Source organism: Equus asinus, chromosome 12 (genome assembly GCF_041296235.1).
Source record: "Equus asinus isolate D_3611 breed Donkey chromosome 12, EquAss-T2T_v2, whole genome shotgun sequence".
Lineage (NCBI taxonomy): Eukaryota > Metazoa > Chordata > Mammalia > Perissodactyla > Equidae > Equus > Equus asinus.
In genome coordinates, this window is record NC_091801.1 from 3158858 (window position 1) to 3376130 (window position 217273).

Consider the following 217273-nt stretch of genomic DNA (forward strand, 5'->3'; position numbering starts at 1 on the left):
GGTTGACACTCTAGTCTAGCACTCCCTGGCCCCACTGATGGGTGGCAGGATATTTCACCTCTCTATCATCTCACCAGATTACTTGAACTCTCATTTATAAGCTAAGGACTCACAAATTTCCACCCCCGATTCTCAGAAGCCTCCACCAGAGTGTCACACAAGCTCCCTAAACTTGACATTTCTAAAACTGACCTCTTCATCTTAACCCTCAAGTCTGATTCTGCTCAATATATTCCCTTTCTTAATGAGTGAATTTCTAGTCACCCAAACTAGCCATGTTTCTGCTTCAATAGTTTCTATACCTTTGCAATACTCGCCTACTGTTCTCTCTAAACTCAACCCTCCTCCATTCATCCCATAATGTGCTGCTGAAATTGTTATGCTAACAAATAAATCTGATCGTCTCTTCTCCATTTAGAAATATTTGCTAGCTCTCTGCTACCTAGAGAATAAAGTAGAAAGTGCTTAGAGGTCAGACAAATCCCCTATCGTCTGGTTCTTCTCTGACTCTCCAGCTTCATCTCTTGCCCTGCTTGCTCTTGTATTCCAGAAATAATAAATTACTTCTACTCATGTGCCCTAGAGGACATTTGTCATTTTGGATGCTATAATATTCAGGATCCAAAAAACAACACAGCAACAAGAAAGAAAAACACAAACAAGAACCACACCAGTTTTGTTAATAGAAGGAATTTAACGTGAGGAAGCATTGAACAGGTCCCGGGGGACCGAAAAGGCAAAGGAGAGAGCTGAGGCCACACAGAGGCTGTAACTGCAGGAGCCACCTGCTAGCCCTGTGCTTGGGGAACAAAGGGCAGAGGTTGGGGCTAGTAAGACCTGAAGCCTAGTGAAGGGGCCCTGCCGACGGGGGACCCAGACATCTCAGGAGGAGTGCAGCCCTCTTTGTGCTTATTAGCTCTGAAGTGAGTCCCCACTGAGCTAAGTCCCAGACTGCTCAGAGGGACAGCAGCTCTATGGAGCTGGTATCTCAGGGCTGGAGGTGATCAACAATTACATTGGCTCTTGGAAGGTGGGAAAAATCTCAAGACTGGAATTGACTGTCCCTATCAGGTTGAGTAACCGTTTCTGGGGTGACTCTAACAGGAGCAGGGAGCAAAAGAGGAAGGAACAAGCGCCTTCTCCCCGCCCTAGCCTTCCAGTCTCCCTCTAGTGTCCCCTGTTAGCAGAATCCATCAGGGGTCCAGCTGGCAAAGGAGGAATGTGGTTTGCAGAGTCCCAGCCACAGCACCGCTAAGCAGAGAACCGAAGGACAATAGCTTAATGACCAGCATCCAACAACCTTTCCACTTGAGGAAATGCCAAGACTGAGGGGAGGTGGAGCCCAGCTTCTCACTCTCAAAGACGCAGGGGGAAGAGTACAATTCCCTCTCTGAGCTCCTGCAGCTAGAGCACCTATGGTCATCCAAAGGAATGTCCCTCCCAGGACTTTATCCCTGGAATGAGAGATGCAAAGAAGATGAGCCAGTACAGAATTCATTTCACTTTGGCTCTGGCAGCAGCAGAGTCCAATGTCAAGAGGCAGTGGTGTCAGAGGAGGAAGTAACAGTGACCAGTGATGGGGCCAGTAATGGCAGGACTGCCAATGGAGGCATCTGAGGTCCACCAGTGCCAGCTGTAGCCAGCCAGCCTCCATTGGTTTTTCCTCCATTCTGAGCTTGGTTCTTTAGAATTCCTGAGAATACAAATATCCTTTCACTACCTCACTTTTCTGCATAAGTTAACCAGCATCAGTTTCTATTGCTGGCAAAAAAGTATCCTGCCTACCTAGTATCCCCAACATACTCTCTCATATCTTATGCCTTTACCATTGTTTTCCCCACTTGTGAGAGTCCTTGTTCTCATTTGTCCACTTACTTATCCTTCAGGTGCTGCATCCTCTGCTCCCGTTGCAGAGAGCGGATGTCTTGCTAAGAGCAGAGCTCATTGTGCACTCTTAGCATCTATTAGCGTGCTTTCTCCTCTAGCAGCAAACTTCTTGAGGTCTATGTATCCAGCACAGTGCCTGGAATACTATAGCAGTTCAAAAATAGTTGTTGAACAAATGAATGCATGGCTTTAAATTCTTTGACATTGCTCATGTTTAGTTATAAATGTCTAGATATTTTCTGTCCTACATTAACCACAACCATCAGTAGTCAAAACTCATCATCCTCCAGGGCCACGTTACCCAATAATTTCAATATATATAACATTAGAAAGTTTGCAAGTGTTTCTGTCAAATCTTATTTCTGTTTGTATCCTCTTCCAGTATACACTTTAGGTTAACGTATTGACATATTCCCATAGTAGCTATGTTTATTAATCAAAATATCAAGTTCAGAAAAACTATGTCACAATGCAGAAATGACTTCCTTTCACAGTGTCCTGTGCATTACAATTAATCCATAATCATGATACTTATACATTGCATCCATTCTCACGCCTCCTTTAACAACTAATAATAGAGGGATCTGAGGAGATTTTTTTTTTTTCCATGAGCTTCTATGATCCCAGAGTAGAGGAAAGAGCCTGTTCTGTGGGCCATTTACGGACAGGCTCTGTGTAGTTAGATGATCTTTCTCTGTCCCTCCTTACCCTCACAATGCCCTATAGAGCCACTGGCAGCAACTGCGGGTGGTTCTGAAAGCTCTCCAGGGCTGGCAGCTTCCTTTTCTCTTTTACAAATCTGATTTCTCGAACCTCTGTGACACCCCGTGCGGGCAGCTTCCTAGAGTACAAAGCTGGTCCCTGTGCCAATACATGTGAGCATGTTCTGCAAGCTACTTTAGAACAGAGCTTAAACCTCCAAGCACTGGCACGCCTAAGCTAGAAAGTTAAGAGGACTGATGGCCTTTTAAAAAAATCACAACCCAGGAGAGAGTTCCAGAGGGCCCATCCCTTAAGAGCATTCATGGGACCAAGAGTTTATTAAACATTTACTGTGGGGCCAGCACTTTGCCCTGCTTCCTGGTTTGCCCCTGAGTATGCCTGAAAAGCAAATAGAACTATGTTGTCTGGACAGAGTGAGCTGGGCTTCATTCTCAGCCTCTTCCAGTCATGGAATCTGTATTTAAACTGACCTTTGAAAGACTGACTGGGAACTTGTCATTCACAGAGCGACTCAAGAGGACTGAAAACTAGAGAAATAAAAAAGCTTTGTTAGTTTTGGCAGGACTTCAAGTAGAAATTTTGTAGTTTTATGAACAATATTCCAAAATTCTTCCAATATTATATTTTGTTGAATTGATATAGCGCCAAATATAGAAAACTACAGTCACAATGTAAGTCATTTGCGTCTATCATTTTAAAATGGAATTCACCATTTGAAAAAACACACACCTTCAGTTCCTGGGACTTACCTAGTCATTTCTCAATTCAACTTCTAGTCAATTGATCACAGAATCCAGGTTTTATTATTCCCATATCAAGAATAGGATATATGTTACCTTATTGCAGCTCCGCTTTTGTAGTTATAGTGAATTAAAGGGGGAAATGTAGCTCTTTCTCTTTTTTTTTTCTAAGTAAAGATTGTATGAGAAGGCAGTATTAGAAAAAGGGAAAGAATGATGGATTTTCATAAAGAAGAGGGAAAAGAGCTGATGTCTAAGAAGGAAAGAGCAGGACGGGCTGGTCCCTTCAGCTTCCCATTGGAGAGATGTCCTACTGGTGCCTGACGCAGCTTTGAGAGAGGATGAAGGTCCGATACAAATCCTACGGTCCTGTGAAATCAGCTGACGTACGAAAGCCGCAAACGTGTGTCAGTGATCAACTCAAGATGGGCCAAACAGGGGCAAAAACTACTGAGGGGGTCGTATGTACAGCAGGTAAAGTAAGAATTCTCCTCCCCCCTAATTTGCTATGTTTTCGTTGATACTCATATGTCCATTGTCCCAACTCTGAGCCTAAATGTGGCTTTCCTTCATATTCCCAAATGTTTTTTTAAAAAACACCTGTGACCACATATAGTCACATCCAAAAAGTTTGTTTCCTTTATGTGATGAGCACCTTCAAGGCCCACTCTCCCAGCAACTCTCAGACAAGTGATGTAGGATTATTGACCATAGTCACCATGCCACACATTACATCCCATGACTTATTTACTTATTTATTTATTTTTATGTGCTTTTTTTTGGTGAGGAAGATTGGCCCTGAGCTAACATCTGTTGCCAATCTTCCTCTTTTTCTTTTCTTCCCAAAGCCTTAGTACATAGCTGTGTATCCTAGCTGGTTGTTAGCCCTTCCAGTTCTTCTGTGCGGGACACCGCCACAGCATGGCTGGATGAGCGACGGGTAGGTCCACGCCCAGGATCCAAACCAGCGAACCCAGGGCTGCCAAAGCAGAAGGTGTGGACTTAACCACTACGCCACCTGGCTGGCCCCAAGACTTATTTATTTTATAACTGGAAGTTTGTACTTTTTGACCCCCTCCACTCAAATGCTTTTGATTACAGGGCAAATTTGGAAGTCTCTTGCGTGTAGTGCTTAATCTACAGCTTTGTGCTTACCAGGCCCGTCTATAATTTCTGCATTGATGTACCCATCCTCAGTCATGATTCTTTATAGATCTATTGAGGCTTGCAGTTTTATCTTTTCACCTCATAGGCTGGTGATGCCTCTGTTTAAAAGAGCTTACCCTGTTCAGGCCTCTTTAATGAACCCAACTAGCCCATGCAAACATATATAGATAGGTACATTATGCAGGGTGGGGCTCATCTGCCAACTTTATTAGAGATGAGTTATCATGGCCTGAGAAGGTAGGGTCACTAGCCCAAGGTCTCAGAGCTACTGACTGGTGGAGGCAATATTTCCAATCCAAGGCTCTTTTCTACTGTAAGTTTTTCTTTAATTTACAGGAAAAGTTAATCAAGTTGTATTATGGCTTCATGTCTTCCATCTGGAGGGCCCAGCCCTTAGGAGTTGCTGAAAACAATCCAAGGAGTAAGGAAAGGACACAAAGAGTTTTCAGAGAATCAGTTTCCAGATGCTTGCCTTCCAGACACGCCTTTTCCTGGTATTAATTTGCCTGAGAATGCACCTGTGGCTGAAGCCCCCATTAACCTTTCACATTTCCACTTTCATAATTGACCCTCTCTCGCTTTATAAAAGAAGAGCATATTTCCCATACATCCCGATTTTACTACACAGCACCCAGGTATAAAAGGGCAATTCAAAATATTGATATAATCCAAACACTGTTATATCAAGGCACAAGATAGCACAGTGGGGCTTCAAATCTTTCCTTTTCTTACTTGTATTTCTTTTAAGACCAACATCTGGTGTAAGCAAAAGAGTACATTTATCCGTTCTTGCAATATTCTGAATTTGAATATGTTATAAAGTGGGGGTAAGTGATAAGTTTTGCTAATGACCTCTTCAGTTCTATCCTCATTATTAATTTTTAATTATTGCAAAAGCTGCTCTCCTATGGGAGAGTCCTGCGAAGGCAAAGCAAAGAGAGCATCTGTAAGAAAAATTAAAAGTGATGTCTTATTTCATTTAGGTGACAAACTCATTGCAAAATTCTGTGCTTTATCTGTCTCAGAATTTGAATTTAAAAATAAGATTATTATTACAAAGATCTGTATTGACATATTTCTTTAACTGAAAAAATGAAGCAATGTCTGTTGCTAATCCTCAAACTGTTCAGAGAGACAGCAAATAAGGCAACATGTTAACAATCGGTGAATGTGAGTACAGGATATACATGGATGTTTATTGTACTATTCTAGAGATATTCTTCTGTAAATTTGAAATTTAAAAATAAAAAGTTGGAAAAAAATATTCTGAAAAGGGGTAAGAAAGTTAAGCTCATTTGTTTCTGTTTGTATTGCATTTTAAGTTTTACTCCAGTCTTTCCTGTTTTATTTCTTTCTTTGGGGGTACATGAAAAGCTAGCATGGTTTCAAAAGTCAGCACTATACAGAAGGCATACGGGAGGCACATCCCTCCCTGAGCCCATTCTTCCTCGAGCCCAGCGTCACTCACCACCTGCAGGTAACCAACCGCACTGCTTTGTGGCTCATCCCTCCTGTGTTTCTTTGTAAAAAGTGAGAGGATAACATTTATTTTCTCATTTCCCATTCTTTGCCACACAAAAGGTGACATATCATAGATAGAATTTTAAGTTTGTGCTATTTTTCCCCCATTTAATGTTTCTGGAAATCATGCCGTCTCAGCATAACGTAATTGTCCTCTGTCTTCTTTTTTTTTTTTTTTTCACAGCTGCAGAGGGCTAAATTGTCTGACACAGCATAGTTTACACACCCAGTCTCCATGTATGGGAATTTTAGTTTTGTCCTATATTTTGCAATGACAAATAATGCTATATTTGAATAATCTTGTTCATAATATTTGTATTGTGGGAAGAATCTTCATGGGAAAGTCCCAGAAATGAGACTGATGGGTCAAAAGACAAACACACATGTAGTTCTGTTACACAGTGTCACATGCCCTTCTATAAGAGTCACACTATTTTGCATCTTCACTAGCAATGTATGAGAACATTCGTATGAGAGTGTGTTGTCAAGCTTCTAAATTTTGGTCAATTATATGGGTGAAAAATGGTCTCAGTGTAGCTTTCGTTTGCATTCCTGTTACTGAGTGAGGTTAAACAACTTTTCATACATTTAAGGATAATTTATATTTTTTATGAGATACAAAAACATATTTTGTGTCTTCTATTCGTGTCTTTTGCCTATTTTTTACTACTAGGTTTTGACCTTTTTCCTCTGAGTTTTTAAGAGTTACTTAAAGATTAGGAATATCGACCCTTTATCTGTGACATATGTTCTAAACAATTACTTCGATTTTACCGTTCATTTTTTTTTTCCAGTTCACTTATGGAGTTTTTGCCTTGAGAACATCTTTTTATGTAGTCAAATTTATTAATCGTTTTTCTCATTGCATATGGATTTTAAATCATGGTTATAAAGTCTTTCCCTACACACAAAGATTTGGAAGAATTCACTCATTTTTTTGGTACTTGTAAATTTTCTTTCCTCCTTTATTTAGTTTTCTTTCTTTCTGTCTCTCTTTCTTTCTGTCTGTCTCTTAAATCTCTGATCTATCTGATGCATTTTTCTGTGTGAAGAGTGAGGTATTGATCTGACTATATATTTTTTTAAATGGCTTTCCTCCTTCCCCAGCATTTTATTTAAAAGTCCATCTTTTCTCTGGTGATTGGAGACATCACTTTAATTATACACTAAATTTACATATGTATTTAGGTCTATTTCTGGACTTTCTATTCGACTTCACCTAACTATCTACCTATTCATATGCTAGTAACACACTGTACTAATTATAAAGGTTTCTAGTATATTTTAGTAGCTGGGGAAGAAGGTTAGTCCCCTCTCACAGCTTTTCTTTTTCAGTATTCTGCTGGCTATTCTGGCTGTTGTTGGTTTTCTTCATGGGCACGTTAGGAAACATTTATCTAGCTCCATAAATTTTTTTTTTTTTTTTTGGTATTTTACTGAGGTTGTACTAAATTTACCAATTAACATAGAGAGAATTGACATTTTATGATTGAGTTTTCTTACTCAAAAATAGTGGCTATCTTTTCATGTGTTCAAGACTACTTCTGTGTTCTCCTCACAGAGATTTTGCTGGTTTCCTAAGTTTATTTCTAAGTGTTTTATCTTCTTTTGCTACATAAATGGAGTTTTCCATATCATTGCATCATTTAGCTGGATATTTTTTGTGTATATAAAAGTTATTTATTTCTGTATATTAATTTTGTATTCTGACACATTACTGAATTCTTTTACTGTTTGAGCCCATGGACATTCTTTTGAAAATTTCTTACTACACATTTTCTTACAGAAGACAGCCTTTCTTAACAGAAGATCCCTTACTTTGGTCAAGAGTATATGATGCCATTATTTTAGAGTCGAAGGAAAGTAATCTATAAAAATATTGAACTTTCAAGATCTATTTGTTTCAAGAAGAAGTCAGTACACTTCATGATTTTAATTCTTACTACAAACAGTGGTAATGAAGGCAGTGTGGCACTAGCGCAAGGACAGACATATACAGCAAAGGAATAGAGTTGACAGTCCAGAAATAAACCCATACGTCTATGGTCAACTTATTTTCAACAAGGGTGTGGAGACCATTAAATAGAGAAAGAATAGTCTTCACTAATGTGTTGGGACAACTGGATAGCCTTATGCAAAAGAATGAAGTTATACCATCACCTCACACCATAACAAAAATTAACTCAAGATAGGTCAAAGACCTAAATGCAAGAGCAAAGCTGATACAACTCTTAGAAGAAAACATAGGGTTAAGTCTTCATGGCATAGGGTTTGACAAAAGATTCTCAAACATAACACCAAAGGATGAGCAACAAAAAAAAGTTTAATACATTGGACTTCATCAGAATTAAAAACTTTTGTCCTTCAAAGAGTGCCATCTAGAAAGTAAAAAGACAACCCACAGAATGGGGGAAAATATTTGCACATCATATATGTGACAAGGGACTTATATCTAGATTATATCAAGAACTCTTACAATTCAATAATAAAGACAAATAAGCCAATTTTTTAAATGGACAAAGGATAAGAATAGACAGTTCTCCAAAGAATATATCCATATGTCCAACAAGTACATGAAAAGATCAACATCATTAATCATCAGGGACATAAAAATGAAAACCATAGTGAGATACCACTTCCCACCCACTAAGATGTCTAGAATCAAAAAGTTAGATAATTACAAGTATTGGCAAGGATGTGGAAAGATCAGAACCCTCATCCACTACTGGTGGGAATGTAAAATGGTACAGCCACTTTGGAAAACAGTCTGGCAGTTTCTCACACAATTAAATATGGAGTTACCATATGACCCAGCAATTCCACTCCTAGGTATACATCCAGGAGAAATCAAAATATATGTCCAGCAGAAACTTGCACATAAATGTTTGGAGCAGAATTATTCATAATTGCCAAAAGAAGGAAGCAACCCGAATGTCCATCAATGGACAAATGAAAAAATGAAATATGGTATATCCATACAATGGAATATTATTGGCAATAAAAAGGAATCAAATACTGATACATGTGACAACACAGATGAACCTTGAAAGCATTAAGCTAAGTGAAAGAAGTCAGTCACAAAAAACCACACACTAAATGATTATATTCATACAAAACTCCAGAATAGGGAAACTATAGAGCTGGAAGGTAGATTAGCAGTCTCTTAGGGTTAGAGGGTTGGGATGAGTGATTGCTAAGGGTATGGGATTTCTTTTTGAGGTGATGAAAATGTCCTAAAATTGATTGTGATGAGGGTTGCACATATCTATGGATATACCAAAGCCATTGACTAGTCCAATTTAAGTAGTTAAACTGTATGGTATGTAAATTATATTCAATGAAGCTGTTTTTATAAGAAGAAGGAAAAGATAGAAGAGGAGGTTAGCAGAGCTTCTCTGAAATGTCCTTAAACCTTGAAAATTTACCGGAAGTGCCGGAAGCCCATATCATTGAATTGACAGTAACTATAAAACTCTTTGATAACGTACTACCTATTTTCAAAAAATTTGGAAGTTGTTTACATTAAACTATATAGAAATAAATTTAAGAAAATAAAGATAGGGAGTCAGGATTAAGAAATAGTGGAATGAGCATATAGAAGCCAGAGCCAGAAAGGAAATTATGACCGTTGCATAATTCTGACTTTCAGAAAGAAGAAAGTTTATCAGTTGCTTGATTGGGGCGGGGCCGGGGGAACAAAATCTTTTTTTCTGTCACTAACATCTTAAAAGTTTAAAAGAAATCTTATAGAAAGAGCTATTAAAGAATTTAACATAAACATTGCCTAATGTACACATTTTAGGATTATAGTTAAAATTACAATTCCTAAAATTTACTTAAATTGGAAATATACAGTATCTTGTTTACATGTAGTATATTAGATTTCAGAAGATTTGATGACACTATGGAAAAAATTGGTGAGAATCACTAAATTTACAAATGAACAAAATCAAAATATAGGAGGTCTTTACTCTTTAAATAGACTGTGGCCTCAAAGCTGTGCTTATTTATGGAAAAAAAGCCATTCTTAATCAAATATTTTAGATAGAAAAATTAGTTGAGCACAAAAATTGTGCACACAAATATACAAAGTCTTTGTATTCTTTTGAATAATAGTAACTACGGTTATTGATAACTTGCTAGCTTCTAGGCACTGTGTTAGTACTTTAAAACATTATCTTATTTAAGCTTTACCAGCAACCTATGCAGTTGGTATTTGCAACCACTAGTTTACAAAAAAGGAAACTAAATCTAAGAGACATTGCGAACCTTGTCAATGGCCCACCATCAAGACCAATTTATGGTGGAGCTCGTCCCTCTGGGAGGTGAGTCACAGCAGGAATGCTAATAATTAATACCTACCAACAGGGTCTCTGTGCATGATGTGAATGAGGTAACTAACAATATAAAATTATATATACAAAAGAGGGACACTTTTACCGCCATATTTATCTTAAATTGTTTTAATTTGTCATTTATCTTCTAATCGATTTGGCTGATGTTTTTTCACCTCTCTCTTTTGTCAGAAGCAAACTCAGTGTTATATAAAAATATAACCACATTTCCCAAAAGGCAAGGTGGTCAGAGAAAGCCAGTGATGATGATATGATACTGGACATTAAATATAGCCTTAAGCCAGACTTAAGTTTCAGGTGGAGTCACTTGTCTGCTGAGAGAAATGTCATCATTGCCGATAAGGATTTTAAGTCTCTAGTCTCAGAGTCCAGGAACTTGAGTGATAGTTCCAAATGGCCAATTAACATTTGAGATCAGAAAGAGCTCCGTCTGAATTCTACAGTCACGGCACTGAGTCTCAGAGTGAGATGGATTGATTGGTTGTACATTTGTACACTTGGCAGCTTTTGCAATGATGATTTAGGATAATCAACTTTCACTTCTTCCTTTCCTCTGAGATTTATGGAGAATATTTTTATTTTTGGAGAGTTTTCTTACTTCTAGAGAAATCATGCTTAGCTTTAGCGGCACTCTAACTTCAGGGCTGACTCAGAAAAGCATACCAAAGAGCTCCATATTTTTCCGTAATAATGAATATTTGAAGTATTACAATAACAAAAATGTAGAATAAATTTCCTCTAAAGTATTCATAACCAGTTCTAAACTAAAGTAAAAGCTGAATATAGAATTTACAAATTATCTAGATTCTGTATCTCTTCTCCTGTTGTTTTTACATGCCTGTTGGCCAGTTATTAAAAGCTGCATAGAGAATGAGGAAATAGGGAAAGAACTTTGCATATGATTTTTAAAAAGAAAAGAACATGAAATTAACGTGATTGCCTTCCAGTTATTTATGGATTAAATTTTTCATGTTTGTTCCCTGTACCCTGTTAACCTCTGATTAAGAAGTTTTGAGAGATTTCTTCTTTGAGTATATATCTGAATTTGTGTTCTAAAATTTAAATAAAATCATGCAAAGATGGATTCAGTGGGCACACGCTTTCCCTTTAAGAAATAAAAATGTAAATGACTGCAGAAAAAATACAGATAAAATCATTGGAATGATGCAGAGTTCTCTTTTTTATTTTTGGTGATAAATTGATCAGTAATCTAGTTTGTCACAAAGGAGATTTCAAATGGTGGATCAGTTAAAGTAAATTTGGAATTTTCACCCCACTGCTGACTCCTAGTGTCTGGGCCTTGGACCTTTTCCCTTCCTTTGAGTGTCTGCCTCAATTTCAGACTAATGCATTGCCACAACCCCTAAGTAGTGCAGTTGTCTATGGCTTTCAAATTTTGCCCAGGTCAGATTCTCTCAGCTCAGCTATGTGTCCTCTCCAGTGACCTTCATCCAGCCTAGCCCTGGCATTTACATAAGAACAGGATATTAAAACATTCCCTGTGCATATTTGAAGCTAATACTCATTGCTCAGTTATTTCAGAAACTTTTTAGAGCAACGGCTCCATCTTTAAAGTGTCTGCGGACAGGTGTCGTGGGTGGACCATCTAAGAGTGGCAGAAGCCATCAAAGCATTAGTTGCAAAGTCAAAGCACTTTAATGATGTCATTCACGGAAATCAGTCCTAAAGTTTGTATGTCATCTGGTCCAACTCTCTCTCTAATTCAAGAATTCCTTCTCTACCATTCATGGAAATAGGGAAGAGAGGGAAAGAGCATGGTATTTGTGGAATCAGCAAGCCTGGGCCTGAGTCCTGCCTTTAGCCCATTCAACTTTTATGTTACCTTTGATCTTAGGTAAAATACAAACCATCTCAACCTCAGTTGCACATGTAAGTGCTGGGGTACATAGTAAATGTTTAATAAAATAATCTTGAATGAATGAATGTGATAGTAGCATCAATCTCTCAGAGTTATACTTCCAGTTTTCCAAATAATTCTCCTCGTCTCCACTGTGCTTTTGGACACTCTGTACTCCCTGTTTGGGATTAGCTTTGCTTTCTTTCTCATTATTTCACCTGGTTCACTTGTACCTGTCCTGAGAAATCTCTCCTGATAAGAGCCATCTATCCGAGCCGCCTGCAGTTTAAGGTACCACTTTTAAGCAGCCCATGCTTATGTCCATCGCTGAACTCATCATGTGGTAGAATCGTGTCTCCATCTATGTCCGCCCACTAGACTGTGAGTTCCACAGGACAGGGACTATGCTTATTCTTCTAGTTATATACTTTCCTCAAGTACAGAAGGTCAAATGAATTAAATTCCTCAGGTCAGGGAAACGAAATGGAGACTAAAATGACAGTAGAAAAGATCGATGAAACTAAGATCTGGTTTTTTGAAAAGATAAAACAGACAAACTTTTAGTGGGACAAACCAAGAAAAAAAGAGAGAGGATTTAAATAAATAGAATCAGAAATGAATGCGAAGACATTATAAATGATACCACAGAAATCCAAAGGATCATATGAACAATTATATGCCAAAAAATTGGACAACCTAGAAGAAATGGATAAATCCCTAGAAACACACACCTACTAAGAATGAATCATGAAGAAACAGAAAATCTGAACAGATCAATTACTAGTAAGAAGATTTAATCAGTAATCAAAAATCTCCCATCAAAGAAAAATCCAGAACCAGATGGTTTCGCTGGTAAATTCTACCAAACTTTTGAGAAAGAATTAACACAATCATTCTCAAAACCTTCCAACAAATTGAAGAGGAAGGAAGACTCTCAAACTCATTTCACAAGGCCAGCATTACCCTGATGCCAAAGCATGATAAAGATACCACAAGAAGTTACAGACTAATAACCTTGATGAATATAAATACAGAAATTCTCAACAAAATACTAGCAAAACTAATTCAATAGCACACTAAAAATATTATACACCATGATCAAGTGGGATTTATCTTTTGGATGCAAAGGTGATTCAACATATGCAAACCAATGTGTGATACACCACATTAATAGAAGAAAAGGTAAAAATCTTATGATACTCTCAATAGATGCAGAAAAATCATTTGATGAGATTCAACATCCTTTCATCATAAAAACTCTCAAAAAAAATGAGTACAGAAGGAACATACCTAAATATAAGAAAGGCCATATATGACAAACCCACAGCTAACAACACACTAGTGGTGAAAGGTTAAAAGCTTTCCTACTAAGATCAGGAAAAATAGAAGCTTGTTCCTTCCCACCACTCCTATTCAACATAGTACTGGAAGTCCTCGCCAGAGCAATTAGGCAAGAAAAAGAAATAAAAGGCATACAAATCAGAAAGGAAGAAGTAAAACTGTCTCTCTTTGCAGATGATATAATCTCATACATATAGAAAATTCCCAACTCCACCAAAAATCTATTAGAACTAGTAAACAAATTCAGTAAAGTTTCAGGATATAAAGCAACACATACAAAAATCAGTTGCCCTTTTATACGTTAACAACTAAACCGTCTGAAAAAGAAAGAAAGAAAACAATCCCCTTTACGACAGCATCAAAAATAATAAAATAGGAATTAAACAAAGAGATGAAATATCTGTACACTGAAAATTACAAGACGTTAATGAAAGAAATTGAAGAACACACAAATAAATGGAAAGATATACTGTGTCCCTTGGTTGGAAGAATTAATATTGTTAAAACATCCATTATACCCAAAACCATCTACAGATTTGATGGAATCCCTATCAAAATTCCAATGGCAATTTTATAGTAATAGGAGAAAAAACCCTAAAATTCATACCGAATCACAAAGTACACTGAATAGCCTAAGCAATCCTGAGAAAGAAGAACAAGCTGTAAGCATCACACTTTCTGATTGCAAACCTTATTAGAAAACTACAGTAATCAAAGCAACATGGTACTGGCATCAAAAACAGACACATGGATCAATGGAACAGAATCAAGAGCCCAGAAATAACCTACACAAATACAGTCAACTAGTATTTGGTGAGGTAGCTGGGAATACTCAATGAGGAAAGGACAGTCTCGTCAACAAATAGTGCAGGGAAAACAAGATACTCACATACAAAAGAGTTAATATGGACCCCTATCATACACTCACAAAAATTAACTTGTAATGGTACTTAAATGAAAGATCTGAAACCATGAAACTCCTAGAAGAACACACAGGGAAAAACTCCTTGCCATTGGTCTTGGAAATGAGTTTTTGGATATAACACCAAAGTGCAAGCAATGAAAGAAAAAATAAACAAGTAGGACAACATCAAGCTAAAAACTTCTGCACAGCAAAAGAAACAATAAACAAAATGAAAAGGCAGCCTTCAAATGGGAGAAGATATTTGCAAACCATATGTCTTATTATGAGTTAATATCCAAAATAAATAAGGAATTCATACATCTCAATGCAAAAAAAACCCTAAATAATCTGATTATAAAATGGACAGACCATTTAGACGTTTTTCCAAAGAAGACATACAAATGGCCAACAGGTGCATGAAAAGATGCTCAACTTCACTAACATTAGGGAAATGCAAATCAAAACTACAATAAGATATCACTGCACACCCATTAGGATATCTACTATCAAAAAGACAAGTGATAACAAATCCTGGAGAGGATGTGGAGAAAAGGGAACCCTTGTGCACTGTTGGTGGGAATGTAAATTGGTGCAGCCACTATAGAAAACAGTATAGTAGTTCTTAAAAAATAAAAATAAAATATCATATGATCCAGCAATCCCACTTCTGGGTATACATCCAAAAGAAATTAAATCACTATCTCAAAGAGATATTTTCACCCCCTTGTTCATTGCAGCAATATTTACAATAGCCAAAACATGAAACAACCTAAGTCGTGAATGGATAAAGAAGATGCAGTACATATATACAATGGAATGTTATTCAGCCATAAAAAAGAAGGAAATCCTGCCATTTGCAACAACATGGATAGACCTTGAGGGCATTAAGCTAAGAAAAATAAGTTAGAGAAAACCAAATACCATATGATTTCACTCTTATGTGGAAGATAAAAACAATAACAACAACAATTAACAAACATATAGACGCAGAGGACGGATTGGTGGTTACAGAGGGGAGAGTGGTAAAATGGCACATGTGTACAGTGATGGGTGGCAATTAGACTCTGAACGTTGAACATGATGTAGTCTACACAGAAACTGACATATAACAATGTACACCTGAAATTTATATAATGATATGAACCAACACTACCGCAATAAAAAATTAAAGAAAAGAAATTAACCGTGAATAACCATTAAAAAAAGATATTTGCAAATCAAGCTTCCAGGACCCAACCCTACTTCAAGTTCTACAAGGTGCTCAGCCTCATTGCAAGGCTACAGAGCCATAAAGATATGACCCACATCAACCTGAGCGGGTGTCCCTCTGGGAAGGAGACCCCACTATCACATCATCCCAGTCCAAGCTCTTGCCACTGGAGACAACTTCACCTCTGCCTCCCAACCAACTGCCAGGAGTCCCAACCACACCAGAGCTGGGAAAGCCTTGCCACCCACAGAAGACCCAGACTCTTGTGACTAATTATACTGTTGAGTCCTGTTTTAAAAGGTGGGACCCATCAGACTGGAGTGACTTTCCAGATATTGCAGTTTGCTTGCCACATGCCCCAACTCTGCTTTGTGATACCCGTAAAACTCTAAGTTCTTCCCCCGTGATAGTAATTCAATCTGATACCACGTAAAGCCCCTACGGGACCAAATCTAAGGTCTCCACAATGCTTCCAAGACTCGGGCTGCAGCTAAAACTATCCACCTCTCCTGCCTAAAGGGTAACTTTACCGAAGTAGCCACACTGTGCGCTCTCTGAGCTATAACAGGAGAATTCTGCTGGCCTTCCAATACTCACACCATCCATCCCCTTTCCTCCTCCTCCCCTCCTCATTTTTCAGCATCCACATGTCCCCCTCGGTCTCTCCTGTCCTAAGAGTGCCTACCCTTCAGGCACTCCAAAAGACTACAAGGCAAGTAAAACGCAAATCCATTGCGCCAACCCCTTGAGTATCTGCACGGACATCCAACATGCACGTGCTGACTGAAGCGGCCTCTCATGCACTGACTATCCACAGGTGTTTGTGCTGTTATCAGCGCTTCCTGTTGTAAGTGGGTTAACACCACCAACCAAGTGGCCACTCTAACCGAAAGTCTGCACCATCAAATCGTCATCATCAAAAACATGACTTGCGCCTTTAGCAGACTCTATAATTCAACCAAAATATAACTGGAGGCTCTGTCATGACTGATTTATTCTCTTGGTTAACACCAAACAAATGGGGAACCTGGCTCCAAGCCAGCCTTCAGGACTCTTTATGCTTTTTCATGCTTTTGCTTAGTTTCTTCCTTTTTATGGTCATAACAAAATATTTTCCATGCTGTTTAAGGCAACTTATGGCCTACTTTCTAGAGGTCTCCTCTGCTATTCAAGCCACTCAAATATCCCAAAAGTGATGTTGAGACATTAAGGGGTCCACTGATATGCATATACAGATACAGATATGTATACATGTCAGTGGACCCCTTAATGTCTTGACTATAAAACTATATATATATATATATATACTTTATTTATATTTATTTATTTATTTATTTATTTTTAAGATTGGCACCTGAGCTAACAACTGTGGCCAATCTTTTTTTTTTCTGCTTTATCTCCCCAAATGCCCCCTGGTACATAGTTGTATATCTTAGTTGCAGGTCCTTCTAGTTGTAGTATGTGGGACTCCGCCTCAATGTGGCCTGATGGGCGGTGCCATGTCCGCGCCAAGATCCGAACCAGTGAAACCCTGGGCTGCCGCAGCGGAGCACGCAAACTTAACCACTCGGCCACGGGGCCAGCCCCTATTTATATTTTTATAAATATATATATATAATGTCTTGACTAAAAAAACTATATATATATATAATTTAAATTTGTTTAAATTTACCATGCTGTCTTGACTTAGTTTTGAGGCCCTGGCTAGAGGCTGGCCAGTTCCCCTTCTTGAGGAGCTGATTAAGTTCACACCTCAACCACTTTCTTAATCAGGCTCACACACTCTGGGGCCGCTATTTACCCATCCTAATCTCCACCAGGCCAGGCACCAGACAAGTAGGGGCAACCCCATGCCCCAGGGCCCGCCAAAATTATTAAAATTAGCCAATCCACGGGGAGCTGGGGAAACCTAGCCAGGCCCAGCCTGCCTGCCGTCCCTCGGTTGCCCCCACAGCTCCGGCTCCTTGTTACCTGTGCTCAGGTGTAACCCCTGCAGGCCCCGCCTGGCAGCCTTCTCGCATTTGGAGCGGTAAGTAGCAAAAAGTTCTGCCTTTCCACCACGAAAGGGATCTTTGAATCTTATAAAACCTAGTTCTACCTAGGTCTTAATTACTATTCAATGTATTAAAGCTGCAAAGCTTAAAAACTAGTTTTCCCAAAGTTTTTTATATTTAACAAACAAATCTTTGTAAATCTGAAAAATTAGGTAAAAAATAGAAATTATTATTTACACTTATTACTTTACGAATATTCAATTCAATGTTAATTCCCCTAAACAATTAGTGGAATCGATAGACTTGATTAGTTAAGTTCCTTTAAATATTTTAAACTATATCAGTTATAAATTTAGTCTATCTGAATCTCTCAGACGTTTCAAATGCCTGACCTGTTAATCTTTTACACACTTGTCAAGTTAAAAAGAAGGGGGCTGTTGGGGCTGGCCCCGTAGCCGAGTGGTTAAGTTCACGCGCTCCGCTTCTGCAGCCCAGGTTCCCCCCGTTTGGATCCTGGGCGCAGACATAGCCTGCTCATCAGGCCATGCTGAGGCATTGTCCCACACGGCACAACCAGAAGGACCTACAACTAGAATATGCAACTATGTACTGGGGGTCTTTGGGGAGAAGGAAAAAAAAAAGATTGGCAACAGATGTTAGCTCAGGTGCCAATCTTTAAAAAAAAAAGTTCCTTTAAAAAAAGACCACGGGAGCTTTTCTAATAATTAAAGCAACTCCGGTAAAAGTAATCAATCAAATGTATGCATTAATAAAATACATTCTCTTAAACATTCAGAAGCTGAGTGCAAACTTAAGAAAATTCTCTCATACCTTTAAAATTAAATGGTTCATATATCTAATTTTATAAAATGTCAGGTTCTATTGTGTTTCAAGCATCTTAAAAATAATATTTTATAGATTATTCTAATGATTAAGTAATTAACTCCTAAATTCAATACAAATGTGTTAATACTGTGGGTTTGATTAACTTCAACAGTCCTATAGTTACTTCTCTCTTCTCCTAGTATTGCAAAGTCACTTGCTAAAATAAAGAGAAGAGACTTAAGATCTCCCTGGGCTGAGGATACTGTATCAGAGGATCAGGATCAAAGCTGAAGAGTCAATTCAAGAATTTGAGAGAGGAACAGGGACCTAGTTCGGTCCTACACATGGAGGGGGTGACTCCACGTGAGCCAAAGGTCAACATGTGGGGTGTCTCCTTGAGGCAACAGAACTTTTTCAGCTCACGCCATTTCATGCAACCTGGTACATTATGTGTATCTTCGCCCAATTTCAAAGTGGATCTCTTTTACAACTTTTAATTGTCTGATTTGGTAGTTGATATTCCCACTACAGGCTAACATTCTTCATCGCTTGACTAAATTTAGCTCGTCTCTTCATTGCATAATTGCGGTCAGCATGCTCTTTATAGTTGACATATCTGGTTCATTATTGACAATCCTATGGTCACTTTATTGACGATTCCCTACATGGTTAATAACCCCAACTATTTGATACTTATTTTAGAACATACCCAGATTTGCATCAAGCTCATGATCTATAGCTGACCTACATCCACCGTTCTATTTTTGAAATTTGGGCTAGCATGTGCCAGGATACAATCATTCTGCATGTCTCCACTGGACCACAGCATTCCTGGCTGCAGTTCATCCATCTTATCTGAACACTCCCTCAATATCGCGGGTCTTAGTCCTCTTGAAGAGACATAAATTCATTTAGAGCATGTAGTTCTTCTTCTGGAAAGTTTTTACCTGTTTTATTCTTTGGTTCTGTTGTGCCAACATTTGTTTTAATCTTTCCATTTGTTGTAAACGTGTTCTACTCGTTATTCTTTTTCAAAAAAAAAAAAGAGAAGACATCTTCTTTTTCGGCATCATTGGGCAGGATGTGGAATTAGATATGCTCAGTGGGGAAGAGCTGGCACTGTTAATTTTCTGAAAGTGGAAGTAAAAGGCTTGAAACAAGACGATGCTTTCCTAGTACAGGCCAGCATGAGCCGGGGGAATTCTTCACTCTGAAGCCTTCCTTCGCCCAGGCTATTTCAGTTGTCCTTCGTTGGAGTGTCTTTAAAATCTAGTTGGGTTTCTCTCCTTGTCTTTACCTCAGTGCTTTATAATTGTCTGAGTTGCAACAATATAGTGTTGAGAAGCAAAAATGTCAGTCAGACAGACTTAGGCAGAGGTGGCGTTAATGTGAAAATGATGATGCTCAAGCTTCAGGACCCTCTACTTGTCCCACCCACTTCCAAGGTCCCAGAGGGCCTTAGAAATGCGTCCATGTAGTCATATGTTTATATAAAGTCTGCAAAAAGTATTTAACCACAATTCATCAAGCCCATTGTCATTTTACTCAGACTTCCCGCCATCACGGTTCCTGCGTCAGATGGTGTTAGAGAGGCTGCAGGCGTTCTGAGACCCAGATAAGAGGAAGCTGAATTTTAGTTTGGGTTTAATGGGATATATTTATGTGGTTCACACTTATTTCTGTATATTGATAATTTATTGCCAGACATTCTGGGTAGCCCTCGCTACGCCAAAGCAAATATCCTGGGAGCAAAATCTTACCAAAATGCGAAAGAGTCCTAATGACGCTGAGCTTCAGGAATTTGTAGGCTGTTGGAGAGAAACGGTCAAATGTGCAGAGACAGGGAAAATTTGTTGAAAAAATTTTAATCATCAAATATATAAAATTATAGGCAGAGAATTTGGTTCTCATCCTAGTCAAGATGCAAATTCTCTCCTCTCAGGAATATATTTAATAATGCCTTATATGCAACGAAAACCATATCGTAATTTTAATGTTTCTGATGGAAATATTACAAAATTAAATTTATGAGAATCCTGTGCTTTTAAGGCAAAAACCTGAAGCAGTACTTTAAATGTGTGTGAGGTTTTATGCATCCCAATATAACAAAAACACAAATTTTAATCAACCACACCATAAGACTGAATTATCTTTGTCTTCTCTCCATAGAATATGATATAAACTTTGCGTCAGAGAAAAAGGAAATCAAAGATTATGAAACTAAAATTTAGGGAAAGTTATAGAATTGTATCAGGCAGTTCATTAAAATAAAATATTGTATCTTTTTCCAGATTTTGTGATGTTTTTGATAATTGTCAACCTTTTTAAAGGTTTAATTTGTTATGATTTCTTTGTTTGTCCTAAATAGATATTTACCTTCACGACTAATTTTTATCATTAATTTTGTATTCTTTTTCATGGTAAAATTAAATTTACCATTTTAACCATTTTGGGTGAACAGTTCTGAGGCGTTAAGTACATTCACATTGTTGTGTAACCACCACCACTGTGTCCATCCCCAGACATTTCTCACCTTCCCAAACTGAAACTCCGTACCCATTAAACACTAACTCCCCAACGCCCCCTCCCTCAGGCCCTGGTAACCGCTATTGTGCTTTCTATCTGTATGAATTTGACTATTCTGGGCGCCTCATATAAATGGAATCATATTTGTTTTATCCTTGTGTCCTTTCATGTCTGGCTTATTTCACTTAGCATAGTCTTCAAGGGTCATCCATGTTAGAGCAGGTCTCATTTCTTTTTAAGATGAATAGTCTTCTGTTGTGTGTATATACCACATTTTGTTTATCCATTCATCTGTCAATGGACACTTGGGTCGTTTCTTCCCTTTGGCTACTGTGAAGAATGCTTCTACAAACACGGGTATGCAAACATCTATTCACGTCCTTGCTTTCAATTCTTTTAGGTATATTCTCAGATGTGGAATTGCTGGACCATATGGTAGTTCTACATTTAATTTTTTGAGGAACCACCATACCATGTTCCACATAGGCCACACCATCTTACATTCCCACAAGCAACGAGCAAGGGTTCCAATTTCTCCACATCCTTCCCAACACTTGTTATATTCTGTTTTTGTTTTGCTTTATTTTTTCTAATAGTCATTTAATGGGTTTGAAGTATATTTTTTTTAAAGAGGGCCCCCAAAACTTGAGTCTCCCCCAGGCTTTCAGCTCCACCATGGTACAAGGCCAATTTACTCAATTTCTCTGTGCTTTCTGTTTCCTCATTTGTGAAGTGAGGATAATAAGCCTGCATCTAGCATGGTTTTGAAGATTTGGTGAAATCACATGTGAAACCCTTGACCTGGTGTCTACGTGTAGAAAGTAGCGGTACCTTTTATTACTATTTAGTTGCACATCTTTCTCCTGTACTATATTTTGAGCTCCTCACTCATAGTTTTATCTACAAAACCTGTCGTGGGGTTTGATACACAGGTGGTGTTTAATAAACGTTTGCCAGTTGAGCTTAAAATAATCTGAAGAACACAGGCCACATTTCTTTGAGCCACTGTAAACACAGGAGTTTAAACGTTGCTTAGTGCGGAAGAACCAAAAGTCCCTGTCAGAACCTTGCAGCTCTGGAATTCACAGTGTGCAATCAACTTCTTATCAATATAATAAAAATCTTTATTGTTCTTTTTCTCGAAGGCTCACTCCTGCTCAGCAAATGATTTTACTCTTATAAAGTTCTAAATCAAGGAAACTCTCTGGGTATCGCTTTAGACAAATATTTTTACTGGGTGGACTCTGCCTGGCTCTTGCTGACAAGATTCCAGTGCCCCATACGGCAAGGCGGGATCCATGGCACGTGTTTTGGGGCGCTGCCTCAGCTGGCTGATTTCTGCTTAGGCATACTGCATGTGATGTTAAAGCGTGAAACATGCCAGGATCCCATTCCTAGGTGGACCTCGGGGTTCGTAAAAACCCTGCAACTGTATCTGAAATTGTTTTGTGTGTGTGGCTCTGAGAATATACGCACTTTCAAGGAAAACAGATATCTTTTGTGAGAACCTCAAAGGAGTGCGTGATCAAAAGAAAATTAAGAGCGACCTAGAAGGCCTGGGGCACCAGACTAATTATCAAGCCAGAGGGTTAAGTTTAGGGGGAAAAAATAGTGATCCTTACGTAAATTGTGATATAGGTTCAGGTCTTAGGTAAGATAGAACCCCAATTATCAGGACTAAGCCACAGAATCAGCTCTAAATGTCATTGGAACTGGCAGGATTATTTAATCTCCCTTATTTAAAGTCCCTCTCCCTGCACACAGGGGTGATCCAGAGCCCGTGGACCAATCCTAAAGATGGTGGTAAAGGCATCATAGCTGGAGGCTATTCAGAGAGTCATTAGGGGGTCACACTCGGTTGAGATCTTACATGTTATAGGCAGACAACCAAAGATGACAGAATTATGTGAACAATTTAAAAATTCCCAAAGTATTCACAATAGTGTGAAAACATAAATTTAACACCTCTAAGATCCATTTAAGCACAACAAAGTCTTTTATTTGTATATGTCATTTATCCCTTAACCTATTTTTCTGTCTTGATCTAACAAAATGAAATTTGATATTGTGCATCTTTATACAGGAGGGATAAAATAATTCCTGAAAAAAGACAATAAATAAATATTGACCAAGAAAAGGAAGAAAACTCGAGACATAAATAAAAAATTGTGTATCTGTACATATGTATATTGTAGAGACAGTGCTTATCATTTTTAGAAATTTGAAGTTACTTTCCATTTAGTGTGTATAAATAAAAAGCATCTTACTTTCATAAGCAAGCCAAGTCAGGTGGACAAATGTTTACTGAGTTCCATGCTTACAGAAATGAGGTAGGATGTTTCACTCCCCAACTACATCAAAATCATCCAAGGTGACCATAAGGATCTCATTTCCCTTATTTAAAAAATTAAAATAAAATAGAAAAAAAATTTTTTAAGCACTTCTAAGGTTTTGGTTCTAAAAAGAAAATTTCTAAGTCCAAAGTCCTTTGAGTGGGTTTCCTCTGATTCCCACTCTTCTGTTCTACCCACCATCACTGTGATTCTCATCCTGAGAAATCTGAACGGAGTTTGAACAAAGCCCACTTCCGTTGAGTCCCCTTGCAGAGCTGAGCTAGGCGGGGCCTTTCAAACAGAAGGAAAAACAATATAAATAAACAGGAAACACAAGAAGCATAAAGCCTGATGGGCTTGTAAATTGCAGAGTTTACATACAACCACCCCTGGTTCTCTAGAATAGTCTTTACCCCTTTTCTATACCATATAGCCCTTAAGGAGGTGATTCAGCTCCACAGGCACTGGGCTCAGCTCCCTTCCCTTTCACTTCCCAGACTCATCCCAAAGAGTCAGTGACATTTTATTTCCAAGGAAATGGACACCTGGACCTCCATGCAACCAAAACGCAGAGACCTTAACTTGGTTGTTCACACAAAGTAGGCTACTTCTTGAACTGTAACCTCGCTCTCTATGGACAGGTTTAAGACTATATCAATTTCTTGACAGTAAGGAAAGATAACTTCCAGTCAACAAAAAATATACTCACAAGAGCAACAGGGGTGGGAGATGAACGGAGGACATTGGGATCAGTCTGTCACAGGGCCGGGGTGCCCTTCTGCTAGAGACAGAGCATCCTTTTTAAAAAGAACATTGTTCACTTGTTTTCAATTAACTAGAACTCTTGCAGCATCTCAAGTTGGAGTACCTACTATTTGAGGACCCTGGGAAGCTACTCTGGGCAAAAGTCTCTCCTTTGCTGGCCTGTTGTAGCCCATGACATTCCATTGTTGGAATGTATTCCTTTACCTATGCCTTTTGAGTTTAAAACCACCATATGAAAAACAGACACGCCTGGAAGAGGTTAACGTATTAAACCGTTTCTGCCGTTAACACACTGATGTAAATTTGTTTCAAGATGGTTCACCAGCCGAGGTTAGGAATATCTGGATTCGGGACTGGAAGCTGGAGAGATGTATCCTAAGAGCAACCCCAGGTGGTCTCTGAGGTGGGGTAGCCAAGAGGAAACAGCAGGGGCCCGTGAACTCGGAAAAGAGAGAATACCAGGATGAAATGGCCATAAACAAGGAGGCAGGAGGGCAAAGTCATTCCACAGATCTGTCGACCAACTGCAGCCTTGACCTCTGGTTTCCCCAAAGTGAGCGAGAGCTTTCACAAAGCTAACATGTTTTTTCAAAGCACTGTCTGAGATGGCCATGCAACTATGATGTACAATTTAATTGGAATGAGAGAGAACCTTGGAGGGAGGAGCCCAGAGATCAGAATACAAGGCTCTGAGAGGAGAAGAGCAGTGGCTCCTTGCTGGAACATGTTCTTCGGTGTCCTCGTCTGCCACTGAGCTGCAGCCTTCAAACTCAAACTGCAAGGGAAGCATTTTCAGAGCCTCCCTGGAGAAAATCCATGACCCAAAAACCCTCCCCTTGAAGCTCTATCCAGAGGCTTGGTACTGGTCCAAGGAGAAAGTCTGAGTTAGTTTCCGGGAGGGAGGACCTCGTTGGGAATGTGGTAAGATTGACACGATGGACACAAGCCTGGAGCCTCTTGCCTTCAATGCCTCATTCTTGGACCACCTTAGGAATGGGGTTCTGCTCCTCAAAATATTAGAAAGTTGTATTTATCTGGAGTTTATTTTTAACATGTTTCTCTTTTTCCAAAACAGTTCAATTTTAAGAAAGATGAAAGGTCAGTCTTGAAAAAATTATAGGGAAACCCAAAAGAGCAAACTGTTCATTTCAACTGCCTCAATTACAATGAAACACAGTCATCAAAAAGGTCTTTGTGTTTGTTCTATACAAAGAAAATGGGAAAAAAAATACTTCTATATACTTAAAGCAATTATGTACTGCAACTGAAGACAGATGGGATTTTTTTTTTTAATTACAAACAAAGTTCACAAATATTCTGCCCTCTCTTTTCTTCTAACACTCTCTGTTTTTTTTTTTAATGTGAGTAACTAGGTGGAAAACAGTACGGTTAATATTCTCTTATAAGCAATGAAGAGAAAACAAATGTCTCGATAACATATAAATAATTTCTATTATGCTTACATCCTTTTGATTTGTTCAATATGTTTGTTTTATGTAACATACAAAATAGTATCACAGCATATGTAGTGTAACAGACAGCTTACTGGTAGTCTTGCTTTTCCTTAAACTACGTAATACCTATTCCCCACCCCATTATCATATACTGTTTGCGTATATCTTGCCTTTATTTCTATTCTTGCTTCTGGAAATCTCAGCCATTTCTGACAAAGAATATATAAGGAATGTTTTTAAAGCACTTGGGGACTTCTCAGAAATGCAAATCCTCGGCTTTCAGCCTAGACCTACTGAAGCAGAAACTCTGAAGTTGAGGTAATTCATGTTTTAGTCAACTCTCTGAGTGATTCTGCTGCACGCTACGATTTGAGAGCCACTGGCTTAAAGGAACCATGAAGCAAAGATCTTGTTCTTCAGAGCTTATGGCCTCTTGTTTTTCCAATCACTTGATATGAATATTTTCACCTCTTATGCCATGGGGTTGAGAAGGATTTTTTTTTCCTTAGGGTTTTTTCAAACAAGAATATTTTTTCCCACATAGGAGTATAATCGTCAAGCAGATTGATGAAGTAAAATAACTTCATGTGTTCATCTGGTTAGGAGATTTCCCGTTTTATAAGGTGATAAATAGTATTCCAAAGAAAACACACAGCTGTACTGATGTGATGTGTCTATGGACACACAGCATCTGCAGAAATCGGTCTTGTTCTTCTTATGAGTTTTTAAATATGAGATTTTTAAGAAAACATCCTTAAATAATTTTATCACAAAAATAATGTATGTTCATTGTAACCTTCAAACAACACAGATGTAAATCAAGTAAAAGTTAAGTCTCTCATCTCTCCACCCTTCTAATCACAGTCCCTTCAAGGCGACAAACGCTGCCCAGTTAGTGTTTCTCTTTCCACTCACTCTTTGCTGAATGCATAAGCGTGAATAAACAGAAAAAGATTTTATGTACAAAATCAGGATCGTATTCTTCTGTTGCTCTGAAATTCACTTTTTACACTTAAAATACCACAAACACAGTTACCTAGTATCATTATTTCGCCCACCCCCTTTAAGTTATTTTGAAATGCAGGCTCGTACAAACTCTTAATCAATTAGCGTCCTTACACATATATTTCAAATTGCTCTTGCTAATTGTTCAGTAGTGTGGAGGTTTAAAAATGATACTTTGCGGTCCAACTCTATGTCTATTCGTCATTCAAATAAGTACTATAAACCTAATCATTGTAGGACTTTAGGTTCCCATAAGGAGTATTATCAATACTGAATTTTGGCCCCATCGCTATGGTTTCTTATTGTTTTCATTCTCATTTTCCTACACAATGGTCATATAGAGCATCTTTTCACACACTATTGGCCATTGGTGAGCAAAGAGTCTGAAAAGGTGACCTCTTTATGTTCCAGATGAGAAAGGGCACGATGGGCCGCTCCCCTCCTCAACTGTGTGGGTTAACAAGTTCTGCTCAAAACTGCAGCTCTTCCCCACAGCTGCTAGAGCTGACGGGCAAGAAGCAGGCTGCACACTGGAAACTAGCACAGGCGAATTTTCTCCAAAGACCAAGGGGGATCTTCTGGGCTTATGTGGTTGTACCCACTCATGGAACCAAGGGTTCTGAGTTCCTCACCCCAGGCTAGAACATCAAGCCACTGCCTGGGAGCCACTGCCTTCTGCCTGGTTCTGTAAACACTGATGCCCACACCCGTGTGTTCTTAAGACTTCGTATTTTGGAGGTCCCCAGGCCTTGGTTTTTCCACTGGTTGAATCTTGCCAGCAGGGCATTGGCCGGCAGAGGGGTCACGGGTGTGCAAGTAGATTGTCATCTTTCCCAATTTCTTGTGTTCTCTTCACCTGTGTACTCAGACATTACGGCCACAGTTGTTCTCCATGACCTTAAAAGAAAATTAACAAGTCCAGTCTATACTGAAGGCAAAAAGGAGAATATTTTTTAAATATTAAAAGTGGATCAACTCTTTATAAGTTTATTTAGAGTAAAACACAAGCAAAGTCTACTAAGCGATTTATCAAGTCTTCTGCTTGCTGACCTTACAGTAAAGGCCCTGTGCTCAGATGGGTGCAGAACACCACGGCACGAAGACCATATTTGGTTTCCCCGGCCTGTAACGTGAGAAATTCCTTCTACCTTAATAATATTAGGGAGGCTGCGGGCAGCCAAGCAGCGTTCACTTTCTTAAGTCATAGGGGTTTATCCGGTCAGGCAAAGTTTCAGAATCATTTCATCTCCCCTTTCATCATCCATTATGGAGGAGCTGAAGCTGTCTCCTTCTAGATTTATGTGCCTGTGATTTTTTCATGTTGCTCTGAAATGAGGCGCCTGTAAGTTTACTCCCCAGATAATCCTGTGTTTCTGGAACATAGAAGCTATTCTTTCTCATAACTCATGTAACATAGTCTCCCCAGCAGTCATTCTGACTCAGTTTGGGCATCCTCACCCTTTGTAGGCTGGTGGCGATCTAGCTAACCCTCCTGCTTCACACAGCTCAGCTGCCCTCCGAGGCCAGAGTCCTCTTCTTAAGCCCCTACCCCGTCGGTCCATGCCCCTCCCCACCTCATCTTGGATGGCTTAGCTGTGGGAGCTTTTCTCCTCCGTCTCCTGGCCTCAGCAGGAGGCCAGAGGGCTGCCTTCAGAGCCAAGAGGCAGCTGTTGCTACAAGTACTATGGCCAGAAGTTGAGCACCACCCCCACCTCAGCCTTCTCCAGCCGCTCTGGCTCCGCATGCCCCTCGGCTGGCACTGCAGAGTGGCTAATGCTAGAGCTAATTCGATACTCTCAGCTCGGTCACAGTTTATGATCTATTAAAACTTGAAACTTATTTATCCTCCAGTTAGGAGGTTTCAGGTTTCTAGTACTAAGATTAGCCCAAGTCTTAGGTAAAAAGACAGCATCTCTTTCCTGAAAATGGTGTCCTAATACTCTGGCACGCTTTCCAGAGATGCGATGTTTCATGGCTTAGCATGTATTACAACAGTCTTACTTGACTGAAAATTCTGTTATCCTAGTTCCAGGTGGATCTTATTCTGGTGGGCTCACATTCCTTGTTCATAGCGTCACAAATGCCCACAGAAATAAATTAACAAACTCAATTCACTTGTTTATCCATCCCAACGTTTAATAGATAGTTATTGAGTATCTGCTAAGGATAGAGAAAGATTCCCAGGATCTTATCAATTAGTGGAGAGACAAGTATACACATAAATATAACCAAGGTTTGAATATGAGGAGTGTTCTAAGAAACATACAAAACAAATTTCACGGCAATGTAGAGATCTCTCCAACTTGGGAGAGGATGAATTTCAAGAATGACCTCATTAAGGAAATACTTATCATCTGAGATGCACTTTGAATAATAAGTTTGCTTTTCACAAATGGATATGAGCATGTGGGATGGGAAGCAGGGCGTTTCACAGGAAAGAGCAACACACACGGCAAAGCCTGAAGTGGGAGAGAGAGAGAGACACAGAGTAAATTTGGGGATCACGTATAGACCTGTTTCACTGAAACATAAAACAATATAAAGGGAACAAGAAACATACTCAGGACTGGAAAAGCAGATTTGAGGCTGTGAATCCCAGGCAGGGGTATTTGTATTTTCCGCAAAGCAGCGGGAAGCTGTAGAAAGTTAATGGACCAGGAGGGAGCTGATTGAGAGTGGGCTTCAGGGCTGTCATTCCCGCAGTAGGACTTGATGGATTGGAGGGGACAGAGCCTCAGGCAGCGACGCCAGGGAGGATGTGATCTTATACCAACAGGTGAGAGGCAATGGCAAGGAAAAGGAAAGAATACAGAGACGTTGTGGAGGTAGAATTGATGGCTTTGTGTGAGGGAGCCTAAGGAAAGGGAGGGAGAAAGGAGTGACTCTGAGTCCGTGGGCTTAGACCCTGCCCTCGATGATGGTGGCAATATTAACCGACATATTGGAGGCAGGAGGAGAACAATCCTGGGTTCATTTGGAGGCAGGAGGAGCTCAGAGTGTGGGCAAGTCACTCCGTTAGCGCTGGCCCTTTAGAAGAAAGATTGAGATGGGTTTTTAGTTAAAGGAGTTACATCTTCACAGACATGCCTTGAAAATATGTAAATCGACACTTCTTAAATGATTAGCAGACAGAACACTCAACTGCACTCATCACTGGCGTGAACAGAAATATCTGTTGTGCTGGGCTCCCGTGCGTGGCACTCCACCAGGGCCATGGAACCATGCGGGCAAAGGGTAGTTTTAAAAGTAACTATCAAGAAACTAGAGTTTCTGTCGTTAGTAGTAACAGCAACAAAGGGCTACCAGAAGCAAAGTGTTGAGAAGGAAAAATGTTCCCTTCACTTTTTCCTTCAATTGTGAGTGGATTGACAAGCCACAAAACACCAATCACGATGACTAAGCAAATCTGTGTAGACCTAACAGCCCTTCAAAAATAAAACTGACATCCACATCCCTCTGACTCACCTTCATGCTATTGTGGAAAATTAAAGGTGGACAGTGCACATAAATGACTTTTTTGGTAATCATTTTGCCCAAACACACAATTTTAGTTATTTTTAAACACTTCATCTCATGTATGCATTATTGACATCAGCACTGATATTTTCTTCAAAATAATATATAATATATTGTCTGCTTAGAAAAGCTGATAGAATCAATGGATGACCAGTTAGAACTTAGAAAATTCAGTAAGATCACCAGATGAGATAACAGTGTAGAAAAATCCACTCCTTTCTGCTATATCAACCACAGTCAGTTGAAAAATATCCAAAGAGCAATACTCTTTAGGTTAGTAATGGAACTATTAGCTCATCATATCATTTCAACCACCCCCATTCCCTTGCTCCCCGACACCACACACACAGCCCACACACACAATGATGACTGCATTTTAGAAAGCAAGATCCCTGGATCTTTCTCAGCCCAAGATGAAAGTAATTTCCCCAAACCTCCTCCCCTCAATGTGCCAATCCAATCATGCCCAGGGCTGAAATTCATCTTTTTCCCATTTGGCCTTCTCCTTCTCAATACCCCATCTGCCACCACCATCTATCTCCACCACCATTTCATGAGTCCTTGGGAAGCTGATCTGTGCTCTCACCGGTGGGCTGAAAAATGGCCCTCGAAGTTGCCCACATCCTCATCCTTAGAACCTGTGAATTTGTCTTCTTACGGGGCAGAAGGGACTTTTCAGAAGTGATTAAATTAAGGATCCTGAGACTGGAAGATTATTCTAGATTAGCCAGGTGGGCTTGATATAATCACAAGGGTCCTTATAAGAGGGAGGCAGAAGAGCAGAGAGAGAAAAGATGCTAAGATGCTGGCTCTGAAGATGGAGAAGAGGCCATGAGCCAAGAAATGTAGGCAACATCCAGAAGCTAGAAAAGGCAAGGAGCCATGCGCTCCCCAGAGCCTCCAGAAGGAGCACACCCCTGCCAGCACCTTGACTTTACCTTCTAAGACTCGTTTCAGACTTCTGACCACCAGAAGTGTCGAGAGAATAAACTTGCAGGGCTTTAAGCCACTAAGTTTTGTAATTTGATACAGCAGTGGTAAGAAACTATTACCTCTATGTGTCATTTACCATAAACCCTGGACCATGAAGCTGTGGACTACCTTCCTAGAGAGAGGTAAATTGCCATGATCAATGCATATCTCAGGATGGCATTTTAATGGAGAATTGATGCTAAGGGCACTGGTCCAGAGAAAAAAGGAGGAACTTGGATCCAAATGGAGCTTCCACTGCATTTCAGACATTGTGTTCAATGCTTTACATACAATATCTCTTTCATTTTTTCTTTTATTATCTTTTTAAATATCTGAGATATGCGGTGCTCTTTTCTTGAGTATCCAGAGATCTTTGATTGTGAGCTCATTTTCTGTGGGAGTCCTCAGTTCTAAACTGGGTAGTCTTTCTTTCAGAGAGGTGAGTGGCTGTTGCCAACGATGAACCAGTTCAGTTCCCTTGAGCATCTTGGCTCAGCAGGAAAGTCAGAGGTTCAGGTTCCAGTGCCCCAAGCCTCAGGATTGTCATTGGCACCTACTCTCAGGGTGATACCACAAATGCCCTTAAGGCCCAGCTCTCAGCTTTGGGGGTTTGTTTTGGTTTAGGAGGATGAGGGTGCATTTCCTGGAGAGATCAATAACCTCCTGCATAACCAACATCTTCTCCAGGAGTGTAATCTCTCCAGGGCCTGCCAGCTCTGGGAAAGAGAAATGGTGGTGGAAGAGAGTGGTGCTATGAAGTTGGGGGAAAGTAGATGGATTTAAAATATATTTAGGCGAAAAAAACTATTAAAGTTGTTGGTGATTGATATGTAGTTTTCGTGAAAGGAAAACTCAAAAAGGACGCCTAGAATTCTTCCTCAAGAAATAGGGAAGGTGGTCGTGCCATTTATGGAGGGAAAACTGGCAAGAGCAGCTGTGGGGGATAGGAGACAAGAGTTACGTTTTGGACTTGTTAACTTTGCTAGCTTCTGCTTTTATTTAAAAAAAAAAAAGCTGTAATGTTGAGTGCCCAGGCCAATTTTGATATTTAATTTTTACCTGTAGATTGCCAAGAAAATGTCAGTAGTGTCTTTGGAACACACAGGTGCCTATTTTCAGGGAACACTGCTGATTTGTCCTATAAATAAAATCTGGTTGGCTTGACTTTTCTATTTAAGATATGAAGAGTTAGTGAATATTTCAAGAAAATAGGGGGTAAAGGAGATAAGAGACTGAAAAATCTCATTTTTTATCTTTCTGGAAGGATTTATGCACAAAGGGCTATAGAATTTGTCCCCAAAGACTGGTTGACAAGGATTTAATGGAGCTTAAAAAGTTCTTTCTGTCTGTTTATCTCTTGTGTTTTGATTTCTTCTTTTTAACCAAGTGCTACAACCAGGAGACATAATCTGTATAGAATACTAGCACATACTCTCCATGTTCCTCCAAGGAACTCGTCTTCTCGTTGGGATCCCATGTATGATACCAGTAAATGGGCTTTGAGCTAGCTGTGTTCACCTCAGGACTCGGTTTTCAGAGGATCTGGATGTTCCAGGGTGTCTAGAGGAGGCCAGTGCTCAGAGATAATATATGTGCCCACATCGTCGTGGGCACTGGTGGAATGAGCTTTGTTATAACTCCTACTGAGTTGTCAACAAGATGTGAAGTGCCACTGCAAGCAGCTTCCACTGGGCTCTTGCACAAATGAAGAGAAACAGGAGATAATGCCTGACAAAACTGGCCTTCTGTTTCTCCAGCTTCCCATTCTGCCCCTGTGGAGTAGGGGTGGAAATGCTGGGGGGTTGTTCTCCTGCTTTTGCCTGGGCTCCCTCATGCAGCTGTATTTAGCTAGAGGGTCAGCAGGTTCCACCCCTCTAATGCCATGGTTGGTTCTTCTGGCAACCAGCTCCCAGCCTTAGATGCAGTCCAGAAGTCACCTTATTAACAGAACTGAAGACTCCTTGTCATCACTTCCTCATCACTTAGGAAATTCCAAGAGTTTTAGGAGCTCTGTGCCAGAAAAGGGGATGAAGACCAAATATGTATTTCTAATTATAAATCACAATATCACACAACCTTAAAAGAGAATCTCCTCTCTATTGTCTCAGTGACTTCCACTCTGGCTCCAATCTGTGCTTGATAACTTAAAAGTACTCCTCATGCTATAAGCTGTTTCTTTCTTTTACTTTGCACGTGTGAGGAAGCAGATATTCTAAAAACAGAAAATTGTCTCAGCCAGATTTTCGTCTGAGCATCCTTTTCATTACAGAAAGCTGCCACCTTCACCTTTCTTCCATGTGGTTTTCCTCATGTAAAAAAATTGAATACATCACCTTTACCTCCATGTAAGTTTTGTTATTAGACTCTTAGCAAAACATAAGTGAGAGGACATTGAAAAGAGCAAAAGTCTATATATTTATAAGGTATTTATATTATCAGTCTCCTTTTCCTTTATCCACTAGTGCTTCTCTCAGTATCCAATGAAATATGCCATTAATTCCAACACTGTTTGTAATGATGAGAAGTAATCTAAATGTCCATCAATTGGGGAATGGCTAGATAAACAATGGCAATCCATGCAACAGGATATTGTAAAGCACCCAGAAAGCATTCTTTGTATAGTGATATGGCCAAATTCTAACATGTTAAGGGGAAAAAGTAAGAGCTAAAAGTGTATCTAGTGTAATACTATTTGTATTTTTTTTAAAAAGAGAAAATACACACATTTATTCCCATGGACGTACATCAAATATCTCCTGGAGACTATAAAAGTCATGGATTCTCTCTGGGATAGAGGATGGGAAGAGATTTTCTTATTTTGTACCCTTTCATAGCTTTGAATTTAGAACCACACGGGGCCGGCCCGGTGGCACAGCGGTTAAGTGTGCAAGTTCCGCTTCGGCAGCCTGGGGTTCATCAGTTCAGATCCCGGGGGCAGACATGGCACTGCTTGGCACGCCATGCTGTGGTAGGCGTCCCACGTATAAAGTAGAGGAAGATGGGCACGGATGTTAGCTCAGGGCCAGTCTTCCTCAGCAAAAAGAGGAGGATTGGCAGCAGTTAGCTCAGGGCTAATCTTCCTCAAAAAAAAAACAAAAACTTAAGAAGAAAAAAAAGAACCACACAAACAAATACCCATTCAAAAAATTAAAGTCATAAATAAAAATATTCATAAGTGACTTTTCACAGTGTGAAGAAACTCAAAATGCAAATGCTCCCCAAGTCAGCTGAGTTACAAGCGCATGGCCTCATGTTAGTCGTCAGTGTGGCACATAATTAATAGCTCTTGTTTTCCTTGCTTTCACCTTTTTCCCATTAGGCCAGATGTTTTCCCTCAAATTTTTGACTAGTGGAGAGCGCACACTGGCCCCTGTTCCCGGCTTGTGTCAGCCTGCACTTGCCCTCTGTTGCATGGGTCCCTGGGCGTCTTATTCCCCAGCCCAAACTCTAAGCCAGTGCTCCTAGCAGTCCTCTGAGCCTGAACTCAATTAATGGTCAATATCAGGTCACCAAACAGTGTAAGAGAGGGGGATCTTGGATTAGAAGCTGAGCTGTGCTGGCAGGCAGGGGATGGGCTGAGCAGGACCACGAGCCCCGAGGCAGCCCGCAGTCAGTGTCTGCGATGGAAGGCCAACCCAAGTCAAACGCAAGGTCAGAGTCCAGTGGGAGGACCAGCGCTGATGCCCAGAGAGTAAAGCTGCTCCGGATGGCACCGGACAGGACTGAAAGCAGGTACATGGGTATAAGTTTGCCATTCATGCTGGGCACCAGAAAAGACAGGACCACCCAGGTCCACTCCAGAATGGAATCATGACATTCCCCCCTGGCCTGGTTGTAAGCACTCCTTCTGCTGAGAACAAATAAGAGAAAGAGGCAGGATTCTTCAGGGGCTCCTAGTAACATGTAGCGGAGCCAAATGTGATTCTCTCCCCTCCCGGCTTCAGGGCTGATCAGCCCAAATTTTATCCCCTAAGAAGCCATGGGTCACTGAGATCCCAATAAACTTTCCCCGTCCATCCCTGGAGTTGGGGTGAATGATTTGGGGGCCAGCCCAGCCCTGATGTTTAATGAGGCAGGCTAGTGACATCAATGGCAGTGTGTGAGTAACTCTGAGTTACAAAATCAATCCATAGCTAATTCCAACAACCAGAAGTTGTGGCGCCTGAGGCAGCGCCCGACTGCCACGGTACCATTTGTTTTGTCCCTTGTTCGTATTATGATGAAGGGCTTAAGTTGTGCTCAATTTAGCCTCATCGAGATACCGCAGTACAAGCCCTCGGCTGTAGCTGCGTTTCCATACTGAGTTTAACAGCAGTACTAAACATCTCTAAGGTGCGTCCCGCCATCTTCAATCTTTGCATTGGTTCAACAGCAGCCTTACAAGTAACAAATCATCCATGAGGCCCTCACTGCTAGGTTCTCCGCAGAGGTAGTGAAAAGGGCTGAATTCTCAGGCTCATTTTGGAAGAGGCGAGTAGGAAAGAGACCGAAAGCAGATCATAAATCAGTTGCTTGGGGCAGGACACCTGCCCTGTCAGTCTCAGCTGCATTCAGATGGAAAAATGGGTGATCTAGGATTACCTCCTCGCGATGCCAATGGCCGAGGCACTGAAAGGTCACATCTATTATCATTGGCATTTCTCTCCCCACTGGGCTGCTTTTTGAGTGGATGTCATACCCATCTCATACAGAAGGCATCTTCATTATGCCAGAACATTGCTGCGAATATATGCTCTAATAAAAGACGCTCTTTCTTTTCTTCAAATTGTATTATGTCTAGCTGCTGCTGAAACATGATTCCTTCACTCCTCACCATTCCAACTTGGTGTTGTAAGAACTCGAACCCTTAAGCAAAGTTTTATTTCAAACTTATTTTAAAGTTACAATGATTCTTTCAAAAACATTATATTAACCAAAATAAATGGCACAGTCAGCCCCATGCCTAGAAGGAACTTGATGTTGAAGTCAATGCTCCTATAGAAAAAGCCACTGGCCTTTCCTAATAATATCGTGTTCGCCAGCAAAGAACTTGGCACTATGTGTGTAGTATCAGAAGCAGAGGGAAACACAATCTTAACCAAAAAACAAAATAAAGATAGGAAAGTATAGCAACAGCTGGTGCCAGCTGCAAGCAAGCACAGCAGAACCCTGTCCAAGCCTGCAGGGGGGTCTACGAGAACTCTTAGAGCCTGGGACAGGAGTGACAAAAGACCACAGTGTAAGAATGTCACATGTAAACCTGGCTAGTAGCCCCCGCAGGAATTACCAACAGGAGGAACTGATCACATTGCCAGGAACTCATCTTCCCCAGAACAAAGGACTGCATAAAGTCAGCCCTATTTGTTCCAGAAAGTCCATCCTCCAAGCTTCATTCTAACTGGAGCTTGGTTCTTAGTCGTGAAGGCCCTTCAGGACTCCTTTGGACGGTGTGGGTTTCCATTCCAGCAGCATTATTCACGTGAATCTGAGGAGGTGTTTTTCCTGGAGTTCTTGCTCACCAGACTGGTCCCGGCTGCCTCCCGGGTGATGATGGAAAACGAAGCCACTCGCCAACATGTCATTCCCTCATTTTGTAATCCTCAGGCAGTTGCACAGAGATTATGTGGAACTTCACCAACTAGTTAAAGGCAGAGGCTGGGGCAGTCTTAAAGGATTTAGGACCGTTGTTGCACTGTCCAAGGCTTGCATCCTAAGGAACTCCACCACAGGGCCAGATCAGCTAGGTGGGAGGGAACGCAGTCAACGCCTTTTTACCCTCAACCCTGGAGTCCTGAAACCCGCGGCCTTTCACATCACAATTGAGAACTGCTGCCCAAGCAAAGTTTTCCGACTCCAGAAGCTAAAGGAGCCCTAAGAAACCACAGGAGAAGACCCCGTGCCCTTGTTCTATGGGAGTCATTGCTGAAGGAGGAGCTGCACTCCCTCAGAGATCTTTGAGTCTCTACAATTCTTCACTTACTTATAGCTAAACCCACTTTAGAGATCAGCTTGGAGTAAGTTATGTATTCAGGCACCTCCCACTTGCCTGAAGCAACTCGAAAAAAATTTAAAAAGAAACTCAAAATAAAACATATGGCCTCTACCAGCTAAATTAATTGCACAAGTAATCTTTTGCATAAGGGAGACAGGAATCTTTTCTGAAATCTTGTTGGGGTGGGGGGGGTCTCATATAAATTTATCTTTTTTCTTCCAGCCCCAGAAATATAAAGGAGGAGGATCTGTTTCGTTCTGTCCTGTGCTCTGGTCCTTCACCTCTGGGACTGGAAGAAATAAAGTAGATTTTTATGGAAATGTGGAAATATGCATTTACCAGCTACGCTGGGATCAGGGAGTGTAAATCTTGTGTGGTTTAGTTTCTCCGAAGAACTGTTGGAAGGGTGGGGACTGAAAGAGCCTCAGGAAGGATGCATGTGACAGCTCCCTGAGCCTGGACAGGCTGGCTGTGGGGATGCAAAAGCCCACAGCATCCACTCATTCGGGAGATGATGGCTCCTGTCACACCCCGGACCCCCGTGGACGAAACCAAGCCCTGTCTGTGTCGACATTATGGGGTCTTCTTTATGGAAACTTCAATGACTGCTTTGGGAGATAGCTCACTATCTCACTGAACTCTTGTAAAAACGAAGTAAAAGTGATGAAAGGCAAGCTATTGTTAGATTGATTTTATAATTTGTCGCAGTGGAAAGAACTCTTGACACAGTTTGAGGACTTGACATTCTAATTCAAACACTTCCATCTGACTTTGGATGAGTGGCTTAACTCCTTCATCCGTGAAAGCCTCTTTTTTTTAATTTTGAAATGGGGATCCTGGTGTTTGTTCTACCAGCTCACAGACTTCTTCAAAGTCATAAATAAGATCATGTGAGTAAAAGTAAAGTGAGCAGGAGCCCCCATTCGGTGAGGCTACTCTAAAAGAAAGAATTTCTTTTTTGAAAAGCATCGGTAATCATTCTATTTATTCCTTACCCATTTCTTAGGAAAAAACCCTAGGGAGGATTACGCCCCATGGTTTCAAGGCTGATTAGCTAATATCCTTCATCAATCAACGTCTTGGAAGCTCTGACACAGCCCTGTGTCCTCCTCAACTCCCGGCTGCACTGAACTCTCTCACCCTTTTAACCACAGCCCATGCAGTTTTCTGTGATTATTAGTATATGCAGTAAAAAATAATAGTCATCTTTTACTGTGTATCTGCTATGTGCCTTTATCTCTAGTCCTCATAAAAAAAACCTTCAAGGTGAGTATTACTGTTAACCCAGTTCACAATAAAGAAATAGCAGTACTCAGAGAAATGGGGGTAGACAAATAAAGAATTTTATAGTTAATGCTGACGCCTGACAATAGCTGTGAAGCAAAAGAAACTCTTTAGAGACTGAAGGAGCATTGTGAATATTGCTCCATACCCATTAGGGGTCTGTGTTCACTTTTTTATGATCAGTAAAGAAGATCTGTGTAGTGTACTTCTTCTGCCCTTGAACAAGAAGTCATTCTGCAAACTACTGGTTCAATTAGTGCTCTTGACACTTTTCTTTGATAGACCTAGTAGGACAAAGATCGGTTAAGGGTGAATTAAAATGACAACCTTCTGTGTGTAGCAATGGATATTGCCACTACTAAAGGCATTTGGTTATTGTAGCTGTCTTTAATTAATCATGGATGTGGCTTAAGCATTTAATTCAAAACCCACTGCAGAGCAAGTCGCCCCTCTGTCTGTAGCAAGTTGACCCAATGGAGAAAAGGGCATTGCAAAAAGTGAATGAAAAACAATTTTTTCTCTGGAACCAGGTACTAGTAAACTCATTAAAGGATTTAAGAAATTTTAAAGGAAAAAGACTAATTCAGTAAAACAGTACGTATTGCTTGCAGTGGGAGCTAAAATTCAGAATTCTTCCTAAGGAGAAGGCACGTCAGGAAGATGACTCTCAGGGTCTTAAAGAAGTGATTGTAAAAGTGTCCAAATGTATTTTTATAATATCACCTGAAAATGTTTGCTAAAAATACAGATTCCCAAACCTCCCAATAGGTGTTATTTTATACACTTCTTCAGTATAAACAATGTGTTTGTTCACATAATCTACTGCATAATAGGGATGCTCAATAGCATCCTAATCAGGACCGAACATCTTCAGAGGTGGCTGCTTAGCATATTTGCAGCTAATCAGCACCGAAAAGTTTGTAATTCACTATAAAGGATGTTAGAAATAATTTTATACTCATGAAATTAGTGGTATCAAGAGTAGTAACCGAGCCAGCCCCAGTGGCCTAGTGGTTAAGTTTAGCATGCTCTGCTTCGGCAGTCGGGGTTTGGTTCCTGGGTACGGAGCCACACCAGTCGTCTGTCAGTAGCCATGCTGTGGTGGTGGCTCACAGAGATGAACCAGAAGAACATACAACTATACACAATTGTGTACTGGGGCTTTGGTAGGGGGAAGAAGGGTATGAGAGAAAAGAGAAACATTAGCAACAGATGTTAGCTTAGGGTGATTCTTCCCCTGCAAAAAAAACCAAAAACAAAAACAAAAGACTAATAGCTGACTAGGAAAAATTTGCTGGACTCATAGGTCATGCAAGAACAAGATCTACGAGTGGACAAGTCCAGCACTTCAATGCCTTTGCTGTAGAATGTTATGTCTAGGCCCCACTGGACCCAGCTGCCTGCCCTAACAACAGAGATCACCAGTCCTGATGGCATGGAAGCCTGTTTGGAGTGTGTCCTTCCTGTAAGGTGCTGGTGGGCAAGCCTCACTGGCAGCTGGCCTTCCTGACACCACAGAGACGTCACGTGACTATTTGGTGCCTGTTTGCTAGTAATGAACGTACAGTTGCGGAGTTTGGTCAAAGACTTGCTTTCATTGAAACACGTCTTTTGGTTTCGAATCTTGGTTTGCAGATTGTGGAGGTAGATTCGTATGGCCCCCAGGTACAGCTAAAAAGGTTACCAATGCTCCTAGAAAGGGCCAGGTGTTTGTCAGCCACCCAGATGACTTGGTTCATTTCACAAAAGTAGGGGACTGGATGAAGCTTGCACACGTGCATTTCAGTTCACACACGTGTGAATGTGAGGCAGGGGAGCTACAGACCATTCATGAAGAAACACCAGGTTAAGAAAGGATGTATTTAACTGCAAATGTGTTTTAGAAATCTAGTCTTTGATAAAAGAGTTTGAGATCTAACAAAATTGTTAAGAGAGTCAGTAGAAACTTTTTTTCTAATTTTAAGATAACTTTTAGGTAGACAGACCCCAAAAAAGGTTGCATGAAAGATGTTCTGACAAAGCGATTGATCTGTCTGACCTTCACCTCCCTTCGTATCTACACCTGAGAGCTGATCTTGCTTCACAGCGACGCTTTCTGTCGCGAGCAGGGGTCTGTTACGCAATTGTTTGAATTTCAGGCCACATGCAATCACTCCAACTATTTTATTTTATCTAATCATGTATTTACCTAAGAGTTAAAATCAAACTTTTTTTTCAAAGCTGAAGTTGATCATTTACATTTGTGCAGTATTTTATGGTTTACAAAGCGTTATGCATGTTCTTTTCTTTTCAGATGAAAAATACTGCTTCACAAAGTCACCTGTTGTAGAGGGCTCATCAGTTCCACCATCCAGTTATAGGAGATAAGAGACAAATAGTATTTTTGTTACTTTAAAAATAAATATATGGATGGTACAATTAACGGCTCGGATTACCCATCCATCTGGTAGAAGAGATTCCTAACCGTTAGCTTAAAAGCTCACAAACCTATCTTCTGTGTTTTCAGTACATCTTTCCAACCAGTAATTTCAATAAGCATGAAAATCAACTGGATATGTTTAAAATTTAACGTTTTCAAAAGCGTGAAATTGTAAGAAACTGTGAATGCCTCTGTGCTGTGGATTAAAATACTCACCTAGGCGGAGATGACTGGGTTGTTAATAAAAAATATTCATTAGTAGATTTTAAAATTGCCTTCAAAAATAAAAATAAAATGTTCAAAGGCAGGAAGTAAAAGGTAGAAAGTCTTTCATTATAGTAATAAAAGCCATAAGAGTTATGGATTTTTTTAAATTTGTGTGTCAAAAGTTCAAATCACATTTCAAGAGTGAAGTTTTGACACTTATGAAGTGTCAAAACATTTGACACTTACAAAGACCAGTGTTCTCACTCTCCCAGCAATGACTGACAGACACAGACGGGTCACTTCATTCCTCCCAATAATAGATCGGAGAGGGGAAAGGCTCTTTTTCCTTCGTTCCAAATACAAACATGAGTTCATCTCCAGCAAAGCTCATTCACACGACCGAACATCAATGTGTCACACACCCCTGGGCTCAGATCAGCGCATTTGGGTAGGCGCAGTCCATACTGAGCTTTCTGTCCTGCGTCTTCATAAAAATGCAATAGTTAAGGCTAAAAATAACCATTTAATTGTTCTCTCTAAGGCATTTATTGAGCACTACTGTTTTCCAGGCATGTGGAACATAGTGGTTTAAAAAAATAAAATGGTCCTAAAATTATGGAAGTGTCGTTATAGAGATGGTTATAGACCTTAAGCAAGAAAGCAAATTAGTTTCAGAATGCCAACAAAATAATTTCAGGTTGCAACAAATACTAGGAAAGAAACAAGACAGAATGATAAAATAGAATGACCAGGAAGAGGGGATGTATATTAGATTTAGAAATCAGGAAAGTCATCTGTGAGGAGGTGATATTTGAGCCTGTGCAAAGATCTGGGTACAGAGCAATCCAGACAGAGGGCACAGCAAGTGCAAAGGTCCCAAAATGGGAACAAGCTTGGTATGGACGGAGACAAAGACAGCCACTGGAAAGAATGAAGCTGGGAAGCCGTCTTGCTACAGGTGACGAGAAAAATCAATTTGCAGGAAATGATAGGTGTGAAATCCAGATAAACCATCCTGCCATTTAAATTGATTCATTAGAATTTCCAGTTGTCTGACTGCAGGAATGTCCAGGCTAATGTCACCGTTTTCCATGACTCATTTCTCTGCTAGAAATAAGGTTGATCTTGCCACCATAAAGAATATCACTTCTGCAGAGGAGGGGAAGTTAGGGAGCAAGGCGAATCATGCCAATTTTAATAGTTAAAAATGATACTTGATTTTCACCATGTGTATTTCCTTACCTTAGGGAAAATACAGATCCCAGGAAAACCAGTTGTCTTTGCAGAAGTGTAAGCATTGCAAAACAGCTTTTGCAGTTTGGAATTTCTTTCCAGTGGCATTTAGCATATCTCTACAATAACTGGGCACAGCACTCTTTCACACTTTTAGTTCCTTCTATACCAAAGAACTATTTTTTAATTACAAATTTAAATTTGAACCTCACCATAATTTATTTGCCTCCATAAAAGTTCATGTTTTTAATTTTAAAATGTTAAGGTAAGAATCAGAGGAAAATGTCCATTTAAGAAACTAGAAGGACAAAGTACAAATAAGAAATGCTAAGCCTTTTAAATATAATTTAAAATTGGGTAGACACGCCTTTCAAATTTTGTAAAACATTGAGGAAATGTCGCTGCTTTCTGGAAAAACCATTTTAGGGCATTAAAAACATCTTCAACAAAGTTAATTGATGTTACTGAATAAATAAGTATAACACGCTGTTAACTAACTTGAAAGCAAGCGTTTTATAGACAACCTGTCAGAGATGGCGGTGGGATGCAGCAGAGAAGAGAATGCACTCACGGGCTTGGAGGTATCCAGAAATGGATTCAAACCCTGGTTCTTCTTGAAATCTCTGAGCCTTAGTTATTCTTCTTTAAAAGTAGAGTGAGAATAACCTAACCCCTAGGACTCGTGTGAAAATTGAATTAGGTCATTATCTTAAAGGACCCAACAGATGGAACTCAATAAACAGTCTTTTTGAGCCTACCCCAACGCTCTTAGCATGAGTGTACTTTGAGGTAGTTCTCCTTAATAATAATAGTAAATCTTCTAGGACTCTTCATACTTCTTTTTGTTGTTGTTTGTTCCAAGAAAATTTATTGATTGTGAAGGAAGATCAAGAGATAAAATTGTGGCATATGGTTTAAGGGTAGATCCCCTTAGGATAATATCAACATTTTATCTTTAAAATTTTTTCAGGGATATTTGGCTTCTGAAATTCCATTTCATAAGGTAAATGAAATCTTTCTTTTTTCCCCTCAGCCCATTTTCATTAAATTTGCAAATTAAGCCACTGTAGTTAGTAAAATTAAATCTGCATATCATTTTTTTCAACACTTAAAAATCTCTATTTAAAGTGCTAAAATTTTTTTTATTTCCCCCAGTTTTATTGAGATGTAATTGACATATAACTTGATATTTCCAAATGTTACCAATTAACAATTCTCTATCAAAATTTATGTATTTTTGCACTACTTTTTAAAAAATATAGATTTTTTTCCATCGATCTGGTTGCTCCTGATTGAGTTTCAAGTACATATGGATTTATATGGAATATTCCAGGAAAAACAAAAAGGCTTCTTCAGCATGTGCTTACATATTTGATGGCCTTAGGGAATAAACTGTTAATTTAGAAGAGCAGAGGCTGTGTAGGTTGAACTCCTTGGTAAGTGAAAGCAGTCCAAAGGTGACAGCCCTGGAGAAGTGTCCTGCGAGGAGACTATGGGTAAAAGAGAAGTGAGTGCAAAATGAGACATCTTGGATTTTATGTGGATCAGAAGCTGAAAGAGGCAATGTTTGTAAGCAGACAAAGAGGGATAAACGTAAATGGGAGGGGAGTTAGGACCCCAACTCTAGATGCTCATTAAATTTGACGTCTTTTCTCTATATAGCTTTCTGCTTGTGGGAGTACTCAGACACATCCTAGGTACTTATCGGAATGGCGGGTCAGAATGCTTAGAGTTCAAGGTAATTATATGCCTGAAACTTGAAATGAATTACCAGCTATATGGATGTTACCACAGTCCTGTGATGAAGCATGCCGTAATCACGTGATGAAAAGGGGAGTTGTCTTTTTTTTTTAATATGTTGATTAACATAGAAGTTCAATTTAAAGTTACTTTTAACAAAGTATCAAATATTAGGAGGCAAATTATCTGGCAAAGAGTAGCCTGCTCCTCTCCCTTCAGGAGCTTCTGGCCAACCTGAGCCCGTAGGTCTGGAATGCAGGGAACCCAAGCATCCAGTCTGGCTGTCGGTCATCTTGAGCCAGACCAGACTGGATCAATTAATCCCATCCTCCAGAAAGCAGAATCTGAGTGGAGGGCAGTGGGCATTTGTGGACAGCGGAGGTTACGAAAGAGTACAAGCCTTGGAGTTAGACAGGTCTAGGTTTAAACCCTGGGCTGTGGGAGGCGAGCAGCCGCGTACAAGCTTCAGAACCCTGAGGAGGAGCCTTCACCTCTGCAAAGCCTCAATTTCTTCTCAAGTAGAATATAGATTTTAATGCCTAATTTGGTTATTGTGAGAATTAAATGAATTAATGCTTGTAAAGTCTTTAGCATAGCGTTTGAGATGTACTGGGCCCTCAATAATAGTACCTTAAAAAAAAAACTTCCCTTTTGAGTAATAGTCCCCTCTGCCTTGTAGAGCGTGGAATGGAAGCTTGGGCCTCCTCCCACTCTGCTCAGGGGCCGTAGTTCCCTCTGCCTCTGAGGCAGTTGGCCATTTTTAACCAAAAAGGGACAAACGATGTGTCTCCAGTCAGCAATGCTAAGAATTGTGCCTGATCCCCGCTTCCTTCTGGGAGCCCAGGCAGCTCAGATGGTTCTAGAGTGTGAAAGGAGGTATGACTATGTGAAAAAGCATTACCAAGGAAGCTTATTTTTCTGGTTGTACTTCTTTTGAGCGCATTTAGAGCCTTGAAAAGGTGGACCTAGCCAGGGTCTGACATATCCTGATCAGTTTTCTTTGCCTCCTTGAAAAGTCCTGAGGATCTTCTCATCACTCACCCGGTGGCTATTCGTACGTTGATCCAGGCTTAAATTGGGCTTAAGAGAATTGTGGGCATCAAAGGAGAATTAAGATATCACTCACTTCACAGCGTGGCATTCGGCGGAGGTACAGGGAAGGCCGCGACTGGACTTGGAGCCTGAGGTCTCAGCTTCTCGGCTTCTTGCTAGTTTCGGTGAAGTCTCAACGTCTCTCGACCACAAAACGATAATTCTTACTTTATAGGATTTTATGTGTGGTGGTGGTGAAATAAAACAACGTGAAAGTATTTTACAAATTGTATAGAACTGTACAAAAGAAAGTCCTCTATTCCAATGGACCTGTATTTGATGTGTAAAATAAATATTGAACCATATTTAACTTTAATATTAATAAAACCTCTATTTATAAATTCCAATATTGCTCTAAAATGAAGGAATTTATTCCCATCTTTGGTGTCTATGAAATGTACCATTATGAATAACCTAAATTACGAATGATTAGTACTTTTATCAAATTTTAAATTAGTATCATGAAACTAGTTCCAATCAGCCTGAAAACATGCAAATTATTCTCCTTACTAAATTACCATTTCTACTGTTGCTTAAGTCTCCAGCACGGGTCAGACTGGAAATCTCAAGTGCACAGTCATTTTTAATTCAGGAAATCCAAAGAACCATATCTGGTAATATTCTGCCCTATCCGCTATCAACATGAGAGAAAGAGGGCTTGGTTTTATAAAACCTAAGATTATGATATTTCTCTTTTACAATATAAGAAAATAAAACAATTGGAATCGACCTGACCTTTGTGTGCTTTTTTTTCCACACCTTTTTTTATACATATGTATATATACTTCCTGATAGAGATGATGAAACATTGGCCTTTTAAGGCAGGGAAGTTTCCATAAAAATCCCCAAGTCGTGCTTTCTGCTCTCTACTGCGTGCTCACTTGCAGGCAGTTATTCCAGGCTTTATCTTTGTTTTCAGAAAAAGGAAACCAAGTAGAAGATCATGGCAAGTCACGAGTGGGGATACGACAGCCCAAATGGTAAGAGTTCTTCTGTTCAAGGAGATCAAAATGATAGCCTCTTTCCTTTTCCAATGAAAGAAGCATTGAGCATGGCAAGTAACTGTCAGTCATAGTTAACGGTTTGAGTTGCCTGCCTGGAATAATTATAATAGCTTTGCATGAATTCTTGCACTTGCTCTTGGGGGCATGGTTGTCTATAAAATGTTTCCTCTCTCTCTCCCTCTCGATCTCTTTCTTTATCTAATATACATATATTAGAAACCTAGTGCTAATCATAAAATGTTTATAGTGTGATCCCATAGACTATGAGTATTTGACTCATGGAAAAGGGACATTCTCAAACATTGAATTTTCATTAAGGTAAACAGAATATCGCTCAAGATACCTGAATAAACCCTAATCTAATAGGCAAACAGTTAGTTATACTCCTAAAACTTGGAATCAAGCATTTGATAAAGTTTTGATTGTGTGCATATGTTTGTCCTGGTAGGTCCTGAAGAATGGGTCAAGCTGTACCCCATCGCGAATGGAAATAACCAGTCTCCTATTGATATTAAAACCAGTGAAACCAAACATGACACTTCCCTAAAACCTTTCAGTGTCTCCTACGATCCAGCCACAGCTAAAGAAATTGTCAACGTGGGACACTCCTTCCAGGTAAAATTCGAGGACAGCGATAACCGATCAGGTAAGCCAAAAGACCCTTCTGAGTTTTTTCTGACTCCACTGGGGAAATTAAAACAATGGGGCTTTAAGAAACACAAAAACTTGGGGTTTCCTGGTGGCATAGGGGTTGGGTTCGCCTGCTCCACTTCTGTGGCCCAGGTTCACTGGTTCGGATCCTGGGCACGGACCAACACACCACTCAAGACATGCTATGGTGGCATCCCACACAGAAGAAGCAGAAGGACTTATAACTATGTACTGGGGCTTTGAGGAGGAAAAAAAAGAGGAAGATGGGCAGCAGATGTTAGCTCAGGGCCAGTCTTCCTCACACACACATACACACACAAAAGAAACACAAACACTTATCCTCAGTCCTTTGTGCACATGTGTCACATTGCTGTAATCTGTAATCTTGGACTTTTAGAAAACTCCCAAGTGGTATGGGGCTGGCCCCGTGGCCGAGTGGTTAAGTTCGCGCGCTCCGCTGCAGGCGGCCCAGTGTTTCGTTAGTTCGAATCCTGGGCGCGGACATGGCACTGCTCATCAGACCACCCTGAGGCAGCGTCCCACATGCCACAACTAGAAGAACCCACAACGAAGAATGCACAACTATGTACCGGGGGGCTTTGGGGAGAAAAAGGAAAAAATAAAATCTTAAAAAAAAAAAAAAAAAAGAAAACTCCCAGGTGGTAAAGATGATTTTTGGAACTCCCAGCTTTGTCTTTTTTCTGTCCTTTTTCTCAGTGACACCATCCCATGTCTCATGGTTTCCAGTATCTTTATGCTCACTTCACACTCTGAATAAACAGTATTTTTCCAAAAAGGTCTACTGAACCATTGTAATGAATATAAAAACTGAAAAGGCAAAACTTTTCTAATTGGAATGAGGGGTAGGAGCGCAACAGGGAAGAGAAATGGGCGAAAGAATATGTTTATTTTTTGTGACCAGAAAAATGGGTTTATAATTTTGAAGTGCTTGGGTACCAGTAAGGAAATGAGTCTTGCATGGAAAAATTCTGTGCATAAATATACGTGTCTATCTTCCCCTCCGCTACTAGACCATAGTGACTGGCTTGTCTTGGTACCCTGGAGTCTAGCACACGTCGTGCTACATAGTAAGATTTTCATAAATGTTTATCAAATAATTTACTAAATGACAATTCCTTAAGACAGCTCTACTGATTTAACAGGCCAAACTTGTTTTAGCACTCTCCTACAAGGTTCTGAGCCGAAATTTTAGGCACCTTGGGGCTCCATCCATGGATAATATTAGATTAGGTCTGATATTATGTATGTTTAATTAATCATATGATTGGGTAGACTCTCTGAAACGACATGGTCATTCATGTTAAAATGTTAAAATTTAAAAAGTGATTCCACTGTCCCACTGGTACTTTCTCTTGGTCCCTGGCCATGGATTCCCAACCAAGTCGTCAAGATACACTGCTGTGTCTTAATCAGTTACAAAGTATGTGATGAGCAATTTGTTACTCAGAATAAATTACTAAAGATCTTGATCCCTACTGCCTATAGTCTTTGTTGAAAGAATGAATGAACGAACTTGCAAACTAAAGCAGATTCAAGGAAAACCCTGTAATCATATAATTCACTCAACTTCCAATGTGCTTTGTTGGCAGCAGAAAAAGGTAAAATTACAGATCATATGCTGAGAATGGTATATAACTCAATGCCACAGTCGAAGGTGCACCATACACATGAATGCCATCAATATCATCATCGTGGATGTGGAAAAAAATCCAACAAGATGAAAACATTGGCAATAGTGTTTGTTTTCATTTCTACCCAACCCAATTTGCTCTAGTGGTTAAGATTCTGTGCTCTCACCACTGAGGTCCTATTTTGTTTCCCAGTCAGGGGTCTAACCATACTACCTGTCTGTCGATTGTTATACTGTGGTGGCTGTGTGTTGCTGTGATTCTGAAAGCTATGCCACCCTTATTTCAAACACCAACAGGGTCACCCACGTTGGATAGGTTTCAGCAGAGATTCCAAACTAAGACAGGCTAGGAAGAAGGATCTGGCCACACACTTCCGAAAAAAATTGGCCATGCAAACCCTAAGAATAGCAGCAGGGCATTGTCTGATAGAGCCCTGGAGGGTGAGAGGATGGCGCAAAAGGACCAGGCAGAGTTCTGCTCTGCCAGACATGCACCACTAGGTTTCAGAATCGACTCGATGGCACTAACAACAATAACTCAATGTAGTGTTGGTTTATACTAAATGCAAAGATACTAACAGCAGCTCCCTTTTTCTTCTAGTGCTGAAAGGCGGTCCTCTCTCTGGAAGCTACAGGCTCTCCCAGTTCCATTTTCACTGGGGCAGCACAGATGACTATGGTTCTGAGCACACCGTGGATGGAGTCAAATATTCTGCAGAGGTAACGTAAGCTAGTAAGTGGGAGAGAATTACCCTGAGAGCGCTCCCAGAAGCAGCTCCCTTACCACAGAAGACACCATTACAATGGCTCCAAGGAATGAACATTCTGGTTCCCATAAGGAGCTCCCAGGCTCCATTAAAATCAGACACAGACACAGAGGCACCATGTTTGGCAACAGAGGGAGATTTTTCAAGTGACAGGGGCAGCTGAACTTGGAGCTGAGCTCCTGAGCCCAAGAATCATCTTCCCCTTCAGAACGCCTCAAAACTGTTACCTTGACGTCAGGCTGGCCTCAAGGAGAGGTGCTGCTCTCCTTTAAACCTCTGACCCCACATGGAACACACCAGCCCTCTCTTCTTATTTAAATGTCCAAGTTTGGACACACCAGTAGTGTAGGTGTGGCCAGGCTGGAACATTTCAATAAGACTCTACTAAGAGTGCAAGTTTCACCGCAGGAACGGTCACCGAGAGTAGTGTAAACCTAGATGAGGTCTGAGGTTCCCTGGCTGCAGGCACCAACCTCCGGCCTCTTGACTTGCCCTCATATGGAGGTTTGTGATCCACTTCGAGACATTTTGTCTGTAAATCCATAGAAAAGTTGGGAATATTTTCATCAAACTGTCAACAAACGGACAGGGAAATTCAAAGGGAGAGATTTTTGCTCTTTATATGTTTGAATATATAATACATATGTACCCATATATACAAGTTGATTTATTTATCTTACCTTTATAAAATGAATTTGTAATACATTTAGTTTTGCCACTTGCTTTTTTTTCCCACTTATCAATTTATCATGGTCATTTTTCCAAGTCAGTAGATTTAATTCCACTTCATTCTTTTAATGGCTGTATAGCATTTCAATCATATGAATATATCAGAATTTATTTAACTGGCCCCCACTGATGGACAATGACAATGCCTTCTGCTTTTTGTTCCATTTGGTGTTTTTTTTTTTATTTTACCAAAAAGTGATGCAACAAATATGTCTGTGCATACATCTTATGCACTAGTGAAAACAATTATGTAGGGCAGATTTTTGCAAGAGGGATTGCTGGGTTGCAGGGCACATAAATTTTTAATTTTGATAGAGGATTGGGAAATATATACAAATATAACTTGCATTACCTTACATTATAAAGCTTGGCTAATAACTTTCAATGCTGCAGAAACTATTAAGTGTTTTTTCCATTTCTCCCTCATAAAATTGAAGTTGACTAAAATCAATGAGTTGGGAAACTAAATTCATATTCTCTTTTGGGAGGGATATTTGGTGGAATCTAAAAAATCTAAATGAGTGATCTTCTTATCTAATTTAAGAAAAATAAAAATAATCCATGCTAGAGATGAGAAATGCTTAGCCATAAAGTTGAACATGTGATGAGGGGTAGGAGGGTGGAAGGGAGAGGTGGGACGGACACACACACACACAGATCAGGTAAGAGGAATAGAGAGAAGTGCTAGGAGTGACAAGATGATCACCCGACATTGAGTGGTCAGAAAGGGATTCTTGGAAGAGCAGCATTTCAGTTCAGCTCTAATTCAAGACAAAAGTTTGCCTCTGAAAGGAAGGATATTCCAGAGAAAATCCGCAGATAATGAAAAGATTCAAAGTTGTGAACCAAGCAAAGAGGTATAATCTAGGTGACGTGCTGAAAGACGATGTTGATAAGTGGGGAGAAGTAAGAATTAATGATAACTGTCGTACTTTTTGATTGAGCAATTAGGTGGATGGTGGTACCTTTTTCTAAGAAGGGAAAATGAAACCGGTTTGGCAAGGAGGAAATCAAGAGTTCTATTTTGGCCATGTTAAGTTTGAGATACCCCTTAGACATCCACGTAGTGCCATCCAAAGGAATCAAGAAAACATGAGTACGTGCCTTGATATATCTGAGTTCCACAGAGAGTTAGGCTGGAGATGTTGATCTGAGAGGTGCCTGGATGTGCTCAAGAGAATCAACCCTTAGCTAAGACTCCCAGATACTCCAGGATCCCCTTCTCATAAAGTTACTAAGACGCACCTGATGTGAGAGAAATTTTTTTTTAATTTTTGTCCTAAAACTAGTTAGTCAGAATTCTTGATCTTTTCACACCAAAGAGAGATTTTTTAAAAGAGGAATAACATTGTATTCAATTTTATTGTAATGCAATTACAATAGTATTGTAATGTGACAATATTGTGGGAAAAGAAACTTTACTTACTGGTTCCAGGATCTGCAATCCTTCTTATGAGTGAGAACACAGCCCTTCCTATCCACTGGATAAGTTGCATCTAGCTAAGCCAAGCTACAACTTCCTATATCAACAAGATAACTCATAACTTACTTTTTGTCCCCACACTGGTATACAGAACTAACTAGCCACATTATCGCTTTTAGCTTCACCTAGTTCACTGGAATTCTTCAAAGTACTCCAGCTTTGATGAAGCCAGCTCACAGGCTGATGGCTTGGCCATTCTCGGTGTTTTGATGAAGGTGAGTTGCAGAGCTCGGCTAACACTCTCTCTTCCCAATCAGACCTCAAAATAGGATGAAAGGAGGCAAAGAGATATTTGAGTCTTTCTTTTTGGAAAGTTCCCTTTCTCCTAATGCCTACAGGTAGACAAACAGCTTGCCCATAATTTGTGGCTTTGTTTTATTTCCGCTTTTCCTTCTTGAAGAGAGAATTCAGTTTCAGGGAGGAATTGAATGGGAAGGCATTGGAGGTGGGGAGGGATTTCTATTTTCCAAGGGCTTCCAAGTCCCCTTTCTCCTAAACTTCCTACCTAATAGGTTCAGGAATTTATCAATTTAATGTTTCATCAGGAAAGAAATATTAGAAGGAGTTTTGTCCCATAAAGAAAGTTCAGAGGATCTTTAACATGGCAGATGTTGCTCCAATCTTCTATTGGAAAGTCCCTGAAAAGTTCCATAGGGAAATTATTATTAAATTGGGTATACTTGTGTGACTAACATTCAGAATTATAGTAGTTGTGGTGCATCCTTATTGAGCACTCATAATCTGCCATACGCTGTACTGATTGTAACTAATAGAGCAGACCAAAAGGAAGAGTTTGTTTTTGTTTCACAGTTTTACTCAGTTCCTGGATTTTGAATTGTACGTCTTTGAACATTTGGCCACTTTATCTGTGGCTACGCATCAAAAACCATTTGTAGAGTACAGAGCCCCACGAAGACATACACCTAGCCAAATTTGCTCTCCTAAAGCAGAGATAAAATACCTTACCTGTCTTCAGTTGCTGTTTTTAATTGAAAGGAATTTTTTAGCTAGAGTTTGGTTTGATAACAATTTTTATCTCACACTTTATTTCTTTTCAATTTCCAGGTTGGTGAGGCCAACCCAAAACTGCAGAAAGTACTTGATGCCCTGAACGAAGTTAAAACTAAGGTAAGTAGACTAAATAAGTGAGTCAAAACCAGAGAACACGAATCCACAGAACTATGGAAATCATTTAATTATTATCATTAATATTTGAAGCGGGGAGTAGGAGGGCTGGAGCAAAAGCTACCAATCGGAAAATTGAGGTGCTACTTAGTGCTTGCTTCTGGGAAGGTCTCTGACTCAGGGGTTTGCTTTGTTTTGTTTTGTTTTTCATCGTTATTGTTTATTTCACCAGGACGAAGCCTATAGAAAAACAGGTTACACAGCCATTCAAACTTTCTTTAAAAACTATATCCAACTAAAATGTAAATTTTTTTTCTTTTCATGAAGAAACATATCTTTACTTCTTTAGAATTCCAAAATGCTGGAGTTAAGCATATTCTTTTGAGATACCATTAACACACAATGCTTGATAACCAGAATTCCCACCTGTCAGCTAAAAAAAGATGGATTTTCTGATATATCTAAACTTAGCATTACTGTTTTAATAGTAAATAGTTAAATCATACATCATATTTTTATGAGTAATGCTTCTCATAATGCTTCTTTTTAAAGAATAATGCTTCTGAATTAGTAGAGTTTACCCCAGGAATGCAAGGATGGTTTGATATTAGACTACCTCCTAATATAATTCATTTCATTAACAAATTAAAGATTAAAAACCATGTCATCAACTTGTTAGATGTTTAAAAAGCATTTGATAAAATTAAACACAAATTCCTGAGGATAAAAAAAAAAAAGAAAGAGAGCCAGCCATGATGGCCTAGTGGTTAAAGTTCAGTGTGCTCCACTTTGGCAACCTAGGTTTGGTTCCTGAGCATGGAACCTCACCACTCGTCTGTCAGTTGCCATGCTGTGATGGTGGCTCACACAGGAGAACTAGAAGGACCTACAACTTTGCACTGGGGCTTTGGGGAGGAAAAAAAAATGATAGGAAGATTGGTAACCGATGTTAGCTCCAGCAAATCTTTCCCAGCAAAAAAAAAAAAAAAAAAATCTTGATAGAACTATTAATAAAAAAAAAGAAAGAAAGAAAATTATCTGAAAACTTATTGAACTTTATAAAGAATATCACCTTGAAACTTGGATCAAACCTCAAACTTAGTAGTGAAATATTTGAAGCATTTCCATTTTGATCAAGAACAAGACAGCATACAACTGTGACCACTATAATTGAACATTGCAATGAATGTCCTATTCAATGCAATAAAATAAAGAAAGAAATAAGAGCACATATCAGGATAAATATTAGAAAAACAAAGACAAAAATCTGTCATCAAATGCAGATGATGTAATCATTGACATCCACCTGGAAAGTAAAAAAATCAGCTGAAAAAACAGAATCAGTATTCAAGTCTAGTAAATTTGACTATATAAAATATTAACACATAAACACCAGTTTATTTCTTATACACCAGTAATGACAAATCAGAAAAGAAAATAGAAATAAATAGAATACGGTTAAAACATAACCAATACACTTGTCAATAAATATCTTTGCCACTGGAACAGTATCTGGCATCATTTCTAGAGAAATAATAAATGCTTTATACTGGAAATTAAACATCTTTTAAAGAATATAGATTGTAAAAAAATTTTTGAAACTTTGTTTATCTTCAAGCAAAGAAGAAGGAAGATTCCTTGGTCAAAATTTCAGTGTAGCACATTTTCAGTGTTGTATTACTTGTATCGTTTATATCCACATACACACCAGTCATGAAATGCTATATAGTAGGAAAATTGATTAAATTCTCAGCTAAAATCTTAAGATAATATATACCAAAAAAATTATATAAATTCACACACACCAAGATTATGTAACATATATGTCATACATGTATATGATATAAGTATTTGATATCATGGTATAATAATATATTACTTTGCATTTTCTTTCAGGGCAAAAAAGCCCCATTCAAAAATTTTGACCCTTCTAGTCTCCTTCCTTCATCCCCGGATTACTGGACCTACTCCGGCTCTTTGACTCATCCTCCTCTTTATGAGAGTGTAACCTGGATCGTCTGTAAGGAAAACATCAGTATCAGCTCAGAACAGGTAGAGTATCAAAGATGAATGAGTGGGAATTGGGAGTGCAAAGCAGGAATGCCGTTTCAATTCCTAATATTAATGAGGGGATTATTATTTCAATTAGAATTTGAGGAGTTCATTTTCCCTTCCAACTAAAAGAGATTCATTTCTGGCATAGGTCTATTGAAAAATCAAAAAGAAAAGTGTATTATAATACCATTTTTTGACTTTATGTAGAAAAAAATATCTGAGATTCAGAACTCTCTCTATTCTTTTCACCTAAATAAGGAAGAATTCAGCCTTGTTCAACGTCTTCCTAAAAGTTTCAGAAACAAAGAAAAATCCTTCATTGAAAGGTCTACTAAGACGTTGAGAAATTGTGATTCTCAACTGGCGTACTTTCAGAGTCAACAAAGGTTTTTTGCTCTTTTTTTGAAGCTTAAGCTCTTAAATAGCCAACAAAATATATCATTTATTATTGTTTATATTAATGATAATAACAAATACCATTGAGCAACTACTTTTATTAGGAGGCTAGCAAATGATTTGTCAGCCAGTTCTCATAACGAAGCTATAGGACATGCCACGCAGCCTACTGATTAACTGACACCTCTTAGTGCATGCTATATGCCAAGCACTATTCTAAAAACTTTGCAGGAATTAACCTATCTAGTCTTCACAACAACATAATGAAGTAGGTGCTATATGGAAACAGGCACATAGCAGATAAGTCACTCACACAAGCTCTCCCAGTTGGCAAGTGAGAAAGTTGGTATTCTAGTCCAGTCGATCATTGATAATTTAAGCCAAATGCCTAGTTGAAATAAATGTGAAGGAATTTTGGCTTTCTCTCTTCCCATTGGTGAAAGCATTGCAACCCTCGACTTAGTTTTCCAAAGACCAGTGCATTAATTATACTGGGAATAAAGTGCTTTGTGTAACTTTGATAACTTTTGATTCTTTCAATATTTCATCCTTCCTCCCAGCTGGCGCAGTTCCGCAGTCTTCTGTCGAATGTTGAGGGGGGTAAAGCTGTCCCCATCCAGCACAATAACCGACCGCCCCAGCCTCTGAAGGGCAGAACTGTGAGAGCTTTCTTCTGAGGGGCCCGGGAGGGAGCTCATCCTCCCTCGAAGAACACAGCCTTGCTTCCCACACAATCCATAAACAAATCTATTTCAATACTAGCAAGACAGCATTCCTGCAAATTTAATCTGTAGAACTAAAATACTTTAATTTTTTTCTTAATGCTTAACTCAAATAGCAATCTATAAGCTTGCAAAACTTGTGCTTACTTCAAGTTTATTTTGTGGAGTTCTTTATAATTGCAATTAAGGTGTGCTGAATAATTTCTTAGAGATTTGTGTCTCTTGCCATTTTATTCATTTTAGTTGAGCCAATAAAATAATTTTATCCCTTTCTTGTTGTTTATTCTGTACTCTATTTCTAAAAACATTAAGTTTCTACCCTTTTACATTCCAAAATCTTAAATGCCTTATTTACAATATTATTTTGCCTCAAATGTAGCTTATTACTAAGAGCAGCTTGAGATGAAATATTATGAAATTCATTTGCTGACTCGAAGACAAATACAGAGCAAAGAGAACAATTGGATTTCATATTATTATACTGGCCCAACATTCCCGCCATTTGTGTTCTCTGTGATAAAAATGACATCCTTTATATCAGAAGATGATGCTTCTGGTGATTGCTTCCGTTTTTTCCCCCCCATTAGCAAAGCCAATGGGTTTTCCCCCCATTATTATAACTAGTTAGCTTGCACAGAGAATCTGTTTTTCAAAATTGGAAGAAAAGTCACCAGTGAATGGTTTATAAAAATGATGAAAGAGTCATTTGGATTTAGATCACGTAGAAACAAGAAACAATCTTTTAGTCAGATACGCATTTACTCAGAAACCAGTTCTTTCTGAAGCCGTATCTACGTTGAGAATTCTACAAATCTCGTGTCTGGTATTTAGCCTGATGATGTACTTACTTTCTCCTCTCTGAGAAATCATATTAGAGAGCAAAGCCCATGCCCACTGCAATGTTCTAGTCTTGTCTAATTATCACACAATTAGTCAAAACCTCTAAATAACTATAATCATAGTTAAAAAGACAGACAAAGAAAACTCTTCATTGCTCTAAGAGAACCTTTGTGCAAAGGTTGCGTTCATATTGTACATAAAAACCACCCTAGAGACTTCATTCAAAATTTTTGATTTGGGGCCCAGAATTTAAGTGAATCCTCTTTATTAAAATGTAATAGACCCAAATAACACTTTAGCTCTGCCCCCATAAGCATTCTATAAATATAAGTACTTTCTTTGCCAAAGGAATCTGACTGTGTATATTACTATATATTTGCCAGATATTGAGAAAGCCTGAAAGAGTTACACCTGTCCTGTGATCCTCTTATTTCACATGAGTCGCATTGATAGGATTTTAATTCTAAAGTTATCAGAGGTCATGAAGAGAGCCAAAGAGAGAGGGGTATGAGTTTAATCCGAGAAATGTATCTGCAAAAGATGCTCAGGACCTACAATGTTTGAAAATATTTTCTGAAAAGAAATTGAGCAATTGAAACAAATTTCACAGCAGGGACCTGAAAAAATTTGACTTCATGACCCATACATTTTTAAGAAAGTTAAAATGGATTCCAGGATTTAAATATAAGTCTGCAATCTTATTATGGAAAGGGCAAAGAAGTGACAGAAGATATATGATGGTCATCAAACTTTATCCCTGTGCTGAGTGCCAGCTGGGAAGCAAGTTTCCCCTCACCGCTTCTGCCAGAATTTCACATATTTGGCAGAACTCACGAGGTGCATTATGGGAGCTTTCCACATTTCTCTGAAGTAGCCGATAAAAGCAGCTGTTGAGAGAAGATATGTGGACGAGGCATGGGATCATCGAGAATGCACTATCATTACAACTAATGATTATCCATAAATATCAAATGCTTATTTACCCAATGTTCCTAGAGACATTCTGCTAGGATTTCCGTATTATTTTTATTAGATTTGGCTATTTCCAATCTCACCAGATAGACAAAGAGACAGACAGACAGGCAGACAGACAGGCACGGATATAAATGAGTAAATAATTGCATTTATTCCAGGACTACTCTACTTTGACAAAATGGAACCATGGATATGGATATTTAAGCTATTGCAAGAAGATAGTTAATTTTATGTTCCTAGGCTTATATGGACACATTTATAAAGCTAAGGGAAAATGCATAAAATAAAAAAGATTTTAATAGAAATATGACATGCTTGAAACAAATTAAGAGAAATGGCCTCAAGTATTCTTGCTTATAAGTCTTGCTTTCAATAGAGAAATAACTCATAGGAGTAACTTAGAGTCTTAAAGATATGTGCATGTTCTCATCTTGTATCTTTACAAGTAGCTTTGTACTAAAAGTGAACTGATGGGCACAGGGTCTTGTCTGAGGCGTTAGAATGCTCAGAGCACAAGTGCATGTACCAGAGGTTTTCACGATGGCATCCGGGAGGCTGATCCCTCACTGTGAGAAGGTAGAAATAGAAATGATGTCAGAGAGGAATAGAGTTTAAGTGGCCTTATATTTTCCCCTCAAAGACCAGAGAATATGCCTTTTCTAAATCATCAGTAAATATCTTAATACCCTTTAGAGGCAAATAATTTAAGCCATTTGGATATGTCACTTCCTATCACATTATTAGATGACCTAAATTGCCAGCAAAAGCAAACATGTATAACAGCACCACACAATGTTGGAATGTTTAGCTACTTAGAAAAAAATTAGACCCTATCTCACCCATACACCAAAATAAATCCAAGATGGGTTAAGTTTTTCAGTGAAATCATTGGTAAAATAGGTAATGAAAAATGGGTAAATATTTAGATAATATCTGGTTGGAGAAGAACTTTCTCTCAAAATACCAATAGCACAAACCAAGAAATAACAGAATAATTAATTGAACTATGAAAAACTTAAACATGTAGGTTAAGAAACCATAAAGAATCTTTTTAATGAAAAGGAAAATGACAATTGGTGAAACTTTTTCAGTATAAATGAAATACATAGGAACAATGTCCTTGCTATAGAAAAAGCTTTCACAAATTATTAACATAAAAATTGAATCCCGAGAGAAAATAGCAAGAAGAAATGAATTGGCAATTAGGTAAAGAGGATATTGATCATATATGATCAATAAATATATGAAAAATGCTCCATCTCAACAACCAAAACAGTAGAGATCAAAACAATGTTCTCTGATTCTTTAAATATAAAATTAGTAAGGATGTAAAAAATAATGCACAGTGCTGTCAGTGATACAAAGAAATAAGAACTGTCATACATTGCTGAGAAGAGCATCAGGTAGTACAGTCGGTTTCTTAGTAATCAAAAGTTGTGTTCCATAAAGAAATGGACTTCCGTGCTCACGGATTGAAGAATTAACATAGCTAAATGTCCAGACTTCCTAAGCATCCTACAGATTCAGTGCAATTCCTACCAAAGTTCCAGTGACATTTTTCACAGAAATAGAACAAAGAATCCTAAGATTTATATGGAACAACAAAAGACCCCGAAAAGCCAAAGGAATTCTGAGAAAAAAGAAGAAAGCTAGAGTGATCACATTCCCTGATTTCAAAATATACTACAAATCAATAGTAATCAAAACAGTGTGGTACTGGCACAAAAACAGACACACAGTTCAAGGGAACAGAATCGAGAGCCCAGAAATAAAACAACACATCTACAGTCAGCTAATTTTTGACAAAGAAGCCAAGAACATACAATGGAGAAAGGAAAGTCTTTTCAATAAATGTTGGGGAAACTGGACAGCCACATGCAAAAGAATGAAAGTACACCATTATCTAACATCATACACAAAAATTAACTCAAAATAGATCAAGGACTTGAATGTAAGACCTGAAACCATAAAACTTGTAGAAGAAATTGTAGATAGTACACTCTTTGACATGAATCTTAGCAGCATCTTTTTGAATATCATATCCCACCAGGCACGGGAAAGAAAAGAAAAAATAAGCAAATGGGACTCCAAAAGATATGTAAACTGTATTGATTCATGTTATGACCTCCAAATTTATATTTTCATCCAAAATCCATCTTCAAATGCTCTCATCTAGTTGCCTGTTTGATATCTCCACTTACATGTCACAAAAACATCTCAATTGCTTTAAAAACACAAATGTTGATGCCCCCCCAAACCTGAGTCGCACCAGCCCGAGCGTGCACAGAGATCATGAGGCAGGAGGGGCCACTTGTAGCCCAGAGGCCACCGGGCAGGGTGGAAACTGATCAAACACAGCCCTGACTAACTGATGCCACCACTGAGCTTGAAGCGATGCTTTGCTTCTAGCTTTTCAAACGTGACCTTTCCCTTATCACTGTCACCCTCTTTGTTATTAAAAGCAAAGTCCTCTCAGACTAACCTTCCTGTGCAATAACCTACTTCCTACATTTTCCTTTTGCAGAAATGGTGATACCCACCACATAAAGAAACAGGCCCTTTCCTAGTCTCAATTCCAGATTCCTAGGAAAAGGACTCCTGTTAACCCAGCTTGGATGGGGCCCAGCCCTGGTGCTATCATTGAAGCCTGGCACTGGGTGGGCAATGCGTTGAATTCACTGGCTTCCAGAAACACAGGCTACAGGTTCTGGAAGCAGTGGCAGTTCAGGCATCATTATGAGCTAAATGGAAACCACAAAATGGGTTGCCCCTTCCTTGAAGGCGAAAGGAGCGAAGGAAAGTTTGGATGAGGAGTAAAGTCAGGGGAATCGAGGTAAAGTTTAGAACTGGCCTCGTTTGAGAAAGACATCTCCAATTCTGAAACCTGAATTTTCCCTAAAATTTGTAATGGCAGAACCCCAGCATGTCAATTGGGTATCAAAAGTAGGCATTTCCTTTCACCTACCATATGAATTGAATAGCACATCAGGAAATGATTTTTATTCTGTAAATACTAGAGCTAAGCATTAAGCAAGGTCCAGGAAAAATAAGTTGCTATGCTCTGTTCTTCAGAAAACAAAGGGAAATCTACGCTCTCAGGTGGAACATAGATTAAACAGGGGCATTTATTAGTTCCATAGAAATTAGGAGCCCAGAAAGTTCTTTATAATAAGCTTTCATAATAAGTAAAGGAAAAGGAATCGAACTTTCTGGTGACATTTATTGCTTTCTTAGATGGCTGAGACTCAATGAAATCTGAAGGAAGAATAGACATCTGGAGAGATGTTTCAGAACCTAGAGATCTCTCAGGCAATTTCTTCGTTGCTAAAATTGGAAACAATAACTGTCCTAGTCCATTTAGTCTGGTATAACAGAATACCGTACACTGGGTGGGCATGAACAACAGAAATTTATTTCTCACAGTCTGGTGGCTGGTAAGTCCAAGATCATGGCGCAGGCAGAGATGGTGTCTGGTGAGGACCTGCTCCTGGTTCATAGAAAATCATCTTCTCATCCTGTCCTCGTGTCGTGGAAGGTGGCAAGGGATCTCTCTGGGGTCTCTTTTCTAAGGACATTAATCCCATTCCTGAGGGCTCCATCTTCATGACCTAGTCACCTCCCAAAGGCTCCCCCTCCAAAGACCATCACAGTGGGAGTTAGAATTTCAACAGGTGAGTTTTGGGGGAACACAAACATTCAGTCTATAGCAGTAATATATTGTTTTTTTTTTTTAATTTCTGTAGTCTTCAATATACAAGAACAGTCTACAAACTTTAAATTCCTTATTCCAGCAGGAGCATAGTTTTCTGTCGTACTAAAGGAGAGATTAACAAGGACTCAATTCCAGAGACCACAGTCCTCAGCCAACCCTTAAGTACTTGGACTATGGCAACAATTCTCATTAAAAACCTGGCAAAGCCATGGTTCTACCAATAGGATGGCTCGCTTTTCTTCTTGCTCATGCACTTTTTTTGCTTTCCCTCTTGACGCTTTTCTTGTCTTTTTCCCCTTGATTTCACCGGGCCAACCAAACAGAAACAGAAGCACATTCATCTCCTCCCTCACTCTAGTCCCTATTCCAGGTCTTTATTATTTTACCCTAAATTACTAAAGTGACTTTCAAACCTTCCCTCCCCACTCTGAATCCTGAAGTCTTGGCTAAAATTTCACCTGCTCAAGGTTGTCTTTGCTAGCCAGGGTTGTCAGCCCTCCCATTATATACTCTCATGGCACCCTGTCCTTCCTGACAGTACTTAGCAGAGTTATAATTTGTATAATTATTCATTTAGTGTTGGTTAACCTTCCAGGCTGTAAACTGTGAGATCTGTGACAACATCTGTTGGATTTCTTTCTATATTTCCAGTAATTCGCACAATGTCTGATAAACACTAAGCACTCAACAGATTTTGATAAATGACTGAATAGAATTTCCTGGCAAGTAATCCAGAATCCACAGGTGAGTCCCAAACCTGGAGAATATTAATCATCTGGAGAGTTCGTTTTGTTTTTAAGTGTGGTTTTCCAAGTCACTCGGGTGTTCTCATTCTACAGATCTGGGGTGATTCAATATCTTTCTCAAGGATCTCCCAAGAGATTATGATGACCTGCCATGGTTGGGAATAGATATATCTCCCCACTGTCTTCCAAAGTAAGTTCAAGTTCCCTAAAGTTCATAATATGTACCCGGTCCACCTTTAATTGGCAAGGCCTACCTCCTACTTGTTTCCTGTTTGCACATAATGCTCCAGCCTGATAAGCCCGTTTGACATTCTCTAATACATCTTGCTTCCCTGCCTCTGCTTATACTCTTCCCTTTTCTGGTGATTTATTACTTCTTCTACTATTAAAATCCTACCCATACTTCCAGGTTGATTTCAGACGTCACCCTTCTGGAAAGCCTCCTGAGTTCCCACAACTGGATACACATCTTCCCTAGCATAGAATTTCCCACAGAAAATTATGTGAGCATCTCCCAGAGCTCGTCTCTTTTTATCTCATTTCATAAATCTTGTATCCTTCATTTATCTCTTCTTGTAGACTATAAACAATGCAAAAAGGGCAGGTGAGAGAGAAAAAGCAAGGAGTCAGTGATTCATCTCATCACTCATCTTTGTATCTACTGGAGAACTCAAGAAGCACGCATTGAGTACTGCATGTATTTGACTTGAACAGAGATGAGGTTATTCTGACTGTAAAAAACAACAAGAGAATAATACATTATCTACGAAAAATTAAGCACGAACACTAATCTGACAGCAGTTTCTGATTTCTATGCGGGAAAAATCTCAAACAGTAAATTATTAACTCAGACATTTGAAAGTTAATACTCTAATTTTATTCTTCTTTATTCTGTCAAACATTTAAGAAGTACTTTTACTATGTGGAAAGCATTACACTAATATTATAGGAAATAAAAAAATGAATGAGACACTGATCCTATTAATAAGTGTCTTACAAACTCTAATTTTACATTTCTTTATTTTTTCAACCATTTACTGTGTGTTTCCAACTTGGAGAGCACGTCACTAATGCTGCAGGGTATACAGATATAAATAAAAATAGACCCTGTCACACGGGTCTATTTGCAGTCTATTGGGGGAGACATCCATGTAAATAAGTCAGTCAAATTAGAATTAAACATACAGTATAATATGCATACAACTAAGTGCTATGGGAAAGCAGAGGAAGAATGATTGACATTTAACTTCCTATTGCTATTTATCCAGCAAGGTCTTTCTACCATATATGACTACAAATTTGCCATCTTTCAGGACACAACTGGCCTGCTTCAACAAGTTGGAACACAATAGAAGGGTATGGAACTGTCAGCCTTGTCTCCTGGGATGAGGAATATATTAGGAGAATGGACCCAACTCAGTGAATTGAAGAAAGGCCTTCTTGGCATGTAAAGTAAATACATAAAAGGTAAGGCAATGGACAAAACGTAGCAGACCTGCACTGAGAGATCAAACATAGGCTGGTGGTGCACCCTGGGGAAATTCAGGATGAACCGGATAATCTGGAATATGGGTACAAAATCAATAGCCCCAGTCCCAAAGCTGAGGTTGAGGAGCTAGGCTCCAGTTCCTGGGTAAAATGAATAAGGGATAAAGGCAAGTTATTGTCCATATCTTGGGGAGGTTGGGTTATCATTGTCTGGGCTCAGACAGAGACTGGGCAGAAGCAGCAGTCGCTGGAACGGGAGCACATGGTCAAGAGAGGTAGCAGGGCTGGCAGGTGTGGAGTCCCACGTTAAGGCTGCGCTTCTCATATCCCTCTATTTAAGGTCATGATAACTTTTAGAGACCAGCAGAACTGAATTTGCATCAAGTGGTCTGGTTGACCCAGCTGATGAGAAAATAGCTATAACAAGCGTGAATAAGAAGGAAGTTTTAGAGAGGGATATAAAGACGGCATCATCCCCATTATGCCCGAGACTGTCAAATTTCTAAGCCAAGTTCAAGCTACATTTGTTATCAATCTGGCCCCAATCAGTTTTGAAAGGTTACATGAAGTCAAAGCATAACACCAAACAGAAAAGTCATTTTAGGTGAAACTTGCTTTGGAAATAAATGATTCAGCACTTCAAAGAACAAAGAAAGCATTCTGTAAAGCTACAGTCTATTCAGAAAACTCAAGAAGGATTCCAAATGTTTCCCACTGAGCAGAGCTGACAGCGCCTCTTACCAAAGGTAACTGGAGGGCAGTGTCTTAAGTGCGGAAAACTTGTTGATGAGCAGTATACGTTGTAAGCCAATTACCTGTGACCTGGTGGACCTGTGACATGAACTACTGTGACTCAAGGAGACAGCAGTCAAGAAACTGCTCATATTGAGCTGTGTAACAGTATCAGACCAGTTTCGCTGACAACTTCTTGACTGAGTCTCCTCAGACTCAATCTTTCCTTGCTAGGAATGCATCCACTTTGCAATTCAAAACATTAAAACAACTTATTTAAATTAATTCACAGTTAAACAAAGGCATTGGACAGTGCAGCTAAAGTGCCGGAGGCACTAGAAACAGGAGCTCAGTTCCCCTCAACAAACACTGATCAAACAACTACAATCTGCCAGGCCCACCTGTGCATCCAGCCTCTCACCACATCCCAGATCCCTCTCACCTTCTCTCATCATTTCCATGTCCACTACCACACTTTTGTTAAGGTCATCCTTATTTCTCCCTAGGATAAGTGCCACCGTAATTGGTGCCTCTGCCTTTGTTCTTGCCCTTCTCCAACTATGCCCCACATCAGGGTTCAATCGAAACAAATTCCTCCCTGTAAAAAACCCTTAAGTTTCCTCTTTGTTTCAGGATAAACTCCAAATGGTTGTTAAGACCTCTGTGATGTGTCCCAACTTACTTCTCCTGCTTCACTTCCCTCCACACCCCCAAGCCTCCTGTGCTCTAGCCATTCAGACATGTCTGCAGTTCCCTGAACAGGCTACGCTACTAAATACCTCAGGGCCTTTGCATATGCTGTCAGCAACATACCCGTGGTGCTCTAGCTCCTTCAAGCCTCAAGCAAATATCTGCCACATCTACAAACTTCCTTGGTGCCACAGATAGTAGTTATATAGTATCACTCTTAGACCAAAGCAAGAAGGACCCTGGGCTGGGCCCTGCAATTTGAATGGCCTCATTCATCATAAACAAACAAAAACACATTTATGAAAGAGCATTTGGGCACCTCTGTCTCTCAGGATCTGGTGCTCAGCCCTGGTTCAGCAAGACCCATGACCCTAAACATCTGCTCTCATAACTAACATGATTCAGACCCCAAGGAAATGCCTCTCCTTATCTCCAGCCCCCTGTTCTTGGAACAAAAGGCAACTGTGACTGTCACAAAGGTTGTGGCTTTGTGCCTCCTGCTGATGCTGGAGGCAGACGCTGCTGCAGAGCAGGGGGAATTTAGACAGTAATAGTGCTGAGGCAAAAGAAAGGCCCTGGGGATCGTTCTTTTCGGACAGCATATGTGCAATCGATTCTTGCAAGACAAAGTCTTATTCCAGGTACAGCCAAGGACCGATTTCTTGTTTGTCTGTGTGCTCACAGTTGTGGTTCCAGAGCTGCTCTTGAAACTGTTGTTACCAGTATTCATAACAGTTGCACACGGCAGCCGAGGGACATTTTGCAACTTTAAACAATTCACATTACTCTTAAATTTGTTTATAAATAGATGTGACATGCATAACTCATCAATCCCGTTAGCAACTACAGGGACATTAGTTGCTAAAATTGGGAATTATTTTATTTTTATAAAAATACTTAATACAGTTTAATTAAATTTTCAAAAAATTGAATTAGAAATTGCAGCTGTAGCTATTTAAAAATTTTTTAATTAAAGCCTTATTTTGTATTTTATTTTTAACAGATAACTGGCTACTTTATATGAAAAATAAATTTTTGAAATATATTTTAAAAATTTAAATTTTAAATCTTTTACACTTTTTTTAATTTACAATTTGATGAAAAGGTATTCAAATTCTATATACTTTGAACACAAGTATATATTTAGACACAGGTTATTACTGCTAATAGCATACAAATTGTGCAAAAACTCTTGATTATAAAAGCATAATTATTTATTTGGATAAAATTAAGGTCAGAAAAATATATTAGTGGGATAAATGAACTTTCTATGTTTATTTTTCTTTTATTAGTCACCCAAACATTGCCAGCCCTTCAACAGAATACACAGACACACTAATATTTAAATTCAGTTGTTTTTAGTATTTTGCCAGCTTTGACAGACGAGCAGTGTAGGTCTGTGCCCGGGAATTGAACCCAGGCCTCTGGAGCACGCCAAACTTGACCACTAGGCCACTGGGGCTGGCCCTGTGGCAACTTTTAGTAATAAAAGATTCGTAGATTTACACATACTTTTGATTTCGTCATTATAAAACCAGCTTTGAGAAACGTGACTTATAACGTTTAAATCCTCAGACGTATGGAATGTGGGTCTCCATTTCTACCTCTTCCTCAGCCCCTCAGATGTCAAGAGTGGGCCTCTGGCTGAGCTTTCTGTCCACTATGTTTCCAAGGCCACTGCACATATGTCTTCTCCAGATGTACCACACTGTATTATAATTATTTGCTCATAAATCTTTCTTCACCACTAAGCTCTGAACTTCTCAAGGGCAGAGACTTCATCTTTGTAACCCAAGTGCGTAGGACAATCCCTAACACATAGTAGGACTTAAGTAAATTGGTTGAATTAATACATAAATAAAACAAGGCAGCTTCATTTAAGATTCCCAAGTGCAGTTGTCCAGGTGGCAATCCTGCCTCTGATAGTGTCTCTTAACCAGAGTAGTTATCTTAACCTCTCAGCCCCTCGGTTTCCTCGTCTGTACAATAGAGAGAATAAGAATGCCTACCTCGTAAGATTGTTGTTAGGACTGAAGTAGTAAATAAATAAATGAGTTAATATTTGAAAGACTTAGAAGTGCGGCTGCACATTAGGCAGTATTTGCTAAATAAATCCCTAATGCAATCAGGTACCACGTGGTCAGTGTCTCTAGGAATCATATCTCCTTTGGTCATCACAGCAACCCTATGAATTATGTACAATTTTACCCTCATTTTATGGATGAGAAAACTGAGGCCCAAAGGGCTTTAGGAGCTTGTCAGAAACCACATAGCTGGAGAGCAGCAAAGCCAGGCTTGGGATCCAGGTTTGTGGAGACAGAGCCTGAACCCTTAACTACCAAATGAGCTTTCTTTCCAGATACAATTACCTTAAAAAACATATCCATATACATATATAGACGAAGCATATAAATACAGTACTCTTTCTCCATGCTACATTGTATTTAATTTCTCTTACATTGTCATAGTATTCTAAACAGATTTCAAGGGAAAAAGTGTTTTGAATCTAAACAACAAAATAATAGAAGTTGAGTATGCAATATATCAAAAAAGAGAATATATTTTATTGCTAAATGTGAATAAAAGAAATGAGCCTAGGGGTTGGCCCTGTGGGCAAGTGGTTAGTCCGCGCGCTCCACTTCAGCGGCCCAGGTTTTTGCTGGTTCGGATCCTGGGCACGGACATGGCACCGCTCATCAGGCCGTGCTGAGGTGGGATCCCACATGCCACAAATAGAAGGACCCACAACTGAAAACATACAACTATGTACTGGGGGGGCTTTGGGGAGAAGAAGGAAAAATGAAATCTTTAAAATAAAAGAAATGAGCCTAAAAACATGTAAGTGATTAGCCTTTAGAAGTACAACATGCTCGTAAATGACCTCAGATATTGAAGTATTCTATGAGCATTGTTATATTCTTTCTATGGTATAGGAAGTGCATGAGAATTATGGATACTTTCCTGGTGAAAAAAATGAAATAAAATTACTTCTGTCAGGTCGTTCTGGGAGCTGAGACAATGCCTTAAATGCTTCTTCTCAGAACAAATTAGAATTATCCTAGCACCACAAATATGTTACTAAGTGACCTCATAGGATTTGAGGGTGTTGCCCTTGAGTTTTCTGCTATCAAGTTGATAAACTTTTTATGAGACATTCTCCACCTTCAAGGATATTATAACCTAGTAGGAAGATAAAATTGGCAGGCACAGTTTTCACAAAATGTACCTGCTAACATAGTCAGAAATGGAAGAGACTTAAGTTTATGAACCTGGGGATGTTGCGTAATTCTGTGTTCACTGGGCAGGCTGAACTAGATAGTGGAGTCAGAAAAACATACAGGGGAATAGAGCCAACGGCCAAGGAGGAATCATGCATAAAGGCAGACCACCGGCCACTAGCCGTGCTGAAGCAAGAAAAGCGCACATAAATAGATTTGGTCAAGATGGTGATGTCACACTAGAAATGCCGTCAATTTGTACTAAATCCATAGAGTGATAATTTGCCAACAGAAAAATAGAGAGGGCTGCCAGGACTGAAAGACGGATACATCAAAGGGAAAGAGAGCTCCCCAAGAGCACAGTTCTTGAAATGCAGCATATTCTTCCTGCCTCGGGCTCTTGCTGCTGTGTTCTCTGAGCACACTTTGTACTGTCTACATAGTCACTATATATTCTTTAGGAATTCATTTGCGACACACAGCCAGCGTAGATCCTGAACCACAGAAGCATAAGTAACAACATTAATCTTGAAGAGGAGTTATTAAAAGAAGAGAAAGAGAGAAAGTAATCGATGCTCTCATATTCCCCTTTGTCCCAGTACCCATTCCATTTCTAATTACTGATTAAATGTCTGGGATTCCCATGAAGTCAGGGACGTTCCTCCTCATTTCACTGCCGTATTCCAACAGCCAGACAAACAGTGGGTACTCAATAAATATTTGTTCATTGACACAGACAATTCATTTATCAATAAGGTAGATTCCTTTTGTTTTTATTCTGAGTGAAATTTTGTTTTTCTTGGAGGAGGAAAATACAGCAGATTTGTGGAAACATACTGAAAATGCCTGCCAGTGTTCTGGTACGAGAGGAGCACGGCTTACACAGACAACACACTGGTTGTTTTCATTAACTTCCAAAATCTTCCATTTCCTAAACTTCATATATGGAACGATCCACCTCAAATACCATGACCAGCAAGAAAGAGGATGATTAGAGTTAGTCAAGACAGGAGCAGGGAAAACTGGTCTTCTGACCGACTAAAGCAGGCCTCTGCACCTCTTTCTTTCCTGTGCAAACTGGTGACAATTTTTTGAGACTGTACAGAGACAACAATGATTTTCGAAGAATATTTTAAGGTATCAGATTTTAAGGTACCAGATGCAGAGTTTACATTCAATAAAAGTTTGTTGAATGTATTGAGTAGAAATATTGTCTTTCAGAAGAAATATTTCTAGGAGAAAAAGAGAAAATCGTCTCAAGTTTGGATGATAACTAAGGTATTGAAAACTTTAAGAGCCCATTTAAAAGATCTCACTAAGGAACTCCCCAAATCACTCTATCTGAATAAGTTCTTCAATGATTTTCCAGTTTACCGGGATAACGATAATCTCCTCTTCATGAACACTCTTAACCTGATTCAGTAAAGGACCTAACTCTAGTCTGTGCATAATTTCCATTTTTAACCATCTTTCTCTATCTGTGGTGGTTTTAGATCTGTTATAATTCCGTTCAGGACCTTGTTAGTGGGATCCTCTGGAAAATCAGACTTAGAGCTCACACACCTGCTCAACCCAACCTCTCTCAAGGGACATTTCAGAAGTAATTTCAAAAATTAAGATCAAAAATTTCCACATTTCACTCCGTGGTGTACCACTTTGAAAATTCAGTTTTAATATTTTATTGAGCTCTGAGAAATGAATACAGAGATGAACTGAGGAAGACTGAGCTCAGTCCTTCCCACTGCTCGTTACGGACAGCATAAATGGTAATTAGATCACCTGGCCCCGCGAGTCCCCACAACGCCCGTAGACCATGAAAGCCAAGTATGGAAAGTGTCAGTGTGGAAAACGACGATTTGGACATTTTATTAACAAAGCAACTGAAAGCTTACACTCTGCTGAAATTAACTCAGAGCAAATCCCTCTGTAGTGCGTTAAAGTCACCACAGCATTGTTTGTTTACTTCCTGAACAAATCAGTCATTCATAAGAACAGATTCTGTTGGCAAGAGCGAAATTCTCATCCAGCAAAGTTTTTAAAAGCTGGTAGTAATCACACTGAACTCTGAATTTGGGTGGGCATGCCACATTGAATGCCCTGGCATGGAAACCTTGCCCTGATAATCCCTGAGCTAAAAAAAAGATGCAGAACACAAAGGCATCCCGACGGGGGAACTGGCAACACTCTCTTTTTCTGTGACCAAACCAGGAAGATTCGTCATTGCCGAACCATCTTTACTTCTACTCTCCACATCAGCACTTGCTGCCTCGTGAGATTAAGTATCTTGCTGGTCCTCCCTAGGAAGAATTTAGAACTCTTTTTTGTTTTTGTCAAAGACTACCCTTTCAAAGAGAATATGTGGAGACCTGGAGGTATGATGCTATAGATGTGCAGGAGAAGCAGCCCCCTTCATGAGCAGAATTGTGAAGTTGCCCCCATGTGGCATTTTCCAGGATGTGTAGGTGGAGGATGTGAGGTTGGAATACAGGGCCATTGCACAAAAATTATAAAATACAAATAACCTAATGAATAAATAAAACTTACCTATAATCCTACTATCCAAAGACCACTATTAAGATTTTGGTACGTAATCATCCAGATATATAAACCTGGGCATAGAGATTGAGAGAGAGAGAGATAAAGATAGATATAGATAATAGATAGATAGACAGATGATAGATAGATAGATAGATAGATACAACAAATTGAGACTTGATTCTTTTATGATTTGCTTGTTTCATTTGTCAGTAATTTACGAATATTCTTGCATGTCAATTAATACATTTCTACAAGGTATAACCTTTAACGACAAAACAGTATTCTAGTAAGTGGGTAAGCCATAATTTATTTAACAAATCCCTTAAGTCAGACATTTGAGTTGTCAATATTTTTGTTGATGGGCAACTTTGTGGTGATCATCTTATACAAGATGTACACAAATACGTGCACACCACCTCGATTTTTTCTGGGTATAAATATACAAAAGATGAAAGGGCATATATATTTTCAAGCCTTTGGTGTGTAGTTTTCTCTGAAAGGCAGACCTGGATCATAACGACAGCGAGGGGTGCTCTTCCATAAGGGCTCACATGGGCCATTGCTCAGGGACACTCAACCAAATATGAGCTCTCATATTTTGATAAAGAGAATCTTCCTAAGAAAAAAATAACACAAGGTTTTTGCATTCGTTTGAGGGAAGCTTTAGCTCCCCGAGATCTCATAGACTAGCCTTAGTGCCTACAGCACATCCATTGGGCCAATGCACTGTGTACTATGTCTGATCATCTGTGGTGGTTGAAGGTGGCTTGAGGAAACGGGTTCCCCATCTTTAACAGGATTTCAGAAGCTACCTCCATGTCCTAGGAAGAAAAAGGGAGGCACAATCATCCTTCCTTAAATGTTCTTAAAGAATCCAAATCCATCCTTTCTCTACAGTAAAGCCTCAGGTCATAGACATGACAACTTGGAACCATGGCTCGTCCATGGCTTACACCACAGTACAACTGCTTGGCTCTTATCATTTCCTTCATCAACTTCCCATGAGCACACCCATGTTTTCTTTCTCCTCCCTAATTTTATATACTTTATAGGCTTTATATACCTTATAGGCTTTATAAAGTATATACCTCCTTATGTACATTCCTTTCTCACCCTGTTTTATAGACCATACTCATTTCCCTAGTGCACAGAATTCCTCCATCTGTAGTTTATTCTCTGTTCCTCAGTCTCCTCCTAGATGACCTGGCTCTTTCTAAGAAAGGGCAAGACTAGAACACACGTGATCTGAGGGTACCTTGGGGAGCAGTAGTAAATACTTAAAAATGATTTAATGTGTACAAAACTGAGGGAAGTTGAAGGATAGAAAGGATCTAACCTTAACGTTATGGAAGAACAACTTAAATGGTTTACATTCATTGTAGTCAAAATTTTCAGCAATTGTTTTAAGTTTAAAACTTTATTTACACAAAACCACAACCAGATACTACCTCACACCTACCTGGACAGTGTTGGTGAAGATGTGGAGAATCAAAACTCTTGTACGTTATCAGTGGGAAAGTAAATGGCACAAGCACTCTGGAAAACAGTCTAACGGTCCCTCAAAATTCTAAACATAAAACTACTATATCATCCAGCAATTCCACTCCTAGGTATATACCCAAAGAATTGAAAGCAGGGACTCAAACAGATACTTTCACACCAATGTTTACTGCAGGATTATTCACAATAGCCAAAAGGTGGAAACAACCCAAGTGTCCATCAACAGATGACTGAATAAACAAAATGGAATACTATTCATCCATGAAAAGGGATGAAGTTCTGATACACACTGCAACATACATAAACCTTGAAAACATTATGCTAAGTAAGTAGATCAGACACAAAAATACACATATTATATGACTCTACATATATGAAATATGTAAAATAGCCAAATTCATAAAAACAGAAAACAGTTAGAGATTACCAGGGGCAGGGGGAGGGAGGAACAGGGAGTTATTGCTGTGTAACTTATATTGTTTGAATCAGATAAAACAATAGCTGACACTAATGGTTCCCATCAGAGCTGGGCTTCCTGCTGTGGAAACCACTGACAATGAAGCTAAATAAAAGAAGCTAACCTGAGGCTGAGATAACTCCAGTTTTTTAATTTTTTTAATAGGTTCAAAAACAGTTTTGGGAAAATAACATATATCCATTTTTGCTCTGGAGGTAGAAAGCAAAGCCCAGCTTTTAGAGGAAATCTTTATCGTGTTTCAACACTCAAGGAAATGTAACAAGATTGGGAAAGAGAACAGTAGAAACATCTACAGTGAGGATGAGTGAGAATCTGCGTGACATTGTGGTGGGCTTTGGGTCCTTCTTCCCCCACTTACCGGATGAACCACCCAACATCTGACCTGTAGCTTCTCTTAACTTCTTACCTGCAGTTTTTCTATGTAAAATAGGGACAGTAACAAATCAGGATAGTTTGAAGATCAAATGAAATATTTTGTAAGGTGATCACTAACTGTTCATCCTCAGCAATGAACTAGAAATATCAAGTTAAGAATCAGCTCGTGAGAACTTGTATGATCTTTTCCAGGTTTCCCAGGCAGGGACCAAAGATTTTATTTTCTCTTTATTCCAACAGAACTATTAATTCCCTCCCATTGAGCCACACTACTGCATGGGAACTGCCTGCCAACAGACAGCCCCCATGAAGAGCCACAGTGAGCTGTTCATGGCATCCTTCTTCTATGAGTCAGACTCAACTCTCCTCAGATATTAATAATTTTATCAGAACCCAATCCTGTATAAGTTTTCTATTGCTTCCATAACAAATTATCACACACCTAGTGACTTAAAACAAAACAAATTTATTACCTTACAGCTCTCCAGGTCAGAAATTTTACATGGGTGTTAGTGAGCTAAAATCTAATTATTAGCAAGGCTGAGTTCCTTTTTTGGCAGCTCTTGGAATGAATCTGTTTGCTTAATGTTTTCGGCTTCTACAGGCCACCTGCATTCCTTGGCCCATGCCCCTCTCCATCTTTAAAGCACACAGACATACAGATGGCCAACAGGTACATGAAAAGGTGCTCAATATCACTAACACCAAGGAAATGTAAATCAAAACCACAATGAGATATCTCCTCACACCTCTTAGGATGGCTTTCATCAAAAAGACAAGAGATAAGTGTTGGTGAGGATATCGAGAAAAGAGAATTCTTGTGCACTCTTGGTAGGAATGTAAATTGGTATGGCCATTATGGAAAACAGTATAGAGTTATTTCAAAAAGTTAAAAATAGAACTACCATTCTGATGGGCATGAGGTGACATCTCATTGTAGTTTTGATTTGCAATTCCCTTAAAGTTAGTGATATTGAACATCTTTTCATATGCCTACTGGCCATCTGTATATCTTCTTTGGAAAAATGTCTGTTCAGATCCTTTGTCCATTTATTAATTGGGTTGTTTCTTTGCTGTTGAGCTATATGAGTTCTTTATATATTTTGGATAAAAACCCCTTATCAGATATACGGTTTGGAAATATCTTCTCCCAATTGTTAGGTTGGCTTTTCGTTTTGTTGATGGTTTTCTTTGCCGTGCAGAAGCTTTTTAGTTTGATGTAGTCCCATTTGTTTATTTTTTCTTTTGTTTCCCTTGCCTGGTCAGACATGGTATTCAAAAAGATGCTGCTAACACTGATGTCAAAGAGCTTACTGCCTATGTTTTCTTCCAGAAGTTTCATGGTTTCAGGTCTTACATCCAAGTCTTTAATCCATTTTGAGTTAATTTTTTGTGTATGATATAAGATAATGGTCTACTTTCATTCTTTTGCATGTGGCTACCCAGTTCCAACACCATTTATTGAAGAGACTTTCCTTTCTCCATTGTTTGTCTTTGGATCCCTAGTTGAAAATCAGCTGTCCGTGGATGTGTGGTTTTATTTCTGGGCTCTCGATTCTGTTCCATTGATCTGTGTTTCTGTTTTTGTGCCAGTACCATGCTGTTTTGATCACTATGGCTTTGTAGTATATTTTGAAATCACGAAGCATGATACCTCCAGCTTTCTTCTTTTTTCTCAGGATTCTTTTGGCTATTCAGGGTATTTTTGTTGTTCCATATAAATTTTAGGATTCTTTGTTCTATTTCTGTGAAAAATGTTGTTGGAACTTTGATAGGAATTGCATTGAATCTGTAGATTGCTTTAGGAAGTCTGGACATTTAGCTATGTTAATTCTTCCAATCCAAGAGCATGGAATATCTTTCCATTTCTTTGTGTCTTCTTTGATTTCCATAATTAAAAAGACAAGAAATAAGTGTTGGAGAATATATGGAGAAAAAGGAGCTCTTGTACACCGCTGGTGGGAATGTAAATTGGTGCAGCGACTATGGAAATCAGTTATCAAGATTACTCAAAAAGTTAAGAATAGAACTACCATATGATCTACCTATTCCACTACTGGGTATTTATCCAAAGAACACGAAAACACAAATGCATAAACATATATGCACCCTCATGTTCATATGCATAATAGCCAAGACTTGGAAGCAAGAAGATGTGGTATATATGCACAATGGAATACTACTCGGCTATAAAAGAAGCTGAAATCTTGCCAATTGCAACAACATGGATGGACTTCGAGGGTATTACACTACGCAAAAGAAGCCAGATGGAGAAAATCAAATACCATACGATCTTACTCATAAGTAGAAGATAAAAACAACAACAGCAAACAAACACATAGATTGGAGATTAGACTGGTGGTTCCCAGAGGAGAGGGGGGAGTAAGAGGAGGACAAAAAGGGTGACAGGGCACATGTGTGTGGTGACGGATGGTAATTAATCTTTGGATGGTGAACACGAAGTGATCTACACAGAAATTGAAATATAATAATGTACACCTGAAATTTATATAATGTTATATACCAGTGTTACCTCAATTAAAAAAAAATAAAACTACCATGTGATCCAGTAACCACACTTACGGGTATATATCCAAAGGAAATGAAATCAGATCTCAGAGAGAGATCCGCACTCCCGTGTTCATTGCAGAATTATTCATAGTAGTGAAGATATAGAAACAATCTACGAGTCCGTCAATGAATGAATGGATAAAGAAAATGTGTAAATATTGTGTGTATACACATGTGTGTGTGCATGTGTGTATGTATATTGTATATATAATAATGGAATATTATTCAACCATAAAAAGAAGAAAATCCTGCCATTTGTGACAACGTTGATGAACCTGAAGGACATCATGCTAAGTGAAATAGGCCAAACACAGAGAGATAAATACTGCATGAGCTCACTTATATGTGGAATCTAAGAAAGTCAAACTCGTAGAAGCAGAGAGCGGAATGGTGGTTGCCAGGGGCTGAGGGGTGGGGGAACTGGGGAGATGCTGGCCAAAGAGAACAAACTTCCAGCTACAAGATAAGTAAGTTCTGGGCATCTCATATGTGGCATGCTTAATAATAGATAATACAGTTAATAATACCGTATTACACACTTGAAATTTGCTGAGAGGAAATCTGAAGGGGTCTCATCACAGAAAAAAATGGTAACTATTGAGGTGACGGATGTGACCACTTGATTGCAGTAATCATTTCACAGCGTAAACCTATATTAAACCATTGCATTGTACATCTTTAAAACTCATGTTGTAAAACCTAAATATGCATAATTCTTATTTGTCATCCATACTTCAATAAAGCTGGGGGAAAATAGTAAAAAAGATTTTTAATTTAAAAAGATCAAGCACATGCTGTAGTATCCCTCTGCCCTGCTTCTGCTCACTCTTCTCTTTCTCTAACCACGGCCAGGGAGCGTCTCTGCTCTTAAGGGTTTATGTGATTAGATTGGACCCACCTGGACAACCCGGGATAAATTCCCACTTCAAAGTCTACCTTTATTCACATTTGTGAATCCGCGTTCGTTGCCATGTGCGGTAGCACAGTCACAGCTTCTGGGGATCCCCGTGTGGGCATCTCTCAGGGCCATTATTCTGTCTACCACAGTTTTGAACAGCTCAAGGATCTTTAATAAAAATGAGCATATACGCCTCATGCAATGCCCATTCTGAGCATGCGTGTCCCTACATCCATCCCGTAAAGCTCTCTGATGTTAGACCCAATACTTTGCCCACATACGCCTTAGTGTAAGTCATAGTCTTTATTTACGAAGCTAAAACTTACCTCTACCGTCATTACCCAGGGCAATTTTACAGACTCCTCCATCTCAGACTGACAGGCAAAACTTCCAGCGTGCCTGTTATTCTCTTCTGGAAAATGGTAGCAAAAGTATCAAATTTTTTTCAAGAAGCTGCATTAAACTTTGGGAAAGATGCCAAAGGAAAGAAGAAAAACAATATCTTAAAGTAGTTGAAAATAATACCACGGAAGGACTGATAACTGATAAACATTATTACTCACACTATGAAGAGCCTATGATTGCTTTGCTAAAAATCTTCCTAATAAACTCTTCTGATTCTCTGGTGCATTTCCACAGCTGGAGCCAGTACTCGCCGCCATGCCCCAACGGAGATGAGCAGCTCACCTCCTCCTATAGTAGAGCTGATACTTGTTTCCACAGCGTCTTCAAGAACACACCCCTCGCAGGGTTGGATTGCATCACATCATGATACAATCGACCCAACATTGTATTATCTTTCATAATCTTAAAAAAGCTCCCTCCCCAGAGATGAGCAAAGAAAACCAATAACACAAGTAAGTAAGCCATAAAGTGTCTTAAGGTCTCCCTGCTATTCTAGCACATCAGCTCATGTAGCCTGCAGGTGTTAACTGAGCCATTTGCAGGGATAACATTTGGCTTCTGAAATAAGACCCAGTTTATTGGGTTTATTCTATTTTCTCTTGGGCTTTTAGATGACTGAATGTCCTCCTGCTCAGAGGCAAGGGCTGACCTACTTTCCCTCTTGACGTCCCTTCTAGTCTTATGATCCTGAGCATCTGGATTTTCCTCCTTGTGCAGTGGAAGAATGATTGTTGCCTCTGCACAAGTCCTTTAATAGGAAGCCCTGACCTTTACAAAACGCCAGTTAACTGTCTCAGTTTGTCCCTTTATATGTCAGGATTCGTTAATAACTGGGACTGCTTGTCTCACTTGGCCAAGCTAGAGGAAGGCTCTAGCAAACCCTCGCTCCAAGCCCGTGAGGTAGGCTTGTACAAAAGCAAAGACTGAAGCGAGACTCTCTTCTGGTTATCTTGCTCTACTCTGCTCTGTCTTCTCACCTTACCAGCAGAAGACTGGGCTGAGGATGTTCGTGGAGATGCCCTTGGTTTGCTGCTAGTCCTGTGGATTCCTGGAACAGAAGAGAGTTGCGACAGGGTTCTGGCAGTGAAGGAGGCAGCCTCTCTCTCTCTCTTTCTGTATTTCCAGCCCCACTGCTCTTCTGCCTGGCAGTATGGTCCACTGTGGGGTGGCTGCCTGTGGTAGAACACAGGGAGTCTAAAACCCAGCATATCCAGAGGAAACACCCAGGACAGTGCCCTTGCTGGTAAAGGAAAGAGGAATTACTCTTAAAGGTATATTTTCTTAGTGACACACACCAGAATTTAGATACTATTTACATATTTTTGCTCTTACACTCTTAAAATGGCCCTATGCGCTCCAATTTCATAGAGGAAAAAAATTCCAAATTTAATGACATTTTTCTATTTCACAAAATAAATGAATGAATATAATTCATGCTCATATACCTATCTCCCTCACAAGACTGTGGGCCTCTCCAGGTCAGGAACAGTACCCACTCACCTTTGAATGCCAGTGCTCATCAAAATGCCTGGCACTCAGCCTGGACTCAGTAAAGGGTGGTTGAATAATTAAATAACAAATATTGGTAAACAACCATTACTTACTTTTTATTAATTTACCACCGACTGTAAACTATTTATACGTACGTGAGGTTGTTCAAAAACATTAAACAAGCACCTACTATTGTCTGACACTGTGTTAGTTCTGGGGGTGGAAACACGAAATGGACACAGCCCCTGCCCCGAAGAGCTGCAGTGTGTCAGCATGTGCGAGGCAAACACAGAGAACCTTGTTCTGAGGGCAGGGCCCTGAACAAAATCCATCGGAGCAGAGTTGACAAAGCTCTCAGCGGAGAGAGATGGTCAGAGAAAATCCAGAGAGAAGGCTGCACTTGTGCTGGTCCTTAAAGGACAGAGAAATAGAGACAGGAACTTTAACGGCAAAGAAGAAAGTGTGAGCCAGAGCAAAGCCAAAAGAATAGGGCTTGCTCAGAGAACGGCAAGGTTGTCTGGGGAGACCAGCACCCTGCAGGGCTGGCCAGGGAGAGGCAGGAAATGAGGCTGGAAAAGGGGAAGGAGCCGGAGGGAACGAGCACTTGAGGGCAGGAACTTTTAAATGTTTGGACTCTGCTCTGCTGGCAGTGTAACCCTCATCGAAGGTGTGCAGCCAGGGAAGAACACCACCAGCTCTGAGTCTTAGTGAGGTGACCAGTATAGTGGTGAGGCAGCTGGACTGAAGGAGGGAAAGTTGGGGGTTAAGGCCTGAACTAGGGCAATGCAGGAAGACTTCCGGCTTTCCAAGAGACCTTATTGCACCCACGACCTCCAGGTGTACTCATGAGATCTGAATGTGAACGTGTGAGGTTCACACTCAGGATTTTATGGACTCTTTAGTCAGATCGCTACTGCATGCCAGAAAGCTGAACTTAAAATAACTTCTATACAAAAAGCAAGCATATGACTTTTGACAGTTAAAACCTTGGCATCTCCTTGAACACATGTTTAATAAAGAAAGATGTAATCTTTGTTTGTTTGCTCCATCCTTAATATTGGCATCCGAGGAACACCATAGACCCAACGTCTCTGCTTTATGAGACAAGAGATTAGCACTGCAGGCCGCGTGTGACATTCTTCTACCAGTTGCCACCACCCTGCCATGGGTGATGTCATGTGGACGTGAGGAAATGGCACAAATGCTCCTTGCCCTCTCTGCCGAGCTTGCAGGCAGAAACGCCGGTTGGAAGGTTTTTACGTTTGACGGAGGAAAATAAACTCGTGCTTTTACGGACAGAAAGCAGCCGCTGCCCTTCACAAAATAAACTACATTGCAAATTACTGCAAATCCGGGATTGACAAGCACAGAGTTATACCCAGTTTATCTGGTTTATCCAATTTATAAAAAGCGAAACAAACTATCAAAATTTCATGAGAGCAACATGCATTAGAGATTCATTTTTTGAATCCCTAAAAGGCAAAATGGTCAGAGTTGGTACCGGCATGGGAGTGAGAATCTGAGTGATTTTTTCTCTTTTCTTTTTTTTCTTGTCTTTGATAAGTGATGTTTTAAAACTACTATCCGCATGCGTTAAAATACATTCACATTTCCCAATAGAGCCTCGTGAATGAGCAGCACCAATTAAATTCCACAAGGTCTGACTTTCAGAGACAAGAGATCTTCTGGGCAAGTCCAGTTGGCCAAGTTGGGGTCCCTCTGGGATGGCCCCTCACAATTCCAGGAGGCCCGGGGTCTCTTACTTTTCCTGTGGTCCCTGAACAACCCTTGGTAGATGGCTCCTGCCCGTCTTCAGTTTCAACAGACTTATCCTATTCAGAGTGACTGTTTTCTCACCAGCACTCCAGTCGCCCACCACAGCATCACAGTGGCGGGAACTCCTATGCATCCAGTCTGGCTTGGCCACAGTCAAACTCCAGCTCGAGGCATAGTATACAGCCTATCCTTAAATTAGGGTGATTGGAAGACATTAATTGATGTTGCTAGTTTTTGCGTCATTTTGAATGTTGTTTGGTTTTGGTGGTTGTTTTGTTTTTTTTAAAGCTGTTACTTCTGGACTGTGGGCAAACGGCCAGTATGCTCATATTGCCGTTGGCATTATCAATTGCCTGAATCAGGGTAGCTTGCAAACCTGCTTAAAATGCTAACAAATATCCATGCCTTTCGGGCCTAAATCTCCTCCGGGGAATTTAAAGTAAGGAAATAAGTAAAAGGAAAAAAACATAGTGTATGCACAAAGATGTTCATATGCATGTTATAGCAATAAAAAATGGAACCAACCTAAATGTTCAACAATACGGGAATTACAAATTATGATATAATTAGTACTACGTCAACTTTGTTTCAGCTTTGGGATCCTTTCTTTGGTGAAACATTGTGCATAAGCTAAATATGTAAATTGACTTAAAATATTTTATTTTAAAGAGCAACTAACCACCCTAGGTAAAGTAGGGAGCAGGGGTCAGACCTGCTGTTCGTGCTCCTGCTGGCTCTCGGCTCCACACGGTGGCCCCAACCACCTCCGAGAAACCCCCAGGCACAGGGAGCTCAGTGTGCAACTATCGCATCTTTTCTGTTATCACTAAAAATGAGGGCATAGCCCCACATGCAAAATGTTCACGTGACAATGTTTATAAAGTGAAGTCAAAGGAGAAGAGTGGAACACATACACACTTACATACATATATTTATATACATACAACTGCGTAAAATGTGTATAATTGAGAAGATTAGCAAGATGGCAGATAGATGCACGTCATCAGTCTCACCTTACAAGGTGCTTTAGAAACATACCTGTACTTCGTGGAACTGTGTTCTACCGAGGTCGTGACTAATGCTGATGCTTTACACAATTAACCTGGCCTTCCTCATTATTCTCATCTGTCAAATGGGGATAATTATAGCACCTGTGCCACAGGTGAGCCTCAGTGAGTTGATTTGCACACAGTCCTTAGAACAGTGCCTCAACGGATCTCAGCTGTCATCAGTAACGTTATCATGCCGTTACACCCAGTTGTCAACTTTTTGAGGTAAAATGTGATAGCAAAAGAGAAAAATTCCAATTTAGCCCGCTGTGCACTTCACTCTTTTGCTCAGCACAGTAAATGCTTACCCTCATGGCTACAGGGGGCTGCTCTGGACCCAAGACCCTCCAAAGCTGTAGAGGAGGCCCAGAAAACAGCGGTTAGGAGGGCTTCTAGACCCCGTGTCCCCTTTTTTAAATACTTGACAAAAATAGTACTTCCCTTCTCAAACCTCAAATGCAACGGACAAAGTCAGTACAGCAACGTGAAGCTCCACGCTTCTCACATATATACCGAATTCGAGAATGTTTACTTTAGGCTGTATATTTTCATTTAATCTGATGTTCTATACACACACAGATTGGAGCAGGTACTTAAAATAAGGCCTCAGTATTTAAGTACATTGACTAAATATTTAACGGGAAGAAAAAGATCCATATTTATACGGTGTTACTGGTCATATAAATACAGGGTCAATAGGATGCTTTCTCTCTTACTGCTTTCTTCTTCTTTCTGTTATTCATCTGTTTGCTAACGTCTACTCTCCATCTCCTCATCTAAACCTCTAATTTCTGAGGCTGTGTCCATGGTTCAGCCGTACATCAGAAGTAGCAGCTTCTTAAATATAGTATCAGAATTTATTTTTGTATCAACTTCAATCGGTTAATCAGCAAACCATGCAGGCTTACTTGCTGTCTAAACATATTGAGAAAAGCCTCACAATTTTTCTAAGGCTTACTCACTTTTCATACAGTACTTAAAATAATGCTTCCAGGCTTATGTTCATGAGAAAGCAATCTTCACTCCACCCCTTTTCTCCTTTGGAATTTTTTTTTAAGCGTCATTTGGAAAGTACCAAACATCAGCAGTGACATCTAGTGTCTGAAACTAAGAGAATGTGGAACGACTAGATTGTTCTCCCTCATTGTGGAGAGATTGTGCTCATTCAAACAATGACACTCACTGAGCACTCAGGCACTGTATAACTCCTGTAAGTGCCTCATTTCATCTAAGATGCACAACAAACTTATTATATTGATACTATTATTATTTGTGTGTGTGTATCAGAAAAGTGAGGCCTGGAGAAGTCAGGAAACTTGCCCATGCTCACAAGCCCTGCCACTCCAACCATCCTCCTTCCTTCTGATTGGAATGAGTACTTCTTCATGGCCACCGCCCTTAACGTCACACCCAAACATTTACAGAAAGAAGCACTCAGATTTCGCCTCCAGGGATTCAGTTGTGGGAGGGTAGGGCCAGATAGGCCAGAAACCCCAAAAGCTTTTCCAAAAGCCTTTATATTTTTAAGAGAAGATGAAGAAAAAAATGTTTTCTCTTATATGAGAAAGCAGTAACATAATTTCTCCAGAATTCTAAGGCTGGAAAAATCGTACTTGTGCTCCCATAACCTTTTTGCGAACAAAATATGTTTCTTCCCTCCCCTAACTGTAGGAATGGCCTCTTAGGAGTGGAGGTGCGTGTGTGGTGGATGGATGGAGAGCGGATCTGAGGGAAGAAAGCGACTGGGCAAGGGGGTAGATTGCCTTTAATGAAATCTCCAAGCCTTGAAGGCAAGGATGTGGTTTTGACCCAACAGAAAACCTGGAGTTGAGTGACGGTTGAAGGAGTATCAGCTGGCCTCTAACCCCCTGTGAATCTCAACAAGAATGAGGCACGCCCAAGACAAGGACAGTGTGGTAAAAAAGACACGGAGACTGTGTGAGGAAGCCTCCGACGAGAAAGCTTATGATAAACGTCTTTGATATGTGCTGAGAGATGCTAGGCACCACTCCAAGACTCCCGATCTAGTCCACCGTTTGGCTAGAGGAAGGACAACAGTCACAGACGAGATCTACACCGTTTGTAGAAAACACAGGAAAGGATGACACAGAAATACAAACAAAGGGCAACCCAGCGTGAAAGCAGCCTCCACTCCAGGAAACTTACATCCGAAGCGGCTTCCAGCTGAGGCCGCTGCCCCTGATCTTGTGCTTGGCGGAGGCAGACCACAGAGCGTAGGACACCAAATGTCGGCTTTTAATGAATACATGCTTGGCCTTCTCTCCCCTCGCAGCAGCAGAGACACGGCCCAGGAGAACCCATGTAGTGTCCAGAGGTTTAGCGATGCTCAGAGGGAAAGGCGGCCTGGAGATGCACCTGGGGGGAGAAGGGAGAAAAGGAGGTGAGGACAAAGGAGAAGAAATTACAGGGCACCAAGTGTGAGCTGACTCGCTTTACTCAAGAGCACAGATGAGACACTCCCTGGGAGCACCTGGAAGTAAAGGAGGAGAGGAAGCCTTTGGAAGAGACTGGACTCCAGCAGTGGCTGATGGAGAAAAGCTGGTGATGTTTTAAAGGCCCACGGTCGGCTTTTCTTTTCCAACAGCGCCACCTGGGAGTTAACAAAGGAACAGATCACTGCTGTCCAACGCCTCTTTTCACCCTTCAGGGAGACGATGCTTACATAAAATTTACCACTTACAGTTTCTTTAGTTCCTGCTAAAATATTCTTTTTCTTCACTGCACATTCTCCCTTTCAAACACTGACCATTTACAGCTAGAACATCATTCTCCTCCTTCTCCCCATCCTCTCCTGCGTTTTCTTTTCTTTTGTTTCTTCTCCATCCCTTTTGTTGAAATAATAAAGCAGGTAGCTCTCCTCTTTTTTTCACTGAACATACTGGATACATAGCATTGTGTAAATTTAGGGTGCAAAACATGTTAATTTGATACATTTACATATTTCAATATGATTGCCATTGTAGCAATATTTAGTGCCTGTCATGTTACATAATGACTCTTTCTTTTTAGTGGTTGGAATTAAGTTCTAGTCTCTTAGCAAGTTTGATGATTATAGTACAATATTGTCCTTTCTGTTAGTGTTTCTATCACCTTAGCAAGGTTGTTCTGAAAGATATGGTGTCCAGGGCTAAGTGACCAACTGGACATGGAAACATGGCATCCATTAAATTGTGACTGAGGGTCTGCAAGTGAATCAGCTCCTTGGCAGTAAGATTTACACTTTTGAACATTGCATGAAAACTTTTAGGAGCCTTTCAAGGTACTAAAGCACTATCGAAAATAGTTTGTGAACATATACATATGTGGATGGTTGCACTAACTCACATCTTAAAGACTGCAGTATCTTTTTAAAGTTTTTTTAAGGAACACTGTGCGCTCTATATAATACCAAAGCTGACATATAATTATAAGTGTACACCCAGTCTTCTACAGAAGCACAAAACAAATCCAGAAAATTAACGGTTGTATTGTAAATCTCTGTTACTTTGTTTTTTTATTGAGATGTCACTGACATATAATGTTGTGCAAGTTTAAGGTGTGCAATGCATTGATTTGATACATTTATATATTGCAATATGATTGCCACCTTCGAGTTAGCTTACACTTCTATCACTTCACATAAGTATCATTTCTTTTTCATGATGAGAACATTTAAGGTCTAGTCTCTTAGCAACTTTGAAGTTGCAGTATTGAATTGAATATACAGTATTGTTGACTATAGTCACTAGGCTGTACATTAGATCTCCAGAACTTATCTTCTAGTTGCAAGTTCGTACGCTTTGACCAACTGTGTTATTTTAGATGTGCGTGAAGTATGCATTTGTTCATTAAATACATATTTATTGGTGTCTATCTTGTGCAAGCACTATTTAGATGCTAGAAACTGGTTAACAAAATAAAACTCCTGTTCTTAAGAAGATTATATTCTAGTAGAAGAGACAGACAGATTGACATTAAAAACAAATAGTATTAGGTTTAGTGCTATGAGAAAAACAGTCAAGCGAGGTAAGGAGAAAGGGAGTGACAGGATGCTACTCCAGAGAGCGTGGTCAGGTAAAGCCTCTTTGAGGAGGTGACATCTGAATGAATGAGGGGGTGACCCAGGTAAACATGCAGGGAAGGGCCATGCAGGCAGAGAGAATGGCAGATGTAAAGGCTTGAAAAGGCCTGTTGGAGGAACAACAAGGAGTGTGCTAGAGGGCAGAGGGTGGGACAGCAGTAGAGAATGGGGAGAGAGGAGGCCGGACACGGATCACAGAGAGCCCTGTCGGCCATCGTAAGGACTTTGGCTTTCATTCTCAGTGAATGGAAGTCGCTGAAGTGTGGAGCTCCATGGAATGAAGCACTCTGACCTTCGCTTTTAAAGATTCACTCTGGCTGCTGTGCGGAGAAGACTGCAGGAGACGAGAGTGGAGTGGGGAGACCAGTTGGGAGCCATCGTTTAAGAGCAGAGTCCACAGAACTTGCTGACAGATTGATGTAGTTTGAGAGAGAGGACTGAGAGATGGCTGAGGTTTGAGTCGCTGGTGTGCCATTTACTGAGATGAGACTCCGGGGAGAGGGGGAGATTGCAGGGAAGAACATGGGCATGGTGCGTGGAATCAAGATTTCTGTTTGCAGCCGTTCATTGTGAGATGTCTGCCAGACATCCCATGGAGCTGTCTTACAGGCAGTTGGATACACGAGTTAAAAGTTCAGGGGAAGAGTTGGGGCTGGAGATATAAATACAAGTATCATCAGTATATTTAAATGTTATTTAAAGTCATGGGGCTAGAAAAAAATCACCCAGAGGGAATGGAGTAGAGAAGAACAGACTGAAAGGAAGCAGCTGGAGAGGAGGGAAGAAACCAGGAGATGTGGCTCAGAAGAAAAGTGAAGAGGTAGAAAAACACATAGACACGTGTGTGTGTGTGTGTAGGTATGTATGTATGTATATATATGTCCATGTCTGGTAAATAACTAAATTCATAATTAGACACACCCTATTTCTCTGATTGTGTGCCAAGACTAAAGGGGAATAAAAGAAAGCGGGACGAAAGAGCATAGACAATCTTTGTCTTCGATTTAACTTAGCTGCAGAATGTTCATACGTAGGCTTACCTATATAAAATTATTACAGAACAATAGCATGCGATGGTCATACTAAGTGATTTGAAAGATAGTATCTGACCCACTGATAAATTGACACATTTACAATAAACATTAATCAGGACTAATTCAAGCATTAATCTACTATTGAGTATTAGAAATTAATAGATATATGTGAGATATTTCTTTTATTAAAAAAATTAAAAAGGAATATGTCCTCACAACCTTTTCAATCTTACTAGTTTTTAATAAGCACACATTTTCATTATATACAACAAGGAGTTTGTGCTTGTATGGGAATGAAGTGTATCCTCGTAATAAAGAAAATAACTAGAGATCTCATCAAGATGGTGGTGTAGGCAGACTCTGAACTCATCTCCCACAAACACAACCAGGTTACAACTATTTTTGGAAAAATTACCCTGCATAGAAAACTGAAAACTGGATAAAAAGAAGCCCCATAACAAGGGACAGTCCTGACGAAGGCAGAAGAGGCAGTAATTCCTGCTGGAGAGGAAAAAAGCCACCTTTGGGAGCAGTGGAGCTTCTCAGCTGGCCAGGCGGGAGCCACCCTAAGGTATGCAGCCCTCCCTGGAGAAGTGAGGTCCGGAGCGGGGGCGATACTGCCATAACCATTCTTCAGACTCAGCTCAACTGAGACAGGGGTCTTACTGTCTGGCTTCGCTGGCTATTAACTGCAGTGAGGACACCCCCAGAAAAGCTATCAGCCAAAAGCCAAAAAGACCCAGGTCTTAAAGGGCCCACGCACAAGCTCACTCATTGCAGCAACCTAAAATCACCAGAGGGAAGGCTGACAGTCCTTTGGTGAAATGAGACTCACCTGGTGGGCTCTGGGGGCATCTTGGTGAGAGGAGGATCCTCTCCGGAGACTGAGACATTGGTGGGGGCCATTGTTCTGAGCTGGTCCAGGCATGCTGATACGGACACCAGTGGGGGCCATTGAGGTGCATCCCTTGGGCTGTTAGCCCAGGGGTCTGCCACGCCCACTAGAGCACAGATTTAATCCAGTTCATCCAGGGCAGGCAACCCGCCCTAGGGACTGGCCCCACCTAACAGCAAGCCCTCAGGCTACTTTTCAGCCTGCATTGACTGTGAGCCTTGATCCTCTACAGGCAAGTGAGTGTGTCTACCTCGTGGGGCAGGGCCTGTGTGAGGACCAGGTGAACTGTCGGGGGGGGGAGGGGCATTGGTGGAGAGGTGGGGGCCTCTGCAGTGGGGCGTCGGGGTATGCTCCAGGAGGTTGGGAAGTGTGCACGGACCAGGACTGTGTTGACGGTGTATGTGTTCTGGTGGGGGGTGAGGCTTATCAGTGGCAGAAGACCTGTGCTTCACAAATAGCCATAAAAAGGATCAGCCCAACCTTCCAAAGCCTGAAACAATTGAGCACTCCTGTGCCTAGGGCCAGCTCCATTCAACTGCACTCCTAAGAGAACTGACAACAGCCTTGCAGCCCTGAGGCCTATCACAAGTGTAAGCCCCTGAGCCTACCAACCAGCTACACTGGGCACCAACCCAATTAAGAGGAAAGCTGCAATGGGAGTGTGCTGATAGACTTTGTAGCCAATGGTGTTGAGGCCCCTCCAAACCAGATTTACAAACAGCTGGCCAGGGAAGGAAAGACTAGACTCCCTGGGTACCTGCAGGGGGAGCAACCCTGACACAGCAGAAGGACACAAGTAGCCCACAAAGGGGTCACTCCTGGTTCTTATGGTCTGGTGACGAGAGGGATCACACTGCTGGGCCTCATAAGGCATCTCATACATAAGGCCACTGCTCCAAGATCAGGAGACATAGCCCACTCACCTAATATGTAGAAATAAGCACAGAGAAAGAGGCATAATGAGGAGACAAAAGAATACTTTCCAAGCAAGGGAACAGTACAAAACCCCAGAAAAAGGACTAAATGAAACAGAAACTATCAACCTACACGACAAAGAGTTCAAACAAAATATCATAAGGATGCTCACAGATATGGGGAGAAGACTGGATGTACACAGTGAGCTCATCAGCAAAGAACTGGAAAATATAAAAAAGAACCAATCAGAAATGAGGAATACAATGCTGGAAATGAAAAATTCACTAGAGGGACTCAACAGCAGAGTAGAGGATGCAGAAGAATGGATCAGTGAGGTAGACCAAAGACTAGAGAAAATCACCCAAGCTGAACAGAAAAGAGAAAAAAGAATTAGACAGAATGAGAACAGTCTAAGGGAACTCTGGGACAATATCAAGCACGCTAACATTTGGATTATAGGTGTCCCAGAAGGAAAAGAGAGAGACAAAGGGGAAGAAAATTTATTTGAAGAAATAATAGATGAAAATTTTCCTAACCTAAGGATGGAAACAGACATCCAAGTACAGGATGCACAGAGAGGTCCAAACAAGATAAGCCCAAAGAGGCCCACGCCAAGATATACTATGATTAAAATATCCAAAATTAAAGAAAATAACTAGAGCTCTCTGCTTCTTCTCTTCCTTAATAGTGGTTGGGAAGCCAGATTTGGGTTTTCTTTTTCTTAGTAGACAGCTTTAAGTAAAAGAATAATTGGGGCTCAAATTTCAAACTCTTGTGATAAGTGAGCAAACTCAGCTGAAAGCGTCCTTCGGGGTGGCTGCAAAGCACAACAGAACCTTCCATTGTTTAAGGAAGGAGGGCTTCAGGCTTGTGTTTGTCCAGGTTCTGATTTCTAAAGGGAAAAACACGGAAAGGAAACTGACTATACAGCAAATAAAAGGAGCAAACAGAAGTGAGTTTAGGAACTGTCATTTCACTGCTTGATCTCAGCACATCCAAGTGACAGATGGGGAAACCCAACACAGAACGGTCCCTAGTCCAAGAAAAAAGGGCACTTTGAGGTAAAGGATATTTAGGAGACCCCTTGGGATCAGGGCTGCAGGAGTTTTATGGATCCCAAAGATTTTCATTCTAAAACCACCATGAAAATTGTCTTCAGAAGTCTTTATATCTGCAAAACCTCTACTTAGGTATGGAATTGTGATTAGTCTGACACATATTTATCACAGTTGATGCCTCCCATCTGTACCCATGATTTTATTCTGTTGCTTCTCATCCCACCTGGCTGGGAAAACACTGCATTTACCTGTATCAAAAGCTAAGTTTCCCTAGAAGAAAATTCCCATGAAACTAAAATAGGGTGAAATGAAGAAACCGGCTATACCGAATTCTTTTAAGAATGCTGTTTCATTTTCTTTGTGTGTTTTTTTCCATCCATTCAATAAATAGATTTAAACAACATTATTGTTAGTCCTTGGGAGCTATACTGGGACTTTCCCCAAAAAACACATGAGAATAAGAAAAATAAGCTTAAAATTCTATATATCAGCTAAATAGCTCTAAGAGTTGGCCTTCATAATCTATACATTATGGATAAGAGCAGACATTTGAAAACTCTCCTTAAAGAGAAGAGAGGGTTTCATATTTCATATTTCATATTCTTGAGTGAGTATGTTGTTGACATGTCCAAAGGAAGAATGTCCAACTAGAGAGAAGTTTGATTTGTCACAAAAGAATGGAAAACCAAAAGCCGCAGAAGTACGTATTAACAGAGTTTATCTAAACATGATCTGTTGTTGAGAAAACATTATTCAACACACCAAGTATTTTAGTCCTCCTGGCAAAATTATCTGTATTTTGGAGATAATGCTGGGAGGTACAGCCAACAAAATTCTAATATTATGGTCTCACTTTGAAATCACCCTTCTAGTGGGTTGGATGTTTCAGACTACTCCAGGTTTAATGATACAAACAATTTACTTCTTCTATTTACCTTCTTTATTATGAGTTCCATACTCACAAGAAAACTTCTGATTTGGTTTCCTGTGTGTGGTGGGCTTCCTAGTGGAATTCAATAAATACTCCTTGTATATGGTCATATTGGTTTGAGTGTTCCAGCTAATGTGAGACTCATCTTACTCTTTATAAGTTAAGAACTTGACTTTTGTCTATATATGAGAATTGTGAGCTCATTGGGGTGAGTCTACACCTGAAAGGGGAATCCATCACAGTGACAAATCAGGTTTTTGCCCTCGCTGAGCGGAGAGCTTGCCTCTAGACTTGAAGAACTTTATCAAGAGACAGCAGCTTGTGAGATGCCCTAGGAAAGGAGCCATCTGGCCTACTCCTGGCCACACATACCCTTTTGCATTGCTATGGTCTAGCAAGAAAGCTGAACTATAACTAATCTTCCAAGATAGATTATTGCTCTGTTCCAGGAGAAGAAGCAAGAACTGGAATGTAGGGCCCTGGAAAAGAAGAGAAAGAAGAGAAGAGATGAAGGCAAGAGTAAGGTCAGGAAACGTAAAAGATGAGATTGGGATAGTGTATGGCAAAGAAATGTGGAGTTCATGATCAGAACCATTCTGAAATACAGAATAAGAAAAAGAGAAAGTGCTGGGAAGAAATTGCTCAAAACCAAGTGCTTAGAACAGGAGGAGTGGCAGTTTTCTAAGAGCAAATAGTAGGTGGGAAATTTATATTGGCAGAACACAGGGAATTGCTATGCCAGGACCTCAAGGGACTACAGTAAGTAATTCGGACTTGAATTCAAGGAGTTAAGCCATACTTAGAGAAAATTATATTGTTCCTTCAGCATCTAAACAGGAATTCATACCAATAAGTTAGCCTTAGATTTGATGTTAATAAGTAAAGTGACAAGAAAGATATAATAGCAAAGATGAGGAAGGGCCATAAAGGAAGAGTGAATCCAGAAGTACCTGAAATAGAGCGATTAATCCTATGACAAATAACGTGAGGCTATGTGGCCACAATTTACCTTTTCATGTCCAGGTCATATGAATGCATGTATGTAAATGGTTTTATTACAGCATAAGCCAGTTTGTTCAATAGAACTGATCAGGGGCTGGCCCCACAGCCGAGTGGTTAAGTTAGTGTGTTCCACTTAGGCAGCCCAGGGTTTTGCTGATTCAGAACCTTTGCAGACATGGCACCGCTTGTCGGGTCATGCTGAGGCAGCGTCCCACATAGCACAACTAGAAGGACCTACAGCTAGAATATACAACTATGTAGTGGAAGAAGAAGAAGAAAAAAGAAGATTGGCAACAGATGTTAGCTCAGGTGCCAATCTTTAATAAAAAAAAAAAAAAGAACTGATCAGAACTCTTTGAGAAGAGAGAAGAGCTCAGATGAATGAGGGCTGGGACACTAAATCATAGCATGGTCTATGGGAGTGGTTCTTAATCCTTTTGATCTCAGGACACTTGACACTCCTAAAAGTTACTGAAGACCCCAATGAGTTTTGTTTATATAGGTTATATCTATTGATATTTACTGTATCAAAAGGCCTACCTCAAGAAATAAGGAAAATTTCAAATAAACAATCTAACAGCACACCTAAAGAAACTAGAAAAAGAACAAATGAAGCTCAAAATCAATGGAAGAAAGGAAATAAAAATCAGGGCAGAAGTAAATGAAATAGTGACTAAAAAGACAACAGAAAAGATCAATGAAACTAAGAGCCAGATCTTTGAAAAGAGAAACACAACTGATGAACCTTTTTCTAGACTTTAGGAAAAAAGAGAGAAGGCTCAAATAAATAAAATCAGAAATGAAAGAGGAGAAATTACAATAGATACTACAGAAATACAAAAGATTATAAGAGAATACCATTCTCTTATGATATTGGGTAGCCGAGAAGAAATGGATGAATTCTTAGACTCATAAAACCTTCCAAAGCTGAATCAAGAAGAAATAGAGAATCTGAATAAATCAATCACTAGTAAGGAGAGTAAAACAGTAATCAAAATCCTCCCAAGAAACAAAAGTCCAGGCCCAGATAGCTTCTCTGGTGAATTCTACCAAACATTCAAATAAGACTTAATACCTACCCTTCTCAAACTCTTCCAAAAAATTGAAGAGGAGGCGATGCTTCCTAACTAATTTTAGGAGGCCAACATTATGCTGACACCAAAACCAAACAAGCACAACACAACAAAAGAAAATTACAGGCCAATATCACTGATGAACATCGATGTACAAATCCTCAACAAAATACCAGCAAATCGAATACAATAGTAGATTAAAAGGATCATACACCACAATCAAATGGGATTTATTCCATGAATGAAAGGATGGTTCAACATCCAGAAATCAATCAATACACTATACTACATTAACGAAGAATAAAAATCACTTGATCATCTCAATAAATGAAGAGAAAGCATTTGACAAGATGCAGGATCCATTTTTGATAAAAACTCCGAATAAAATGGGTATAGAAGGAAAGTACCTCAACATAATAACAGCCATTAATGAGAAACCCACAGCCAATATTGTACTCAACAGTGAAAAACTGAAAGCTATCCCTCTAAGAACACGAACAAGACAGGATGCTCACTGTCACCACTCTCATTCAACATAGTATTGGAAGCCCAAGCCAGAGAAATTAGGCAAGAAAAAGAAATAAAAGGGATCCAAACTTGAAAGGAAGAAGTGAAACTGTTACTATTTGCAGATGATGTGATTTTATATATAGAAAACCCTGAAGAATACACCAAAAACTATTAGAAATAATAAACAAGTAGAGTTAAGTTTCAGGATACAAAATCAAAATAAAAAAATCAGTTGCATTTCTATACGCTAACAACAAACTGGCAGAAAGAAAATCCAGAATACAATCCCATTTCCAATCACAACAAAAAGAATAAAATGTGTGAATAAATTTAATCAAGAAGGTGAAAAACCTATGCACTGAAAACTATAAGACATTGTTGAAAGAAATCAAAGAAGACACAAAGAAATGGAAAGATATTCCACACTCACGGATTGGAAGAATTAGCATAGCTAAAATGTCCATATTACCTGAAGCAATCTACAGATTCAACGCAATCCCTATCAGTAACCCAATGACATTTTTCATGGAAATACAACAAAAAATCCTAAAATTTATGCAGAACAACAAAAGACCCCAAATAGTCAAAGAAATCCTGAGAAAAAACCTGGAGGTATTGCACTCCCTGATTTCAAAATATACTACAAAGCTGTAGTAATCAAAACAGCATGGTACTGGCACAAAAACAGACACACAGATTAATGGAACAGAATTGAAATCCCAGGAATAAAACCACACAGCTGTGGACAGCTAATTTTTGACAAAGGAGCCAAGAACATGCAATGGATAAAGGAAAGTTTCTTCAATAAATTGAGTTGGGAAAACTGGACAGCCACATGCAAAAGAATCAAAGTAGACCATTATCTTACACCATACTCGAAAATTAACTCAAAGTGGATTAAAGATTCAAATGTGAGATTTGAAACCATAAAACTCCTAGAAGAAAACATAGGCAGTACACTCCGTGGTATCACTCTTAATACCTTTCTAAATATGTCTCCTCAGGCAGGGGAAACAAAAGAGGAAAAAAAAAAAGACTACATCAAACTAAAAAGCTTCAGCATGGCAAAGGAAACCATCAACAAAATGAAAAGACAACCTATCAATTGGGAGAATATATTTGCGAATCATATATCCAATAAGGGCTTAATATCCAAAATACATAAAGAATTCATACAATCCAACAACAAAAAAAAGAACAACCCGATTAAAAAAATGGGAAGAGGATCTGAACAGATATTTCCCCAAAGAAGATATACAGATGGCCAACAGGCACACAAAAAGATGCTCAACATCAGTAATTATTAGGGAAATGTAAATCAAAACTATAATGAGATATCACCTCATACCCATCGGAATGGCAATTATTAAGACAAGAAGTAACAAGTTTTGGAGAGGATGTGGAGAAACGGGAACCCTCGTACACTGCCAGTGGGAAGGTAAATTGGTGGAGCCACTATGGAAAACAGTATAGAGATTCCTCAAAAAATTAGAAGTAGAACTACCATATGATCCAGCTATTCCACTTCTGGGTATCTATCCAAAGAACACAAAAACACTAATTCAAAAAGATATGTGCCCCCTCATGTTCATTGCAGCATTAGTCACAATAGCCAAGACTTGGAAATAACCTAAGCGCGCATCGACAGATGAATACATAAAGAAGATGTGATAGATACAGAGGACAGATTGGTGGTTACCAGAGGGGAAGGGAGTTGGGGGAGGCTGAAATGACTAAGGGGGCACATTTGTACAGTGATGGATGGAAACTGGACTTTTGGTGGTGAATACAATGCAGTCTATACAAAAGTTGAAATATAATGATGTATACCTGGAATTTATATAACGTTATAAACCAATGTTACCAATAAAAAAAAGTTACTGAAGACTCCCAAGACTTGTTCATATAGGTTATATCTATTGATATTTACTGTATTAGAAATTAAAACTGAGAAATTTTTAAAGTATTTATTAATTTATTTAAAGATAGATTCACATAATAAATAATTTATATAAGAAATAAATTAACATAAAGTCTTATGAAAATAACAATATTTTATAAAACGAAAAAATGTAACAACAAAAAATGGCCTTTACATTTTTGTAAATTTCTCAAATGTCTGGTTAAACGTAAGGCAGCTGGGCTTTTCTATCTGTTTCTGCATTCTCTATGTTGTGAAAGGCTCTTTTGCTTGAACTCCTTGAAGGAAATCCATTCTCAGACAGATATGTAGCTAGAAAATGGAGGAGTAAATTAATGACCTTTTCAGGTAATTGCGGATATTCTTCTTCAGTATTACCCCAAAACCTAAAAAGTAGTAGTTTCCTAAAAGTTGCATATTAATGAACCACATGAATAAACTTTTCATACTCTGTTCCATTAAAATCTATTAGTTTATCTTGCATTTTGAATAGATATTTTATCTGTACATGATTTTGTAACATCATGCACTGTTCGTTTAGAAAATATTGGCTGAGTTACGCATACCTTCAAAATGTTGACACAATTCATTACATATCAAAAACTCACATTTGTTAAAATTTCCCCTGGTCTCATCAGAAGTGTCTTTAAGCAGTGAGAAGCTGGCATGCTCACGGGGCAGATACAAGTTTTCCAAACTCCCCATTTTCTTTTGAAGGTTCCCAATTTATCATCCCCCAAAAATAATTCCAGTTGTTTCTCTTGAAGTCTTAAGCTCACTTTGTCCATTTCCAAGAAAACGCTTGCCAGTTATCCAAGCCTGAAGATCCATAATTTGTCAGTTGTTCTTTCAAGTCAAAGCCAGGTTTACTCCTGGATTCTTCAGCTATGTGAATTAATAAATTCCCAAAAAAAGTGGTTAATTCGGTTTCAACTCAAACCGTCACATAGTGCTCTCCCTAAGGAAAACTCTCAAACTTCGATATGCAGCCGCGGCTCCTCACGCAGACTTTCCATACTGTTACACCAAATATTAAAAGAACGCACACTCAGGAGTTGAGATTAATCTCAAATTAATTCTTAATAATATGACTAAAATTAATAACTTGTACTTAATAACAAGAAGATTCTCAAGAGATACTGGCATTTTTAAACTGTGATTGTATGGTAGTGAAGAACAAATGAATATTAGTACCATTTATTGCCACATCCTTGATTTGTGCTAAGAAAGCAACAATTTTGTCCATCATCGCTTTTGCACCATCAGCGCCAATGTCAAAACAGTGAAAAAGACAAATAACATCCTGCTACTATTATAAAATAGTTTTAACTTCACTGACCCCCTAAAAACGTCTCAGGGGCCCTTCAGGGGTCTGCAGACCACACTTTCAGAACCGCTGGTCTATGGCACGGGCTGCAGAAGAAAATTTCCTGGTTGTCCAGGTGATGGCAGTAAAATGTTTTACTCAAGGAGAGACACGAGGACCTTGGCCTTAACAAGGACGGGCAACTCTTGTAGGCAGATCATCCTGGAGAGGCAGTGGATGCATTTAGTCACAATGCAACAAGGCAACCTACACCCACTTCCCTCATTTATCTTGGATTAATTTCACAAATGATAAACTAACATTTTCTTAGGGAACAAATTGCTTGAGTATTTAGGTGAATAACCTGTGGACAGTTGTTATTTCATTGAAGAACGGATTTCAAGATGTGCTAATTTTATACGTAATCAGAGCCCTTGTATTCATATGCATGTGCATTTATTAATGCTTTCAACAAATACTTCTTAAGCCACCTGTAGAGACAAGGCACTGTGAATAGTAGGCATGATCAATCCACATTGGTTACTAGACAAGTTCAAAGGAGGCTAAGAGAGAGGAGGACAAGATCTAACATCTCTGTCTCCTTGGAATTTGAGAGAAGCCAGCAAGCGAGAGACCACAGTGATCAGAATCCAGTGTCTACATGGGAGCCCTACAAGGAACACCAACTGAATTGGGTCAACAAATAGCTCTGCCCTGCTGAGATGTGCAGTTCCAGGCTAGGTGCCTCTCTGTGGCAATCCCTAACCTTCCTCATCATTGTGAAAAGGTATCAATTTATCACTTTACCCAAGCATTAGTAGGAAAAATTTTTTTTAATCTTACATCCTTATTGAAATGCTAACCTTGCATTTGGCTTGAGAAACTTCATTCTCTTCAGGTGGATGATGGTTATTTCCTGGAAGGTCTGAATTATCTCAAGAGTGATTCTTTTCAGGCCCATCTTCAACCTCTCTTTCAGTCCAGAGTAGACATTTGTTGTTTTTGCCACCCAGAATCTTTTCTCCCTTCTTCAGGTACCAGCCCCCACTTTTCCTTTACTGATGCCACTCCTCCCCTACTCTTTGTGCAGTTTTGGAAGGAGCTGACTCTACTTTCTTCCCTCATGCAGTGTTCTGTCCACTGGCCATGGTGACTTGGTTAAGGATGGGCACGTGACTCAGTCTAGGCAAGTGAGAGGTCAAGAGAGAATTTATTTTTTTTGAGTTTTTGGAGAAAGCGGCTCTCCTTTTTTCACGGGTGCAACTGACAGGAGGTGGTTTAGGATAGAGCTGCAGGCTTCCATCCTTCAGTGCGAAGGGAGATCTGACTGCTCATGGAGCCCACAGAGGTGGAGGCAGCCAGGAATGAGGGACACTGAGTCCTGACCTGAGCCCCTGGCTTCACAATGATGAGAGCCAGGTGTATCCCTGGATTCTTCAATTATGTGAATCAGTAAATTCCATTGTCTGCTTTAGCCATCTTGTGTTGGGCCTTCTATTTTCCATCTACAAAGGAGTCCACGCTGATACGTCTCCATACCCCAAGGACCAGGTACAAAACTCCATAGGGAACCAGAAAACCCAATTTCCAGAAATATCACACTTGCAAATCTTTATGCCTCTGTTAATTTCTCCAGACTGAATCTCTCCATCTTTCCCACGTTCCCTTAGCACTCTATAGACAGCTCAAATTAAAATACTTAATAATTTTGTACTATGAATTTGTTTTGATACTTTTCTTACATCTTGAGCTACTTAAGAGAAGGAACAATGTCTTAATCTTCTTTATATCTCTAGAATCTAGCACAACACTTAGCAAATATATAAGATGCCTGATAAATCGTGGTCAAATTAAATTTCCAGAGTGGGAGAGAAGTTCAACACGGTCTTCCATCTCTGGAGACTTCCAGCCTGGCATCATACTCATTTGCTTGACCTGCACAATGAAGGTCCCCAACCCTCGGTGCCTTGACTGGTTTTAAACCCATTTTTCCTCAGATCCATCCTGGACTTTTCCACTGATTTGCTCTGTATAACAGAGGGGATGACCTCTCATGGTTCCATGTTATCTGGTTTCTGGCCAGGTTCCACTAATGGGTACCAATAGGGGTTTGAAGGATGGAAGAAAGGGAGAACCGAGGGCATTTCTCCCCCTCTTTCTACCTCAAGCCACATCTCAGGGAATGGCTGTGTTTCTCTAAAAAATAACCAGATCCTGCTAGTCAGGCCTACTTTACTTGCAACTTCATCTGCATGGCCACAGATACTGGGCTCCAAGGAATATTGCCTCCTCCTAAGGAAGATGAGAGCTTCCAGCTCTTGCCAATCTCTTGCTTGCCTCACTGTCCTGTTTGGTTTTTCAACATTTTCCATCACTTGTCTAATCAATCCCAAGCATTTAATGCCCTCTGTTTAAAATACTGAGTGGTTTCTGTTTTCCCGCTGGAACCTGACTTATACTGTGCTATATTTTTTAGATGCCAATAGCATTTAATTATGTGTTTGTACCTGGGGCCCTAAGAGAGTCTCCCTATACCTCCAGCTCCCTCTGGCCCCAGCCAACCATAGATGTAGTCCCGCCTCCATCACGGTAGTTATTTCCAGAAGTCCCAGTTAACATACAAATCTTTTGCAAAACATTTTTTTCTCTACATCATAGCTTCCATAAGGAACTTGGGGCTACGTTATGATTCATCTGAGCTCAATGAGACACAAACCCAGAGTTTCCAAACTCTTACTCCATGAGCACAGCTAAGATAAACTGACCATGCTCTCCACCCAGAGGAGCTTGTACTGAAGACAAACTCATTTGAAACAAAGAAGTTTAAAGCACCCACTTGCTCCCACCAAGTGACTTGTACTGGTGGGAGTGGTGAAGCAAGGACATGCTGACGATCTTCAGGCAGGAAGACTCCTCAGCCCATGACAGGGGGTTGGGGATCTCTGCTTGTTATAATTCCTCTCTAGGAAGGTAAAGGTGAGTTTCTAGCCACATTAGAGAAATCTCCAAGTAATTCAATTCAATAAACTTTTTTAAAGACAAGGTTTAATTCACAAGGTTTAATTCACATAAAGTTTATCAAGTCAAGTTAATGAAAATATCAAAATTTTTGAGTTAGTGTATGGCAGCAAAAATTTAATTTCTGTTGCAAATAATACAGTATTTGGTGCTTCCATTATTGACAAGCTATGCATCAGAAAGAGTGATCGCAATGAATCCTAATTCATCAGGGTCACATTCCATAAGTTTCTTGCAAACCTCTGTGGCATCCTCTAATAAAGTTAATTGGAAATAGTTTCCATCCATCTAATTCATAGAGATGTCCATCTAAGGGAGCTAATGCAATAACACAAGAACTAATGTGTTCTATTCACTAACATTGAGTATTTGCCACACATCAGTCATGGTGCAAGGTGTTAGGGTGCAGGTAAGAATGAAGAGTGCAGGCAAAATTGTGAAGTAGCTCCAGTTCATCTCAACTATCCTAACACTCAGAACTTTGACTCATTTCTACCATGTTAACATTCCTTCTGCCACAGTCTTTATTCCCGTCAAAAGCTGTTGTACAAAGATCAAAGTGTAAATGACTGGTGGTGACTTCAAAAATTATCCTTTGAGAGGAGTTTGCATTTCAATAAGTCTTGAAACCTTAAGATAAAAAATTTAATCTTCTTCAGTAGAATTTGAAACAAGAGCAAGTTGAAGTACTTATCCAAGGGTCAGGGTGCCTTTCCAGCCCCTGAAATGAGACCACTATCCCTTGGCCTACATTTTCTGCAGCCCCACTCAGAAGGTATTAAAAGGCTTTTACAAAATATTCCATTCCACAGCCTCTTGTGATAAAATGTGTATAGGTACAGGTATTATATTTTCAATAACCTTGTGTTGGAAATAAAGAACTTCCCTGTGAACAGCCCAGTGAGTCTTTCACAATGTAACCTTGCTATTGTCCTTCCCTTCTCTTCCTTTTCCTTCCCTTCCCTTCCCTTGGGGGGACAAGGCAGCCCAGTGCAGGACACCGCAGCCCAAGCTGAGTGAGAAGGGCATCCATGCAAGGTGGGGGTGAGAGGTCAGAGGTGGAGATGGGATACTGGATACATACAGAAGAACTGGCCAAATAAGGACATATGTGGAGGATAATGGAAGCCCGGTTTCTCACTGCTGGGGAAGGAAATTACAAATATGAAAGTGGAGAACTAGAATGAACCCTGTAGTGTTGGACTGAAATCAGAGATGTGAGTGTGTCATCATGATTTTTAATATAGATAAACATAGAAATATAGATGTTGAACATGAACAAATTATGTTTGTGTGTGTATGTGTGCATGTGTGTATGCGTGTGTACACATTCCCAACCTCTGTCCATGGAAAGGATCTAGGAGTAGCAAGACTCCAATAGCAATGAGATCATTTAGTACCCAGATCTTGGTTTTCTTAATACTATTCTCCACTAAAAGAAAGCAAGGCTCCTTAGAGAAATGGTAGATTCCTGGGCTGGGGAAGGGAAAGAATGAGATGAGCCAGGAAAATCATATTGCTGTCAGAAAGTAAGGAAGTAGGGACAAGTCAAAAAAGACACGGAAGTCAGCTTGAAGGTGTCCTATTGGCCAAATCAAGAAAAATGGGCACATGAGAATAGATAAATGAGATGATAATGATAACAGATTACAGCCCACCAAATAAAATAAGAATCACTAAGTCTATATCAGGAATAAATGAATAAATTAGAGATTTAATGAGGAATAGGACATTTACATCGTCTCAAGCACATCCCCAAACAAGTATTTGTTAATTTCAAAGGATAAAAGAGTGACTTTGCGATGGAGAAGCATAGCAGACACCATCTTAATCAAGGGATGGAAATGAACGTTCTCCATAAGAGGACATATCCAAATTGGTTGTCTGGTAGGATTCTATCCTGACAGGATGCGATGAGAAGAGCACAGTTGGGGCCAGCCTGGGGGCAGAGTGGTTAAGTCTACATGCTCCACTTCAGTGGCACAGGGTTCACAGGTTTGGATCCTGGGCACGGACCTACACACCGCTCAATGAGCCATGCTGCGGCAGCATCCCACATACAAAATAGAGGAAGATTGGCACAGATGTTAGCTCAGGGCCAATCTTCCTCACCAAAAGAAGAAGAAGAAGAAGAAGAACACAGCATTGAGCATTGCTTTTGTGATATTCCTGCCAATGATGCATAATCTGAATTTAATCATAAGGAAACATCAAACAAACCCAAATTGAGGGACATTCTATAAAATAACTCACCTCTAATCTTTAAAAGTGTGAAGATCATGAAAACCAAAGACAGACTGAGGAATGGTTCCCAACAGAAGGAAACACGACAACTGAATGAACCAGTTATTCTCGAATGGATTCGGTGGTACCAATGAAGTGATGTCAATCTCACAGTTGTGTTAGCTGTATTGCGGTGTGCAAGACAATGTCCTAGCTGGTAGGAAATAGACACTAAAGCTTGTGGGATGATACAGCAGCAGACTGGCAACCTACTCTCAAATAATTCAGGAAAAAAATGGTTTTTGTACTGTGTTTGCAATTTTCCTGTGAGTTTGAGATTATCTTCTCAATAAAAGATGTAAAACTGTGATCTCATTCTGTGTCTTGTACATACAAGTCCCTGATAAAGTTCAAAGTGTGTCTCATTTTCTTTATTGTGGTTGAATCCACTTTAAGTTAAAATTCAAAATGTTTAACAAACATAAACCCAATACATGTTATGGAAAAACAAAAGAGATCTATACTAGTATTTATAACTATTTGATCTTTTCGAAAGATAACTTTGACACACTTAGACCTTTTGCCTCTAAGAGATAAATTAATTAGCAGACAATCTTTAAGGAAATCAGTGCTGGTACACTTTTTTTAGTCTACGAAAGTCCAATGTGCAGCATAGAACTGACGCAATATTGTAGCATAAATTGTAAGTCACGAAGTGGTAATTCTCATACACACAGTAATGGGAATCCCCATCCTACACCCCCTCCACATATAGCAACTTACTGTCTCTGAGAAAACAGACTTCTTTCTCAGACTATGATATTTCATAACGTATCTTTCCAAACAAAAGAAATACCTTCCCATTCAACATTGGTATTAAAACCATTAGAGCTCCCGGTTACACAGGTAGATTTAATAAGTATCCCTTTAAGAAGAAACAATTTTCAAGAGATAACTTATATCTTACTTGTTACATTGACTTATAGTGCATTTGATCGCAAATAGCAAGATAATTACCAAAGATAAATAAAACTTTAAAAAGTATTCAACTCATTAAATATAACTATATGTCAATCTCCTGCCAGCCCTCAAGCTGGACACTGTGAGGAGAAAACAAAAATCAGCAAGGTATCAGCTCAGCCTTCAGGCGCTCATCTTACGCAGCCATATAAGTCATTATTACGCAGGTCACTGACACTGAGCTATCCTAGCAAGAAGTCTATCACAGAATAATCTCAATTAGTAAAATCTACATCCAGAGGAAGAGATGTATCTGAAGGAAATAATCAAAATCAAGGAAACTCAGTTAAACTTCTCTCAGAACCCAAGTGTAGCATGTGTTCAAGCCTTAAATGCGGCCATCAAGTTACTGCTTAGCGTCACTCTGTACCAGAAAAAGGAACTTCCCCACCCTCCTTCACCAAAACAAACAATATACAAGAGAAAACAGGTTAAAACTAATCTAAAGAGCCACCTTACAAAATTACTTAAGAGACTGAGGACACGTCTAAAGGGGGAGATGGGCTTTGGATGGAAATGGGTGGAAGGGTTTGTGGACTGATGCCCATTTATATGAGACTCAAGTAATTTTTCCCATCAGGTGACAGAGCAATGGGCAGCACAGGATTGCTCCCTGCTCTGTCGGCAAAACACAGGGCAAAAGCCAGCCACCGCTCACCATCCCCTGGGCAGCTCTGTGGCTTGGGTACCTTGTAATCTGTTAGTTTCAAACCATGGTGATGCCATAAATTGGCAAGCATTGCATCTGATCAGTCATTAGCCAGTTTATCATGAATATTACCGAGTGAATGTGATATATGGCACAGTTCATTCAAGTTTAAATAGCTGTTTATATCCTGAGGAATTCCTCACCAAAGTCATATGGGTTATTTTTGAGTTGTGGAGTAGACGCTTTAAGTACCTATGTCCCAACCCCCCATAACTCTCACATTGTTCATTTTATCAAAGGTATCACGCAATGAGAATCAGCAACGAAATCAAAACAAAAATTCACTTTAAAAGGAAATATACTATCTATAGATAATTAAGTATTAACTATAAAAATATTTTAAGAATTGGAATGATATCAAGCCATTAGGCAAAATCACTTGTATAGAAAAAAGTATTACAATCCTATCATTCTGGAAATGAATTTAAGTTTTTCACCCAACTTCACAGAGGGATGTGACTGATTCAGTCTCAATGGCAAGGGAAAATTTTTAATAGATTCTGAGGTTTGCAGTGCTGGCCATGTTTTCACGCTGGTTCAAGCAGACACATTTCATGGGTTTTAATACATACCAAACAGTGTTTACTGCTTGAATACCCATGACAGCAAATCTGAGATAGGTCAGTCAAGTTAGTTTGATGAAAGAGATCTGATTTTCTTCTTGTGCTGAAGCTGAGAGCAAAATGGCACCCGTGAATTAGAATCCTAGGAAAGAGGTGTTAGCAAGGATTTGTGGGTTTTGTCGTGACTTGTTTTCTCTCTGCAGATGTGTCTGGAGTGGGCTACCAGCGACAACTTTTAATGAAAAGATGCTCTCACTTTTCTGCCCTTCAGAGGCTGTGGTGGACGGTGATTGCTCAACAAAAAAGCTGCTGTTTCGCCCTCCGCTGTACACAGGAGGGTGCGGAATTTGGCCAGCTGTTGAAGCAAAGAGGAGAGTTAGTTTCAGCACAGAACATCACACCACTGTTAAGGAACTGCCCTGAATAGAAAGTTGAGAAATGCGTAACCTCCCCTCTACCAGGAACTAACAGTGTGGCAATGAAAACTATCTAAGTTATGGGTCATACATAATAAAGCGCCTCTTTTGCTAAATTCTCGCCACTAGACAAATAAGTCTGGGTTCAAAAATCAAGTATATGATCATTCTTTATTTGAAGCTCAAAGTAATAAGAGGAAACATTTAGAATGTGGTTTAAAGAGTACATATCTAGAAATCGGAGAATGTCACGTACAACGGCAGAAAGGCACAGTGGCAAGGGCACTGTGGGGCCTTCAGAGCTGGGTCCCAGGCCTGGTTCTGCCACTAACCAGCTTTGTGACCTTGGCCAAATCGCTTATTGTCTCTAGTCTTCAGTTTCCTCAGCGATAAAGTGAAGCACTGGACTGGTGGACCTCAACAGGTGTCTTCCAGCTCTTGGAACACTGACCGCTTACAAGCACTGCAGGATAATATGGCCCCAACATTCCCAATCATGGGAACCGTGCGGTGTTCACCCTGTAGAACTTTGATCTTACAAGTATCGTTTTCCTTTAACTAGATAATTTTGCTTGTGTTCACCAAACTTATGCCTTTTAAAGAACTAACTATGGCAAAAAGCCTAGGGCCCTTCAACCTCTGATAATGTTTAAATACAATTTGAGAAGTATAGGCATATTTCTCACTAAAAGAGCTTAATTTTCTTATACTTAAAAAAACACATCTTACATACTTCATATAATACACAAAGCATCAAGAAGAAAATAAAACTTACTAGTAATCACATCACAAGATCTATCCTCCTGTTAACATAATGGAGTATATCATTCCAGGTGTTTTTCTATGGAGACACACACACTCATGCGTGCACTGGTGCACACGCATGCACGCGCACACACACAGACATGTTTTATTAAAAAATGAGCTTGTGCTTTTTTTTCACTGAAGCTCACACTTTTTTGAAACCTTATTTTTTCACTTAATGTATATCGCAGATATCTTTGCATGTCGACAGGTATAAACATATGTCACTAATTTTAACTGCTGAAAAGCTTTCTATTATACGCATGTTTTATAAATTATTTAACAATTCCTTGGTGATTTAATAATATTTATTAAGATTTAGCACAATTCTACAGTAGTAAAATGAAGATTAGGTAAATTATTTGAATAATTCTACTGTCTCAAAAATGTAATACACTGGCAATTAACACAAGTAAGTTTTTGGTGTTTGTTTTGCTGTTTTCTTTGAGTATAGACAATTATTGTTTCCGTCATCATCAGTTAGCTGTCCAGGATGGGAAGCAGAGGTGATGGGGGTCCTTCACAATAGACAGGCAATGGTTTATTTATAACCATGCTCTATGGAAATAAGTTTGGGTGTCATATACAAGCAGCCATGTATTTCCACAAGTGATATTCTGAGGTATCTTTTAAAAGGGTATAGATATGGGAAAGATGAAACAACTGTTTACAACTTGCTATTACTCATGTTTCAGTAGACCAGATCACTACAGCTAAAGCCAGATGAGACTTAACTAATTCCCAAGCAGTAGAGGCTGATAAAATCCAACCTCTGGAGCCACAAGGAAGGCGCCCAGCCTTCTGCAGATCATGGTAATCCAGGTCTTTCTGGAGTGGCCACTCCAGGTGGCTACACAAGAACCCCGATTCCCCTGAAGATCTTGGCTTTACTTATCTCCCCAGCCCGCTTTTGGCTCCTCCGCAAGCTGATCATGGCTCCCTACCTCTCAACACCTTAGCCTCATTGGTCTGGAACTGGAACCTACTCTCCATCTTTCTCTGAGCAGCCAGCTCATTTTGGTAAGAGCCCCTGAACCCATCCTGCTATTTCATCAAACCCCTTCCCGTTTTGGCTCTGGGTCTCCGTCCCAGTCACTTAGCCGAGCTAGGGAAATCCTGCACCCGCCGTCCTGGCTCAGATTTGCCTCTCTTGGCTCTGGTGTCCTCTACCACGGCGTTGGCCTCAAAATGCACACCCCTAGCTTCCTACTGGTTTCATCCCCTCACTGAGCCCCAGGCTTCATTCAGGCAGACAATGTGCCCCTCTGTCACCAAGGCTGACTCAGCATCCACCTGGCTCCTGGCAGGAGTCTCCTCAGATCAGCCTGGAGGAAGCGGTGGGTAAAACCTGTTTTGCTATTTTCTTTGGCTCTAACACTGAAATTTTTATTTCATTGTAGTAACCTCAGTAAGCAGAAATACTCTTTTCTAACATTTTGGAAACAGCTTTGGTTATGTCACTCTAGGGCTCAAATGTCTTTACCAGCACTCCATTGCCTGCAAAGTTGAGTAATAATAAAAATAAGCTCTCTCTTATGGATTATGGTGGACCAGGTATGTGCTAAGTGTTGACATTCCATTATCTCATTTAATCCTCCAAACAACCCTGTCAAAGACACACTATTATCTCCATTTTAAAGATGAGGAACTTGAGGGATAACTAGGAAGGTTAATCAAATAAGCCATCTGGCAAATAAGCCATGTACTAACCACGACATTACATTGCATCTCTAACTTTTTTCTTTTCTTTCTTTTTTTTTTTTTTTTGCCATTTTCCCCTAATCTCCTTTTATTATGGAAACTTTGACACACACACAAAGGTAGAAAGAGCAGAATAATAAATCACCGTCACCCAACTTCAACGACCATTGACATACGGTCAATTTTGTTTCATCCATACTCTCACCCATTCTTTCTCTCCAACACCCATCCCACCCAAACTGGATTATTTTGAAGCTAATTCAAAATATCACTTCATTTCGGGTGTAAACATTTCAGGGTATATCTCTAAAATACACCACATTTCTAACCCTATCTAGACCCCAAACAAACTTGCCAGCAGGACTCCCCAGCCTCTGGACCACTCAGCGCCAGCTCCTCTTTCTAGCCGCTCTTCCGTTGCTTCCACACACAGGGCCCACTCTCAGCCAGCTCTGTGAAGGTGGTCCCAGAGCATCTGAATGAAAAGGCTATGAGGTGGATCTTAAAAATTCAGGTCCTGGACCCTACCCCAGACCTTCTGAACGAGAATTTCTGATAAGGCCCAAGGACTCACATTTTGATAAGCTTCCCCAGGTGATTCTTGAATACACTGAAGTTTGAGGACAACAGGTACAAAGTGGCCCACATATTTTCTGCATGTCTCTTTCTTGCCTTTAGTTATTCCATTCCTTCCTGAAATTCCTCCCTTTCCTCTACTATTCCCAACCAGCTGCCACTTTTTAACTAACCCCACTGTCAGCTCTTTCATGAAATCTTTTCCTGATTTCTCCACTGAAAAATAGTCTCTCATCTTCTGAATTTCCCGTACATCTTATATTCTGTTACAGTACCAAGCACTGTAATACAGTTTTTTATGCATTTATTTTATCCTCACTATTAGATTATAAACTACTTGAGGACAAGGGCCATTTTTAACACTTCTTTGTATCTCTTGCATCCTGCCTTGCAAGAGCTGGCAATTATTAAACAATTCCAGAATTGACTTGTACTGTCTCCTACAGTTTAGAACTTTAATTTCAAAGCTAATTATACAGAGTTTTATATATTAAATCAAAATTAATGTTTAAGTGAATGAATTCTTTCCTCATTTCACATATAGTCTAAAGATGCAAAAGCTAAAGAAAATATTCCTAGATCATTAATTACAAAATAAGAAATTTTACTATTAAAAAAGAACATTGGCGTTTGCTTCCAGATATGTTGGACTAAGACCTTGCAGACAATCTCCCTGCAGAAACCAACTCTAAAACCAGACATAATACAAGAAACAACTAGCTGCAGGTCCTGGAGAGTGAACAGAAGCAGAGGTATTCAGGTGGGGGGTTCATGGCAACTTGCAGGAGAGATGAAAGTTCTACACATGAGCTCCTGTCCAGCTAGTTTTTCACCTGGAGCTGAGCGGAGTCTGCACACGGTTGAAATAGGGTGCACCTGTCTTGCAAGGAAAGAGTCAGAGAGAGGATCCCCAAGCACCATGCATGGCTCTGCTGAGACCAGAGCTGCTGCACAGGAAAGAAAACTTGCAGTTCAAGGCCAGCAAAGAAAATTACTTACTAACACAAAAAACAATACTCATCAGAGAAAAATAACGGAATCCAGAATCTCCACAACTTATTGTTCATAATATCTAGAATACAATAAAAAGTTCCTTAACGTACAAAGAATCAAGAAAATGCAACAACATTCTCAAAGGAAGAGAAATCAACAGAGTTGGACCCAAGATGACAAATTTGGAGCTCACAAGGATTTTCAAGCGGCTACTTTAACGACCTGAGGATGATATGAAGTTAAACAAAGCATCTTTTTTAATGCATGAGAAATCTTGGCAGAGTAATAGGAAGTCTCAGCAAAGAAACAGAAAGAACAAAAGAGAACCAAATAGAAATTTTAGAACTAAAAAACATAATTTCTAAAACAAAAAATTCACTGGATAGACTCAATAGTCAAATCAACATGACAGATGAAAGCGCATATGAACTCTAATATGGATCAATAGAAATCACCCACAGCAAAGAACAGAGATTTAAAAAAAGATTTAAAAGTAATAGAGCCACGGGGACCTGTTAGATGATATTAAAAAATCAAATGTACTTATAATTGAAAAATTAGAAAGAAAGGAAAGCAGAATAGGGCACAATATACACAAAAGTTAACTCATAAGTAATCCAAGACTTAAATGTAAGAGCTAAAACTATCACTTAAAGTAGGAAAAAATATTTTGTGGCATATAGTTAGGCAAAGATTGCTTAAACAGTACATTAAAAGCACAAACTATAAAAGATAAATTGATAAAATGGACTGCATCAAGATTAAGACTTTTGCTCTTCAAAAGACAAACAAACAAAGGCAAACCATAGACTGGGAGAAAACTTTTGCAAAATCTTTATTGAAAAAAGCGCTTTCGGGTCCCACCTGGTGGCGCAGTGGTTAAGTGCCCACGTTCCGCTTTGGCGGCCCCAGGGTTCGCCGGTTCGGATCCCGGGTACAGACATGGAACTGCTTGGCACGCCATGCTGTGGTAGGCGTCCCACATATGAAATAGAGGAAGATGGGCATGGATGTTAGCTCAGGGCCAGTATTCCTCAGCAAAAAGAGGAGGATTGGCAGCAGTTAGCTCAGGGCTAATCTTCCTCAAAAAAAAAAAAAAAAAAGAAAGTGAAAAGGGCTTTCATCTAGATTATATAAAGAACTCTTACAACTCAATAATGAGAAGAGAGATTAACCAACTTAAAAATGTGCAAATTATTTGAACAGATACTTCACAAAAGAAGATATAGGCATAGCCAATAAGCATATGAAAAAATGCTCAGCATCACTAGCCATCAGATGGATGCAAATTAAAAATCACATATAGCCACTAGAACAGCTAAAGTTAAAAAGACTGATAATACCAAGTGCTGACAAGGATGTGAAGCAACTAGAAATATCAAACGTTGCTGTTTGAGCACGGAAGATGGTACATCTACATTAGACAACCAAACAGTAGTACCTTACAAAGTTAAACATGAATGTGCCACATGATCTAGTTACCACAAGCCATGAAAATATGTGTTTACAACAAAGTGTGTATGCCCATTATCCCTAACATTCCAAATACGGGTAGCTGTTGTTCACAATAGCCAAAACCTGGAAGCAACCTAAATGTCCACCAATTGGTAAATATTAAAAAGTAATGTGGTATATCCATACCATACCATACAATATTACTCAGTAATAAAAATAAACAAAATAAGTGAATCTTAAAAACATTATGCTAAGCAAAAGAAGCGAAACACAAAAGCCTATGTACTGTAAGATTCTATTTAAATGAAATTCTAGAAAAGACAAAATTCTTGTGACAGCACCTCAGTGGTTGCCTGGGGCCATCGGTGAGGAAATGGATGGGGTGCAAAGGGGCCCCAGGAAGCTTTTTCAGAAGGAATCCATTCTATTTCTTGATTGTAGTGGCTTTTTGTATGATAATATATGACAACTCAAATCATCAGCTGCACAGTAAAATTCATGAATTTTATTGTATGCAAATACAACAAATGAAAAAGAGATTTTTTTAAAAAATAAGCATAGAATTAAAGTCAAGTATTCTTGCACACCAAATTTCAGCAGATGAGTAAGCCAGTTTAGATAATTTAGAACAAACCAAAGAGACTTGGCAGGAAAAGTCAGCCTTCCAAAGAAAATGACAGATCTGTCATCAAAAGTATCAGAAAACAGTCCATCTGTTTACTGGCCTGGCAGTGAAATCCAGCATTTCAGTAACTGACGCTGAGGCAGAAAAATGGACTTGAATCGGGAAAAAGGAAATGAAAACCATCTGATTTGCCATTTAGGTCAAACAGTGACTTGGCAAGAAATAGTAGCAGAAAAACCTAGAAAAAAATTTGGCACCAACTTACTAAAAAGAGGATTTAATCTTCACAGCTAGTGACAGTACATGGTGGAATTGAAACATGAATCTAAACAATGTTTCCCAGCGACTTCAAAAATAAAGAGCTGCCAAAGCTGAGACGAAGATCCTCTTTTGGAAAGCAACTCTTAAGTCGGTGGTATACACAAAAGACATTTTCACTTAACTTTATATAAAAGAGCTAAGCAACTGAATAATTTGATTCGTATTCAAAACATTTTGTGTTTCAAATTCTTTAAATAAACTTTTTATTTTAAAACAGTTTTAGATTTACAGAATTATTGCAAAGATAGTACAAATGGTTCCGTCAACCCCACACTCAGTTTTCGCTATTATTAGCATCTCGCATTATGGTACAGTTTTCAAAGTTAATGAACCAATATTAACATATTATCGTTAACTAAAGTCCATCTTTTATGCAGATTTCCCTTGTTTTTACCTAATGTCTTTTTCTGTTCCAGAATTCCATGCAGGCAATGTCATTACACTTAGCAGTCATACCTGCCTGGCCATTTTTTGATTGTGACAGTTTCTCAAACTTAGTTTTTGAAGATCTTGACAAGTTTGAGGAGTACTGATCAGGTTTTTGTAGAATGTCCCTCCGTTGGGCTTTGTCTGATGTTTTTCTTATGGTTAGACTGGGACTGGATTTTTCAAATATCTTTTGCTCCCTTTTGTAACTCTTAAAAGCACCATAATGTCATATTATAATAATTCAGATTATTGTTCAGATTATCATCTCCATCTTCAAATGAAAACGTCCGAAAGTATTCTGGCTGCAGTAGATTTAAGCGAATGCTTCAAAGTGAATTGCCAATTACACAAAAGCTCTAAAATGCAGCTATTTTGTATACTCTAAAACACATTAATAGTATTATTAATTCATTAGCCTCAAATGAGATTCAGTAGTGAATGCACGGCTAGGCAGTCATAATTCCTAAACTTGCAGGTGGTTGTTTTTGATTAGGTTAACTTTATGCAGCTTAAGTTGCTAAATTATATATTTTTATATATTCTCTCCCAAATCACAGGTGGATTAAAAAAAAGCTATTTTCCAAGTGGCTTTAAGGAGTAAAGATATCTCTGAAATATGAGGGAAACATGATCTCTTATTATTAACTAGCTTGATATTATAATTTATTAACTCTTACTATTAACCTGTCCAAATTTAACAAAGGAATGTAAAAGTAAACAGTTTAGCACATGAAGGGGAGAAAAATGAACTCCATTAACAAGGCCACTGAATCAGCAACAGGTCATTTTTCTCATGACACAGCTCACCTTATTTGTGATGGAAAAATCCACAGGGACTTCATAGTCAGTCAGGCTCTGGATTTCTATCCAGACTTTCATAAAATGTTTTAGTATGTATGCTCCAGGTTATTATTTGGCTCTCATCCTAAAGACAAGGTCAGCAGAAGTTGGACGTGTTCAACACACCATGGGAAAATGCTACCTGACACGACCCTGGTTAAAGTGACCCAGCATGACTCTCTGATTGGGGGAAAAAAATAAACAGCCAGGCAGGTGGGCCAGCTTGGAACAGAAGTAGTCTATCAGCTGCAAAAATTACTAGACTGTGTTCTGGCTAAGATTTTGTAGCACCGAATTCAAAAAGGAAAACAAAACGAAACCAAGCACAGCATCCCAGGGCACAGAGCATTTAGCTGTCAGGTTGGTGGTCACACGGTTCCGGCTCAGAGCAGGGTTTCTGGGCATCCAGGCACCCTGACCTGAGGACTGCTGGGCCACCATGGGGGCTCAACAAGCACTTATCAGAAAAAGGAGTGAGGAAATGTCTTTACAAGTAGAGCAGAGGGGGCCACCCCATGGGGTCCTAGTAAATGCTTGAAGCCCCTCATGCAGCCTCACCAAAGTTTTGTCAACAAAAGCCAAAAGACCAGATCGATTTCTTAAACTTGGCGGGCACACACATTTCTCAGCACCTGTCATGATTCCCACTGTTCACTTTCTGAATGTGGAATCTGCCAGATTCAGGTCTAGGGACTGAGGTCAGAAAGGAGAAGGTCGTCTTTCAAAAGCAGCCTGTCTCCTGATTCTCCCGATGGTATCCCACTCTGTTTATATCTCAGACCAAACAAGAAAACCAAAACAGAGGAGTACCGCCTTCAAAGGCGCACTTCGTTTCCATCAGTCTGTGTGCACGTGACACTCCTGAGAAGTGGGAAAGAAATCATCTAATCGTGAGGGTCAGATAAGAAAGGGACGTAAATCCCATGTGCTTCAACCACCCATCTGATTAATGAAGGGAAAACACAAGCTTCATTACGCAGCAGAAACTAAGGGCAGCGTCGTTGGAATAAACGAATAAAAAGACTCAGCCCAGTTTCCTCTGGTGAGTCAGGATCAACCTGGAAGAAATGACGTACCTGTTGAGAGCTGATATTTATAGGCTGTTTTAAAATGATCCATGTGACGCTCTCAAGCAGAGGCGGGACTGTCAGGGAACCAGGGTAAGTCCAGTAGTCCCAGGATGGAGGAAGCAGAGATAAGGGGTCAAAATTCGTGAACAGAGTTTGTTTACCCTGGGGAAGAAAAGAGAATCCCACAGATGACAATGGGAAAGCTAAACACAGACCTCAAAAAAGAAAAAACCCAAAACTATATCCAACGAAATATTATTTCACTGGAATTCTTTAGTTCATGGAATACTTTAGCAACTGCCTTTTGTATCTTAAAAAAAAAATTGTCTGCCTTAATCTAAAAATTTTAGATGAAGGAGCACATTGCCAAGATTTATTTAAGAAGCACAAGATTTGTTTTAATATAAGTGGTCTTTCAAATGTGTTCCAACTAAAGGTTTATTCTCTAAAAGTCCAATACCAGAAACTAATTAGGTGTAAGTGGATTTATTAGCGATGATTTTGGATAATTCAAGACTTCTTCATGTTTTCCAGAGATAAGTGGTAATAGTTACTTCTGCTCTATTGGTCAAGCATGTTCCCAACTTGCTTCAAAGCAGGAGCATACGCAATGTCTAAGATGTATACTGTTAAAAGAAAATAAGAGAATGCAGGAAAAAACCAGGAATATATTAGTCATTAGTAAATAGTAATTAATTTTACCTTTTCTTTAATGGAATCCAAAGTGTCAGTAATCTTTTGCAGTTGGGAATTATGTTCACCAACCTGAAAACATGAAATTTCGAAAGAAATGGTTACAGTAGCAAATCAGGTCTGAATCACTCCATTTTGGTCACTATTTTTAAATTCTTTTTTTGAAACACCTGAGCTGTCCCAGAACAAACAGTGATTGTTCTATAATGAAGCTCTCTTTTCCCTGCTGGCCTTATCAGGTCCAAAGAATCTGAATAAGAAGATACTATTACAGGGCTCCTTGGTCGAACTGTAACTCTGATGCCAAAACTAGTAGTAACAGCTTCATATTTCTTTAACTTTAGGAATGTTTAAGAGAAATCTTGCTTAGGAAAATGTTACTTAATACCTGCATTATTAAATCAGATGTGACTTCTAAACCGAGATCCAAACTGAGTATTGTGACATCAAAACATTAGAGAAAAACATCTCCCACTTTCGGCCTAAAGTGATTTGAGGTCCCGAATCAAGGCAACGTGTCATCACCAGCAGAATTCTTCAGAAAAATATATGTACCTCTTTTCATCATTGCAGGTGTCCTGAATCTACCTGAAGCTTTTATGTCCTTCACGATTGAAGTATAATTTCTTGTCCCACTTGGGTCCCACTGCCACCACCAGACTTGGTGGCCAAAGGAAAGGACCTGCTGCCAGCCTTGCCACTCCCCCCGGTCCCAGCTCCTATGAGTTACAACATGGCACACGGAGTCAGTGGCATAAGAGAAGTGCACGCCCTGCAAGAATGCGGTCACAGTGGGAGCTGAGCGGCTCAACCCATCCACAGGTATTATGACAAGGATGCTTGTCTGAGTACATGCGAACACCAGACAAAGGAAAATACAACAAGATGAGAAGAAATGGTCAGTGCTTTTGGAACCACAAACCATTGTGGTAGAACTAGTGCTTCAAGAATGAGGAATCTGACCTTTACTCTGTCCTGTATCCCTAAATATTGTGTAATCAGGAAGAGCCTAGAACAAAGATTTTCTTCTCGGGATCTCAGCTCTTCCTTCTGCTGTTCTTGTGGCTGTTGTTGCTATTCACATAACAACAATCAATGGACAATGAGAAGAATCATAAGACAATGCTCCTAGGGTAGTTCTGGGCCTTTAGATGAACCATAAACTAACATACACATTTTTAATATTCATTTCAAAAGGAAAACACGAAACCTAGAACTAGTTGACTATGAAAAAATGGTAGACTGTCTGTTCCATGACTGAAACCCTTTATCCAACATGGCAGATTACCTTAAACGAAATCTGTGGATTCTCACCTGTAAAAATACGCCCAAGACAGCTAGTCCATCGGGCTCATGAGCTGCCTCCACAAAGCTGGGGTATTTGTCTGAATTCCAGTGAACAACATGGAGCTGAAAGGGAAGTGCACAATATAATTCAAATAATGTTTTTTTAAACATTCTTAAAAACACAAACGCAAATAAAATGTTTATACAGCTGTTCTGGTGCTGTGTACTTACATGTATAATGTATTCTTCCCAAGAACCTTCGACAGAACCCTCATATCTGCTTTTGTCCAAAAACTAAAGCACAAGAAGTGAAGGGCCATGGTCACTTAGCTAGTCTGCGGTGCACTATGCATTAAGGTCCACATCACCATTTAGAAAGATCTGGAGCATCTGGCCAAGCCCCTCTAGCCTGAACAACCTCCAGCCATTGCTCCCAAGCCACTTGGGGCCCCTCTACGTCTTCCACTGACGGGACTGCAACTGAGCAGCCTTAGATCAGAGCCGAGCTGATGGCAGAGTCCAGCGAACGAGCTCAGTCTCACAGGCGGGGGGATAATCTACTGCCCCACAGCAGGTTTTCAGGGACAACCCTAATGTTAAGGACAGCACCAATTGTTCCTGAAACTGCCCGGTCAGATGTTCCTCACTGTCATTTAAGACTTTTTATTGCTCTAAAAGGCACATTCTCCTTAAGAGTAACTATTTTAAGCAGTTTTCACAAGTTTACTACCTTCTATAAATATGTTCAGATCCTTTGCTGAGACCAAGTTTTAATGTGGAAAAAGAGGCTTCAGGGTCTAGGAACCAGAGGCGTCTGAGGAAGAAAATGAGAGGGAGCTGGTGCTACCGAGGAGGGGAAAAAGGAAAGAAGGAGAGAGGGAAGGAGTTGGAGGACCTGGAACCCTAGAAAACAGCACCTGCCTACTTCACAACTCCACCCGCTCACAAGTGGCCTTCTGCAAGCTCACAGTTGTCCTAAATGTTCTGCCACTGTAAACAGTGCAGAATCCCAAACACGCCAACAAGTGCAAAAGATTGTAGAATAACAATAAGGCAGAAAACCACTCTTGGAGGATCTTCATTCCTGGTTAAGGGAGGGACAAACTGAGACGACATAAGCCAAGGGAAACGGGACACACCCAAATGATCTGGCCAAGATCATGACTAGACCATGTTGTCCAAGGACCCTATATGAGGGATGGACTTCAGATAAGATCTCCTTCAAAGGAATCCTTTTGGCATTTCAGAGAGGAAACTCTTATGAAGGTTTTCATGCACAAATCACCCTTCTGGCTGACTGTGACAGAGAGAATTTAGTATATTCAAATACATGTTTTTATCCCAACCTTTAAATATAACTTCACATCTTACAGGCAACTAATATGGGGGGATTTCTGGATAAATAAAAATTACTGGGGCTGGCCCCGTGGCCGAGTGGTTAAGTTCGCGCGCTCTGCTGCAGGCGGCCCAGTGTTTCGTTGGTTCGAATCCTGGGCACAGACATGACGCTGCTCATCAGACCACGCTGAGGCAGCGTCCCACATGCCACAACTAGAAGGACCACAACAAAGAATATGTAACTATGTACTGGGGGGCTTTGGGGAGAAAAAGGAAAAATAAAAACATCTTTAAAAAAAAATTACCATAAACAGTGAACTATAAAACCATAAACTAGTGCACCATCCATAAACAGTCAAGGAAGACTGTGGGATGTCCAGACAGAAAGTATAAAAGTGGCTTCCTGGGGCGCCATGTTCTGAGTCAGTGTGAGATAGCTGGGGGAGGAACAAAACCTAAAAACACTGGATGATGAAACAAAATTCATTGGGGTCACATGAGATAGATGACATTCCACTGTAAGGGAGGGGCTAAAAAGAATGCTAAAGTTGTTTTCAATGGCTCTGCGCCAATGCGTCAGTTCACTTGGGAAGAGATGACCCCAGAAAGATAGAAAGACATGAAAGGACTTCTTCAGCTTCACAACCACAACTGACTAGAAAATGAATTTGTAACTAAAGAGAGGTGAATCAATATCTTCTACTGGTTAAAAAATGGCAACTATTTGAAATATTCTGGGAAACTAGAGCAAGAAAAATCCTTTTTTTAAACAAGTCGTTCTCTCTCCCACACACCTTGCTTAACTGGCAGCGATACCATCACAGGAAATGATGTCACTTTTATTCGCATTTGCATTTGAGTTAAAATTCAAACAAACAAATAGCAAACACACATTTCCTGACAGACGATGTCAGCTGCAGCGACTTGAGCTGAACAACAAGAAGTCGTAGCCATTGCAAAAATGGGAATGATAAGATTCTTCCCTACTGGAAAATGATTTCTAAATAATAGTATTATTCAACCTTAGTATTCTTTAAACTGAATACTATTAATATGTAAATAAGCTTAGTAAGCCAACATCACCATTAATGTTGAAATCATAGTTTTACTATCAACTACATATTTAATACGCTATTATATATTCTTCATAAACTGTAATCAGAGTTCCAACTATGGAGCGGACGGTTAGCCTACTTTTTGTAAATGCATAACTCTTGAGATGAAGTTGTTCATGATTGAGATCACTTTAATCTCTCTCTGTAATGTCACAAATCCTCAGACTAGGCCCCAAATTAAGTTTTTATATGTTGTTTTTTCCTTTCTTTTCCTCTTTTTATTTTTAAGAGGATACAACTTGATGATAGTCATGAAGTTAGGTACAAAAGTGGCTGGAAAAACTACAACACTTTAGAATCATTTCTACCACTGAGCACAGAAGAATTCTTTTGAATCTGATACCAAATGCAAGTGACTCCCACATACCTCCATCTCCAGCCCTGACCTCTTCTTGAAACTCCAGGTGTGTATCCAACGGCCTCCTTGAACATGCGCCTAGAGCATCTAATAGGCATCTCAAACGTACCACGTCCAAATCAGAAGGTGAATTCCTCTCTGCAACCTGCTCCCCGTGGACTTCCCCATCTCAGTAAATGGCAGAACCATCTTTGCAGTTGATCAAGCCAAAATTTCAGGGCTGCTTCTAGACTCCTCCTTTCCCTTCTTTTAATCTTGACCTCCTTTTCATTGGCAAGCCCCACTGATCTTACCTCCCAAACACATCCTGGATCTGCCTAGCGGTCTTCCCCTCTACCACCCCCATCATTGCTCACTTGAACTCCTCCATAACCTCCATATTTGTCTCCCTGCATCAACATTTGCCCTGCCTCTTCTCCACAAAGCAGCCAGTTCTATTTTACAAAATATAAAGCAGGACATGTCATTCTGCTGCTCAAAACCTCCCGCTGTCTTTGTCCCGTTACATTAGGGATAAACTCCAAACTGCTCACCCAGCCCCACCAAGCCCGACGTGGAGTGGGCCCTGCCTGCCTCTCTGGGACACAGCTTGTAACTTCTCCTCTACCGTTAATTCCAACCCCAGAAACCAACTTCTTCCTCTGCTTGAACACGCCAACCCTCCTTCCCACCTGAGAACATTTGTAGTTGCTGTTCCTACTTACTGGAAAGCTCACTCCAGATTCTGTCCTGGTGCTTCTCCTGGTCATTCAGTCTCAATTCCCATACCATCTCAAAGAGGCCTTTCCTGACCACTGGCTCTGCCAGATCCCATGGTATGGTTCCCATCAGAGAACCCACCACATTCCTCTTACTTATGTGTTTGTTTACTTCTAACACCCCACTAACCCTCTGGTCTGACCCAGACTTCCTCCTTCTCCATCGACATTTCCTGTCTCAAACCAGAAACACTAACTCCACCCCTCCCTCAGCCTCAGACCCAATCAGTCAACCAATCCCACAGCCGCTGCACCTCCAGCCAGTCCTCCAATTGCACTATCATCTATTACCTTTAATAGATTTTAAACCAGCATCCATCTAAGATATTTTTAAAAAGTAAATATGGTCACTTCCCAACTCAAAGCCAGTCAGTGACTTCCCACTGCACTTAGCTTGAAGTTCACAATCCTTACCGTGAGTCACCTTAGTGAGATCTGGCCCCTCCAGGCTCTCCAACTTCAGCTCCAACAACCCTCCCCTTTGTTCTCCATGCTCTGATCACACTGGCCAGTCTGTTCTACAAACATGTGATGGTCTTTTCCCACGCCAAGTCCTCACACGTGATTTATGCAGGTGTCTCTCCCCTTTGCCTGGCTCACTCCCACTCATCCTTCAGATTTTGGGTTAAAGGCCTCTTCCACAAGGAAGCAACCCCAGGCCCAACCCTCCTTTCTTCCAGCACTCCCCTCAGGATGAACATGAGTAGGCTGGGCAAAGACTGGGGACACAGGATCTCAATGAATTCTCAGAGTAAATGAATGAATGCATGGACAAATTAAATAAGAAATAGCTTTAAATACCTATTAAAGAACAGTATGAAATTCCAGCTAAGGCTTTATCCACTTTGAGACGGAAAATCTACAAAGACGGGAAGTGGAAGAAGTATGAAAGTGGAAGGTGTAACCATAGAGGATCCTGACCAGTTTTCCTGAGTTGCTTAGGAAATTTACAAGGCAGGGATCCAAAGCCGGCTCTTAATCCCCACAAAGCTTCTGAGACTTACAACAATATGTTAAGTTTAGAACACACAAAAAATTTAGAAAGCAAACATGAAAAGTATTCAGATTATATAAACAGAGACACCATACAGATCCAGGAGTCCCACTTTCTACATCTTGGCATCTTTTGTCCACTGCCACGGGATACTCTGGATGTATATTTCATTCCTCCACCCTCAGAACAGAGTGGGTCCCATGCTCTAAGCACTTGGCCTCAGACAAAAGTGCTTTAGTAGGCGAAGTGGGCATTTTGGTTGATAGCTTCAAAGAACTGATGTATATGGTAATGGAAGAATAAAACTGGAAAGAAGTTCCATTTGCTGGATTTCTCTCAACAGCAGGGCTATGAAGCAGCATCTAAATCCACAGCTCAGTAACCACGAGAAAATGAAGAAAAACTATACTTGTCTGCTAACATTGCTCTGTCTTGCCTAGATGACCCACAAGCCAAATTATTTTCACTCAAATAGTTTTGGCTGAGTCACACAATAATTCACTTTCATCTCATGGTAAAGTTGGGTGTTAGCAATATTTAATTGTATTAAAACTTGAAGTCTATCCTTTAACCAGGGGATTAGAAAAAGTAGAGTATTATTAATGAATATAATTATAAGGAAAAGGCATAACTTCCCAATCAAAAAGAGACAAGTCAACGAATGCTGTATTGTGCTATGCTTTACCAATGACCTGAGCAATTAACAGAGATTCCATTTCATACCTGTAACTGTAGAGGTAATGTAGAGTTTAGGAGAGTTTGAGTCTTTATTTTTCTTCCCTAAGAGAAACTTTGCCATTTACCATCACCTCTATAATATGGACTTTACATGATATTAGTACAGTCCATATATATTTGTGTCTGGACCAAATACATACAAGTTGGGCCTAAAACAAATGTTTCATTCTCTTCCTTCCCACTGGCCTTTAGGAAACACAACAGATATTGTAGAAAGAGTTTGTAATTTGGGTTTCAACCCATCTCAACTGCCTCCTAGCTGGATAAGTTACTTAATCTCTCCAAGTCTCCAGTTTACTCATTTCTAAAATAGGCACAATAACCCTATTATGAAGCTCTAATAATAGATAGATAGCTCTAATCATAAGAGCTTAATAATAATTAAGCTCTAAGCTCTCAGAGTTGGTTTAAGACTCAGAAGGGCTGCATTCGTAGCTCTCATATTGATACACTCTCATCGTGATGAAATAAAGCAACTTCAGATACGGAGACATCTAATTGGCTTGGGAGATATTTGGGGCCAAGGAAATTGTCTTCTGTGCCCCTTAAATGCCACCACATAGGAAAACTCTGAATCATGAACCTGTCTGACGGCTTACCTCTGCGGCATATCTCACTCCGTCCACCACGTGCTCAGAGCCATGATCGTCCGCGGACCCCCAGTGAAGATGGACCTGCCGTAGCCTGTAGCTTCCAGTGAGAGGACCCCCACGCAGAACTAAACATCAAAATTGTTAGCAAGAAAAAAATATTTACACACGGTGCCACAACCCACAACATCTCCCTAATTACTCAACATGTCCACGTCCTCCAAGAAACTTTATACAAATGTGTCATTCAGTTTGTTAACAGGAATACATCTTTTAGGTACTTGAGGAGTGAAAATAAGCACTGAAAATGTTAGAGAGCCCACAATACAGATTTTCATGGAACATCTGGGAAATCATACCAGACGCACTGACTGGAAAGTCAAAGAAATTAGGAGTTCTTAAAGGTTAGGAATTGCACCATTTAATGGCGAATGTCAGCCTCCACAAATAAGGATGTAATATGCAATGAGGTCCATCTTGAACTTGGTCAAGCAGTCTAGCATTACGGTTAGAGACTAGGATTCAGCATTTAGAAGACCTGGGCACACGCTCTCTTTACAAACTGTACAATCCTGCACCAATTCTAACTTTGAAGCTTCAGCTTGCATGTCTAGAACCTCAAGATAGTAACACTACCTCCTCCTACTGCTGTTGTGAAAACAGAGGAAAAATTGAACACAAAACACTCATTGCCTGGCACACAGTCAGCATGCTGCACATGTCAGCTAGGACTTCTACTTCATTGCTGTTAATATTACTACAAAAACTGGCAAAGTAAGCACATCTTCTGTACTTGAATTCTATCTGGGGAAATGTGAAATACAGGACAAACTAACCCTTTTTTAAAAATCCATCATATCTTTGTCACTTTGGCAGAGTATATTTTAGGACTCTGCCTCAACAAACACAATCTCTAAAATGATTGCAATAGACTCTTAAGTATATAGAAAAGCTTCTTATAGAAAACATAGTCCTCTACTGCCTCCTCCCAATGAATCTTTATCGAGCACGCTTAAAGGATATGGGAGGATAAGGAAGCACTGGATGTTGAATACACCACACTCATTACTAAATTCCTGTCAATATCCAATAGGATTAAGTGTCAGATTGGTGAGGTGCAGCCATAACAACAGTTTTATTGAAATTACCTACCTGCTTAGAGATTATATATATATATATATATACACGTATATATGTGCTATATATGTCTCAAAATTTGTCAAGAATAATCAACTTATATAAGAAGCAAAAGATGTGAAGAGGTATCACATGGAAACAACAAGAGAAAAAGGAAGAGATAACACATTTGCCTAAGGCACATCCTTCTTTGAGCTGCCCTAAGGTAGGAGAAGGAATAATCCAGACTGCTGTCTGTATTGACCAGGACAACTGAACTCATTGCCCCCTGCTGAGTTTGACTCAGCTGAAGCTGAGCATCAGTGAGTAAGAGCCGGTGTATCGGCTGGAATCACGGACCTGGGAATAGCCCCAGCTCAGCCACTAAGCTTGGTGATCTTTCAAAACTCACTTAAGCCTTCTGGGAGCTTCAGCTTTCTTGTCCATACCTGTGTTTGTTTGTCTGTCTATTTTTAATTAGGAGATTAAATTGAATGCTCCTTACCTTGTAAAATTCTCAAAACTGCCAACAGAAAAAAATTATGAGCCCATGTAATAAAATTTTTTTGGAAGGGTGAATGGTTGGGGCTTTCTTTAATTTATTTGGATTCAGATTTCTTTACAATAAATAAAGATAGCTATTTTCAAAGCCCAGGAAAAGTAAAAGCGAAGAGAGAACCACTTACTTCAGACTGCAGGGCTCGCTCTTCTGCTACTCTGTTACCAATAGAGTAATTCTACTATTTCTTCTCCCACTGGACAATGTTCATGAGGGCACAGACTCTGCCTGCTCGGGTCCCTACTGTACCCATTACCTAGCATAGTAACCATCACAGAGGAGATGCACGATAAATACTTGATGAACGAATGAATAAGATATTTGATTTGTCTTTAAACAAACAGTTTCAAAGATAATTCACAGATAAATTAATTTAAAAGACACATTTCCCTAAGTGACTCCATCCAGAATGGATGCAATGGTATTCCAAACGAAAAGATTTGCAATCAACAACTCTATTGTCCTTTTTTTTTTGCTGTTGCATAACAAGACCTGGCTGAACCATAAAGTCATTCCTTTACAGATAAAAAGCAGATTAGAGAATTTGAGTAATCAATGTGGAATTGACTTTGGGAGAAGATGCAAACAAGACAGCTCAGGAGAAAGAAAGTGATACCAAAAACCACACATTGTTACGGAAACGTCCCAGAACAATGGTTGATCTCTAGAAAGACTACTCTGAATCCATGATTTACAGCCCGATTAGCACAGCTCTGCATATCTGGACTCCACATGTGAGTGTTTCAACTAAAACATCCAAACAGGGACTACAAACAGCAAACATCTACTTGTGAAGACCATTCTCTTGGAGAAGCTCTCTTCCAAAGAAACACGGATGGGTGGGGAAAGTGAGTCAAAATATCAAGGTTGATTTATCACTGACTTTGAGACAGTTCATAATAAAACAGTCAAACTATGGTGTAACATGAATAATGGCAGCAAAAATTATCTGTAATGAGAACGATTCAGTGTTTTCAAGCGTCAAATTGTTTATTTTACTTTCCAACCTAGATGAGTAAATAAATACTATAACCTCCATCTTATGTCTCAAAATGAGTAATCATTTCCCCAAAATCATACTTGGCATACCTATATATCCATTTATCCTTTCAATAAGGATTTTATTATAAACCTATTCCAAATAATACACTCATATAAGAGATCTATAGAGATTAAGAAACTAGAGTAAAATGCCATAAAAGTTTGGGAAAAATTTAATATTTTAGTAAAAGGGTCTTTGTCATTTGTTAGATGCTGTAAAGACCGACAAAACTGTGAAACTAGAAATGTATGTGTTACTCCAGTGAATTTGACTTTTTAAAACTGTTAGTAATGTCCTAACCCAACTCATTTTCTGAAACTACACTGTAGTCAACTGCCTTGAATGATAAGCAAGGCTGGCAACAAAATCAGAAAAAAAATCAACTTAAAAATCAACACCTTTGTCTGTTCATGCAATTACTGTCTATCCCACTAGGATACGAACTCCTTTAAGGTAGAAACTGTCTTGTTCCTCCATATGCCCAGTGCCTATGACAGCGCCTGGACCATTAATGTTAGTAATATGAAATAAGAAAGAGACCTGGCCTGGAGGGGCACTCCTCCAAGACTTCAGTTTGTAGGGTTGATACCAAAGTGACCTGGGAATGGGGGAAGAGCATATTCTCAGGACTAGCGAGTCTAATGACAGTCAGCCTAATGCACTGCTCTCTGAAGGAAAGCTAACGAACAGGACATCTGTGTTGTGCTTGAAATCTAGGAAAGGAGGAACCGAAGAGCACACGTCTGCCAAGGTTATAAATGAGAGAGAGACCGAAGACATGGATGTTCCCAGTCACTGGGGCCTGAATTCTTTATGAAAGCCAAGACAGCCCTTGCCAAGTGTGTCTTCTTTTGCTCTGAGCATACACACACCAAGGTACACTCTGATCACTCATTCATTCAACAATTCTTACGAGCTTACTAGGGGTCAGCAATTGCGTCCAATGATAAGTATGCAATGGTGAGCAAGGTCATCCCTATCCTCAAGGAACTTATAGTCTAGTGAAGGAAACATAATGACAATAAAGTTTCATAATACATAATTGTCACAGATTACCAGTTCGGTGTCCTGGAGATCTTGGCTCCCGGGGGTAATCACACATCTAAGGTATTCTTCCCCCATATCTTTTTCTGTTTTTTCCTTTTTTAATGTATAATTTAAGATCTTGTGAATTTGGATGATTTCAGGGAGTTACCTAGAACTGGACAATTAGAACTAGATAACTAGATTGTAACTGGGAAATTGACAATTTCTAGAGATAAAAATTAAAGAATAATCATTCAATCCATAAAGGCACCAATATTCCTACGAGTCCTTTCTTAGCAAGAAACCAGCTTCCTTCCTTTCGATGTTTTTTTAAATTTTCAGCACAACATGTCTCACCCAGAGAGAGGACACAGACCATTACTATTTCTTTATGTTTTATTATTATTATTAGTTATTAATAGTTACTGAGTGCTTACTAAATGCCTGGAACTCTCTCATTTATTAAAATATAAAAATTAGTACACAGCCTTTAAAAACTAAATGCTCAAAAATGAGTAATCCACCAATGTTTAAACTATTTAGGTGTCAACTGGTAAATATTAATTGATTTCTGGTGGTGTGTAATTTTATTGGGACTTAACCTATGCATAATAAGGCATGCTGTACCCTAATGCCATTTCACGGTATTTTCCATGTCCTCCAAGAATGTTTTTACCTTAATCACACATTTATTGAGTACCTACTGTGTGCCAGGCACCATGCTGGGTAGATGAGTAAGACATAAGCCTTGCCCACAGGGAGCCTTTAAGTCAGTGGAAAGAGAACCACCTGGCAATTACAAGGCAGTGTGGAAAGTTCTGTGGTAGGACAAGCCTGGGATGTCACAGGAGGGTGAGGGAGCCAGTCAGGTGGGGTTCCCAGAGAGGCGAGATCCTATCTGAGTCCAGAGAGACCAGCAGCTAAGAGGAGAAACCGTGGTCTTTCCTCATGAGATTCCTATTTCCACTTTACTATGGCCAATAGGAACTCTTCCTCAAGAATTTCACACCCACCTGCTCCCTTTCTAAAGGACTTTTAAAGGACTATTAAAATTCCAAAGCACTGTTTAAGGACAGGGTAGGCAGCTGCCCAGACAAACAAGCCCTCCAGGACCACGAGGAAGGTTTCCTGCCTGTGGTTTGTTGACTGGTAGGATTCAGAGTTAATTTTGGTCAAGAATGTCTTCTTTACAAAATGGAAACTGTATTATTCAAGTTAAAGTAGTTTGCTCAGAAAGTATGTTTGTGGTTTTTATAGTTTACCAAAGAAAAAGAAAAATCAGCAGCAACTTATGATGTTTGCCTATAGTGGTTTACATCCAAATCACCATGAAACATTCTCTTTTCATTTTTCTTCAGAAAAAAAGAATGAGAATCATGACCTATGTTATGTAGCTTCTATCTGGGATGGGTACAAAGTACTTCACAGACATTTTCAATCAACCCTGGTAATTTCATTGTGATCTAGATAGGATGAGCTCTTCATTGACGGGAGGGGGCACACCCTACCAATCTCAGACGAATGTCAAATCTGGAAAAGACAAAGCCATTCCACCAGTTAACCTGACTTAAAGGGAAAAGGAGAGAGAGAGAAGGTGGAGAAGGAGAGCCAGGGAAGGGGGTTAGGGGGAGAAAGAAAGACCTGGATCATCACAGAGCATATTAGAGTAGGAATTGTTATAACTACAGGTGCCTACATTTATAAAGAAAAAGCTGAAAGTTTTAAGTGAAGGTAATCTAATCATTTCTTATTCTAAAACTAGGAATGTAGCCTTTTTTTTTTTACATTTGAGCTATTATAAACAGTATCAAACTACAGTTATGGGTGGAATAAACTTTGTCCTTAGAAGCTTTGGACTACTTTTCCAACGCACCCATTACATCAACCATATCTATTAACACAGATTCACAAAACTGAGGGCTTGAAGGAAAGACAAGTGAATATACATCAAAAGTGAGGTCTCTCCTCCCCCAAAAAGTTTAAAATACTATATGTTAATCTTTTTTATGCATTTTTTTACAATGTTCTGATGAAAGTATATCACTTTTATGAATTTGACAAATATGAGGAAAAACTTTCAAGAGCTTATAGTTTTTGCTAACAATATAGCATTACATAAATACAGAAAATTATTACTAAAATAAATCCAAGCTTAATGAATAAGTGAAAACTTTCTTCCAATTAAGAATTTTTTAAATTTAACTATATCATTAATAGAGCAAACACAGAACATATATTAAATTAAAATAAAAATAATTTGTCAGAAGGCTTAAAGTGCTCCAAAATATGATTCTTTCTAATCTTCCCTTTCATCTTACTTTTAAACTTGATACTGTCTATTCCTTGGGCAGTGGGCATGCTTGAAGAAGGATTAAATGTTCATATTAAGGAAATGCTCTTCTCTACTTCATTTAGTTGATAAAATAACAGGTATTAAAATTTTATTTGGTAGGTCCATTATTTACTGACAGTGTGAAAGACACTATCCTATGAACTAATCAAACAAAACTTCTATTACAAGTTCTAGCAAAGTACCAATAAGGAACATACAAGGCACAGGTGTTCCAAATACCAAAGATAAGAAAGTGCAGTCCACTCGTCCAAGCCCCTCACCCCCACCAAAAAAAGAAATAGCCAACCTGATTTGTTCTCCGTGTCATCAAAGCCAACACTGAAGGAGTGGCCACTATTACTGATGATTTTAGCTGAGCTGGGGTCATACTTGATAGTCAGAGGTCGGAGCGAAGAGTCATATTTCACTTCCTTGGTTTTAATCTCAATTGGAGATTGCTGATCCCCATCGGCAATAGGGAAAAATTCATTCCAATGAACAGGACCTTAAATAAATAAGACCAAAAGAAAAGGATTAAATAAGTTATTTGATTCAACAAATATCTGTTGAGTGCAGTGCACTGTGCTTGACATTGAAGAAAAGACAAAGATTAATAAAATAAATCTTTTTCCGTCATCCTTCATCCTCAGGACCCTAGCATCTAATTGGTTTTTTTTACAAGACTAGTAACTTATTATAGGTATAGAAACCTCCTGGTTTGCCTTAATTCATTTTTAGAATTAAACTAATCCTTGTAGACAAAAGAGCATGTAAGTTTTATAAAGAACTTTCCAAAGGTATCCTTCACCAAACTAAAAACAACGGCACAATTCATCTTCGAAGAGAGTGAGATTCAGTCTCAGCTCCAAGAAGGAGCTGTGCTAGCTCCAGAGGTCAACAAATTTAAGGGCTGGCAGAATTTCTGGAGCTGAGAACGCTGTGTAGAGAGAAAGGATGTACTTCTTACAGACGCTATCCCTACTGCTTTCTTCCATCACTCAGTGGTATCTTTGGCTGTTGCCCAGGGCTCAACTCAGTTCCCGTGGATGTACAACAGGCATACTAAAGAGATATATAGATTTTTCTCATATAGGCTAATCCAAATAAAATGGCTGCACCATGTCAGGAAATGTAATATTGTTGATTATCTGCAGTGGAGTCGGGTAACTCTTTCTTTCTTCCCACATCCCAGAAGCTCCTCCTGTGGTTACTTTGCTACATTTGAATTCCAACACAAGGGACACCTGTCATCCTGATCCTCTACCCAAAAAGATAAAATTGCATCAAGTTCCCAAACCAGACATGATTCGTAAATGGATGCGAGCTAATAAGCTGGTAATTCCCTTGTCGGTTCTCTTCATTGTGCTGGGAGACTCTATTCAAGTTCCGCCTCTCAAAATCCACAGCAGGGTTGCAGCTTCAGGTAAGCTCCAAGCCATCCTGCAGTCATGAGTCACTTTATAGGTTAGAGGCTCTTATTAGCTCCTCAACTTTGCCCCCAATTTACACAGCAACCACCAGGTAAGTGGAGCCCCGGGCTACTGACTAAGCTTTTCCCTCCTTCACTACCCAACTAACTGGATTTCTCTAAAACTCAAGTACTTATTAAAATAATACGGTATGACAATTAAACAAACATTTGTCACTAACAACAACAAACATCTTTAAAAGATAAGATTTAGGATAAAATTTCAAGCAATGCAAATATATCACAATAATCAACAGCTTCAGTCTCTAAACCTAATGCTGCTTATTACTCTTGATTTTGGCAAAGGAGAAAGCACAAATTCTTTCCTCCCCATAGGCGTCAGGTACAATACATAACCACACACATACCTTAAAAGTTGTTCTCCCGTGAATCTCACACTTTTGACTTCAAAGCAACTTGAACATCAAAAGTCTTTGCTTACAACTTACTAGAGCAAAGGCATTACATTTCCTTATTTATTAAGTACTCTCATTTACCTCTCTAGTCCTTTTTTTAATGTGAAAAATGTTTTCCATTTCATTGCCACCAAGTATGACAATCTAGAGAGAATTCGATGTCAAACATGCAATGCATATGTTGCAACATGTTGACTTTTTTCCAATCAGGAAACTATCTTTCTCCTCCTAATTCCTTTACTCCCCTAGTTCCAGTCCTTTATAACCAGAACTATTTTTAAAAGCAGAGGCAAGCCAAAATAAAATAAAAATAATACTACTTTGTACCAATTACTCAATATTGTCTGTTAATGTAATCTGATGGTAGGTTCATTTCCCTGCCTCTGAAAGAGGAGCACCCTTTGTAAAATTTTGCAAAACATCCAACTTTTAACCCATTTAAACATAGTTCTTAAGTACAGATAAATGGTGGCTCTTCCATTGATTCCGGAACTTTTGGATATCCATAGTGATACGGAGTTTTCAAAGGCAGTCACATTTCCTAAACTAAACCAATAAAATTGTCAAAGGTGGGTGGAAGAAGTTGTAAGTTATTTGTGCAGATGGTGCCCCCTTCCAGTGCCTCCTGTCTTGATGTTTCATTTTAGCATCACTACTGTTCCCAGTTTAAGATCCCTTTCATCTGCTCATTCACTGCTTTTGCCAGTCTAAATAGAAAACAAGTAACACAACTTGTCCAGTCAGGTTACAACACTTTCCAATGGGATTTTGCCAAAGTTTATCTACTTAAAGGTGTGGTCCTCAGGAAGCTATTGCATCCTGAGGTGGATTGTTAACATTTCTGAAGGCGAGCTTCACTGGAGCCAATATTTTCTACTACATTAAAGAGCAATCAACACTCATTGATTGAAAAATACCCTTCTTCCAAACCATAGTGAGGGCACTGTTGACACCCAGTAACTATTAAATAATAATAATAATAATTTCAGCAGAGAGAAAAATTAAAAGAAATTTGTTTTGTGGGATTTTTTTCCCCCAAACATAAATTGGAAATTAGCAAAATGTAAGATTATAATTATGGTCTCAGTCAAGAAGAAACCCACCTAAATTATACCTTTCATTATTAATGCTCTAAATTTCATCTGTTGCCATTTTTAAACTGGCAGGTTAATCATAACCTCAAAACGGCTACAATTAGAAATGAAATTTTTCTGTCTCTTGGTCAAAGTAAGCTTTCCATAAAATCTGACTTCACAGTACTGTTCGGTAATAGGCATGTTAATCCAAGGAAAATATTATTATTACTGTTACCATTCACAGACCTAATTTTGACAGTGATTCACTACAAGGCTTTCTTGGTGTCCCTTTGCAGTTACTTCAAATAACCAGTTCAGCTTAATGTAAAAACCAGAAAAATGGTTTACTTTTGATAATTGAGGATATACGAGAAGAAAAGTACAATCTAATTACCATTGTCATTCCTATGAATACATTTTTTCCAAGGTGTTAAAATTTCAGTAATCTTTTGCTAATACTTAACCTCTGCAAGGATGCTTGTGGAAGGAGAGGAAGAAAGAGTGGAGACGTGGCGCAAAGTATCACTTCATTTCCCAGAAAGAGCCTGAAGTCTTCCTACAGCCAACAGTACGGGTCAGCCAAACGCAAACCGCCGTGCGAGTATTTTACAGCAGTAGCTATTAAGAAATCGGGAGTATTCTGGTTGCCAGGAAGACAACTTACATCTTCCGTGTCGCAATCCAAGTTATTAAAATTTCTTAAACGTATTTTCAAATATTTCCCACGATTTGCTTCCCCTGAGTGAACAATGAGCTTAAAAGACTGAAAGTGAACTTGTCCTCAATTCCTGCAAGTATGTCACCAGACTTCCAATCTCCGCGCCTTTAACCGAGGAGTGCTAACTAGCAAAGGTCCTGGGCTTTTCCAATGAAAGTGACCGGGCAGGCGGGACGATTTCGGGGTCTGGGGCATCTCTGCAGGGCTTGCACACCCCAACTCTCACCCCACTGTCAACGGGACCCTCCGAACCGCGCCTTCCCGGTCTACACTCGCCGGAGCCGGCGGCCCGCGCAGTGCTCCCGGCTTAGAGGAAGCGCAGGCTCTCCCGGCGGGCACGGGCCAGCTCCCCACCCAGCCCCCCGAGGCGGCGGGCGCTCACCGTTGTGCTCGCCGTACCCCCAGCTCAGCCTGGACATGGTCCTCGGGGCCGGAGGCGGAGGAAGATGCGGCCGGGCGGACAGAGGCAGGCGGGCGGGCGGGCGGGGGCCGGCCCGGGGCGGGGACGCGGGCGGCAGTGGTGGCCCCCGCGCCCGGGCCCGGTGCCCCAGGGGCGGGGCGGGCGGCGTCCCGGCGCAAGTCCCTCTCGGTCTGAACTCCGGGACGAGAGCCTGGGCTCCACAGCGAGGCGAGGAGGGAGCGCGGGAGGTGGGGACGAGGAGGGAACACTTTCCAGGGGATTTCCTGCCCTCTGAGCAGCAGTCACCCTGGAGAGGAAAGCGGCACCTAGAGGCCTGTCCTGGGAGCCAACGAGTCCCTCGGCCCGCAGCAGGCGGCCGGGACTGGGGACCCTGGTGGAGATGTGGGGGTCGGTGCTGCCCGTGGTGGCGGTGATTCCAAATACAGAGCAGGAACGACAATGGTGCTAGCCACAGCAAATAATTTAGCTGTTCTTTATTAAGGGCTTACCCTGGGCCAGGGGCTTAGCTAAGACGTTTACCCACATTGTTGCATTAGACTCTCACAGAACTCCTTTGAAGAAGATAGGACAAGTGCCCCAGAATTGGGAGGAGAGGAAATGAGGCTTAAGAGAAGCTAAGTGGCTGCCCCAGGTCACACAGCTAAGAGGGGCAGGAGGTCCCTCTCCAAGAGGAACAGAGATCTCAGAGATCCACCCCAGAAGCGGGCCCCACAGCCCATTCCTCCTGTTCCTGGCCTCCGCCTCTCACTCTGCAGGCCTGTGGCTTGGGGACTGAGGGAACTAAACCTAATTACTGATACCTCGTGCGGAAATTCTTCTGCCTTTTGGACCCGGCAGGGAGGACGGTGTTCAAGCCATGTTCTCCTGCATGCTTGGCAGGCTTGCTGCCCTGGGACTGAAGGCTGAACTGACTGCACAGCCTTGACTTTCTGTCCTGGAGTGGTAGGTGCTCAGGGCCCGGAGTGAAAAATAGAACTGTGTGACTCCCCAGGATTACAGTTACTGTTCCAGCTGCCCTAAGGGTTTGAGTTGGGTCAGTGCAAAATTTCAGATTGAGCTGTGCAATGACAAACTAATGCAAAGAGCTGCTTAACGGGCATGAGACTTCCGTAAAAGGCTTAAGTGTAGCTGTTCAAGTATCATCTTTGATTTTCTCTTGCCGTCAAGACAGCAGCTGTGTAATGTGGTAGTTGCATGTCCCAGGACGTACCTCTTTGGGTAAACACGGCATTGTCTAGGGACCACTAAATAAGGATCAATTTGACCTATTCTTCTTTAGACCGGAACTAAATACCCCACAGTGACGCCTGTACCTCCTTCTGCTTCTACAGTTCTTAATGAGGTTAGAAGGCAACAGGGGAAAAAGGTTTTTATACAGCATTAAATACAGTAAACGTTATGCTCCTCTTGCATCTAGTGGAAAGCCCAGGATTTCTCTTCCATATTCTCTGGCACAATTGGGTTCATTTATGCCAACATAATAGGAGCCAAATTTTTAAGAATAAGGTTTGAGCTATATTCACTTTCATCACAAAAGACAATAGTTATCCAAAATACGCAAAAAAAAACCCTCTTAATACTCAACAATTATAAAACAAGCAACCTGATTACGAAATGAGCCAAAGACCTTAATAGACACCTCACTAAAGAAGATGTACAGATTGCAAATAAGCATATAAAACAGGCTCCACATGATGTGTTATGAGGGAAATGCAAATTAAGACAATGAGATAGCATCACACACCTATTAGAACTGGTAAAGATCCAGGACACTGACAACAACAAAGGCTGGCAAGGCTGGGGAGCAACAAGAACCCTCACTATTGCAGGTAGGAATGCAAAATGGCACAGCCACTTTAGAAGACAGTTTGGCAGTTTCTTACAAAACTAAACATACTCTTACCATATGATCCAGCTATCACACTACTTGGTACCGTCAACTCTAAAACAAATTCATCACTTATTTTACCCTCAAAACGAGTTTATTTGGGAAGAAGCAAAAAATTGCAATTTGGGATGTGCATGCTATGGCAAATCATAAGCAAATCCAGAGAACAAAGGAGGGGAGTTGCTTTTATAGAAAAAAACGGGGGGGGAGTGGGGAGGAGGATGTTCTCAACAAAAGTCCACTGGGGGAAAGCAACAGTTGAAGGCTGCAATGGCTACTCATTGGCTGAACTGTGGCATTTCTCATTGGCTGGGCTGTTGCTGGGTGGGGAGAGAAATGTTCCTTCAGTAGTAATGTAATTGAACTTCCTGTCAGAGATGCCAGCATATGTCTCTTCCTGCACAGAGTAATTGATGACATGTAATAGGGCATGAGAGCTTCTCCTACAGGCCTTCCTGACTCTAATTTAGTTAAGGTTTCTTTGATTAATTTCCACATTTTCCCTTTTGATCAAGATCTTTCTTTGAAAGCATTGCTGGTCAACAGTCAGATTTTCTGCACAGAGTGATTTTTCCCTCAGTGCCAGGAAAGACCTTTCGTGGTTGTTATGTACCACGTTGGAGGGACAGTGCATAGCTGTTGGAAACCATTTAGGTCACATTTGAGTAACAAGGAAGGTTAGGAGGGAGAATTGTAAGGCATTTCACATTGAATGTCTCTATTTATCCAGGGTTGTAGGCGTTGGAGTTCATCTCAAAGTGCTGAGCCAGCATCACCTTACTTGGCACATCATTTTTACAGGAGTTTGACAGGCTGTAAGTACAAAATTTTACAATAAGCATATAGAGTAAGATGAAGAGCAATACTATAAACCAGTTTGCAGGATGGTTCTAAACCAGGAGCCCAGACCTGAAGTCACGAGATGAACAAATCAAAAGATGGTGGTTTGTTAGAAGAAATTGCTTTTAGCCCATGTGCTTGCTCTAATCTTATGTAATCGAGTTTCTACTTCCCCAGAGGCATTCATCCATGTGCACCAGAAGGTGTTCACCATGGCATGGACACCTCCTTGCTCAGCGAGTAGGTAATCAAGGCCTGCACGATTATCCAAGACTACCTTGGCCAATGAGTTAAGTGACTGTTGCTGAGCTGAAATTGCTTTGGCTGTGGAGTTGGTCAACTCGTCTAGAGTCAGGGAGAGATTCCTGATCATTTGTTCCCTAGAACACACTCTGATTCATGGGAAGAAAGCTCCTCCCATGGAGGCAAAACCCAGAGTCATGTACACCTCCTGGGAATTCTCATTCAGAGCAACTACGGAGATTCAATGGTAAAGACCAATGAGACGTCTGTGTTTGGTTATGCAGAGAGAACAGGACAGTGAATACGGCAAGGGCACACTGTCCCTGGACTCTCGCGCGGTCAAGGTGATGAGTTCCCAGGCATAAAGGTCATTACTGAAACCTCCACAGAAGAAGACATAACCAGGGAGTGTACATAAGGCTCCTGCATATGTGATAACATCTATAGAATGCATAGAGGCATTAGCGTTATATAAACAAGGCTCAGACACTATATTGTTACATACCAACATACACACAACCTAAATACATGGACATGTTAAGAAATATACAAATGATTCAACTTACATTGACAGTCCCACAAAATTCTTCATACAAATATTCAAAAGATCTTGTTTTGACTCTCCCAAGGCTGGGTCAAATTAAAGCAAGGAAAGACTTTAGGGGGCTTAGCGCCCTAACCCCATAAAATGGGCCAGCAGAGCAATTTACACAAACAAGAGCATCGGGAATCCCAGCAAAATTACTTATAGGGTAAATGAAGGGGTCATTACCATCTTGGACAGACAGAGGTTTCTCATGGCAAATCCAGAAATCAGAGGGGTTTCCTTCATATTTAGCAAGCGATTGGGAAATATGGACAAGAGCACTGTCTTTTCAGGAAAGAGAGGAAGAAAATTAAGAAACAACAGTGGAAGAGCACATACAGGACGGGTGTAGTCATCTTGGGATAGCTGTCTGCCTCAGGCATTGGGCGCTTCAAATCCTGGTGAGTTTTGTCTTCAGATCACCTGATGGATTGCAGGTACGTGGGGTGTGGTATCTTCCTTAAATGCCACACGTGGGTCCAGGAGTCCACTCCCCGGAGTTTGGTGACACAAGGGTTAGCAATACCTGATAGGGACCCTTCCAATGAGACTGGGGAGTGTCCTTTTGGAGGTGTCTTTTCCAGTAAACAAAATCTCCAGGTTGTAGAGTGTGGTGTTTGGGGTCTTTGTCTTCTGGGAGCGCACTGTGAAAAAGTTACTCTACCAAAGCATGGTTATTTCCAACAGAAGCAATTAGGCCTTGATGATACTGAAGTCTTCCTTTATCAACTGAAGGTGGAGAGAAGCAGGAGCCAAGTGCACTGGGCGACCTGTGATTATCTCAAGGCTGAGAGTTTACGAGTTCCTGAGATTCAGGAGGCAGAGCTTGGGCCAGGTTATCTGGAGGGTTTCTACGAACTTTCCTAATTGAGTCTTAGTAATGCCATTAGGACATTTGACCAGCCCGGAGGATTGGGGATGATCAGCACAGCAAAAATGTGGCAGGATTGTCCAAACAGCACGGACCTGTTGAAGTACTTGACCATGAAATGAGCTTCCCAGTTACTGAAGTTCAAGAAAATCTTTTCTAACAGAATATTAGCCACAGAAGAAGCAGTAGCCTGTCTGCAAGGGAGAGCTTCAGTCCGGCGAGAACAGATACAGACCATGACTGAGGCATATTTACAGCCACGAGACACAGGAGTTGTATAAAATCCCCTTGCCCAACCTTGAATGGTCCATTAGGCAATTTAATAATGTCCAAGAGCGATGTGAACAGGTTTTTCTGAATTGTATTTTGGGCATTTAGGGCAAGCAAAATAGGCACTTTTTGCATCTTTATTACTATCTCCCCACCAGGATTGGTGCATAAAGGTTACCATTTTATCTGCAGACAGTGGCTCACGGCATGTGCAGTGCTTACTAACAGGAACTTTGCAGTCTCCAATAGAACTAGGTTTTTCTTTGGCCCAAACCAGAGCTTTCTCTTTTGGTCAAACCAACAATAGTTGAATTTCCAATCTTGCTTTTCCTTGTCTGAGGCCAATCATTGGGCTTCTCCAGCCAGTTTTTCCAAGCTATCATTAGAAGAAGCATCCCCTTGGACCATGACAGAGATTTGACTGCTATTTGCCCCTTTAAGAGCAGCAGTCTTTGCAGAAGCATCACGAAGGGGATTTCCTTTAGCCCCCAGAGAGTCAGGTTTAGAATGCTCTGGGATCTTACTAATAGCTAAAGCAGCAGGTGAGGGTATCGCCTGCAATAGTTTCTGAACATAAGGACCATTTTTGATTTTATCTCTGCAGGAAGTAAGGAACCCATGTTGCTTTCACAACATCCCAAAGTCACAGGCCATTCCAGAAGCGTACCTACTGTCAGTATAAACGTGGCAGTCTTACCCTGGCCTAGGGTGCAGGCCTGCGTAAGTGCACATAATTCAGCTTATTGGGCTGGAGTAGTCAAGGGCAAAGGTGCCACCTCGATTCCATCAAAAGGCATTGATATCGCATATCCAGTACAATATTTACACTGTCCCCCTTTAAATGTGAACCATGAGACATTGGCGTTAATCAGAAGAGTCTCCTGTAGGTCATCACAGGAGTCAGAAGGGGGTCTGTCAGGGGTCACTGGTCATGAAGAACTTTGTTGGTAGCAGAGGGGAGAAGGGCAGCAGGGTTAAGGTTATTGCAGCAAGAAAGTTACATGGGGAGTGGTAAGAGGATCTCGTAAGAGGCGAGATGGGTGGCTGAAAGACATCATGTGTGGTGAGAATTTAGGACGGCTTGCCCTGCATGGAGCCCAAAATGGTTAAAGGGGACCCCACAACTATTTCCTTGGTGGCCTTAACCAAACAGTGGAGGCAGGTCTGGCTCTAAGGCAAGGAGGGTCCTTGCACTAAAGGGTCCAGTTGCTGGCTATAACATCCTGTGGGTAATGGTGGTCCCTGTGTTTTTTCTTCAGTAGCCCAAGGGCACTCCCTTCCTTCTCATACACAAAAAGAAAAAAGGGAAGCTGGTAGTTTTGATGCCCAAGGGCAGGGGGGATTTATTAAGCTCTTCTTTGAAGTTTAAAGGCTATGTTGTCCCGTTCTCCCCACAAGATCAGGTCAGGGCTATTGGTTTTTAGTAAGACATACAAGGATTTGGCCATAAGAGAAAAATCTGAAATCCAGTTTGGCAGTAGCCAGCCAGCCCGAGGAAACCTCGTGGCTGACACCTAGTTGTGGGTTTGGGGAGGCTCAGGACACCATGAAGCCTGTCTGGGTCTAGGTGTAGCCCTCGTTCTGAAATCAGGTGCCCCAAATACCAAACCTGGGTTTGGACAAACTGCAATTTCTCCGTGGTGACCTGGTGTCCCTTTAGGACTATAAATCTGAATAAGTGGATGCTGTCTCCATGTGAGGAGGCCTGAGATGGAGAACAAAGAAGCAAATGGGCTACACAATGCAACAAAATAGGACCTCTGGGAAACTGCATAATCCACATCAGCCTTCAGGACTTGTGAGAAGGAAGGACTTTCAGCAAAGCCCTGAGGCTTCTCTGCCCAGGTGGACTGTTTTCCTTCCCAAGCAAAACGAAGAGGTACTGGGTGTCCTTATCAACTGGGACACTAAAGCACATGCCACACAGGTCAATCACAGGAAAGAATTTACTTTCTCGTGGGATAGATGCCAGCAGCACATGGGGGTCAGGAACAACTGGGTGCCTAGGGGATGAGGATGTTATTCATCGCTCAGAGCTCCTGGAGGAATCTTCGTCCTCGGTCACTGGGGTTTCTTATGGGTAAAGTAGGAGTATTACAGGAACTCGCACAGGGGATATTGAGGCCTTGGGATTTATAGTTTTCTACTATTTGCCAATGCCCTGGAGGGCTTCTTTATTTATAGGGCATTGATTAATCTGAGGGACAGGTTTTGAAGGATCTCCTTGAATCTTGATAGGAGGTGCACTGTGGATTCTGCCGATGTCGGTTGCAGACTTTGCCCATAAGGAGGGTGGCTGCTCATCTAACAGGGATAAGTGGCTGGTAGTGTCCTTAAACTTAGTTTTAATGTCATCAGCCACGGAGCAAATGAAAGATGTTGAAGGGTCATTTAATTCATCTAGTTGACCATTCTGATTTGCTGCTATCAAATTCTAGAATTTTTTCCCCTTTCTCCAGAAAATCTTGGCCTAACAGATGAATGAGAGGGGAGGAACTAGGGAGAAGGGTGAGTGCCCCCCAGAGGGCCCAAAGAAAGAGGAATACATTTAGAGATGGGGTCTGTGGGGGTCTGTCTGAGAGCCCACTGTCTGAGCTATTTCAGTACTAATAACAGTGGGGCTGAGCACCAAGAGCATAGCACTGCTGTCAGTAAGTGCAGGGAAGACTTGTTCCCGGTCTGGAGAGTGGTTTCCCCAAGTTGCTTAAGGGAAAGTACTGGGAAAAGCCCCTGTGGTTCCTTGGAGCGCTGTCATTGGGGATGGGGAGGGCATTGAAAGGAAGGGTTGGGGGCTAAAACCCCTGGAGTTGTTGAGCTTGCAGAAGTCGCTTTTCCAATGCCCTGGCTTTTTACAGAAAGAGGAGAGACGGAGAGGTTTCTGGTTCCATCCAGAGGCCTGCATTTGTTGGAGCTGGAAATTTAGGATTTTTGTGATCTTTTTCCTAGGTAAGTCCTCTAGGGAGTGAGTGAGCTAATTTGCCAAACTGACCAAATCTGGAGTGGTCATGGTCTCCTACTCCATCCAGGTCCTCTTCACTAAGAGGGAAAGATCCTGGTTCATCTCATTAACAAACCTAGAATTAAAAGCTACCTGAGTGGATGGCTTCCACGGGGAAGCCCGAGTTTTCTGAGAAAGCGATCTGAAGTCCATTCAGATAATGTTGAACAGGTTCATCAGGCTTTTGCATGCAAGCCTGAGTTTTGTTCCAATTGACAGGCTTGGGAAAGTCTCCTGGGATGGCTTGGTGGAGCTTTCCAGCAAGTGTTCTAGCCTCTTGCCAAAAGTTAGCGTTTGCTTTTCTAAATCCTTCGGGCAAGTTTCATCTCATGTTGGGCCTGGCCTTCCCCAACAAACATGTGAACCAACTGATATAAATCTGAAACCCTCGGCTGGTAGATATGAATATATTAAACTCATCAGCAAACCTATGGAGGCCCTCGGTTGCCTTTGGAAAATCCTTAACAATAGCTCACCATTCAGCTTTAGTCCAGGGAGCATACGAGATCTGAGGTTTGTTTGGATCCTCAGAGGGCTTCACCTTCAAAGGGCAGGTTCTGACAGGTTCAGAAGATGAAGGGGTGAGGGTAGCTTCCGAGGAGAAAGGAAGTTTGACAAGAGGAGGAGATTAGGGAAGGGGAGGGTACAGAGAAGGTGGGGGGTGCAGAAGGGAAAGAGGAAGATGGCCTTGGGGGTGGAGCCTGGGCACAAGACGGCTGCTGGGGTGGACGCTGAGACAAAGGAGTCAGGGAAGACAACAAGATGGCGCCTGAGACAAAGAAGAAGAGGGGAACATGAGGCTTCAGAAGCCATTTCATTGTTTCGGTTAATTTAGACAAGGGTATCTTGTAGTGAGGCAATTTTAGAGTTTTGTGTGAGTTTAGAAGCCTCTGGGTACCAATTAGAATAAATATAGTGTTCTTTTCACTTAATTTTAGAGCTGCAGTCTTCCAATCTGGTTTTAAGAAAAGCTACTTTGGGGAGATTGAATGTTCACCATAATGGCCATAGCAACTCCAGACTGCTTTCGGTCTGTTTGGCCCACTTAGTTAAAAATGCGCAGGAAGAGGCCCAAAGTTGTTAACCATAAACCTGGCCAGGTCCCTGAAGGAGGGTTGCCCTCAGAATATTTAAATGACTGGGATCTGTTTCTGAAATTTTCTCTGAAAACCAAAGAAAGTTGCTAGAGTCTTAGGCCTGATCCCTGAAGGAATCTAAAAACAAAAGAAAGTTGCTGGATTCCCAGGAAAAAGATCTGTGGTGGGGGCTGGGGGGCCGGGAGGGGCAGCTGAACAGGCAGAGCACAGATGATTTTAGTGCAGTAAAAATTCTCTATATGATATTGCAATGCTGGGTACATGTCATCATACATTTGTTCAAACTCATAGAATGCAAAATACCAAGAGAACCCTAAGATAAACTATGGGCTTTGGGTGATGATGATGTGTCAACGTAGGTTCATCATTTATAACAAATGTACTGTCTGTTAGAGGATGTTGATAATGGGGGAGGCTATGCATGTGTGGGAGAGAAGGATCTATGAATCTATGAGAACTCTCTGTACCTTCCTCTCAGTTTTGCTGTCAATCTAAAATTACTCTAAAAAAGTTTTTTTTTTTTTAAAAAAAGAACAAAATAAACCCACAAAAAAGTAATGAGGTCATGTAAAATACACACACCACCCCCCACACACACAGGAGCTGGCTTGTAGGAGGTCCCACTGTCAAATTTGGGACAATTTGGGTGTCAAAAAGAATAATGATAGTAATAGATTATAACCTCCTCCCCCTAAAATATCCATGAGTCCACAGTGTTACAGAGGGAGAGAGAAAGAGAGAGAATGCTTCTTTATGAGAGAATGCCAGCTACTAAATACAGATGAACGACAGAATTTTAAAAGAACTATTTTTTCAAGGCCAATGTAATAGCTGGTTCAGGCAAGGATCAATAATGGGTGCTAACCTTCTAAGTGAGAGGTAATTGGGGAATAAGCTATTCACACAGTCTACAATTGAGAGACAAAAGATACGTAACTACCAAACGCAATGTGGGACACTCCATTAGATCCTAGATTGGGGAAAAAAGAAACAGCTGTAATAGATGCTTGGGGGACCGTTGGAGAAATGTAAATACAGAAAGCATTTGGGCGATATTACTGAATTGATGTTAATTTTCATAGGTGTGATGACGATACTGGGAATATGCTAGGACATGAATGCTAAGGCGACAGGGCTGAAGTCCTTTAATGTCTGAAGCTCTCAGATGTCTCCATCAATTACCAGTGAATCTAGCTGAGGATGTTTGGGTGCTCTTCACATTATTCTCACAATGTTTTTGTAGGTTTTAAATTTTTTCAAAAAAAACGTGAGGCGATGAAGACCTTCTACTTCCTCAAATCGATGAACCCAAATGCTATTAACCTTTTATAACTGTGTGTGGGTTTTCTCCTTGACAAAGAGCCTCCGTCTCTGGGTTGCCAGCCATCAAGTGTAAACAAGAAAAGGAAGGTTACCACTGACCAGAGAACCCAGGAATCCTGACCGAGGATGGGGTCATCACCTGCACTTCACTCTCGAACCCTTTAGATCCAGGTCAAGCTTCCTTTGCAACAAAGCCTGCTTAAGTCAGCTCTCCTCTTCAATGAATCAGACACTGGATGTTATGAGCAGCACTTGTAAGTTATAATCTAGCCATAAAAATATTTAATGAGATAGAGTAACCTATTAAGGAAATATCAAAGTATGAATTAATGTTATTTTATTAGGGATATACACAGACTCTTTCTCTGAGAGAACATTTTTTCAGGGATCCTTTGTAGAAACTCTGAATGTAAACCCAAGTGACGATTGTCATCTGACTTTTACTGAGTAGGAAACTGACATGAGCAAGATTCCTCAGTGACCCAGAGAGGCAAGCCACACAGCCGGGGACAGAGCTCCAGTCTGCAGAGTCCCAGGTCCAAGGTGCTCCCCAGTTTGTGCCTGTTGCCTTCATCAAGTCCTGTGCTTTGTGCGGCTGGGACTTATTAACCACAGGAACATCTTATCACCCCATATCTTGTGGAGAGTGTTGATTTTTATGGAGCTGGGAATTTCCCATTCCTAAGGTTATTCTAAGATTAGAATTGCATAATGCAATCTCTTTGGGAGATTGCATTGAGGTCCAAAGAGACTAGAGGACGTGTTCAAGTGACCTATAACAGGAACTCTCAGACCAGAATTGAAAGGGTAACTTCAATGAGTCACCTCACAAGTCACTTTTCAGATTATAACTCTTATCAACTACAGCCAAACATTTTGTCCTGTATTGTCAGACAAGAACACATCACTAAAAGCCTACCATCTACATTTTTGTTCTTTTGTTTAATCTCATACTCTTTTCTAATAGAAATTTATCCACACTCTATTTTATAGTGTTTTATTTCTTATCTGAGCATATTATAAAAGTAGATAAAGTGCGAAAGAGAAAAGGAGGGAGCTAAGATTATTTAAAAGAAAATGAAGCTGTATAGGCATCAGATCAGTGTTGAAAAGTCCAGATAATTTAGGCCACAATAATTCAGCTGTCAAAGAATTTAGTTAATTGTTCATTGGCTTGGAATGAATAAGTCAATGTCACTTTATTGCTGTCAACTCTTTGAAATATAATGACAGAATAATTAGGGTTGCTAACAGGCCTTCTGTCATCAGCACTTATAAGATTTATCTACCCTCTTCTGTCCTCTAGGAAAGGACAATCTGTTCTCTCAAGAGTAATACCCATATCCTTATCTCACCACCAAGCAAGACTTGATATAGCCTCACTCTAGGAAATTCTCTGCCCAGATACCACCATTTCACCACTGAGGGCTGGATGCGCTAGCCCTGCACACCAGCAAACCCTCCCACTCCCTCCAAACACAGACCATTGTATCCTGTATAACCCACATCACCAACTCTACTCCGTCTTTATCATTGCCATCGGTATACCAACATGTTCTAGAATTTCCTTCTGTCAGAGGGAAAGTCCCTCCCTGAACATGTGTACAGCTCCCACTTGCTACCCACCCATCCTCCCCAGTACCCATTGGGTTCTTCTTTCTATATACAATTGTAATAGTAAGGTTTCTCCAGAGAAACAGAACCACACACTGTGTGTGTGTTTGTGTATTTATAAATTTATATATATATTTATGTATTCTCTCTCTACATATATAAAAGAGATTTATTATAAGGATTTGGCTCCCATGATTATGGAAATTGATAGGTTCCAAGATCTGCAGGATGAGTTGGCAAGCTGGAGACTCCAGAGAGCCAATGGTGTAGTGCCAGTCTGAAGGCTGGCAGGCTCAAGATCCAGGAAGAGCCAATGTTTCAGTTTGAGTCTGATGGCAGGAAAAAGCTAATGCCCCAGTTCAAAGGCAGTCAGGCAGAAGGAGTTCTGTCTTCCTCAGGAGAAGGTAAGCCTTTTTATTCTATTCAGGCCTTCAAGTGAGTGAATGAGACCCACCCACATTAAGGAGGGCATCGCGCTTCATTCGGTCTACTGATTTAAATGCTAATTTCACTCGAAAACACCCTTACGGAAACACCCAGGATAATGTTTGACCAGGTATCTGAGCATTCCATGGTCCAGTGAAGTTGACACATAAAATGAACCATCACACCAACCTTCAAATCTCAGGGGTTTGGGACCTTCTACTAGGTAATTCCATCAATTTCTATGGACGTAATCTACCCAGCTTAGACATCTCTTCCAGCACTATCCAAGAGAAACCTAATGTGAGTCACAAATGCAAGCCATATATGTAACTTTAAATTTTCAACTAATTACCTTAAAAAAAAGTAAAAAAAGAAAAGTGATACCCAAACAACTTAAAATCAACAATCCAAAGTAACATATGCACCCCTATGTTCATTGCAGCATTATTCACAACAGCCAAGACATGGAAGCAACCCTAGTGCCCATCGACTGATGACTGGATAAAGAAGATGTGGTGTGTGTATATATATATATATATATATATATATATATATACACACACAATGGAATACTACTCAGCCATAAAAAAGACAAAGTCATCCCATTTGCAACAACATGGATGGACCTGGAGGGAATTATGTTAAGAGAAATAAGCCCGACTGAGAAAGACAAACACCAGATGATTTCACTCACACGTGGAATATAAACAAACACATGGACAAAGACAACAGTTCAGTGGTTACCAGGGGAAGGGGTGAGGGGGTGGGCACAGGGGTGAAGGGGAGCACGTATATGGTGATGGACAAGAAATAACGTACAACTGAAATTTCACAACGATGGAGACTCTTATGAGCTCAATTTTAAAAAGTCTACAAAAAAAGTGAAATTTGTTTTAACGATATATCTTTTTTAACTCAATATATCCAAAATATCACTATTTCAATATAAATCAACAATAAAAATATTAAGGAGCATGCCAGTGATCAATTTATCTCTCAGCTCTAAACTCACCATGCATTACCTGCTCCATGAAAATGGAGCTTTGCAAATCTCTTCTGTGCAGCCAGCACAGTGCTAACCTTTATTCAGTCGACAGACACTGCAGGAGGGAGACTGGTTTCCCGGTTCTCATGTGCTGCATTTTTCATCTTCTTCTTGCTCCTGCTGGGCTGCTAGCGGGGACGTGTGTGGGTGGACATGCCCAACCTCGCCGCAAGAGTGTGCAGTCCCTCAGCCAGCTCACAGCCCCACCCCAGCCCAGTGGCCACCTCATTGCGCTTCCCGCAGCAGCCACTGCACGCCCCAGCTCTTGTGCCATCCTGCCAGCAAGCGGATGCCCCACTCCCTCCACACAGCTGCCCAGCAGCCTCGGGCGGCCTGCACCATGGATAGTGTCTCCCATGGTGCTCCTGACACGGACACTGCACTCTAGGTTGTGCATCACGCCCCCAGAGAGTTGGTTCCTGATGCTGAGTCCCTCTGCACAGCTGCATGCCAGACTAGCCCACTGTACCCTGGAAGGGTGTCTCCTGCTTGTATGCAACTGTGGACCAGCTCTGACCTGGGCCACCCCCTGAACTTCTCTGCCATCCACTGGGCTGCAGCCACACCTTCTCCAGCGGTCTGAATCCCAGCCTTAAAGAGGAGGCCAACTTCCACTTCATCCCTCCTTGGAAACTCTCCCTTAGCCTAAGGGCATCCTTTAGAGCTTCTTTAACATCTTATTCCCTGTTATAATAATAATTCTTTACCGTAAATTTACCCTGTTCAAAATATTGTATGATTTCTGTCTCCTGGTTGAAACTTAACTGACACAATTATATCTTTTACATTGTTTTTTTCTTACCAAGTCTTCTAAATCTGGTGTATATCATACTCTTACAGAATATCTCCATTCAGTCTTGCCCCATGACAAGTGATTGATGGCCATGTATGGCTGGTGGCTGCTATATTGGGCAGCACAGCTCCAGATCCACGGAATTGTATCCCATTGCTGCAATGTAAGGATCTAAAATGGAATTATTTTTTTCTCCTCATCCCAATTTCCCTTCCACCGTTTTCTCTATCTCATGAAGTGGCACCACCACCCACCCAGTTGCACAAATCAGAAATTTAATAATCATATTGATTCCTGCTTTTCTCTTTCTCCTCTCACCTCTAAATTTTGTCTACTTTAACTCCTAAACAATTAGTTAATATGACAAAAAAATGAAAACTATACTATAAGCAAACAAAACTAAACACAAAAAACTGAACAAAAAAACTAAAGCAAAATTCTAAAGACGTACAGTTTTTGAAAGGTCTTTATGCTATTTCTTCCTAATCAAAATTCCAGCTTCTTAAAAAGTATCAACACTCCATATTAATAAAGATTTGATGAAATAAGCAGTCTCATAGACTGTTGGTAGAAATGTAAGATATCTTACATTTTCTGATCTTTCTGGAAACAATTTGGTAATTTAAATCAAGTATTTTAAGTGTTCATACCCTCACATCTTACTCCTAGGCACGCTCCCCAAGAAAATATTAGGAGATCCACTCAAAGATTCATGTGCAAGGATGTTCATCATGATGTATTTATAACAGAAAAAAATCTAAAAACAACAGAAATGCTAATGATAAGAGATTGAAATAACTTATTTTATATAAAAAAGATGTAACTTTGGGGACCAGCCTGGTAGCGTGGTTCACGTGCTCCCCTTTGGCAGCCCAGGGTTTGCAGGTTTGGATCTCGGGTGTGGACCTAGCACCTCTCGTCAGCCATGCTGTGGAGGTGGCCCACATAAAATAGAGGAAGATGGGCACAGATGTTAGCTCAGCAACTATCTTCCTCAAGCAAAAAGAGGAGAATTGGCAACAGATGTTAGCTCAGGGCCAATCTTCCTCATACAAACACACACAAAAAGATGTAATTTTAGAAAGACATCAAATATCATGTTTTTAAATATACTTTTTAACAAGTATTTTTGTTTATATTTATAGATCATAAATTTTTATCTAAACAGAAATTCCAATTTTTAATAAACAACACAGTATATTTACTTAGGAAAAAAAGGGTGCAAGAAATTTATTTTTAAAAATCTGAGTGGTGGAATTTATTCATTGTTCAGAAATATTTATTGGGTTCTCTTTATGCACCAGGCACTCTTTCAGGCACATGGGTCATCACAGCTGCACTAGCCAGCTTCTGAGATAGTCTTCAGTGCCCCTTGCCTGCTGGTATTCAACTCCGTCTGTAGTCTCTTTCCTCACTGAAAAGGACTAGCATGTGTGATTAATAAAATACAGTGGAAGCCATAGTGTGTGACTTTTTTTTTTTATAATACTCTTTTCTTAATGCTTTTTGGCGAGGAAGATTGGCCCTGAGCTAACATCTGTTGCCAATCTTCCTCTTTTTTTTCCTCCCCAAAGCCCTGGTACGTAGTTGTATATCCTAGCTGTGGGTCCTTCTAGTTCTCCTATGTGGGATGTTGCCACAGCATGGACTAATGAGCAGTACATAGGTCTGTGCCCAGGATCTGAACTGGTGAACCCTGGGCTGCCAAAGCAGAGTGCGTGAACTTAACCACTCAACCATGGGGCGGGCCCCAGTGTGTGACCTCTGAGTCCAGGTCATAAAAGACATTGCAGTTTCTCCCTTGCTCTCTTGGATCACTCAGTCTGGGAGTAGCCAGCTTCCACGTCACAAGGATGCTCAGTGGCCAGCACCAACCTGCAGGCATGCAAGGGAGATGCTTTGCAAGCAGATCCCCCAGCCCCGGTCAAGCCTTCAACTCACTGCAGCCCCAGCCAACATCTAACTGAAACCTCGTGAAAGACCCTGGCCCAGGACCATCAGGCCAAGCCCCTCCTGAATTCCATACCCACTGAAATCATGAGATAATAAATGATGATTGCTGTTTTGAGTAACTAAACATTAGGGTGATTTATTATGTATTAGAAAACAAATATAGCAGCGAGCAAAACCAGATAAAAACCTCTGCCTTGATGGAACTTACATTCTGGCAGCAAAAGACAGATAACACACAAAATAAGGAAACTATACGGTACGCTGCATGGGGACAATGGGATAGCAGAGATGGGGGGCAGGGATGTAGCAAGACATGTGGTTTACAGAGGCAGTTATGGAAGCCCTCACTGAGAAGACGACATTTGAGAGAAGACTAGAAAGGGCTGAGGGAGGAGCATTGCACATGTTTAGGACCAGAGAGCTCCAGGCAGAAGGGTCGAGAAGCAAGAGCACACCTGGCATGATTACAGAACAGTAAGAAAGCAGTAGGGGGTTGGAGGGTGCACATGGGGTTTCACAGTCACTGTCAGTACTTTGGCTTTTATTCCGGGTGACGTGGGGAAGACTGGAGCTTTTGAGCTGACGAACATTTTAAAAGCAGGATCCCCCGGCTGCTGGGATAAGTAGAGCTGAAAGCGGGGGAACCAGTCAGAAAGCTGTTACGATTATTCAGATGAAAGAAAGATGATGTTGAGTTCGATCAGAATGCAACAACTGCTGGTTGTTCCTTTTCTTCTCCACTTTTCTGAATTTTCCAAATTTCTACAATGACTCTTCATGACTTTTCTAATCCAAAAAGAAAAAGAGTGTTTAAGGAGCCAAATGTTGGCGAAATACTCTAGAGTCTTCAGTATTTTTTGTTGTATTTATCATAATATATGTGCATATTCTTAGTTGGACATAATTCTTAGTTGGATCTCAACACAACAAAGAAAAGAATCCAAAACTGTTTACTTTAGCCTGTGTAGACTCTGAACATAATAATTTCAACTGGAAAACAAAATCATTGTTGAACTTTACACAGTTTGAGTGTTTACAGTATCAACCAAACTGGATAATTATAAAGCACAGCGTCCTTTCTTTTTTTGCTTTTAAGCACTGTTGAAACGTGGACCGTCGAGCTGTAACTTAACAGCACACTGCCTTCCTTGCTTTTGCCAGTTTTCTCAGTTTTAACACCCACCTGCTAAATATTTCACAATTCCTGTAATTTTTAACCATTACTTGCATTTTAACCAAGCATCATAAAAAATGTGAAAGGACTTTGCGTGCCCTTTGAATATTTTTATTGCCTCTGTGATATGCATTTGACTGTCCTTCACCTTCAAATGTTTCTGTGCAAGCCCTCCTTTATGACCGTCATTAGTGCAGGCTCGGGATTTCTAGGCATTTGGCCAAGAGATTCCTCTGGATAAAATCTGCTTAATCAAATTAAAAACATATTTGTCGACAACTCACTGCCAAGGAACAGTGCTACAAGAAGATTAATAAAAAGAAGTGTTCTTCTAGGGATTTTTTAGTCGTGCTAACGATTACAGAGCTCTAAAGTCATTTTTAGTGGATTGGCTACAATTCCTTCTCTGCTTTTTGCACTTCAGGGAATTTTATTTCATTCAGCAAATGTTTATGCCACATCTCCCGTGCACTGGAATTATGGAATCCTGGATGGGGACACAAAGGTGATGGAGTGATGGACCCAGCCCCTAGAGAGTGCATTGACTAACTGAGACACAAACACATGCAGGTAATATGATATTTGAGTCTTAGAAAGTACATAGTGAAACTCAAGCCTGTGACCTGCCTCCTGCGGCTTTATCCTAATCTGCAGAAGCGAGTCATTTCTCCTGCACTACAAAGGGTTAATCATCTCTTTTCTTTTACTAGTCCTTACCCTCCAATATTTCCAGGAATTTGACCTAGATAGAAAGGTGGAGGGTCCTGTCTGTTCTGCTCTACTTTATTATATAGAATATGTTACAGATGTTTATTCTTAGTCTAAAAATTAATGCTTCTGTCCCTGAGGGGTTAAAGGAAAAAAGACCCCCCATTTCCATAACCAATTATGAAAATTCTCATGATCTAATTGGTTCCTGACAAGAAATGCAGATTTCACTGGGCAGTAGCTTTACTATTTATTTGACCCACAAACAAACTATACGGAAATGCAGAATGTATATCTTTTTTTTTGTGAAGAAGACTGGCCCTGAGCTAACATCTGTGCCTATCTTCCCCTATTTTATGTGGGACGCCGCTACAGCGTGGCTTGACAAGCAGTGCTATATGTCGGCAACCCGGATGCAAACCTGTGAACCCCAGGCTGCCGAAGCAGAGTGTGCGAACTAAAACACTACGCCACCAGGCCAGATCCTGCATATCACTTTTATTGACTGTCCTTCATGCACTGGGTACCCAGAGGAGCTGCAGCAAGTGCATGGTCATCCCAGGCTCTCCATCTCCTCATTAGGCCTTGTCATTTATTTCCTGGACTGCTGCCTCCCTGCCTGCAACCATCGTTTCTTCCAATCTACTTTCATGCTGCCAAACTAAATGAGTGCCCTACAACAAGCCATACAACTCTGGGATGTGTGCGTGTGTGTGTGAGTGTGTGTGTATCAGGGGGTGTGAAAGGAAGGGGAGCCCTTCACTGCCTATAGAATAAGATCCCAAACTCTGCTATCTGCTTGTCTCCATCTTTTTTCTCCTCCTTCCTCCCTCCCTTCCTCCCTTCCTTCATAATTCAATCTAAAAGACAGTAGGTCTTAATAGGGGAGGGGACACGGCAGCATTCTAGGTAGGGTCAGAGCCTGAGCAGGGTGTGGAAACCATTTCTGCAGGTGGCAGCAGCCAGAATGGATGGTTTGAGCCGAGTGCGGGCGAGGAAGGAGCCTGCATGGGGTGGGGGTGGGGGAGGTGGCCACAGTGAAGGAAGGTTGTTCACAAACAGATCAATCAAATGAGTACGATTATTTAGAATCACCAGAGCCAGGTTTCTTACTGATGGGGAAGGAATTAATAAATATGGAAAGATAGAAAACTAAAATAAACCTTATAGTATTCAATTGGAATTGGAGATTCTGGCATGAACTCATGTTTTGTACATATAGGAATAAATACAGTTGGTGAGCTGTATGAATGTACATAAATAGGTAGAAAGACAACAAATAGTATGTACATACAGTCTTGCATCACTTAACGATGGGGATACATGCCGAGAAAAACCTTGTTAGGTGATTTCGTCCCTGTGCGAACATCATAGAGTGTACTCACACAAACCCAGGTGATGTAGCCTACTACACACCCAGGCTTTATGGTACTAATTTTACGGGACCACTGTCATATATGAGAAGGCCTGGCAGCATCAACATCCCAGATCTTGTCTTCTGAATATCATTTTCCACTAAAGGGTGCCAGGGGTCCTTGGAGAAATGACTAATTCTAGAACTTGGGAAGCATAGGTCCAATGAGCCTGGAATGCTTTGCTGTGCCAGAAAGCAAGGAGGTGGTCAAAGAATGACAGGGACAGGTCAAAAGGATACCCTCAGTGGCCAAATTTGGGACAATGTGAGCCTCAAAATAAGTTACGATAAAAGACTATAATCCACTGAACAAAATAGCAACCCATGAGCCCATACTGATATAAATAAATAAAAGAGTAAATAAAAGAATAGAAGAGAGAGCTTTCACTTACAATGGAATGTCAACTGATGACTACAGAAGGAACAATGGAAATATAAAAATTACAATTTGGCAATCACCATAGTAATAATTAATTCAGCCAGGAAACATCAATGTGTACCAAAACTAGCATATAAAAGTTTGATGAGGAATGGGATATTTACATAGTCCCAAACAGCTCCTCACAATACACTTACTGATTGAAAGGGGAAAAAGGGTACCTTTATAGTGGAGAAATCTGGCAGATAGCATATTAATCCAGTGATCAAAGTTGATGTCCCCCATAACGGGACAAATCAAAATCATACAGCACCTCATGGGATGCAGTGAGATCCCAGCATCACTTCTCTGGTATTTCCACCCCCCAAAAAGTATGTCTTGAATCTAATGATGAGGAAATAAGAGAAAAACCGCAACTAAGAACATTCTACGAAATAATTGGACCGTTATTTTCAAAAGAGTCAATCCAGGAAAGCCTACACAAGATTGAGCTGCTCTTCCAGATAAGAGTTGACTAAAGAGACATAACAAAATGCAACACTTTATCCTGAATAGGATCTTTTTACTATAAAAGACATCATAGGGATAGTCGATGGAGTTTGAATGGCGACTGTGGATTAGATAGTAGTAATGTATCCATGTTAATTTCCTGATTTTTGATGGCTGTGTTATTATGTAGGAGAATATCCTTATTTGTAGGAAGTACACACTAAAGTATATGGGGTCAAGGGGGCCTCCTGTCAGTAACTTACTCTCAAATGGTTCAGAAAAAAAGCTTGTATTATTCTTGTAATTTTTCAGTAAGCTTAAAACTACTTCAAAATCAAAATCAAATAAACCATTCCTGGTTGTCAAGGCCCTTCATTAGCTCATCTTACCAGCCTCATTTGTAGGGCATCTCCACATCCCCACTCCTGCAGCCATACTGGACTGCTCCCCTCCTGCAAACATAGCATGTCCATTTCTGGGTCTGTGGCTTGCTTATGTCATACTCTATTTCTACAAGGTTTATAGCTCCATTTTTGCCCAACAAATGCTTGAGTGTAAGAAGCATATAACTCTTAAATGTTTGAGTGTAAGCATATCAGAAACATCATAAAACTTAAATATTTAAATTGATTTAAATCTGGCTCCAAACTTTCACTGTTTAATTTGGCATAAAAGTTTCATCTCAGTCTCAAGCACATGGGAAGCAGGTGGCTTACCCAGGACCCAGGAAATGGAAACTTTCTCTAGTCTTCAGTCCATCACAGCCGCTGCTGAGGTGCTCAATATCCGAGTCCAGGTTTCATTTGAAGGCGGAAAGCTCCATCCTTTCCAGGACACCTGTTGGTGAGGGAGGTTATGCTACTGCTCCTCAGGCCATGGTGCTGTGTGCCACAGGGACCTACGTCTCAATCAAGCACGGGCAGAAAACCCCTAACCACCCTCTTCCCAGCCACTTCTTCAGTCTCCAGAAGCTCATCTTCTCCCCTAGAATTCTGCTATTTCCCTTTTCCATTCCCTAAGAAGATGCAGGTAGGAATGTCTTCTAGGTATCTGCAAACTTCCATTTTCAGTCCAGAAACATGAAAATCCTTGATAACCATCACAGGCAAGGAAAGCCAAACTCATTACATAAAGGTTTAGCAGTCTGAGAAAGCTGGAAGGAAAAGCGCCTTCCATTCTTTCAAGCCTCCTATTGCTTTGCGGATAAAACATTAATAAGTCGACCAATTACGCCACCATGCTGCTCTTCTCCTAAGATGGCTTAGTTACGTTTTTCTAAAGTTGTACAACTGGTAAAGGGCCAGACAGGAAATATTTCAGGCTTTGCAGGCTACGTGGTCCCTGTTGCAACTACTCAACTCTGCCATTGTAGCGTGAAAGCTGCCCCAGATAACACGGAAATGAGCGTGGCCGTGTCCAGCAAAAGTGTGCTTATGGACGCTGAAATACGAATTCAGTAGAATGTTCATGCGTCACAGCATGTTGTTCTTATTTTGAGTGTTTTGTCATTTTCAAATGTAAAACCATTATTGCTCATGGGCCCTACAAAAGTAAGCAGTGGGCCGGATCCGGCCTTTGAGCTGCAGTTTGTCGATTTCTGCTCTAAGACAATCAGATGAGAACTTTAACATGAATGTTTCCAGAATTCAGAATTATTTCCTTCCATTACTAGCACATGTTGGTGCATTTATCATAGTGTTTAGTACTTTCTGTCAAGAATAATCATTTCGTGTGCATGCATCTGTCTGGCCAGGTGACCGTGCTCTCTTTAAGAAGAAGAAATGGTCTTGTACTCCTTTGAGCTCCCACGGAGCCTGTGTTCAAACTGTTTCCACTGAGTGAAACTGAGTGGTGGGGAGAATAAAGCTGAATAGAGGAAGCAAGTTTATTATGAAGAATCGTCTATACAAGGCTGGCTTTGTTCCAGCAGAGGGCTGTGAGTTTTGTTATAGATGGTTTGTAATTATCTATGTGTGCTCTCATTTTCTTCTTCTCCCTAATGATCTTTCTTTACTGGTTGAATTGCTTCCAAGACAGTTCTGTGAGGAGCATGTCTGTATAAAGAACTCTCCGTTGCTGAGTCTCGACAAGGAAACTAAGGTTTCCAAAAGATGTTTTTTCCATTTATGATTTATTCATCTTTAAGATTGTTAGAAAACCTGGACATATGATATTTGTATGCATTTTTAAAGATTAGTAAACTCAAAGCTATTTTTTATTTAGATATATATATAGTTCTTTGTATATATATGATTAATTTAGTTCACAGGTAAACGGGTTTTAGAAAATTACCATGCTTCTTTCTTTTGTCTTAGTAATCCCTTATGCTTTCATGTTTTGTATTTTCTTAACTTTGCACAATAATCCTGTGAAGTCGGTTGGACAGGAGTAGAATTAAGACTCTTTCAGCTAGGAGTGGTTTTAAAAAGAAAAAGACCCAAGATAGTTTAAGCCAAAAAACCCCACACTGTTTTAGCTTGGGTAACTGAGAAGTCCAGGAATGGGTCTCTCTTCTGCCTATGGCTGAATCCAAGGACTCAAACGACAGCATCAGGGTCCTGTGTTCTGTTGTTCAGCTCTGTTTTCTTTTGTGTCGTGCTCCCCGCATTCTCCCACAGCAGACAAGCTTCCTGCAAGTTGCTGGAGAAGATGGCTGCTAGTAGTCTGGGTTTCACATCAGCCCAGCACAAAGACACTAAGTGCAAAAGACAGCACTCTCCACTAGCTCTAGGCAGAAAATCTTTAGAGAGGACGGTAATTAGCCACCCAACCAGGACCACTTAATGGGAGGACAGGGGTTCCCCAGAAATCGGTGCTAAGGGACTGGCCTGTGGCCGAGTGGTCAAGTTCACCCACTCTGCTTCTGCGGCCCAGGGTTTTATGGGTTCAGATCCTGGGCGGGGACATGGTACCGCTCATCAGGCCACCCGAGGCGGTGTCCCACATAGCAGAGCCAGAAGGACCTACAACTAGAATATACAACTACGTACTTGGGGACTCTGGGGAGGAGAAGAAGAAAAAAGAAAGAAAGAAGATCGGCAAGAGATGTTAGCTCAGGTGCCAATCTTTAAAAAAGAAAACAAAGGGACGCTGGAAATAATGAATGTTCTCTGAAGTGGGTATATTCTCTGATGGCCATCTACCTATGGGAAAGGGAGGCCCAGTGAAACGAAGCAACTTTTCCAGGTCACACTGTGGTTGGGGACAGAGGTAAAATGGAAATCCTTGCCTCCTCACTCAGACATCATAAGAGCCTCTGCTCTTGCCGGTATAAACATACCGTTTCTTTGGTGCATGCATCTCTAGCTCACCATTTCAAAATAAACAGTAGGCCCATATATTTCATAAACACTATAATGTCACTCCAGCTATTTTTTTGACTTCGGCATATAACATCAGTAACTTCACATTTGAGGAACCATAATTATACCTGTCTCATTTGCCTCCGTATTCGTGGATAACCGGCCTTGGGGAAGAATCGAATGGTTTTCTGTAGCTTTGGTTTTGTTTTGGGATTGCCTGCACACATGACGGGCATTTTAAACCAGCATTCTCAGGTGTTTTTTAAAAGTCACTCTTTAGAAAAAATACAAAATTGAATAAAAATACATTGACAAGTAATCATTCCCCTTTCCTTAATATATCCCATAATTTTTTGTGACGGACATAAACATAATAAGACGATTTCCTGTAAAAGCGGCTCATCCTTCCAGAAGCAGGCAAGGGGCTGACCTGGCGAAAGAGCGCGTGACCGGGGGCCAGACCGACGATTCTAGTTTGGCTTTGTCAATTATCCGTTGTGTGGATACCCGCAGACGGCTTAAACTCTGAGGTTTAGCAGCATCCTCGCTTGCAAAAGGGGAGCGGTGTTACGGCCTTATTTGGATGCTTAGAGCGGAGTGTTACAAAATGATATATAAGTGTCAGACCGTCTACATTTGTTTAAAATCTGACTTTTCCAATGACCTCAACAAAATAAGTAGAAAAACATGTGAACACTGTCACTTTAATGGAGACATCATCCCCCTGCACGAATTGAGTCAGTTTTCTAGAAAACTCAACCCAGAACGTCTTACTGGGAAACATGCACACAGACACACAACCGGAAGGCAAAAACGTTTCTTCCAAGTTTTTCTAAGCTCCCCAATACTTGTTTTACGACCTCTCTTATTTCTCGTGCCTCTGCCGCGCTGTGAGAAGCTCCTTCTCTGAAGCAAGGAAAGCACAGGGAGAAGAGCCGTGCAACCCCCGCTCCTGACAAATGTCCCTTCCGTCACCGCCCGGGATGCCGTCCAGCCGCGGGCTCGCGACCACCTGCCGGAGCGGGGCGGAGGGCCCGGCACTCGCGCCACGGCCTCCACGGCCCCGACGGCTCCGACACCGCGGGGGCTCCGTGCCCGCGCCCGCCCCGGGAAACCGAGCCTCCAGTTCGCGGGAGCCTTGCGGACGCCCGCAACCCCGAGCCGAGCAAGCGATGCCAACGGGGCGGGGCTTTCCCGTGATGGGCGGAGCTTAGCTCTGTGGGCGGGGCTTAGCCGTGGTCGGGAGGCGGGCTCTGCGGTCGAGGGTTGGCCCCGTGGGCGGGACTACGCTCGGTGGATGGGAACCTCCTCGCGGAGGGACTACGTCTTGTGGGTGGGGCTACAGCAGGTGGGCGTGGCTTACCTCCGCCTGGGACCAGCGCTCGTTGGAGGCGACTCCGCTCCTTGGGCGGGACTACTGCCAGTGGGCGTGGCTTTTCTCTGTCTACCTCTCGACCTCAATGGCATCTCCGCTCGGTGGGCGTGGCTCTATCGGTGGGCGGGGCCTATCTCCCTGTAGGCCCGTGCTCAATGGAGCGACTCCTCTCTGTGGGCGGGGCTTATCTCCGTGTAGACCTGAACTCAATGGAGGCGACTCAGCTCCGTGGGCGTGGCTCGCTCGGTGGGCGTGGCTTCTCCGTCTGGGGCCTGACCTCAATGGATGCGGCTCCGCCTGTGGGCGTGGCTTGCCCGGCGGGCGGGACTGCGGCCCGTGGGAGGACTCCTGACTGGCTCCCTCCTTCCGGAACTTCCTGGCCGGCTGCGTGCGGACGGCGTCCCCGGGAGCCGGAGGGGCGGCCGAGGGTCCGCGGGTGCGGTGAGGGGTACGTAAGGACGTCCTCCGGGGGGCCGGAGTGTAGCGCGCGGGGCGGGGCGGACGGCCTCGTGCCCGGGCCTGGTGCTCGGGTGGCTCCGGCGGCGGCGCGTGCAGGCCGGCCGGAGCCCAGTCCCTGCAGGGCCTCCGACCCTCGGCGGGTCCGTGGTCGGTCTGTGGTGTCCGAATCCCCTCTCCCCCTGCTCGGTCCCGCTCCCCGAGCCTTCCGCAGCGTCCCCGCCGTGCGCTGCCCGTCCCGGCGCCGTCACTTACGTCTCGCGCCTGCGCGTTTCACGGGTGTGCGCATCCGCGCCGCACCGCAGCTGGTGCACCGTGGTTGACTTGTGCACAGAGGGCTGATAGCATTTGGGGTACTATTGGAAGGACTTTGGATTACTGCATTTGAGGGGATTTATTATGTGTATTTTCTACGTCTTCTGTAATCGTGGATTTTCTACTGTGTTCGTTTTTTAAGTGGAAGTATTGTTGGGGTTCAAAAGCGTTGCTGGCTGTTAAGTAGTTTCCTGAGGCTAGACGTTGCAGGAGGATATAGGTTTCGGTCAAGAGATACAATGTGAGCGAAGGAAAGAAAGGCCGAATGTACAAAGTGTCTCCGAAAACAAATAGTAGACGAGGCTGGGGTGTATAGGGAGGGAGCAGATACATTGACAGGTTTATGCGGGATGCCGGGACAAAGCGTGTTGCTCCTTAGGCATTGAAGAGCCGCTTGGAGGTCTTCAGCCTCGGGAAGGCTCTTCACACAGCGCTATGCAGCACAGCCTGGAATGCCGATGACTTTTAAGTCAGGGGTTGGCGATCTTTCTGGGAAGGGCTAGATAGGAAATCTAGGCTTTGCGGGCCACAGTTGTAGCAGGAAAGCAGCCATAGAAAATAATTCAATATGTATAGGTAGCTGTGTCCTAATGAAACTTTATTTACAAAGACAAGTGCCTGACTTTATTTGGTCCATGTGCATATTTGGCCCTAACCCATGGTCTAACCAAATAGTCCTAGGGACTATCGCAGTGACCCGGACATCATGTTTTTGTATTGCATTTTTACTCATGAATGAGAGGCTGTATCATCACGTAATGTGAGCTCTGGGTCTAGTCTCCCTAGCTTTGAATCCTGGCATTCCCTGATTACTAACATTGTCACACTGGGCAAATTCACTTCTCTTTGCATTCGTTTTTTTGATCTGTAAAGTGGAGATAAAATACCTCTCAGTAAATTAGTTAAAGCACGTAAAATGTTAGCACAGTGTTTGTTCACATAGTCAAAGCTCAATAAATCTTAACGGTTAATATTTTTTAAACTGTTCCTCACATGCATTGTTAAATATAGATTTGAGAGATGTTTCTAAGGTAGAATTTACAAGCTTAGTGTGTGTTTAGCTATAGAATGAAGAGGACATCTGAAGTTTGAAGGCAAGAGCCATTCACATAGAGGTGATATGGAAGTTGTGAAAGTAATTTAACAGAGAGGGGGAGGTAGGAAGTGCAGGACTAAGGACTGATTTAGAGGAGGTGCATGCACACGGGAGAGAAAGTGGGGCAAGTAAAAGGGAATGAAAAAGAAGGAAGGAGACAGAGTCCGTCCTGGAGTCTGCTCGGAACCAGAATGGTACAGTCGTATGTCATTAGCAGAGGGATAGTTGCTGACAGTTAACATGGTCGGATGCTGACAGAGCTGGAAAAGAAATTGTGTGGATTGATTACTTGATGAGCTCAAGCAGCAAAAGTGACTGGGTACCCGCTGTGGGCTGAGTGCTGGAGATGCAGAGGAGGGTTAGATACACACTGCAATAAACAGCAGGAAATCTAGAAGAGGCAGAAGATGTGGAAATAATGCAATGCATGCAGCAACCTTAGAAATAATTAGAAGTAAGATGGGATTTGTAGATTTAACTGGTACCTTTATTTTCAAAACTTAAGTTGATTTATAGTTCATAAAGGTGGGCAGCCTAATTGAGCTCCTTTTCTTTCTTTCCTAGACAATGGCCAAGAACAAACTAAGAGGGCAGAAGTCCAGGAATGTATTTCACATAGCCAGCCAAAAAAACTTCAAGGTTAAAAATAAAGCAAAACCTGTTACCACTAATCTTAAGAAGGTGAGTATTAAAGTACTCTAACTTTATTGTTTACAAGCAAAGCATGATAGTAAAGCTACTGAAAAGCTGATGCTATTCTTTAAAACAGGTTCTTAGCCTTTCCTACAAATGGAAGATGATTTTATATGTTTGTTTTAAAAAAAAAAGACGAAAAGCCTCCCTTTCTTGAATCCAAATGTATGAAAAGTAAAAAGCATTTTAACTGCAAATATGTGAGACTCCAAATAACAGTTTAATAGTTATGTCAGAGCATAGGAATCATAAAAAAACATGCTATGGAAAACAGTTCTTAGCTCTGAACTCAAATATATTTAAGAACCTCTTAACACAGCCAAGACCTGGAATGTCAGTCAGCACCCATTCTTATTTCTCTGAAGATAGGTAAAACTGAGACAGAAATCTGTGAAATGAAGATAAAATATTTTGTTTCTTAAAATGCAACATTTGAAAAGAGAGGAGTTTCTTTATCTCCTTTGTTTTTATTTCAAAACATTTAGGAAATGGGAAATTTCTTGATCACAATTAAGTAGATTCTTTAAGAAAATGTTTTCAAGTTTAAGTCATAGGTGGAGTCAGCTCTCCATGACTTAGTAATTATCATAGCAGTCCATAGAAATGTAACAGTTTATTGTTCAGTTTTCATGACCTAGCTGAGTTCAGCTTTTATGACTTTGCAAATGCTATAAAGGAAATAAAGGGGTGACATGAGCCGGGTTTGGGAGTGACAGTTTTACATAGAATTGTCTTCAAAGTCAACAGTGAAGCCAAGATCTGAATGATAAGGAGCTGGAAATGCAAAGACCTGGGAAGTGCTGGGAGCAGCATGTTCTAGGCAGAGAGAATAGCAAGTGCGGAGGCCCCAGGCAAGGGAAGAGCTTGGCGTCTTTGGGGAAGATTGCTTCCATAGTAAATACTAGAAGCTTTGTGGATGCTAATGAAAAAGCTCTAAGAGAGGGAGATCTGTGGGTAGGCAGCCTGGTTGGAGAAAGGATCAAATAATCTTCTCAGAAAGTAGCCTAACTTACTAGGGGGAGGTTGTAAGGTCACCAAGCACTATAGAAATGGTAAATTGAAGTTTGTGGTCATGAATTTCAAGTGAAGCCAGTGGGCCAGTTATGATTTTCTACAGCTTCAGTTTTAGGTTCAGAAAAGGCTGATGCAAGTTGAGTTTGACTAGGCTGCCAGGCGAGTTCGATTAAGGGAGGGGAGAGAAGGAAGGTTAAGAGAGTGTAAAGAAGTGATTGATGAAATGATGGCCATGGAATCTGTGCGGCTTTTAAAGGAAAAAGTGAAGATGTGAAAAACAGTGAAATTGGTGGCAAAAGGTTTCAGTGAGATTTGAGAATTGTCAATAAACTAAGTGAACTAGAAGGACAGATGGAGCAGTTAGTTACAGGTAATGATGCAGCCTAACGTAACCCATGGGAGTGGATGGCTGAGGTGTGTGGTGGAAAGGATCTTTGGAGATGAGATGAGACCTGAAGGGTTAAGAGGCAGTAGGATTAGATTTCTGTTGAAACTGCTAAGCAGTGACGCCAGGCCTGAGGTCAGTGAGCCAAGGTTTGAGATCTCTCATGAGGAGCAAGTATGATGGTGTTGGCAGGGGACAGTATGAGGAAAGGGATGTCAGAATGTCCTGATGCCTGAGGTGCAAAGGAGCTGAGCGTTCTGAAGGAGAAATGGTTTAGGAGCAGCAGGAAAAACAGGAAACAGAACCTTGTATGTGAAATTTCCCACTAGGAGTCTAAGAATTTTAGTGTGAATTATCCCCACAGATTGGTAGGGGGGATAAAGGAGTTTTTACATCTTTTGGTTTATCAAGGTTGAATTAAGGTAGAATATGTTTTATCACTAATGGTTATAAGATGATGGATTAATGCTCTTTTTCTTTTTTAAAAGATAAACATTGTGAATGATGAAAAAGTGAACAGAATGAATAAAGCTTTTGTAGATATACAAAAGGAACTTGCACATTTCTCGAGATGCCTTTCCCTTGAGCCTCTGCAGAAACAGCTGGTGAGTACAAATCATATCCTTTTGTTATAGCTAATAAATTAAACTCCAGATTTTCAAGGCCTGTAAGTTGCATGTAGTTTTTAGTGCCTGGCTCTCTAGGATACCTGGCTCTGAAGGATGCAGAGCCTATTCAGTCATGTTCAGACTCTAAACCTTTGAGTCCAACTAGGAGAATTTATTGTTCTACTTCCAAATGTATGACTAGGAGAAATTAAATTGGATAATGGATTATATATGTCATTTTTGTATCTAAATTTTTTTGTGTGAGGAAGATTGGCCCTGAGCTAACATCTGTTGCCAGTCTTCCTCTTTTTGCTTGAGGAAGATTGTCGCTGAACTAACATCTGTGCCAGTCTTTCTCTATTTTATGTGGGATGCCTCCACAGTGTGGCTTGACGAGCGGTGCTAGGTCCATACCTGGGATGCAAACCTGTGAACCCTGTGCCGCGAAAGCACGTGAACTTAACCACTACGCCACTGGGCTAGCCCCCTCTACATTTTTAATGTAGATGTTGTTACCTATTTTTGTTAGATAGCCACTGTTATCTAAATTTTTAAATATAATGCTTTTCTCCCTACAGATTCCTCCGCAATGCCAGGAAAACGAACCAGTTAATGTTGACGAAGCTACAAGATTAATGGCTCAGTTGTAATACACTGATGATGCATCCAATTCCCCAAAAAGACCAATAAATTAAATGTTTTATACAATTTTATTTTTAAAAATCTTGTTAATGTACAGGCATTGGCACATTTTAAAAACAAACTACATAAACAGATCTTTCCTATAATCTAGGAAAGTGGAATGTCAGAAGTCAACAAAATGTGATAAACTTAAAGTGCTAAAACAGAAGGCACTTCACAAAATCTGTTCACTGAAACAGGAACATAGCCTGGTTTACATCCTTCACTTTAGAAGTGGCAGTGAATGTCTGGCGTGGAGGACACAGAAATGGGGACAGTTTCATGGCAGTAAAAATGTAAGACAGACAAGTGATGAGCCCTTGGCCAAACTTTCTGTTTTTGACGACCTTAAGTCTACTTTAACTCTCCTCTTCTAAGAGGAAAAAAACAGAAGGATTCAGAATTAGAAGAAAAGTTGAAATCCCAGAATGTGATTACTTAAGGGTGGTGGGGGGCTGGTGGCTATTTAATCACTTTTTATCATGAAGCAGAGCCCTTTGCTTGATGGTTGAAGTTTTGTGAAGTAAAAAAGAGAAAGTATTAGGGAAGAACACTTCAGAATCAGTGAACTAAAAAGGTGTTACATTCATTATTTTAAATACTTAGGTTATTAAGAAGTCTAAAAGGTTACACAGTTAGAGGTAGATAAGAGTCCCGAGTTGCCGTGGAATCTAATAATTTAGTATCTGGACATCAAACAGATCGCACACTCCTTCATTATCGTCTAGATTAAAGTTGTAGTCATCTGCCGGGGTGGGGGAGAGCCGGAGGAGCGGAAACACTGCAAGCAAAACACAAATTGCCTGTTAAAGATGGTTTCTGCAAATGCGTAATGGTGTTTAGCAGAAAACACTCTCAAATACATCAGTCCTCGTCAAGCTATGTTTCTATGGTACACAGGAATTTAGGAAAATAACGATGAAATTAATGAGTTGTATTTAGTGTATGTTTTGAAAGATTCATCATAGGTATTAGCTTGAGAAATATAAGTTAAAATTTTTATTGGTTGAATGTGTTACTAAAATATATGATTCAAAAGCCGGTCAAAGTGTTTTCTCTGATCTGCTGAATTAGCTCCCACTTTGAGAACAGAAGCAGGAGCTAGAATTAAACTTCCTGATGTTCCTGCTTCTACAGAAACGTTGACTAAATTTCCAAGTGCTTACTGTACCATTTGCTAATTTAACAGCTGCCACTTCCTAGGTCTCAGCTGTATTTGTTAGGAGCCAGGACTTTGAATTTAAGAACTTAACAGAAAGGTGAAGCCCACAGAGTAATTATGAAAGTAATTAGAATACGGTAGCTAATTGATTTTTAAGAATTATTTCAGATTAGATGATGACACGGCGAATGTTCGTAATAGTTTGGTGACTTCACATGGGCAGCCTGAAATTGGCCGTGGTGGAAGTATTTATACAACTGGTTTTCAGATGACCTGTTCACTTAAATTATTTTACTCCTGGCCAGATTCTTCAGGAGTGAAAAGGACTAGTGTGCCAACAGCTTAGCAGTTTATTCAGTGAAAGTGATAAGTATCCCCTTAAGGATTCTTTTCCCTTGAAATGAAGGCAAAAAAAAAAAATTCTCAAGGATACCTATGATTTACTATAAAGCATTATCAAGGGAGAATTTTCATGAATTATCAAAGTATGTTAAGCAGGTAAAAAATAGAGGTTCATTTCTTTTAAAGCATGTGCCACTTATAAATTCTAGAAAAGCATTAGTAATGTATAAGGTCGTTTATAACATTTTAAACTACTTACCATCAGAAGACATTAACTCATCAATGATATCTCCACTAATAGATCCTATTGGAAACAGAAATGGGATAAAGTCTTGTTACATTTCTGTTTATATATTTTAACAGTAAAAGGCACTTATATTTAAACACAGCATATATTGAGCACAGCACATATTTAAACACAGTACATATTAAGCACAGTTATATTCCAACAGCGGTTTGATTAAACGTACAAAATTAAAGTACTAGAACTTTATGGACAGAGCATTTTCATGAGCGCCTACCCTCCCTGCATTAAACTTCCAAACTCAAGATGTAGACCAAAGACTCATTACCATCTCTCAAAACTGACTCGGTTTTACAAAGTCAGTGGTACCATGATTGTCTCAGTCCCCTGACCTTAAGACTTCCCCATCACTTTCCATTCCTCCTGTTGAATTTATCTCCAGGTCTCACACATCAAACGCTACTTATTCTGCCTAAAAGGTATTTCTCAAATCTGTTCTTTATTTCTCTTTCCAATCCCGTTGTCATCAACCTATTTTAGCCTTAATGTTCTCTCACAGTGGCATAACTGCACAAATTTTCACCTTTGCCTCTAACCTCTGCATCCCAGGGCCGAAAGCATCTTCTCTCCTCATCATGCTACTCCTGTGCTCCCCAGCGTACGGTCCTAGTCGTGCCACTTCCCTGGTCAAAAATCTTTACTGGCTTATTGGCTAAGATCCTAACTCAGTCTGATAGTCAAGGTCCTCTCTAATCTGGCCCCAAATAACTTTCCCCGCTGTTTCCAAATACAAAACCACGTAGAGAAACTAAATGCTCAGAATTTTTTAATGCTTTATGGAAGCCAATGTACTGTGTCTAAGCTAAACTATCTAAAGCCTGCCTGCTTTATTCATCCCAAATAGATTACAATTAGATTATAAGCTTTTTAAGGCTGACGCTTTCCCTTGTGCATCCCCATGGCCTACAGTATAGAAATACTTACAGGAGAAGGAAAGGAGGGGAGGATATAAGTGACTGAAGCTGATAAATATTCTGTGTCCAGTTAGATTTTTTTAGCCCCACTCTTAACTACTGTATACTCCCAGAGTAGTAGACTTATGCCACATCCCAATGAGACATAATCCCAAAGGTAAAAATACACAAATTGGATTATGTACTATTACATGAGAGGTTTGAGTTATCTGCAATTCTACCTCCAGATGGGCCTGACTAAGCCTCATTCAGCATCACTGAGAATATCTGCCATGGCTCCTTTATTTGGAATCACTAAGGAGGTGCTAAATAGCTATCTATGAAACCAGGGGAAAGACTGAGAGCCCAGGGAAGTTTGTACATTGAGGAGGTGTGGTCCCTCTTCCTGAGGCCCAGTTTTTAGTTTTAGCTATTTATCACTTCACAGATAAAACAATTTAGGAAGGCAAGAAAGATGTCCTAAATAATTGGAGTTGAGACCACTTATCAACTCTATAAAACTAAGCTTTCCAAATAAAAAGTATAGCAACAGAGAATATGGAGAAACAGGAAGCAGGAGTCACAATATTCCACACTAGTTTGGTTTTTCTTAAAGGCAGCTAGAGCACGTTCAATAATATGTCCTAGAGTTACTAAGACATAACCTCACAATGTAAACCTCAGATAAAAAGCTGACATACATGAACAGTAAAAAGGAAGGGGGAGAGGAACAAATCTGGCTTACTTTCAAAAATGCAATCCTAAGGAAAACTGTAAACTTTGGCTCATTAAATATCTTTCCTTTGCTCAGTATTCATAGTTCTACACAGTCTTAACCACGTTACATTGTGCCTGATTGTATATTTCTGAATATACTTATTTATATACATACATATACACATATACACAAACAGCCTATGAAACAAATCTGTAGTATTATAACTAAAGACAAGATCTGTTTTTAAATTTTTCTCATAATACCTATTCCAGAGCTGGGCACACAGGAGACACCAAATTAATATTTCTGATTGAGCTCAGCTTGCTATTTTGCCTCCGGTATTAGATAATAACATCACAACTGACAAACTGAGAAAAGCTCTCCACGTTGTTTACAGCAGTATTCATATTTTCCCCTCTCTACTTTTTAAAACAAAGTCCTGAACCCACCCGAAGATAAGTCTGTGGCTGGTGTCTGCTGAAGATTCTGGCTTCTTTCGGACACGTGCTGCTCAGGCAGATTCTGAGTCGCCGTGCTGGATTTCTGTGGAGTCACCGGAGTCGAGGACTGAGAGGAAGGCTGTGTGAGGTCATCAGGTGGGGGGACCGGAAAAACCACGGGCTTAGAAGAACTGGACTCTTTATTTATAAGCAGCACGTGGATAGGTCCTGAATGACTCTTTAAATTGATCTGGTATTTCTTTTGTCCATTCTGACCCTTTGAAGTTATGGGGTATAAACAAATGAATGAATATCAACATGTCTTGCTACCTTGAAACATTAAAAATAGGACAGGCAAAGATGTTTGGGAGTAACTAAAACCACACAAAACAAAGTCATTAGGTCAGAACGCAAGAGTAGAGACCAACAGTAGAATTGAGGGCTATAAACCACTTGCCCCTAAAAATAAGCTTTTCTCAAATACTGATCGTCAAAAACTCTCAGTTGTAGAATTCTGGCAGCCATCCACTTTTACTGTAATTGTACGAGTCAGTGCATTCTCCATATATATGGACTCCATTGCTGGCGTCCGCTGCCATGGGTGTGGTCATCTCAACGTGCTGTCTTAAATGACAACTATGTCACAAGTCAAAACTTTTTCCCTTCAGTAGGCACAAAGACAACTGATTTTTCCTACAGAGATATAAGTGTAGAGTTCCTCCGTTTCAAAGGTAATTTGCATCCTGAGGGTTCAGAATCCAGTAATATAAATGCCTACATACAAACTACTAGAACAGCTCTGGAGAGGGAGGTAGATGATAATAGTAATCTTTTTCTACTTCCTTTTTTGGTTGTTATAGCTTTCAAGTCAGTTTGTTTTAGGAACTTTGAATCCGAAAACTAAAATCATGATACTTACATTAGCATACACTCAATAATTATCTTTGACTCAGTAAGTCAGAAAATGTTTTTAAAAAGACCTAATTTAAAGCAATGTATTATTGTTGATATTTAAATTGAACTTTTCCCTTCGTTAGGATTGTTATGTTAGTGATAGAGACTGATTTTTTAAAATTATTGACTACATCATTACTCACTCTCTGATATCTCACAGCTCAAAGAAAAGCAAATCTTAAAAAAAGTAAAATGTTAAATGATTCATTCAGCCACTTCTATAATTTTACTAAAGTACTGAACACATCCAAATTCAGATGTCAATATGTTCAAACAGACATGAAAGAGTTTACACACAATCACTCATATTCAGCTAAAGAAAATGCATTTGTCCCTCTTGAGACAGCAGATGCATTTTAACAGAAGTTATCCTACATACCATTTCTGGAATAGGTACCTCCAGCTGTGTACCAGAAGGTGCTTGAATGGCCAAAAGTGTATCACCTGGTCAAAAAAATAAAGATTTTAAGATTTTAGAAAATACCACTGCTCCTGGCATACAGTGGCGAGAGTGTGTGCTCTAGACTCAGAATGCTTGGGTTTGAATTCCAGAATAGGGGACCCTGGGCTTCGGTTCTCAATTCTGTAAAAGGGGCGAAATATACTTACTGTATAAGTTCATTTTGAGGATTAAATGAAGTAAATAAATATATTAGTAGGTCTTAGAAGAGGGTGAATACTCAGTGTTAGCTCTTTTATTAACAAACTCAGCTCAAGTTAATTGTGCTTTCATTCAATCTTGTGGAAAGGCTGAGATTCTTGAAAACTTTTAGCCTCAAATAACACTGTTTACTTGAAATATCTAAACTACTTAAATGAGTGGGGATACTAGAGACTAGGTATGATACATTGAAATCTAGAGCTTAAGTCAGCTTACTTTTGAAGCCAAATTCTACAGTAGTCTCTGTAGAGCTGAAGATTAAGAATATTTCCCCAAACTTTCTTCAAAAGCTCAGGAGATATGGAGGCAAAGCAGAGCAATAAGGCCACACATATTGCCAACGCAGTCTTACATGGAAAATCAGATTCCACTCAGCAAGGTGGTTGGCAGATTTTGTGTGTGTGTGTGCATAATACACCAGGCTGTCCTTTTATTAGCCATGCATAATTAAATATAAATGCACATGCAAAATTTCATTTTACTTGTGTTATATGTAATTATGGGAAGACAGCTCCTCCCGTTTTAGTTAATACATTATAGCATCATTTCAAGGGGAGGCATGGGGGTAGGGAATGGAATAGGGTTAGGATAATTCTCCTGGTTACAAAATGGATTCACCTCACCCTGTCCTCATGCTTTCTTTGGGTTCCATTTGTGACCAGCACACTTGCTGCATATGGTTTCATAAACAGTGCCAATGAGAACAGTGTTCTAGTTCAAGTTCAGTCAGTGACTGTGATTCCGTCACTTTGAGATTGTTGCTTTATCCCTCTCTGACTTAGCTGCCCCTCCCCACACACAGCTGATACCTACCAATGCAAGCAATGAAGTGAAAGCTGCAGAAAGCAGTTATTGTCAGGAGAACAGAAAAGAAAGCAGCCTATCAAGACACAGCTCTGTAGAGTGACACAAAATGTCAACACCGCCTGAAAGCAATGACTTAGGGTGAGTGCGTGGGGAGTTCTGAATCACTCTATCCTAAATAGGTCAGAGAAGAATGTCATAAAAAATGTGCTAACGGTACTTACCATTAAAGCAATTACAGATGTCTTCATGTGTTACATAGGAAAACGTTCTGTCATAAGAGTTAAGGAATGACATTTACATCAAGGTCTAGGCATTTAAATTAAGATAATAAGTCTGAAGGCCAAAATAAACACAAGACCAAATGCATGAAGGGGCCGTCACACATGGTCAGATACAAGAGAACAGAAGTCTTTAGTCTGAAAAAGCAAAGACAATCAAATAAAGGTCCATAAGAGGAGCTTCCATCCTTTCCTCTAAGAAGCCACTTTTGATTTCTGTGACATCCGAGGACCCTTGGGAGAGAGATGGAAAACATTCCTCACGGAGACAGGGGTTTCTGGGGAAAGGATATTGATGGGAAAAAGAATGCAATCGGGGTGAGTACAGAAAGACCATATAAGCCTCCACATCAAGAATCTTCTGGGGTCATGGTTTGAGGAACTGGGAGAGGACAGAATCTTGGAAAGCAGCGCAGCAAAGTCCAAGATCTACTAGTTAATGGTTTTTGGATCCTGGGGCCCCACAGAGCACAGCTTGAAAACCCCCATTGTTATCAAACTCTTCAGGAGCTCTGATGCATAGGAAGGAAATAACAAATGAGGTCGTGGACTTGCTCACCAAAGACACGGCAACAGGAAAAATTAATTGTATACATTAGTCAAAAGTTCATGAGAGGTGGTACAAGATAAATGTAGTTAAGATGTTCCATAAGAGTACAGGTAAGTCTGCAAATTGAGAGAATAACAGATATCTAAGAGAACACAGTGATCGCAAGAAACACATGGAGTATATCACTAATGTTTTTCCTCCCAATATAACATGATAGATACCCAAACCTTGGAAACCCACCCTCCAGAAGGTACTATCTTTCAGTTAACATTAGGTAGAAAGTATCCTGGATTGATTGCAGGCCCATGATATTTCATTTTCAAACCAAAATTAATTTTTCAAAACTTTGAGAGTGGCTGACTATTTACCACTTCAGAACACTGAACATAAGGACTTGAATCCACCTGTGCACTTAACCATGACCTCTACTCTTCACAGACCCCCGAAGCACACTGTGGCTAGCAGGCTGCATCCTATCAATGGGTAGACCAAAGGTAAATAAATGTGTTTTTCTCCATACAACACAGGAATGATGTTAATAGATGTATCATATAAGTTAAAAAGGTAAAATTTTTAAAATGTTAGTATAAATTATTAGAAGATTATTATAAAATTAAAATGTTATATTCACTTGCAAAGCTTCACTCTCTAAAAACACTAGAATAAAAGTAACTGATCATCACACTGGGAGAATAAGTTATATAAATACACATTCTATAGCCATACACATAACTTATTAAAAAGGATATCTATTATTAATGGAGTCGTCCATCACATTTTTGATGCTCTGCTGTAGCCACAACTTCTGCTGATCAAGTTCTCTTTCCTTCAGTTCTAGATCTTCAATTTCCGCTTTAAGATATCTTAATCTATCTATGACTTCTTTCGTATTACAGCCAGCACCTACACCTCTTAAAGACATAGAATTAATAGCCCCACTATCAGACCCAGGTTAACGTCACTTCGTTTTGTAGTAACAAAACTGACTCAATTACTAATATATTCAAGACACAGATATTTACACTCTTCTAAAATCAAGCATTAAAATCCTTAGAATATTTAAACACCATTCCTCCGAACATGTTTGCTTAGAAAATTCATTGGCAAGAAGAATCAAAGAGCAAAAATTCTCAATATGTTCGAGAGTGGTTTTTGTCATCTGGAGGGTCAGGCTGGTGACCGAGGCACCAAAAGGATGTCAAAACCACATGGTCACACCTGGAAGCTTCATCATGTAGACTGAGAGGCCAGCAAAATAAATTACAGTCTTTTAATATTTTGGTCAGATTTAGGCTAAAAACATTAACAAAACTAAGCCCAAAGGAGACAAATTTGCAGAAAAGAAAGTATTTATTTGTCACATTCAAACATACAACCATACAACAGTTAACAAACGACAACATGTATTTCAATCAACTATTATTTACAAGGTACATATTCCCAGAGATAAGACATAGTTCCTGCTCTCAGGGAGTTCACATTCGTTGGGCAGGTAAACAATTAGAGAAGGATGAATAATACAAAGCAGTATGCAGTGTGTGCCTAATGAGCAGTTTGAGGGAGGAAATAAGAGTGTAAATTAAACAGCAGGGAGAGCAAGGGAACATCGCAACAATGGAGTGCCAGACACAGGAGCCCAGAGAGGTGTGTCTGTGCAAAAGTGAGGGGCTGGTGTGACCAGAGTGGAGGGCTGAAGTAGAGGATTTAGAAAGGTCAGATTTCCCAGAACATTGGGAAGAAAAATAAAGGTCTTAGAATAGAATACTGGTTTGTAACTTACTTCCATTGGATACTATTTTTTGACTTTTTTTCAATCAGGTCGATTCCCTCCAAGACATTGGTGATGTCATAAATTCTTCTTTTTTGCCTCACAGCCAAAGTATCTGCAGCCTGTTTAAAAAAAAAGGAAGGAAGAAAGAACAAAGAACAATGAAATAAATTACAATTCATATTTTAAAGCGAAAAAGGGTTGGTTATTAAGTTCACAGCGTGAGGGCCAAATCCCAATTTTGACCCAGTCAGTTGCTTGGGAACAATGGCTGGGTATGTTCAAAGCATCTCTCAAACATTGCAAATACCAAAGAAATTATTCCATTTAAAAGCCAGCAGCTGTTGGAATGGGGAAAAAAAATGAAGAGGTCATGACACAAAGCCCATGAAAATAAAAGAACACAATAAGAATACTTCACGTCACCTTATGGACTAATCCTGAGGAGGAGTCTTAATTGCCCACCCATGTCACTTTCTATCTTATTTCTCTGTTCACAAGCAGTCTTGTCTAAAGAGAGCCTTAATTATTTTTTGAAACTTGAAAAATTCTATCTCAGCAAATTTTTGAATAATGAAGTCAACATCCTTGGGGGGAAATTCTGAATTATACACACATTGCAATACTTTGAAATACACGATCTGCATTTTTCAAACTCACAACGAAAACAAAGGAATGAATCATGCCATCCCAACACAAAGCATAAAGTCAACAAGAAATCAAAATCTATGGCACAAGGTGGTGGTACTAGCAACTATTACACAAAAGCTTGGTAGTTTCATCCACATCAGATAAAATCAACAAAATATTTCATGCTATCATGTTATGAGTGAATTGAAGAACACTGTACAGTCCCTCTAATTAGTTCCAACTCACATTTCTGACATTAGTTTCCCAACAGAACAAATAGAACCTCTAAGAAGAGGTTAGCCTACAGTCGTTTTTCAGAGTGGATTAGACACCAAACTATCTTGAGTGTGGAGTCACATTTTAAGTTTCATGGTAGTAATGAAAAAACACATTTATGTCCTCAGTGACAATATTCAGCACAACATCTAAATTAATGAATAGGATTTAGCTTCATACAATTGGTTACCAGCTATCACTACTTTCTTGATTCTGTAAAAAAAAAAAAAACAGCTCCTACAAAAACCCAGGACAGCATACTGTTTGTAATCTGGACCTTCCATCCATGGGGAGCAAGTGTGATAACAGCTACTGCTCACTGCACAGGCATTCGGACACTTCAAGGGAAATGTCAATTCCATCAATTGTCGTGCTAACAAAAATACTAGGTTGCTATTGTCCAATCCTTCAGGTCTTCAGGAAGGGGATTCTGGCCTCAAACAGCGGACCAGGAGAGTCAGTAGGACGTGGCAGAGAGAAGCAAGCACTGGAAAGTGGGGCTCTTTGAGTCCCCAACTCTAACTTGGCCCATCTCTTCTAGAGCACCAGAACAAAAGCAGGTCTAGGCATGGTTTCATCGATAGCCTCTTCTCTTGTTCTTAGAAATTCCCTCCTGGTTTTATCTGCCTTCACGGTTTCTGTTCTTGAGTCTGAGGCTGTTTCTCTGAACAGCAATAGTCTACTGCAAAGTTCACCATAAAAATCTGGAGTTGCGGATTCATTTCTCACTTTCCTCTGAAGAGGTCCTAGTAACAAGTAGCCCAGAACACCCCAAGCCGGCTCTGCGTGATTCGTATCCATGTGCTCAGACACAAAAGCGTTCGCCACCATAGCAACAGCTCACTGCCACGGGATGAGAACGTGTTTGTATGCACCCGAGCACAGCAGCTATCCTAGGTCATTAGGCAGAGAGCCATGCCATATCACTCGGCTCAAAATTTTTAAAAACTATCTTGTTTATAATTTATTACTGCTTAACAATTTCCAAGTTTAACCTTTGATTTCCAAAACTAAATATTATTTTTTAAATGCTTTTCTAACTAGGTATATAAACGGCCCCCGTGTAGAGAGCACATCACTTAGAAAGGATGTCCAGGAGGCTTGTAGTCCGGCAGCCCACATGTTCTGGAGTCAGGCTCTGGGGTCTGGCACACCACAAGCCAGCCCCTGGGCTGCCACTTCCTGTCACCAGTTGGCCTCAAACTCATTAACCCTCATTTCTTTTTTTGTAAAATGGGATAATAACATATGCTGAATTGTGGGGATTACACTGGATAGTCTTAGCACAACGTCTGCTGCATAATTAATACTTAAATGTTGGTAAAGTAACAGCCTCATCATGAAATACAGGTTGAAACAGGGGACACTGGGTAAGATTTAGAGTTTGTGTGTATATGTATCTACCATGTTTGATGTAGCGTTTTAAAAAGTTGCACGTGAATTCTTAAAAACTTTTATTAAGTATCCCAAGACTTTCATACTTAATAGACTCATACAATGAATCAACACCCCCTTCATTCATTCATTCAGCACCTACAAGATGTGCCAGGCTCATTCTGGGTCTTAAGGACACAGCAGTGACAGAACAAAGTCCCTGTGCTCAGAGGAGAGGGGGGCTAATAACATACTAATAATTATGTCAGGAGGCATGTATGTAGGAAGGGGCTACATTTAACGGGGTTTTCAGAGAAGAGCTCGCTGATAAGGTCACATTTGAACAGAATGGAGGAAGTGACCCCTGTGAACAGGTGGCAGAAGCAGCTGGTGAAGGCCCTGAAGTCAGGGGACAGGCTTAGTTCCTTCAAGGAAAGACAGGCAGGCCAGGGTGGCCAGAACAGTGAGTGTGAGGGAGAATGCTGAGGATGGGAAGAGTAGGAGGAAGAGAGGCGGGAGGGAGGGGAAAAGACAGACAGACAGACAGACAGGGAGATGAAGATGATGACAATGTCGGGGAGATAGCAAAGGGCCAGATCACCGGGGTCTTGCAGCCATTGTAAATAAAGACTTCAGCTTTTAGTCCCAGGGAAATAGACAGGCACGAGAGGGCTGTGAGCACACAGTGATTTGACTCCACATTTAAAAGGCTCTGTCCGGCTGCTCTGGGTGGAAGAAAGGAGGCCATGAGAAGGCAAGGGCAATCATCCATCCAAGAGACAGTAGTGGCTTGGATGAAGGGGGTAGCTGTGGAGGTTGTGAGAGACGGTGGGATTCTGGATCTATTAGGAAGGTATGGCAAGCCGCAGATCCTGAGTCAGAGAGGGGTCGAGGGTGACTCCACAGTTTTTGACAGGAGCACCTGGAGATGAGGAAGACGGCAGGAGGAACAGGTTTGGGGCACTGGAAATCAGGAGCTTGGCTGCGGACTTGGATTTCAGAATGTCATCCAAGGGGAGAAATCAAAAAAGACCACTGGACCTGAGAGTGTGTGGGTTAGGGGAGACAGCCAAGCTGGAGAGGCGAATTTGCTAGTCATCAGTAAAAAGACATTCCAGGACACAGGATGGAACCCACTGGGTTCACCTAGGAGGTAAGCATGGAAAGAGATGTCCAAGGGCCCACCCACCCTGGGGTACTGCAGTGATTAAGGTCTGGGAAACAAGGAGCGACCTGCCACAGAAGAGAAGCAGGAAGAGTGCGGTCTTGGAAATGAAGGGAGGAGGGTAAGAAAGAGCAACCATGTCATGTACCGCTGTCAGGACGAGTCAGATGAGCACTGAGACCCATCAGTGGATGGGACTTTGCAAGGATCCTTGGTGACCTTGGTCAGAGCTGTTTTGGCAGAGTCAAATGGAGTCGGAAGCCTTAATGGAGAGATTTCAAGAAAGCGTAGAAGGAGGGAGTGGGCGGAGCAAAATGGCGCGGTGAGCTGACCCGGGATTCTCTCCCCTCCAAAATACAACAAAAGATTGGAAGAACTGAATTTCAGAGAATAAACATAATGCCAGCTCGTTAGAGACCTACAATACCAAGAAGGCGGAGATCATAACCTTGCTTTACACCCTCAGAGGCGCTGGAACCGTAGAGAGAACATGGCTCCCTCCCCTAGAGTCTGGATCGCTGCGGCGCGGGTGGGGAAGGAGCGGGGGAGGGGCTGCGCGACCGGGGGATCATCTAGGACTCCTGCCGCTGATTCAGTGGAGACCCGCTGACAGGGGGAAAGCTTCCGTCCACGGGGACCCTATAAATCAAGGGCCTTGGGAGACCAGAGAACAGAACTGATCTGAACCCAGACCGGAGGTGTGAGTAACAGCCCCTCCCCCCCAACAAAGCCAGTGGGCGCAGCCATCTTGCCCCAAGGCGGAGAGCTAACACGCCACTCTCGACCCCCATCTAGTGGCGACAGGCTGTAACTGCAACTGAATTCTACCACCATGAGAAAAACCCGCTCCTCTACCATCCAGCAATTTATAAAAGCCCCAGACCAGAAGGAAAACAATAAAAACACAGAATTAAGTCCTGAGGACTTGGAATTAGGTAAACTAAGTGATAATGAATTCAGAGCAGCTATAATCAAAAAACTCAATGAGGTAGAGAGAAAGATGGAGAAACAAGCCGAGTTCTGGAGTTACCTCACAAAAGAGATTGAAATCATAAAGAGGAATCAAACAGAATTACTTGAGATGAAAAACACAATGGACCAGATAAAACAGAATACGGATTCCCTGAATGCCCGTGTAGACAACCTAGAGGAGCAAATCAGCATAATCGAGGACAGACAGGCTGAATGACGCCAGACAGAGGAAGAAAGAGAACTAAGAATTTTAAAAAATGAGGAAAATCTCCGAGAGATAATGGATTCAATGAGGAGTAAGAACATAAGGATCATAGGAATTCCTGAGAATATGGAAAAGGAAAATGGAGCAGAAAGTGTGCTTAATGAAATTATTGAAGAGAACTTCCCAAATCTAGGGATCAACGGAGAAATGTGTGTAGAGGAGGGTTTTAGATCTCCTAGATTTGTCAATGTAAAAAGACCCACTGCAAGGCACATAATAGTAAAGTTGGCAAATCGGAATGATAAGGAAAGAATACTCAGGGAAGTAAGAAGAAAAAAGAGAATAACCTATAAAGGAGCCCCTGTCAGACTGTCAGCAGATTTCTCTACAGAAACCCTACAAGCTAGGAGAGAATGGAGTGATATATTCAAAGCTTTAAAGGATAAAAACCTTCAGCCAAGAATACTCTATCCAGCAAGAATTTCCTTCAGATATGAGGGAGAAATTAAATCTTTTCCAGACAAACAAAAGTTAAGGGAATTTGTAACTAAAAGCCCTCCATTACAAGAAATCCTCAAGAAGGCTCTCATACTTGAAAAAAGAAAAAAGGGAGAAAGGGGACACAATCCACAGACTAGGGAGACCGATGGAGAGAACCAGAACAGGATAGCAAATATTCAACTATAGCATTAGGGTAAAGGAAAGGAAACTACCAAAGCAAGGATGATCTTATCACTCTAACTACAAATTCATAACACGAGTTGGAATAAGAAATGAAAATAATTATTTAGGAGGGGAAGAGCAAAGGGTCTAAATCAGTATAGGCCAAGTAAGTAAGAGACCACCAGAGAATAAACTATATTATACACGAGATTCTAAATACAAACTTCAGGGTAGCCACTAAACTAAAAAACAGAACAGAGCCACAAAAAATAAATAAGGAAAAATCTAAGAAACCCAGCATAAGAAATTGCACTATTAAATGGGTAGTCTAAAGCACACAGGAAAAGAAACACAGGAAAACAAGATAATGAGCGACAGATTGACAGCATTAAGTCCACATGCATCAATAATCACTCTCAATGTGAACGGATTGAACTCTCCAATAAAAAGACACAGAGTGGCAAAATGGATTAAAGAACAAGATCCAACAATTTGTTGCCTCCAGGAAACACACCTCAGCCCCAAGGACAAACACAGACTCAGGGTGAAGGGGTGGAGGACAATACTTCAAGCAAATAGCAAGGAAAAAAAGGCAGGTGTTGCAATTCTCATATCAGACCAAGTGGATTTCAAAATAAGACAGGTAAAGAGAGACACAGAGGGACAATATATAATGATCAAAGGGACACTTCATCAAGAAGAAATAACGCTTATAAATATCTATGCACCCAACACAGGAGCACCAAGATTCATAAAGCAACTATTAACCGACCTAAAGGAAGATGTTAAAAACAACACAATAATAGTAGGGGACCTCAACACCCCACTCACATCAATGGACAGATCATCCAGACAGAAAATCAACAAGGAAATAGTGGAGCTGAATGAAAAACTAAAACAATTGGACTTAATAGACATATATAGATCACTCCACCCTGAAGGAGTTGAATACACATTCTTCTCAAGTGCACATGGCACATTCTCTAGGATAGACCATATGTTGGGAAACAAGGCAAGCCTCTACAAATTTAAAAAAATTGAAATAATAACAAGCATCTTCTCAGATCATAGTGCTATAAGGCTAGAAATTAATTACAAGAAAAAAGCTGAGAAAGGCACAAAGATGTGGAGACTAAACAACACACTACTGAACAAGCAATGGATCATTGAAGAAATTAAAGAAGAAATAAAAAAATACCTGGAAACAAATGAAAATGATAGCATGCCATACCAACTCATATGGGATACAGCAAAAGCTGTATTAAGAGGAAAATTCATCGCAATACAGGCACATCTTAACAAACAAGAAAAATCCCAAATAAGCAACCTTAAAGCACACCTAACTGAACTAGAGAAAAAAGAACAAATGAAGCCCAAAGTCAGCAGAAGGAGAGAAATAATAAAAATCAGAGCAGAAATAAATACTATTGAAACGAAAAAGGCAGTAGAAAGGATCAATGAGACAAAGAGCTGGTTTTTTGAGAAGATAAATAAAATTGACAAACCACTAGCCAGACTTACAAAGAAAAAAAGGGAAAAAGCTCAAATAAACAAAATCAGAAATGAGCGAGGAGAAATAACAACAGACTCTGCAGAAATACAACAGATTATAAGAGAATACTACAAAAAACTATATGCCAACAGAATGGATAACCTAGAGGAAATGGATAAATTCTTGGACTCCTACAATCTCCCAAAGCTCACTCAAGAAGAGGCAGACAATTTGAACAGACCAATCACAAGGAAAGAGATTGAAACAGCAATCAAAAACATCCCAAAGAATACAACCCCAGGACCAGATGGCTTTCCTGGGGAATTCTACCAAACTTTCAGAGAGGATTTAATACCTATCCTTTTCAAGCTATTCCAAAAAATTAGGGAAGATGGAACACTTCCTAACACATTCTATGAGGCCAACATCATGCTGATACCAAAACCTGACAAGGACACCATGAAAAAAGAGAACTACAGGCCAATATCACTGATGAACATAGATGCAAAAATTCTAAACAAAATTTTGGCAACCAGAATTCAGCAATTCATCAAAAGGATCATACATCATGATCAGGTGGGATTCATACCAGGGACACAGGGATGGTTCAACATCCGCAAATCAATCAACGTGATACACCACATCAACAAACTGAGGAATAAAAACCACATGATCATCTCAATAGATGCAGAGAAGGCATTTGACAAGATCCAACAGCCATTTATGATAAAAACTCTGAACAAAATGGGCATAGAAGGAAACTACCTCAACATAATAAAGGCCATATACGACAAACCCATAGCCAACATCATACTCAATGGGCAAAAACTGAACCCCATCCCCCTGAAAACAGGAACGAGACAAGGATGCCCTCTATCACCACTCTTATTTAACATAGTACTGGAGGTCCTGGCCAGAGCAATCAGGCAAGAAAAAGGAATAAAAGGAATCCAAATAGGGAGAGAAGAAGTGAAACTCTCGCTGTTTGCAGACGACATGATCTTATATATAGAAAACCCCAAAGAATCCATTGGAAAACTGTTAGAAGTAATCAACAACTACAGCAAAGTTGCAGGGTATTAAATCAATTTGCATAAATCAGTAGCATTTCTATACTCCAGTAATGAACCAACAGAAAAAGAACTCAAGAATACAATACCATTCACAATCGCAACAAAAAGAATAAAATACCTTGGGGTAAATTTAACTAAGGAAGTGAAGGACCTATATAATGAAAATTACAAGGCCTTTCTGAGAGAATTGGATGATGACATAAGGAGATGGAAAGACATTCCATGTACATGGATTGGAAGAATAAACATTGTTAAAATGTCCATTCTACCTAAAGCAATCTACAGATTCAACGCTATCCCAATCAGAATCCCAATGACATTCTTTACAGAATTAGAACAAAGAATCCTAAAATTCATATGGGGCAACAAAAGACCCCGAATTTCTAAAGCAATCCTGAGAAAAAAGAACAAAACGGGAGGCATCACAATCCCTGACTTCAAAACATACTACAAAGCCACAGTAATCAAAACAGCATGGTACTGGTACAAAAACAGGTGCACAGATCAATGGAACAGCATTGAAAGCCCAGAAATAAAACCACACATCTATGGACAGCTTATCTTTGACAAAGGAGCTGAGGGCATACAATGGAGAAAAGAAAGTCTTTTCAACAAATGGTGCTGGGAAAACTGGAAAGCCACATGTAAAAGAATGAAAATTGACCATTCTTTTTCACCATTCACCAAAATAAACTCAAAATGGATTAAAGACCTAAAGGTGAGACCTGAAACCATAAGGCTTCTGGAAGAAAACGTAGGCAGTACACTCTTTGACATCAGTATTAAAAGGATCTTTTCGGACACCATGCCTTCTCAGAGAAGGGAAACAATAGAAAGAATAAACAAATGGGACTTCATCAGATTAAAGAGCTTCTTCAAGGCAAATGAAAACAGGATTGAAACAAAAAAACAACCCACTAACTGGGAAAAAATATTTGCAAGTCATATATCTGACAAAGGCTTAATATCCTTAATATATAAAGAACTCTCGCAACTCAACCACAAAACATCAAACAACCCAATCAAAAAATGGGCTGGAGACATGAACAGACATTTCTCCAAAGAAGATATACTGATGGCCAATAGGCACATGAAAAGATGCTCATCATCGCTGATCATCAGGGAAATGCAAATCAAAACTACACTAAGATATCACCTTACACCCGTTAGAATGACAAAAATATCTAAAACTAATAGCAACAAATGTTGGAGAGGTTGCAGAGAAAAAGGAACCCTCATACACTGCTGGTGGGAATGCAAATTGGTGCAGCCACTATGGAAAATAGTATGGAGATTCCTCAAAAAACTAAAAATAGAACTACCATACGATCCAGCCATCCCACTACTGGGTATTTATCCAAAGAGCCTGAAGTCAGCAATCCCAAAAGTCCTGTGCACCCCAATGTTTATTGCAGCACTGTTTATAATAGCCAAGACGTGGAAGCAACCTAAGTGCCCATCGACAGATGAATGGATAAAGAAGATGTGGTACATATATACAATGGAATACCACTCAGCTGCAAAACAGAACAAAATCATTCCATTTGCAATAACATGGATGGACCTTGAGAGAATTATGTTAAGTGAAATAAGCCAGCGAGAGAAAGATAACCTGTGCATGACTCCACTCATATGAGGAATTTAAAACTATGGACCAAGAACGGTTTAGTGGATACCAGGGGAAAGGTGGGGTGGGGGGTGGGCATAAAGGGTGAAGTGGTGCACCTACAACATGACTGACAAATATTAATGTACAATTGAAATTTCACAAGATTGTAACCTATCAATAACTCAATAAAAAAAGAATAATAATAAAAAAAGAAAGTACTAAGAAAAAAAAAAGAAAGCGTAGAAGGAAAGCGAGAGGGGGCAACTCTTGGGAAGCGTCTTGCGGCAAAGAACAGAGAAATGGGGCAGTGGCTGTAGGGAGTGTTGGGGTCTCTCCAGGAAGCTTTATTTCTTCCTTTCTCTTTTCTTTCAAAGATGGGAGCCAATTCAACATGTGACTACGCTGATAGGAATGATCCAGTAACAGGGAAGAAGGGTAATTCACGATGCAGGGGAGAAAGGGGGCAACCACTACAGAGATAGCTGTAGGTCGGCAAGGGAGGTGTGAACCAGACAAGCTGAGGGCTCAGCCTTAGGTAATAACAGGGCACATTAATGACTGAAGTCCAGCAGAGAGCCTGGGGAGATGGAGGTATCACAGTAGACAAGGCAGGGGGAGAGGTGAGACACCGTCTTCTGGTTGCCTTTTATTTTCTCATCAGTGGAGGGGGCTGGGAGAGTGAAGCAGGGAGGGGACAGTTAATGCTTGAGAAGAAAGTGTGAAATGTTCATCTAGGAGAGCAAGAGAGTGAGTAGTGTAGGAGTGCTGGAGCCCCCTACTGGTCCTTTTGAAATTACGGGTCACGAATTTATAGTGAGACCCATTAGCATCATTGTGCATTTCTCTCCAGCCCTGGGGAATGGCCTGGGGACTGACAAGGGGCAGGCAGAGAGCAAAATGGGGAGATGCTCGCTAAATGTACATGTGCATGCGTCAAACTTACCTACAACAGTTACACTTGCTATTAGAGGATTTGACCTATACAGCCATAAAGGAAGCACCCAATTGTACCACTCCAACTCAATTTTTCAGGAAAAGCAAACGAATAACATAACCCTCTGAAAGAAACAGCTCTCCCCTCCAAATTTTAAATATTTTTCTAAAAGTATGTCACCGACAGGGAACAAATTGATGTCTATAGGTGGAACAAAATGAATGCTTGTGATGCTTTTAAGAGGCGGGAGGACAAATAAACCAGGAGAGCTGAGTGAGATCACACATAAGTGCTAAAAAGGGTTTAAGAATTTTGTGACCCCACCCCTTCACTTTAACACTGAGTTCACTGAGCCCAGTGTTACCTCTGGGAGGGAGAGATATTATGTGGTCACTTTATTTGATTAGGATTAGTTGCGGCTCATTTGCTCAAGGATGTTCTCCTGATGGCACATGTCGCATTCAAAAGGGCTAACACAAAAACAATAACTACGGGAAACATCCTGTCTTTCAGGTTCTCCATCTGCAAGACAGGTACTTCCCCCTCTTCCAGGACCAGGCTGCCAATACGTGTGCGCTCAATGGTTCAGCCACTGTACGTCAGAAACTACCATCACAGTGAGGAGGACCAGAATCCCACACCCAAAAATGGGCAATAGAAACACCACATAAAATCGATGACGTCTATACACATGCACACATGTTCACAAGTGACGAGATCCTGAAAATAAGGTGAAAGGAACCCAAGGGATGTACCAAGATTGCCTATTAAGTATTTTAATGAAAAATTTTTTAAAACGGAGTGAACTCACTTTCAACTGTGCCACCTGCTATTTTCTGTTGATCTATCTCATGATAAGACTTGGACTGGTTATTAGCTAATTTCAAACACCGGTAAAGAAAATTAATATGCAGAATGTTTGATTTTAGCCCACAGTTAAGAAGAACCATGCCTAAGCCACTAATGGGATAACTGTGCAACAGTGTCTCTCAGAGGTTATCTCGTTTAACACTCTTGACCGCTTTGCAAAGCAGGTATCACACTCCCCTGTTTGAAAGGAAACGGACTCAGAGAGCTAATGAATAATCGGGTAGAATTGGCATTAGTTACATTTTCATGAAACAGATTTGTGACAAAACATTTTCAAATGGGATTCTGTAATTTTAAAAGACTTTAAAGAAACGTGGTGCACAGTTAAAAGTTCCCAAGCTATAAAACCCCACTGAACGAGCACGTCAAGGACCACTGGTCTACAGGCGGTTTCACCTGGAGTGTATAAAATGGCCTGAAAAAGCAGAAAGATCATCATTTCCACTTATTTCCTTATTTACTCAAAAATAATAAACAGTAACAAAATATTATATACATATCTAAGGCTTTGGCACTGTGGCTAACACCTCGCAGAATGTGGTTAAAAAATTGAAACAGTCTCATGAAGTGGAGATAAAGTGTTACAAGAGGTTGGGAAAAAAAGAGGTTATTTAGGATGGGGGCAAAAAGGAAACAGTACCCTCAGGGGCCTCTGCGTGTTTTCCGCCGGGTCTACTGGGGACGTTACATCAATAAGGAAATTAAATAAGTGACTTCAAGGGCACATAGGGTTCCTCCAGAAACAGGACTGAGCACGTAAGTGTTTTAATTCCCAATCAGTAACCTGAGCCCGAGGAATCTCTCCCAAGAAAATCTGCTGTTTCCACTCTGCTAAACTAAACTCTGCTACTGTACTGAATATTTTTGAAATACATAAGCTTTAAATTTGTTCTAATTTTGTTTTATTTTTAACAAACTCTGCATAAACTTTTAAAATGGAACTTCATTTTTACCGTCTTACTCAAGTCACCAAAGATTACCCAAAAGGAAAAGAAGACATTTGGTAAGTATCTATTCAAGCAGGAAAAGCCTGCTGGAACTCTGAGATCTATACAGCATAAGCTTGAAAGATTGTTTGCCTAAGTTCTCAACTGCATGCTTTGGAAATTCTCTTCTCATAAGTGTTAAGTTTTTCGAACAGGAGCAAAATTAAGTGGCTATTCTACCACTGGGATTTGTATCTGCACATTTCATATCATTCTGATGGTGGTATGGTGCAGAGGCTACGTACATGGGCTCTGGGATGGGCCCCACTTACCAGCTGTGTGGTCCTGGGTAAGTCACTTAGACTCTCTGTGCCTCAATTTCCTCATCCGTAAGATAATTGCTAAGATGCTGTTGTTCTGAAGATTAAATGAGTACATCTGAAACCCTTAGGGGAGTGTCTGGCGCATCATAGACATTACATTCATGTTAGCTATTATTACTATTATTGATCCAATTTCTCACCCAAAGTAGCAAAGAAATATTGTTCTTTGACAGGTGTATCGTGGCATGTGATGGAGTCCCCACCTATCTGGTATAACTCACTAACTTTAACACTTCAGAACACAGCTGAGCACAATGAAGCAGGAAAAAGGGTTTCTGAAGAGTAAAAAGTAGACATAAAAATGTGTATTTTATTACTCAAAGAGTTCACCCATTTGGATCCTATTTACTCCTCCTTTTACATGATTCTTAACAGATGGGCTATTTAATTTCAAGGTCCACAGGAGTGGAAGTAGCATCTGGGATGCTGGGGAGGCACCTTGGCAGCAATCAGGGGATAAGAGAAAAAGTACAAAAAGGACCAAGAACTCACAAAGCAGACAAAGCTGCGGCTACTGGACACAGTGGTCGTCCAACATACTCAGAAAAGCTTGGAGGCCCCACCTCCACAGAATACAAAGGATAATATTCATATGACTATCCTGAGTTACAAAAAAGCAAAATCATCCACAATATTTTCAGTTTAAGGAGACAAAGACATGAGTAATGCATTTTGGAAACTTTCCAGACCAAAATGGTTAAATGTTCCTTTATAAGAAGCAATATTATTAATAGATATAAATCCTTAGCTAATTCAGAAAACTCAGCTATGGACAAACTCTCATTACCTAACGGATAAACAGTGGTTTCAGGATACTTGGACTTGTCACGTTCAAGAAGAAAATACTAGGCAGACGTGGATTTTAAAACAAATCTAAAAATCTCAGAGGGATTACGGTGACCGTGAACTATGACTAACTGAGTTAAACCCAACTGCATGTCAGCTTCCGTCACGACTGTGGCCAACAGCCTATTCCAAAAACGGACCAAAATTCCCCCAAATCACAGCAGCATCTCTGTCTCTCTCTCTCACACACACACACACACTCATGCACACATATATTCATCAAAATGTCAAAAATGTCCTTTCCTGGGAACTTCTAAAGGTCAAATCTATAGAAGAAATAAAAATGAAGAGATAAAGAGGTGACTATCTCAATACGAGTTAAAACGCATATAAAAGAAAGCACAAAGACCACAAATTAAAACATGGACAACAGGTGGATTTCACATAAAAAACTGTTAATATTCTTGAAAAAGCTCTCAAACTTATTTAATGAGTTACCAAAGGGATAATAAAAATGTGCAAATTAAAACAATGAAAATACATGTTGACACAAAGACTTGGACCCGAATATTCATAACAGCCCCCAATTGGAAGCAGCCGGTGAATGGTAAGCAAAAGGTAGGACAGGCATAAAACGAAACACCACCCAGGGACAGACAGAGGCAACTACTGGTACAGGTAACGACGAGGGGGGCGCGGGGGGAAGGCACCTCAAAACAGCACACGGAGTAAATGATGCTAAACATCCGTGCTGTCTGAGTGAGTTAACACGAAGCTCCAGAAAAGATCACTTTAATTCATGGGAAAGAAAGCAGAGCAACGGTGGCTGAGGCTGAGGCTGAGGTTGGGGTTTGGTTAGAAGATGAAAGGGAACTACCTGGGGTGATGGGAATGCTCCACGTCCAGTTGTTGTGGTGGTTACAGCTATAGGCATTTGTCAAAACTCATTGAACTACACACTTAAAATGCGAGTGTTTAATGTATGCAAATTATACCTTTATAAACTTGATTAAAAAATAGATACTATTATTCATCACCTTTCATATTTGTAAAATATGAAACATCAGAATACCCAATATGGATTCATTCTATCTATCTATCTATTCATCCATCCATCCATCCATCCATTCACCATTTGTCTAACACACACGTGGATACAGCACTTACTATGTGCCTGGCACAGTTTAAGCGATTTAAAAGTAAAAACTCACTTTAGCAATTCCTATAATAATGACCACATAAAGTAGATACTACTATTGTCCCCATTTTTGCAAAAGGGGAAAGTGAGGCATGATAACTTGCCCAAGGCCACCAAACATGGTCAAGTCCAGACATAAATCCAGGGTGCACACTTTGAACCACTACGCCATGCTTCGTGATGTGCTGAGCTGGCTGGTCACAACTGTATGCTGCTAGCGGAGTGTAAATTAATACCATCTTTTTGTAAAGCAATTTGGCAACATTCATCAAAGGCCTTAAAAATGTTTATTATCCTTTGATTTGTTGATCTAGTAATTCTTTAGTATGGATTATCAGATAGAGTTGAAAATGTTTAAATGCCAAAAATGTTTTCTGGACCTCTGTTGCTAAATCCAGCAGCTACCACAAACACTTGTGGTATCCCCCGCAGCACCTGACACTGGTGCCCTCCTTCCTAAGACTCTGAGCCCCGGCTTGGTGCCACCACAATGCTTGGCTATTTCTCCTAGGTCTCTAGCTATTCCTTCTCAGTCTCCTTTTTCTCTGCTGCTCCTGAACTATTAATGTTTTCCAGAGTTCCATTCCTATTCCTCTTTCCACTCAAAATCTTCTCCCTTACATAGCTCATAAGCTAATCATTTCCAGATCAAACTGGTAGCCTTTGTCTTTCTCTTGGGCTCCAGATTCACAATTTCCATAGGCTGCCACATACTGACTCAAGGATGGCCTACGGGCCTCTCACGCATGTCCAGAACTGAACTTACCTTTCCACCAACATCTTTTCCTCTTTTTATAACTTCTAAGCGAAAATCACCACAATCTACGCCGTTGAATAACCAAAGACACGGCAGTCATCCATGAGTCTTCCTTTTCCTCCAGACTCAGCATTCAAGTTCTGTCACTTCGGCAGTGTAACATCATCTGAATCTCTCCACCTCTATTTCCACTGCCTCTACCCTAGTTCTTGCCTGTAATCTTGTCTGCATTACAACCATACTCTCTTAATCCAACAGTCTCTGATCCACAGCTTCTCAAATGTACTCATTTCTTTCTCTGGCCTCTTGGCTCTGGAACATGCTGCCTTGCTGGGAACGCCCTTTCACCTAACTCTGACCTAAAAGCATCCATTCACTCAACTATCTGATGAGAGCTTATGATGGCCTGGCTCGATCAGCACTGGTGACACATAAGACACAGTCCGTTGCCTCACAGACCACTGGTCTAGAGGGAAACAAGGGAAAGCAAATAAAGAAATAAACAATCCTGTATTGTGATAAATGATGTTAAGGAAAAGCACAAGTTGCTGAGAAAGAGAATAAAAGCGAACCAAATTTAGCCACTTTAGATTAATGGGAAGAGTCAGGAAATGCATCTGTATTCGTTTTCTATTGCTGCTGTCACAAATTACCATAATTTTAGTGGCTTAAAAAAACACTTAAAAAAATTTACTGTCTTATCATTCTGTAGATCAGAAGTCCAAAATGGGTCTCACTGAGCTAAAATCAAGGTACCAGTAAGGCTGTGTTCCTTCCGGATGCTCTAGCGAAGAATCCATTTCTTCCTCTTTTCGAGCTTCTGGGGTCTGCGGTGTTCCTTGGCTCATGGTCCCCTTCCTCCAGAAAGGGTCAGGCAGAGGCCTTATCATGCTGGATCTCTCTGGTTATCTCTCTTCTCTTGCCTCTTCCACTTTCCGGGACCCTTGTAGTTACAATGTGCTCAACTGCATAACCCAGAAAAATCTCCCCATTTTAACACTAGTTTACCAGCAACTTTAACCTTCGTTCCCCTTTATCGTGTAACTGAACATATTCATAGGTCCTGGGAATTAGGACACAGACATCTTTGGGAGTCCACTACTCCACCTACCACGGCATCTAACATTTAAATCGAGACCAGAGGATTTAGAGAAATGGCCAAATGACTGTGTGTATAAAAGCGTGCTCCAGGCAGAAAGAAAGGCCTGTGCAGCAGCCCCAAGGTTGGGGGGGGGGGGGAGGGCATGGGAGGGTGCCAGAAGGACAGCAGGACTGGGGCCAGGTAAGGGGCGAGTCCACCAGGAGAGGCAGCGGGGAAGGAGGGCCGGACAAGGCAGCATCCTGTAGGCATTTGCATGCTGTTCTAAGTAGAGGAGCAACATGACAATAGAGTCTTACGTTTTATATCTATCACTGTCATCTGACTTTTTGAGTGCCTGCTCCCAGCTCAGCTCCCACGGGCTCCCTGAAGCCTTCAATGGCTCTCACAGCACCAATCCCTGGGCTCAGCAGGTGCATCCATACCCCCTTACAGGGTGAAAAGTGTGCCACTGCTCATTTCTGTGACTTCTTGCCACAACAGCAAGCTGTAAGCTACTAAAGGAAGGGACAATGGGACACACATTGTTTAACTTACATTTCTTGAATGAGAAGGAAAAAAACCCTGGAGACAACTTACGTAACTTAACTACCTATCAGAATGGTTAATTCTGCGTAACATGATGGACCTAAATTGTCCAGCCATCACAAATCATGTCTATAATTTGGGAAAATAAGCTTGATGTCAGCTATAAAAAGATGTAACAAATCAGAGCAATATTGAAAACTGAAAATCACAGCTCTCTTTGGGTGGTGGCATACTGGGTAATTTTTATTCTAGACTCAATCTTTTCCCACGTTTTCTACTATTTGCATGTTACTTCAATAATTATATTTTAAGTTTAAAAAGGTAAATCAGCAATAATACCCTCCTTTTTATAAACATATTAAGACATAAAGGGAGACCCATGGACCAATGATTGGAGAAAGTCAGCCTTAACTGTCAAAATCTAAAAAACCATTTATTTATAAGAAATATTTTTTACTATACCAAAACTTACCATACTAAAGAAATGGTGTAATACAATACACCCATCCAGACCAGTAGACATGTGGTCCGCCGTGATAGGCACCCCATTCAAACACCGTCTTTTATCGTTCATCCTTGGAATATGACCTTATTCTTAAAAACACCAGTCTATACCACTCAGTGCTCTTAATACAAGGTAGACCCTATCTGAAAATCAGTACTTTCACTCCTCATTTCATTCCTCTTTCCTTTGCCTGGTACACCTTCACCTTTTCAAGTCTTTTTGTTTGTTGGTACACTTCTTGTAAACAACAGATGCTTGAACTTTTCCATCTAAACAACTTTATTAAAAAGAAAAAGGAAGGCAATACATTCACCTGCTGGAGAAACTAACAGGTTTCAAGCATTACTCATCCGATGTTTTCTGTGTATTATGCTTCCGTGCTGTTACCTTCTGTTCCCTTTTATGGGTTTGTTAAGCTTTCTGTGTTACTTTTTCCCCTTTAAGTGAGAGAGCAATTCAAAGTGCATTTCTAGTCTGTTAAGCGTTACCTTTAAAGTTTTAATAACATATTTATAAAAAGAAAATGATGTATAAAAATCAGCAAAAGGTTTACTAACATACCTGGGCACTCTGCTAATCAGATCTCTCAGTTAACCGAGGGTCTGGACTGGAAACTCCTTATTCTTCCCCGTGTTGAGAACTCTCCTAAAATGTCTACATTCCTGCCTGCATACACTCTTCACTCAAGGAAAGAATCTTTCCCCAATGATTGAGGCCCTAGCAGCATTGTGAACATCAGTTCATTCATTGCCTGGTCCCCTGAGTGACAAATGATGAAGGAGATTCAGCTCCATTTGGGCCGATCTTGCTCTTTTTAAAAATTAAATCCAAAATTTCAAAATCTTGTAATTTTCCTATTCTCCCTAAAAGTGGAGTAAAATGGAACTTTCCTATAAAAGTGGATTTTAATCTATTCCATTATAGAAGTTAACTCTCAAAGCTGACTCATTTCCATTCAAAATTAGGTCCCTTAATTAGTAATGACAGTTTTAAAAGCCTTAATATGCTGCAATTCAAAGACACGAGCAGAGACCATTCCAGAGCATATAAAAGGGGAAATTCGTCAGTCCCTAACTCTAACATTTTCTCAAGAGTAGCTCTCTCATCCATCTCAGTTAGCCGCTAAAGATGCAACTCTACTAGGCATTAACTCCTCTTACCTCCCACTGCCAGAGATTTCTGAATAACAACACTGGAAAAGAAAAGGCAGTAGAATTCATTCCATGGTTCCCAGATGTTGTAAGCACCAAAATCACCTGCGGTATCTGTTTAAAATGCAGACTCCTAGCCCCTTTCCCTAGACCTGCACAATCTGATTTCTCAGGTCTGTCATTAAACTCTGTATTTTTAATAAGCGTCCAGGAGATTCTGATGCATTCGATCTTTGGTCTACACATTGAGAAACACTGTCATCCCTTTCAGGTGACCACCTTTCTTAAAACATCGGGGTGGAGGGACCATGCAGCTTAGCAGAAAAATAAACCTTGCTTGGCACTTTTCAGTTCACAAAGCACTACCACCAGTTATGGTGTTTCATCCCTTCTTCCTCCTTGGGGCTCCTGTATTCAATTTGCACATTCCACTTGAATGATACGATAGACAGCAGAGCCCCTTAACCGCAGGGGTGCGTTCCAAGACCATCAGTGGATACCTGAAACCACAGATAGAACCAAATCCTAGATAGACTGTTCTTTCCTATACATATATATCTACCATAAAGTTTAACTGTTAAATTAGGCACAATAAAAGATTAATAATGTTAACTTCTCTTTGGTATATCCGATTTTCCAGCATCACTATTCTTGCACTTTGGGGCCATTTTTAAGTAAAGTAAGGATTACTTGAACACAGCACTGTGACACTGCAACAGTTGATCTGGTATCCGAGATGGCTACTAGGTGACTAATGGGCAGGTAGCATACACAGCGTTGATGCGCTGGACAAGTGGGCGATTCACGTCCCGGCCAGAAGGAGTGGGACGGTACAAGATTTCATCACACTACTCAGAATGAAGCGCAATTTAAAACTTATGAATTGTTTATTTCTAGAATTTTCCATTTAATATTTTCAGACGGCAGTTGACTGAGGATAACTGAAACTGTGGAATGTGAAACCGCGGATAAGAGGGGACAACTGTACAGGACGTGGGGCTTGCCCAAGGACACACTGCTGGGAAGTGGCAGAATCAGGACCAAGAACTCAGAACCACGGTCTGAGCTACAAGCCCATTTATCCTGTCCAGAAATGCAAAAACTTGGACAGCTGGCTTTCTTTCCCTCCAATAAAGTTTTTTGTCAAATTATACCAAAACCTGGGAGGTGGGTACACCTTTTGTTCCGCATAGTGGTTCAGGGCATCAATTCTGGCATCAGGCTGAGTTCCTCTCATTTACTGTGGGTACTGCCTAAGTCGCTTAACCTCTTTAAGCCTCAATTTCCTAATCAGCTAAATGGAGCTATAACAGCTCCCATACGGTTTTGTCGGGAGGATTAACTGAGCTAACATAAGTGAGTCATTCCCCATAGTGCCAGTCACTTAGTCCTGGCTATTAGTAATCATTTTGATTAGTGTTGTAGACCTTTAGGCTCCTGAGAATTTTCTTTTCCCATTTAGCCATGCATCTTCTATCTAAGAGATTTTTAATGGAATAGATGTATCCAGATCAGCTTTATATATGCATTTTTAATAAATTTTATTTTTTAGAGTAGTTTTAGGTTCACAGCAAAACTGAGAGGAAGTACAGAGATTTCCCGCAAGCCCCCTGTCGTCACTATCAACGTCCCTCACCAGAGTTGTACATTTGCTACAATCTATGGACCTATATTGGCACATTAGCATCACTTAAAGTCTACAGTTTACATTAGGGTTCACTCGGGCTGTTGTATATTTTATGGGTTTGGACAAATGTATAATGATGCATCCATTTAATAATGTACGATCTAATAATGTATCCATCATTAAAGTAGCATTATCACATCACACAGAATAGTTTCATTACCCTAAAAACCCTCTGTGCTCCCTCTTTTCATCCCTCCTTCCCCCCAGCCTCTGGCACCCACTGATCCTTTTACTGTCTCCACAGTTTTGCCTTTTCCAGAATGCTATATAGTTGGAATAATAGAGTACCTTTCAGATTGACTTCTTTCACTTAGAAATATGCATTTAAGTTTCCTCCACGTCTTTTCATGGCTCGAGAGCTCATTTCTTTTTAGTAGGGAGTGATATTCCATTGTCTGTATGTACTACAGTTTATTCATTCACCTACTGAAGGACATCTTGGTTGCTTCCAAGTTTTGGTGACTATGAATAAAACTACTGTAAATACTTGTGTGTAAGTTTTTGTGTCGACATAACTTTTCAGCTAATTTGGGTAAATACCATGGAGTATGATTACCAGATCATGTAGTAAGATCTTTTTTTTTTAAATAAGAAACTGCCTAACCATCTTCCAAAGCAACGGTGCCATTTTACATTCCACCAGCAGCAAATGAGAGTTCCTGCTGCTCCACATCCTTGCCAGCATTCAGTGTTGTCAGTGTTCTGGATCTTTACCATTCTAATACGTGTGTAGTGGTATCTCGTTGTTTTGTATATATATTTTTATATATTATTATATAACATATTACATATAGCGGTAAAATACACATAACATGCAATTCACCGTTTTACCCATTTTTAAGCATACGGTTCAGCAGTTTTAAGTCCATTCACATTCACATTGCTGTGCAACCATTCTCCAGAACTCTTTTCATCTTGCAAAACTGAAACTCTACACCCCCCCCCCGTATTAGTTTGCTAGGCCTACCATAAAAAAATACCAGACTGGGGGGCTTAAACAACAGAAATTTATTTTCTCAAAGTTCTGCAGCCTACAAGGCCAAGATCAAGGTGTCAGCAAGTTTGGTTTCTTCTGAGGCCTCCCTCCTTGGCTTGCAGATGGCTGCACTCTCGCCGTGTCCTCACACGGCTTTCCTCTGCGGGCATGCATCCCTGGTGTCTGTGTCCATATTTGCTCTTCTTATAAGGCTAGATTGGGTTAATGTCCACCCAAATGACCTTATTTTAACTTAATCACCTCTCTAAAGGCCCTATCTCCCAAAACAGTCACATTATGACGTTACTCAGGGTTACAGCTTCAACATACGTATTTTGAGGCACCACAAATCAGCCCAAAACACCCATTAAACAGCAACTTCCCATTCTCCCCTCCCTCTGGCTCCTGGCAACCACTCTCCTCCTTTCTGTCTCTATGAACTTGACTACTCTAGTTACTGCAGATAAGTGGAATCACACAGTATTTGTCTTTCTGTGCCTAGCATAATGTCTTCAAGGTTCATCTATGTGGTAGCATGAGTGAGAATTTCCTCCCTTTTTAAGGCTGAATAACCTTCCATTGTATGTATAGACCACACTTTGTTTATCCATTCATCTATCAACGGACACTTGTATTGCTTCCCTCTCTTGGCTATTGTGAATAATGCTGCTATGAACATAGATGTACAAATATCTGTTCAAGACCCTGTTTTCAGTTCTTTGGGGTATATAACTCAGAAGTGAAACTGTCCTGAGAATTTTTAAGCATGCACTAAAGTTCTGGCTGTTCTACCCACATGCCTCTCCTTAGGCTAACTCTTCCTTCATTCTGTGACACCAAATCTTTGCTTGATGTCACAAACTAAGGCCTTAGATTAAATGATTTACTTCTCCCAGGGTGTGTATTAATCAGCTAATCATACATGGGTATGAGTCAGGGACCTGTGGGATAAGAAACACCATAAATCCTTTATCTTATTAATGCAGGTATTATTCAGGCAATTTGTAACTTAAACAATTATAATAAAAGAGATAAGCAATCTTGATCATACTTTAAAAAGCTCAGCAAAATTTTCAATGCGAAAGCTCAATCTCTCTCTCTTCTATCAGGGGTAGAGGAATAAAAATACTCATGCATTTTTCTTTATAAGAAGGAACCCACACCCTTATATAGATGAAAAACTTAAATACGAAGTTTATTTTTTTAGGAATACTGAAAGACAGTATAACATAGAAAAATAAGAAAAAATGGTCTAGTTTCAAATCTTAGCTCTGTCACTTTCTACTGTGTGACAGGGGGCAAGTTAACCTATCAGTTTTCTCCTCTGTGAAATGGGGATGTTAACCCTGAACTTCCACTGTTGTTAAGAGGATAAAATTAGTTAGTATATACAATACCTGGCACATCATAAGCTCTCAATAAATGTTAGCTATTAACAGCATAAATTGGCAAACCATGTAGCTCAAAAGGACCATGACTTACCTTCTTATCTCACTGGAACAAAGAGATAGTAAATATCCATCCCCAAATGACACTATATGGTGGGGCCGTAGGAGGGAGATATTGAATAAAATTTTCTGAAATACTTCCCAGGTGTTTCTACTCCTTTTTACTTGTTAAATTATACTAGAACAGCTGTGTTAGAATTGATTAGCTTTGTTAAGCTACATCCTTAATTAGTTATATTACTAAGAAGAAATGCATCACTAAGATACACCACTATGTTCCTATTCTTCAGTAGAATGTGCCATAAGTCAGAAAATAAATAACATCTATGTGGCCTTGGATATTTTATGGATAACCAAGATATTTGCATGTGAAGGTTGATACAATGTTTTATATTCATGATATTCACAAAAATGATGATTCATTAACTGCTTCTTAAAAAATGTCAGGGGCCAGCCTGGTGGCACAGTGGTTAAGTTTGCCCATTCCATTTCGGCGGCTTGGGGTTCGCCGGTTCAGATCCCAGGTGCGGACATGGCACCGCTTGGCAAAAACCATGCTGTGGTAGGCATCCCATGTATAAAGTAGAGGAAGATGGGCACAGATGTTAGCTCAGGGCCAGTCTTCCTCAGCGAAAAACAGAGGAGGATTGGCAGTAGTTAACTCAGGGCTAATGCTCCTCAAAAAAAAAAAAAAAAAAAGTCAAGGGTAGAACTCAAAAGTATCCATAACTTATGCTGAAAAACACCCTCCCCCCCCCCCCCCCATAAGAACATAAGAAAAAATATAGGGCTAGCCCCTGTGGCTGATTGGTTATGTTCTGCATGGTCCACTTCGGTGGCCCACGTTCAGTTCCCAGGGGCAGACCTACACCACTGTCTGTTAGTGGCCATGATGTGGTGGCAGCTCACATACAAAGAAAAGAGGAAGATTGACAGCAGATGTTAGCTCAGGGCAAATCTTCCTCAGCAAAAAAAAAAAAAAAGATTTTATAATTTCCAATTAGAGGAAACTCATAATTGTCAGTCCATCTTCACCATGCTCCACTGTTAAAAATGTCTTACTGATCGGGGCTGGCCCCGTGGCCGAGTGGTTAAGTTCGCGCGCTCTGCTGCAGGCGGCCCAGTGTTTCGTTAGTTCGAATCCTGGGCGCGGACATGGCACTGCTCATCAGACCACGCTGAGGCAGCGTCCCACATGCCACAACTAGAAGAACCCACAACGAAGAATACACAACTATGTACCGGGGGGCTTTGGGGAGAAAAAGGAAAAAATAAAATCTTTAAAAAAAAAAAAAAAAAAGTCTTACTGATCTTTTACTATGGTACACAATAAGAAACATCATTGGAAAGATTTCAATATGAGAATTTTATATATAAGACTTTACATACCTATGTAAATAAATGAAAAATATATGCAAATAAATGAGATACATTTTTTTCATATATGTGAAAAGGAATGATACTCAAAGTGTTCTCTAGAAGTATCAAGTCAATATAATGAGACATAATGTTACTGCAGAAACCTCTGAACTTTTAGGAGAGTTCTAGGACAAATGAAACAATGTTATTATGGAATACTAAACTCCACTCCACACGCGCTCCTTCTGCAGCTTCTGGAAAGCAATTATACCGCCACAGAGCGAACAGGAAGAAGCCAAAGAATTTGTAAAGTCAAGCAAAGGCGAAGTTCCACCATAGCGGGAAGCAAGTTGAAAGAGAAACCCTCAGAGTCAGCCCTCAGAGTTCAGTTTTATCTGGAAAACCCCAAACTTCCCTGATTCCTCATTGAGGTCACAGGCTACAGTTGAATTTCTCGATTCTGAATAGCAGTTACAAGCTATGTGTTGTAACACCCCTGGCTTTCTCCGATGACCTCATGACTTCCAGTGAAATTCTTTAAACAGCATCCCTTTGAGTTCATGACAATTTAAATACTATACATGCCAGAAAGCACTTTCAGGGAGGGAGGAAGGGGCTGTGGGGAAAAAAAAGAGAACAAGGAATTTCCAAAGGGGGGGGGCGGGGGAGGGGGGAAATTCCAGGAATAACACTTCAAAAAGAAGATAGTAGAAACTACTTTCCCAAATGCAAAATATGTGCATCGTGCCTCATTTGTATAAAGTAAAACAATTCAGACACTACAGCCAGAGAAAGCAGTGGGCATTCAAAGACATCCCTCAGCCCCTGGGCTACTCTCAGAGAAGGGCCCCTGGGAGTCTCAGGGCCCTGCATCCAGAGAGGACTAGAGGATGCTCCTCTGCTCAGACGCTGCTTCCGTTACTCTAGAGACGCCTTGATGACGGCAGACACTCTCTCAAGCCAGGTGAGGTGGCCCTGGCACTCCCTGGGTGCTGGGACCAATCCTCAGTGTAGGACCCGATTTAGGGGTAACGCCTAGGAGGGTCTGCAGTGATTGCTGACTCTCGCTAATCATTTTTGTTTATTGTTTTGAAAGCTCTGGTTCTTACTTAAACTTGGTGCGCTGACTGACTTTTAATTCGTGACCCCATTCTCTTGTTCCTCAGCACCGTGGAATCCTTCCAAATCCTGCTCGCAACGGTTAAGCCATTATCGTTTCCTCCAACAGCTTTTGATGCATGTTGTTGTTTGAAAAACCTGAACTTTAGTAAAAGACGAAACGCACGTTCTCATCAAACAGCAGGAGTTCCCTGAGCGCCTCCACCCGTTCGGGTGAAAGCTACAAAACACCCCGTTTTCGTGTGATGGCAAAGCTCGCTTTTAGAAATCTGTATCAGACGGCAAATTAAGTCGCAAATCCAACATCCCCCCGTAACCCTCAGGATGATGAAAAGAACTGTCTAAGGAAGAGCTCTTTTGATTACTGCTATGATTTTAACGGGGTGGGGTGTGGAGAAGGCACTTTCTTTCTTCTTTCATCCAGAAGAGGTGGCAAAATGTTGCTGTGTGTGTTTTTTTTCCCCCAAACAACGGGAACAAGGTCTCAACTAGAACCGCCCATTAAAACCACCAATTTCCAACAGCAGAATGAGCCGGGAGGGGGTCTCGCGGCAGAGAGCCGGCCCCCCGCCGCGCCTCCGCCACAGGTGCACGCGGCGCGGCCAGGACCCTGGGGGGGCGCGGGGCCCGCGCCCGGGACTCGAGCCACGCGGGCGCGCTCCCGGCCCCGCTCTTTGTCGAGCGCCCGGCGCGGCGCCGGCCCCAGGGGCTCCGCGGCCACTCGGGGCCACCCCGGGCCTCGGCCCTCCCCCATCCCCGCGTCCGGGGCCCGCGCGCCGGCCACATGGCCCCCGGGGGCGCGCCGCCGACCCCCGCACCGGCGGGCGGGCTGCTCCGGGCCGCGGGCTCCGCAGGCCGGCCGGCGCGCGCCGCGCTCACCGCTTTGAGATCCAGGACGCCGTCCTTGGCCTCCTGCAGCAGCGACACGAACTTGGTGGTGAGCAGCCCCAGGCTCTTCTCGTGCCGGCTGCTGCCGGGCGGCGGCGGCGGGGGCGGCGGCGGGGGCTGCGCGGGCGCGGGCGGCGGGGGCGGCCTCGGGCCCTGGCCCTGGCCCTGCCCCGCCGGCGCCTGCTGGCCCGAGCTCGCGGGCTCCGCCGCCGCCATCGCGTCCCCGCCGGCCGAGCGCGGGCTCCCGGGACGACAGGTGCGCGGCGCCCCGACCGCGGCCGCCGCCCCTCCCGAGCCGGGGGGCCGCGGGAGCCGAGCGCGGGGAGGGGGACGGGAGGCGAGCCGCGGGGGCCGCGAGGGTGGGACCCAGTTTAAATGGCAGGAAGTGACGCCGCGCCGCGGTTGCCTGGAAACGCGTTTTTCAGCGGGCGGCCGGAGCGCGCGGCGAGGGGGCGCCGGCGAGCGCGTCCCCGGCTCCGTCCTGGCGGCCCGGGCTGCGCGGGAGCAACGGGGGTCCGCGGGGTGGGCGCTGCCGGGCGGAGACCACCGTGCGCCCGGGGTGCAGCCGCGCGAGCCGAGCCTGCGGGCGCTGGCCATCGGGCGGTGTCTGCCGTCCCTGCTCGTGTCCGGCTGCAGCATCCTTGGCACGCGTTTCCGTGACTTGGGGCAAGCGCAAGGCTTTCTCCCACAGACCCTCTGTTGAGATTCGGAATGCAGGGAAGGCAGAATCGGGGAGCTGTAGGGTTTTGTCCTCGTCTGCCGTCGTTCCCAAGGCCTTTACTTTCTGGAGAAACAGGTGTCGACGCAGAGGTTGTGACTTGCCCAAAGGCGCTCCTCTAGACCCCAGATCTGCATTCAGAGCACTGTTCATAATAGCCTATTGGAACCAAATTATACTGTATTATCCAGAATATTAGGCGCTCCCAGGTTCTCGCGGGCTTTGGTGACACCTCAAACCACTGGTGGTAAATGAGATGGCACACAGATCCGGGTAGAAGTTTTTTCTCTTCCGATTACAAACTCTTGAGAGTCTAAACTAAATTTTAAATGAGTTGGTGTCACACACCACACTTTGAATAAAGTAGGTCCTGGACAAATACTAGGTGAATGAAAATTCCGTATGACAGTAATCAGTCAAGAAAGTTTCATGCAAGGAAGAGTTTTGCTTAATTTAGATTAACAAACTAGCAAAAAAAGGGTCACTGAAATGAAGTGAAATACTCAGCAGCATTAACTAGTAAAACTGGACACACTATTTATTACAAAAAATGTGTTTCCCAGTCACAGACACAGAACTTTATTTTTAACCAGATAGCCTTTATTTTAATCCAAGAACTCTATAAACAAAACTTGGAATTAAAAATCTAAAGTAAAACATGAAAAAGTCTGTCAATGAAACCACTCTTGAACAATTGAACTTATCTGAAAATGGTTTATCCTATGTGATTTGGCATTAGCAAAATCAAGTTTTGCAAGTTAATTTTAATGATTAATAATGAAATTAATAAACACAATTGTTTCTAAAGGAGTTTTAGTTTTAAGTTGAAGAGGGAAGATTCTGCTATGCATGCATGGACAGGACTTGATAAAAATAAAATTGTTGTTTTAACAACTTATGTTTAGGGGCTGGCCCGGTGGCACAGCAGTTAAGTGTGCACGTTTCGCTTCTTGGCGGCCCACGGTTGGCTGATTGGGATCCCAGGTGCAGACATGGCACTGCTTGGCAAGCAATGCTGTGGTAGGCATCCCACATATAAAGTAGACGAAGATGGGCATGGATGTGAACTCAGGGCCAGTCTTCCTCAGCAAAAAGAGGAGGATTGGCGGCAGATGTTAGCTCAGGGCCAGTCTTCCTCAGCAAAAAGAGGAGGATTGGCGGCAGATGTTAGCTCAGGGCTAATCTTCCTCAAACAAACAAACAAACAAAACTTTACGTTTATATTGTGTCTTAGCTGAGCTTGCCACCACAACAGTACAGTAGGCTGGGTGGAAACAGCAGACATTTGTTTTCTCACAGTTCTGGAGGCTGGAAGTCCAAGATCAGAGTGCCAGCGCGGTGGGATGCTGGTGAGAGCTCTCTGCCTGGCTCGCGGACAGCCGCCTTCTCTCTCTGTCCTCATGTGGAAGAGAGGGAGAGAGGGAGAGAGGGAGCTCAAGTACGCCCTCTGGTGTCTGTTCTATAAGGACACTAACCCCATCACGAGGTCCCTGCTCTCATGACCTCATCCAACCCTAATTACCTCCCAAAGGCTCCCTCTCCAAATATGATCACACTGGGGATTAGAGCTTCAACACATGAATTTGGGGGAGACACAACTCATTCCATAGCATGTAGTATTACTTTATTAAAACTATATTGGTAATTTTGAAAATAGTTGGTTTTTTAAAAATTTCAGGTTTTAATGGTTTTCTGCAAAGCAATGATCATACTATTGATGATGCTAATAGGTCACTTGACATTTATTTTGCACTGTTTTTGTGTTTTTCACAATGAATTTTTCATTTGCTTAAATTAACTGTAGTTCAACCAGAGAATATTCACAAGTTAGCAGCCACTTCAATTAGACTTCAAAATCTTATATGTGTCTGAGAAACTAAAAATAACTTACACCAATGGTTCCCAGACTTCAATAAGGAAAATCATCTATGGTGTTTGTTCAAAATCCAGATTCTTGAATCCAAACCTCAGAGATCAAATCAACATGTGATAGGAGAAGTTGCCTTGGGAATCTGCATTTTTCACAAACACTTCCAGGTAATTCTCATGCACATGGTCACTGAGAAACACTGAATAACACAGTGAAAAAATATCCTTTTTCCTAAAAACAGCTAAAGATCAGAGGCTGATAACACAAAAGTCTTTTTAATACTGCTGAATCTTTTTTGAAATTTCTGCTAATGGTATTACTTAAGAAACATGATTTTAAGAAAACAGGATACAAATAACCTTTATGAAAATTATATTGGTTACTGTTTTGAAATGTATTAATCCAATGTTGATGTCTGTATCCTTTTGGCTATAAAGGAGACAACTCTCAAAAGGCTATCAGTTGCTACCTTAGTTCTTCGCCTAATTCTGAAAAAGGCCTGAGAATTCTATTAAAAGTTAGGGTTCATGCCATAACAGCCAGATGTAGATAACATTTTATATATTGTAGTAATTCAGTGGAACTAAAACTGTATTGCATTGACCTATGGAGTAATAAATGCATGACAGTAATCCTTTGTGAAATTCAGACTAATTACATTGGATTAATTAGGCAGATACTGTGATCTATTATAATACTGTTTATATGCTCCGGATTATATTTTCTTTAGCGTTATGCATTTGGGAAGTTCAGCTGCTTAGCCAGTTCAGACGTAGGAAAGAGGACTTAAGTATTTTTAATTCTAAAGAATGATTCATTGGCCCATGGCTCATTAGACTAAGAGTGTCTAACATGTGTGGGATTTCACATACGCTATTTTCATAGAAGTCCAGGATCAATTTAAAATAATGCACAGATGTGTCATAATATAGTAGATAAATATTTAAGGAAATCCAACCAAATTTTATTTTGTTCACTGATGATGGCATAATGGTTTTAAATGCATTAGCCTATTCAGTGGTTATGAGCAGGGGATGGGGTACTTCCAACTTTCAGCTGTCCTTTGAGAGAGCCAACTTCCATCAAAGGCTGCCTCCGTCAGTTTTATTACTCCCTTGTTTAATCTGTTCTAAGTTACTGAAAATAAAATTCGGCTTTCTATTTTTCTTTTCCAAACATTACAACACACAAACATCTATCTTCTGAACTTACTAGGTGAAAAAAAAAGAAAAGAAAAAAATTAGTTAAAAAGATGTGTTTTAAATATTATAAATCCTCTCATTGTGATCAACAACATTATTCTTTGCCGGCCGATAGGCTGCATGGTGCGGCAATATGACACATGAGGCAAAGATCTTGTCTTCGTAAGTTTGTACCCTATAAGTAGAAATGGGAAATGCAGATTACATTCAATCACATATAGAAATATAATTCCCGCACATTAGAGAGATTTTAAATTTTATTGAGTGTCTTCTACTCTACCTTACTGCCCTATCAAGGCAGCTTACAGAAAGATCACATATATCAAAAATAAGGCATGGCATTAAAAGAAGGAAAGAATTGCCTCTGAAGATTCCTGAAGACTGGTATTGAGAATTCTAATTCTCCTCTTTATGAAGTTAACACTTATGATCTGATATGTGGGGTCTGAATTTCAACCACACATATTCAAATATAAGAACAAGAGATCCAAATTTGTTATAACAAAAAATAATTCAACTAGTATACGCTGGAAGCTTCTATTTATTTATGTGTGAACAGTGGTCTGACTGCTCTTGTAGACAAACAGGGAAGGCAGATATGCTCAAACGTTTACGGAAACTGCCCTTCCTGAAAACCCTAGTTGCTCGGCAGCTCTCCCACTGGAAACATGGTTGATAACACCGTTTCTTTGAAATTTTAGTGGATAAAAATGCTTATCACTAAACCACCAAAGCGTAAGATGGCAGCTTGTCCAAATAATGAGCCATCACATGAAAACCTCCTATTCATGAGACACTGCCCCAGTTGAGACCCAGACTTAAACCTAATACCCTCAGTCACAAACCCTTTGGCAGCTAAGACCCGGTGTCAACTGAGTGTTGAAAACTTTTGAATTGATTACCAAGAGGGAGTGATTCTAAGTCAAAAGTGTTGTTGTCAAAAGATAATTCCCCTCCAGTAAGTGCTGCCCACTCACTCAATTCCTTGTGCAATGCCAGGAAATCTATTCCCTAGAAAGAAAAATAAAGCACTCGAAATAACTAAATACATAGATAAATAAATAAATCCCTCAAGGCGATGATAAGAGGTATCTGAGAATTATCAAACCTTAACAAATGTACCATCCTATCTTTCTCTACTATAATAAACTATTTTATTTATAAAAATACATATTTATGTAATTATATGGATGCCGTTTACAAAAAATTAAAGAATTTACTGAGCAAAAATTAAATTCAGATTCATCAGTGGATATCTTCCAGCTAAGTCATGTTAGCCATATACATTACCAGATCAAATAATCTGTGCTTTTAGAAAAAAATGCTTTGTAAAATGAAAAAAAATAGAAAAATAAAAATATTACCTTTGGGATATTGTCTCAGTCGGTAGGCCATCCAATAATTTGTCCGCCTTTTCTCATGTGTGATGCACATACTATGAGTGTTACACAGAATGATGTTAGCGGATACATGGTAAAGCATTTATTTTTTTTAGTGCTTGCATGATTAATTTAATGTGGATTAGGGAAAAATAAAAAATAAACAGATGAGGCCAGCCCTGTGGCGTGTGGTTAAGTTCAGCACACTCTGCTTCAGCAACCTGGGTTCTCGGTTCAGATCCTGGGTGTGGACCTACACCACACATCAGAGGTGGGGACCCATATACAAAATAGAGGAAGACTTGCAACAGATGTTAGCTCAGGGCAAATCTTCCTCACCAAAAAATAAAAATAAATAAATAAACATAACCAGACATTAAACTGGTGATTTCATTTATGTTATATACGTTGTGGCTAAAAAGGGTACTTAATTGTTAAAAGCAAGTCAATTTTGGGAAAACTGATAAGAAACTAATAGTTTGGGTGGTGTGAAGCTAGGGCAAAAATCGTGGAGGTGAAACTAATGATGCTATCCCGATTTTTACGTGCATCAGTTTATTCAATGATCATAATCAATTGAAGTTCGGTAAACATTTATTTATCTTTTAGCTGACGGGAAGAAAACCATGTACTCTTGTAGTCTTTAGCCAATTGTCCATCACAAAGAATTTGCTCTCCAAGTTCAGAATCTTCATGTGGGTTCTATCGGTAAAGAGAGCACGTACAAGGATTTCACAAGTTCAATAGTGTGTTTACAAAAGAATAGGCGATGCCTGCCAGCGTCGTTCACACTGAGAGTAGGAAGGCCCTCTAGGACTGGAAAGTACACACCCATGTTCTCTTCATCACTGTTCAGAAGAAAATATCTGCCAATCAAGAAGACCCTCCCCGCAAAGGTTTAAAAATAATGGGAAGAAGTGGTGTAGATAGATCTCAAAGTATCCCGCCATGTCCTTACTCTCAATGAGCCATATCCTAAGAAAAGAGGATCTAAAAGCAAGAGAGGTGCATTACCGACAATTACAGCAGTATGTAGTTGAAAGCGAAAGACTGGCTAAAAAAATAAGATAATATGCTGGAAGCTGTGGCTACAAGGGCAGCCTATGGCAAGGTGGGACTGGGGAGTGGGAGGAATCGTACAACCGTAGTCTGGGTCCGAAATAGGTATCTACTATGGGCAATATTGCCAGACGGTAATCGAAATCCTAGAAAGATTTCAAAGATTCTCATGATGTTGAACCTGAGCCCCAAATTTTCAAGGTGGTAAAAACAAGCATTTCTTCAGGTTTAAATGAAAGGATATTCCAAGAGTTTGATAAAATGAAAAAAAAAAACCACCCCAACTTCATTTATAAATCACACACCTACTTAGATCGATGTGTACATGAACAGACTACAGTTTGTATACTTGTTGAAGGAAGAATAAAGCACAGTTCAGTCAATTACAGATGTAACAACTATACTTCTAAATTTAGCCCTTCCCAATCCAGGTGGGAGTCACAGTGGAAAACTACACAGCAGCCCCTTGAAGAAGAATGTTTGGATTTGGTGAGCCTCAGAGAAGACCCCACAGACTGATCCCCCTATAATTCACCATCAGTATGTGTATCACACCAAAGAGAGGGTGCTCACTGTGGGAAAGACCTTACCATCTCTTCAAGGCCTGAACACATCCTCAGCCAGCCCTGAGGTAAGGGCCGGCAGGGCGGGGCAGGAGAGATTGGTTCTAATAAATAGGTGTTTGTTTGTTGTGCTCTGTAGGTGGCTATCCATCTGCCTGATTCAACAGAGCTTTCAGAGGGGGGTGGCAGGGTGAGAGATTTGGTAGGGGGCTTGAGGAAGGATGAGGTATAAGCTATCTGATGGGAAGCAATTAGGTCAGACTGTTGAATTAGACCCCAAGCTGTGGCAATAAATCTTGAGAAAACCAGCTGAACCATAATGAAAGAACACAGTCAGACTCTAGGCACTCTGAAACAACTGTCTTCAATTTATGTATTCCAGAGCAGACTCTGGGACAAAAACGGGGGTTGCATCCACTTAATGGAATATATAATTGAGTCAGTTATATTATAAAATGTGTTCAGCTGCTCATGTCTGCTTTGATCACTGTGGTTCAAGCCATACCATATCTCCAAAGAAAGTAAAGAAATAGACGAGATGATTGGAGACCACCATTAATGTTCTCCATTCTGTCTCCTTTCAATCCCCTAGTATGGCAAGCCCATAAATTATAAATCAGATGGATGTCAAGACTTCTTGTTGAAAATATTCCCATTGAAGTAAGTAGTCATATGTTTGGCAACCTTACTCTCCCACTCCTATAAAATGTGGGTTCATCTACTATTTGTCACAAATTTACTTACTGGGACTTGCAATGATGAGATCAACCTAGGATATTACTTTCATTCACTGAATTGATGATATTACATGTTACTAGGGCTTAATGAAGAAAGATAGCAATTGCTCTTTATTCCTTAATATCTCAAAAAAAAAGAGAGAGGATAAACTGCTATATCTTCCCAGAAAACTCGGGGTCTGGCCACGTGAGCGAATGTATTGGGATGCCAGTGGATGAGAGAAGGTAGAACGTCTTTTCTAATTATCCTCCAGAATACTAAACTGGAAGCTCTGTACCTGACATCCCAGCCTTGAAGTTGCTCAGCAGTCTTGGAGACAGCATATCTTGGCTTTGGGAATTTAGTGTGTTGTATGTACTAAGCTAACCTGAAAGACTAGTAAATTTCAGTTGAGGTCACACAATGACCTAAACTGCCTGTTGTGAACTGAGGGCTCTTAGCTCCTCTTTCTCAGATAGGTGAGCCCAGTACTCTGCCGGCTAGTAGAAATGGTATAATCAAGAATCAACAAAAGTGATCATTAAGCAAGCTTGGTGGAGCCTGTGTTCCTTCGTGCACACTGAGGAGTCCACAGAATTCCTCAAGTGTCCTCCACATTATATCACCTATATTGACAAGCTGAGGTCAACCTTGTGCTAAGCTCACCATCGGACAGAAAACTTGTCTGATTCATGAATGGGGCTGCCTGGTATTTGGCTGAACAATATCTATAAACCACAGCTGACTCGTATTCTCATTTGTACATATCCATGCAATATTAGAGAAATACTCTTTCCCCCAGCAGCCTGAAGTGACGCAGATTAAGCATCAAGAGAGAGAAAGCCATTGAAACTGGTCACAAGGAATCCCAGATACATGTATGTTTATGGGCTGTGGCTAATTTTATGACTAAATGGTCAGGATTGAAAAATTGGGGGCGTGAGGTTTTGGTTCATATGAAAACTGGACTCTTTGTTAGCTCTCATTCAAATTCTTGTATAACATATAGATAGACATCAGAGGAGTAGAAGACAGGAAGCTTATAAATGATGTTTCCAATTTGGCATGGCCAAACACAGGTGAGCACATCTTAACCCGAAGCAGAAGTCACAGCGTTGTGTTAACAAGTGGAGATTTGGAATCTCTGCGAGAGGCCTAAAGGCCCTATTTAGGGTAGACGCTTAATAAGAACTTGAATTTGTTTGTTAAAGGAAAAGGGCCACAGCTGAAGTAAACTACGGAAAGCTCGAGGCCACAGTATTTCAAACTTCAATATACATCCATATCACTATTCAATAGGTCTGGGGTGGGACCTGAGAATATGCGCGTTTAAAAGCTCCCAATTTAAGAAAATGCTGTTGGTTCTTTGATCACACCTTGAGCAGCCAAGCTCTAAACTGTAATAACCCACTATGATGGTGTTTTCCAGAGTCCTGCTTCTGGTCTGAGCACAAGATCTATTGCAAGAGCAGTGTAGGAGGAACAGGCCCATCAGTGAAAAATAAAATCGCAATATCATATGTGCTTACTGCCACTGGGATCATGGGATGCTATACTAAAGACATATGAGTTAAATCCCAAAGAAATGAACATTTGAAAGGTGACGGTCCATATGATAAAAAATAGTACATGAATTAAATCAGGGACACTTATAGATCTTGACTTCTCCTTTTACAAGATTGCATACAGAACCAGAGAATGGAAAAGGGTCTGGGGTATAGAAAATGTGTAAAAATTCACAAGTATAACATTTCTAATTGGGACACTAGTGTCCTTTCTGCAAAGGGTAAAAATCTCTCTGGATACCACTGTTTTTGTTCTCCATTGGAGATTTACATGGGTACCTGAATATATTGAACTGTTAATACTGTGCCAAGGTGAGACTCACAACTTGGGAATGCAATAAATACTGTGGAGGTCCAGGGAGGATGGGGAGGAAGTGGAATTGTCTGGTAAGACAGATAAGATTCTAGAGTGGAATGCAGGAGAAATTTGTGAGCAAGTATGCCCACAGCCCTCTGCAGTATCAGGAGGTATGTGTCAGGATGGTTGTCGTAGCAGGAGAATAACCTTCCCAAGAAAATTTTAAAAACTCTAAAATATATGCTAGGTGATATTCTTGGGTGAGAAGGGCAGTTACATCTTCAGCAAACAGTATTATTTATTTAATAAAGCAATGAGGGTTCCAGAGAGTCAGTTGGAACAAGTAGACATGAAATATAGAGCAGACTGACATATGAGAGAGCAACTGAAGTCAGAAAGTCACCTATTTGAGCATTTCTATCATCTTGAAGGGCCAAAGCAGTGGTTTTCTGACATGGAAGTACTTCCTACTTTCATCCTGAAGGTTCTTTGTTGGGTAGAGTACTTCTTCCTATGCCATGAAGGTTTCAGTGATTTAAATGTAGCTGGATGTAAATCATAAATTTAAAACACATTCCAGGTGGAGGGCAGTGAGTTATCCATAAATTCTGTAATGGTGGCTTGGGTAAAGCAGAAATGTTGCTGAAAAATGTATAGAAATATAGATACCAAGTTGATATTCTCTTTAGATCATCACTCTGGAGAAAGGGGGCAGTAGAAATGGACAAAGAATGGACAGACTCCCTGGGGTCCTAGATTGCCCTGAAATACCAGGTGTCCATCTAGAGGCTGGTGAAAAGAACACATGGCTAGACCAAATAGAGTTGGTCACCGAAGGATAAAGGGCTCAAAGATAACAACTCTGACACATTTAGCCAAAAGAGGCACATCACAGGTACAAGGTCTCCTTGAAAATGAGCTTGACAGTACATATTGTGGACAGGGAACTGTGAAAGGGGAAAGACATGGACCATGGCCATATACCACCAACAGTATGCTCAGAGGAGAAATCTCAACTATCTTAGTGGTTCAGAGGGCAAACCCAGGCTCGTCTGGCTACGAAAGCCAGCCCTTAACATTGACACAGACATCATCGCTGGAACAGATTGGGAGGTACTTACTATAAGGTGTTATTTTCATTTTATAACCACCAGAAATTATCAGTATATTACTACCGATGTAGAATGAGCTGGGAAATATTCCTTCTTCCTCTATTTTCTGAAAGAGTTTGACTAGGATTGGTTTTATTTCTTCTTTAAATATTTTATAGCATTCACTGGTGAAGCAGTGTGAACCTGAGCTTTTCTTTGTGGGAATTCAATTTCTGTACTTGTTATGGGTTAATTCAGATGCTCTATTTTTTTCTTGAGTCAGTTTTGGTAGTTTGCATCTTTTTCGGAATTTGTTCAGTTAAGTCACCTAATGTGTTGGCATGAAGTTGTCAGTCATATTTCTTAGAATCCTTTTAGCTTCTGTAGAGTCAGTAATGCTGTCCCCTCTTCATTCTTGATTTGAATAATTTTTGTTCTTTTTTATTGCCCAGAGCTGTTAAAAGTGCATCAATTTTGTTAACATTTTCAAAGAACCGACTTTTGTTTTGATTATTAGTTTCTCTATTGCTTGTTTTTTTTTTCCCCCCCTATTTCTTTGATTTCTGCTGTGAGATTTAATATTTCCCTTCTTGAGGTTAAGTGGATCTTCTTTTTCTGATTTCTTAAGAAGGAAACTTAAAAATTTGAAACCTTTCTTCCTTTCTAACATAGGCATTTAAAGTTATGTTTCCCTCTAAACATTTCCTTGCTGCATCCCGGAAATTTTTCCATGTTCTATTTTCATTTTCTTTTGATTCAAAATATTTTCTACTGTTCTTTGTGATTTACTTGACTCGTAGGTTGTTTAGAAGTTGCTGTTTGTTTGTAATTATTTGTGGACTTCTCAAATTTCTTTCTGTCGTAGATTTCTAACTTAATTACATTGTGGTTGAAGAACATACAATTTATTATTTGAATCCTTTTAAATTTATTGAAACTTGTTTTATAGTCTATCCAAATAATATTATGCTGGATCATATTTCATGTCAACTTGAAAAGACTGCATAATCTGTTGTTTTTGAGTAGAAAGCTCTGTAAAATGCCACTTCAGTCAAGTTAGTTTATAGGGTCGTGTAAATCTTCTATATCTTTGCTGACTTTCTGCAAGTTGCTCTGTCAAATATTGAGAGTGAAATACTGACATTTGCAAATATAATGGCTGAATCGTCTATTTTTCCTTTCAATTTTTGCTCATGTATTTTATGGCTCTGTTGTTAGATACACAAACATTTGTAAATATTATATTTTTGTGATGTATTTACCTTTTGTCATGAAATATCCATCTTTGTCTCTAGTAATATTTCTTGCTTTGAAGTCTATTTTGTCTGATGTTAATACAGCTTTCTTATTTTACTGTTTTTGTAAGCAACTCATTGCAGTATAATTTACATTCCTTAAAGTTCACCCACATTATAAGTGTACAATTCAATGATTTTTATAGAGCTGAAATCTACAGAGTTGTGCAAACACCACTCCAAAGCAATTTTAGAACATTTCCCTCACCCTTCTTGCCAGTTTGGGCTCATTCATGCCCATTTGCACCCTTGACCTCAGGCAGTTACTAATTTGCTTTCTGTCTCTATAGGTTTGCCTTTTTCACATATTTTATGATAAGTGCAATCATACAATGTGTGGTCTTTTGTATCTGGCTTCTTCCACTGAGCATAATGGTTTGGAGGTTCATCCATGTTGTATGAGTATTTTGTTTCTTTTTTATCTCTAAGTAGTATTCCATTGTGGTGGTACACCACATGTTATATATCCGTTCACCACGTGATGGACATTTGAGTTGTTTCCACTTTTTGCCCATGATGCATAATGCTGCTGTGAATGCTCACATACAAGTCTTTGTGTAGACGTGTTTTATTTTTCTTGAGTAGATTTATGGGAGTGGAAGTGCTATTTTTGCTTATCATTTTAAGAAACTGCCAGATTGTTTTCCAAAGAAGCTCTACCACTTTACATTCCCGTCATGAGGGTCCCAGCTTCTTCACCTCCTGCTAACACTTATTATTGTTGGTCTTTTCAATTATAGCCATTCTGTTGGGTGAGAAGTAGCATTTGATTTTGATTTTAATTTGCATTTATCTAATGACTGAAGATGTTGAGCACCTCTTCATGTGCTTATTGGCAATGTGTATATCTTGTTTGGTGAATGCTATTCAAATGTTTAATCCATTTTTAAATTGGGTTGTCTTTCATTGAATTCTAAGAGTTCTTTACAAATTCTGGATACAAGGGCTTCGTTGCATATATAATTTGCAAATATTTTATCTCAATTTGTGTTTGTCTTTTTATTTTCTTAATGCTTTGCTTTGAGACACAAAAGTTTTTAGTTGTGATGATGTCTAATTTATCCATTTTATGTGTATTAATTTGCTAGGGCTGCTATAACAAAATACTGAAGACTGGAGGGCTTAAACAACAGAAATTTATTTTCTCATAGTTCTTGGAGGCTCAAAGTCCAAGATCAAGGTGTTGGAAGTTTTGGTTTCTTCGGAGGCCTCTCTTCTTGCCTTACAAATGGCTGCCTTCTCACATGTCCTCACGTGGCCTCTCCTTTGTGTATGTGCAGCCTTGGTGTCCTTCTTCTTATAAGGACACTAGTCATGTTGGATTATCCCCCCCCTCCCCCCCCCCCCCCCCCCCCGCATAGACCTCATTTAACCTTAATTACCTCTTTGAAGGCCCTGTCTCCAAATACAACCACATGTCTTTGTATGTGGGGTTGGGACTTCAACATACGACTTTGACAGGAACACAATTCAGTCCATAACAATATGGATCATACTTTTGGGTGTCTAAGAAATCTTTTCCTAACCTAAGTTCACAAAGACTTTCTTCCACATTTTCCTCTAAAAGTTTTGTGGTCTTGGCTCCTAAATGGATTCCTTTTGAATTACTATCATGACTGAATGCATAGCCTATCTTTTCCCATCTTTTTACTATTAACCTATTTGTGTCTTGAAACCTAAAGTGTGTCTCTTGTAGGCAGCATATAGTCGGATCTTGCTTTTTGATCCAGCCTGATGATTTCTGCCGTCAATTAGCATACTTAGAATAGTGGTCAGCAAGATTTTTATATAAGGGGCCGGATAGTGTGTATTTTAGGCTTTGTGGGCCACTCTCTGTTGCAACCATTTAACTTTGCTGTGGTAGCACAAAATCAGCCAAAATAATATATAAATGGAAGGGTATGGGTGTATTCAGTGAAACTTTATTTACCGAAACAGGTGACAGACAGCATTGGGCTCACAGGCTGCATTTGCCAACCCCTTGTTTAGACCATTCACGTTTAGTGTAGTTCTTGATATTAATGGATATCCACCTCATAGTTTGCAATTTGTTTTCTATATGTCTCAGATGATTTTACTCCTGTTCCTCCTTTACTGCCTCTTTCATCTGAAATCAATAGTTGAAAACAATAGTTATTGTGCCACTTAATTCTCCTATTGATGTTTTACAACAGCATTATTGACATATAATTCACATACCACATAATTCACCCATTTACTGTGTGCACAGATCATTGGTTTTTAATATATTCACTGCCCCCAAAAGAAACTCAATACCCATTTCCCCCTTAAAGCCCCACTGAATGGCAACCACTAATCAATCTACTTTTTCTCTCTATGGATTTTCCTATTCTGGACGTTTCATATAAATGGAATCATACCATACGTGGTGATCTTTAATGACTGATTTCTTTCACTTAGCATAATGTTTGCAAGGTTCGTCCATGTTGTAACGTGTATTAGTATTTCATTTCTTTTTATTGCCAACTAATATTCCATTGTAGGATTATACCTCATTTTATTTATCCATTTATCATTTGATGGACATTTGGGTTGTTTCTAACTTTTGGCTATTTTGAGTAATGCTGTAATGAACGTTGCATATAAGTTTTGGTGTGGACAAAATTTTCATTTCTTCTGGGTATATACCTAGGAATGGACTTGTTAGGTCATATGATAACTCTGTTCAACCTTTTGAGGCACTGCCAGACTGTTTTCCAAAGGGGCTGCACCATTTTACGCTCACCTCAGCAGTGTGTGACGGTTTCAAGTGCTCCACATTATTGACTAAACTTGCTGTTGTCTGCTTTTGGATTATGGCCATCCTAGTGAGTGAGAAGTCCTATCTCATTGTGGTTTTGATTTGCATTTTTCTAATGACCAATGATGATAGCATCTTTTCAAGTACTTATTGGCCATTGGTACATCTTATGTGAATTGGATAAGTGTCTATTCATTCCCTTTGCCCAGGTTTTTTTTTTTTTTTAGCTTTAATCTTTAAAAATTATTTTTAATTGTGATAAAATACATGTAACAAAAAATTTACCGTCTTAATCGTTTTAAGCACACACTTCAGTGGCATTAAGTACATTCACAGCGTTGTGCAGCAGTGACCACCATGCAGCTCCACAACTCTTTCCATCTTGCAAAACTGAAATTCTGTACCCGTTAAACAATAACTCCATTCTGCCCTCCTTTGAGTGCCTGGCAACCATCATCCTATCTTCTGTCTCTAAATTTGACTGCTTTAAGTACCTCGTATGAGTGGACTCACACAATATTTGTCTTTTTGTGACTGGCTTATTTCATCTAGCATGATGTCCTCAAACTTTATCTGTTGTAATTTGTGTCAGAACTTCCATCCTTTCTAAAGCTGAATAATCAATCTTCTATTGTAGATATATATATACACACACATTTTGTTTATCTGTTCATCTGTCAATGGACGGTTGGATTGCTTCCACCTGTGGCTAATAATCCTGCTATGGACAGGGGTGTTTAAATATCGGTTTGATACCCTGCTTCCGATTCTTTTGGGTATATACCCAGAAGTGGAATTGCTAGATCATATGATAATTCTGTTTTAATTTTCTGGTGGAACTGCCATACTGTTTTCCACAGCTCCTGCCTCATTTCATATTCCCACGAAGACGGCACAAATGTTCCAATTTTTCCGTAGCCTCACCAACACTTGTTATTTTCTGTTATTTAGAATTTTTTTTTATAGTAGCCATCCTAATGAGTATGAGGTGGTATCTTATTATGGTTTTGATTTGCATTTCTCTAATGATTAGTGATGTTGAACAAAATTCTTTTCATGTGCTTATTGACCATTTGTATATCTTCTTTGGAGAAATGTCTATTCAAGTCCTTTGCCCAATTTTTGAATAGTGTTATTTGTTTTATTGTTGTTCTATTGTAAGAGTTCTTTACATATTCTGGATATTAACCCCTTGTCAGATATATGATTTGCCAAACAAATACAATATATATGATTTTTCTCCTACTCCATGGGTTGCCTTTTTACACCGTTGATAATATCCTTTGATGCACAAAGGTCTTTAATTTTGATGAAATTCAATTTGTCAATTTTTTCTTTGGTTGCTTGTGCTTTTAGAGTAATATCCAAAAAAATCTTTGCCAAGTCTCATGTCATGAAACTTTCCCCCAGGGTTTTCCTCTAAGAGTGTTGTAGTTTTAGCTCTCACATTTAGGTCTTTGCTCCCTTTTGAGTTAAGGTTTGTATGAGGTAGGGTCCGACTTTGTTCTTCTGCATGTGCATATTCAGTTTTCTTAGCACTGTTTGTCGAAGAGATGCCTCTCTCTGCCATTGAATGATTTTGGCACCCTTGTCAAAAATCATTTGACCATATATGTGAGGGTTTATTTGAAGTCTGTCTATTCACTTCCATTGATACATATGTCCATCTTCATGCCAGTCACAGACAGTCTTGGTTACTGTAGTTTTCTAATAAATTTTGAAATCAGGAAGTCTGAGTTTCCCAAATTTATTTTTCTTTTTCAAGATTGTTCTGGCTGGTCTTGGTCCCTTGAATGTCTATATGAATTTTAGGATCATCTCGTCAATTTCTGCAAATAAACTAGCTGGGATTTTGATAGGAACTGCTTTTAATCTGTAGATAAATTTGGGGAGAATTACCATCTTAACCATATTACACCTCCCAATCCATGAATATTAGGTCTTCTTTGTTTCTTTCAACAATGTTTTGCAGTTTTCAGTGTATAAGATTTGCACTTTTTTGTTAAATTTAAACCTAAGAATTTTGTTCTTTTTGATGCTATTGCCAATGAATTGTTTTTTCTTTTCTTTTTAAACCACTTTATTGAGGTATGATTGACATGTAAAAGCTATACATATTTAATCTATACAACTCAAGGTGTGGGAATAAGTGTACACTCATGAAACTGTCACCATCGTTAAGGCCACAAACACATTCATCAACTCCCAAAGTTTCCTCCTACCTTCATTATTATTATCATCATTATTCTCATGTCCCCACTTTCGTTCTTGATTTTAGTAATTTGAGTCTTTTCTTTTTCTTGATAATCTAGCTCAAAGTTTGTCAATTTTGTTGATTTTTTTCAAAGTCAAAATTTTAGTCGCATTGATTGTCTATATTGTTTTTCTCTTCTCTCATTAGCCTCTGCTCTAACTTTCATTTCCTCCATTCTGTCTGCTTTGGCTTCAGTTTGCTCCTCTTTGCCCAGTATCTTAACACGGAGCGTTAGATGTCAATTTCAGATATTTCTTCTTTTCTAACATTGTTTGTAGATAGAAATTTCCCTCTAACTGCTTTAGCTGCATCCCATAAGTTTTGGTATACCTTGTTTTATTTTGCTTTGCAGGTGTTGTGTTTTTTACAAGACCCTCCTTCCACCACCAAAAAGATCATGATTTGCCAAAGGCTTAAATGATGGTTAGCATTTCTTAGCAATAAAATATTTTTTAATTAAGGTGTGTACATTTTTTTTTCCAGACAAGGCTATTGCCTGCTTAATAGACCACAGTATAAACATAACTTTTATGTGCAGTGGGAGACCAAATAATTTGTATGACTCACTTTATTGTGAAATTTGCATTATTGTGGTGGCCTGGAACTGAACCTGCAATATCTCCAAGTTATGCCTGTGTATTCTTGGTGGATTAACATTTTATCATTATAAAACGTCTCTCTTTATCTCTAGTATAATTTTGGTTTTACAGTTTATTTTGTCTGATATTAGTATAGGCACTCCAGCTTTCTTATGGTTACTGTTTGCTTATATCTTTTATTTTCAACTTATTTGCATATTTGAAAGTGTACGCCCTGTTGGCAACATATAGTTAGATCTTGTTTTTCTATCTAATCTATTTCTGCCTTTTGTTTGTACCATTTAATCCATTCACACAATGTAATTATTGATATAGTTGAATTATACATATATGACACAGTTGAATTTACTTCTGCCACTTTACTTTTTGTTTTCTATTTCTTGTCTTTTTTACTCTTTTTTATTGCTCTATTTCTCCTTTCTGCTTCTTTTGTATTACATGAATATTTTTTTAGTGCAACATTTTAATTCCTTTCATTTTTTCATTATATATTTGGAGTTATTTTATTAGTGGCTGCACAAGGGCTTATCATATACACCTTATCAGAATATACAATAGATTTATACCAGCTTAATTTCAATGACATATAGAAATGTTTGTCCTATAGAGCTCTACTCCCTCCCTCTTTTTGTGCTATTTGTTATATATATGTGTTACATCTATGTTATAAACGCAACTAGACATTGTTATAGTCATTATTTTATTCAATTTAATGTTTAAGAAGCTGAAAAAAGGAAAGTATATATTTATAGTTATATTAATTTTTGCATTTGCCATTTCTTATTGTTTGTATGGTTTCAAGTTACCGTCTCCTGTTATTTCCTCCTTTAGTACAGTTTGGCTTCCACCCACCTCTGTGCTGACACTGACAAATGTTACACTGCTGTTTTACAATTATACAATTATAACACGTTGTGTTATACATTTGCTTTTTCAATCTGTGAAGGGAAGAAAGGAAGGTAAAAATGCATGTATACTTTTTTAATAATTACATAATTACGTTTACCAGTGCTCTCTGCCCAACCCCCCCCCCCCACCCCGCCCCCCCATCTCTAGGGTCATTTACTTCCTGAAACCATCCGGAACCTGAAGAACTCCCTCCGGCGTTTGTTGTAAGGTCGGCCTGGAGCATCCTCAGATGTTATCTGGAAATTACTGTATGTTGCCTTCATTTTTGAAAGACGGTTTTGCTGGATAGGATTCTTGGTTGATTTTCTTCCTTTGAGCACTTTGAATGTCAGCCCATTGGCTCTGGTCTCCTATTGTTTCTGATGATAACTAAGCCCTGACTTTTATTGGGTTTCCTTGTATATAAATCATTCTACTCTTGCTGCTTTCTAAATTTTCTCTTTCTCTTTGTTTTTAAGTGTGTTTAGTATGTTTCTGGATGTGACTGTCTTTGTGTTTTTTTCCTACTTGAAGTTAGTTGAGCTTCGTGAATGTATAAATTAATGCTTTCATCCAATTTGGGAAGTTTAGAGCCATTATTTCTTCTAATACATATATATGTTATATATTTACATTTTATGTATTATATATATTTTATATAAATGTATATATATTGCTCCTTTCTCTTTCCTCTCCTTTGGCACTCCTGTGTATACTGGTGTGCTTAATGCAAACCACATTTCTGAGGTTCTGTTCATTGTTCTTCAATCCTTTTCCTCTCTCTTCTTTGGATTGAATAATTTCCATCAGTCTTCAAGTTTACTGATTCTTCTGCCAGTTCAAATGCACTGGAGAGCCCCTATAGTAAATTTTTCATTTCAGTTAATACACTTTTCAACTACGGAATTTCCACTTTTTAAAAAATGTAATTTCTCTCTAATGATATTCTCTATTTGATGAGCACTGTGAACGTGGCTTCCTTGCTTTTAAAGGACAGTTCCCTTTAATCCTCAGACATATTTATAATGGTTGAAGTCTTTATTTAATCTAACATTTGTGCCCTCTCGCAAATAGTTTTTGTTGCCTGCTTCTTTCCCCTGTGTAAGGGTCACACTCACACTTTTCTACTTCTTTGCATGTTTCATATATATATAAATAATTTTTTTTCCAGGTGAAAACTGGACATTTTAAGGACAATCTTGTGGCAACTCTGGATCTGGGTTCCTCTGTCTGTGAGGCTTGTTTGGGGTGGTTTGCTGGTCTGTCTGTTTGGTAACTTGGTGGCCTGTTCCCGTGACGTCTGCCCCTCCGCACTGTGGTTCTCTGATGCTCATCAGCAGGTGTAGTCTTGAGAATGCAGTCACCTTTGGACGAAGTTGCTTTAGGAGGGCTCTCTCCCCTTGATCTCTCTCTTAGGGTGTCTTTTCTGTCTGGCATCACACCTGTTAGGATCCACCAATTGCCTCAGAAGGGCTCTTCTTAGCTCTTGCCTTCACTGGTTCTGTCTGACAGACTGGCTGGCTAACAGTTTAGTTTGTTGCTCTCTCATAGAGCTACCAGCCTCCTCTTAGTCATTTACACCAGTTTCCTTTTTTTTTTTTGTTTGGGAACAAACTTCGGCTTGAATTTCCCCACATTTTGTTTCAAATAAAGCCATTTCCTTTGGGGAGAGCTTTGGGGCTCACTGTTCTGTCCCCCTGGTCAAACTTTCTGAGCCACTGCTCCAGGGGCTGGGGACGGGGGTAGGTAGCTCCTGGTCTTCTGGGCCTGCGTCTCTTACTGTCAGATCTCTATTTCTTGAGCAAGCTGGGCTGAAGGCAATTGGGTTCCCAGTACTTTTGGCCGGCCCTGCCTGAGGAGGAGCTTCTGCCCTGTGGGCGGGTGCTGGGTTGAGGAAGAGAGCCCTGCCTCTTGACCACATTCACTGCAAATTTAGCCTCTGCAACTCATTGGAGGGGATAAGAAACGCTGTCAGCCTGCATGAGGTGCTTTATCCTGTGACCGGGAGCTGAGGAGGGAGAAAACCTGATTTTCTTGGCCACGGCTGTCCCCTGTGGAATCTGCATCAGGCTGAGCTGAAGGTGATGGCAGATGACACGGCTCAGGGCCACAGGCTACAGACATTTAATGAGTTTCTTGAGTAAAGATTTCTTCATTTGCTGTATGATCTTAGGACAATTTTCAGAGACTTTAAATGAGTATTTTTAAAATACTTTTCATCATTTATGGTTGTTTTACTGGGAAAAAGGTCTGCTGAGTTCCTTGTCCTGCCATTAAGTGTAATCTACTCTGTTGACTTTTGAACTATAATCTTTGGATTATTTCTTAGTGGCTGTTCTAGGGAGGGATTACAATATACATCTTATCAGTCATCTTTAGATTTGTATTAATCTGGTAAAATAAACTTTACTAGAACATAGCTGTATTTTTGCCATACATTATAAATTCAACAGTATAGTGTTACAATTATTGCTTTATGTAATGTCTTTTAATAGAAGGAAAAATATATTTATATTATCTCTTATATGAAAATTTGCCCACATTTACTATTTCCAGTATCCTTCCAGTGAATTTATATTAACTGGCTGGTATCATTTCCTTTCAGCCTTTAAGACTTTCTTTAACATTTCTTTTACGATAGGTTGGCTAGCAATGAATTTTGTTTTCATTTTCTAAAATGGCTTTATTTTGCAAGATAGTTTTGCTGGATGTAGAGTTCTTGATTGACAGTTCCTTTTCTTCCAGTCCCTCAACTATGTCACTCCCTGCCTTCTGGCCTCCATTGTTTCTGCTAAGTCAGCCGTTAATTATACTGTTCCTCTATATGAGATAAAAATCATATTTTCTTGCTGCTTTCAAGATTTGCTCAACAGTTTGACTATAAAGTGTCTAAGTGTGGTTCTCTTTGTGTTTATCCTGGGTTTTATTGAAGATCTTGGATCTGTGGGTTAATCTTTTTCATCAAATTTAGGAAGTTTTCAGCTATTATTTTTATAAATATTTCTTAGGCCCTCTCCTCTCCTGAATCCCATTACACATGTTGGTATGCTTGATGTTGTCCCACCAATTTCAGTAGGAAGCTTGCCTACAATGAAATGGGGCCCTCTCTTTTAGAAGCATTTACATTTTTTCTGATTTCGTTTAATTTTTAAAATTTAGTTCACTGGCTATTAGTTAAAAACGTGGTATTATATTCTCTTTCTTTTAGAAATAATAAGGAGAATAGTATTTAGATTTTTGTGCTGCATACATAGAATGTAAGAGATGATAAAAGTGAAATAGAGTAATAAATAACCTGATCTAAGATGAAAGAACTGTTCTCAGCTGTAAAATAAGAATTTCTTCATATACAGTAATTAAAAGGGAAAATGAGAGAATGAGAGTAGA

The 217273-nt window shown here is 40.4% G+C and overlaps 4 protein-coding genes across 14 annotated transcripts; 2 read left to right on the forward strand and 2 right to left on the reverse strand.

Annotated features, from left to right (window-relative positions):
- Positions 1–17530: 17530 nt before the first annotated feature.
- On the forward strand, positions 17531–55896 carry CA1 (carbonic anhydrase 1). 3 transcript variants are annotated; one of them, XM_070480971.1, is made up of 9 exons: positions 17574–17735; positions 43873–43948; positions 45962–46022; positions 46495–46692; positions 48950–49068; positions 51447–51542; positions 52393–52455; positions 54349–54504; positions 55464–55896. In XM_070480971.1, exons 3-9 carry the CDS (start codon positions 45986–45988, stop codon positions 55578–55580), a joined length of 786 nt encoding a protein of 261 aa, XP_070337072.1. In that variant the 5' UTR covers positions 17574–17735; positions 43873–43948; positions 45962–45985; the 3' UTR covers positions 55581–55896. The 3 variants fall into 3 exon arrangements, with proteins under 3 accessions (XP_014694618.1, XP_070337072.1, XP_070337073.1); XM_070480972.1 differs by lacking the exon at positions 17574–17735 and adding an exon at positions 43181–43213; XM_014839132.3 differs by lacking the exon at positions 43873–43948 and having other exon boundaries at positions 17531–17735.
- Positions 55897–77768: 21872 nt separating this feature from the next.
- Positions 77769–155749, reverse strand: CA13 (carbonic anhydrase 13). Of its 9 annotated transcripts, none has more exons than XR_011493087.1 (8): positions 130603–130783; positions 126850–127047; positions 120477–120595; positions 114604–114699; positions 113299–113361; positions 112603–112758; positions 83274–83483; positions 77769–77839 (listed from the first exon to the last, which is right to left on the reverse strand). XR_011493087.1 is itself a non-coding variant. In XM_070480973.1 (8 exons), the coding sequence occupies exons 1-7, from the start codon at positions 130637–130639 to the stop codon at positions 111531–111533; spliced, it is 750 nt and encodes a 249-aa protein (XP_070337074.1). In that variant the 5' UTR covers positions 130640–130783; the 3' UTR covers positions 101480–103721; positions 111494–111530. The 9 variants fall into 9 exon arrangements, 8 of the variants coding, with proteins under 8 accessions (XP_014694619.1, XP_070337076.1, XP_070337074.1 ...); XM_070480973.1 differs by lacking the exons at positions 77769–77839; positions 83274–83483 and adding exons at positions 101480–103721; positions 111494–111611; XM_014839133.3 differs by lacking the exons at positions 77769–77839; positions 83274–83483 and adding an exon at positions 98852–103721 and having other exon boundaries at positions 130603–130887.
- RBIS (ribosomal biogenesis factor) lies at positions 155738–160704 on the forward strand. The gene is made up of 4 exons (XM_014839142.3): positions 155738–155877; positions 157861–157977; positions 159877–159993; positions 160575–160704. The coding sequence occupies exons 2-4, from the start codon at positions 157864–157866 to the stop codon at positions 160644–160646; spliced, it is 303 nt and encodes a 100-aa protein (XP_014694628.1). The 5' UTR covers positions 155738–155877; positions 157861–157863; the 3' UTR covers positions 160647–160704.
- On the reverse strand, positions 160688–195996 carry E2F5 (E2F transcription factor 5). Its single transcript, XM_044780331.2, has 8 exons — positions 195619–195996; positions 169567–169676; positions 168536–168697; positions 167180–167223; positions 165870–165934; positions 164546–164813; positions 162441–162485; positions 160688–161458 (listed from the first exon to the last, which is right to left on the reverse strand). Exons 1-8 carry the CDS (start codon positions 195841–195843, stop codon positions 161349–161351), a joined length of 1029 nt encoding a protein of 342 aa, XP_044636266.2. The 5' UTR covers positions 195844–195996; the 3' UTR covers positions 160688–161348.
- Positions 195997–217273: the final 21277 nt, after the last annotated feature.

Excerpts from the sequence above, each read along its gene's own strand:
- E2F5 (XM_044780331.2), bottom strand. The coding sequence starts at position 195,843 with ATGGCGGCGGCGGAGCCCGCGAGCTCGGGCCAGCAGGCGCCGGCGGGG. Across the intron at positions 169,677-195,618 it reads GCGTCCTGGATCTCAAAGCG|GCTGCAGATACTTTGGCTGT; the intron begins GTGAGCGCGGCG and ends TTTTTTAAACAG. Across the intron at positions 164,814-165,869 it reads AGGTACCTATTCCAGAAATG|GGTCAGAATGGACAAAAGAA; the intron begins GTATGTAGGATA and ends ATAACTTCAAAG.
- CA1 (XM_014839132.3), top strand. The coding sequence starts at position 45,986 with ATGGCAAGTCACGAGTGGGGATACGACAGCCCAAATG. Across the intron at positions 46,693-48,949 it reads GGACAGCGATAACCGATCAG|TGCTGAAAGGCGGTCCTCTC; the intron begins GTAAGCCAAAAG and ends TTTTTCTTCTAG. Across the intron at positions 52,456-54,348 it reads TGAACGAAGTTAAAACTAAG|GGCAAAAAAGCCCCATTCAA; the intron begins GTAAGTAGACTA and ends ATTTTCTTTCAG.
- RBIS (XM_014839142.3), top strand. The coding sequence starts at position 157,864 with ATGGCCAAGAACAAACTAAGAGGGCAGAAGTCCAGGAATGTATTTCAC. Across the intron at positions 157,978-159,876 it reads TTACCACTAATCTTAAGAAG|ATAAACATTGTGAATGATGA; the intron begins GTGAGTATTAAA and ends CTTTTTTAAAAG. Across the intron at positions 159,994-160,574 it reads AGCCTCTGCAGAAACAGCTG|ATTCCTCCGCAATGCCAGGA; the intron begins GTGAGTACAAAT and ends TTCTCCCTACAG.
- CA13 (XM_014839133.3), bottom strand. The coding sequence starts at position 130,639 with ATGTCCAGGCTGAGCTGGGGGTACGGCGAGCACAACG. Across the intron at positions 113,362-114,603 it reads TCTTGGGCGTATTTTTACAG|GTTGGTGAACATAATTCCCA; the intron begins GTGAGAATCCAC and ends TCATGTTTTCAG. Across the intron at positions 103,722-112,602 it reads TAAATATCAGCTCTCAACAG|CTGGCCAAATTCCGCACCCT; the intron begins GTACGTCATTTC and ends TTGCTTCAACAG.